At 47.3% G+C, this 286,407-nt stretch overlaps 2 protein-coding genes, 1 long non-coding RNA gene and 1 other non-coding gene across 10 annotated transcripts in view; 1 reads left to right on the top strand and 3 right to left on the bottom strand.

Annotated features, from left to right (window-relative positions):
- Nucleotides 1-21,571: 21,571 nt before the first annotated feature.
- Nucleotides 21,572-21,644, bottom strand: TRNAT-AGU (transfer RNA threonine (anticodon AGU)). Its single transcript has one exon. It is a non-coding gene; the product is annotated as a tRNA-Thr (tRNA).
- A 63,002-nt stretch (nt 21,645-84,646) lies between these two features.
- LOC133283168 (uncharacterized) lies at nt 84,647-90,982 on the bottom strand. Its single transcript, XR_009747760.1, has 3 exons — nt 90,836-90,982; nt 88,354-88,541; nt 84,647-85,837 (listed from the first exon to the last, which is right to left on the bottom strand). It is a non-coding gene; the product is annotated as an uncharacterized LOC133283168 (long non-coding RNA).
- A 35,870-nt stretch (nt 90,983-126,852) lies between these two features.
- Nucleotides 126,853-275,138, top strand: ZNF618 (zinc finger protein 618). 6 transcript variants are annotated; one of them, XM_061479593.1, is made up of 17 exons: nt 127,015-127,283; nt 192,350-192,393; nt 207,392-207,648; nt 211,792-211,887; nt 215,063-215,140; nt 222,021-222,059; nt 235,047-235,130; nt 240,222-240,311; nt 241,675-241,710; nt 242,436-242,513; nt 243,124-243,213; nt 250,499-250,687; nt 253,582-253,665; nt 254,780-254,836; nt 267,247-267,324; nt 272,382-272,483; nt 273,594-275,138. In XM_061479593.1, exons 1-17 carry the CDS (start codon nt 127,230-127,232, stop codon nt 275,105-275,107), a joined length of 2,970 nt encoding a protein of 989 aa, XP_061335577.1. In that variant the 5' UTR covers nt 127,015-127,229; the 3' UTR covers nt 275,108-275,138. The 6 variants fall into 6 exon arrangements, with proteins under 6 accessions (XP_061335579.1, XP_061335578.1, XP_061335580.1 ...); XM_061479595.1 differs by lacking the exon at nt 235,047-235,130 and having other exon boundaries at nt 126,853-127,283; XM_061479594.1 differs by lacking the exon at nt 267,247-267,324 and having other exon boundaries at nt 126,853-127,283.
- A 10,946-nt stretch (nt 275,139-286,084) lies between these two features.
- LOC133283161 (cholesterol 7-desaturase nvd-like) overlaps nt 286,085-286,407 on the bottom strand; it is a 13,602-nt gene continuing 13,279 nt past the window's right edge. For both annotated transcript variants that reach the window (XM_061479670.1, XM_061479671.1), the window contains exon 7: nt 286,085-286,407. This exon is cut by the window's right edge and continues 203 nt beyond it. The gene's annotated coding sequence lies outside the window, so the exon portion shown is untranslated.

Here is a 286,407-nt window from a genome sequence, read left to right as displayed (position 1 = left end):
TGGTAGGGAGGTGAGACCTTTGGTTTATGTGCTTTGACTTGCCTTCCTGGGCCAGGTGCCCATATGAGAAATGAGCTGTGGCAGGCAGCACTGATTTTGAGACATTGCAAGGTTATTGCAGCAAAGGGACACTATTTGCCTGGTTTTTTTTTCATCCATGAGTCCTCACAACTGACCAGTGCATTTCCTAACCTGGCAGAGTGACCCAGAGACCAGTGCTGGACATCTCACCATCAAATGCCAGCCCTTGTCTTCTACCCTAGAACACCACATTAACTTCCCACCCAGGTCACCTCTGTTTCAGAAATGTTCTGCTTCCCCTTCAGAGAAGCTTTAGGAAAAGTCTTCTCTAAAAATTTTCAGGAGCCTTCTGGGACTGACCCACAAGAAAGTCTGTCAGAGGAGAGGGGGGCAGAATGGAGGACACAGTTTGGGAACACCTCTCCTGGGATAAGAGCCCTGGACAGTTGAAACAGAGCCAAAGAACTCATTCCCTTATCTCCAGGCTATTATTTTCCTTCTGCAATTAACTTTATAGATGTCCTTGGTGGACCATAAGGGCAAAGAAGCAGTTTCTGTCCAATCTCCAAGTCAGAAAAGAATGCTACAGTGCAAAGAGAAACCTCTTCGGGGGGTGTCTCCATCCAGACCAGAGCAGAACTTGGCTTTCTGCCTTGTGATTTGGCCAGTGCAGCCCAACTGGTTATTCTCACACAGCATCCAGCCAAGCCTTACGGGTACTCCAGACTAGCTGTAGCAGATGCACCTTGCCTTTTGGCTGGGGACAGTTCACAGGAGCTGCGGAGAAGAGACCTGGATGAATCCCCAGCACACAGCTTCATATCCTCAACCTCAGTGCTCACAAAGACCATGCAAGTTAATGATAGATACCTATTGGCCTGGCCAAGGTGGCCCTGGACATGCTGTCCTGGAGTGCATGAGGTTCTCCCAGCCCACACCATCCTAACACACCCCATATTTCTCACCCTGCTTTTGTTGGTGTAGGCTTTGGTGACTTAGAGATCCCTCCGTGTCCTGTACTGCAACAATTGACAAGTTGGTGGTCAACAAATCCAAGGCCACGTTGGATGGGGCTTGAAGCAACCTGGTCTATGGAAGGTGTCCCTGCATGTGGCAGAGGGTTGGGGCCAAATGAGCTTTAGAGTCCCTTCCAACACAAACCAGTCTGAGATTCCATGATTCTATAGGAAATTCTCAAAGCCATATAAAAATCTTCAACTGATTGTATAAAAAGCAGGTTTCCTCCCCAAAGAGCTGCTGGCTACTGATGCACAAACAAGTTCTCAAAGAGCAGAGGGGCTTAAGGAAAGAAAATGATCATGGAGATACTTCAGCATTGAGTGTGGGCCTGGGGGGATGCTTCATCTGCCATAGAAATAGGATGGCTGTTCACTCTGATCTGAGCTCTCTGGCAGGAAACAATATCAGTATCAGTGACTGCAGGGTATAAGTCACTGCTCTGTTCCTCTCACTGTGCCTCAGACACAATGTCCTGCACATCTCTTAACAGTGAAAGCACTGGAACAAATGTTAAAGACTACCAAGAAAAAGCTAGAGAAATGATCCCATCCTGTTCCACTGTGCAGGTTTTGCAATGTAAAAGGAGGTTGCTTTTTGCATAAAATAAACATGTTCCTGCCTTTTCCCCCTCAGGAATGGATTCCACTTCAAGTTAAGAGTATAAATAGAGCCAGAAAAAACTTCATGTAGCAATAAACCAGTCCGATATTAAGTGTGCTCCCTCTGGGGCCGCTGTAAAAATTCCCCCCACACCCTCCCCCCCCGCCGCCTTCATTACTGGTTTGAGAAAAAGTTGCACCAACTCCGAAGTTTTCTTTTGGAAAACTATTTCTGGAATGTGCCTTGTTCCAACTGATTACGTAAAGAGTCTCTGGCAGCTTTGTGGAGCCTCAAAGGCTCAGCTGGAAAAGACCCATTAGATCATTCAGGCCATCAACTGCCAGAGTGAGTCCCTCACCCACCGCTGCAGCTACCACAGGTCTTCAGGACAGGCTCTGGTCTATCCACCTTTACTTTTCACTTCTACTTGCCTCTACGACCCAACCCGTTTCCTTCCTTTTGCACTCTTTCTGAGATTTATCTTCTTTTCATCCCCTTACCTATTTTATTACTCCTTTCTGGCCTATCCCATCCCATCCCATCCCATCCCATCCCATCCCATCCCTTCCCATCCCTTCCCATCCCATCCTATCCCATCCCATCCCTTCCCATCCCGTCCCATCCCACTCCTTGGACATCTGTGCTATGTCTGTAGGCAGCACTGCCTTGCCTGCCTGGCCCTGCCAGCTCTCGGGCTGTGGTTCTATGCTGTATGGGGCTGATCTCACTGCTCAGATACTGCTTTATCTTTTTTGTTTGTTTCTATTGATTTTTACAGTTCAGTATCTGGATAACATGGAACTGAGAATGAAATAACGTGCAGAGCAGCTGTGATGACAGTGACAATTGCTTGAAGAACTATAAAGGCTGCTTTGTCATGAATTGCATCTGTGTGTTTGGATACCTCTGCAGCAGTGCAGAGATTTGGGACAGCTCCTCAGTGCCATGGTCAAAACTGATAAGGAAAAATGCAGGCATTTGAGGATTTTACTGATATTGGACATTTTCTGATGTCAAAAAGGCTTCAAGCAGGTTTTGATCTAAGTGGTTTGAGATAATGCCCTGCTGATCCAGCAAGGGAAAGAATAAATTCAGCAGGTGATTTCTAAGCATCTCCTCACCGTCCTGTCTCCTCTACCCATTTTGGTGAACCATTAGGATGGGGCAAGGCCCAGAAAGAAATTATTTTCCTAATGGATTTTTCAGACTGAGGCTGAGGGGATGCATCTGCACAGGCTCCTGAAACCCCAGTATGAGGACCGAAACCCTCCACTCATGCACCTAAAATAAGGGAAATTCAGATGCTTTTGGACTGAACAGCTGGTCCTGAAATAAGAATTGCAGTATTTGAATGAAGTGCAAGTATTCTGTGCAAGATCAAAACCCACAAACGAGAAGCAGCCAGGACAGCAGCTCCAGCTGAGGAAAGTTGTTCTGACTTAGAAAGAAACATGTACCCATTGCCTTGGTCCAATGATTTGCCAAAATCCCCTGAAGATAAGACCATGTAAATACATCTTTAGATCACAAGGACCTTTAAAAAGCCCTTTTCAAAACAGCTACAGCCTTTACTGCAGTCCAAATGGAAGGTCTGTGATATTAATGCCAAACCACTTCTTTCTGAAAAATGGATCCATCAGATGCAGTGATTGTGAAACTCTTTTGGCATATCTCAGAAGAAGATGACTTGAGGATCTTGAAAACATTAATGAGGAAATGTTCCTTTTATATGCTAAGTATAGGAAACACTTGTAGAACTGGAAAGGCTACAGATATCCCCAACATTCAATTATCATACAAGACCTGGAGGCAGAGGTGTCTTCAGCACTCAGCACAGCTTTGGAAATTGGCAATAAAAATCACAGTAAAATGTTACATGTGACATGTTATGACAATGTCATATTCAGAGGGACTTTTTACAAGGGCCTGTAGGGCCAGGCCAAGGGGAATGGCTTTAACCTGCCAGAGGGGAGACTGAGATGAGCTCTTAGGCAGAAGCTCTTCCCTGTGAGGGTGCTGAGGCGCTGGCACAGGGTGCCCAGAGAAGCTGTGGCTGCCCCATCCCTGGCAGTGTTCAAGGCCAGGTTGGACACAGGGGCTTGGAGCAAGCTGCTCTAGTGGAAGGTGTCCCTGCCCGTGGCAGGGGTTGGAGCTGGAGGAGCTTTAAGGTCCTTTCCAACACAAACCAGGCTGGAATCCTGTGGTTTTATGATATTTAGCTAACGACAAAAACACCTTAATAAGAAACACTGAAATCTTGGTTCTAGGAATAGGAGTTGCAAAGCTGTTCATGACGCACCTCATGACTCAAGATGCTTCATGAGCTGTCCTACTGAAGAGTTAGTATCTGGTGTATGTGGGAAGTGCATTATGTGTCCAGTACAGGAGAGCAGGATTCAACTTGACTGACTGTAGGTGTGGCAAGATGGAGGTATCCATCAGATCCATGATCCCAGGCATCTTCTGTGGTGATGGAGACCTTTGCCATGTGGAGTCTGAGAGCCCTGGGTGAGGTGATCCCCCCAGCCTGCACTGTTTGTGTCTCTTCTGATGGTCATGGGGTTGTGACACACAACATGCTGTAGGCACGCATATTTTAGACGCTAAGGTTAGGAAACCAAACCTCATTATCTTTGCTAATTGTTTATTCTGAGCAGGACTTTCCTTAGCCTTGGAGTTCAATAAAACATATTTTTGGTCTCAGAACAGTCAAATTGCTGTTAAAACATTGGAATTTGTGGGTTTGTTTTCAAATAAAATAATAAACCCCATCACTTCAAATTTCCTTTTCCACAGTTTTTTTTTCCACAAACCCCCACACTTTCCAATCTGGTGCTTCGTGGAAGCAGGAGCTCAGATGTCTGGGATGGAATCCATTTTGCCTAATGCTATTCTCTGCATACCTCATAATACCTTACTTTCACCTGTCCACTTAGAAACCTCTCTGCAGCCCTCCCAAGCTCTGCACGTGCCCCAGGTCTCCTGGCAGTATCTGCAGGTCTCCTTCCAAACACTGCTCACCCAGCAGAGCATTGGCAGTTTCTCCCCTCGATGCCTCCTACCCTTACCGTGATCTATCAGGAGCCATTGGTGGGAATTTGGGATGCGCAATGCTGAGCATCCCTGCTCAGGAGCTTGCTTTGCAGTGGGAATCAGTCTGGGTTTACATCCTCTCTCAGTCTGTAGTTCTCATAAGACTGAACCACCCCAGAAACTCTGAATTGATTTTCTCCCATCAGATTCTTTCAGCACTGCCCAGTGGATCCAATGTAAGTTCTTAGGGACTTCTGACAACAGGCGAGCACAAAACACAGCCTGTGTGTTCATTTAGCACTCATTTCTGGTGGAAGCCAATGTAACTTGGGTGGCTTTCCTTCGGACAGATGGGGCAAACAGTTTGGGTAGTGAGATGTGGGGGGAGATGGCAACCTCCCACCTCGTATTTCCCTCAGGCTATAAGAATCACAGTCTGTGCAATGAGTATGACAAGTATTATATGTGATACACTGGCTTAAACATTACCTACTGAAGTGTAACTCTTCCCTCTTGTGCATATGAATTGTCACATACTTTAATCGCATGATCACGTACTATGATTTCTACTGGCTAATTGCTTCTTAACTTTGTTATTCACAGAGAGTTTCTCTCCTTTGTTCTCATTTCAATGCAACTGCGACAATAAAATGTCAAGAAATAGCAAAACAAAAGCAAACCTTCTGTAAATGAAGCATTTAGGTGGCATAGTTGACAGAAAAAAGATGGGGAAGATGCCATTATGGATTTAGTGTTGCTGTGAAATCACCTTCGTTTCAAGTTGTAGTTTCTGTACTGTTTTCTGTTTGTTTGATTAATATTTTACAAATTCTGACAGAAAATTCATCCTGTAAAGTACAAAAAAACCAACATCCACAGTAATAAAGAGCCGACTGAGTCTTCTCTTCCATGCTTTAACTGCAACTGAATAAAATAGCACTGATAAACATCAAGAGGGTTTTCTGCGCAGAGAAGTTGTAGTTATATATGGAATAGAGTTATTTCTAAATAACTATGTAGGTTTTATTCATAAAGGTTTAAGCATAGAATGGAAAACAGATTTAAATGATCAGGTATTTCTGCTGACTTGCTTTGAATAGCTGGAAACCTGGGGGAGCATCAACATGTTAGAAATAAAACCACTTCATTTATTTTTTGTGTGCTCATAAAACAAAAATATGGATTGCAACCAAAGCAGCATCTGTATTTGTAATCTGACATCCAGCAGAACTCTAAACTGCTTCTGGCCTGGTGGCATCAGGGAGTCATAATTCTGAGAATTTCTACAGTAACAACCAGCAGCTCCTGGATTTAAGCCATGAATTTTAGGTGTGCATAAACTCTCTTATTTGGCTTTGGGGTTCTTTTTTGGTTTCCACAAGGAGGGACACAGTGTGTGCTAGGAGCATGTCATCTGGCTGGGGACCCTCTGAGGAGCATTGCCTGAGTGCTGGGGTGGGGAGGAGGCTTCCTTACAGGACCCTGTATCCTCAGCAGGGTGTTGGGCTGGAGACCGAGGAGATCATCTGGTCCTTCTCATAGAATCACAGAATGGTTTGGGTTGGAAGGGGCCTTTAAAGCTCATCCAGTCCAATCCCCCTGAAATAAGCATCTTCAACTAGATCAGGATGCTCATCATGTCTGGTTGTCTCCCACCACTGGGCAAGGAGCATTCCAGATGGGGATACTGCTGCCAGTGGGGTAGGGGAGCAACATCCCCCTTCATGAGCACACGGATTTGGAAGATCTTGTGCCGCAGACTGGATAGAAATTGCTGGCAGAGGGGCTTCGGCTCCCCCACCACGATAAGCACATAAACAGCAGCATCAGCTGGAAATGCAGCTCAGAGAGCATGAGACACTGATGCACATCCTTCTGTCTCCCCTGATCAGGAATCAGCGTTTATGCCAAATAACAGTCCTAATTATAATTAAATTCAAACTGAACTCCTAAATCAGCCCCAGTTTATGTTTAACTGTAATCTACTATAATGCTATGGTTGATCATATCTAACCTTTGAGCCTTGGGTCTAGTGTAAGGCATCCCTGCCCATGGCAGGGGACTGGAGCTAGATGATCTGAAGGTCCTTTCCAACCCAAACCATTCTGTGATGTATTTCAAGTTTGAACCTTAATACCAGACTAATCCTTCATATTATTTCAAATTTAATTCCAACCCAATGGAAATTATCTCCTGAAATAGAAAACCTGTCTTTGAGTTTAATCATCACCATAGATATAACCCTAAAATGAATCTAAACTGACAAAGAAAAACCTAATTGTATATTTTAACCTTAAAAGTCAAAAAGCCCTAAACTGACATCTTTATCCTAACCCAGATTAACTCCAACAGTGATCCCTAATCCTGATCTACAATTTTAGTCATAATGTCAGCTGTAATCTTACCCTAAACTGACTAAATAAAAGGAAAACAGCAAAGGAGAAAGTTTGTGGATATTGCACACAGACAGAGAAAGTCATGGAGAGCTTCATCTTGGCTTTGAGGTCTAAACTGGATGTCCTAGCATCCATCTGGTGCCAGGGAAGGGACTTGGAGGTGAGCTCTCCCTGTATGGATGTGATAAAGAGACCAGTGCTGGAGCTGCAAGGAGGACTATCTTTCATACACAAAACAAACCTGTCTTCAGAGCTCATTACAGCTACTGCAGCTGAGGCTGTTTGTGGTTTCACATCAGTTCCTGTGATGGTTCAGCCTCTGCACAGGGACATGCCCAAATCTACAGTCAAAACTTGTGCCTTTGCCAGGGAGGGTCCCTCGCTCCTCCCTTCCCTGGCTCACCCAAGCATCAGCTCAAGGGAGGCTCTCAGTGTGATGGGAACCAATCCCTGTGCCGAGATCACAGCATGGGGGTACCAGTGCAGGCAGGAGCACGTGTGAGATGCGAAATGCCATTTCTGGTGTTGATTTTCACCAGTTTTGCAAGGATGTAAATTATGACCCCTCTTCAAAGCCCCCCTGGATCCCTTTACTGAACTACAATCTAACACCAGAACAAATACCACAGAGGTCGCTGGCCTCAGGTCATGTCTGTGGCCTTTCCACTGCATCAACAGGCCCTGTGCCATGGTTTGACAGATAAAACTCTCTTTTCACTCACTCCTGCCAGCCCCCAACAGCTTTGGTATGTGTATGTTTGCAGCGAAGCCCCAGCTCTCTGGGGGTTAGTGGCTGCTTGTGGGTGCTGCTGCTCTTCCCCCACATTGGAGCCACTTGGTTTCTGCCTGGGTGGGATATGATAGACAGCAAAGAGGAAAAAGCAGAGCTGTCATTTGCTGGTGACCTGATTTTTTTTGAGGGGAGAAAGAAAGATGTAATCCTGCAATTATTTGAAATATTTTTTAGCTGCATATAATTTATGTATTAAATCAGGTATAACTTATTTGGCTTGGTCTCATTTCTCCTAAGAAGAGAGCATGTAGAATACCACCCACAGACACCATTCGGTTGTATTTAATGCAGCTCTGTTGATGTTCACAGTCATAGTGGGGGACAGATTTCTACCACGTGGTTTCTGAAGTCAGCTCTTCAGCTCTTCATTCTCATTTTGCTGTGCTTGGGTGGGAGCGAATAGATCTGTTTCTGTGCAGGGATGCACATGTGTCTGACAGGTCTCTCAAGCAGGGATGGAGCCTGTGGCAGCCTGGGCAGGAAGGGACAAGGGGATACGGGAGTCTCCACATCACCCTTGCATAGGCTCCGCAGCTCCCTGCTGCTCTGTCTCCTCCCCAAAGGTCTCTGCAGAGCAGGGCTGGGAGGGCATCACTGTTGCACCACTGAAGGTGAAGAGAGGCTTGTCTGCCAGCTGTTCACGGGACAAAGCAGATGTGACAGGAGGGATGAAAAGGTGGTTCCTTGCTGTGGAATTTCACTTCTCTCCCTGCTCACTTCATCTGAGCACAGGAATCTCAATGAAGAGATACCACTCCTGATATCCCCTCAGTTCCTCCTAAGCCTCATTTTTTTTCAGCACAGGATGCCTTGTCCTGCCTGCAGCTGCCCTCTATTTGCTCTTCAGCAGGTTTTTGTGAAGTGCCTGCAGGGAACTACTTGAAGTCCTGCAGCAGCACCATGGGGATGTGCAGGGCTCTCAGCGCTGCTGCCTCACAAGGTCAGTGCCCAAGGGAAATGTAATCCAACAGTTTAGGGCACAAGGTGATGCAGGGCTGTGAATTGAGCAGCACAAGCTCCGTGAGCCACATTCTGGGGTATCACAGCCCCCAGACTCAGTGAACTATAAATGCCAGATGCTGTTTGTGACAGTGGGTCCCTGACATGATCATGGCCCACCATGGGTCACCTCCGGCTTGGTGTTGTCATATGCTGGAAGAGAGAACTCCAAAGTGAGCCCTGAAGGAGGGCTGGGATTAGAAGTGCAATGCACAGGCTTCTCCGTAGCTCAGTGTATAGGTTCATAGGGATGACATTGTCTACCTGGGGGCATGAGGGTGTTCTGCCCTACAAGACAAGAGGAGGGAGAATCAGGATATCTAAAGACCCCCAACACCTACATAACTGTATGATGGAGGGACACAGTCCTCAAAGTGGTGTTTTTAAAGACACAGAATACCTGCTATGAAGGAAATGAAAAGAAACCAAGCAAAAACCTTTTTGCTCTGAAGACTGAACTTCAAGCTTGCAGTGTGGAGCTGCAAGAGGTGTCAGTGCCCACTGTGCCAACCAGGGCGTGTTTGAAAATCATGACACATTCCCCCACATCATAATTTGGCTTTAATACGGTGTCATCTCTTCAGAGAACAGTTCCTGGGTTTTTCTTTACCTTCCAGTTTCTGTGTTTTCAGGTTCCTACTTACATCATAGTTTCTATGCAAGGTTCTTTCTCCATTATGAGGATATTTTTAGTTAGCAAAAAATGAGGACCCTGACATAATTCTGAGACTTCTGGAGCAAAAGTTCAAACATTTTAGGCAAGGATAAGCCTTGGCAATAACCTCCTCTTTTTAAAGCTTTTCGGCTTCCAGCATTTCTGATACTTCTGTAACAAATGAGTCTAAATAGGAAAAACTGGTCCAAGTCCATTTGCTCTTTTTGTCCTTCTTTCCCTCTTGTGGAACTGCTCAGACAAAGCCCTTCCCATCCTAAAACTGCACTTGTGGCAGCACTGGACAAACCCACTCGGTTTTATCAGACAGTATTATCTGAAAAGACATCAAAATCCCATCTGATACTTTGCTGCAGCCCTGTAAAAGGAGCTGTACATGTGCCCGTGTCGCTCTCCCTCTCACTCCTCTTTACTAGTGGACTGTTTCAGAGAAGAAAGATTACCCAGAGCAACTGCTTCCTTCCTTCTCCCCATGGACAGCACAACCTCCCCCATCCTCCCCCACCCTAGATTCTGGGGAAGAGAAGGTGCACTGCCAGGAAGGGATGGAAGAAAGAAGGGCATCTCCAGTGTCCACTTCTTCCTGCCTGGACAGAGGCTATTCCATGTGCTGGGATTGATGGGGCAGGGAGCTCCACACCGCAGTGAAGGGCAGGACTGGGTCCCAAGTGCAGGGAGCAAAACAACTTCTATGGGTACCCAAAACAGCAGCTGAAATGTCAACTGACACTAATGGTGTCTGGCACTGATACGCGTAGTTGGGATCTCATAGAGCCTCGAAGCGTCCTCTCCATGACCCGTCTGCAGCTGCTGGGCACATTCCATCGTGCCTCGATGGGATGGTTGGAGCCATCCCAGCACCTGCCATGCAGTGAGCCGATGCTGCTGACAGCGCTGGCGAGGAGGGATCTGCTGGTGCAGTTGGACTAGGGTCAGCCCATGGGTCGGTGTGTTGTTGATGGAAAGCTGCTGGCTGCCTGCAGCTCTTCACGTCAGCTGCTCTCTCCGCTGCAGGGAGGGAGGGGAGAAGACAGGATCATAAATGCAGAGGACAGGAGTGGTTATGGCCGAACTCCAAGAAGAGGAGGCAGGAGCTGCTGAAGATGCTGTTGGACCCCATGGGCATGTGTAAGAGGAGAAGAAACAGGCTTTTGGGTTCAGAGGAGGATCAGCTGGAGTGACCTGTTCATACGCCCATCACTCTAGGTCAGAGGAAATGTGCACTTAGGAACAGGTTTCAGAATCAAAAAGAAAATGAAATAGAATATTTTGGTAGTTTGTAGGCTGATTTGGTAAATAGCTCAGTGATTTTTGATCATACATTGAAATCCTGGGGTAAATCCATGAGATTTGGATGATGCTGCACTGTCACAACAACACAGTTCCTGATTTGCAAAAATAGCACTAGGCAGATCCTCGCTGCTGGTGAATCTGCTCCAGTGAATCACACCACCTCTGAATGACCAAGGTTGGGAAGGACCTCTGGAGGGCTCTGGTCCTACTTCAAGGATCACAACATGTCAGTCTCCTGCAGAACAAGCCTCAAGAGCAGCCATCTCTCTTCTGACACCCGAGTCCTGATCCTGCTGAGCTTCCTTCACAGGGGTGCTTCAGCCCTGCATGTGCAGGTCTTACACCCGTGCCTGGCTCTGGCACATCTGCTGGCTTGCAGGATGCACCTGGCAAAATCTCTTCCACCCATTATTCTGCCTTTGTAACTGCAAGGAGCTTGTTACAGATCTGAAAGCCTGGTGGAGTTTTATTGCGGGTTAAGGAATTCTTGGCCAGTGACATCCTCCATCCGCTGCCCAGCACAATGCGGGAAGGGCAGCAGGTGGCTGCATGAACCTGAATAGCCAAGGAGCAGGAAACACCCCCAAGGGGGTTTTGGGGCTGTAATGCCAGGAAACAGGGCTTCCAGGTACCTTACTCATGACTTCCACCAGCCGTGCTGCCCAGAGCTCATGCTGGGTCTCTCACTGACCCTGGGCTTCTGCTGCAGCCCTTCTTCGCTCACCTCTCGCTTCTCTCGTGAGGTTGCTGCAAGTTGCCAAGTGTGGCTGGAAACTTCTGGGAATTCTCAGTTTCCATTCCCCTGTGCGAGGGGAAAGGGGCCAGCAATGCCCATGCTTGTTTCGTAAAGATATGGGGCTGTTTTCCTCTGCTCCTGCTGTCCCCTGCACAGCCTTAGGAAGGATTTTCACATGGGTGCCTCTTCCATAACCACCTACAGATTAGGCAGCTGGATCTTTCTCTGAAGACAGATGAGGTTCTTGGGGAATCCATTTACTGCTGTAACAGGATTTAAGCAGTTTAAACACTATTCTGGAAGGCTGAATTGATTATTCTTTGAGTGTTGAATTCAGTGTGGTTGTTTGTGCTACACATTTTGTGTTTTCATGGCTGCAGATACCTGAAGATACCTGCTGCAGCTCCCACAGACCTCCTGCTACATGTAGAATTTTACAACCAGGATAACTTTGGATTTGCTCAGTGAAACACTTCTGCTTTTGATTTTCTTTCTTCCTGCAATTGAGTTATGATCAGCTTATTGTGAAACACACCATCCCGCTGTATTTTGCTTCCTTCTGTGATGCTTCACTCCCAATATCCTAGCGTTGCATGGGAAGCTTGTGGGGAACAAGCAGGTGCAGAGCCCACTCCTTCCATCCTGGAATCCCTGAACACTTTTAGCTCAGCATTAGCTGTGAGCTGGGAATGGGGTGCAAGAGGAGAACTGAAGGTGAATGGATGAAATCCCAAATACCTGAACTCTCTGTGGTCTGCAGGGAAACGTGAGACATTTCCAGCAGAACCGGTTCTGTGAAGACGCTGCTCAGGAGTCACAAACCACAAAAATGAAGAGAAACCCCTACACGCACTGTAGTTACTGGACAGCTGTCTTCCCATGTATTGCTCCCTTCTCCATTTGATGCTCAAGCTGAATCAGCCTCTTGGACTTGCTGTTTACTGCAGGTTCACCTCTAAGACCACTACATGCTGTGGGGGTCTAGAAGACAGCCTGTTTACAGTCCCAACCTTTACATGATTTTGCACCCTCACACATTTGATACAAGCCTCTGAATCGGCATCTCAATTCCTAAATGAACCCACGAACCCAGATCTTGGTGTTGCCTCAGTTCACAGTTGAGCACAGCTATCAGCATCTTGCTTGCAGGGGGTCAGAAGTGCAGGCATGATGCTCCTGTCTGGCAATACTCTGCAGCTTGACTGCTTACAAATCACACCATGGTAGTATCTGTAGTGATTAAGAAAAGGGACTATGGGTTCAAACTTAAACAGGGAACATTTAGGTTGGATCTAAGGCAGAAGCTCTTCCCTGTGAGGGTGCTGAGGCGCTGGCACAGGGTGCCCAGAGAAGCTGTGGCTGCCCCATCCCTGGCAGTGTTCAAGGCCAGGTTGGACACAGGGGCTTGGAGCAAGCTGCTCTAGTGGAAGGTGTCCCTGCCCGTGGCAGGGGTTGGAGCTGGAGAAGCTTTAAGGTCCTTTCCAACACAAGCCAGGTGGAATTCTATGATTCCATTGGTCCTCAGCTCCTCACCTCTGTCACTCACTGCCTTGCATTCCCTGAGTCTCAGGCAGCTTTACTGCCAAACAGTCTGTCTGCAAATGTGGCCACCAGCATCTGCCCAGGTGAGAAATAACCAGGGTTTTCTTGACCTAAACCTCCAGCATTTGCAAACAGTGGTAGGTGCCAGCTGAGTGCCATTTGCCCCTGCTTTGCCTGGTACACCCGAAACTTCATCCCTGCCTTTGGTTTCCAGACAATTAAATAAATATTTCTGCTTGCAGCTTAATAAACAGCTCGTGATCTTTGCATCTGGAACCAACATCTTCCCCTGTGAGACCCCAAGGAGATTTGTTTGTATTCTAGGTGGGGAGTATGTAAAAGCAGCAATTTCTAGTACAAGTCACTAGCTCAGTCTTAGATTAGTTCCCTACTTCTGAAACTCTGATGTCCCAAAGGAGAGCTATGGTACAGGAGAAAATAGAAGCTGTAGAACAGGCTGTAGCTTAAATTAGTGGGGCCAGAAGGAAAGGACATAAACCACCAGTTGCCATCAGAATATATAATTTCAACACTCACACCTCACTTTGCAGAAAGGACATGACCTTGCCCCAGTGCCTGGGGAAAGGTAGAGAGTGTCCAGCAAGACAGGAGGAATTCTGCCTGAGTCCTCCCACTGATGCTTCCATGGGAACACCTTCCCACTCGCCATCAAATCTAATGGTGTAAGGAACAGATGGGTTTATGGGGCACAGCAATATCCAGCATGGAAAAAAGTAACTTAATAGGGGATAGTTCTGCAGAAGTGATTCTGGACAATGCCCAGCATTTGGACTAGGTCCAGGACTGGACTCAGGACCGCAATGAGGATAAAATTTATCTTGGGGTACAGGCTCAGCATATACAATATTGCACCCAGAAAAGCAGATCTCCAGCTGAGGGAAATGGTTGTAGTGTCTTGAGCTGTGACGCCAGCTGAGGTTCTGCCCTCAGGCTATAAAAGGGGTTGAAATGGAGCCAAGGCTGCATTTTGGCCATCTGCTTGGCTGGGGCCAGGGGGCTGAATTTGCCATTAATGTTCCATGAAATACAGAACAAGAGTCGAGGTCGTCTCTGGACTTCATTAACACTTTGAAATGCCAGGGGGAATATCACATTTGACTGCGGGGCCAGCACAAGTCAGCAGAGAATCCCACACAGGAAAACCCAACAGCTTTTGTTTCAGTTCTGATGGCTTATTCCAAAATTAACCGAAACAACCAGTTACGGTGAAAAAAGTTCATTGCCAATGAAACCACCTGAAGAGGTTCATTCTGTTCTCTTTGGGGATAGTCATCCTCTTTCATTTATGATCAGACCATAAATTCCATGGCAGAAAATGAACTCCTTGAAACCAATACTTAAAGTTCTCAACCCCTCGCATTATCATGGGTTTGGGTATAGGATGAACTTTTCCAGGTTATGGGATGGATCTGACATGCCCAACAGAGCACCAGTGGCAATATAATTATGCTGCTTTCCACCAGCACCATCACAGTCAATTGTATTTGAATCAGGAAGTTCTTGTATGGTTCCCAGGAAAATTACCTTTACAAACAACACCAGAGTTCACTCCTAGAACATGCTTCACTTCAAAAGTGAATGTGCCACCCCCTGGAAGGATTCAGATGGACATCCATGTGATGTATAGTGCCTATTGAAATTGCCCTTTTGCTTTCCAGCCAGAAGCATCCAAATACAGAGAGCAGCTTGTTTGTGTTCAGCTCTATGAAAGCCCTCTGCACTACAGCGTATGCTGAGCTGTTCAGTCCTGTGCTGCTTCCCTGCAAATTGGATCCTGCTGCTCTCACTCCTGCAGAGGGGAAGGAGAGAAACAAGGTGAAATCAAAGCACCATCCACCTCAAGCTGCTCTGCCTTCCTGAGAAAGGAAGCACAAGGCTCTCTCCAGAAAGGAAGCAAGTACCAGGCTCACTAATGTCCTGTGGACCTCATCGTTCAGGTTTGTTACTGGTGACGAGCTGGAGAATTACAGCTGTGGGTGTTTTGGAATCCCAAAGTCCCGACTGGAGACTCAGACTCATAATCCCCCTCTGGTCCCCACAAATTCTTGCACACTTTGGTTCCAACAGCTGAGAAAACAAAACAAAATGCAATTCACTCCCGTCCCGAGCGGAAGCAGGAGAATTTCTTGGCAATTTGAGATCCTTTTGTGAAACTGCTCATACAAAGAAGCAAACAGCCCAACTGCGAAGGGAAGCTGTGGGCAGGGTTTAGTCGGGAGCTGTCATCTGCGTGACTGCATCTGAAACTTGAAGAAAAAGAAGTCTCTGTAGGTTTGCTCAATGTTTTCCAGGGAGCCTGATGGATCTCTGCTGGAATCTCAATACCCAGGACCTCTTCCAGAAAGCCCACGTGCTGCCCTCTCATGGTAACTGATTGAGCCCCAGAACTTGCATTTGCAAGAAAGGCCAGATCAAGCTTTGCTAGACTTCCAAAACACCAGGTTTGATAGTGGTGTAATGCTCTTTCTCTCTTCTCTAACTGTGGTTAACTTGAAGGGCACTGCTGGGCACTACAGCCAAGCGGGAACCAGACCTCGGAGATGAGGAAGGCATCCCCACCACCTTGATGGAGGACTAATGCCTCCTGGTGGTCCCAGACACAGCTCACTTGAGTGTAGAAGTGCACTCAAATGTTCTTCACTACATCCACTAGTAGCAAGGTCTCCTGGCTGCTGGGATGCTGGGAACATCCCAGCTGGCACTTAGAAGTGCCCATGGAGATGCATAGGTCACCAGCTGGGAATACGAGGAAAGGGGGAATCAAAGCAAGAAGGAAAAAAGCAAAGACTGGGAAATGAGGAAAGAGGAAAGGCAGGGAAGTGGTGTTGGGCTATGGACTGACCAGGGAGGAGCAGCAAAGCTGGAGCCCACCAGAGAACTGCTGAAACCTTTAACTGTAAATAAACTGCAGACACAGCTGTGACCAGGGAAGAGGAGGACAACCACAGAAGTATGAACCTGAAACTTGAGTAATGAAATACCACAGCCCACTGCTTAATGAGGGCCCACTCAGTTTGGCAGAGAGCAATGGCATGGCTGTAGCTTCAGGAATCAACTCTCCCAGCCCAGTTTTCCCTGCGGGGTAGTTTTCAGATGGGGGTAGTTGTGGTAAGTCTGAGCCTTGGCACAGAGACAACAGATAGAAAGACTTCTCCCTTTGCTTCGGCACTGCCCCATCAGCTCTGTAGAACAGGGAACCAGCAGAGAAAACTCTGCTTCAGATTAAAAATACTGCAGGGAATTGAGAAAACCTGGAGACCCTCTCCTGGAGTAAAACTGATGTAACTGTGCAGCTCACAGTGGCAACAGAAATGTAGTGGCAGCTATGATAGTGCAGAGATCTGAGGGAGGAGAGCGTTGGAGAGTATTTCATCAGGCCAGTTGTTTCAATTCCACCAAAATTTAATAGGTGGCCTAACAGAAAGAATTAGATTGTCATATCTGGTAACACTTACGGAATGAGCAAATGAAGAAGAGACAGTGCCACCTCCAGGTTTTGCCCTTCTGCTCTTTGCAACATGCCACCATCAGAGACTCTGGGCAGAAGACTGAGCTGCTTTGCTAGCAATGGGCAAGGCTGTACAGCATCGAGATCATTTTACTCCATCCCTGCTCTGCTCTTACAAGTTTCAGGATAAGCCAGGCTCATCTGACCCAGAAGATTGAAAAGAATTGAAAGAAAACAAAGATGAATTCTAAGCTTTCATCCAAACCCTATTAAAGCCCCTATCATTTACTCTGAACACATGAAATAGCTTTTATTACAGTAATTTTTATGAGCACAAAAGCTACTCTCAATAACACAGGAAGGGAAAAATCATTACAAACTTGCAAGAATCAAGGAGCATCTTGCAGAAACGCTTTGTCATGAAACAAATTATAAAAGGCTATAAATAGATGAGCGTTATTAGAGCAGCCAAGCTCTCAAACTAGGCTCACTGCACAGGGAATGAACTGTTTCCCAAACAGGCAGGGGAAGTACAACAGGTACATCACAAGCTCTCCATGGCGGAGAAAGGAGGCCTAAAGTCATTACCTCCCGCTTCTGGAAATGGAAGAAACATTTGGAGAAAGAAGTTGCTTAAAAGACTGATAAAAGTACACATGGGTACACACCAGCATTCACACAACAAAGGACACTGCTAACTTAGACAAGGTCGTATCACTGAGGAACACAGGGCAGGGTGAGAGCTCTTGGCTCCTGGAGTCCAGCTCTGCTATCCACCCCCTCCACAACCTGCTGGTGCGCTTTCTCCTTCGACTTGTTTACTCTGTGGTATTCATATGAGCTGGTTGTGTCTACTTTCAGCCTTCCTGTTGCAAGACCAAACACAACAAACTCCTTATGTCTCCTAAACTAGGGCAGCTCCTCTGTTCCTCTCTTGCATCCTCAAAGCAGACTGAGGCTATCCCCATCCTGCATCTGCTTTTAAGTTCTTATTTGCATGGCAAGGCACCTATGTGAAAGCAGATGTGGTTGGCTTTATTTAGCTTGGTTAAATTTCAGTTACAAACCAAATCTTATTTCTTCCCCCCCCCCCCCGGTTTCTTCATGGAGGTATGGCCTACAGGAAGGAGCATGTTTGCTGGGAAGGAAACCTCATATTCAAGCTGCTCTGATCAGATCAATGGTATCTCACTGATTGAGCCCAGGAGAACTATAATGCCAGTATTAAATCCTGAGGGACCTGCCATTTAGGGGACAGGGTTTCCTAGTCTGCTCTGTAGGGATGGAAGTTGTAAGAGTGAGCACCACAGTAAGTCAGAGCCTGGGATGCTGCAGCAGTTCTGGAATCGGAATCTTGCACAGATCACACTGGATCCTAAGGAAGAGTCCTGAATATCTGCCCCATCAGTCTATGGCTTTGAGACAAGTTGCCAGTGCTGTTCCTGGCTGTGGGTGATCTTACTCCCCTGTGGACTGCTGTTTGGGGGCTTTGCCCTTCAGTCTGGGTGTAAACCTTTCCACTTATTCACACAGAGATATTTGCAACATGGTGATACTGGCCAGAAGCTTTGATTATGAGCTGCTGTGCCTGTCTTCAGCATGGAGATGACCTTTGTCAGCTGCCAGGACTGCTGTAAGAGGCTCATGTATATTTGAAAGCAATGGGCAGTCAGTATTAAGTCATCAAGATTATCAATGCTTCTGCAAAAACACCACCTTGAGTATGTGGCAGACATGGGGAGCACCAAGGCCACATTCAGACCCATTTTCGTGCATGGTGTCTTTGCAGTCAGCCTTTCTGGGAAGCCAGAAAGGTGTCATTAAAGCTGCTTGCATGACTGGGGTTTATGGTAATGCTCTTTTCAAGCCACATAGTTCAGGAGAAGAAGGTAGGGATTGCACTGGCTCCAGGAGATGACAATCTCCCTGGGAAAAATTCTGCATCAAGGCGGTGGAGAAATCTCCACTGGCTGGATATGGACAAGGCTGTGCATAGATCTCCCTGGGGATGCTATGGAGCTCCCTGAGCCTGGCAGACAGGTACATGTTGCTATTACTGAAGAATGTCTGTCCTCTAGTCAGGAAGGAAACTTGACTTCTCTGCATTCGAAAGAGAAACCTTGGTTTCTCATCCACACTGCAAAGTGTGGATGAACATACCAGCATTTCTCGTTCTCTCTCTTTTTTGTTTTTCACCACCTACCTGTTGTGAATATTTTTCCCTAGGGTTTGCATTTGATTTCTTTCAAAGATGCCAGCTTGGCTTTCACAGAGATGTCAGCAGAAGCACTGCGAGACCGGCATGCGGGTTTCCTCCCGCCAACATCCACAGTAGCTGCCTCCAACTGAGCAAGGTGCCAAGGCCCCTTTGCACAGCTGATGAATTTCAGTGTGTGAATTAACTGGCTGCCATGTCACCATTTTGTGTGTTAGACTTTAACTTTGGCCTGAATTGTGTTTCTAAGCCTAAAAGCTCCTCAAACAGGAAAACGTTTTCACTGGCTCTTGCGGCAAGTTTTTTCCCTGGATTCAATTATTTATTGGCTGTTTCCCATGTGATTTAACACATGGATTAGTTGAAGCCTATGTGGCCTTCACTAGAACTGGACCAGAGGCAGAAATACAGCTCTGCTAACATGGTCCTTGGATTCGGGGAATGACCATGGGCACTTCAATGATCCAGGCTGCCACAAAGTTCAATGTTGTTTATACTACAATAAACAGTTTCTTGGTCCAGCTTGATGCATGCAACCCTTGGAGGGAGACCCAGGAATGAAAAGCATGCGACAGCATCTACAATGTTTGTAAAAATAGAAATGGCATTCTGGAGTTTCAGGAAAATACAACAAGCAAGTTTTCTAGGATATACAGGAAGATACTTTCAAATCTCCCTAAGCAAAGCATTAAGGGACTGTCCACATCTGGATTAGGGCAGGTCATGACTTTCAACAGCGAGAGCTCTTCCTGAGTAAACCCGTAAGTGCACCAGCCCTGTGCCACTGTTTGTGGCAGAGCAATACAACCTTTCCTGCCCCTCTGACCTGTGTATAGCATTTCCATTTCACAGGTTCCAACATTTACATGGGCTTCAGGATACGGATACAAATGACTTTGCCCTCTTCGCCACTCCTGTCAAGCTCTATTCTTTGACAAGCCCTGTTTTCAGCAGTGAAAAAGAAGATGGGTGATTGATAGAAAAGGATTTAGCTAGGGCAGGGTCCAACGTCCACTGTTAAAAGTGATCTTTGCATCAGTCCCATTTTTAAGAAGTAGCATCAGTATGTTTGGTGTTCTTCATTGCAGGGGGGGTTACAAAAGAAAGGGGTTTTTACATTGATATTAGGTACCATCTAGATTAAGAATTCAGCAATACATGTCCTGAACATTTGTTAGTTTTGCACAGAAATGAAAGACATTCATTTCTCAGAGGACCATTTCCATCACTGCCAGGCTCTGCTAAGCTGAAACCCTGAGTACGATTACTGAAGTGAACTTGAACCATAAAGATTTTTTAGATATTGCTCATCAGTGTCATATGAAAGCAAAATTCGGTGCTGGAGAGGGACTCTTCATCAGGGACTGTAGCGACAGGACAAGGGGTGATGGGTTCAAACTGAAACAGGGGAAGTTCAGGTTAGATCTAAGGAAAAAGTTCTTCCCTGTGAGGGTGCTGAGGCACTGGCAGAGGGTGCCCAGAGAAGTGATAAATGTCCCATTCCTGGCAGTGTTCAAGGCCAGGTTGGACAAAGCCTTGGGTGACATGGTCTAGTGTGAGGTGCCTCTGCCCATGGCAGGGACTGGAACTCGATCACCTTAAGGTCCCTTCCAACCCAAACCATCCTGTGATTCTGTGAGCCTAAAATAAAGAGATAACTAAAACAAGGGACAGGATAAATACATATACAGCCACAACAGTCTAGAAACAAATTCACTTTTAGTAAGACATCTTTCCATTTTCTAGTATCTTGGGTTACAATAACAATAACTTGTGCTAGCTTATTAGGTTGCAGATTAATGGGAACCCTGCTGACTTCTGTTTCTTTAGCCTTACTGTTATATACATAGAAAGGAAAGCTAGGAAACCCCTGCAGGTCACCTCTCATGCAGACGAAACACATCAACCCACGAAAGCTGTAACGTGCTCCCTGTTTTGGCAAACCAAAGCTGAAGAGAAGTGATGAATGTGCCATGTCCTTCCTGGCACCCCAAGTCCTCCTCCACAAGACAGAAATGTTTCAGGCTTTTGAGCTTTCTTTCCCTCAAATGGAAAAGGCCCTTTTCAGTTTCAGAAATCTTTTACATCACTGGTTTGGATCATTTTGATGGAACGAAACAGGAAGTGTACTTGAAAATAAGAAAAAAAAAAAAAAAACCAAACAAAAAATAGGACATGTGCAATGGCAGAGTGTGCAGCCTCGTGAACCTGGGCTGCAATTCACTGAACACAAGGTGCAAAATAGGTTATTTCCTATATTTTAACATTTTTCTTAAAAATCACAACTTCCCCCCTGCCCCCAGCAGGACTCTGATGATCAATGTTACTATCCCTCCACATTCCTCCACAAACCCTATTTACAACTTTTTCAGCCAGCACTGTAACTGCTGAGCTCTGCAGATGTGATTTGATTGTCGCGCTGAAGTATGAAGACGTGAAGCAGGTCTGACTGTAAGTATCAAGCAGTCATTTCAGATTGGTTCATCAACGAGCTTCACAATGTCTGTGGGATTCTGAAGACTTTAAATCCCATTATTAGGTATTTCCTGTCTCTGAGAGCTATACATTAAAAATATTTTGAGGTATTTTTTTTCAAGCATTTAACTCTGACCACTGCTGCTTTTCTCTGCTTCTTGTTGCCTGTTATTTTGTATAGGCATGAAAGGATGTTTCTATTTCACCCAGACTTGAGTGGGTGCTCTCAAAAATGGCACCAGCAGGAGTTTGGGAAAATAAAAAACCCAGAAAGATGAAGGTGTTTGTAGGAAGTACAGAGGCCCCAGGCTCCAGTGAGATTTGAACTCACGACCCCTGGTTTACTAGACCAGTGCTCTAACCCCTGAGCTATGGAGCCTTCCAATATTAGCTTTTCATTTCCAAATATTCCATATAATAATTGCCTCTGGAGTGAAACAAAACCTGTGCTGCCAAATTGTGCTGCTCCAGGATTTGCACTAACGCAAACATCCGAGTCACAAAACTAGCAGCACACCACATCAATCCAAACCAAGCTGTACCCTCCTTCAGCTCACCCCTGTAAGGACACCAAGATATGTGGCTGTCTTTTCCCTAGCTAAGTAGCTTGGGAAGCTTACAAACTTTCCAAATGATATTTGGGTTCTTTATAGTTGCACTAATTTACAAAGGAAGAAAGCGAAGCTTCTGAAAAAAGAACTCTTTATAACCTGCTGTTTTCTTTGGATATCAGCTGCGTATTTGCTTTTTTCCTCTTGGCTCTTCAAACGTGTTGATTCTTAGGAGTCCATGATGTGCTTTGGTTACTATGGCTGATGGGTGCACTTTCACATCTCTTAAGCGATTCATAGTGCCTGAGTTTTCAGGATAGTATCTATCTCCTGCAGTTTCATTCTTCACTGCAGGTAGTTAGACAGGGGTGTCATGAGAAACACTCCTAGCATTTGTTCTGTTTCCTCCCTTATTGAAACACCCGTTAAACTTTAACAGCCTTGGTGTATCAGATGTTGTTAGCTAATTATGACAGTCAACAATGTTTGTCTGTCTTATATTTGCATAGCACAGCTCTGTGCTTGTTTCCAACCCCGGGATTTTGTCTGACTGCTTCACACCAAGTGGCCAGGTTATGTTTCATTGGGATGCGTTGTTTCCACCAGGAGGATTTCCCAAAGCACGTATCCGCCCGTGACAATGGGTAACTCATGCATCTGTCTTTATTCTCTCACTTCACTTCTTCTAACTTTCCTTCTCAGGAGGCTGACATGAACCTGAAAGGATCAACAAGAGCAAGTGTACCTGGGAATGAACCAGAAAGTGCTGGGGAAGAGCTGTTTGGAAAACAGCTTTACAGAAACAGGACCTGAGGACCCTGGTGAACAAAAAGTTGAATGGAAGCCGGCAATGTGCCCTAGCTGCCAAGCGGTTAAATGTTATGCTGGGCTGAATATAGCAAAGTACTGCATTAGGTCAAGGCAGTTGGTCCTCCAGGTGATTCAGCAGTGCTAAATCCAGACCTAGACGCCTGTGTTCTTGCTCTTGAGCCAGGACCTCTAGGAATCCTCTTGCTCTGCCTGTGCGCAGAAGTGGCCCACATCAGGTCAGCGCGTCCGGACAGGGCTACAGGACGCCCTGGCAAGGCCTTGCCGCTGGCTTGAAGCACCGGCTGTGAGCGCCTGACTGAAGCCGTGGGGATGGAGCTGGCAGCGGGACTGCGGAGTCCCAAAGCCTGTGATAACGCTGCCAGGCTCCTGGGCGAGCTCTGCAGGAGAGAGAGGCCCGCAGTGACATGCCCCGGCCGGGACCAGTGCCATCAGCCCACCGTGCACTGTGACAGCCCCATCCCCTCGCAAGACGAAGGCCGGCAGCTACAAAGACCCCCCCACACCGGTGGTGATGCCTGAGGCACCGGCAAACGGAGCCGGGCCAGCAGCGGGGTCACGCACCGACCCTGCCCGCATCTCGACCGCTGCCCTGCGGGGGGGGGATCCCAGCTGCCCCGGCTGCGTCCCCGCTCCCATCCCACGGCAGCAGGAAGATCCGCAGCGGAAGCAGGGAGAGGCTGTGGCCGGGGCCTCTGCTCTCTGCCGGGGCAGAGGCTGCTCGTGGCTCCCTGCAAGAGGAAGGCCAGGAGCTCCCAGGAGGTACAGGAGCTGAGCCCCGAGACCACCTCCAGCCCCGCTGCTTGCAGAGGGGGGCAGGAGCGGACCCCGAGGCCAGCACCAGCCCCGCTGCCTGCTCAGGGGGACGGGAGCTGTGCGCCGAGGCCAGCACCAGCGCAGATACCTGCCTGGGGGCACAGGTGCTGAGCCCCGACTTCAGCACCAGTCCCGCTGCCTGCACAGGAGGGGACAGGATCTTAGCCCCGAGGCCATCACGACCCCACTGCCTGCACAGGGGGGACAGGAGATCATCCCAGAGGCCAGCACCAGCCCCGCTGCCTACATAAGTGGGGCAGGATCCGAGCTCCGAGGCCATCACCAGCCCCCCTGCCTGCACGGGGGGAGAACAGAATGTGAGCCCTGAGGCTCAACTCCTGTCCCTCCTGGGCAGGCAGTGGGGCTGGCGCTGGTGTCAGGGCTCAGCCCCTGTCCCTGCCCGGACCGGCAGAGTGGTTGGTGCTGGTTTGAGGTCTTAGCACCTGTCCCACTTCGGGCAGGCAGTGGGGCTGGTGGTTCCCGCGGGGCTGATCTCCCAGTGCCCCTGGCATGCAGGTGTGTTGGTGATGCTGTCGGGGCTTAGGTCCTTTCTGTTCATATTCAAGGAGCTTACCCAAGGGGCCGGCACCAGTCCCGCTGCCTGGTGTAATCACAGGCTGTCTACGTTTGCCACTTGGTCCCTGACTCATGGCCAGCCAGTGCATCTTGGTAAGCTTGGGAAAGAAATGACTTGATTGGGAAGAGGGAAATAAACTGTGCAAAAATTGCATCTGGTGGGTATTTCTTGGTCCTACCATGTGCTCCTGTTTTCAGGTAGATGCAGAACTTTGAGTGACTTGGTCTAGTGGAAGGTATCCCTGCCTGTGGCACGGAGTTGTAATTGGATGAGATTTAAGGCCCCTTCCAATCCAACTATTCCTTAGTTGGTTCCATCTCCTTCTGTTTTTTTCTCTTTTTCTATGGGTGAAAACCATGGCACAGGCAGGTGAGAAGCAGTTAGAAAATCAGGATGTACTTGGAGCAGTGGATGCTAACGGAAGAGGCCACTTTCCCTCATGTGCATGTTCCCTCACTAACACCTTAGTTTCCACTAAACCCTAAACCCTCCAGTAATTTTTATTGTTATAAAGCACCTTAAACACACTTAAAAGAACCTGCCCTGGAAATATTCCTGATCCTGGGAAGACACAGAGCAAAGCATCTCAGTTTGGTTTTCTTGGCTAAAAGAACCACCAGCATGTGGTTCTTCTCTAATAGGCTTCTTAGAATGGCACAAGCCAAGAAGAAGAGGAAACGTGCTGGTGGTTCTTTTAGCCAAAGGAGCATTCGTTTTGTCTCCATTTGTTTAGCTGGTTGCTCAGAGTTCAGTGGTTTCCAACAGAATCCATTGTTAATCCCATCAATTAGAAGACAACAAACTCCAAGTATCACCCCGGACTTCCCATAGCTTAGTCTGTGCTGCTCACACCATCAAATCTGTGCTTGTATTTATTTGAACAAGCAACATCTGGGAACAATCAAGTAATCTGAAAATCTGCCCCCGAGTTTGAGGAAATGTCCTCCTGAGAGACACATTAGCTGCTTTGTCCAGAGCTCATGCAACATGCTGGCAGCACCCAAACCCCAGTGCTTTTCCATTGCCACTATCACGCTGTGGTTCGGGTGACTGTCAGCAAGGAACTGCTGCAGCTGGTTTTCTTTTCTGCCATCCATTGTAAATAAATAAATCTATGTAGGTAATAAAGTAGAGAAGAATTGCTCAAAGTCGTGAGGCTGAAATTAAGGGGAATAGATAGTGTACTCTTCATATGAAAAGGCAAGGCCCAGACATTGCTCTCTGGGATGTACCTTTGAAGTCCTTACTTGAGTAGGGTTATCCACTCAAGCTAAGAGCAAGGGTTTTCCTCTAAAGCAGGTCCAGCCTAGGGATCTCTGATTTCTCTTTATGTGGGTCCAGCTATCAGTGAACAGATGGTGTAACCTTAGAATGACTGACCAAGCTCACAAGAAGCCATCTACAAAATAAACACTCCAGGGACTAACCTGAAATCAGTAACTCTTCACATGAGCAAAGAAACAGATGGTGTCTAAATCAATTACAATGTACTTAGAGGTGTTTGCCTACCATTTGACAGGCAAAGCGATAGGATTGCAGGGATCTTAGTATCTCTGTTTAGACAGACATCTGAAACATTGGCCTTGATAGCAGCAAGATTCAATATGTTGGCTCATGGAAGATGAACTTAGGTCAGCCACAACCTATACATGGGGATATACCCTTCCAGAAGGTCCTCCAGATGACTGCATGAAGTAAAGGTCTCTCTGCAAGGACATAGGAGGGTGGAGAGAGTACCACAAGTCTTACAGTCAGCACTTGGACTTGGAATGTCAGGTTTTCCATTTTGCTCCTCATGCTTTGCAAAGGCTGGTGGGGTGCACTTAGCTGTGCAGCTGGTAAGAACAGGAACTTCTTCCTTATGTCTAATCTCAGTGTCACCTCTGGCAGGTTAAAGCCATTCCCCTTGGCCTGTCCTTACAGGCCCTTGTCCCAAGCCCCTCTCCAGCTTTCCTGCAGCCCCTTCAGGCACTGGAGCTGCTCTCAGGTCTCCCCTTCAGGAGCCTTCTCTTCTCCAGGCTGCCCCAGCCCAGCTCTCTCAGCCTGGCTCCAGAGCAGAGCTGCTCCAGCCCTCGCAGCATCTCTGTGGCCTCCTCTGTCATTGCTCCAGCAGCACCACAACCTTTTTATTGGGCTGCCTGGCAGAGTGACTCTACTTGTTAGCTGTATTTTGGGATATATGTGCTTCTTTCTGCAGCATGCAATCATGGTGTGACTAAGTGTCGTGGTTTAAGCCCAGCCAATAACTCAGAACCCCGCAGCCCCTCGCTCACTCTCCACCTTCCCCTCCCACCCCGGTCTCGAGGGATGGGGAAGGGAATGGAAAGAATGTAGATCCCATGGGTTGAGATAAGAACAGTCCAGTAACTAAGGTATAACACAAACCACTACTGCTACCACCAATAACAATAATGATAGGGGAAATAACAAGGGGAAAGGATATAAAACTAAAAGGGGAAAAAGAAAACAAACACAAGTGATGCACAATGCAATTGCTCACCACCCACAGGCCGCTACCCAACCTGACCCAAGCAGCAATCTGGGCCTTCTGGGTGACTCCCCCCAGTTTCTATCCTGGGCATGATGTGCCATGGTATGGAATACCCCTTTGTCCTGGCTCTGCTTCCTCCCGGCTTCCCGTGCCCCTCCTCACTGGCAAAGCATGAGACTGAAAAGTCTTTGATAGGAGTAAGCATTACTTAGCAACATCTAAAAGCATTGGTGTTATCAGCATTGTTCTCAGGCTAAAGTCAAAAATACAGCACTGCACCAGCTACTAAGAAGCAGAAAAATGACTGTTACAGCCAAACCTAGGACAGTAAGGAAGAGTGGTGACATGATGTGGGTTCTCTTTTATTCAGCTGAGGCAAACTGAGACAGGCTGTCCATGGGCAGTGAGCACGGCAGGGATACTTCAGCCCATTCTCCTTCCCATCGCAGAGTCAGCAGCAGGGTGGGAAGCCAGCAAACAGATCAGCTTTTGTTTTCTTCCTTCCCTTCTGCCTCATTAACAAAACACCATCCTTTGGTTAGCCCTCAGGATGCCACGCCAAGGAAGCAGACTGAATCCAATGGTCTAATTGAGTGACCGCCCCTTAAAGTCCAAGATTCCAGGTGGGGATGAAAGAGTGGCAAATACAGGGTTAATTTTGAGAGAGCAAGAAACAGGGGAGTGGAGCAGAACTTTGTATTTAGCATTTGAACAAAGTTTGGGCTATGAGAAACCCTGTCATCTGCATGCATATTTGCATATACATGGTAAATATGGAGTGAGCCGGTCTGATGTGAGACCTCATATAGAGCTATGTCATCCACTGGGGTGTCACTTCCAGCGTCTCTAGCGCACAGAAGAAAGCTAGCTCTTTCCCTGCTGTCCCTTGTACCATGCCTTGACTTCTTCACATCAAGTAGGCAAGTCCTGCAGTGATGGGGTAAAAAAGCCCAGTCTGGTTGCACTACCTTAAATTTGAGTGAAACATTTATGAAGACTCTGTTAGCCTGCAGAAACTCCAGGAATGGAGGATGGTTGTGCATTATAGCCTTAGGCACTGAAATATCTCATGGCAGGGGAAAATGTACAGCAGCAGCTAACAGAGGACTCTGACTTTCAGGTTCTTAGTCAGAGATGTACAAAGAGAAAATATCAGTATAAATGGTTAAAGGGTGACTCAGAGTAAGTCACATTGTATCTATTATTCCTGCTCTTTTTTTGTGGAAGAAAATTGCTTTCTTTGAGAGAAATTGGAAATTAAGACTATCCATCCTTCCAAGCGTCAAAATACACAAACCCTCATTAGGTGGGCTGAAAAGCAATTCTCAGGCCTTTATCTGACAAGCCAAGAACACGGTTCTGCCTGCAGCTTTTAAGGAGAAATGATGGTTTCCCTGGCATGGGTTCAATGTCTGAGCCTGGCATTGGGTAAACTCACAAAGAAGCTTGAAGCCAATCAAGCCACTTTGTACAAATCCTGCTGACAAGGAGCCCTTTGGGGGCACACAGTAAGGACATACACCAATAAAATCCTGAAAATAATCATGAATGTCTTATCCAAGAACATGTGCTTGGAGGGTGGTTTACAAGAGCAGCTGGGCTCAGGGCCTGCGAACACATGGCCAAGCCATGAGAGACACTGGCTGGCAAAAGGAAAGAGGGAAACAATTTGGTACAGGCTGTTTTCAGCCGCTGATGTGAAAAATAACATGGTTTAAATGTGATGCTGGAAGCATTTTTATGAGAAATAAATGTGTCTGGTAATGGAAAGTGATGGAGTGGTGTGAATGTGAAAGGCTTGCTGGTGCTGGAAAGGCTGTCTCGTTGCTTTCTTGAGTGACTCTGCTGCAACTCTATTTCTCAAAGTCCATGTTTCCTGAGATACTTTGATATTGTCACCTCAGTGGTAGACCCTTGCAATGCTGAGAGCTGTCCTGGAAAGGTGTTGTTACTCCTGACCCTTACAAGCATGTCACGAGCTGCCACAGCCACCGCTGCGCTTTTGCTTCTGACACCAACAAGCACTAGGGGAGTGAGTGCTGTTCCCTGACAGCAGTGTCCCTACAGCCTGGGGCTGTCCCCCAGTTTCAGTTGTTGTCCCATCTCTGCCACCACCCCTGCCGATCCCAGGAGCCTCTCCCAGCACAGCTCCTCTTTTGGACTGGCTCCCCATGGGTAACAAATGGCTGCTCAAGTCTGACCCAGGCCAGGCAGAAGGTTTGCATCGTGCCTGGTGACCAATGCTCCAAGCAGGGCTGTACCCGCACCCTCAGATGAAGTGCCTGGAGGGTGCAAAGCTGGAAGTGGTTCCTTTTTTATCACTCCTGCAGGTCATTGACGTGTCCTCAGGCGCTGCAGGGATGTCCTGGGAATGCTGGCCCTGGGCGATGGAGAGGTGGCAAGGAGGAGGGAGTGTGGCAGGGGGCTCACAGCCGGCTCCGTTCCCCACCAGGTTGCTGATGTCAATCAGCGAGAAGACACTGATCCTGCCACCAGTGCCCTCTCATGCGGAGGTGTCCTGGCCATCAGCTGCTGCCTGCCCAGGAGGTGACAGGTCATCACAGCACAGCCACCACTGGCATCTCAGCTCTGCTGGAATAAACTGCTGCAACACAGATCCTCTCCTGCTTGGTGTTGGCTGGGGGTGCAAGGGGCTGTGCCGTGGGTCAGGGTTGGGTGGTCTGTGACTGGAATGTGTTTGTTTCCCTCTGCTACTGAGATGCATCATACATCTATGAAGTGCCAAGACCTTTACAACCCATACTGCATTGCTCCTGTCCTGAGAACTGGCTTCATGGAGCTGCAGAAACCCTTAGCTCCTCTGCTGAAGTGCTAAAACCCCTCTCTTCCACGCATCCTCCTCTGTACATGGTGGGAAACACAGAGATCACAAACACGGGCTGAAGCCAGCACAGGTGAGCAGTCTGCAAGAAGGCTGCAGAGGAAAGGAAGTCCCGATGGCGGTGGTGGTGGTGTCTCTGATTCCCACCTCATCTCCAGTCTTTCCCATCCCAACTTCTGCCTCCTTGAAACAGTCCCAGGAAATGGCAGGAGGTTGGATTTTGCTTTACATGTCCAGCTCCAGCTCATGCATGTGCATTACAGAGAAGAAAACCAGGCATGTGGTTGGCGGGAGGAAAGTCCTTAAGAGCTCTTCTCCAGTGGCCTGAAAGGAGAGCAAAGCCCATGAAAGCAGCTGCTAGCATAGTAGGGACCAGGCTGGGAGGATGGGCAGAACACACTGACCTCTCAGTAAGGAAGCTAAGCTTTCAGCAAGGAAAAATGATGATCAGAAGAGCAGAACTGGCCTATCAAAGCGAAACAGCGCCTGTGCACAGCTCCTGTTCTTCGGACTATCAGTGGAGACAATCTTATTTCTCTCTCTCTGAGCAGTCTTTCATATTAAGTCTCTTATCAGTGGGTTTGTGCCAGCACAGCACAATGCTTGTCTGCGCATCCTGAGCTGGTGGGGCTCTCAGGAGACAAGTGTTTCCAGACATCCAAGGGTAGAAATGAGCTATGGGAAATGAGCTCTGCGGGTGCATCCCGTGAAGGGGCTTCTGCAGAAACCAGGGAAGTGGGTTTGCAGCCCCACTGCAGGGTGCTGATCCCTGAACTCTGTCAGACTCAGTCCTGGGGGAATAATGGATAAATCACAGCCCTAAAAATCTCTCTCGTGAGAAACACTTGGGCCCATGAACTCCTTATTTACCTGCTACTTCACATACCACCCAGGGCCAGTTTTGGCTTTAGGCATAGAAATCTGCATGTATCTATCTACCAAAATGACCCTTCTGCCTGTTGTACACAGAACCCCCAATCACTTATTCAAGAGGGAACCAAATCTCTCCCTCGCCCCAGTGCGAGCACAGCCTGTTTTGAGAAGATTCAGTTTTCTCAGTTAATGCAAGAAGTGCCAGTAATGAAGCCACTCAGTCAACGTAGCTTCCAGCTTCTTGGGAAACTAAAACGTGATCCTTTTTTCTTCTTTACCGTGGCAGCACCAGAATTCATTATTCTATCCCGAAGGAAAGGACAGGGCAGAGGTGACTAAAGCAGAATTTTCAGCTAGCAGCAGCACCAGACTCCAGGCATCAGCCCAGATGTATCAGTCACCTCAATAAATAAAGTGGCTGCAGACAGGAAAGTTGTTGTCTAATACTCAGCAGAGCCCTACAGTAGATGTGATAGGGAGTGTATTTGCCATCCGTATTTCACATCATCAGAACTAAACCCTGACAGCAAGTAAGACTAACACTGAGGAATCTGATCCCCGTGGGACTGGATTGTGGCAGCAAATGCAAGATCAGGCACCATGTGTGTTGCAGGAGCCGCACGTTGTGGGGGTGACACAGTGGTTCCTGCCACAAAGGGTAGACGTGGGTGCACTTCTGCTTCCATGAAATTGCCTTACTCCCAAACAGTGGTGGGTGAGCCTGGACTGCCTTGGGTTTGTCACCAGCTGTGCCACTTTACACCTATCTACGCTAGATTTCCTCTCCCGTTTCACTGTGTATTCAGTCTGGTAATGTCCTCCTAAAGCTAGTTACAGTTTGTTCTTCTCCTTACTACTTGGATTATCACCCACAAACGTAGACATTTTGCTGCTCGCTGCCTTCTCCAGGCCATGAATGCGCTGGACAGCCCAGGTCCCAGCACAGAGCCCACGGGGTCAGCTAGAGACCTCCCCACCATGAGAGCTGACTGTTCACCTCTGCTTCCTCTTCACCTGCACCTGTCAATGCCAGGACCTTCCTTTGTCCTCTGCTCTCTGAATTTCCTTAAAACTTTAGGTAAGGATTTTGTAAAATGCTGCAGAAACCCAGGTAAACGTCATCAACTGGATCACCCTTGCTCCATATGCTTTTTGGTGCTTCCCAGGGTCTCCAGAAAGCTGACGAAGCAGCATTTCCAGTTTGGGCAGCCACGCTGATTCTTCTTGAGCAGATCATGTTTCCCAGGTGCCCCCTCATTTCTAGATGAACAGTTCTAACACGGCAGTTTGACCCCACTGTGCACTCCTCTAACAGATTTGGGAGCTTGAAACAGCCCAGGAGATGGGCTAGCCACCTTCGAGGGGAAGATGCCCTTGCCCGTGGCACGGGGTTGGAACTGGATGAGCTTAACGTCCCTTCGTACCCAAAGCAGGCTGTGGTTCTATGAAACAGCAAGCTTTGAAACCCCTCCTGCAGACAGGGCTGCCCCTTCAAGGACGATGAGACCGACGCTTCATACACCTCCCTGCAGACTCCCGAAGGAGACAGTGGCAGGGAGCGGAGGGAAGGAAGGTGCATGGGGTTTCTTCACTGCAGCCCCTCTCCCTCCTCATGGAACAGCCGTGTACCTCCTCTGGAAACAGCCTCTGTCTTTCCGGGAAGCATCAGCGCAGTTTCGCATGGCACGAGTGCCCTCTAGTGCAGACCCAGAGCTCTCCTTCACCCCAACCTTGATGCGCCTCTCAAAAAGGGACCCCACGCCTGAGCCCCAGGCCTTGAAGGAACAGCACTCCCCGTGGGCCATCCACACTGATGCCTTTAGCCATGGGAATGGCAGGAAAGAGGAGCGACAGGGAATGCTTTCCTTAAGGAAAATCACCTTATTTCAGTACTTTCCAAATGGGTCTGAGTTTTCAGCATCGTCATGGAAATTTCCTTTCTGATTATTTGTTCCAAATTCTTGCACACTTGGTGTCTGGGAAGAAAAGTAGGTGAGAAATGTCTCCCATTGGGTGTCACTGAACAGCTAGACAGCACCAGTCACACAGAAAACCTGTCACAGCAGAAACCCACATCATCTCCTGAAGGAAGAAGTCCTGCTGAGAAGAGCTCAGATCATGTGGGAAGGCTTCTCTAAAGGGTCCCCCCATGGCATGGCAATCACTGCAGAGCAGAGCTGGGTGCCAGGCCAGCTCTGACCCACTGCCTTCCCTGCAGTGGGCTGTAGTGGTATCAGTGGTATCTGTAGTGGTGTGTAGTGGTGTCTGTGGTGGTACCAGCGGCATTGTGCTGCAGTGACAGCAACGTGGTGCACAGGACTGAGATCCTGAGATGTACCCTCAGATGAAGCATTCAGGCACAGTGGCTGTGAGCAGACATCACCCTTGGAAGAGATGAACACTCAGCCAGGGCACGACTCACCAGGATGGGGTCAGAGCTCTATGGAGATAGGCACATTGCCGGCTCTGGAACTCCTGACTCAGGGCAGAAGTCCTCAGAAGCTGTAATTTCAGTCATTCATGACATTTTATGTCTTCTGCTGATACTTGCAGAATGTTATAAATGCTCCATATGGGCTGTTAATATCAGACAGGGCAGTGTCCTCCAGTGTGTGGAGGGCTTCATCATACATTTTGAGAGGGTGTTTGTTGCCTTTCATGGGCCAGTTCCAAGGTGTGGTGCTGTGAGTGGACATTTCTTGGTTTCTGGAAAGGGAAGGCTCTGAGAAGTATGGCCAAGGTGAGCAGGAAGGAGGTGCTTTTCCCCAGGAGGTCCTGTCTACAGCTATTTTCCTTGGAGCCCTTGAGGCTGACCTCGGAGCAGTGCCAGCGGATGAGTTCAGGCAGAATGAGGAAAAAGCAGCCTTTTCCCACAGAATATGGATGATTTGTCTACACTGATTGTTGGCAATTCCTTCCAGCTGAGTTGGCTTTCAGGTCAAATGCTAATTTCCTTTTTATTTATTTTTTTTTTTCCTCTTTAATCAGAGCAAATTCTGGTCTTCTTTCCATTTTGTGATCTACTGCTCTGAGACTATTTCTAACACCCCTCCTTATCCAGCTGAGACAGGACAGGCATGCAACACCTCACCTTGTTCTCTCACCCTGGCAGCCTTTGCGTTGGGTCCCAGGGGTGAGGGAGGCTGGAGTATCCCTAGGGTAGCCTGGGCAAGCCAATTCCTCTCTGCCTCATTTGCAAAGTGGGATAATGGCCCAGTCGCACAGCCCAAAAGTGATTCTCTGCAGCAGGGATCCAAAGGCTTTAGCTAAATTTCCTTCAAAAATCCCTAAATGAAGCTGCCCTAAATTATACCATTTAGACTAATATGACAGCGCCCGTGAAAATTGCATTTTCCCAAATTGTTGGCTCCTCCTGAATTTGGGAGCATGTTAATTTTCTAGAGCAGCTAAATAGTTTCCTCTGATGATTAAAAAATGAGCAATAATAGCAGTGTCCGCCTTCCCGAGGCTCATGTGAGGTTTACCAGCAAGAAATTAAACACAGTAGGAAATTCCTTGAAAGAGTTAGAAAACAAATGATTGATACAATCTCTCCCTCCCTCCCTCCCGGCTCTGTGATCTGCTTTTAGAATGATTATTAAACACAGCAAAATTCATTTGGTGCTGTAACATGAACAAGACAAATTACAGTCTCTGGAGCTCAGTTAATTGCTAAAGAACATACTGACCCTCTGCGGGTTCATCAGTTATGGTAACTAATGAAGAGAAATGTAAGCCTTGCGATGTGGGTCTGCAGCAAGGCTGCCCTCCTGCTGCATGCAGGCAGGTCCACCTCAGCTCTGTGTCCTCTGGAGTAAATTATAGAATCCTGATTTGTGTTGGAAGGGACCTTAAAGCTCATCCAGTTCCAACCCCTGCCACGGGCAGGGACACCTTCCACTAGAGCAGCTTGCTCCAAGCCCCTGTGTCCAACCTGGCCTTGAACACTGCCAGGGATGGGGCAGCCACAGCTTCTCTGGGCACCCTGTGCCAGCGCCTCAGCACCCTCACAGGGAAGAGCTTCTGCCTTAGATCTAACCTGAACTTCCCTTGTTTCAGTTTGAACCCTTCGCCCCCTGTCCTATTGATGCAGTCCCTGATGAAGACTCCCTCCCCAGCATCCTTGTGGGCCCCCTTTAGATACTGTAAAGCTGCTCTGAGGTTTCCATGCAGCTTCTCTTCTGCAGGCTGAACAGCCCCATTTTTATTTCTTTTGGTGTGAAATGAAGCATCTGCACTACCTTACTGGGCAAAACAGGATATGGATGCCCAGGAGCCACTGCAGGAATGAGCAGTTCAGTGATCAGACTCCCACACTTGATTCTCTGCAGCTAACCTGAAGGATCTTGCTAAGACATTGAGTCTTCTTGAGGTGCGGCTCATCTTACCTCACTTTAGGTCTTTGGAAATAATCCAAATTGCCCATGGGCTTCACCAATCCCCAGCAAGCCCTGTGGGCACTTTCCATATCCCTGACACCCAAGGGCCTGCCTGCCCTGGCGGTTTCACACCTTCCTCAGGGTTTGCAAGTATGATCCTGAATCTCATGGCTAGTTGACTTCGAAATGTCACAAGATTGCTCTAAAAAGCACTAGGCAATACTTAGGGATGGGGTGTGTGTGTGTGTGTGAGGCCACATTCAGGTTTTTTGGTGTCATCATAGAGGTGGAAGTTTGAGATTTGCATGTGGACTTTCAGTGCTCAGCGCAGGCTCTGTGCATCACAGGAGTCATGGTAAATTCATGAGTGCTGACAATGCTGCATGCAGTTTCATAACAGACCCACTGCTCTGTTTTCATCAAAACACACCCAAATTATTTTTTCTTTTTTTTTCTTCTTCATCGTTCTATTGTATTAGACCAAGACGTAAAATTATTAATAGAATAGTCCATTAATTTTACGATATTTCATTATTCAATTATTTCCTCCATTATTCTTCCACATTAAATCTGAATAATTTATTCAGTGAATTTTGCAAGCAAAATGTTCAATGCATAATTTTCTCCTTTGTTAATATTCTCCTAGTTCTAATTGTCCATGAGAATTTGATCTAATGTTTTACAGAAGAGCAACCTGAAGACAAAAGGCCCAACACAGTGCTGAGCTGAGCGGGACTGTTGGTGGTTGTTCCCCACTGAGGCTCTCGATGCACCAAGTGTATGCTGTGAAGCCAGCAGAAAGAGGCAACAGGCTGTACCTGCACTGGAGCCAGCAGAATAATGCTTTCAGGCAAAATTTTGGGGAACTTCTGGAATTCACCATAATTTCCATGAGAGCCTCAGCCATTGCTGGGATGTTTTTCGTTAATACGGCGAACTCTCGCAATTTCCCAAATGAAAACCACAAGCAAACTGAACCCTTTTGTTTTCATTGAAAACCATTGCCCAGCCAGTCACCTTCACTGTTTACTCAGCTCAGCTGCCCGTGCTGATTTATAGGCAATATCCAGTTAAAGTGGGACACCCTAAGTCCATATTAAGAGATTGCTGGAGCCACGATGAACTCAATGTTGGCATCATAACAGTTACAACTCAGGGAACAGCATTTTTCCTAGCCTAGTCAATAAATTAGTGGTAGAAATAGTGGTAATGTGAAGTGATAAAAATAGAGTCCCACAAATGCAAGTTTTCCATGGTAAAAGCTAATAACTGCTATTTTCTAAAATAACATATTAGTGCTTACCAGCTCAGCAGAAGCATATGGACTGTATCAACCCATTGCAGGGTTCCCACCAACCCACACAAAAGGAGATTTTCTGGTCCACTTGGACAAAAGTCTCCAGAAATAGACATGCCTTGAATTGCCCTGAGGTGCGCACACAGAATAACGGGGCTCCAGATAAACCCAGGTGCTCCAGCAACTTGAGGAGTCAAGTCACCAGTTGGGAATATCCATGCCAACTCCTGCAGAGTGTGAAGGCAGCAACAGCTTCAGACCCTGCTCTCCAGGGAGGGGAATGGCACCCAGAGACTTCGTTGAACTGCAGTTGTGTTGTGCCTTGGTGGTTTGTGGTTTGTAATGGCCATGTAGAGGGGCCAACAAAAACCAGCCTGGAGTCTGCATCTCTCCAGGGAACTCTAGTTTCTGCCTAGGGTGTCTGGCTGAGCTGTAGCTGGTGCCTCTGGATTAGACCCGATGTTTCTCTCAGCAGATCCAGGGTTGCCCTAAGCTCTGCAGGGGCAAGCTGGAGAATGTCATTTGCTCAGGGGGTGGGTAGTCTTTACTACTGGCAGCCAATGTTTAAGGCACTAGAGAATCCGGGCTGGATAGACAAGAGGGGCAGGGAGACCAATGGGAAATGTTTCACTGCCCCAAGGGAGGGCAACATCTTGGTTTTTCACTTGCGTGGAAGACTTGTTGGGCAGCGTTAAAGGTGTTGTGAGGTGGTTGGGCTTCCCCTTCCTCCTGCCCTGTCCGAAACAGATGTAAAAATTGGACCAAGGGAAGAATGCTCATTTAAAGGCTTCACACATTGTTCCTGCCAAAAAAAAGAAGTGTTAGGAGGGCAACCAAATACAGCCCATACACAACAGGCACCCAGAAATAATGAGCCAAGTTCCCTCAGCTGGAATCCTTGTATTTTTAGGAATCATGAAGAAAACAGAATGTGTAGATTAAAAATAATATTTTCCATGCAACATGGAAACCACCTTAATTCTGACCTTGCTGCAGGAACTGAGCTGAGGCTGCAATGGACTGAGCAAGGAGCACAGCACAGGGGAGCAAGGCGTCTTCAGTGGCCTTCAGAAGGGGATGTCAGCTGTGGTTGCAATAGAGCTGAGTTTTCTTACGCAAGTCTAGGCATGTTGCTCATAACAGGGGAAAAAGCCGGGAAAAGAAATGAAGGTAAGCTTTTCTTTTTAAGTATTATTTCATGTGAGGAACAAGTGAGTCACTGCTGTAATAGCAGTGTCTGATAAGGACTATGACTGTAGACACAAGGATGCTGAAAGGGAATATTAGCTCTTTTAATTGATACCGAAAAGCAGAAAACAGTCTTGATACTGTGTCATGCAGAGAACTTGGGAATCCACCTAGTACTTTGGAGCCATTAATTATTCCTTAATTAGAGCAAGGAGAATTTGCAGGATATGTGACAGCAGTTAATGGCTGCTTGTCCTGAGAGACATGGATCTGGGTACAGAAATAGCAAGTTCCTTACACAAAGGGCAGCTGACTTTCTGGACTGATCATGTGTGTTTATGGACAGGGTATATGTTCACATGGTGGAGCCACATGAACGTCCTTGTGCCAACACCAGTCCCTGTGAATGTTTTACAGAGATTAAGGAGAAAAGGAAGTGACCTATAGGAGAAGCCTTGGTGCTGGCACTCAACATATATCCCCGCAGAGGACTGGGTTCAAACTCAGTCCTGCTCAGCTCTCAGCAATGGCACAAGAGAAATTCCTTTCCATATTGTCATTGTGTTTATACTGGTGCCTCCCAGGCCTGGGCTGAGAACAGTGGGTGATGCTGGGCTGCATGAACATTAAAGAGGCGCAGGGAGCTGTTGCAAATTGCTGGGCTCCAGGGGCCAGGCATCACATGGAGGAATGGCCACATTGGTTGTTTTACATCTTTTATCATTTGGCAGTAATGTTACTGTGACAATTGAAACAGAAGATCAGATAAAACCTGCAAGAGCCAACAAACCAATCTTTCATTTGGAGTCAGCTACAGCTGTCCTCTAAGTCCCAGTGTATAAAGACCATTTGGATTGTGGCCTCCTCAACAAGGTGAGACAAATATTTCTTGATATTCATCAAAACCCATTAATACAAAGCAGGTTATCTCTTGTGCAAAAGTCTGACATTGGAATTGTGACAAAACTTTGATTTGTTTTTTTTGAGTACTGTGTATACTTTTCAGTGCTCTTTAGAATACGAAGGTACAGGTGACTTTATCACGCCTGCTCTGTCTCTAGCCATCATTTTTATTGCCTTAACAGATGTGTTTGAAAACTATGGTGTGTCCTAACACCATGTCTCCTGTTGACAAGCTTACACAACTTGGATCCTGACATTTAGGACCTTCTGAGTCCTATCCAAATCTGTTCACAATTGCCTACACAGTTCTTGCTCTGTAGAGATCCATTCCTTCCCTGCAGTTCACTCTGCTGTTTCATTCATAAAGTTCAAGCACTCCTCTCCCAGCCTGGCATCACAAGCCAAGCTTTTCATCTCCTCCTGGAGAACAGGTTCTTCATGCCCCTTTGTTGCTCTTGCTCCAATTTCTACTCACCTTTTCAGACTGTACACAGTGTTTCAGGTGAGGTTTCATCAACAGCTTGTTCCGCAACACTAACTGCAAAACCTCTGTGGAAACACTTTATCTGTTACTGCCTCATACCTGTCAGAGTTTTCAGTTACGTCACGATAGTGGCAATACAATGACTGTGTTTAAGTATTTTTCTACCCCTCTTGCTTCCAGTTGGAAGCTCTATAATATAGCAAAATTCTGGTACTGAGCCCACAGATGCATGACCTAAAGACTTACTTGGGAACTTCATAACATTTCTGTTGATCGAGTCCTAAAATTCACAAAACACTTTGGATACTCCACTGAACCACCCTCACCTTCCAGTGATTTCATGACCTCATACCTGCTTCTCTGCCAAGGTCGCTGAGTAGAAGATCAGTTTGGTCTGCTCCAGGGTTGAGACCTGAAACTTCACCACTCCTGTTTCCAAGCTCAGCGGCTCCCCTTTCAGCACAATGTGTATGATTTTTCCAGGTAATTCCTTAGCTCCTTGAAATTTTTGAGCTAATCCCCATGTTTTCCAGATTAAATAACAATTTCCCAGGGGGCACAGTATCAAATACTGAAGTCTGTGCAGATGAGATGTGTGTTTCCTTTGCCTATAGCATCTGGAATCTAACTGAAGGAGGGCGCTGTGTTAGTCTGCCTGGAGCTATCTTGGATAAATAGGTGTCCCTTTTCCTCCTAGTTTCTACCTTCACTTCTCTCATCTTTCATTTGAAATTTGTTTTAAACTAACCGCCATGTACCGTAGGGGTCAAGTGAGTTTGTTCCTTCAGCTTCGGTAATACCTTCTTTCAGTTCAGCACAGAAATTCAGCACAGTATTGAGTGCTCTGATTCAGGCTTTCTAAAGATCTCCTTAAAAATCTTGAGAAGATTGTAGATCTTCTTGTGAAGATCTACAATTGCTATCCAGTGCTCATGATAGAAAACTACTAAAGCTCATGTTCAAATTCACTCAGATACCCTCTCCCCTGTGGCAGCTTGGCAATGAGATAGATGGTTACAGATGAGCTTATCTGTGAGGAAAATTCATTCACTGATAGCTTTGAAAAATTATGAGCCATCATCTAAAGACTCTGAAATGTGCAGCAATTTTCCTGTACAGTGCTTAAACTAAACATACCTCTACTTAAATGTCATCCACATTGTCTTGTGTTGGACACAGTCTCCAGGAGAATACGAAGCGTGTTGGCCCAGGGAGGGCAGCACACACAGCTGGACAGGAATCAGCTTCTGGCCATTGCTGGTATTGTGTTCTAAATATGATATTTATTAGCAGTACCAGGGGAAGATTAAGTTCAGGTACAGTGACAATGACTGTGTAATTTTAATAAACTCTGAATTTCAGTTTTCCCTGCTTAAAGTATTTTAAATCACACTTTAACTTTACAGTCAAGTGATTTCTAGAGCCACAGAGTGCAAAACAGGATTAGATTATTATTTCATGTTTACTGAGCCTTGCAGTCTCAGAACCACAAAACAGGGACCAAATCCAGTTTTGTCACGGGACATCATCTTCTTATTTCCGTATTTTCCAAGGAAAGAAACAATATTGGAGGCAGACGGTGTGACAGTCTCCCTGCAAGGAGCTCAGCAGCTGGATGTTTGGGGTTCCATCCTAAAGGATGGAGCTGTGGGCATTTTCATCCCGCGCATTGGAGCCTGTGAAAGTTGGATGGACCCATTCAAAACCGCTTCACTTTCGGAAGAGCGCTCCTTGCCTTTGGACCACTAGAGGGAGGTGCCTGTGCTGACGGGAGCTCCGCAGCCCTGCAAGCGCTGAGACTTTAAAGCGTTTGTAGATAACATGCAAACATCAAAAGGGAACGTGAATCTGTGTTACAGGGCTGACAAATGGCAAATGCAATATAAAATAAAAGCTGTCAAGTAACAAATGTGCTGCTGAGGGTACGGAGAGCTATCGAAGGAATCACATGGGAAGGGAAGGCAGTGGGTGCAGCTCTGCTGCTGGGTGACGGTGGGGAGGGAGTTGGGGGTGAGTGTGCCACACAAGCAGATGGGAAGGAAGATTTTAAGCAGAAAAGATGCCAAATCCACAGAAATTGCTCTGCAAATCCCACTCTCTGTCAGGTGTCTGGTCTTGAGCATCGAAAGCCCTCCAAACACCTGTCTTTTTCCTGCCTGTATCCCCCAAAACATCAAAGCAAAGCTGCAGGCTGGCTGATGGGGCGGAGGGGGAGCTATGCGATGGCTGCGGGGCTGTGTTGACTTGAGTGAGCAAATGGGCTATTGGGCCAGGTCTGGTTTAATCTCATTTTGGGACAGAGGAAGAACCTCACCCAGCAGCAGGGGCAGCAAAATTATTGCGTTTCTCCAGCATCAAGCACAGCAAAGCTGAGGAAGAGGAAGAGAAAAGAGGGCTGCAGTGAGATGGGCCAAGGAGAACTTGTTCATACGGAGAGCAAGTCTCGCATTTCAAAACTGCTGTGGGGAATGTGCTGTGGTGTCTGCCCCCAGTTTTACCAAACTGTACGTATTCATGTGAATCTACCTGTTCTTGTACTTGACCCCCCCAGCACGGGACTGTCTTTGTCACCATGCACACCCTGTGTGCGGAGGGAGAGAAACACACTGCTGCTGTCACATGCTGCCTGCTGCATCCATCCAAGCATCCCAGCCTTTTCTTGTCTGTCTCTTTGTTATGGGGCATGTACAGCAATTAGCAGCTCAGACTTCTGACTGTTTCCTGCTTTTTGCTTTTTCTTTCATATGTTATTCATTTTTTCCTACTTGTATTAGATGTTTGCAAGTCTTCCTCCTTTGAGCTGTGAAGAGAGCATTGGGCTTGAAATGCTTGATGGTGGTGACACCTTGGATTTTTTATGCTAGTGTTTGCTTGAGCAATTTTGTGTATGAAAGTGGAATTGATGAGGCAGGAAGAGAGGGGTGAGATACGTGAACCAAGCTGCATCCCTGCCATGGGCGCTCCTGGATCCCACTAAGAAACAGTCCTAGCGGAAGCTCATAACCTGCTCCATGCCAGGCTCTTTCCCATCCCATCCCCTCCCAGGGTCTACCTCAGAGATGCTGAGGAAGAATGAGGCTTGGATGTTTTTAGATGATGAATAATCTTTTGTATACTTTCTGCAAGGTATCTCACCTATAAATATGTAATGCAAAATACCCAGCCTCTGTTCACCCAAAATACAAGAGACTGATCTCTGTGTCCCGTGGCACTGAATTAATTTGTTTATTGCTTCTAAGAAGGTGCATCTAGCTTCTGCAAAATTCTTGTATCTATTCCCCAAAAAATTGTTAACAAAAAATGATAAATAATATATATATATTTTAAACCATTTTAGCAAGTTAACTCATGCTACCTCACCCCATCGCATTTCCCAAAACCTCGGGTGAATATGCACTTTTATCAGCACCCAAAATGAGGGCTGGGGTGAAGTATTTCCTGGAGAAGGTTGATAGATAGGCAGCATTTCAAGACAGAATGGCTGAGAAGCACGTTTTCAGACTCCAAAGCCAAAGCTAAGGTGATATGGGAAGGAATATTAACAGCGTAGACTCCAATATAACTTCTATTTGGAAACTGCCAGGAAGTGATTTAAAAATGCACCATCTAAAAAGATGTTTGCCTTTCAGCATTTAAACAATGAATTTAAATTCAGTTCACACAGCAATAATGTTGTTTGAACACAGGACCTGGCATTTATTTCACCTGGAGTAGCAAGTGCTGAGCTCTGGTGAAAACAGGGACTCAAGAGCAGAGCTGTCCACAATTGTATTAAAACCCCTTGCTCCCAAATCTCTGAAACATGCTACGTGAGTTTTGAAGGGTCTGCCTTCAGCACTAGACATATTCAATATTCCTTTAAAATCTGATTATGGCCCAAGCATCAGCGTCCTGCTGTTTCAAACAGAGGGTGACAGAGAACAGAAGATTTTGTCAAAAAAGTTTGAGGAAGGATGGGGCAATTCTTGCTTTTGTCAGGTGAAGAAAAGCCCTGATTTTTGCAGATTTTAGACAAAGAATGGGAAGGCAGAGCTGGAAATCTTGTCTGTTTTTCAAGAAGAACCAACGCAAATTGCTGCCAATGACTCCTCCATGTAATGCTTAATTTGATCAAAACAGAAAAAGAACAACCTTCACTCAAGTATTTTTCTTCAGTAGTAGTACTGATGATACTTTTTGCTCTTACAACTGTCTTTGAATGGTATTGGAAGTGACAATATACTTATACATGATTTTAGTGGTATCAGTGTTTTATCATATCAGAGGAGTGGGTTTATCCATCCTTACTAAGATCTTTGCTAATTCATTCAGGTCTGGTGGACTCAGTTTTGTGTCCCCAAAACCTACCCCAGGAAGAACTGATCTTTAGAGACAGATATGGAGAAATGCAACAAGTCAGGCGCATCACACTGATGATAGAAACATCCAGAAGGAGTTTGCTTTGGTCAGATCTGTCCTGAAGGAATAATTATTTCAAAGTGGAGCAAATCATGCCGTGCGGGATGGACTCACATGCAAGACCAGGAATTTTTTGCGATCCCGCTGAGATTCAGACCTGTGAGGAAGCATTTTTACAGTGATGGGACTGGCTGGGGCTATCAGGTAGGTTTGGGAGCAGCAAATCTCAGGGGGTTTTGAGTGAGATCGTTTTTTTATCTACCACTTGTCCAGATGCATTTTATTACAGTTGCTTTGCAGCTGTGTAGGAATTTTAAGCAGGATGGAGACTGGAAGAACCTGGCAGTGATAATTAATGTGGGAGCTGGGACTCATCTGTGTGAGAAAACAATAACAAAGTTAAAGCATTTCAGCTCTGTCTGCAGCAATCTGCAGGCTTGGGATAATTCTGTTAAAAAGCCTAAAATGTCTTTAGCAATAGATGGTCTTTGTCATTGTATCCACCATATAAGAACCTAGGAGGAGAAAAAGCTGTCTTAAACCAAATTAAAATCTATGTTTGCTTTTCTGATGGAAAATAGAAATGAGACCAAGAAGAAATGTTGGGTGTTTAAAAGGATGCTGTGATAGAGGGCAGAGGAGGTGGGGCAACTGATGAGGAGTGAACCTGGGCATCACAGGTTTGGTCTTTGCTCTGCTTGATGGGTCCTGCATTGACCAAAGACGTTCCTGACCTGTTGGGGTTGTACCTATGTAAAGAGACATTATCTGATCTTCAGCCTTGTGCAGGAGGTTTTGCACCTACTTCCCACCATTTGCATAACGATAGCCAATGGGAAGGCCAGCAACAATTCAGCCCTTAAAGTCTTCAAAACAGAGCAGTAGCTCAGCACCAGTGGGATTCCAAAGCCACTTTCCCATCATTAGGAGAAACCTGGGGGTGGGGGAAATCTGCCTTTAATAAAATGGGTTTGAGGCTTGGTTTGAGGCATGGCACAGGTCCATTGGGCTCCATTGAGCCAGTAAGATGGCACGAATGGAAGAGCCCATATCTTTAAATATTAACTATCACCAGGGTTTTGTACTTGGTAGAGATGTGCCTGGAGCTACAGAAACAGCTCCAGGGAGTTGCAAGGTGTACAAAAAAAAAAAAAATTACATTAAAATCTGTCCAAATAGGAATAATTTAAAGAGAGTTAAAAAAGGGTATTCAAGAATAGACTTGTTCTAAATGTCTCCATGCTGATTTCACTGCCTCCAAATGTGAGGTACAGGTATTTGTGGAGTTATAAGTAGGTCAGTTATTTTTGTCACTCATTATTACTTGTGAAAAATGAGTGTAGCAAACGTACTAACACACTGTAGCAGCTGAATTTGGGACGCAGCATTTCTTTTACACATTTTTAGGATATGTCTAAACGACACGATTTCCTGATTGCAATGTAGCAGTCAAGTATTTCCAAAGACCAGCATACCGGGACATGCCATGTGAAACCCCAGTCTGGTATCACAAAACTGCCATTGAAAATACCTGTGTCAGTCAGCTGCACTGTGGTTCTCATAGCAGCTGGATGCACCTTGCTGAAGCTTGGTAAGCCCGAGTCTCGTCTGAGCCGCAGGATTATTTCTTTTGCTGTTATTCACAGGTACATGTTCAGCCATACAAAGCACACAACACAGTTCTCCTGGCAGGGCATGCATAGTGTCACGGTAAGGTACATCTCCTCTTGCTTTAGAAGTCAACACTGGCTGCCTCTATGGTCAGCAGAGAGACTTGGGTGCTCTTAAAAGAGAATACACCTTGTCTGGAGGTGGGGGTTGAACCTTCTCCAGGAAGGTTTTCTCTTTCTTTGGACTTAAGATGGAGATGGGCATCTTAAACGATGATGTTAGATGAGATGACTCTAGAGTCTATTAACATCAACAGGGATATTCCCACCAGCTGACAGAGACCCTTGGTGTCACTCTTTACAAACCCCCTGTTATAGCCAAGCTCAAGCAGCAACGTCCAGGAGCAATTCCTGAATGTCCATCAACTGCAGAGCCTCAGTTACCGCTAGAAAATGCATGCACACCTTTAAAGTAGGGCTAGGTTGTGGTACAGAGGCTGGGGACAGGTCTTGGAAGAACCCTAAGCAGGCACAGATGAGCATTTTGTTTAGATGAGGTGCAACCAAAGGCTCTTGCACTGGAGCACTGTAGAGAAATGAGGGCTGAACTTCTGAAGAGCAGATGGGGACACAAGAGCTTGCAGGACTGTCCCTAAGGTGTGAGGATGGTCACAGGGGAAAAATGAACTTCCAGGCCAAGTGGCATGTTGAGCTGGGTGCCTGGGCAGGGTCAAATTAAAATGACAGCCTGCCAGATTTCAGGATAAATCAGCTCTTTCTGGAAAGTTGCTGAATATGCTGAATCATGCTCTTTGTTCCTGCTTCTTTCCATATGGGAGGTCTTCTTCCAATATCCCTGCCTTTAAAGGGAAACTGCATCTGCATGTTCACAGTCAGAACATCTCTTTGCTCCTTTCTCTTTTTGGTTTTTGTTTTCTTTTCTTTTAAAATACAATGGATGACAAATACGTGTCTCTTGGGTAAGGAGTACCCTGTTAGAGAACTGCCTCTTGCTCTCTGACTGCATTTGCTTCCAGCATTGCCGACTGTGGCTGATGGGAAGGTCAGGTTGACCCCGCTGGGCTTCAGTGGGGTTTCCCTCCTGCTTTTTGAGGTGGAGGGAGGATGTGTTCCTGCCCTGATGCCTCAGTTTGCACTCACAAATGTCAGTAGCAATGTGGGTGTTGTGTCAGTGTTTCTGCTGACACAGTGGCCAGTGTTCACTGTAGTTCAAAAGAAAACATTAGATATTCTCCAGGTTAAAAAAAGAAAAATATTTTCCTACTTTTTGCACTGTAGATTCTGCTAAAATTCTGGCCTCAAGGCTAAAATGTGACATTGAGTCCCCCAGTGAACATTTATTGCATTTTCTTTCACTATTTTTAAACTTAATGTAATTCAACCTCATAGAATATTCTTTGGTGTTCCAAATATGAAAACAGTGAACTGGAAAACCATTTCTTTCCCCTACACCGTTTGCCATCACCTTACCTACTCCCCACCTTTTTTTTTTGTCTCCTTCAAAACATAACGCTCCCATCTTTGAAGTCTGTCTTCACAAGAGCACCCTTCTCTTTCTGCAATACCTGTTTTAAGATGGAGTTCAGCTATTCAGAGATGCCTAAGGGTGATCGTCAAAGATATTTAAACATTTAAATTCCACAGAAATTGAAGGGAATGAGCTTTCTAAATGCTTTTGAAAAGCTGGGGCTTGTGCTTCTACATTTGAAAGCCCAGCTCTAAGAGGACTGAATGCAGCCCCGGGGATGACATGCAGACAATCTGGGCAACAGTTTTAGGATATCCTTTGGGTTTACTTTTTCCATTTGTTCAGAAAAAAAATCAGTCAAAAGGCATTTATAGAAAATTGTTGAGTCCATTTGGACGTGCTCCTAAAGTGAATCCATCATTTCCTTCCAACTGTGCCCAAATAATACTTTGAAATATTCCCTTACCTAAAAATCAGAAAATTTCATCAAACCCAGAGAAATCACACTCAGAATGATAGTTGATACTCACCAGGTAAACAGTGTGTTTGGTGTTGAAGGAAACGCTTGTGAGCAGTTGTGAGCACTGTTACTGATTGCCTGATTACACCACTGACCTAGGGACACAGTTGTCCACGCTGAAAATTTCCCATTCTCCTTGAATAAGTTTCCCATCTTTCAAATCTCCCCCTTCTTGTTTAGACCATGCCACTCATCTGATTTGATTTTTAATATGTCTGAGAAAGAGAAGTTTAACTCACTTTTAAAACTTGAACTCTATTAAGGTCAAGCAAGAACTGGATTTGGCTGGGTGTATATAGATGTATATATATTTATAATTCCCAGCTCAAGGAGAACCCCTGGTTACTGTGTGTCCCAGCCACTGGCAGCCAACCCCCAATTAAACAACTCAGAAAGTCAAAAAGATAGCAGAATAAAAGCACACACACAGTGCTGCAGTAAGAATAAGTTTAAACAAAGCCAGAGGTGCAGGACTGAGAAGTGAACGTCACCAGTCTAAGAAAGGACACCTGGAGTTCCTTTATGTGAGCAGGAAAGCACCAATTCTCTTAATTATGTAGGAATCCTGGTTCCCTTGTGAGTTGGTCCTAGGAAACCTATGCAAAAGGTACAGCCTTCCGAGGGCTATGGGGAATCCCTGCACTCAGAGACATTAACTTAAAGCTGGAAGTTACGTTTGAAAGATATGGAGTGGGAGATGCAGTCAAATAAAGGAATGTTATCTTGAATAAATCTCTCTCCACTAAGGACACCTTTCTGGTCAGGAGCATTGTGCATGTGTGATGAGTTGGGGGGCTGAGAACACCTCCAGGAAAAGGAACAAGGAGCCTGCCCTAGGTATAGAATGAGCAAATAGCTCACCTAAGCCGTTCATCAACCCCTCCCTGTCCAAAGCAGGGCTGACAAACAGCCCCTTCCCTGAAGGAGAGGAGAAGTGCTTGTGGACCTTCTGCTTATTATACTCATGTCCCTAGATAAGGGGATGTGGAGGAATGGAATAATGCAGATAAAGATTAGGTTGTGAAATGCCCACTACTGGTACCAAGAGATAAAACTAAGCAGCCATGTTCAGACAGGAGCCAGAAACATGCTGAATTTTGGATGTGTTACTACCCTGATTTAGTGTCTTCAAGCCACTGAGTATGTTGAAACATGTCATGTCCTCCGGTTGGGCTTGTAGCGTTTAACGGAAGGCAAACCTGACTTGAATCTGTATTGTGCTATGGTGGTTAAAAATAAAACCAGGACAGGCTAATTCCAGACATCATTCCCTGTTTTTGAACCAGGCTTCCCTTTGCTGCAGCTTTACAAACCATTTTTAATAACTGAGATGCAACATCAGACTGTGACCTATCACATCACATTGCATCAGTCAAATTGTGTTACATCCAGTAATAAACTACTGCAACTGATGTTACCCAACATGACAAGCCAAATATAAACCTAGAGCTAGAGAATTCAAGCAAAAATGCAGTTTTGATAAGCCAGGATCTTAAAAATATCTGAGCTGCTTTTGATGATGATGCTTAGATTTATTCTGAAGTCTAAAACCCTTGGAGAAATTGGACTAGCTGTGAGCAGGCGTATTTTGCTAGACAGTTTTGAGGATATGTGTCCTATAATTACTTTAAAAATAAACTTCAGCTACTGTTTCTACAGAAACCCCACTTCCCTGCTTGAAGCAGGTAGTAGAGGAGCAACAAGAAAACTAGGACCTAGAACTCTCACTTGACATTTAGGGTAACAATTGTATCTGGGCTTTATTAAGCCAAATACCCACTTTCAGGATGCTCTGGGCTAGTGGTGAATTCCTTTCAAAAGAAGAAAATTAGAACATTTCTGACTTCTCGTTGTCATAAAGTTCAGCTGGAAGTTTAGTTATGTGGGAATTTTCACTAAAGGAAAGAAAATCGCATCAATCAAGCCAAAACAATGTGCTTTGGGTGAAACATTTTAGTGATTTTTCATTTGAAGAGCTTTGTTGTTTTAAGGCACAAAAAGAACACGGAAAATACATTTTGGATAGTTTTAGAGTGCAATAAAATATAAAATGCTTCAATTTGCAACTGAAATTAAAACTCAGTTACTTTCAAAGTCCTAATCGTTTCCTGAGGAGTAACATCATCTTGTTTTCCTACATCCACTGTATTTTATGTGTGCGCAAAGGAGGATGAATGACAGAGTTAGATCTATGTGTAGTTCAGCAGAGTCATTATCAAAACACGCATGTTTTAGCATAGTTTAGCCCAGTTTGTTCTTAGCTACTTTTGGTCTGGTTTAGTTCCATTTTTTTCTCATGTCTTCTGTGTAGCAGTAATATACTACAAGTATGCTATAAGTACGACTTGGATTAATTCCATATCTAGTAGGTATCAAGAATAGCATTTCAAAAGTACTTTCATTTATAAATACTTTGCATCTACATTTGAGGGATTCTTAAACATCCAAGTTTAGAGATTTACTCATAAATACCTATTAAAAGCTACTATCTAAGAGTCTAAATATCATCAGCCAGACTGTCTGGTCTTTCTGAGCAGTAGGACAATCAGGATCACCAGCTATCCTGGTGTGAAGAAGTCCTGAGATCAGTCAATTATGGTTATTTTGGGCCAAAAACTCGTGGTGGCAGCTGCTTCCCTGAAAATTCAACCAGAGCTGTATTCCTGTTATTCTGGGGTCCATATTCCACATCAGTGTATTAGAGAATAGATACTTTCATACAGTGTATTGAAAGACTGGGTGATAAGGTCATAAGGATTTTACGTAACAAGTCATGAGTCATTCAAAGGAAAAAACACATTAAATCTCTAAGTGAGTATTTTACTGCTAAAATGAAACAAAAATTGGACACCCCCCCCAATTTTAAATACCGCAGTCTGTTTAATGTATAGCTTGATATTAAACAAAGCTTTATCAAGTTGCATCTGCCCTTTGTATTTCTGTGTTCATGGGGGCAAAAAATCACACATTGTGTATCCACTGTTTCTTACTCCTTTTTCTTTATTTCACACAAAATGAGAGATTGATAGAGCTGAAATTTGAAGCCAATCTCAGGGGATTAGTTTCATATTCACTTAGTTTCCTGTAAAGCTTCTGCTTTTATTGTTATTTTTAAAGAAAAACTAAACTGAAGCTTGAAAGCCATTAGCAATAACTCACTTGGATTTTAACTCATTCTGATGTTTATTTATTTTGATTTTAATCTGCTCTGATATTCGTATGCCGTTTGTTGGCACATTCCCGTGTATTCAAGGAGCTGAATTGTTCTTATTTGCAATACTGCAAAGCAGATTGAATATAGAGTACCAGACCCACTAAATAAGTTCCTTAAGATTTAGCCTATCCACCTCATTGCTATTGATAAACAGTTAATTTAACCCCTTCAGAAATTTTGTCTTCATCCAGTCTGACACAAATGCCTCCAGATTCATTGAATTTTCTTGAAGGCCATAAAATCTCAGAGCCACAGTGGCCAGAAATATTTGTTGCTTGATATAACCATGAAGATGAAGAGCAGGTACCAGCCTGACAGGTCCTGATGCTCAGGCTGATGGGGCTGTGTGTGGCTGTGGACTTTCTGGTTCTCCTGTGTCCAGGCAGCACTTTTTGGATGGCAACATCAATTTGGAGAGTAAAGTGAGAGTTGTGAGATGCTGTCTTCCATGGGGCTGGTAGGAATTGGTGCTCAGCACCAACTATTTTGTTTGGGTAATAAATGTGCAGATAACTCATGCTATGGGTGCCCACCAGCTTCAGCAAGAGCAGAGGGTGGATGGGTTGTGTCTACCATTGTGAGTGCAGACCAGTTACTCTGCAGATGTTAATTCCTGGCATTGGTGATGAAAACACTGAGCATTAGAAAGCCATGGGTCTTGTCACACACTGTGAACAGTGGTGGTCTTTTCCCTCCCTTACACAAAATGTACCAGATAGTTCATAGAGGATCCTCAACTGCAGGGCTGACAGAACAAACTCAGCATTGCCCTGCTGAGATGCAAGGCAAGCTATTTTTGGCCAGCTTAAATGTTGACAATGTTAAGCCAAAACGTTCCCAGACAAATCCCCACTGGTGTCCCTGTTAGATTAACTGGGTAAGGGCTGTCCCTGTGCTTTAGATGCTGTGATCACACAACAGTTCTGTATGTCCAGGGAGCCTGAGACTTTCTCCACTGGCCGGAGCTCCAGAGAAGGGGCAGAAGGGGCTTTTTCTTAGTGCCAGAAGGATTTGAGCAGGACTGTTAGAAGCAACACATCTCCTCTGCTGCATCACCCTGAGTGGTTCCTCCTGCATAGACCCTGCTCAGATCTCCCACAGATCTTCTCCAGGTCTGCCTGCGCTCAGCTTAAGGACATGCTCCGAAGTCTTCCAAGCTGAGCTTCACTACCAACTCTTCATGTGCTTAACTTGAATTAGCTTAGCTTTGACCGCACTGGCTCCATTGCTCCCTTGGGTTGCAGTGTAGACACTCTGGCACACTCCACTCCATGCATTATGCAGGCTGCAACCACATCTGCAATGTGAGAAAAAGAGGAAATCAGGTTGATTTGAACTGGTCAATTTTTCCATAAAATCCAGGTGACTGATATTCGCCGTATTGCTAGCTCTGCTTCAAGAGCAGCTGGAGCTCATTTTGACTTTTCCAGTATCTTCCCTGGACTAATGCTGGTTTGCAGTTTCCTCAGGTATCCTCCCTGCCCTCTTGGCAAAATGACCACTCCCATTTCCTAGATTTTTTTCCCTGAACTCCTGGAGGAATCAAAAGCGAACATCCGTAAGGCAGAGATGTCAGGCAGCTCTCCTAGGGCTGTTGGTACAAGCTACCCAAGACTGCTGATTTGAAAATGTTCTTTCACAGCAGATGTAGCATAATGTTTTATCATTGGTTACCGATGATCTTGTAAATACTTCATTGACTTTATGTGATAAAAATACATCAACCTCCTTCTTTCCAAGCGTATAACAAATATTTATTGCATATAGCCATTCCCGTTTTTAAATATCCTCTTGACAGTAAATAACTACCAGTGTAATAAGTACCTTTAAAGTACCGTTGCTGGGCAATCTGCTGGAAAATAAGCATGTGTATGGTTGTCTCCAGGCAGTGTGGATGCAATTAGCCCCTCTTCTTTTTGAGATGTCCAGATTGCTGAGGCATCCTTTGCAGAGCATACAAAGCTGTCTCCTAAGTTCACAGCCTCATGCAATGGTAGAAATACTCTACAGTGTGGTATCATCACAATACCACCCTGCCTGAGGTTATTGTCTGCAGCACTGATTGCTGGAGACAAAGGATGATACCAGAATGCAGCCTCAAACATCAATGAGGAATAAACAGCAGGGATGCTAAAAAAACAAGTCATGCCTGGCAAACCTGATGGCTTTTATTTTGCTGTATGGCTGAATTGTTCCAGTTTGTGGCTTTTTTTTTTTTTTTTCCTGGGAAAATGAATCTTTTTCAAGCTTTTTATAGCGAAGGTCAAAACATAAAATGTTGAGGACAAAGCTTCTCCATCCTGGAATGACCTGATAAACTCAGGGAAGAGAAACAAAAATATTGTGAGGCAAACAAAACCTTGGAGGGTTTGGTTTGCTCTTGGAGAAAGAGTGAAAGCACTAACTGCAATAACATACACAAGTACACCGGTATCACAGCGTCGATCTGTGACTCCAAACGCAAGTAATGAAATAAGTTACAGAATCAAAGTTTTGCAGATCTGCCTCCCACAGATATGAAAGCATGGGATTGAGAACTGCTCTCCTAAAATATAGTCTAAATGATCTGCAGCAAAATTCTCGCATCAGATGTTGGCAGCAGACCAGAATTTGGATTTGACACCAGTGACAGACGGATGCAATGGGTTTTCCCAGCTTGAAAATCCAGTTGGATGAGCCAGGCTTTTGTCTATCTGGCGCAAGAGCAAGGATGCGCAGGAGATACCAGACGATATTGATATGAGATGCTTTAGATGTTTTATTTCTGACTCCTTTCTTCCCATTGCATAGTCAGGATGCTACACCTATGCTTTTGCTGCAACACCTCTATCGAAAGTACCTTCAAGTGCCACATGGAGCTGCGCTGCCTGAAGATGTCCACTCTGCAGATGAACAAACCCACAGACTTTCAGCTAGCTTGCAGATTTTCCAGCCCAGGTCTATTGAATTGAGCCTGGTCCTGCCTAAAAAAGGGGTTTGAAACTGTCCCCCTTTAGGCAGCAGCGCCTCAAGACAAGCAGGAACCCTCTGCTTGTCTTGTGTGTATCTCCCAGTGTCTTGGTTGAAAATCATAGTGTGAGTGCAGTTAGAAGCTCCACCAGGTGAAAGTAAAGACGTTTACGCATTTGTGTGGATAAAACTGATCATCATCAGATTTAACCTTGCTCTGTCACTTTGGCATGAGTAACAAATGCTCAGATTATCGTGAGGAAGGCTGAAACCCACTTGAGAGTCTGTAAAAATTGCTTCAATTTGACCAAAACCTCGTAGAACTGTGCCTTTCATTGTCAGGGCCATCTCTGAATGCAACAAAGCCCACTGATAAAAGAGGCTAAACCAAGCTGTAGCATGGATAAGATGTTTTAGCCCAGAGATGGTATCTGGGAGCCTGACTCACCTTGGTCAAGTAATAAGTGTCTTCTGGTACAGCTGTCTTGATGTGACAGTGGTGAGGACAAAACCACTTTGGTTTTGTCTCAGAGTCATTCTGCTAGTGCTATATACAAAAATGATGGGATATAACCAGTGCGGAGAAGAAATGTGAGCATTTGCCCTCATTCCAAAGAGGAACATGAACAAAATGGTGAAAGATGAAAGGAACTGGAAATTCTGGCCAGCTGTGAGGGGCAGCTCCCGCGGGTTCAGCCCAGCCGGCAGGACCACAGACGTGGTGCCAAGAAAAAGATGCAATTAGTGAGGGGTATTTTATCTTTTGGTGAGATTGAGGATGTTCTCCTGCTGCACACGGAACGAGCAGGATGTCTGCCATGAAATAACACAGCTGTAACGACAGTGTCTGTCTCCAAGGCTTCTTAGCAAGTTGGAAAGGGAAATTCCAGCCCTGACCAATGAGCAGCTTTGTACCTCACTTTTTAATTCAAGCTAGTTTTGTACTTCAGACTCTATCCTGCAGTGGGGAAACACTAAAACTGCCAGTCCCAAAGTTATCACATCCAAAGAGATGAATCCAGCCTAGTTTCAATCTTCCCCTTCCCAACTGCCCTCTAATCAAGTACAGTGGGAAGGAGCAACAAGGAAATTATTGTTCTTGGGAGCATATTCATCTGGTGTGCCTTTAAAATACACAGGAAATGTACAGTGATTAATGTAAATCATCAGCACCAGAGGAACTTGCTCAAATAAAGTGTTGTTACCACTGATGTGCCAATAAGTTAAAGAAGTGTACCTACACATTGCACTTGATGAGCTGTGGTTTTCAAGTGGATGGACCTTGATCTAATCCGTTTGTGTTGTGAATTATCAAACCTTCCCTTTTTCTTGCTGCCATCCTGCTGGTCTGTTTGTGATCAGCCCTCAGTCCATGGTTCATAAGATTCCTCTTAGGGCTGCTGCTATGAGGAATCATCAGCACACATTTTCCTATTTTCATCTAAAAATTCCTCTGTCTGAATGATCACCTTAATCCTAACTGCAGGAGTGCCTAATGCCAAGCAAAATAGATGGGAGTTACAAATACCCCAGGTGCAAGGAGGTCAGAGTGGCTTTGAAATTGAGCAATGGCACCAGAAGGGCCTTTTGGAGCATCTTCTGTCCATATGAGCTCTTCCTGTACTTTGAGTCCAGCAGATCTTGGGAATCTGTCCTAGCCTACCCTCCTTTAGGCTGGGGAGTTAGAGTAGCTGGTCTGCAGAGATCCTTCCAACCTCAGCAGTCCTGTGATCCTCTATACTTGCCCTCTTCTCTCCTCATTCCAGGCCTTTCCCTCCTTATCCTTCCTCCTGGCACAAACGAGCTGAGATCAAGCCATCAGGTTGTTCTAAAACCCATCCCTAGTTCAAGCCCAGTAACAGTGTGCTATGGCGGCAGCAGATTAGTTCATTCCAACAGTATCCAAGCGATAGTAAATCATCTGCCTTAGTATCAAAATATTTACTAACAGTTCACATGAAGCACTGAGCTGGCACAAACACTTTGCTAGTTCAGATTTACTGGAGACTGTTCACAAGGGAACCTCATTTTAGCAGACTTTCTGCCTGATCTGGTATTGCCTGTCCCAGCGCCAGCAGAAAGAGAGCGTTAATGCAATGTCACACAGTCTGATTAATCCAGCAGGAATGCAATCAATGCTCATGCTCGATCTAGACCAAGCTTGCAGTGAATGCTGAGCTGAGACTGCACAGACTGCGCTAGTAGACACAGCCTAGGAAGTGTAACCTCAAAATACAGTTAGAGTAAACCTATTGTTTTACTAAAACAGTAAAATTAGGAAAAGTCCCAAACTTTGCATTAACCCTCAACGGCAATGACAGAACAAGCAATCAACATCCTGCAGTCACATCCTGTTACCTTCAAACCTCCATCAGCTTAGGACAACGACATATGCAAACTCTGTCAGCAGGATGTTTGATCACTTCATGCAGTTCCCATGGTTCATCCCCATTAGCTGTAACGAAAACCTTCCTGTCACTGAATCTCACGTGGGCAGATCCATCCCCGTTGTCTCTGCAAACAAGATGAAACTCACCTCTCACGGTGCCCCTGTAGCACACAGGCAGATTTCTAACATCCTGAAGAGAGCTGAAGTGCACAAAATAAAGAGGAAGTTTCAAACACAGCAGCAGCAGTCGTGGCTGGGAGGATGGTTCAATGCTTTGCTTCTCCCGTGAAGTGCTGTCAGTACAAACCGAGGCTGGAATCTCAAATAAAATGAACTAGTTTTTCCTGTCTGGAAACATCCCAGAACTTCCAAGTAATCTGGTGTCACATTGCCAGCAGAATTGGGCAAATGATCTATTGCACAGTTTTGGTCTCTTATTTTTTTTTCTCTTTCAACATCTGTGAGTAGCTCAGGATGTCTTCAAATGTACTGCTTGATCAGATTTCTTCAATGGAATAAAGGCAGGGCTTTTTTCCACTCCGTGATCATTATGCTTGGAAAATCAGACTTCTGCCTTATAGTGAGCTGCATTGTGGTTTCTATTCCTGTACAGTTTCCTGACACCTTCACAGGCTGAATTAAGAGCCTTTACAAGTTACCCAGACTGTGCCTGTGCCTGTGCAATGCATACAATGGGATTTAGGTGGACTACTGTATGCAACTCCCCGTTGCTCAAAGCAAAAGGAGCAGTTGTCTTGGCTGAGCTAAATACTATCCCATTTCCCCTTGTGGGACCACTTGGGATGCATTGATGCTGTGTATCTAACCCAAAGAAGAGGGCTGGTAGACATGGCCCTACCACCCGTTCAAGAGACCTAAGAAGTTATGTCAGTGTCTACTGCACAACTCCAGGAAAACTTATGAGAAATCAGAAGCCCACTAAGGATGTTCTAGTGCACATGGACAGATGAATATCAAAGTTATATTGAGATGGGGGGAAACAGTGGAGGCAGTTGCACATTGTTAGCCCCAGCTCAGAAGAATTCAGGCTTTAGAGCAAACTAGAAAGAAATATTAAAGGTGTGGTGGGAAATGGGGTTCCATGCAACAAGGAAATTGCCTTAAAAATAATTCAATACACACTTGAAATGCTTGGTGTATCAGACTGCAAGTTGCAACAGAGTGGTTTAGAGATACAGTTCACTGGGGGAAAGAAACCATGTACTGCAGGTAAGTGTTTCCCTCTTGTCAAGCAGCTACAGAAAATTCACTGAACAAAGAAAGGACAGTGGCCTAGAAATAAATGTAACCCAGGTGAACAGGTTGAAGGTAGAAACCAACAATAACTGGAGGCAGCAATGCCTAAATGTGCTGACACTTTCCATTATGAGACTCAGTTTTCGCTTTCTGATAACTCTGCTCCTTTAATTCACCTGGGCTACAGCTCTCCCAGCCAGGGTCTGCTGCAGAGTGGGTTTGGAAAATTGCTCCTATGGATCAATGCTGGGGTAGGGTCTTTATGGATTTATTAGCCCTGACAGGGACAGCAGCACATGCAGGAATGACTGCACGGTCTTTCCCTCCAGAATGCTTTAAAAATCAGGAAATTCATCCAAACATTGCATTAAAAGGAAAGCGAGGATCTAAAGGGAAGCACCAAGGAATTTAAAGATGGCAGTGAGGCGGTTGCCCTGATCTGTTGTCCATATGGCCAAAGAGCCCCAGTTTGCCTGCCAGGCAGAGGAGTTGTGTAGCATCACTGCAATATCACAGGTTATAATGCCATACAATACCAGATTTTCCATTTTAGCCTGGAAGAAAAAAGATCTATAAAAATATGATTTTCACATTACAATTTCATTTGAAATATTTATTACTGTTTGTGCATAGCTTCAGCAGCAGAGAGAATCTCCAGTTTCAGGTTTGTTGTGGCTATTTCAGTGAGGGGCATCAGTTACATCCACAGATGGGTTTTGATGCCTGTTTAAATCCAACACACATGCTGACATTCACTAATGCTCTATCGAGCAGTCATCTTCTCTTGGACAGACTCAGCCCTTCTGTGCTTTATGGGCTAACCCGCCCCACGTCCTGGCACTACCTTTCCGCTTATAACGCTGACTGGAGACTTCTTCTGGCCAAAGCCTGGGTTAAACTCCCTGCGTCTGATCCTGATGCATGTACAAAGCTTTCTCAATTCTGCCAAGAGATGACCAGAGTTGACCCTGGACCCAGCAGAGAGAGATAAACAACTGCCCTATGTATATAGAACGGTGCCCTGGTGTGGACAGGCCAATGTGGACGGGCTTTTTTGGTCTCTCACACTGGACAAGATACTCAGTGGTCAGGAAGGAAAAAGCCTGTGATGCTTTTGCTACAGCTCAATGGCTTTGGCCTTTGCCAGGCATCGAGGATAGCCACGTTGGCACCCTCCTTCTTTGCTGGTCCAACACTGGAGCAGGTTGCCCAAGCAGGGTGTGGAGTCTCCATGATTGGAGACACTCAAAAGCCAACAGGACTCGGTGCTGAGTGAGCTGCTATAGCAGGACTAGATGAACCCCAGAGCTCCTCAGTGACTGTGACACTTCACAGTTATCTCAGACTCTTGTCTTCTGAAGACCTACATCCCGTTGAGAAGTGAAATGATAGATCCTTTATTATACACAGCCTAGATGAGTTCTCAACATTTGATTTTTTATGAAAAGCACATGCTAGTTGTTAGATGACAGGAGTGTGGGATTAGATGAGCCAAACTTGATTTCAGGTTAGTCCTGGGAACATTACTTTGTGATGCTCAGAAAGCTATTAAATCATAGGCTGACCTTGCCAAGATTGTCAGCTTCTTGCTTCTTTTTACACACAGTCCCATAGAGTAGATGTGGGTGCAGATACTTGACACATTTTTATTTCCATGAGTTCATTCTGTGTTTGGGCATTATTTGGGTCAATAGTGGCAGGGTTTGGACCTTTGTAATCATGTTAAGCTGCCTGCCGGTGCTCTCATCTGCAGAAGAGCTCCAGCCCTGCTGCCTATGTCGATTTTCCTTTATCTGGCATGTATCCTTACGTAAAGTTTCAGTGCAGGTCCCACTTTTCCTCAAACATGCCTTAATCTGTTCTTTGGAAGGCTGCTGACTTCCAGATGGAGCAGAGGCACTTTGCGAGTAGTCATGCTCATTATAAAAGCACAAATTGGTACTTGGTGCTTGAAGTTAGCTCTAAAACAGCCTCCCTACAATCAGTAGTGGATAAGTAGGGTGCTCAGTCCTGTTCTTATCACCATGAAGCCAGAAGAAATCTCAGCACCTCTGGTGCAAATTTCAATGAAATTCAAGGATTTATATGGGTATAGGCACATGGATTTAGTCTGCTTGCAAAGGAAAATTCGTCAACTTAACTCTACCAGGATAATTATACTCCCACAGGTACAACTCCTCACATGAGCACTTGCATGCAGCTCAGTTTTCTGCTTTATCTTGCACTGTGTTGAAGCAAAGCAAAGCAAAGACACTGAACTGTAAAAAGCATCTGTAGGAAGGGACGTGAGTGGGAGTTGAACTGGTAAAATGATAATGGTGGTATAATTATCCTGATCAATTTTCCATATAGAACAGACTTCAGAAGAACTCATTTGTTAAACTGTGTAAGCCTCAGCCTTTACTCCAGTGGCATCTCTGTTCACCGATCAACATAATGAACATAGGCAATTAAGGTGCACCAGAAACCTGGTTACATTTCCTAAAGGCATTTCCAAATGTCCAAATGCTTGATTTGCAAAATTAATGAGCTGCTAGGCTCCCTTGGTATAAATCAGCACATCTCGACTGACTTCAGCCGAGATCTCTTAAACGTATTAGCTGAAGGCTGGGTCCTTTGTAAGCCCTGGACTGTTCTGGGAAGCAGAATTATGGTTATTTTCAATATTTACAATTTGATCCTGGAAGTTAATTTGGACAGTGTAACCAGTAATTGAAGTAAATAGCCGCCTCGTCCCAACCGCAGGCGCTTACGCTAAGAAAAAGTGGCAGTTTCCTATGGTGTGAGTTCTGCCTGTGAGGTGCCATTCAATGCGCTACCATAATGGCCAGGCTTACAGCCCCCAGATTTATCCAAGCAAATTTCTTCCCAGAAAACTGCATAAAACCTGCAGGACTCAGCCCCCCAGAAATCAGGAACCAGCACTGCCTCCTTATTAGCAGTAGGATATAATAGTAGCTGTGGTACACTTGCCATTTGTTCGGTGAATACCATTTAAATATATAAAAGATTCTGGTACTTGATTGTTCAGCAGCAGAAAGCGAATGGATGTCAAGCCCTTTGCTCACAACTGCGTTGGCTAATGCTGCCCTCAGGGGGTGAGACTCTTTCTAAAACCTGAAGTGTTTATGGCTGATTTGAGTCAAAGTGATTTGCTCAAAACCCACCCTGTATTTAGTGGGTTTAGTGTTAAAGGACCGGCCCTACTCCTACAACTGATCTGATTTCAATTCTGTTACCAGAATTTTGTTCCAGAAGAGTTTTGAGAGGAGAGAGTGTAAGGAGCAGTGTCAGAGTGGCAGCGAGTCCTGCCTCAGCAGCAGTGTGACCCCACAGCTTCAGCCCACAGGGATCTGCTCTGACACCCTTGCTCACACTCAGGAGCAGCACTGATTTGAAGGGAAAGGTGCCACTCGAGAAAAGGGACGAGGTTGGGATGTGGAATTGGTCCCTGGCGGCACCCCTCCCCAGGGCTGCTGGCATGCCTCAGCCTCAGGCTTAGGAGGTATCATTAGGACAAGATTGATTATCGGGCCACCTTCACTGCTCTTTTCTGCCATGCTTATTCTAATTGACAAGGCTCCAGGCTACACTAATCAAACACCATGCAAAGCAGGGCTTGAGTATCCTGAGGCAAACTCCCTAATTTCTGAGGCAAGAGTTTTGGCCAGCTAAAGCAGATGTATGGAAATCCTAAAGGAGACATGTCATTTTAAAGGGATGATGAATTATAGTTTTCCCATGAACCCGACTGTGTCACTGCTGGTGTGTTGGACTTGTGCCATATCAGAAAGGTGATTGCAGCTCTGCAGCTGAGCTACTGACGTAGGATAAGATAGGACAGGATGGGATGGCATGGGATGGGATGCATGGGGTGGGATGGGATAGAATAGAATAAGATAGACTAGACTAGAATAGTTCAGTTGAAAGGTGCCTACAACAATAATATAGTCCAACTTCCTGATCAATTCAGGGTTGACCAAAAGTTAAAGCATGCTGTTAAGGGCATTGTCCAAATGCCTTGTCAACACTGGTAGACTGGGTGCATCAACCACCTCTCTAGGAAGCCTGTTGTGGTGTTTGCCATGTAGTACAGTGAGGCAGCTGGGGGACTTCCAAACCGTGTTTAGGGATGAACATCCCAAGCAAAGCCAGCAGAGCACTGTGTGCCAGCTGTCCAAATAATCTGAAAATTAGGCTGTGCATGGTGACAGTGAAGAAAAAATTTGTGCAGACCATTGGTCCAAAGTATCACTGAGGCCGTGGGAGCCAAAGATTGAAAAAGAATTGGAAGCTACCCCAAACACTGTATCGTAGAATCATAGAATGGTTTGGGTGGAAAGGACCTTAAAGCTCATCCAGTTCTAACCCCCTGCCACGGGCAGGGACACCTTCCATCCATTAGAGCAGCTTGCTCCAAGCCCCTGTGTCCAACCTGGCCTTGAGCACTGCCAGGGATGGGGCAGCCACAAATACATAAATTCTGAAAACCATCAGTGACTCTTAGGGGAGTAAATACAATTGCAATAGGCATTTATGTTTCTGGGCACATTAAATAGCATTTAGAGGCTGGTAGAGCTTCCCTAATGTCTTTAAAGGTATAGAATCTTCTTCACCTGCCTCATGTCCTCTTACAAATGTGCCTCATTTGAACTAGTACTAGACCTGGCAGACCAAGGTCTGAAATACTGGTAAAAGGTGACTTACACTGTTGATGCTGGGGTTCATTTCCTATTGGAGACACCATTTATCAATGGTTTTGACAGAAAGGGAGGGGTTGGACTCTAAACCTTAAGCTAATTCAGGAATTTTGAAAGCTTTCCTGAGATACCAACCACTCCACAGAGAGAAGTCAGAGCATATTGGGAAAAAAGACAAGAAATAATAGCTAAATTTTGGGTTGCTTTTGACAGCAGATCCCTGCTCTGAAAGCTGGGCTGTTAGCAGTGATTCCATTAGCGAAGATGGGTAGGTTGGGCATTTTCTTTGTACATTAGTCATGAGAAAGATGAAGGAAAGATTTGATCTGCTATTTGAGTAGAGTAAGAGATAACAATAGGTGACACAAAGGTGACCAAAACATTTAATGCCTCTTTGACATTCCCTAAAAAAGTCAAACACAGTCAGACAGAGATCACAATTAAACCTGGCGTTAAACAAGAAGTCCTTAGCCTTGAATATTTGCAAGGACTTGTAAAAGAAGAAGATACACATTTGTATTCAACAAGAGCAAATTGTCTGCCATATATTTAATTCCCCTCTAAAACTGGAAAAGCAGTTGGGTGGACAAAAAGGGAATTGCATGTTTGTACTTTAAGGACATGGCTTTCAAGTGCCATCATTCTAGTAAGGAAGTGAGAATGATTGATTCTACAAGAGGTGGGCACGCAGCTGAGCTCAGAAGTTGTCACCAACGGCTACACAGAGGGATGCGTGGAGAGGCACTCCACATATGTCTGCCCTGGGAACAGGGAGATGAAGAATGTGCATTTTAAGGCCATGGAATACACCAAGATCGGTTAACATGTCCAAAGACAGGGTTAGATTTCAAAACGTCTTGGTAAACTTGAGAAACAGGCTAGGGAAAACAAACAACAACCACAAAAAAGGAGGGTAATACTCCATAGTGCTTTGGCATCATTAGTCCTGCTTGGAACAACTGGCTGGAGAGCAGGATTTAGGAAGAGATGGAGGAATACATAAGCAGTGATATTCTGCTGCTACCAAAAGACCAAACTACATATAGGGGTCTGTAATTGGGTGTTTCAGCTGCTAGATATACACCACAACCTTGATGTTCTTCTTAGCACTGGGGAAGCTGTGAGAGACTGATCTGAAATCAGACTCCACTGTCCATTGTCTCAAAGATAGGTATAAGAAGCTGAGAGGAATTTCACTGTCCATCAGTCCACCTAGCTAAGGTGGAATTCCACCAATCCATTGTCTCAGAGGGTGTGGGAAGAGTTGAGATAAGACTCTTCTTGTCCATTATCTCCAGGACTGGTGTGAGGAACTGCTGCCCATTATCCCAAGAACTGCAGCTGAAGAGCTGGCTGCAAGACCTGGGAAACTGATCTACCAGGAACATGTAATACGTGACACGAAGAACAGAGGTACTCCCCCAACTCATTATAGAAGGGGGAAAAGGTAATCATGAAAAGGAGCCATTGCCATGAGGATGATTCCAGAAGGACACCTCCGGAGGACACTCGCCACTGATGACTACTATGGACCCTGAGGAGCACCCTGCATGAGACACTGCCATGAGGGCAAATCTATCAGGACACCTCCAAGGGTACCTTCAAGGGGATGACTCCAGAAGGATGCCTTCAAGAGGACACCCACTTCTGATGGCTACTATGGACCCTTGGGGGTCGTTCTGCTCCAATACCGACTATGAACCCTGAAGAGCTCCCACCACTGACAATGACGATGGATCTCTGGGGCACCGCTGGATCCACGGTGGTGACTCCCCCTCTCTCTCTCTCTCTGCACCTCGAATTCTTGCTTCATTTCCATCCTTTTTCCAATCTGTCCTATCGCTATCCCCTTCATTGCAATAATTTCCCTTTTTAATAATAATTGTCTTTTTGTAATAATCCAACTGACCTATTATGGTACTTGACCTCGTTTGTGTCTTAATTTCACTCTTGGGATCATGAACTGAAACAGGGTCCAGCACTGGGGTTTTCTCCAATCAGACCCCGACAGAGGCCTCAGCCAGAGCTGGGATCCAGGCTTGGGTTTACACTTTGGGAAGAACAGGGGGCAGTTAGCATAGAAGAGAGTGGTGAAGGTGACAAGAGCTCTAGAAAGCTGTGAGTTGTTTAAGCTACAGGAGAGATAGGGGCAGAACCAGCAGTGCTGAGACCATCTTCTAAAAGGTCTTGTTCAGTCTCGGGGTCAGGCAGGATGAGAAATGGGGCTGCATTTGGTCCAGGGATGATTCAAATTAGCTGCTGGGAAAGCCTTCCACAAGCTGCTTGTGTTGAAGACTCTTAAGTGTCTGTCTTTGTTAGTCTTACAGAACGACAGACTTCTCTTGAGTTTCACATAGACTGAGTTCATCTCACCCAAAGGCAGAGGATGGACCAGGCAGGTCCACGAGGAAACCAGTGACCTTCTGACTGTAATTGTGAAGCACTCAGCTGCTTGCCACAGCACTCTAACATGAGATTTGTGTTCCTGTCTGTGCATAGTCAGAATCATAGATAGACCACTGGCACGGGTGGTTTAAGTGCTTGTACAGTCTCCACCAGCAGCAAAGCTGGGAGATCAGATCAAAGGTCAGCTCAACAGGACTATGGAGAAGGGTGGGGTTGATGCAGGGAGCAAGAGCAGAGCCATTGCCCCACTGTGAAGATGCATCTTGTGGTACTGGGAGATACTGAGCCACAATAAAGCAGAAGCACAGAGGTTTTTTGAAGAACCCTACATATTTCCAGAGAAGTTGCATTTCCTGCAGCACGCAAATAGGCCAAAGCTGAATGTCCTTCACAGAGCAAGGACACAGAAGTATTTCAGATGCAGAATTTAAATCATTTTTGATGACCCATTCCTTACTCGCATTCATTATTTAGGTCTGATTCTTACAGGAACCTAACTATTTCTCCTTATTCTTAAAGACAGATACTGATGCTGAGCTGGAAGTTTTTCATCCTGTATTTACATTGAGTTGACCTTTGTCTTTCCTCCTAACACAAACGCTGAAATATGGGGAGACAAATCCAGTGTCTGCATTCTGTTCTTAAGGGGACAGAGGATAAAGCCTGATCGACCATTGATAAATTGGTGCATCTCATTGGGCATCTGTATCAAACTTATCTCTGTATCATGAGCACCTCATAGCTCCTCAGTCCACCCCACTTTTACTCTGTGGACCTCATCTAACACTCAGCTATTTTTGATACAGCAACACCAGCTCTAAATAATGACGCTGCTCCTCAGTGAGCACCGAAACAGTAACGCATGGCCCTACCCTTGGGAGAAGGTCATGCCAGACCCTACAAAGAGCCCCTGCAAACTCTGAACGAGCTAAACCAGGAGCGGGCAGAGGAACACAGTGGGAACATAGCATGCTGTCTTTTGAACTAACCAGCTCCATTCGTTAGTCCAGCACACTGCCTAGCTTGGTTTTCCTACCTCAGTTTGCTCTTTGCGGGGCTTGCGAGAGCAAAAGCTGGGTATGTTCACTGAGCACAGCACCATCAGAGGGTCTGGTTGACACCAGAGACTTTGAGATGGTTCATACTGCAGTGACAGATATATTACATAGTGCCTGCTCAGGAGGGGCTGAGCTCAGCTGGAGACATTACTGAGTCATGGTTGCTGTAATCATCACACACGCTGAAAGCAAATATTCACCCATCAGCCTCCAAATTTTCTGCAGCAAAAGCTCAAAGTGCAGGGATGAATCCTGCACCAGCAGTGCCTCTGGGTTTCAGAGGGTTATAATGGTTTAAACAGGGCAGAAAATGATCTCTCCCATGCCATCTGAAGAGGGGAGGATAGAGGTTTGTTTGCACGCAGAGCCATTTGTGTTACCCATGTTCCTTATTTTACAGGTTTTAATGTGTTCATTCTAATTCCTTGCTCTGGTAAAGCCTCTAAAGGTTGCACATCAGAAACGCACGAAAGAGAATGTCAATCTTGCACAGATTCTACAGATGGAGATAGTGTTTTCTGACCTGAGTGTGGGAAGGAAAGACAGGGAGACAAGTCTCATCCTGCATCTGCAGGTACATAAGAAAAAGCCTTTTACCTTTATAACAAGTCTGAGCTGCAGCTTGAATTCTGGAAAAAAATGACTGATGGTGACCTAGCAACCTTTGGTATTTTAGTTCTCATTTTACAGTATCCATAGGCAATTAACATTCGGCAACCTCCTTTAGAAGCTCTTGCGCTCCTTTAGAAATGCTCATGTTCTTCTAGGGAAGCTGACAGGCTCTGCCAAGTCACCACGTCACTTCAATTCCAAGTGTTCAGAATTGCTGCTATCCAGTCAGGAGAGAATAAAAAATCCTCCTGTTTCTGAGGCACAACCGAGCTCCTGGGGTATTTTTATCGTCGTCCTCCTAAAAGCCACAATGGAAACTGGGGATGTCTACTGTAAGGTAGCATTCACATAACAGCCCCTTGGCTCTTCAAAGCAGACCTGCAAAGGGGAATGAATCTGTTTGTGGAATTTTCATGGCAGTGCTTTGGGTTTGCTTCTTTTGATGCCTCTATTCCAATTTTATATTCAAAAGTCAAGTCCAGTATAAACCACAATAACCTCTGGGGCATTTGGAAGTAGCTGATAGGTGTCACAGCCTGGGGAATGGAAGCTGGGGGGTCATGAAAAGAAAGCAATGCTGGAAATGTTTTTCTATGTGCACAAGTAAACTGAGCTGTGCACTAAGCCTTGAGATCAAACAAGAGGAAACATCACAGTTTGGGAAAAGCAAAAACCAAAGGCACTTCCCCACCACCACCTTTTCTCTCTGTGGCTAAACATTGCTTCTCTGTCTGGGTCAACGTGGCCAATACAATTTCTGGCTTTGCAAACATCTACAGTTTCACTGGATATCAGACGTGACAATATTCTGCAAAATCATTGTGAAGGTGGTGTAGGAAACATTTGTGAATTCCAGAGTCAGTAAGTGGAGGAAGAAAGCCTACAAGAAAACAGAAACTCCAAGTGAATGCTAAGAATTTGATGTTGGTTTTGTTTGGCTGGAGATGAAGATCATGTGGAGGCACTTCAGAAAATATTCTGTGGATATCCTATTTTCTTTTTTCTCAGACTAAGTGGTCTTTCAAGATTAAAAGGCAAAGAAACAATCAGCCATGCATGCAAAACACAGACAGCTCCTCAGACAGTTTGGGCTGGAGAGGCCTGCGTGATGGTCTAGGAGATCAGGCTGCAGCGGTACCTAGGCATGATGGCATTGAACAGCATGAGCAGGTTGCTCCCTTGTGCGTTCCCCAGATTACAAAACCAAGGACTGCAGCACCTCCCCAGCAATAGAACTTCTGAGAAACCGCTGTCTTTAAAAGAGGCTGAAGGCTTCAGAAGCACAGCTCAGGGTGAGACACAGCCTGATGTCGTCACTTTGTAGTTTTGCTTTATATTCCCAACAAACCTATAGACCTGCGATGCTGTGACTACACACCTGGGGTGAAGGATGTGAAGGCTGTACTTCCCATCTGAATCAGATGTGGCTGAAGCTGTTTCAGTGAGATCCGTGTCAGGACCTCCAACCTGAAATGTTGAGGGAGCAGGGGGGAAATGCATAATGATTTCTCCTGAAGAAATATTCCAACAAGGAAATGAAAAATAGACGACAGGTTTCCCATATGGTGCAAGGAGCTGAATGTTAAAATACCATCAAACGAGTGCAGTGCTGCACTCAGCTCTTTCTCAGTTACATATGCTTGAGCTGTCTGGCTGTAAACCTGGGTGTGCTGTGGTGGGGCACGCTGACCCACTGAGCTGTGTTTGTGTTGGTGGTGTGTTGAGAAACACGCGGCTGGCTACAGGATGCTGTCAGTGTGTAACTACACTGGCACGTCTCCTCCCCTTGGATCAGTTGCTTTGTGCTGTGGGTCCTGAGAGTGCCCGGTGCCCTGCAAGCACCAGCCCATTGCTTCCACAACGGCAATGGTGGTCCCTGGACAGCTTTTGAAAATTAAAGGTGAGGAGACTGCTATAAGGGAAACCTTAGAGCAGCTTCCAATATATAAAGGGGCTATAAAAAACCTGGAGAAGACATTGCAGGGTGAGTCACTGCTTCTGTGCTCCCCCTCTGAAACAAATCATCTTTTGAGCACATGGCTTTTACTGGTTAAGAAGAAATCGCAGTGTAGCTCAGCAGTGCAGACTGCCTCCACATGCAGAGGGGACGTGGGGAAACACGAGGGGGGCACATGTTTGTAAAGACACAAGAATCACTAACAGCCAAATTCCAGTCGGGTTAGTATTTAAATAATTGGTTTCCTTTTTCTCCAAAGGCAGCCACCACGACACTATCAGCCTGATCCTGACACGACAGAAGCATCAAACCTCAGTGCTGAAGGAAAAGCCATCACCTGTAGCTGTACCTTGGTACAGCTACAAGCTGGAAAGTGCTAGAATTACCAATCTTCTCAGGCACTGAATAACCTGACAAATAGAACAATAGGACAGAAACTTCTGCTAGGAGCAGGACACGTCCCACCATGGGGGTTTCCAGCTATTACAGTCCATGTTTGCACATCCTCCACGGTGCAGCCCAGAACCAGCAATGCTGAGCCTTCCCCCAGCACCTCTGAGGTCCCTTCCTCTGCTTCCCACCTCTCTCTTTCCAGAGTCAACACTGTGTCCCCCCAAACTACATCATCAGATGTCCAGAGTATGAAATACCATTCTGCCTGACGTCACACATACTTCACATTCCTGGCTTCTCATTTCTTGAATTTCCCTTTGTATCTGAGGTCTCAGAAAGCTTTGGTATCCATGTAAAACAGAAACATGACTTCACTAGAATTGACTGTGTTCTAATCTGCTCTGACCCATCTGATCCATCTGTGCCCCTAGATCCTACCTCCACTGCTTGCCCTACACTGCCAAAATGCCCTTCTGTAGTTCAGAGGCAGAAGGGAAAAGATGCTGTCAGAGCTGCAGAGGGGCACTGTGTTTTGGAGCTGCTGGGGCCACTTCCCAGCAGGTTCTAGGAAGCCAAAGAAAAACCCCAAAGGAGCAGAGCAGCCACCAAAGACAAAAGCCTTTGATACAATCAGAAACACCAGTGCCAATGAAGAGAGGAGTGGGGTAGAAACTTCAAGGTGAGAGTCAGGATAAACAACATCTAAATTTGCCTTGAGACCTTTCAATTTGCCATGTAAAAGCTCCTCTCTCTTGATTTCTGCCTCCCTGGGCTCCCCAGCACATTTAGCCTGGCTGCCAAGTGATGAGCAAACTTGGACCTTCTGGAGAGATGGATGGCAAAATCTGCTTAACACACTCCTCTTCCTCTTCTCTGTGCCCTGCAATTCTGCTTCAAAAGTGATTTCCCTCCCTAGCCTTTTTCACTGCTTCCTTAAAAGTTAAAAAAACCATTAGCTGTGAGTCAGGGGAAGAATCTGATGTGCATGGTGCTAACAGGCTCTCTTCACTGTAATGAGGACCTAATTAAGTGAAAACTGCCCAAGGAAATCAGGGTGGACAAGGATTTTCTGCTGGCTGTCAAGCTCCAGAGCCTCTCTAAGTGAGCAGGGCCGATGGGCAGAGATTGAAGAAAAGATGGCACTCCAGAAACAAAAACTAGTGATCCCAGCAAACAGAAATTCTGAGAACCTGCAGAGCAGAGGGGCATTGGAGAGGGCTCTTGTCCTGATGCGAGGCAAACACCTTGCCACAACCAGGAGGTCCTAAACCTGAAGCCATACAACCCACACCAAACCTGGCCCAGGGCCCTACAGCTTTTCCCAGGTTTCATTGTTTCTTTGTATGACTCTGTGTGTTTGGGCACCACATCTTCTTCCCTTGGGAACAGCAACCACTCTGATCCTTGGAAATCAGGAGATCAGCACAATAAAATGAGGTCGTAGCCTGTAGCCTCTGGTGCCAGAGAAGACCCCCCTGGCCCAGCACAAGTTTCTATGGTACTGATCCATTTGTGAAGGTGGTTCCACTGAAGGTGATGTCCTTTCCATTTAACAAAGTCTCAGACTGGTTTGCGTTGAAGGGACCTTAAGGCTCATCCAGTTCCAACCCCTGCCACGGGCAGGGACACCTTCCACTAGAGCAGCTTGCTCCAAGCCCCTGTGTCCAACCTGGCCTTGAACACTGCCAGGGATGGGGCAGCCACAGCTTCTCTGGGCACCCTGTGCCAGCGCCTCAGCACCCTCACAGGGAAGAGCTTCTGCCTAAGAGCTCATCTCAGTCTCCCCTCGGGCAGGTTAAAGCCATTCCCCTTGGCCTGTCCCTACATCCCTTGTCCCAAGCCCCTCTCCAGCTTTCCTGCAGCCCCTTCAGGCACTGGAGCTGCTCTCAGGTCTCCCCTTCAGGAGCCTTCTCTTCTCCAGGCTGCCCCAGCCCAGCTCTCTCAGCCTGGCTCCAGAGCAGAGCTGCTCCATCTCCTAGAGACTGCTTGTCCCCACACCCGACACTGGTTGGAAAAGCTGTTTGTGGTGTGGTTTCTGTCCTGCGAAGGACAGGCAGCGCCTCCCAAAGCAGGAGCTGTCATGGGCATTTTCACCTTCACTCTGCTGCTGACATGCCTGAAGCTGTCCAAACCAGCACAGATTTTGTGGTTGCCACTAATTGTTTTGCTGTGGTAACCGATCGGGTGTGTTTTGCCTTTCCTACGAACCCACTAACTCTATTTGCCTGCCTGTTTGCCTTTTCCATATTAAACTGTTTAGCAGTTGTGCTTTCTAATTCTTACCGCTTTTAGAAATTGGATTAATGTATAAAATAACGTCATGAGCAGCAGGATCTGATAAACTCAGTTGGCTAAATGATTGATGGGAGTGTTTGTTCCTAAATCAGAAATCTTTGGTCAGGTACAGGATTAAATGAATAGTGAGGTTCAGTGTGTCACTGTGTGTGTGCAAATGTGTGTATAAGCACTTGAGGGTGTTTCTTTAAAGCAGCTTAGCATGCAAATATGTATTTCTGCTAAAATCAAACAGTCAAAGGAGGAACAGATGTATTGAAAATATAAATACAGGGCTTATTAAATATTTTATCATCAAATATTTCAGAAATGTCATCCTTAAAAACATGAAAATTCAACCTCCGGAGGACCAAAATATTTAATCACTCTCAAGAAATTCTTGAAAGGGAATCTCTTTCTATCACATTCCTTCTAAATAGAAGAATGAATTTCCAGGTGCTGTGAGCTATATTTATTTTAATCAAAATCAGCCGCTCAGTTAAAGGAGATAGAATAATCAGTGAGGTCATTATTAAGTGAGATAACAACTTCTGAATGAATGCTCTCATTAATCTAATTATAAAATGGAATAGTATCTTACTAATCAGGCTGTTAACTGAATCACTGGAAGTGTGAGGCTGTAATCACAGTTATTTGAACCACGCCAGGCTCCCAACACTGATGCTGTGGGAACTGAAGCAGGAATCACGTTCCCCACAGCCATGCAGGGACAACCATCCTCACGGCACTGGTGGTTCAGGTACCTGCAGGTGGAATATTACCTGCAGCTCATCTTCACAGGGCTGCTGGGCACGTAAAAGTTGTCTGGAAACCAATCTGCGTGCAGCAGCGCTCGGTGCCTGGGCCGAGGGCTGCGTTTGGGGGATGCAAACCTCCTGAACCTCTGCCTCCTCCGCTGTTACCCCGTGCCTTGGACATGAAGCAAGACTCCAAGCACTAGGGCTAGTGGGACCTCCAGCAAGGCCCATGTCTGCTGTGCAGGGGAGGGTTTATAGCTGAGGGGGTTGATGGAGGAAGCGCATTCAGCTGGGCACAGGCTGGTGAGGAGGGCTCTGGACCGCCGTCTGTGCCACCTGTCTGCAGAGCCTGGTGTGGGATTCACAGGCAGGGATCCTGCCACCCCAGCTTCGCCTGGACACACCTTTATAGACAGAAAGACCTGTGTTTAACATTAGCACTTGAAAGACCTTTTCAACACACTGGGCATGTTCACATCCTCCAGCACTCAGCTCCACCTGCCCCAGAACCCTTTTTGCACCTTCCCAGTTTCGGTGGATGTTGTAGAATCACAGACGGGCTTGGGTTGGAAGGGACCTTAACGCTCACCTAGCTCCAATCCCCTGCCACGGGCAGGGACACCTTCTGCTAGACATGAGGTATGAGATACTGAGTTATTGAGTGGAAGATACGAGTGACTGAATGGAAAAACCATGGTGCTCTTCAGAACAAGCAGAGCCTGTTGGTTTTTTTTCCCCTATTAATTTGTATCTCATTTCACCACAATGACTCAAGGTTCTACTATGCATTTAATTAACTTTCAAGGGGTTTTCCATTATCCAGGCAAGATGTCCCCTGGGTCTGCCCTCGCCATCCAAACCCACCCTCCCCTGTCTTAGCAAGATCCACCCTCTCTGTCCTTGTGAGGAACCAGCACCAGGGTCCTGCAGGCTGGGGTGGGCAGAGCCTGGCAGGACAGGCAGGCAGTGGGATTCTCAGGGGCTCTGACCTCACATATCCTGCCGATCACAGGCAGCTTCCTTCTCCAGTTTTCCTCTGTAAGCTGGTGATTGCTGGTGTTTTACCAGCATCAGTGTTCCTGGTCCACGTAACACCAGGGTGAGAAGGGATCAGCAAGAGTAAGTGCACACAAACGCACGTGCTGCACACACTGACCTACCATTGGGGCTTACTGCTAAAGGCATACTGAATCTTCTTCAGCCTGAATAGCTAAAGGAACTTGTGACTGGCCACTCATCCTGCAAAGCACTGATACTTCTGGCTTTTGAGGGTGCAACAGACAACTCTTTTGTCCAAGTCTCTGTTTCAGCTCTAAACCATTCATCAGCCTTCGCACAGCTGTTACTGCTCTCCTCAGCTCCCCTCTTTGCTGCTTGCTGGGCAGGACTATTTGGAGTAGAAAATGCTGCCAGCCCATCTCCCCCTGACCCAAGTCATCCAGTAACTCCACAGTGGTGCCAGACAGAAAGATCCTGCATCTCTAAGTGAGGAGTGCTTGCTCATCAAAAAACATATACTAACAAATATATGGACTTGAGCTTGATGAAAAGCTGGGGTGACATACCCCTGAGTGAGCTTTCCAAACAGCATGACAGGGCTTTGGATAGTTGAGAAGAAAGATAACATTGTACAAACTGTACAAAAGGCATGCAGCTGTACCACTGCACCAGCAAGGAATGCATTTCAAGGGGAGCAAAGGTTTATTTCTTGCCTAGGTGTTTTCATAAATCCCAGCCAGTATCTTCCTGTATTTTCAGCTCCCAATTTCCTTTACATTCTGACACAATCATTTATTTCCTTGGTGGGAAGAAAAAAGAGAGAAAAGATTTTTCTCCTACTTATTAACGCCTGCTAAGAATTTTCACAGCTATTAGCAAAAACACAGGATTTGATTTCACTTCTGCCGACACAGAAGCAGTGATGTCCTACCAGGCATGTTTTGAAATTTCCAGAAAAAATGCTTAGCCGCAAATAATATGGGAAGTGCAGTTCATTACAATGCACACTCTATTTTCACATAAATAGAAAATATGCATGTTCTACAGCCAGGTGCATTCAGATTTTGACAGATGATTCGAAATTCATTTTTTGAAATATGAGATAAATTTAAATTCAAATGAAGTAAGAAGGGTTGGAACCTGTTGCAGAAAAAGCCTTCCTGCCTAAAAATTTCTGGTCAGCTCCTGTGGATTATGGGAAGAACATCTGCAGAGAAGTGGAGTATGTGAGGAAAGAAGAGCAGGGTTAGGCTGAGGATCAGGCTGGAAGTGGGAGAGAGGTAGGGCCTGCTTCCTAGTGCAGTAATAGACATCATTATTTTGTATTTTCTTAGATGAATAGTAAGAATTACTGAGGTGGTTCGAAACAAGTACCTGGTTTTGAGACTGGCCAGAGGAAGGTAAAAGATGCCTGTGCTGGAAGTTGAATGTTAGCACATGGAAGATGCCACATGGGGCATCATACTTTGTCCTGCACATAGAGCTCCTCCTGACTCAGGCCTTTGTGTTGCTCCTTATTTGAACTTTCCATTAACAGGAAATCTTCAACCCTTCATAGTAGCTCTGCTTTCCATAACTTCATCCATCATGACATACTGTACAACATCTTGGTCATGAGTTTAATGGAGGGTGAATTTGTTGAGTGACTTAGGGAATTTTCATGAACATTTGGAATGTCACATGCCTGAGTTAAGACAAAAAGCAATCGGTGTCCTCTTCCCACGATACTGCATCGAGGCACATCACACTCTGATATTGAAACCACTGTCATCCAGGTATTTCCAAAGGACATCAAAGCTACATTGAAATTCAAGGTATGAAACTGTGAAAAGGGAGCATTAGCCAAGATGTAAGCCTGAGGGCCCAAATCTGTGCTAATATAGAGAGAGAATTGTAAGTGTGGGTTTCTCTTGCAAGGCTATGCCCTGGACCCTGCTGAAAGCTTGAATGTTTCCCTGGAAAGCATCCAGAGGCAATAGTCCAAGATCCAGACTGATTTCATTTGGCTTCTTGAGGGAATGGACTTCCAGGCTGTGGTAGTTTCTTACAATAGCCAGAAGATGGTTTTAGTCCTGTTACAGACATGTACCAGAATTGGCTCTGCTCTTTGGGAACTGGCACCATTTGTGGCTTAACGCATAACACAATATCTGAGGGTGGAACTGTCATCACCTTTAATCAGGTGGAAGATTTCACCCAAAGCAACCTGACTTGAATTGTCACCAAGGTGCCATACAAACAGTCCTGCCACAGGATGGTGAGGCTTAACAGACCATGCACGAATCAAAGATGCCTCAGAAAGTATTGCTGAGGCTTGGTGGGTTCTCCAATTGCTCACTGGGCTAGTTCTTATCTGACTGAATTTGGAGTGAACCGATTTCATGTGCCCCTAGGTTGATATCTGCAGTGTCACAACCCTCATCTAAGCCCTTAAGCAAACCCAATGCTTTTTACTGTGTTTGTCATCAAGTCCCTTCAGTTCCTCTGCACTGCAGCACTCATATTTGAAGGAAACTATGGATCTGGAATACAGACCTTCACCAGCTGGAAGGCCTCCACAGCTGTATCACCTTAGGAAGGTAAAACCCAAAGCTGTTACACTGAGCAGTGGAAAGCATCCTCAGGCAGCACTGCTCTGGAGGAGCACCCAGCTATGCTGTTTGAGGACATAGTCTCAGTACCCAACACAAAACCTTACTACATCATTTTAGTGACTGCTTTGTAAGCAGAGGAATAGTACCAATGAAGAACCTTGGCACCAATGAAGAAGCTTGCTCATGTGTGACACTGCACAAAACTACCATTCCCCTTGTGCAAGGTGGAGACAACATCCCAGTGTCCATGTCCCAGTCCCTGACCTGGCTCTCTCCAGTGGCAAGTTATATCCCCCAGAAACATCCTCCCCCTCTGACACAGCTTACTGTACCCTCAGCCTCAGCGACTGATGGCTGTGGCCCCACTGCAAAATCCCATCCTATTCCTTAGCTTATCCCCTTCACTACACTTCTCTCCTGCCCCAAACCAGCTCTACCTGTGCATCCCAAGCCCCTCAGTGTTCCTGGCCTTCCCTTTTTCCTTCATCTCCAGTGCAGTCCCCTTGCTCCTGGTCCCTGTGTAGATGTCCCCTGCCCATCCAGATAGCCCTCACCGCATCACCCTCATCCTGCACCACATCCCCTGCCCCTGCAACTGCAACACTCTGGCTTCTGCTCTATGAAGAGGGCACCAGGGACTGTGATGGAGTTGGGAGCCTGCAGCACCAGGCAGGGATGCTCCATCTGCATCCAGGCATTGGGGTACTGCTACCATGGAAAAACGTCCGCAGAAGGCACTGCAAATGCACTCAGGACCGAATCCTGGTGTATTAGCTGCCTCTTTGGAGTGGATGCATGGCTGCTAGATGAAGGGTGAAGCACTTAAGACAAAGAAGAAAATCCACCGTTATTAAGCATTCCCTTGCACCATTTACCAAACCACATAATGCTGATACCCTCATTATTTTGCCTCAGGAGAAGCACGGTGGGTTAAAATTAACAGTGATTCCATATTCTTCGCAAGCTCCTAACTAACCAGGCTGGGCCGTACTGCTCCAGCCACAGAATTCCCCAATATTTAGCCATTAGTTCTATCCAATTTGGCCTGCTGCTGCTTCTGGCAAGTTTTGTCTCATAAGCAATTATGCTGAATGCCAGATGTCCCAATAGACTGCTCGACTTTCACTAGGGGCTGTCTCATCAGGCATCCGTGTGTGTGTGTAAAGCTGAGGGTCAGCCAGAGTCCCAGAAAGGACTTTTACTTACAGCAGCCTCATGGGCTGAACAGACACATCCGTACCACAGCTATTTTCTGACACGCCAGCACCCACGTTCCATGTTCCAAGGGGACTCACTGAGCACTGACCCATCCTGCCATCCTCTGAGCTGGATTTGCACAGGAGGATTTGGACCCTGACCTGGACAGGGGGACAGGGCAGAGCCTGTATCAGTGCAAAGCTGATATTTTATTCTGCAGAGAAAAATAAAGTAGAAGTGCAAAAAACAAGGCCCAGGCAGGGTTTTCATCTACACTTGTGTGTGCAAGAGCCCTCGAGGAGCTGCAGGTCTTTGACTTGCAGACCCCCAGCAGAACCATGCACAGGGTCAGCCTGTGGGCACGATTTACACCTCCAGGGCAGGATGCCCCCAGGCTGGCTCCATGCGCAGTGGGATTAAAACCAGAGCCCTGCAGTCCCCTGTGTGGGGCACGAGAGTGGTGGATGATACCTTTCAAACGTCACATCACCACCCCAGCCAAGTGGGTTCTGCTGGGAGCCTGGGACTTGTCCCATGGCCAGCTCACACCACAGTGGGCATGCAGAGAGGCACTGGGTTGGTGAGATCCTCCCCTGTGCCGTCCTCCAGCAATGCCCTCCCTCCATGGGGCTGCTCCTTGGATCAGGGATCGCCAGCAGCTCAGGATCGGGGTGCTGTGCTCGACCAGACCTTGGCAGACCAGGGTGTGTAATTGCAATTTTACCAAAGGAACCCAGGAGATGGTGGGCTAAAGAATTGCTTTTTTGTTTATTTTAAGGCAAACTTCACTAAAGAGCTGTGTATTACATGAAGAACTTTCATAGTTGGAAAGGCTCGATTCACGTTAAAGTGGAGGGAAGCAGTTGGCAGCTAAAATTCCCTGGAAGAGAGTCTCATGAGATTCAGAAGAGAAGCAAAGAAATGTGCATTCTAATACAATATTCTTTCAGATTCCCACATAAAACACTGCATGTTTTCATGCTCAGTGTGGCAGCTTACTTTTATTTTAAAATAAACAATTGCAGGTTTAATGGAAGGGCACTTGTTGACAGACACGGTAATTTCTCGCTGGAGAAAGAGAGAAAAAGCACAGGGAAATTCCTGAGACAAGTGTATTTGAAGATAAAAGGCTAATGATACTTTGTATTCCTGAGCTGCTGGTGTAAGTAGCTGAGATTAATTGATCAAGGTGGAATAGTTCCAGCTGGCTCCAGGGCAAATGGTGCAGTGGCATTAGCGGGTACCACTGTGGAGGCACGGGGGTGGCACACAGGATAAACAAGCTCTTACCAAATAGGGTTTGGCAGTGACATTTTACTGTGATTTTTAAGCAAGTTGAGTAATAACGGAGCTTTTCTACTCTGTTGTCATTGCTAAGACACTCAACTGGTGCCCACTCTCCTGCTAGATCATTCTCTCAGCAAACAGAAGGCAGCAACATTTGCTCCTAATCATGAGCATCTTGTGTTTTACATCCTGTTCCCACACTTTAGTTGCTCATATTTTATATGAGCCCTTTGAAATGGCATGAATTGCACTTCTGAGAATGCACAGGTCACTTCTGTGGTCCTTCCAAGGGACTGTCCGTTCGCTGCCTCTTAAATCAGGTTCTTAATGGAAAGGAAATGACATGTCTTGCTTTTGACACTGGGGCTGTTTCAGTACAAGCAGAGAGGTTGGGCACCTTCCATCGGAGTCAGCATCGTGCTTTGGCAGGCAAGACATGGTTTAGGACATGATCCTTCAGACTGGACCACCCCAGATGTTCCTGCCTGTGACAGGCAGCACAACTTTGCCACAACTCTTTTATCAACAGCATCACATTTGGATTTGACCAGCAGAGCCAGTCAGTCACAATCACTTTATCTTGAGTTTAGTTCAGACAAATGGAGGGCTCACTTTATTACCTGCAAATAAGGCTCTTGATTTCAAAGGGTAGAGGATAATAAGCCAAATGAACTAAGATGACTGTCCTGAGCAGCTTAGGGACATCAGTGAGGAATCAGTGGGAATGTGTTAAAATCAAATATGCAAAAGTATTTGGCATGGGCTTCCAAAGCAAGTGGAAAAATCCTGGATGGTTGGGCTCCAGGTTTAACACAATGAATAACTTCATCCAAAAGTCTTTAAATACCAAACAGAGAGGCTGCAAGGACAGGAAGTAAGAACTGAGCAGCAAATAAACCTACATGTTGAATCTCAGAGAGTGCAAGAAAAAAGTGAGAATTGGTTAAAGTCAAGCTGAGTTAAAACTGAATTGAAGCAAATTGTAAAGGACTTATTTGTGTTATGACTAAAAAGAGAAGACAGACGGGGGTTTCTGATCAGTAACAGTGAAGATTAAAGATCTGGATGTAACCCCCAAACTACGTATTTCGTGTCACTCTCCACTAATGAAGAAAATGTTGAAGGCAGAGGCAACAGCAGGATGCCGCTGTGAATGAGGGTATGAAAACAGAGCTGATCACATCCATAGAGGAGCAACTTCTGAACAACTCAATGCACTGGATCCCAGGGGGGCCGATAATCTCAACCTCAGATATCTAAAAATAACCAGAACACCAAACTGGAGGTCCAGTAATGATTATTTCTAATCAATCTACTAAGTTGAGGGTGGTGATGGAGGAACAAAGAGGAGGCAAGTGAGTTCCCAGGGTAAAGGAAAAGAGTGAACTGGCACCTATCATCTGGCTGGCTTGATCCCTGCAGTATCTGAGCTGTTAGAGCCAATTTGGACAGAGAAGAATTAAAGACGTGGGATAAATGAAGAGCGGCTAGAGCTCAACATGGGTCTATTGAGGTAGATGGTGCAAGACTTACCTGATAACTTGGAAAGGAAAAGTGGCTTTCTTGGTAAAGAAATGTAGTACCTCTAACCATTCACACTGGAGGAAAGCTTTTGATTCTGTATTATATAGGAAAAGATTATCTAAACTACAGTAAGGGACAACCAGAACCAGTCTGAAAAGGTACTTACGAGACAAGATTTGGCAAAGCTGCAAGGTCTGGCTGGAAGGAAACCTCTAGGGAAATTTTTCTGAATTCAAATGTGTTTAGTATCTTTGATAACAAGTACCACAAGATATGTATGCGATGTGACCATGGGAAAGGCAAACGTGAGGCTGGGATGGTTTCAAGAGAAGCCAGGAATTATAAGTGTGATGTGACCAGACACCTGCAGAGCTGGCTTTGGGATCTCCCAGAGCCATAGAAGCCACCAGCTGCGTGAGAAGAGGTCACAAACTCGTGTGGCCATGGAGAAAGATGATAAGGGATGGGGTGATTTTCCCTGAAGACAATAGGGAAAAATAACCAAGTAGGAGAAGAGTGAGTCTGGGAACAGAGGAATGGCAGCACAGGAGCAGATGGGTGCCAATCAGGGCAATACATGTTAATTGTGCATTGGAATAAGGTTTGTCCTGCAAGAAGTGAGCCTCAAGCCCAGTACTAGAGCAATGGGGGACACAGCAGGGTCTGAAGGAAGATGTGCCATGGCTGGTTCTTCATGGTCCCTGCCCGGTGCTTCCAGAACCCTCATAAACCCCAAACCGTTCACATCACATCCTACCATGACTGAGCTGGAAACTGCTCAGCCCTCCATCTAAATTTGAGCAGATGTTGGTTAATTCAGCAAACACCACCCTTCTGGGGGTTCTGCCAGAAATTCCCTCTGGCTTCTCCAGCCTTCCTCACCCTAAACCATGACTGGTGTTTTTCCCATGACCTATTTCATGTATGTGTTCCACTCCAACCTTGCTGTAGGCTCACCCATACACACACCTTTGTCCCAGTCCTCAACTCGGTTCATCTCATTTGCTCAATGAAGAATGATTTTTCTGCCTCCACTAACACTGCTTTTTTGCTCTTTCTCTTAAAAAATAAAAAAGCTTTGTAAAGGCTTACCGACCAATTCAGCATGTTCTCAGCCCAAACCCTGCCCTCTGTGTTATCTTCAGCTCTTCCTTGAAGGATCACAGTAGGATCTCTCCAAAAAAGCTCCAAAGCCTTTCCTTACATATTTTCCTGGGCAGCCTTCAACACGCTTCTTTTGAGACAACCTTGGTGCGTTCATCACCGCAGCTGAGTTTTGTGAATCGGCTTATGTGATGCTGATGCATTTGTTTAGCAAACCAAATGCAATGTTTATTAATAGCACTGCAAGAAGAGGTTGATCCCATTTCTTTGTACTGTATGTCTCCATGGGAAAAATCACACTGCTGTTGTGCTGCCTCCACACTGAAAAGTCACCTGGATGGGAAAATATTAGCCAGTTCTATTTCCAAATCCATCATGCTCAATGCTGGATATCAGTGTTGCAACTATTTTGACTTCTAAATACCTCCCTAGATAGCTCAGCTGGCTGCAATGCCAATAAAACCTCCTCCCTTGATATACCTACTGAGAGTGTTGAGGGTTTTAAGCCAAACAGAATCTATCCAGCTTTCATTGATCATTGCTCAGTTTCATGGCCCTGTGGTTACCTCAGTGTCCTGCTGGTGGAAATTCTTATGAGCATCAGCTCAGCCAAAATGTTGTTGCTGGAGCATTGATTTCTGCAAAGGGGTGAGTTCATCAAATCCCTGGGCATCCTTGTGCCCAGTACAGGGCAGATGTCAGAACTGCCTTTGGTAGCTGTCATCACAGCATCTGGAGGAGGCTGTCACCCAGGATACTGCTGGTAGGTCTCCCCATGGGCAACACTGATTTAACATTTCCAACGGGAGTCCTGACTGCCTGCAGGATTTTGAGAGATGGGAAAATATATTGCTCTTTTTTCCCCCTAGGAATGTTTTCTTCCAAACTTTCTATTACTGCTGCCTCTGGAACCCTTTGTCCACTTCAGGAGGAACTCTCATTTTCCAGATAACAGCTCCCAGAGAAGCTGTGGCTGCCCCATCCCTGGCAGTGTTCAAGGCCAGGTTGGACACAGGGGCTTGGAGCAAGCTGCTCTAGTGGAAGGTGTCTCTGTCCGTGGCAGGGGCTGGAGCTGGATGAGCTTTAAGGTCCCTTTTAAACCAAACCATTCCATGATTCTATGATTTCAAGGCACATGACTGCAGGGTTCCCCACAGTGCTGAACTGGCTGCGTTTTCCATCTTTGCCTCCGTTTTCTCTTTGTGAACTTTATCTTCTTATTAGAAGAGGGAGAAATAATTAATTAACCAATTAATTAAACTTTCTTTGCTTTTTATTCCAGTTCAACTTGCAATTTAAAACTGGCAGAGTAGCTAAAATGCTGGTAATTGGGAAGGCAGGCAGGTTTGTGCTGGGATTTCAGGATGAACTTTGTGACTTAGAGGGAGAAAAAAATTAAAACGGAGACCCTGGTCTACTTTATCTGAGTCATCTCATTCTCAGGGCTCAAGCAGCATTAAAGCACCTGTATCGCTGCAGGAGGCTAAATAGAGAGGGGACCAGATCTATTTTCTGCAGAGAGACTCAGCCTGGCATGCAGGAGCAGGAAAACTCCGTATCACAGTTGATGGATGTCAGGTGTGCTCCTCTGCATAAGGCTGGGAGTGCAACCCAGCAGGAGATCTGTGCAGCCACCCGTCCTTTCAGCCAGAACCAAGTGTTCCATCAGCCTGATCTGGGCTACGTGAGGGTGAGTTTTACCCTGACAACTTTTCTTCAACATCTTGCAATTGGTTCCATAAACAAATTTCAACCACTGTTGGGGTTTAAACATTTTCAGCCTCTCTGTAGCTGGAAAAATCAAAGGATTCTTTCCCCAACCACGACTCCAACAGTCCCATGGTAGTTGAAAGTTCCTGTCATGGCTCGTGATAATGATCCTATGCCTGTCACAACTCCGACATGCTCAGATTAATGCCAAAATAACAATTTCTGTGCTTTTGGCACATTGGAAAACTTTCCAGAACTGTGCTATCATCAGTGATTATATTTTACCCTTATATTTATGCAACATATTATAATGACTTTAAACTTTAAATGAAGGTGGAGTTCAGGACATCGGACATTGTACGATATATCCACTCTTCCGCATATTAGACTTCAGAAAGCAACAAATGATCATTTATTTTTGTTACAAGAGGAGTTGGCAGAACTGCTTTAATGCTTCAGGTTGCCTGACAGCTCTGTTTTAAAACGTTGTTCTGAATTAGTTAAAACATTGCCAGATCTTGAACGTTTTGTCTGAAAGTCTCCAAGTTGAGTTCCTGTCTCAGATCAATGCTTTTATATATTCACTGTTTTTTTGGAAACTGAATCTCAAATAAGTCAATCATCTCTTTGGATGCAATTAAGGAAAATATATTGCTAGGCTAATGTTTAAAAGCTCTTAAAGTTGTTTTGTGGAATAGCTCTAATACCTTCCTGGTTTGGAGCAATAGTTGAAGGTTAGGAGGGACGTCAGCCTGGCTAGATACGTGTTTGATTGTTCCTGTGGAGAACAGCCAGCTGTATATGTGTTATAGAGCACAGGAAAGAAAAGATCTTATTTTTTGTAAGCTCCCAAAGGTGCAGCTAAACTGTTGGAAGGTCCTTCTCAGTGTATGTGCTGTCTGCAGGGCTGGGTTGGAAGTCTGTGACTGCAAATCTTGTCTCCAAACTCAGGGAATAGCATGAGGTGAGGATGAGCATTCTTACCCCTGCACCCCTGCAGTCCCCATCAGCAGGTGGAAGCATAGCAGGGGTGTGAGCCCACAGGGAGGACAGACGTGTAGCTGCTCCATGCAGGCTCACTGTGCTCCCATGGCACGCAGGACAGGATCAGCACAGTAAATACCAGTGATAACGGAGGTCTTCTGCAAACAGGTGTGGAAAAAGGGCCAGTTTCCACTCCTGTTCCCCCAGTATACCTTTTGCTAGGGATTTTTGAATAGGGGCACTATTCACCAGTCCCCAGTATCTGCAGGGCTCTGATCCAGGAAGAAAGAAGAGTATTTTTGCTGGAAGCTGCTGGTTTTGCTGCTAAAACTCCATCCTATTCTTTTCTTGTCATGCAGCTGGGTGTTCCCTGCTGAGGCCAGAGCGGGGCTGGGAAATCACAGCTATCGCTCCAGCTCGGAGAACAACAGGGGAGAAGCAAATCCAAGCTGAAGGGTGCAGCCAGTGGCTTGGATGCAGGGTGGGCACAGAAACCCCCAGAGCCCTGCTGGATTATCACTGCTGCAACCCCTCTCTGAAAGGGAAAAGCTTCATTAGCAAGGCAAAGCTGTTTGAAGCAGTGAGGGCTTTCTTAGCATGAGGAGGGGGGACGGTGCTGAGGCTGTGGCTGGGGGATTAAATGCAGCTCATGGGTGTTTCTTGCAATAAGGTACCCTTTTATTTAAAAATGACAAAACCAGTGATTAGAATTCTCTTTCTGCATTTGGCTTTAGAAAAAAAAAAGGAAAAAGAATTAAAAATGTATAAGCCCCTCTGTACTGCATATGTATATTTTATCGCTGTATAATTGGGATCTTCATTAGTTCTCTGGGTGAAGTGACATGCGTTTCATGTCATACAGACACCAATGCATAGAGATACAGCTCTTTTTTTCCGAGATGCTCCTTCTTAACCACATGCAACACTCTCTAATAGGGACTTACGTATCTTTTGGAGGAATGCTATCAGTGAAAGACAAGACCCTGATTGCAGCAGAAGCGAGGGCGGGGGGCGACATTTGGAGATGGAGAAAGTATTAATTATGTAAATCCCAAACCCAAGGGTATAATTGCTGCTGCTCTCAAACAAAATGTTACTTTTATCTAAATTACTAAAGTGGGAAAAGTGCAATCCAGATTAATTTGGCAGCGGTGCTGCCGAGCAGACCTGCAGAACCATGCGGAGGGGAAGGTGCTCCTGTCAATTCAAGGAACAGAGATTTTTCCCCACTCCAGAGGCAGCTCCATCACAGACAGGAGGGAAGAAATGAGGGTGGAGTAAACTTGGAGGAAGGTCACCAGCCCTGTGAGGGAAAGCTGATTCCCAGCACTCTTCCCCTTTTTCTGCCAGAAGGCAGGGCCCTCATTTCCTATATAATGAAGAATCAAAAGCTTTCCTCCAGTGTGAGTACTAAATACATTTGAATTCAGAACAATTTCCCTAGAGGCGTCCCTCCAGCCAGACCTTGCAGCTTTGCCAAATCTTGTCTCCTAAGTACCTTTTCAGACTGGTTCTGGTTGCCCCTTACTGTAGTTTAGATAATCTTTTCCTGTATGGTACAGAATCAGTGTGAGTGGTTAGAGGTACTACATTTCTTTAACAAGAAACTCACTTTTCCTTTAGTCTTGCACCATCTACCTCAATAAACCCATGTTGAGCTCTAACTAATCTTCATTTATCCCACATCTTCAATTCTTCTCTGTCCAAATTGGCTCTAACAAACAGCTCAGATACTGCAGGGATCAAACCAGAGGGCTTATAAGTGCCAGTTTGCTTTTTTCCCTTAGGAACCCAAGAAGGCTTTCCCCTGCCAGCTGCTGAGAGCACCTCTCCACCAAGCAGGTCACATATTCCTCCTGGTGGCTCATGCCTTTTAGAGGCTGGTCATTGACCAGTGATTTCCTGTTCTGAGGCAAGGAATAATTAGGCATATGTAGCCCAGAAGCACCTATTTTTTGGCAGAGGGTGGTGAAAAGTTCACATCACACCCATAGGCATGTTGAAAGCCAGATCCATAAAGCAGCCCAGCCTGGACTTTGGACATCATGTGCTTGGAAGCAGCAGCACCTCCCTGCTCAGATCCCTGTACAGAGAGTACTGCTCAACTCACACAACCTCTCCCATTCTTCTTTCACCCCAGCTCATTGGGCTGCTGTCTCTCCAGTCTGCTGGCTCAGGCCTGGTCATAAGTGAGCTCAGATCTCCACAAACCAAATAGATGTTCAGTGGAAGGAAAGTGAATTGTGAGATGGTCTTGTCACAGGTAGAGGTGGTGAAGGGCTCTACACTTGCACAAGTAGGGTCACCTATACAACTAATGAGCTTCATCCATCTAAATCTAATAGACTCCCGGGAACCTCAGAGACAAGTCACTGGGTGAGATTTAAATGCCTCCAATAGCCACAGATGGGTTTGAGGTTGATGGGGTTCTTGCGTTTTAACACATCAAACTCGATCAACTCCTTGTGACAAGCTCTTAACATAAAAGATAGAGTATGGCTATACAAGAGATGCTGCTATCCTGACCAGGCCTGACTACGTGCTCACCGGGATCAAACCGCCTGGTAGAAGGAGCTTCCAATGCAACAGCATGAGGAACGAAGGGGAAAGCCAAGTGACTGTGCAGACACAGTCAAGGGCTGGTCCTGTCCTCAAAGCATGCGTCAATGATGCGTGTTCAGTGATTCATGATAAACTCATTAGAGCATGGAGTTACTCTACACCAAGAAATAGGCTCGTGTCATTGTTGAATCAGATGTGACACCAGCATACATTTTAAAAGGTATTTTTTAATTCTAAACCAGTGTTGACAAATACGTGTCCCAGTTTTTTAAAGGACTGATCCTATTTTTAGTTCTCTAAACAGAATAAAATCAGCCTTTTCCTTTGTTGTCAGAAATTCTCATTCACTGCTGTCCACTACTGTAATTAGTGCTCCTGTCAAAACACCCAACTGAGAATCCCTACACTAGAAGTCACCAAACTCACATCAGGATGTAATAGAGATGGAAGAAGGGACATCCTGGGTAATATCCATCCTCCTCATTATCTGCCTCTGCTAATGCTCACTACGAGATGGCTCAGAAGGAACAGGACAAGCATGGAGTGGCATTTCCCTGGTGAGTCTCCTGCTTCCAGCACTGTGTGGCTCAAGGATTTTTTGTTGAACATTGTTCTGCTTCACCATGTTTCGGACAAATTCCTTCTCATTCATTAATCAGTTTCCCTTCTCTCTGAACATCTTTGTACCTTTGGACTCCATGACAGGCTCAGACATTGTGTTACAAAGTGTAAGTACGCATTCATTCTCAGGGGATCTTCCCCTTCCTGGTTTTCAACTTCTCGCTTGATAATTTGAGGTGTTGATTGCAGCGATTTGTGTTTGGCAAAATAGTGAACTGTTTTCTATGCACTGTTTGTGTGTCACTCATGATTTTGTAGGTCTTGGTCCACCAGTCTCTCTCCTCTCTGTGCAACCGTCCAAACTGAGGTGTGGTAGCCTTCTAAAAATCTCCTGTCATGGAAGTTATTCTAAATCTCTGGTTATTCTTCTTTCCCATCAATAAAGCTCTTCTAAGGGCCAAAAGATTTCCAAGCAGTTTCAATGAGAATATGCATCATATTCAAAATGTGGTCATTCCATGGATTTATACATGCAATAAGTGGGTTTCTGCTTGCTCCTGGTGGTTTTTTTTTATTTCCTAATATTTTCTTTATGAGCACTACCAAGGTTTGCACTGATGTTCTCAAGAACTCTCTACAAAGATTAAATCTTTATACACCTTCATATTACATTCTGTGCATCTTTAGATCACACTGGGCATGGCATGACACATGTCCATACCTTGTATTAATACTTCCGCACCCTCCAGAAAAGGCTGGTCAGACCCACACTGTCCATTGGAAACTGCCCTGGGCTGCACCAGGGGCCTGTGAATTGTTCCATACGGTGTGAGTTGGCTGGGAAAAACCAAACCAGCCTAAACCCAACAGTATAATGTTGTAATGAGCAGAACTCCATTGACCAGGAAGGTTCCCTGGCACTGTTTAATTCCCTGTTGTAGGCAGATTCCCCTGACTCCTGCATGACTCTGAACACATAAAGGTTTTTACTGCTGCATTTTTTCATGTCATTTACATGGCCATTATGCCATATAAGGACCTTCCTTTTTATCCCATGACTGGGGAAACTTTACTGAAAGCTTTCTGCAAATCCAAGTACTCAAGGCTACTGTGTTCTCACCTGCAGGATCTAGAAGTTCTCTGTTGCTCAGTTTTGGGTGAGACAACACTTTGTTCTGTCTTATGTGCCTGCTTATTTTGCTCTTTATTGTAGTGTCTTCCAGCTTCCCTTATAAAAATCAAGCTTCCTCATTTCACAGCTTTCCATATTTCCCCTTCAACTCCTTTTAATAAAGGGCAAGAAATTCTAGTTTCTGTTGCCTAGGTAGATTGAAGTGACAGATTTCCCAGCACAGCTAATAGACTGGAATTTAATTTTTTCATTCCTTCACAGCTCTTTGGAAAATACCATCTGGTCTTGATGAATTTTTATTATTCAATTTTTAATTTCAAGCCTAAAATATAAACCAGTTCCTTATACTCATCCCTTGTAATGAAAATTTCCCATGTGGGAACATTACTAAATTCCTCTGTTTATTTAACTTTCCTGCTGTGCCCTTTCTTTCACAGTTCTCCCACTGAATTCTGATCTTCCATGAGCTGTACTAGTCCTATGGCATATACTTACTTTTTAATGCTTGAAAAAAAAGTGTTATCATTAGCTTTTATGTCTTTAGCAAGTTCTTCCTCAAACACATTTTGGGCTATGTTAATTTGGTTTTACATTTACTTGCCAGGGTTTATTTTCCTCATTTGAAAGAATATCCTTTCAGTTGCTTCTTTTATGCTACTGTATAACCATGGCCAGAATTATTTTTGTCCATTTCAAGTTTTCTAATAATGTCCTAGAGCTTCTAATACAGTGTCTGTCAAAAGTATCCCCACCAGTTTCAATCATTTTGCCCTTCTGGCCATTCTCTTTAAATTCCTTTTTAACTAGTCTCCTCATTTATTTGGGTAGTTTCTCTTTAAACTGTGTAAGAGCAATTTCTACTTCCCCCCATCTCCTACAGAGTATTGAACTGCAGTCTATTATGGTCACTCTTATGGAGCTGCTTTTTGATGGTTAGACCTTGAACCAGGTCTCCTGGACTGCTCCATGCTAAATCAAAGGCTGCTTCTCCTCTTTCCTATTCTCCAAAGAAACAGTCACTTATGCTGCCTGAAAATCTACTCTCAGCACCTCACCCCTTTGTCACAGGCACTAATCACCATGGGGGGAATTGAAGACTACTTTTATTTTTGTGTTTCCTGCCCTGAGAGACCAACCAACATCACTCAGTGCTTGATGACCCCACGCACCATCATTATGCCTACCCACAGAGTACAGAGTACAGCCACCGTGCTATTGCTTTCCACATAGGCATGAGATTTCAGCCCAGCAGAATCGTGTGCTACTACTGATAGGGTGAACTTCTTTCCCTTAATGATCTTTCAGACCAAACCACAGTGTCTCTTCTCTACTGCTGCCGGTTACTCTGGTGTTACTCCGAGTTACACCATAGTAAGAATGTCCTGCTGATAACTGTCCTTCTGCCAGGTACCTAGGCAGCCCGTTAAGTCAGTATCTTCCTTTAGAATCAATTCTCCAGTTCATCCAATTTTTACATTTCTAGCATTCAAACAGATGCATGCAAATATTTGGTATTGGTTCAGCTGTTGGGTATTTAACACCAAATCACAGAATCAACCAGGTTGGAAAAGCCCTTTAAGCCCATCCAGTCCAACCCTTACCCCAGCACTGCCAAGGCCACCACTGCCCCATGGCACTGAGGCCTCGTCTCCACGCTGCGTGAACACTTGCAGGGACGGTGACTGCAGCCCTGCCCTGGGCAGCCTGTTCCAATGCCTGAGCACCCTCTGGGGCAGGAATTGTTCCTCAGCTCCATCTAAACCTGCCCTGGGGCAGCTTGAGGCCGTTTCCTCTTGTCCCATCCCTTGTTCCTTGGGAGCAGAGCCCAGCCACCTCCTCTGAACAGCTGAAGATGGTGTATTAAGAACATACTCTTACAACACCATCTTGAGCCAAGGTCTGTTTTGGCCGTGTGGGAACCTGTCTCTCATGGGCACATTCCACCAACTCCGAACATTTGTTTGATTTCTAGCAGGTGCAGATCCTGATCCCATACCCATTTTTCTCATATATGCCTTGAGACTTCTGTTTCCTCTGTGGTGTACTTGGTTCTGAGAGCATTTAGGAATTACACTGTTGACAACTTGCTACACAACCTCCTCAATGGCAAATTCTAAAACTCCTCTCCCCTTCCTCCTTGGGCCAGTGGTGCTCACACAGACTCCCACTACTGACTTTACATGGCACCAGGAGCCTAGCTAGACGCTTTATGAGGTCTCACCTTTGTATCTCAGCCCTGAGCAGCTACCCAAACACCCAACAATGGGATCCTCCCCACTGCATCCTCCATCTGGCACATCACATCCCGCAGTGACATTCTGTGGTGTCCATTGGGCAGGTGTCCCTCACCTCTTGGATTTCCACATAAGTCTCCCAGGCAGTAAGGATGGAACAGTAATCCAAATCTTACTGGAAGAACCAAAATGATGCATGTTCTGCTTGTGTTGAATTCATTAGAAGTTGTTAGGAATGAGTGTTACAAATCAGAGTTAATCCCCAAAAATGACTAGCTGCAGCTTTCTCAAAAGCACTTGATAAGATTGCTGCAGATGTCCTGCCAACGCTTTTTTCCAGCAAAAAATACTTAGAAATTGAGCCAAACCACTACAGAAAACTGCTATTTGTAACAGTTTTGTGAAGATCAGAACCTTAACTAGCTTCTATTCTGATATCTTTAATATTAGGAAATGCACAATTGGCTTACCTGTACCAAATCACCAAGGAGCAGAAGAAATTAAGTCTGGAGACAAAGTACCAGAAGCTCATCTATGTACAGGTCCTACTGCTGATAGCAAGACCACAGGAGAGTCAAATGCTATGGAGGTAGTGGAGGAATTAGAAGCAGAGAAGTAGGAAATTATACCCCTAAGTGATAAAACACTGAGATATAAATTGAAATGTTTTACAAGTGAAGATCTGTACACACAAAATGCAGGTCTGAGCACACTATGAGGAAATGGAAATGGCCAAAGAACTGAGCGGGTGGGAGATTGCCTTTCAAAAGACACTGAGGGTTAAAACAGCCTCTTAAAATAGGTCTGATACCCTGACCTTTCCACTGCCACCAGCAGCCCCCTGTGACAGCTCAGTCTGGTGGTTGAACACTTTGATGCATTACTGGTGTTCTGTGGAAATGGGCAAGGTTTGTGGTGGTTCCCTAAAGCAGGTGGAGTGACACATGATGAACCACCTACTCCACTGATGCCGGATTTCTCTTTCTCCCAGAAATTACCTCTAAAGGGTTTGTTTTGCTCTGTTATTACACATGTACTTATCATGGGAACATTTCTATCCACTGATGGCTTTTTAACTATTCAGAGAGGTATTTTCCTTCCACTACTCACTGTTTATGGTGAATAAGCCACCACATAAGTCACCTGGCATTGCTTTGGCTCCGTGACTCAGTAACTGACATGCTTATAGGTAGGTGGAGGGACAGCAGAGCATGTACAAGCTGGCCAAGCAACCACAGGCAGAATAAATGCACTTTGCTGCTTGTTGCTAAAGAGATTGGGAATACACCAAAAACCTCACAGCACATCAGCAAACAGAACATCCTGCAAGCAACTTGGTCACTAAAAGCTTCCAACAGCAGACAATTTTAACATTAGCTATGGTGGAATTAAAAGGGGTCACCAAAGGAAAACATGAACAGGACTGAATTGGGGCCCCCAGTTTGTGTGAATGAGCATGGTCCAGAACACAGACATATTGCTAGACTAAGGCTGGTTTATGCATCTGGGACTTGGCCTTTGGAGGGGATGTGTTCATCTTCCTGCAGATGTCTGAGACAGATTCAGATTCAGAGGACCACCAGCTGCTTCTGGGTGGAAGAGGATGAACCCCTCTGTAAGCAACATTTGTCAGTGCAGAGGGAAGGTCTGAGATGGAGGAGGAATGGAAAATGAGGTGCCAACAGCATGGGAGAGGAATCGTGCTGAACTGCACCACTCCAACTGACACCCTGGTCTGGCAGCTCTTCAGCCACCTCCATAAGCCCTGTGGACCTGAATTTGATATTAAAATATCTCTAATTAGAATTGGTTCCTTTACCCTTGGCATATCCAGGTGGGAAAGAATTTTCCATAGCAATTTTCAGCTAGGAGGTAGCATCAACTTGTTGAGACCCATCCCTCACTGTAAGAAAGGGCTTTACCCCTGCAAAAAGGCAAATCCTTGATGTATGGGTAAAGCAAATGTTTCAATAAAGAACAGACCTAAACAGACACTATCTGGAGACAGAGGACACTCACTTTCCCTCAGGACTTTCTGCCAGTGTTTAATCACCTCCATTGTTAAAACCTTGTGCCTTAGTCTGAGTTTCTCCAGCTTCAGCTCCCAGTCAGTTTTTATATTAAAGAGCCTTTTCTTACAAGGTATTTTCTCCCACGAAGGTACTTACACATTACTCAAGTTACCTCTCACTCTTCTTCCCTACAATCCAAATAGATTCTGCCTTTAAAAATGGATCACTAAAGGGCATTTTGTCCCACCCTCAAATTGGGTTTGGGGCTCTTGTCTGAACCTCCTCCAGTTCCTTTACCTATTTACAAGAGCAAACTTCAGACTGACATCTTGTATTCCAGGTGAGCACTTGCATGTGGAGGGAAGAAATCTATCCTTACTCTTACTCCTCTCTGTGTTAACATACACCAGACTGCATTAACTCTTCATGCACTAGCAGCTTACATTTGCTCACTTACCCACAGCAATCTTCAACCCATTTTTGGAGCCGCTGTTTTCCAGAAGGTCCTTTTTGCCTTTCAATGGATGTTTGCAGTTCACTTCACATTAATACCTGTGAATGGGCCCATGTGATCCCAATCACTCAATTAGCTGCCTTGTCAGGTGCACTGCAAACATCTGCTGCATCCAGGCTGTGTGCTTCGAAACCAACTTCCAGTTTAGCAAAGCCAGGAAATCTGACTTGTTTGGTAGGGTCTAATTGCGATAAAACCACGTGGAGCAACTTGTGTTGATTTTCTAGGTGTTTGACCTGTGATGGCACCATTATTTTGCCTAGGACCTGTGCCAGCTAATTTGTTTAGAAATAACTCATGTGAGCCTGCTACATGAGCTTGAACATCAGGACATCAATATTGCAACATGTATTAAAATCAGCATCGGAGTATAAGAAATCTACTCAACCTGCTATTTTAGGATGCTGAAGTATAAAGGGAGACATATGCTGATGTTAAAATGTTTGGACCTAATGCGTGTTGCTTAATAACCTGACATATTGAGGGACAGAAGAAATACTCCTCATACCTTGACATACATTTGCACTGTGGTATTCATTGTCCACTAATATCATCTATGTGCAATTTGTCACTCAAATGCTATTTAGTTTGGGTGCCCAGAAAGGAAAACATCCAACTGGAGTCTTTCTGAATGTCATTTATTAATTCTTCACTTATAAATCAAGGCTGACATGACTGAGTGCATGATAGAGTGGATGTCAGACAGGCTTATGTGAAGGTGGTGGGGCTGAAACTATGACTTGCTGGTTCTCAGCTGAGCAGCTCCTGAGGAACAGGGTTTTCATACAGTGCCACAGCTCAGAGTCTCTTCAAACCAGAAAAGTGTACGTATGAAAAGCATTTGTAATTATCATACAGTGCAGCACATTAGCACGGCTGTAGCTGCAGTGCTGTCACTTTGTAGTGATAATAGTATATTGTTGGTGGTGTGTTTCTCCTACAGTGACAGCTCTGAAGGAACACGGATGCCTGGCAGCCCAGATGCAAAGATACAGCATTATTTTACTACAAATACGGGCATAAATACAACAGATTTATGGCATGTACAATGTATACAGTTGGATTAGAGCACAACACAGAACTTCCTCCTTATGCTGTAAGGATGCGGGAAGAAATAGTGGGTGTTCCACGTATCATAGATCCTGATTACTTCAGAGCAACACAGCAAAGCAAGGTCTGTATTGGTCATGCACTCATATTACAAATAAATGTGTCCTAAGCAGCAAGGCTGACACCAAAGACCCACAGAGGCGCCTGAGCAGGAGAGAGGTCTGTCACTATGGAGGAGAGGAGGAGCATAAACCCAGGCTGATAAAATGTCAGCCCCAGGTGCTCCTCTTGGATCAGGAGGGGGTGGAGGCACCCTACTTCCCCCTTAACATTTCCTCTGCCCTGCACTGCACCCTCTCTCCACCTCTTCTCCATCTTTGACTCCGTCTGCAGTTGCTGTTGTCAGGTCAGAAAGCGGAGAGGATCCCTCTGCTGACCTGGGCACTTCCCTCAGGCCTGGCTCAGGAAGGAACTTCCAGGGATCTTCCCCTGCAGCCAGCTCGGGATGTTGAGTTCCCATCCCAGGGCCAGACATCTTACTTTTAACCAGGCTGAGATCTTTACAGGATGGTGACAGCACCATCTGTGCAAAGGGTCTCCCATAACTCCTGCTTTTACTGAAGGAAAAGCAGCTCCACATGAGCACCATGTATAAAACCACAATAATAAAACTCTAGCTAGTTACCCACTGTGCCAGCAGACAATGATTTATCCTGCAACCAGTTTACCATCTTAGCACAGGCATGCTCAGGACTGCCAACCATTACAGTCTGAAGGAGACAATGAAGACTGACCCTTTGCAAAGCGGGAACGTGGCTGCTGGCAAACAGGAGCTGCCGGAAAGAGCAAGTCCCAGCGTGGCTCAGCATTGTCCATGGGTCCCCAATCCCAGACTGAGAAAGTGCCTGCAAAAGGATTTCTAATGAGTGACCCCCTGGGCAGCTCAGGAGGCAGAAACCCAACGTGAACAATCTTAGTTTCTATTTGTCCAAACTTTCCTCACTTTCCTTTACCTTCCAAGGTAAAATCTTGTCAGTCCTGAGGGAAATCCTCCTGCCTATCTCCATCCAGACAGTAGCAAGGCTGCAGCTGCTGTACCCCATTCACCCATTCTACCAAACGACTGAGAAACATCAACTACATGTTTTCATAACAGTCTGTAGAGACTTGTTGTATCTGACAAAACTTTCTATGGCATAGAGATCCTGGATCTTCAGCCCAGCATCCAACTCGCTTCCTCCTTCAGCCTGTTTCTCCATTTGCAGCTTCAGGCAAAGTCATCAGGATTTATCTAATGAACAAGGAATCACTATTTTCACCTCACACTTCATGCCAGCTGTATTACTTTTATAGTATTCTCAGAGGAAACTCACCAGGGAGTAGAGGCAGAGCCCAGAAAATATCAACTCTGTTGACTGTACATTTCCCTTCAGCCTTGCCTAGTACACTCCATCTGCCTGACAACTCCATGGGCCATTGGCTATGGCGAAAGAAAGGAGCATCAGACACATCAAAATCATTTGGCTCTTTGATGTTAGGTGAGTTCTGCCTCCTCGTGCCCTCTGAGCCAGGGTCATCTCTTCGCAAGGTAGAGCATAGGCTCCTCTGAATTGCTTCTTTACATGAGTTTTCCTTCCTTGAGGAACATGTGAGGATGTCTCCTCAAGATAACAGGCAGGTAAAACTAGGTGTCTTGGCATCCTTATCACCCCTTTGTAAAGACTGCGTTTTTCAACAGCAAATTAAGAAGATTGATCAACTTATTCTGGCATTTCCCAGCTGCTTGGTCACACAGGGTCACTTCTTTGGCACCCGCCTGCTGAGCCTTCCTAAGACACCGCTGCCAGGAGGTTCATAACTTAGCAAGGGAGTTTCAAAGCAAGGTCTGATGCCATGGCCTCTGGCAAGTTTTCCAGCCAGCTGGTGACATTTTCCTCCTGCAGCTCAGGAGATCTGCAAAGGGAAGCACCAGGCAGCTTTCCTGGCACGGGCTGTCTGACCTGCCACAGCCTGCTCTGTGTTTCCAGGTTCAGGGAGGACTGAAGACATGGAGGTGCTCCACGCTGGCCTTCCAAACATCCATTCTTCACACTGACACAGGTGAGCACCGCAGTTCCTTTGCTAATTCTCTCAGCTGGAGCCTGGTGACCTCCACGTATACTGAAGATAAATGTTAAGCAAAGGCAGCTCAAATGCAAATACTCAGTGGTGTAGAGCTGCTTGACTTTGCTCTAGGTACCAGGGCAGGAGGAGGGGATGTGACACAACAAACACTAGCCACTAGCATCACAGTTCTGGGAGACCCCATCTCAGATTAACATCTGGATCAAAGTGACGGCTGTTTGATGCTTCCTACCATGTTTCCCTGTAACTTTTCCCTCCAGAAAGATGAAGCAATGGCAGTTGAGCTGTTCCAAGCAGTTTTCCTAAGCCATGGACCACTGGTCTGGATGTAATTGGCTCATGTTATGTCTAACTGCTTGTTGTTTTTGTGGAGGGAGCAGTCAATAGAGGTGCAGTGCCTTTTGAGGCCAGGCCCTTACCCCCAAGTATCCCCTGTGGAATTTTGGGAACCAGAACACTCACATCTGGGGAGTGCATTTCCTCCCACCACAGACCTGGGCTTCAGCACAGGAGATGCTCTTGGCTGTTCTAATATCCTTTCCATGGGACATCAGGTGAATTCCCACTTTGGGACTGTCCGTGCTTGGACATTCAGCACTGGGTGTTATGTCAACAATACTCGATTCAACCTGGGTGAAGGTGCATCATGCACTCTCTTTTCCGCATCAGCCAGGCCTCTTTCAGCTTGCCTGAGGTAATGAGGAAGAAGCTCATTTGAAATAGGTCACAGCAACCACACTAAAAATACCTTTGCATTGGTTGAACTGATTTAACTGGACCGGTTTAACTCTGCGTGGTAGCAGCAACCTAAATCCTCCTAAATGAGAAATTTTGTTTCTCTAAATGTTCCAGAGTAGAGAAAAACAAGGAAAGCAACACATCTCAGTGACCTTCAGGCCTGTATAGCCTGTAAGTAGTCTGTAATCTAGAAGAGACAATACTGAGCCATAGAATTCTGGTGTCACATTTTGTGCTCCTATAATTAAAGTGCTTCCATTGTAAACTCAATTTTTAGGGGCTTATAACTTTTCTTAAGAGAGTGAATAGCAATGACCTGTTTCTGCATTCTAAGCAGGTTTTAAGGTCATTATGTGAGTGTTAACTTTCCATCACAGTATATTGTAATGAAATGGGTCTTTCGGAGTAAAAGCATTTTACAGTATTGGTAAAAATGAGCATATTCATCTTAATTTTTGCATCTACTTAATTTCAGGAGCTTTTATAATTAAATGTTTGGTTGCACTGGCAAATAGAGGAAGCAAATACTTGTCATCATGAAAACAATCCTATTCCATCTGTGTGCTCTGCTGGGGAGGAATGAAAATAGCTTTACATGGAATTTCTCCTTAGAAAGCCAAATGATGACTTTTCCATACTGGAGCAGCAGATGGGTGTTGTTTTCTGAACGAATTCAGCCACTGGATCCTGCTCCCCAGCTGGTATCCAGCCACCACCTGCCTGAGAACGTGCACTTTCCAAGGTAACTCTGCTGGATGGAGTTCTACTGCAGCACCAAGAGTGGCCAAACACTCCCAAGGAACTGCCAAAGATAAAATAGAGCTGTGGAGATGGTGAGTGAGAAGCAGAGTGATGGTCATGGGGCTCAGGCAATGCCCTGCTCTTCACAGCTGCACAGGGGGGACCAGGACGCACAAAGTCTTTGGCTTCCCATGGTGAAGGGTATGAGGCACCACACGTACCACCCTTCCTACAGGCAGGTAACTGCCTTCTCTGGGCAACAGAGCTCCCCAGGTGCCCACAAAATACATTGAGAAGGGTCTGGCTCACTACTTTTTCCTAGGAGACCATCTTCTTTTCTAGGATTCCTTTTGGGATATTGCTCAGGTGCATGACTGCAGATCAGTTGAGGACAGTTGTCCTGGGTTCAGCTGTAGCAGTCACTTTTCTCCTTCTTAGTAGCTGGTGCAGTGTTGTTCTCAGGCTAAAGTTTCTCAGTGCTTGAGAAGTTTAGCTTCTCTCGTGATTCTACTTTCAGTCATAGTCAGAATTTCTTTTTCTTTAGGAAGCCACCACTCAAGAGTGAGAAAAGTAGAGTGTTCCAGAGATAGGGATCTTGCAACACAGTCACCCACCTACAGTGGGTGAGCCCAAAATGGGAAATCGTATCCATCTGGGGAGTTCCTCTTTCATAGTTGTTGTCACATTGGACAGATGGAAGAGAATGAGAATGATTCACAGGCTGGAAAGGAGTATTATAATTAAAACTAAACACAACCTCTTTCATCAGTCCAAAGATGTAGCTCATAGATTTCAAGTTCTTCTATGGGGAGATGATTCTTGGACAGTGTAGGGAAAGACAGACTGACAGCTAACAGTTAGAAACTGAAGGTAAACACGCTCAGGTCAGAAATACAGTACAATTTTTAATAGTGAGGTAACTGATGGCAGAAATAGCATGCCTGGGGACATGGTGGATTATTTTATCACTTGGAGCCCTTAAATCAAGTCTTGCCATCTTTTCAGAGGCATTAAATAGAAGTTATGGTTTTGGTCTATAAATTATTAATGAGGTTTTGGCCTCTGTTAAGCAAGGTCCAACCCGCAGTTGCAATGGTCCTTTATGGCCTGAAGTCCATGAATCCCTGCCTTTCAGCAGCTTTTTCAGTCCAATGATGAGAGAATATTAACATCTTTCAAATTATACATCTGAGAGAAACTCAACTTCTTAAGCACTATCCTGAATTGCTCTGCTAATAATCGGCGTTGGAAGTAGCTGAACTGAAGGATTTGCAGACCAGATCCTGTTCATGAGAGCACTGCAGCATGATTTCTTCAGAAAAATGTTCCTGAATGCACTACAGCGAGCTCTGGTCTCCACCTGCAAAAGGGAATACACACATCCTGGGTGCTGCCTGGGGTGAGGTGGGATGGGACAGGAATATCTACGTGGGGGACATCAGGAGGGAGAGGAGCATTCTGAACTATGGGTCTATGGTAGCACAATAGCAGATGCATCGGGCATAGGTCAAAGAAGGATCCAAGCCCCCAGAGAACTGGGATTTTGACGGGACTGGCAAGAAACCAGACTGATTTCCAGATGGGAAGGAAAATATTTATGAGCAGGACTGTCATGAATGTGGCACAGCCCTTGCACTGAGGGCTTAAGATCCTTCCCTTTTATGTTCTCCATTCCTAAATTACCCAATCCCTATCAACAGAGATAAATCTCCCATGAAGCAAAGGTTTTCCTACTTTAACATAGCGCAATACCAGAACAGGTCCATCAGCAAAGGGGAATCAAAAGAGACACAGCTCAGACTTCAAAACCCCAGGGAGTCAGAGGTGGGGAAAGAAAAAAAGAAGAAACTTGTCCTGGGCCAGATATTTCAACATTTCTGCCAAGAAAACCCAACTAATGTGCACCATCAGAGTCAGGACAAGGAGGTACCTGCGGCTTGCAGGGCTGTCACCAGCCACCCTTCCGGGTGGTCACCCTGCAGCAGTACTCCCCTTGCTCCCTGAATTAGGGACCTGGTGCTGATGCTATTGCATTGTTTAATGTCACCATCCCAGGTCTCTATTTCCCATGCACACCTGTACAGTACCTGAGGAACATTGTAAAGGGAAGCATGACAGGATATGCATTCCAACACCTTTAGCGTGGCCAGGTTTACTGGCTTTACCAAGAAAAGCTTAAGAGTATTTTCATGTATCTTCAAGACAGAGCATTTCCTGGAAAAGGAAGCAGTTTATTGACAGATCAGCTGGAAGCAGGCAGAGAAATGCTGGTTTTCCAGCGAGTGAGAAAAAAAACGTGGTAGGCTGGGATGAAATTGCTGAACAATCTTTTCATCTCCAATTCCGCAGCCCCTGTGTTTGTGTGCACAGTGCCACCAAGGTCATAGCAAGGATTTGCAGGACAAGGGTTAGCAAGCGGTTTATGAGAATTAGGATTTTATTCCAAGGAAAGTGAGAGGAAAGCTGTTTCTGAGCCCTCCCATTCACTGCTTCCCACAGTCCCACACTTCATCCTCGAGCATCTTCGCTCTCAGGGTATAGTCCTGCCTGTGTTTGTAAAGTGCATACCAATGCCCTGGGCTCGGACAGGGCAGAGCACAGGCCCTTTTCAGACATTGATCAGAGTTCACATGGTTAACTGAAATATTTCTGCTCCTGCAGCTTTAATTCATTCAGTGTAGTTCAGAAGCTCCTGATAATAAGACCTAATTTATAATTAGGCTTTATCAGTAATCAGTTAATTTATAGAACCCTAATTCTCATGAAGGTATTTAACAGGCTTTGCTTATTACATCGTGGAGCTAATGCCCACAGACAACCAAATCACAATGAGAGGATGGAAACAAATTTCAGGGTAATCCTGCTCCATAACAACGTTAGTTATTTACTTCAAATTTCATGCAGGGGCTGTAATACCGTGTATCATTTATGCAAGCACCAGGGACAAGGATGCTTCATCCAGACGTGTCAGGAATAGTCTACCAATACCAGGTAACTTTCCCTGGGCACTTAGGCAGCTTTATCTCCTGGGGATTTCCAGAGGTCTGGTATATGCTGAGAAGTGAGTCACACACAAGGGAAGGGAAGATGCTGGTGTGTAGTGATGCAGCCAGGGCTGGGTGGTGAGGGACATCACCTCCAAGTGATCAATCACCAATCAGCAGCTCATGGAGAAACATAGAAAGCTTCCTGTAGCTTTCAGGTCTGATGGATCCACTGCTGCCAGTTGGGATCAATAGAAGTTCCCAAAAATTACCAGCTGGTGGGATATTTCAGGTGGAGCTGATTCCCTATATGGTGCTCACTGCTCTCTTCTGACTCTTTGGGATGCATTCTCGAATTGTTTCCGCCTTCCCCGCAACCATATCACCCTTCAAACACATCTTCACCTTCCCATCAGCTCTCTCCATGCTTTCAGACCTTTACACAGCTCTCAGTCCTGGGTTCTCACCCAGGTGTCACTTTGCTCTCAGATTGTTCCCTCCAAAGCACTGAAAACAACCAAGACAAACCCTCTCTCCCTCTCTAAGGCTTTTCAAACCACACCTCTGTCTATTCATGCTTGTTTCTCTCCCAGATGAAGTGCAGTCCACAAATACAGTTGCTGCGCTTGCTTTCAGAGTACTGATAACTGTTTTAAGACCAAGCCCAGACCCCACTGTTGCCTTGCAGTGCAACTCTCCTTGGTTCACTGTCATTTCTCCAGCCCTTAAGCCCTCTGAGAGCTCCCAGCCAACTGGTTTCAATTAAATTTCAATTACCGTATCTGAGCAAAGCGTTACATGCTCTGAAGTCACCAGGAGGGCTGGATTAAAGCACCAACATGAGCAGCTCACCCCTGAGGCACCCGCTTCTGGGACTGTGCAGCCACGTGAAAGCCTCCCTTTGCTCCCAGGAACGTGGCTGCTCGCAGTGGTGGCAGGATGTGTGTGTGAGGATGTGTGGTGCTCCCAGGAACGTGGCTGCTCGCGGTGGTGTGAGGATGGAACTGATGGGAACTGAAAGGAGTCACCATCCCAGCAGCAACCTCCTGGCCTGCTGAGCTCCTGGGCCAGCTCATCGGGTGATGCTGCCCACATGGCACAGTCCGGCTGTTGCCCCAGGATGTAGAGCCCAGGGCAGGCAGTGAGCCTTGGTCCACGACTTCTGATACACGCTTTTAGCTCCTGAATTCCCGTTGGGTTTGTCTTGTGAGTGCCTTGCTCATCATTTGTATTCGTATCAGAGAAGATTCAGGTTAGATCTAAGGCAAAAGCTCTTCCCTGTGAGGGTGCTGAGGTGCTGGCACAGGGTGCCCAGAGAAGCTGTGGCTGCCCCATCCCTGGCAGTGTTCAAGGCCAGGTTGGACACAGGGGCTTGGAGCAAGCTGCTCTAGTGGAAGGTGTCGCTGCCCGTGGCAGGATGAGCTTTAAAGGTCCCTTCCAACCTAAACCAGACTGTGGTTCTATGATTTGTCTTACTGAAGTTCCCTTTGTGAATAGGGATTTTATTGCATCATTCAGGCTCTCAGCTCCAGCAGCTGTGTGCCACCATCCATTTCATATTCCATGGGCACTGCTTTCCCCAATGCTCTTCTCCCACTCCATCAGTCCATGGGCCATTTCTATTCTCCACATATACAATGGCAGCACAACTCATGCTGTTGCTTCTTCCTTTGAGCTCCACCATTCCTTGACCAGATCCCTCCCACTCACCAGTCCACTTCTAGAACAGGTTTCCTTTTATCCTCAAATCTATGAGCTGCCTTTTCCTTATGCCACATCAGCCAATTCTCCTTCCTTGTAATTGCAGAGGAGCTGCAGTCTGTTGTGCTTTAATTAAAGTGTATTAGTAGTGGCATGTTATTGATTTACTATACATTTGCATTAGCTGAGTACTTTACACTCTTATCTGATGGGCAAAGGGGTGATCCAGTGCACTGAGCCTCCCTTGATGAAACACAAACAGGAGATGCAGAAGGCCCACCTGGGTAGATCTGTGGAGCGCTGGCTGGTTGGCAGTACCTTCTGTTACTGCCAGCCACAAATGCAGATGATAAAGCATGAAGCTTGAAAACCAGTTTTATTTGGACTGGCAGAAGTTTCTAATCAAAATCTTTCACTTTTCCTGCTTCTGTCTTTATTTCCCTGCTTATAGCACAGAAAATGTTTTGGCTTGTGCCCCTTCACGCAGGGTGGGCACTACCCAGAACAAAGCACACAAGACTGCAGCAGCTTCATCCCTACAGAGCCTGCTTGTGGTGTATGGAAGCTGCATTATCAAGGTTCATGCTTTATGGTTTTGTGGCTGTGAGAATACCCTCTAGGTCTGTGGGGAAACCTGGTTTTGTTCACACCAAGATCAAAAGGCAGTTCCGTGCTCCAGTGTTTTCACTTTGGCACAGCTGAGCCAGAGCCATGCTGGTACCATGCCATGAAATGGAGCTTACGTCTTCCTCTTTCCACCCCAGAGCTTTTGCAGAGGTGGGGACATTTCAGGCAGTATTGCTTCTCACATGGTGAATGTCTCCTCTCTTCTTCATCACAGGCCATGCTCAGCAGCAAAGAGAGGAAGGGGACATGGCACATCTCAATGAGCTCAGTGAACTACACTCCGCACTGAGACAAGTTGGGCAAGGTGGAGTGTAGAAACTGGTCATTCTGCTGTGATTTCACCTCACCCATGGGTTAGAGCATGCTGAGCTGTGGATGGGGATCAGGGTACCAGAAGGGCTCTGTAAAGGATCCCAGCTGATCCGATCTGTGTACCTGGAGGTGGGCAAGCTGCTCTTCACAACTTTTGCTTGGTGTCCTGGTCATGTGGCAGGGGGTTGGAACCGGATGAGCTTTAAGGTATCTTCCAACCCAGACCGGTCTGATTCTATGACCCACTCTGGAAAGGCACTTCTGCCCCATGGCAGCATCCCCCTGACCTCACAGTCTCTGCACAGGGCAGCTCCTGTGTACCAGGCTCTCTGACCGGCACTTGTGCATCACCTGCTTTAGGTGGAACTTTTCACTGCAGTCTCCTGTGTCAGCATCTCAGTGACAGCTCTCACGTGGATCAAGCAGGGATCTGAGCCAAACAGCAGCAGCTGGTCGTGGTCAGCACAGTGGTCTTACAGCAGAGCAGCTTTCCTGGTCTCTTTGACTGCTCTGCCATAGGGATTGCGTGTTTCCAATAGCAGCTTCAGTCCCAAGAGGTGCGCTGGCTTTTCTGCTGACAAACCAGATCACAGAGGGCTCAAGTGTCTTCAGGAGGAACGTTCCTCCCCTCCTGGCTCTTCTGAGCATCGGTTCACCACTTTGCAAGTACCAACAGCCAAACCACATCTCCCTGCATGTGCAGAGCCTGGAATTCCCCATGCTCAGGCTGGCAAAGGCACCTCCCTGAAAAGTACCTGTACCCAGCTGTTAGAACTGAGTGAAATTTGTGTCCTAAAGAGCACATTTACCAAGATCCAAAAGTGTCACGATACTCAATAGATATTTGGGGTTTAATTTCTTGAAATACTTGAAGAAAATCATAACTAAATTTTCTGTATAAATTTACCAATAGGAGTTACCACACAACATTTTCCATCCATCAGCAAGTTCTTTTTTGATTTTCTTTTTAGAATTACTACTCTTCTACAGGTTTATCTTGTACAAGTTGCAATGTATTCCTTCATAAAATTCATGCTATAACATAGAGCACAGGCTAAATAATAACAGTACTCAAAAACGTGCTACATTTCTTTTTGCCAGATATTTTTGCACTTTTAAAGTATCGAAATGCATGTTGCAGGTTTACCCTCCTGTCCTGTTCTAGCTGCTCTGCACCGCTGTCCACTGAAGCACATTTCATCTTGGATTGTCCACTTCCATTTTTAACAAATCAAGTTTGTTAATTCTCCAGCAAAAGGGAGAAAACTCCGGGAGTTGTTGCTCAGAGCCCTCACACGGTGCCTGTGAGCCAGAGCTCCATGTCCCTCCCAGGGCCACCATGAGCGATGGGGTGGGATGCAGAACAGCCTGCATCAGCTCTGGTAAACACTGGGTTGATGTGGGACCATGGGGGCACATTTCTGCTCTAAGTGTCAAAATCTCAGCATCACTTCTTGCAGCAACAAGAAGAGGCTCTTGCTGCTCTGGCATGAATGGCATTGCCAGGAGCTTCAGGCTTTGAGCTCTCCATCAAATCCCATTCACCCCCTGGTTTGGGGCACCTTGAGGAGCAGTGTGACACCCTCAGATGGTCCAGGGTGGTTAGACCAGTCATGGGGGTTGTGTGCCACATCACCCCAGCCCTGTGCCAGCATACCACCCAATATTTCAATGCCATTTCACTATTGCAGAGCTGAAGAGAATCAGAGCTGGTGATACTGGCTGTACTTTTACTAAGGATTTTTTCATTGCTCATTTGATGGTCAGTGAGACCATTAGCACAAAATGCAAACAGAAATAGCAAACGGGACATAGAACCATAAAATCATAGAATCATAGAATGGTTTGGGTTGGAAAGAACCTTAAGATCTTACAGTTCTAACGCCTGCCACGGGCAGGGACGCCTTCCACTGGAGCAGCTTGCTCCAACCCCTGTGTCCAACCTGGCCTTGAACACTGCCGGGGATGGGGCAGCCACAGCTTCTCTGGGCACCCTGTGCCAGTGCCTCACCACTCTCACAGTAAAAAATTTCTTCCTTATATTCATATTAAGTCTCCTCTGTTTCAGTTTAAACCCGTCACCCCTTGTCCTATTGCTACAGCTCCTGATGAATTCCTCTCCAGCATCCTTGTAGGCCCCTTCAGATACTGAAAGGCTGCTATGAGGTCTCCCCAAAGCTTGTCTTCTCCAGGCTGAACCCCCACATCCCCAATCCACGTCTGCAGCAATGCCAAATAAGACTTTTTAAGACTTTTTGCCTTGCGGGAGGTTTTGCACCTGCCAGCCCAGTGCAAAGTGCACACTCCCAGGGAAGGGCCATGCTCAAGGGCTACATCTCCTGAGATTAGCCTTGAAAAGGAGCCAAACAGCCCATGTCTACATGATCCTAGCCCAAGATGAGGGCTAAACCCCACGTCAGCTAAATGTTGTCTTGGGCTCTGGTCCCAGCTGACCTTGCAAGCATAAGAATGACCCTCCATTAAACTCCTTCCCCATGGACAGCACAGCCACGATCAACATGCCCCTCAGCACAGGAAAACTGACCTCAGACTCAAGGAGGGCTCCCAAATACAGCGCAGGAACAACCTCAGCTTGTCTAGATTCAAGGCACAGAGGGTATGTGGCTGCTCTGGAGGCAGACACCAGCCCTCCAGGTAGCACTCGGAGCACTGGCACAGCACTCCTGCTTTGGCCAGGCTGCTCTGAGCATGCCATTCCCTCCAAGAGAGCGGCTGAACATTTGACGGCTTTAAACCAGCAGGGTTTCACATGCACCTTCTGCCTCGGGGGAACAATTTCACTGCAGAAGCCAACTCCACCCCACTGGAAAATCCCAACACACATTGGGAAGCCCCATGTAAGAGGTTATCTGCAAAACCCCCGTGGACCTGCCTGTGCAACGGTAGCGTGAAGAGTCCACTCTGCTCCCTCACCTGGGGGGCCCTTCCCACCCCAGGGCAGCCTCTGCCCGCACACATCCCTGGCATTTCCACACTCACTGCCAGTGCCCATCAGAGCAGGCAGGGAGGCCTCAAGCAGTGCCCTGAGCTGCTGCCTGCCGTCAGGGTCCGATTGGAGACAACTCAGGTGCTGGACCCTGTTTCAGTTCATGATCTCAAGAGTAAAATTAAGACACAAATGAGGTCAAGTATCGTAATCGATCACTTGGTTTATTACAAAAAGACAATTATTATAGAAAAGGAAAATTATTGTAATAAAAAGGAGAGCGATAGGACAGATTGGGAAAAAGGTAGAAAATGGAGCAAGAATTCGGCGTGCAGAGAGAGAGTCACCACCATGGACCTAGTGGTGTCCTGAAGGAGGTTCGTAGTCAGTATCGGAGCAGAGTGTCCCCCAGGAGTCTATAGTAGTCATTGGAGGAGGGTGTCCTCAAAGAAGTGTCCTCCTGGAGTCATCCTCATGGCCATGGCTCCTTTTGTCCATCTTATGATGAGTTAGGGAGAGTACCTCTGTTCTTCATGTCACGTATTACATGTTTCTGATGGATCAGTTTCCTTGCTCTTGCAGCCAGCTCTTCAACTGCACATGCCTGCACACACAGGTGTCTGCAGGAATTCTTGGGATATTGGGCAGCAATTCCTCACACCAGCCCTCGAGGTAATGGAGGGAAGAGTCTTATTTCACCTCTTTCCCAGTCATCCCTCAGACAATAGATGATGGAGTCCCAGTTTAGCTCCTCACACCCTTCTCCCAGGCAATGGATTTTGGAGTCTTATCTCAACTCCTCCCACCCATCTCTGAGACAATGGATTGGTGGAAATCCATCTCAGCTTCTCATACCAATCTTTGAGACAGTGGAGGCCGATTTCAGATCAATCTTTCACACCTGCACCTCGTAACATGACTGAAGTCCTGTTTTCTTATAGATGGGAGACAGTGCCCAGCCAATACCAATGACTGATCATTGACTCCATGATCAGCCCCACAGCCTCTCCTTCCATGTGAACTCTGGGGCCAAATCAGGCACTTTTCTGCCACCCCTTAAGATGTAGATGAAGATGTCCCTGGTCATTGCAGGGGGCTGGACTAGATGAGCTTTGAATGTTCCTTCCAACACAAACTTTTCTATGATTCTATGTTCTGCTGCACTTAGGCAGACCTTTGGGAACTGTAGTACTGGCTGCTTGCCCAGGTAGGGCTTCTACACAGCTTGGGCATCTCTTCCCCGTGGTCCTTCTTGGTGTCCCATCCTACTGCACTTCTCCCTCCTGTCAATGCAGAGTCCAACTCCATTTAGTCTGCAGTGATATCAGTTCAGTGACTATACTCAAATGCTCAGACAGTTGTAAATAAGCAAATCTTCAGGGTAATTCGAAAGAAAAGTGAAATGTGAGTTGGCCTATATTGAACTCAACTAGTTCTCAGCAAAAATGCATGCAAAAAGCACATTTCCATATGGAGGCTGTTTCATTAGCCTACAAAGATGAGCTAAATAACTCAGTCTCTGTTCTTTGCTATGGATGTGGCAGCTATTTTAAGTGTTTGGGAGTCCTGAGTTATCTGCTGCTGCATCTTTATTTCAATAGACTTGCAATGGTGTTTTATTGGCCTTGTTGCATAAAGCAGCCCAGAGAAAATAAAAGTGTTAAACCCTCATTAAAGGATCCAGAGCAAGCATCAGCCAGACCGTGTGCATTACCCACCTACTACCTGGAGAAACTTCAGTCTGTGTTTGAATCTAACTTAAACTCTCATTTCACCTGTGCTCCTTATTGCAGTCCTGTCTAACAGGTGAGTGCAGGGAGATCACATACCACTCTTCCCAGTGGAGCCCAGGCTGGGCAGAGTCATCCACAGCAAATGCACCAGTGGCACTTGCAATGGACACAAAAACAGGCTTGGAAAAGCCCCAGCTAGAAACGCTGCTGGGAGACTCTCTTGCTGTTACCCTTCAGCCCACAGTCATCTTTCTGCTTGTCACTGGCTGCCGAGATCTCACCTCCTGCTGCATTAGAACGTGTTGGTCTGCCCAGTAAATCCTTTAACTTGATTACCACCCTCTTCATTCTGTGATCCCAACCAGAGATATTCCCTGCCCTAATTTTAATCCCTGCCTTTCACAGGCCATGTGCCACAAATGTTCTAGCTAAAGGAACTATTTCAGCCTCCATGAGAACACTCTGTTTTCACAAACTTGTACCTTTTCCCAAAATTCTCCTCTCGGAATGAATCTATTTTATGGAAAGTTGGACAGAAATCAATTTGGCCACACTTGCATTAGGACAGAAGGGGAAAAGCATGATATTTTCCTATCTTGGAAAAAAAGAAATTAAAACTCATTTTTCACACAATGCAAGGAGCTCTAAAATCCTGAAAGTCTGAATTCTGCCACCACAGCAGAGGGTGCCAACAGGAGCAGGACAGCAAAGAGGAGAGATGAAGAGGAGGAAGAAGAGTATTAGGGCTGAGCATCCTGACACTGGTTTTTGGCCACCAATGTGATACATCAGGAGAAGAAAAGAAGAAACTGTTGAAGAGATAAACCAAACTTTACAAGCCCAATGGAGCACTTTCCTTCCAGTTCCATAGTTTCTCCAGTTAATTTCATCGGTAGTCATGCTTACTTATCTTTGTATATTCCATATGTTTTAAAGGACTGGTTGTTTGACTTGGATGCAAATAAGCCTTCTGCCAGCAGGGAGAGATTCAGAGAAGCCTCCAATGGTGCACAATCATTTGAAGGCATGCCAGTGAAGCTCTTGTACATCATCTGGCTTGACCACCGGACTAGGACAAGGAGGAGCTGGGAGTTCTTCCTCACTTCCTTGCTCTTTGTATGTTTCCCCCATGTGTCCTTGCTGCAACAGCAATCTCATATTCCACAAGCCCCAGGTCTTCTTGTGGATTATTGCAGTAGAGACTGTCAAGCCAATGTTAAACTTTCTTCAAGAGTTTGCTTTCCTGAAGAGAAGTTTTGTTCCACATTAATAATCTCCATCAGAGTCACAGAGCACAGCATTTTTTCTTGGTGGTTTAAAATAAAGATTCCATCCCTCCATGTTTTCTATTCTGGTCTTCAGTGGTTATCAAATAGTGATTCTCCTCTCACTGCCTCCAGAATGCTGTTGGTGCTTTGCTGACACAGTCACATCTGAGTGGGAAACGAAAGAAGACTTCAAACATTTTCCCACTCTAATGAGACGAATCAAATGAGAAGCTCTGCTACCCCCCACCTCTCTTATGCCCAATAAGAACTTCATTGAAACCAAGCAGAACAACTGCAACCTGCTGAGGGATGCAAAGGGGCACAATTGTGTCTCTGGTCATAAGGTTTGTCTGATAGCCCAAACTACAGCTGGACTCTCACCACACTGTTATGCCCTAGCTCATAGTAGCAATGGAAGCACCCTCTCAGGTGGATCCATCTGATTGATGATCCCTTGGCCTGTATGACATCTTCCTCTAGGAAAGAAGACTGTGCTCAGGACTGGAATCAAAAGCAGAAAGGACACATCCCAGTATCATCCCATTTCTGTTGGGCTGGGACCAGAAATAAGCCCCACTATAACACACTCAGTATGGATGCTGACTGTTCTGTGCCAGCTGTTTCACCCTACACAGCTCTTATTGACCTGCACAACTTCCTGGTGTAACAGCTCACCACTCTCTAGAGAGAAAACAGCTCGTGTTTGGGCAGGGCTTCTTACAGAACAGTTTAGAAGGTTGGCAAACATACAGTGTGCCACAGGGAGAGAGGAGATAGAAAGCCTCTAGAGACAATGCTCTGGCTAGGGGGCAAACGGCTGAACACAGCAGTGTCATCAAGAGGCTTTTTAAAGGCTTACCTTCTGGAGTGAGTGAAGGTCCTGGCTGTGTGGCTATGATAAGATTGTAAGATTCTTGGAAAGACAGTCCTCCTCTCGTCTCTTCCCTTTTCAAATGGTTTGCTCCTACGGACATCATCTTCTTTATCGGGGGTTTACTGGCAAACCCCACCAATGGCCACAGAGAAGCTGTTACAGAAGGAACTGTACAGAAGGCACTGTCCTGGTCTACAGGTGAGCAATGATGGGGTTTCCTGGCAAGCAAGCGGAGGCAGATGGTGATGGAAAGGCTGCTGGGAGCTGTGTGTGGAGGTGAAGCGGGAGCTGTGTGTGGAGGTGAAGCGGGAGCTGTGTGTGGAGGTGAAGCGGGATGCAAGAGAAACCACCAAGGGGACAAAGCTTCAGCTGACCCCAGTCACAACGTGGGTGACTTGGGATATAAAACTAACATTGAGGTACCTACAGAGTGGTGTCCATCTAGGTTGTCTTTCTGTCTGTCACAAAAAAGTATGCTCTGGTCCCATATTTAATGCAAAGTTCTATAGGCAGACTTTCATCATTAAAGATGTCATTTTTAAGCCACACAATGGTCTATCAGCTTGACACAGTTCAAAATCTTTTGTTATGTGCTCAGTCTGGAAAAAAACTGTTCACAAAATGTGATGCTCCAGCTGAGGTATAATTAAACACAGACATGCCAAATTATTGCAGCTTTAAGAGCTACCACTCATCAGCTGAGATACTGGAACTGGCCTTCTGTGCACCCTCCCTGAAGTTCAGTGCACTCACATAAGCCACCCTAAGAGCCTTTAGGTAGAGATCCTTGTATGGGCAAAGCTTCACAAGGGCTGGTACTGGGACTGTCAAGAATTAGGTGGTTGCTTTGCTCATATTTTCCTCCTGTCCTTGCCTCCAGTTGAGTTTCTACTTCATAGAATAGCTCTAAACAACATCCCTGAGCTTTCATCTGCAGGTGACAACCAGAGGCATACAAACTGGATTGGCAGGAACACAAAGAAGGCTTTCATCTCATCACTGCACGAGGCACTTACAGTAACTTCTCAAGGAAAAAAGAGATTATGCATCAACATTGTGAGCATAAAGACAATTTAAAAGGGATGTTAAGAAACTTCATGTCAGGAAAATATAGAACATCTGCAAACAGATGAGTATTCAGCAATAAGCTACGTCAACAATCTTGGAGGAAAGAGACTATTTTCTTGCAGTGACAAGCCCATAGAACATCCCGAAGGGGATTTTAACAGGCTGAAGAGCTCTTTGCGGTCAGAAAAATTAGCTGGCTGTGTGCCACAGTTGGGGCTCTTGGCTGGGTTTGTTTCACCTGCTTGAAGCTCTTTGCTGGCTCTCTCTGCCACACCTCACAGCCAGGTTCACTCTTGGTGCAAGGTGGTGTGAAGGTCTGCCCCAAGACCTTGGCCGAGAACTGTCCTAGACGTCTGGATTTGACATATACCCCTTGGTTTCCTGGCAGTTTATGGCATTTTGTCACCCTTCCTCAGGACTGGGGTTTCAGTGCAGGGTGAAGGAAGTGGCAGGGTAGCTGCAGGCTGTACCATGCTCCCTTCTGGATGACAATGTGACTGGTGGTGCTATGCAGGAATTGTTCGTACTAATTCAGGATGAGAAAGGAGACTCAACCACTAAATAACAAGCTGGCTTAACTGGTTACTAGTCTAGTGATTAATGGATAACGAATGGTAATACATGTTTATTCCCAGTTGTCAGCAAACACTACTTAACTACTACTACTTACACACGCAGCTGATGGCTCAGAGGTGCTTACATCCACCAGGAAAGCACTGAGCTGAATTTGTGCGCTGGCACAAACACTGCCAGGGTGAGTGATGTCTGGGTTTCCCTGACTCTTCACCTCTTCAGGGCTCTGTGCTTTTGCCCCTGCCAATTGCATAGAGCCCATGTGCCAGCTGGTGGGATTTCTAACTTCTCTGAGATGTGCCTTCTTGTTGCTTGCTGTCTTCTGCTACATTAACAGTCAATGGAGAGCTGGATTGAAGGTTTCCTGTGGTCCAGAGCGTCATCACCTGAGACATTCTGAGGTGCATAAGGCATTTTGCTGACATCTGAACTGATGACCACATGCAAGTCAAAAGGGGCCTCTTTGGGTGCAGTTAGCCAAATGGCTGCTGCTTCTGCAATACCACCTATTTGTGATGCACTTTTTCAACTCCCTCCCTACTACTGCCCTGTGCCAGGATGCCTGTGGGACCAGGATGCCTGTCTTGCACCTTTTCCAACTGGTCTTTTAACTTGGGGCAGCATAAATGTCCTGACAACTGAGAACCTGGGGAAGCACATGACCTCTTGAGCACTACGTTCCCCGTTTCTGTACAAGAAACTGAGCGAAGGTCCTGTCACCTCCAGCCACTTGCTTACTCCCTGTTTGTCCTTTCCAGCGCTACTCCAATGGCAAAAAGGAATGGGTTGACTCACTTTGCCCATGGTGGATTTGGGAGTGCTCCCCCTGCCCCTGCACTGAGCAGGGCTGGTCAATGGGCAGGAGCAAGTAGCTGGGGAAGAGGTCACATTTTTCCCCACTTCAGCTCAGAGCTTGCGAGGAGGACAGGGAAAGCTGGAGGAGCAGGGGGGGACACAGCTACAAAACCATCTGAGCACAAGCTGCTTCCTGCATGAATTGGCTCAGCAAAAAGCAATATTTCGACTGAAATGTTTCAAGCTGCAGTGGGCATGAAGGGTGTGAATTATCTGACTCACAGCAGATGCCTGGTGCTGTTTAAAGCACCTAGATGTTTGGCAGTGATTCCTCTCGACTACCCCAGACACCAGCTTCTGTGAGTGACTGCATTTAGCACACTCTGTGCACAAAGATGTCTGTGCCGTCTGCCATGGGCTGCCTCACTGTGTGCAGCCCAGGGTGAGACTTGCTGAGATTCACCTCCTCAAGATGACTTCCAGCCCCTCCTGGTTTTCCAGCTGCCTCCTGCTATTTGTCAATATAGCCCTCTCTCCACAGATCTGATTTTTAAATTAAGGGGTGTCTTTCTATGAGCTCAGGCTGCAGAATTAGTCATCTACACCCTGGACCATGCAGGCTTGTGCCTTCCCAAGGACACGTGCCTCACCAAGAAGGCAGGAGCTGGGCTGCAGGAGGGAAGGATGCTGAGCACATTGCAATGGCAAAGCTGCTCCTCTGCTTTCGAAATGGTCTGATCCTGAGGCCTCTCTCTGGCCGTAGTACATGGTGCTGATGGCCTCTGGGGCTTCTCATAGGTGTGAGCCCTGGGAGACTCACACAGGTCTTCTGGTAGAAGAAGATCTCAAAGGTCTTCTGGTCGAAGGTGACTTACAGCAGGCGTGATGGAGGAGGACTGTGTGCAGAAGAGCGTATGCAGGAGACTGCATGCGCTTGTGTCTAGGAAGGGGTTTTCTCACTTTGACCACCTTGTGAGCATCTTTTACATTCAAATGGCTGCTGATGTCCCCACAAAGCAGCCTATTTGGTTTGCATGGGAACCTAGTCAGCTGAAAAGCCTTTTGTGGACCAGCTGGTGGATACATCTTGACCACAAACAGGCATCTAGTTTGGAAAAGTCACCTCTCCTTACTTGGAGAAATTCCATCCCAGATAGTTACACACACTGACACTGAAAGACGGATGTATAAACCTCTTCCCCTATGTTAATTGTTTGGACTCTACCTTTCTAGACTGAAATGACGCAGATGAATCATAGAATTGTTTAGGTTGGAAAAGACCTTTGAGATCATCGAGTCCAGCTGTTCCCCAGTACTGCCAAGTCCACCACTAAACTATGTCACTAAGGGCCTCATCTACATGTCTTTCAAATACCTCCAGGGATGGTCACTCAATCACTGCCCTGGACAGCCTGTTCCAACACTTGATAACCCTTTCAGTGAAAATATGTCTCCTAATCTCCAGTCTAAACCTCCTCTGGTGCAGCTTGAGGCCATTTGTCCTATCACTTGTTCTTTGGGAGATCAGCCACCTCCTGGCTCCATCCTCCTATCAATCAGGTAGTTTTAGAGAGTGATAAGGTCCCTCCGAGCTTTCTTTTCTCCAGGCTGAACAACCCCATCTCCCTCAGCTGTTCCTCATAAGACTTAAGTACATGGTGCTTCCTGCCATCAACTGCCTTTCCCAAGTTTTGACTGAATTTCTACTTAATGAATCCAGCTTTGCCATTTAGGGGATGTTCCGGCAATAAGATATGACAAGGTGTGAATTATAATACAATAATTCATGCCTGGAGCACTGTCAGGCACAAGGCTGAAAGCCGGGTGCCGTCCACGCAACTCCTCGTGAATTATTGCACCATAATTCAAGCCCTGAGGAAACAATAAGGAACTAGCCAGAGACTATCAGTATGAAAGAAAAAATGGTTATATCTATTAATTTTATTTAGCTTGCTGTATTAAAAGGGAAAATTATGCTCTTTGCAACATCCCTTTCTGTCCATCCCCATGTTTTCTTTGCAGAGAAGTCAAATTTTAAACAAAAAAGCAGTCCAGATTAATGTGAAATGGGAGAGGATGGTCTGGGCTCCTCAAGGGGAGAATGATAAGCTGCAGGCACAGCAGCTGGCAGCTACCTTCTCATTTTTCCCCTTTCCCTGCTTTAAATATTCAATACCTGTCACTGGATACTAAAGCCCTTTACAAACTCAACACAAAGTAGGAACACGGAGTGCTTCGCCTGCCAGGGCAACAAGGCAGAACTCGAAGGAGGGTTCAGAAGGTGCAGACGGGAGCATGTCCTATGAAGTGGAACCTGAAGCAGCGGGTTGGTGGCACACGAGGTAGATGTGTTGTGAGTCGTGTCTGTTGCTGAACATGAAGATCACCTTCCCCTTCACCCAGGCAGAAAAAACATGAGCAACTGGAAAGTGGAAAGTGAGTGAAGAACTTGCAGCAGCAAAAAGGATGTCACAACACAGCCTCTGCCTTAGGTTAGGCATTGGGATTCTTCCATTTTTTTACCCCTTTTGATGGCCAGTGGAAGATGGAGCAGAGGCCCTACAAAAGGCTTTGCTGAACATTTTAAAGGCTTCCTCAGTTTTATTCAGGCCTTCCTAGAAACATGCTACAGTTCAAAAATAAACCAGCCAGTTTTCTGGGGCTCTGTGAGAGGTGATCTGGCTCCAGGCACTCCTAAATACAACTCTATTGTGCAGTAGACATGATCCATTTTGCCCTGGTTTGGGGCCACAAATCCAAATGCTCTGAAATTTCCTTCCAGAATTATTTCTGTTGAAGGAGGCAAGTCTTCACCCTGCAAGATGTGCTTCTCTCCATGTGTCTCTTGATTTCTTCATAGGGGAGCCTCCAATCTCTCCTCCACAATGACAGAGCTGGGACAGCCCTGAACAAAAGGAAGCTCTCTTCTTCCCAGAGCTGGAACCAGGGCAGTTGGTGGTTCAGGGTAGGCTGCTGGTTGCAGTGGGCAGAAGGTGAAAGACAATTAAGGTTCTCCAGGGCAAATTGTCAGTCATTATTTAGACGTCAGTTGCCCCTCAGTATAGATCTTACTCTGAAATGTCTCCAGGTTGATTGATTGCTGTTTCAGACAGATATTGATTTCCAAATAATTATTCTAATTCTTTTTCATCTCACTGTCTTCCTGTCCCTCTGCTCAGGCAGCCTGACGCAATCTTGAGAATATTTCCTTGCAGAGTCCCACATAAGAGGCTGCTTTTTATTATTTCCATTTGACAGTGGGACACTGAGACACAGCGAGGCTTAAGGAGCTCCAAAACCCAAGGATGGCCTTTTCCCAGTCTAAAACCAAACAAGAGAAAATAATAATGGACAAAAATACAATGCCAATGTTGATGTAAAAGTCAGTTGTATTCAGTAAGCTTGATAGTGTTCATTACACTCCTCAGAATCTTGAATTATCCTAATTGATCAAAACACCTTTACAATGTAACACATTACAGGTGGCCTGAATGGGCTTCCCTCCATTAATCTGGTTGGGACACAATTTTGAAGCTCTTCTATTCATGCCCATGGATAGATTCATAGAATCCTAGAACGGTTTGGGTTGGAAGGAACCTTAGAGCTCATCCAGTTCCAACTCCCTGCCATGGGCAGGGACACCTTCCACTAGGCCAGGTTGCTCATGTGTGCTTGCCTGGCATTGCACAATGAGGAGGATGGAGAAGTTGAAGGGTCTTATGAAGAGTTGGAGGGTCTTCTTCATAAGAAATTCAGGAGGTTGTGACCATATTGAAGCAACATAGGAAGGAATCAAAAGAGAAAAAATAGTTGTTGTATCTGGCCACAAATGAGAAGTGGCAATTCTTGCTAATTTGATAAGCAGTGACATGTGCATGGTGCAGTGTGTTAACTAATATGGTGAGAAAGGGTTGGCTGGGGGGTGGTACGTGCCATCATGCCCGATACTGGGTGCACCCATCTGGAGGGTATCAAAAGGAAACCTGCCCTTTTCCACAGGACATCGCCGTGGGAGGTGAATGCTGGAGACCTCCTGCAGGCAGTAATAAAACATCAGTGGCGTGTCTGAAAATTATATATGATAATTTTCTAACACAAAAGGGATGGCACCTAATGTGAGGTAATTCTATTTTAGATCTTATTATGATGGATAAAGATGAATTGATCACTGAACTAGAAATCGGTGGTTGCCTAGAGACCGGTGATCATGACCTGATTACATTAATTATGGGATAATAAAAGACAGTCCCAACCAGTAATATCTACCTGGTGCTTCTCCCTGGACCTGAGAAGCTGAATAAAGAGATGAGGGAAACTTGCTGGGAAGAAAAACAAACACGCAAATAAATGAGTGAAAACTGAGAAGTTCCCACTAAGTCCCACCCGGCTAAGAGTTACATTTCCACTATAATTTTAAAAGAATGCTGGTTGATTTTGAGGTCTGTTTAAGCGAGAATGAAAGCATCAATTAGAAAAAGAAAGAGCATACAAAGAATGGGGAAAAAGGGGGAAAACTAATAATCAAGGTAATTTAACATTTCTGAGTGGCAGAAAATTGATAAGGGAAGCCAAATACATTAAAGAATGCTGATGACTTATAGACACAAGGAGCTGTTATCAACAACAACAACAAAAAGTCCTAATTGTGGTATAGATCAACTACTTGAAAAAGATGATAGAAATGACAAAATTAGATCATAAAATTAATAACAGCGACAGAGAGAAGATCCAAAAATGTCAGAGTATCATTATCTTAGTCAAGCAGCTCATAAGCTCCTCATGGCACTGGGGGAAGCTCCACTTTAGAGAGTCCACAAAAGACTTTTTCTTTGAGGGCTGTAGGGCAGTGTTGCAAATGGTACAATACATATTGCCTGGACTCTGAGATATGGCACTTCTCACCCTTTGCTCTTGGTTGTGAACTGTGTCACAGATTTCCATTTCTCCTGAGCTTGTCCTCTGTCATTCTTCTTACAGTATTCAAAAAGCATGCCTTTAAAATCATGGCAAATAGCCCTTTCTTTCTCTGTATAGATTTCATCCAGGGACAGCAGCTGGCTTCTGGCCTGCTGCTGCAGAACATTTTGTAAAAAGCAGACAAAATCATGATTCTTTTTGATCTAAACCCAAGGTTTTTTGCATATCCACCATTATTAAAACAGCTGAAGCCTCTGATGTATTTATCCTTGCAAGAAGCAATGAAGTAGAGAGCAGGGTTAGTGCAGATCTCCATTGCAGCTCATGGAGGGTTTGTCTGCAAGGAGGATGGGCCCCATTCCCAGCAAAGCCACAGCCATGTCACCACCACCACCATGTGCCCATGTCCAAGGGTCTGCCTGAGCTTGTGGGCAGGTTTTCCACCTTGCACTGTCCCTCGTGCTACTACAGCCATGGACATCGGCCTCATCCCAAGCTACACCCGCTCCAGCACCTCAACTATGGGTTGAGGGTGGGATGGTGATGGGGTACAGGGCCCTTAAAGGTGTTTGTAACAGTGTTCCTGCACAGACCCAGCATGAGACAACAGTCCTCAGGCACACGAGGAGCTTGCAAAATGGCTGGAAGTGGATTTAGATTCAGTTCCATCCCACTACAGTAGCTGCACTACTGCCCTGCTGCAAAACAAACGCAGTGAAGGATCCCGCATCCACAGCCAGCCACAAGACTCCTTTTGAGTTCAAATTTTACTACTGCCTTATTGTTTGCATGTCTGCAGTACCCCTGTCCCCCTTGGGAACAGAGCTTCCTTGGCAGCCTTTGCACAAACATCAAGAAGATTGCTCCCTGTCCCAAAGAGCCTCCAGCCTCTGCAGCAAGTGGAAAAGGAGGAAAGACAGTGCTTCAGAAATCAGTTGTAGTTAGTAAAATCTGAAGTTGCTGATTTTTGCCAAGCTGTTCAGCTCTCTGGATAATCCAAATGAACCCAAAGCATTTCAGAGCAGTCAGAGTTCCTCTGGCCAGGGGTGCGGGTGGTTGCAATGCTGCACACCTCAGAGCTCTGGGGAAGGTCTTCAGTGCCTGATGGACCTCCCTGCTTGGAGCAGGGTTTTCAACCCTAATGGCTTTGGGACCCTTGAGCTTTTGCTGCCTCCCAAAGACATCAGTTACGGGGCTGAGTTTTAGCAAATACCAAGACACGCTGGTCCCCACCTGAGCAAGCTGATCTGATGTTTGTGTTCTGGAGATGCGCCTTTTCCCTTGAACCATTTAGGTCAGAAACGATCTCTATCATCGAGTCCAACTGTAAACCAAACACCACCAAGTTCACCATTAAGCCATGTCCCTATGTGCCATGCCTACACGCCTTTAAACACCCCCAGGGATGGTCACTCAACCACTGGACAGCCTGTTCCTGTTCCCCTCCGGCAGGAGTACCCCGGGCAAGCATGAGGGCAGAGGTGCTGAGTCTGAAGCTTTCTGGCCACAGGACAGTGTGCTCCCTGCAAACGTTTTGTGTTCCACATCATCCTTGCAGGCTAACCAAGGCAGGGAGGTTTATAAATGCTCATTCTGATTTTTGAACTAACGGAATCACAGAATCAGCCAGGTTGGAAAAGCCCTTTAAGATGATCCAATGTGACTGCTCCCCAGCACTGCCCAGGCCACCACTAACCCATGGCACTGAGGCCTCATCTCCACGGGGTGTGAACACTTGCAGGGACGGTGACTGCAGCCCTGCCCTGGGCAGCCTGTTCCAATGCCTGAGCACCCTCTGGGGCAGGAATTGTTCCTCAGCTCCATCTAAACCTGCCCTGGGGCAGCTTGAGGCCGTTTCCTCTTGTCCCATCCCTTGTTCCTTGGGAGCAGAGCCCAGCCCCTCCTGGCTCCATCCTCCTGTCAGGCACTTGTAGGCAGCGATCAGGTCCCCCCTGAGCCTTCTCTTCCCCAGACTGAACCCCCCAGGTCCCTCAGCCGTTCCCCATCACACTTGGGCTCCAGGCCCTGCACCAGCTCCAGTGCCCTTCTCTGGACCTGCTCCAGCACCTCAATGTCTCTCTTGTAGTGAGGGGTACAGAGCTGAACCCAGGATTCAAGGTGCAGCCTCACCAGTGCCCAGTGCAGGGGCACAACCACTGCCCTGCTCCTGCTGCTGCACTGGTGCTGATCCAGGCCAGGATGCTGGTGGCTGCTCATGTTCGGCTCCATCACTCAGCACCCCCAGCTCCTTCCCCATGAGGAGTTTCCAGCCACTCTTACCCAAGCCTGGAGCATTGCAGGGGGTTGTTGTGGCCCAAGTGCAGGACCCAGCACTTTGCCTTCTTGAACCTCATCTCACTGGCCACAGCCCATGGATCCAGCCTGTCCAGATCCCTCTGTGGACCCTTCCTACCCTCCAGCAGATCAACGCTCCCACCAGACTTGGTGTCATCTGCAAATTTACACATCCCAGTATGGAGCAGTATAGACCAGTTTGCACCAGTGCAGACCAATATAGGCCAGTATGGCCCCAGATACTGCTGGGGTTTCAATATCCCAGTGCTCCCAGTCCCTGCTGCAGGTACTCCTGCTCGTCCCCCACCAGACCTCCTTGCTGGTGGTCTTTTAGGGGGTACACCCCAAATTAGGCACCCCTACACTCTGGGGATGCCCCCCAGCTCCCTGATACCGGGTAGGGGGTTGGGGGCAACAAGAAGCAATTTGGGGCTGGTGGCTTGGGGGGGGGCACAGCTTTTTTGGGGCATCCCCAGTTGGGGCAGGGGTGTTTGGTGGGGCCCCTCCAGGATTTTTGGTCCCCTGGGTTCATTTGGGGTTGGGGGCCCTGGGGTGATGGTGGGGTTCACTTTTGGGTTGCCCCAGACCCCCCATTTGGGGGTTCTACCTGCTCTTGTGGAGCTTCAGGGAGATTTGGGGTTACCCCAGGAGTGCTGGGGGACACCACGATTGCTTTGGGTGCCTTCAGGGCCCTTTGAAGGGGCAGAGTGGTTTGGGATGCCACTTTATTGGGGTACCACTTTTGGGGAATCAATCATTCACATTGCTGCAGAGGCAGAAGAGCTCATGTCCCCTGGGTATGAAAGACTCCCAGACTGGTTTGGGTTGGAAGGGACCTTAAAGCTCCTCCAGCTCCAACCCCTGCCATGGGCAGGGACACCTTCCACTAGAGCAGCTTGCTCCAAGCCCCTGTGTCCCAGACCCAGAGCCCAGAGGTGCAAATCTCAGCATCTGAAGGCAAAGGAGCAGCTTTGGATGAGAGGCTGCAGCTGAATTTCAGAGCTCAGCTGGTACCACAGCCCCCAGGAGGGCCAAGGAGCTGCTCCATGCTGTGGGGGGTGAAGCTGTGCCTGGCCAGGCTTGGGGTGCTGCCTTGGCAGGGAGCAGAGCAGAGCGGGGGGCTCGGTCCCGGCTTGGGGTCATGTTTCCCTTGCTCTGGGATGTAAAATACAGCCTTCCAGAATGCCTAAAAGGTAATTTAAATGTTAAAACATTTGTGATTGCATAAATTGCATGTATTATTCCAACTGAATTGTAGTGGGATTAATCTGACCTTAATAGAATACTACTAATAATTTATATTATTATCTTTAATAATATTAATTCTACTTAATTTTTTTCCATTTACTTTGTTCATTTAAGGGCAGCTCCATTGAGCTCTGGAGCATTTAGAGCTTGGTGTGCGGCATTCACTTATCATTTGCACAAGTAGGGATTCCACTAGGCAATTTTCAGAGAAATAAAGATCATCTTTCAGTGAAAGGAACTTAAAAAAAAAATTATAGTATTAAATGAGTAGATATTAATGTGTCATATTTAGAATATAAAACAACCCATAATCTGTTCTGAAGTCTCTTCCACCTAAACATGTACTTTTTTCCTTCAAGAGGGATCTTTTATTCTGCTGTTTAACTTATTAGGCAGCACCATTCTAACTGCTAAAATAAAATTGTTAAGATCATAATGTCAGGGAAATAAAACCCTTGGCAGTGTGGTGGTGCCTTCTGAGCAGAGCATCGCTCTGTGTTGGTGATGAATTGGAATTGCGCATTTCATTAGAATTTATCTCACAAGCCAAGGGATGAAGCATTATTTCATTAAGTATCTGGAAATTTCACCAACCTAATGAAGCTGTCAAAATTCTATTAATAAAGCACTGGGAATATTTATTTGTTTGTTTGTTAGTACACATTTGCCATTATTTAATGTTGTATTTGCAATTTGTTAATTTATGAGCACGGGCTCAGCAGCGCAGCAGGAGGATGAGCGCTGAGGGCCTCCTGGCTCAGTGGAGGAACTGCGGGCTCCTGTGGGGAACTAGAGAAGGTGCTCGGGAAAGGAACGGGACTGTCTTCATGGAATCCCAGGCTGGTTTAGGTTGGCTGGAACCTTAAAACATCCAGTTCCAACCCCTGCCACAGGCAGGGACCCCTTCCATAGAGCAGCTTGCTCCAAGCCCCTGTGTCCAACCTGCCCTTGAACACTGCCAGGGATGGGGCAGCCACAGCTTCTCTGGGCACCCTGTGCCAGCGCCTCAGCACCCTCACAGGGAAGAGCTTTTGCCTAAGAGCTCATCTCAGTCTCCCCTCTGGCAGGTTAAAGCCATTCCCCTTGGCCTGGCCCTACAGGCCCTTGTCCCAAGCCCCTCTCCAGCTTTCTTGCAGCCCCTTTAGGCACTGGAGCTGCTCTAAGGTCTCCCCTTCAGGAGCCTTCTCTTCTCCAGGCTGACCCAGCCCAGCTCTCTCAGCCTGGCTCCAGAGCAGAGCTGCTCCAGCCCTCGCAGCATCTCCATGGCCTCCTCTAGACTCACTCCAACAGCTCCACGTCCTTCTTGTGTTTGAGGTCCCAGAAATGGATGCAGGTCTGCAGGGGGGGGCTCTCCTGAGAGCAAACCCGGTGTTGTTGGGAAACCCAGCACGGTTTGGTCCAGGGGGGCCTTGCTTTTAAAATGCATTTTCAAATTGTGCCGTTTTTTCACTTACCCCACTTCACCATTTTTTCTTCCCAGTTCATCTCTGAGGGGTAGTAAACTCCAGTGAGAGCTGAGTAACGCCAGGGATTGCTACCATGAGAGAAATCCCAAGCTTTACCGAGTGCCATTTGGTGAGGATCTGTGATTTTCTGCTAGTTGCACAACTGGACTGGGCACAGCCCAGGCTTACACGAGGTGGGTCAGCAGCTCTGGCAGGATTATAAATGACAGTATGTTAGGTTTTGGTCAGGCTCTTTGTCTTGAATAAGCTCAAGGAAGTTTATGGGCTGTTTTCAGAGGTAATGCTCTCTGTGGTGGTGTGGCTCTAAGGGTTTTAACTGGCGTTCATCTGGGATGGACTCATTACTCAGGCATGGTGAAGCTGTGAGTGGGCAGCTTGGAGCACCCCAGATGAGTGCTAGTAAAGTTAATTACACCAGTTCTGTCCTGTATTTAGTATATTTTATTTGTGATGGTAAAAACAGTCAGGAAATCTTTCACTTCTTCAACCTCCCACCCTGTGGCCCACATGCAAAGTGCTAAAGGTGTTACACTGACTTTAAAAGACAGCTTATGTTCATTATTCAAACTAACGCTTGTGTTCTGACTCTCCACCATCTCTGGCTGCTCCAGGGCAGGCACCAACCTCCAGAGCTTGCTGCTATGTGAAGCTTCATCTGGCTTCACTGAGCACCCCAGTGAACACGGGATGGGGTTGGGCTTGTGACCCTGCTATGTGGGACCAAAGGAGCTGGAAGGGAGGCAAATCCTGATAGGAAACTGAAGGAAAACCTTGCCTCAGTTGATAAACCTTCACTTACCAAGTACAGTCTCATACAAGACCATTCACTGTAGAATAAATTCTACAAGTGAAATTTATATATAAGGTTTCAGTGAGTATTAATTAGGCAGGGAGGTTGCAGGGTCTGCGTTATTCTGTTAATAGGATCTTCAGGAAGAAAGAAGACAGGTCTGACACAATGCATTAGATTTGTTAAAGGACCGATTTTTAATTAGTTTTAACTGATAAGTTAATTAATGAATTTGCAAAAACATACCCAGGACATGTATTCAATATTCACAAAGTAGAAGCTGGGATTTTGCAGGGAATACTCCTTAACAAAGTGATTGTGTGCCTGCCTGAAGTGCAAAATTCAACACAGCCTTAACTACAGATCCCTAAACAGTGATTTCCATAATTACACAATTAAAGCAGAAAGACTCAATTTAAGGCATGCAAATATTCTTAATTCTGCTCTGCCATGACACTGTAAAGAAGAGACAGATGAATCTGATTATGGGCCCAGAAAGCTACAATTCCTCTCTAATACTCAGATGATGGTTGCGTGTTATGGCAGAGCAGAGTTAGGATTTCCTCAGTGAACTGCGTGCACTTCTTTTAAGTACAAATTTAACTTCCAATTTCTTCCATTTATACTACTTAGCATGGGGATAACTGCAAATCACTTTAATCTAATTTACCCCCAAATAGTGATGATACATCTCTCAGTATAAACTCCTTAACATAACATCTCTCTAGGAATATCAATACCGCATGGGATTTTTCAATTAAAGGAGAAACTCAATCTTTTCTGTCTTACGAACATTTTGTTATCTCTTTCTAAGCTTACAGCACCTGATGTGTGGATAAAAACCCCCGTTTTCTGGGGATTTTCAGCTAAATCTATTATTTAAATCCCATTTATCAAGGTTCTTTGGTTCAGCGTCTGAATTTTCTTGGACAACTTTTTTCCTGCCAAATACGATCCTCGGTAGAATGTGCAACATGAGCTGTATCCAAAGCGCATCTCCTGGGTTGCCACCAGGCTGACAGCACCCAGGGGCTCAGACCTGAAATGCTCCCCTTCCTTCCAGCCTGTATTTCAAGCCTCTTCCTCCCATAAAGGCCAGTGGCAAAGCACTTTCAGCTGCCACATTGACCAATGAGCAGGGATCTGCTGCCTTGCACCTCATGGTAAAGGCAGAGGTGATTCCCATACTGGGAGGTGGCCGTTGCATTATTTATTGGAGGCAGAAGGAAGCTCTTTGTTGTACCAATAAACCTCTCACTGTCAGCAGAAATGTGTTGTGTGGTCATTAAAGAGTAGGCAAGAGGTGCCCCACGGCTTGGGATTTTATTGCTTTGCAGTTTGCTCTGGAGCGTGTTGTGTTCATACATCTTAATGCTTTTAAAACCCAAGGTTTCTTTTTGTATATAGGTAAAATACTTGCCCACATGCTTATTAAATGCTCCCACACCCATGAGTTTGCTCCTGAAATTCATCCACATCCTGAGATGTGCACAGCTCTGGCCTCTTCACAAAACCACCCAGAACAGGAAGCAAAGCACCGTGTGCATCCAAAATCATAATGTTGGCTCTAAGGTCAAGGGCTATGGCTTCCACCAGAATTTCCCCAGGACAGGGGTTCATCCTCATCACCCAGAGCTGATCCTAACGACTCAGCCACTGTGATTTCTGAAGTTGCTCTGATGCAAATGAAAAGCTTGTCAATCATCCTGCAGGGAAAAGGACCTAAAACTGCATTTTTGGGGGCTCCTGTTCAACACAGCTGGTTATTAAATGCATTATTGGCATCAACCCCCTGAAGAGAGCACCAGTCTGTGTTGGGGGTGAGATCACTGGAAATGCCTCAGAGGGACTTGCAGGCACTGACAACAAGTGCTTGAAGCACACATGGTCCCAGCAAATGAGGGGATGAAAGGGACACCTACAAGGATGCTGAAGAGGGATGATACAGTCATCAGTGACTGTAGCAACTGGACAAGGAGTGATGGGTTTAAAGTTAAAGAGGGAAAGTTCAGGTTAGATATAAAGAAGAAATTCTTCCCTGTGAGGGTGCTGAGGCGCTGGCACAGGGTGCCCAGAGGAGCTGTGGCTGCCCCATCCCTGGCAGTGTTCAAGGCCAGGTTGGACACAGGGGCTTGGAGCAAGCTGCTCTAGTGGAAGGTGTCCCTGCCCGTGGCAGGGGTTGGAACTGGGTGAGCTTTAAGGTCCCTTCCAATCCAAACCATTCTGTGATTCTATGATCCCAGCTAGAAGGGAAAGGACCCTTTCAGTGCTGGCAACGACAAATACAATCCAACACTTCCTTTTATATAACCTTTGGCAAACATTTCTGATTAGCTGTAATGCCTCAGAGTAAAGCACTGGGGTCAAGAAGACTGAAGGGGGGAGTTTTTATTCTAGGTTTTTGCTGGTCTCACAAGTACCTTTGCAGATAGTGGTGATTATAAATAGTCCTTTTGCCATTTCCTGACTGTGGTTTGGTGACTCTACCTTATTTATGGAAGCACATGGGAGGTGTTCAGCATTTTACTTTGTCACCGGGCTCGACCTCAGCTTTCAGAAACAGAGTTCAAACTGTACAGAAACAGAGGATCCCCCGTGTCCCGTTGGGAGAACCTTTGGTGCAGAGGAGCAAGCACTATGACAGGATTAAGATGATCATGAGCTCTAGATTTACTTGAGCACACTGCTATCAATAACTTCCTCCTCCAGACTATTGTGCACATACCCTGTGAAGAGGCTCCTCGCTGGAAACAGCACAAGTGCCTCATGCAGAGTCCTCATCACTTTGATGGGCTTCGCCTCCAGCGCGTCCTAACTTCACCCTCAGCTGCACTTCTGTGAACCAGAGTTCACTGCAACACTCTTTCCATGGGCTAAGGTGGCATCTCCCCTGACTCAATCACCCAACAGCCTGCTCCCAGCGTCCTTCCCACAGTAGCTCAAGCAGAAGTCTACACGTGGACACCTCGTGATAGATGCTGTGCTGGCTGTGACATTCGTACTGAATAGAAACCGCATGTGCTGCTGCCTTTGAAACACACTGGGGTCACTCACACACATCAAGATTATGAAGCTCATAGCACCAGCCCTTGTATGTATATGTGTCATGACAATTATCATATCAGTTTACTGCAGCTGAGACCCTACCTCCTCCAGCATATGGGAAGTGGGCTTCTGCCCAAAACCTACTCCCAGCTCCTACCAGGATGGCATTCTCAGTCTGCAGTCACTACAGAGCTTCCCTGGGCATGGGGAAACATTGCTGCTGCCCTGTTTTACAGGGAGGAAAGCAAAGAGAAGTCACTGAGTTATCTGTGGCAAGTCTGGTGCTGCACAGATCTTGAGGTCTCAGGAGGAATTCGAGGCTTCCAGGCTGGGAACCCTGTGGGGTGTGAGCACTGCTGTGCAGACACTGGGAATAAAAGAGATTGATCCTTATTGGAAAGTCAGTTTTGAAGCGTGGTGGGGAGAGCTCCCCGCTGGATTTGGCCTGTCAGTTGTTGTCACCCACTGAAGGATGTGGGTTATCACCATGGGGAATTTTGGAGAGACAAAGCAAGAACTTGGTAACAGCCAGGATAGAAGAGACCACCAAATACCACCAGAGTCACAGGCTAGCCAAAACATCGGTCCCTCATGCACAGAAGAAAAGGTCAGCTCATCATGAGGGACCTCAGCGTGAGTGACATGATGCCTATCTCATCCTGCCAGGATTGAACACCCTTGGAATTCCTCAGACCTAAGCAACAGAAATTTCCTAACTCAGAATGTCTCAACTTGCAGAAATTCTGCATCAGATCTCACCTCAACAGAGGAGAACAGAGGCTCTTCAGTCAGAAGGGATCACCGTCGTTTCACAAAGCCGAAACCCGCAGGAGAAAGACTTCAGATTCTGGGATCTGACCAAGAACTGGCAACTCTCCCCCATGAGGCCCCAACCCCACCACCCAGGGCGACGGTTAAGCCAGCTGGACAGCCAAAGCAGACTGCAAGGACATCTTAAAAATACATGTGGAAAAGAAGAGCTGGCTGGTGTTTCTGGCAGCTTCCTTGCTGCTGTTCGATTCCTGCATCTGCTCTGTGCCCACAGTCAGAAGAAATGGGAGAAGGTTTGGGCTGAGGAAGCTCGAGGAGCTCAAATACCACCGTTGTAGAGAGAAGAAAGACCCCAAAAGATGGCAAAGGGATGATTTACCCACGTGGGTCATGGACAGGGAGTGGCAGGAGGCTCTTCCACATTACAAACATACTGAACAGGACCAAAACGGGGTTAGACTAGAAATCAGCCATGGTTTTGCCTTTCAGCAGTGGAGGTGGCCAAGTCACCATGAGTTGCGGTGGATTCTCCATGGCTGAAGATGCTAAAAGCACACAGTAGCTGCTCGAAACGGGCCCTGGATGTCACGGTGCACAGAGCAGTGGAGATCTTTTCTCTCCAAGCTTTGACTTCAGGAAAGCTTCCCAAAGGCTGTTGAGGACATACATCTTCATGCACCATCTCATTCTACAAATTCCATGTCAGAACGGCATTTTCTCCCCCCAAACAATACTCAAACTATATTATTTGATAAACACCCTATTTTGCTTTCATCTGATCCATAGGGAACTCCTTCCAGCTCTGCTTCACGCTAGGGGTGAAAGAGCCTCATGAGTGGCTTTTGCCTCTTGACTTCCCACATCCTTTCTAAGTTCACTGGGAAAACATCTTTCCATGCCCAGAGTGTCCAGCAGTTCCCCTGCCCCTTTGTTTTTATTTAGCTCTGTAATTACATTATCCCACTGTACAGCTAGCGGGAACGAAATCTGCATGAAAGATATTAAGAAAAACAACTTTTTTTTGTGTTGCAATATCCTTGAAGCTCTCCTTAGTCTACTAATACCACCTCATTTTGGCAAGCGCTTCACAAGGGAGAGTAACACCATGCGTGAGGTGGGATTATGTTTGTCGTTAACGCTGTGTGTTTTCCAGGGGAGGAACAGCACTGCCTTTTTGATGCTTTTGGGAGGAAAATCACAAAGTTTGCTGGGCGGCACGGAGCGTTGTGACACATGCTCAGGAAAAGCTCTTTGGGGTGGGAGATGGTGTTGGGATGAGTTTTATGTGAGGGTGGGAGAAGGCTTTAACTCATGGTGAAGCAACTCTCAGACATGGGGGGCCAACATCTGGGTGCTTTGGGGCTACAGGGGCAGACAGGATGGCTGGGCTGCAAGGGGAGCGCAGGCTGCGGCGATGCTCCCCAGGCCCTTCTCTGGTCGCCTCGCTCCCTTGTCCCCTCGGTCCCGCTTTGCCCCAGGTCCCTTTGCTTCAGACACGCCGAGGTGCAGCCGGCAGTCCCCGCGAGAGGCTCAGGGGTGTGGGGCGCACCCCGGGTCACCCCCACTGCCCCGGCCGGACCCCCCCGTCGTTGCCCTCGGGGCCAGACCGGGGCCGCACAGGCGAGGCTGGGGCCCGGTCTCGGTGCTGTGCCAGGGCTCTCGAGGGCAGGCTGCGGGCCGGGGTCCGCACGCCCCCTCCCCTCCGCATCGCCACCCCACGGGGGGCGCCGCGTCGGCGGCCCCACAGCGTGGAGCGGTTCCGCGCCCGCCGGGCGGCGGCAAGCGGCGGCCGAGCTGTGCGGCCGCGGCGGTGGCCGGCGCGGGGCCGGGCCGGGCCGGGCCGGGGCCGCGCAGGGGCGGAGGGCAGCGCGGGGCCGGCCGGCGGCGCGGCTCCCGCGCTGGGCCAGACTCAGCCCCTTTCTCCCGCCGCCGCTGGCTGCGAGCGCGCTGCGGCTGGAGCTGCCCCCAGAGCGGCTCGTGATGGCGGCGGCGCGGGCTCGGCAGCGGGAGGCGCCCGCCCAGCCCTGCGCGCCGCGCCGCTAGCGGCAGCGCCCGTGCCCGCGGCGGCCGCCCCGGCCCATGCCCCCGGGGGGAAGGGGGGCTGCAGCAGCCCGGCGAGCCGCCCACCCGCGCAGCGGGGGCATCGCCCCCACTCGCCGCTCCTGGGAGGGCGGAAAGGAGGCAGCGGCGGCGGCGGCGGCGCCGGCATTGTGCGCGGCGGATCGCAGGCCCCGGCGGCGCGGGGCTCGCCTGCCTCCAGCCCCAGCCTCATGAGCCAGCCGGACGGCTCCGCTCCGGCGGCGGCGGCGGCGACGGGAGCGCAGGTAACGCGGCGGCCGGGCGGCGTGTCCCCCGGGGGGAGGCGGAGGGAGGAAGGGAGAGGGAGGGCGGCAGCCGCAGCCGCCCCGTCGCGGAGCCCCGCCGGCGGCGCTTTGGCGCAGTGCGCGGGGGGCGCAGCCGGGGCAGCGGCTCTACGGCCCGCACCGGCCCCGCCGCACGCCTCGGACCGCGACGGAAAACAAAGCGGCGCCAGCAGCCATGTCGGCGGGGACGAGCCGCCGGCCGCGGCCCGGCCCGGAGCCCGCACCCCGGCCCTGCCCTGCCCCGACCCGGCTGCCCCGCGCTCCGGCCCGCTGGGCGCCGCCGCTGCCCCGCTCCTTTTCCCGGGGCTTTTTCTTCTTCTTCCCTTTTTTTCCCCCTTCTCTAATTTTGCTCCCGAACGGTGGGTGGATTTTTTTTTTCATTTTTTTTTTTCCATTAGAACGACGCCCCCTGGAGGAGACTATTCCGTAAATAAAAAAAAAAAAAAGAAATTAAAATTGAAAAAAAAAAAAAAGGAAATATTTTGCTATTTCTTATTTTGTACAAAGTTGGGGCTGGGGGTGTGGGGCCCGTCCCCGCAGCCTCGGGGCGCTCCCCGCTGCTCCCCATCGCCTCAAATCCCGATTTTGTCCCTTCGGATTCACAGCCCGGCTCTTATGGAAATGAAAATTAAGCTGGAATTTGAATGAATTCAGGTTTCTGTGTGTCCCCCAGCACCCCGGGTCTTTCGGGAGGAGAAGGCAGCAGGGTGCTTGGGAGGGAAGTGGATCAAGTTGGAGATGGACACCGGGGGCTGGGAGCTGCAGTCGGGGATTAGTTTGGGAAAGTGGGAGAATCGCTGTTCCGGAGCAATTAGGAATTGTACTTCATTGTAATTTTGAACTTGTGCAGCACGAAACTGATTTTCTTCAATTTTGGGTGTTTTTTTGTTGTTCTTTGCTGCAGTGCTGAAAGTTATTTGTGTTAAATGAGGAGTTTTTCAGGAAAATGAGAGCCCAGAAAATTTGCTGTGGACACACCCAAATTTTCCTTTTTTTTTTTTTTTTTAAATTTTTTTTTTTCTTTGGGGGGTGATTTTGGATTTCATGCAAAACTGCTCAGAAACAATGAGCTTCTTAAACACAGGCCAGGAAAACACGAGGACAAGCAAAATGAAGAGTCGGATGTCAGTTTTATGTTTGAATTTCTTGGCTTTTCGGCTGGTTTCTCCTGGCATAATTAAACCAGACTTTCCAGCATTTCATTTCCTACTTCTTTTGTAGAGAAAAAAATTTCCATAGGAGGGATTTTAGTTGAGTTTTTTTTCTTCCTTCTTTTATAAAACACACTGTACCAAGTGCAGATCCTGTGAATCACACAAATCTAATGTTTACCCAGGTTTATGATAAGGTCCGCCATGATTTTATGAATATGCATAATTAACAATATTGTAAAAAAGAGAATTGCAGATTTAGTGATTTTGATTTTTTTTTCCCCTTTAAACCAGCAAAACTAAAGTGCTTTTAAAGGGCTCAGCCATGATATTTCTTTCACAATTTCTAAATCCTCTTTTCTCCTTGGCTCTTCCTATAAACCCCCTTCCTGGAGTTTGAATTGAAAATCTTTTATTTTTCCATAATTTTTTTTTGTTTGTTTTTAATTTTTGTCTTTTTTTTCTTTTTTTTTTTTTTTTTTTTTTTTGAGGCTGTTCCATTCCTATTATTTTGCTGTTACGGGGGGCCTGTGAGTTCTGGACTGAGCACACACTGGTTTATTATTGTAGGGTTGCCCTTGAATACTGGGGTCTTGGTATTGATCTTTTTAAAAATAAATAACAAAAGAGCACTGAAACACGCATTGTTTCAAGAAAAAAGCAATATAGGAGAGAGACGTGGCCTTTCCCCCCCAAAGTGGGGGAGGGAGAGGAAGGGAAAGATTAGGTCAACATTGAGTTTTACCAACCTTGACACAGTCTCCTCTCTAAAATGGGGACAAAATAGCAAGATGGCTGGCTCACAGCTGCAGCAGTTTGGTTTTTTTTGGTGTTTTTTTTTTTCTTTTTTATTTATTCTTTTTCTTTTCTTTCTTTTTTTTTTTTTTTTTTTTTTGCAAAAAGGCGTTTTTAAATTTTGAACTCAGAAGTGAGTTCCTGGAGCTGCCGGGCAGCAGATGCTGAAATCCGGGCGCTTAAAAAGGAAAGATTAAATTTCAATCCAGAATTTATTTTTAAATCTGGATCTCAAAGCCCTGAAGTGTTTTTATTTATTTATTTATTTTTTTTTCCAGTTTTTATTTTTTATTTCACTGTAACTTGATAATTGCTGGAAACGACACAGGAGTGCCTGGTGGATTCAGAGGCTTGGGGGGCTGTTTTCTCTCCTCCCCTTTATTTGTTTCACATTTGGGGTTGTTCGGGGAGGGGGGGGGATGGAAAAAAATTGTCAAAGCAGGAGAACTGTTGGGTGGAGGAGAGAATGCTCTGAAATGTCAACTTCATGGCTTTATTTTTGCATTAATCCCCCCCCCCCCAACCTCCCTGAAAAGGACCCACCCTCTTCCTGGATCTCTCTTTGAAGCGAGTACCTCGGTGGCAGAGCAGCGCTGGGGCAGTTAGAGTGGGGTGCACGCATGGGTAAAAATGGCACACAATGCTCCAAACTGGATTAAAGGATCCCAGAGAATATTTTATTCATGGTTTTATCCAGGAAGCGTTAATGTGGTGGCTTTTCCATCTTCCTGTACTTCCAAGAATTCCCTTCCTTGAGCTGCATCCCATAACTTTCACGTACTCTGTGGTTGTATCCAAAGAAACCGTTTAGCTGTAATTGAATTTTTTTTAATTTTAAGGTTTAATACGTTTTCTTTCTCCGAACTGAGATTTTCTGATGCTGCTTTTTCTCTGCCCGGCCCCACACCGTCACCCCGAAATCTGGGAGGTGACACCATGGATGTACTTTGGGATTGAGGAACACACACTGATGGGTGCTGCATATTAATTACAGATTATGACATACATTCAAATCTGGGTCTCAGTGACAAGATTTAACAGTTCCATCTTTTAAAGTTTCTCATGCTACCCTAAAATAGAGGATTTGAAGCTTGGAGGGGCATGTTTTATGGCTGTTTTCACCTGGTTTCAGCCATTGTGGGAATTCACTGAATTTTGGAGTGGGTTTGAGTGTTGCACGTCTCATCTGCAGAGAGGAAAATGCAATGCCATCGCACTGGGCTGCAACTTGTGAGGATGCTGTCATACCATAGGTGTGCACGCCACAACCTTTCCAATCTTTAACTCTGTGTAGATCAGTTTCTTTTAAACAACAGCTTCCATTATATGTTCCATCAGTGATGAAAAGCCGCTCTTGAGGTTATAATGGGTTTCTGAATCTCACCTTTCTGTGTGCTGGTGTCCTTCCAGCAGAAACCTCCTCCTGCTGGAAAAGAGATTTCATAATTTGTCATTGCAGTCTTGCTTTCAGGGGGATTTTTTATTTCTTGTTCTGGAAAGTTGATCAATATTTATCATTTTAGAAATTGCTCTTTGCCAGCCTGGAAGGGGGAGGGGGAGGAAGGCAGAGCCACACCAGTAGATTTCTTCTGACATCAGTGAAATGTATTTTGCAAGAAAAAGAAAAATTTCAAGTACCTCATCCTCATTGAGGACAAAAATAGGCATATTTGTATCCCGGGATGAAAACAGACATAATATTATTAAAGTAGTAGATAATATTTACACAAGCACCATATAAAACCTTACGAGGCTCTTTGCATAACTCCAGACTAATTTAAATCTATATCACTGCCATAATGCAACGCTGTGAACGCAGCTCGCGGTGCAGTCACGTGGCCCTGGTGGTGCACAGTCAAGTTTGCAGTTCTGCAAGTGCCGGAGTGAAAATCAGATTAATTTAATTTTTCTGGGGGCTGCTGAGACCTGATGCAAGGCTCGTGCTGATGCACGGTCATGGTTTACGCCTGCTTCTTTGGATGCTGTGTCTGTGGAAGGATTTAGACCTTGCTGTGGTGTGGTGGATCTCGGTCCCTCGTGCTACATGGTCCCTGTGGCACAGCTCTGGGTGAGTGGGTGGTGTTGGGAACTGCACTTTCAGGGTCCTGGTATTGCAAGTGGAGCCTCTGCCTGAGCATCGTGGCCATTGCATGGATTGTGGAGTTGTGGTGGCCCCATCCCTGGCAGTGTTCAAGGCCAGGCTGGACACGGGGGCTTGGAACAAGCTGCTCTAGTGGAACGTGTCCCTGGCTGTGGCAGGGGTTGGAACTGGATGAGCTTTAAGGTCCCTTCAACCCAAACCACTCTGTGATTCCATGGTTTTGGAAACGGCATGGTGCAGGTGTTATCCACGTGGAGGAGCGTGTGGTTGCCCAGCCCAGGTAGCTTCTGTGGGATTGCGTGCATGCCTGAAGCATGTTGCATATGCAGAAGTGTTTGTTGGATCCCCCTGTTCCTCCCGGCGTTCTGTGGTGCGCTGCGGGTTGCTCCAGTGCATGCTTGGATCCACATCAGCAATAATGTGTGTGCTCATCATGCTGGGGGCTGTAATTGGCTGGTGTCAGACCCGCAGTCATGGGAAGCTGCCCATGAACGTGAATTCTGTCAGAGGGGTCGTCTGCAGCACTGGACCCTATTTGTGCATGGATGTGCCGAGCGGGACTGAGACGGGAGGGCGATGGGAAGAGGTGCCTGGGAAGAGGCTATGAGCGTGGCTGGAGGCTGTGGTTGCCTTCTGCTGAGGGACATGAGAAAATGGCACCAGGAAATAAGTATTTCTTGTAATTTCTGAACTTCTGAGCATTTAGCATTACGTATATTTAGAATTTCCCATTTACAGATTCAGTTTGGCCATACTGTGTTTTCTGGGGAAGAAGTTTCTCATTTTTAAAGGTCTTTTATGGATTAATTGCTAGTCATCTGCCTCCTTGTTGCTTTTGTTTGGTTCCTTGAATGTCTCTTGATTATTTTGTGCTATGTGATGCCAATTTAGTGGTTAACTAGTATGCAAACTACATCTGGACGTGTTGACTTTGCATTAACAATCATTGATTTGTCTGGAGCAAGGGAATAGAAATGAATGATGCTGTTTACGACGGATAGGATATGAAAAATAACCATTTGTGATGTGTCTCTCATCAGTGGCACGTGGCTCTGGTGTAACTTGTCCCAGCCTCGTAAGCAGTCAGAGCTAAGCCATGGCACCAGGAGTGGGAAGAGGCGCTGGGGAAGGCAGTGACACATGGTGTACAGTGAAGGGATTGGGTACGTGTTGGTATATAATACCTATGTAATATATAACTTAGGGGTGTAATGGAGAGGGTGCAAACTTTAATGATCACAAATAATAAGCAGCAGATGGGGTTAATGGGTGGCTTTTGCGACAGTTGATTCTCTGCAAAGCCCGTGACTGCAGCGGTGTGATTGGCTCTGGATGGAGCAGTTCGGTGCCTCCTGAACCCTGACTGGTGTTGGGAAGCTGAGATGCATCTGCAGCTGCTGCACTCTCAGGTGAGTCGTGGGATGTAGGTGGCATTGCTGTATGCTTGTGTCTTCTTTGGAAGAAGAGAAAGGCTGGAGGAGTTGCCCGTTCTGTGCAGCGGGTACCTTCCTAACACGCGTCCTGGAGGTGTCAGCTGCCAGTGCCCCACTCCTTGGACAGTGTGTTTGTAAAGGCAGGGTTGCTTTCCCTTGGTTGGTGTTGGAGAGTTAGACCTTGAATCTGACCTCCCATAGTCCTGGGCCTTATTTGCTGTCTCACTGCCATTAGTGGGACTTGTGGCGGTGCGTAAAATTTAGTGATCTTCCTTTTGGGCTGGGGTCAGCAGTCTGGGCTCTTCCCACACAGAATGTGCTTTGCTGGCCTCTGAAACATGTGTGTGCTGGTCAGATACCAAAATGATTGCTGTAGGTGATCTGTAACACATATTTCATGCATCAGTGCTATTAACTGTGTAAGTGCATGTGGAGGTGCCAGGCAAGCTGCATGATTGCTTTTCCGAGTTCTTGGATTTTACTTGTTTTACTTGTTGTGGCTGCCCCATCCCTGGCAGTGTTCAAGGCCAGGTTGGACACAGGGGCTTGGAGCAAGCTGCTCTAGTGGAAGGTGTCCCTGCCCGTGGCAGGGATTGGAGCTGGAGGAGTTTTAAGGTCCCTTCCAACTCAGACCAGTCTGGGATTCTATACTTATTTGAGTCTCTGTTGCTCTCAAAGTGAGCAGTGTAAGATCTGGCAGAAAAAAGAGGTTAAGTAGAAAAATCCTCCTCCGTACTCTTTGAAAGTGCAGCTGCAAAGTTTCTTACTAGAGAGGTGTATCTGGGGAAGGATGCAGCATTGGGAAAGGGTATGAATTGTGTAGAAGTGATACTAGCAGATATCTGTCGCTGTCCGCATGTGAAGGGCCTGGGGTGGCCATACATGATGGTTTTCGGTTGTGGGACCCCAGTCTATTGTACCGATTCCTCTGCAAGGGTTGTTCTTCTTGGGAGTCCTTCTCCTCCGTTTCTCTCACCTGTATTACCAAGGTGCTCTGGTGTGCTGTACCTGCAAAGACTTACACAGGCAAGGCCTTCCTTGCATGCACCTTGGAGTACTCCTGTTTGTTTGGCATCTGTATTAAAATAAGGCTGGAAGTGGAAAAGCAGCAACTGGAGGGTTTTGCCTGTGCTCATAAGAGGCTGACAGAGGGAAATGTGAATGTCAGTGCGTGGAGCAGAGGCTGGGAGCTGCCTACGCCATTGAGGAGTCACTGAGTATGTGTACATGTACGTGTTTATGCATGGGGACGTGTCTGAGAGCCTCATCAATGGAGAGTGCAGGTCTCCGGTGAGCCTGGGTGCTGCGTTGGTCTGGTGGGTCCATATCAGCAAGGGGCTCAGCAGCTCTTGGCCAGATAACACAGGAGCTCAGGGAGCCGTTGGTGTCCTCTGTAGTGTGTGAGAAATTAGGGATGTTATCACGCAAGGTCCAGTATCTCAGCGATGGGTAGAAATGAGAACAGCTGCTTTGGTCAGATGTGGCCATCAGTAGAGGTGAGCAGAGCTCTTGCTGCAGTGGGTCAAACATGATCATGCTTGTGCCCTGATGGCAGCACCGTGTCTCCAGAGTCTTCAGGTTTTAGTACTTGTTGTGATTTCATTTTACTAGATACACTCAGGCAGCAAGTAATTTTTTGGAAGTTCATTTTTACTCTGTGTGGGTGTAGGTATCCTTTCCTGCCCCAAAATAGCAGCAGCAGTGATTTTTCAGAAGCAGTTGGGTGTGCTTGTGTTGAAGGCCTGTCATTTAGGTTCTGCTTCCAGTATGGTGAGAACAATTTTAGTGCAAGTATTTAATTGCTTTAGAACTATTTTTAGAAGTATTAAACCTCAGTTTTCAAAACTCTGCAACCAAAGCCAGAAGCTCCTACGGTGTGGGGGAGCTGAGGGAGGAACCTGGAGGAGAGCTCATGTGGGTTGACCCCACTGGGAGCAGAGTGTGGTTGTGGTCCTTGAGGGCTTGGGGTGCTGTGGAGCTTTTGGGGTGCATGCTTGGAATGGAGTTGTGCTTATTTTGGTGAAGGTTTTTTAATTGCTATTCTGATTACTTGGCTACACGAGGGGAGGATGAATGAAGCCCCATTTCAGCAAATTTATACTATTTCTCCTAGTAAGTGTGCAGACTATTGGGTGTAGTTTGGAAACTGAGCTGAGAGCATCCCGGTGAGCAGCGAGCAGGCGGCCCCGATAGGTCCTTAGCTTGAAAGCCAAGAACAGCTACTGCTTCCTAAGTGTAAATCTGTCACTGAGGTCCGATGAGCTTTAGTCTGTGGGCTGCAAATCCTGAGCTGTGACCGGCATTTGTGACATTTGTAATTTTGAGGGTGGAAAGGGAGCTTTGTAAGGGCACAGGATAGTTATTTGCTGGAAACAAAATACCTTTTTGAATTTCGGTGTGCACTTTTGAAACCTGTGTAGGGAGGCACAGCTGGATTTGGATCAGGTAAGAGAGATCTGAAAATCCCCTTAGGAATCAGCAGGATTTCTCTTTGCCATCCAGTGATGCTGTCAACAGGAGCCCATCTCGGGCTCTCGGGATGCTCAAGTGCATCCTTAGAGAGACGGTGGGAGTGGCACCAGAGGATGGGTCAGGACCTGGTATTGTGGCCTTGGGGTTACCTTGTGGGTGCTTGGTGGTGAGCATGAGCTGGTGGGACCACTGCAGGCTGTCAGGGCTGGAGATGAACTTAGTGAAGGAATTAATAGCAGAACACCAGGAAGACTGTTCCTGAGTGTGTTTTGACTCTTGTCATGTTTAGACTGCTTCGGGGCATGTGGCTTCAGCTATCTGCTTACGGTTAATGCTGCTGAGGCATACTACATATTAACTCTGAGGGAGGGATATTTTTACCATCTTATCTGTCTTTATTTTAGAAGCGTATAAATTCGGCTCCTTGGTGATAACAGCAGTTAGAATTAGTGTTTCTCCTCAATTGGATTTGTTAGGACACTGACAGAGAGACATCCTTGGAGGGGGACCTTCTCTGCTGTGCGCCGAGAGGATGCTGGGTGAGGAATAAAACATGCAAATGGATCCAAATAAACGGCATTAGATGGAGGCAAAATAAATCCAGAGCAAGTTTGCAAGGCCCAGGCTATATCTCATATGCTCTGAGAACACTGATACAATTTGCACTTTTGGAAGTGGATGGCAGATGTTGGAGGGATGTAGGTGTGTGTCGACTGGAGCATCCTTGGCGGAAATAGTGGTGCCATTCATAAATGAGAAAAAATACCCCAGAACTGAGAAAAGCAAGAGGCCCTTTTCCTGAAAGCTTGCACATGTATTTAATCCTTTATGCTATAGTCATAATTGGTTTAGTTGCTGAAAAGTATATTTCACTGAAAATGCTCCTTTTGCTTTTGGTTTCTGATAATGTGGAGGAGACGCAGTCACACGGTGGGGATGGTTGTTTGTGTTACTGGTAAATGTGCTTCTCTGTCCTTATGGACAGCTCTTGGGCCTTCCTACCTCAGCATAAACAGTGCTTGTGATCGTAGTTCATTGTGTGATATTGAAAACGTATGAAATGAGATGTTCCTGTCTACTTCAAGCAGACGTATGTCTACCTTTTGCAAATTAACCTAATTAAATATATATGGAGAAATTTATGATATTCAGCTCCTAGCATAAGTTATGCAATTAGCATCCACGCAGCCAGGAAGGAATTTTCCATTTGTGTCTTGACTTTTCCTCATAGGATGTGTGGTTTGCCTTTTTTTCATTTTTCTTTTTAAATCTTCAATGCTTTAATTTTTGTTCTGCTGAGGAATTCTCTCAGGGACCAGCCCTGCGGGAATTTAGGCTTGTGGCTAAATTTCCCCACAAGTAGCTTTGACTGAAGTCGGTAAAATGGTACCTGATTCCCGTGCTTCAGCCTATCCCTTTGACTCTGCAGGACAGAAGGATTTCATTTTGTTGAGAGAATATCATCAGAAGCAAAATAGCATTTGGGAGGAAAAATGGCATTTGAATATTTACATTTTTGAAGCCTCTTCCTTCCTCCCACCCAAAAATAGCAAAAAAAAGAATTATCTGTCTCCTCTGGATTTATGTAATTTTCAAGTGTTCGGCCAGTGTTGTTTCCAAAACATACCGTCCCTCCACCTTAACTCCCAATGGCAGGAGAGCCCTTGCACAATAAGTACAAGGAATATATTCCATTAATGCACGCTTTCATTTGGAAATATTCTGGCACCGGAAAGAATACATTTTAGTTTCTTTTCTGCCAAAGTGTTGGGGTTTCTTCTTAATATTTCAAGTTTGATCACGTTATAATAGTGTGTTATATAAATAATCATTTGGTCTATTTTGCATATCAATAGTTGAATCCATTTTACTCACAAAAAGCCTTTTTTCCCCCATAAACATCCCCACTGTTCCATCCCAGAAGGTACTCTTTATTAGCAAAACCAACCAAGTAAATGACGTTCCCAGCTCAGCTATTTTAATGATCCCACAAACCCAAAAAAGCAGTAGGAAATTTTTCAAAAGCAAACTGCAGAACGTTTTTTTTTTTGGGACATCATAACTTTTAAACTTTTTGTCCAATTATTTTTGTCATGTTTTTCCAAGGAGTCATTGCAGCGAGCTGTAAACTCGAAGAATTTGAGACTGTTCTTTCCCCATGGATTTAAAGGTGACCCAAAGCTGACTCAGTGAGCCAGGAGCCAGCAAACACACTGTCTCTCTTACTAATTTCTGTGCAAGAACTATTAACAGTTCTGCATGGGGAAGGTGAGGTGTTGGATTGTAACCATTTTCTCCCTCTTGGACACCCCTACAAATCCATCCTCCACTATTTTCCGTCGACTTTTTTGCATGGCTGTATTTCCCTGTATCTGTACTTCCAGACAGAAGAGGTTCTGCTCTAAGCCCAGTCTCCCAGTCTGTCCTTTAGTAAGAGCTCTCTGCTGTCTCAGGTTGAAGTCATTGGTTTCTCCCACCTTCCCTAGGTGTTTTTCTGTTCTTTCCTTTATGGGGAGTGCATTTTCATATAGAGTCATTGGATGGTTTGGGTTGGAAGGGACCTTAAAGCTCATCCAGTTCCAGCACCTTCCCCTAGACTAGAGCAGCTTGCTCCAGTCCCCTTCCAACCTGGCCTTGAACACTGCCAGGGATGGGCCAGCCACAGCTTCTCTGGGTATCCTTTGCCAACACTTCAGCACTCTCTCAGGGAAGATGAGGTGCTCAAGCCATCAGCACCTTTGACTCCCAGTTCTCCATCACCAGGTGTTGGCTGGTGAACAACTACATGCATTAGAAGAAGAAAACAGTGTTGAAAATCCTTTTCTGTGGACTTCCTTGAGAGCCTGCAGCCTTGCCAGCAAGCTCTGCAGGGCAGGAACTGTCTTACACCCATGTTCTGTGTAACTCCAGGTATGGGGCAGATGATTTACTACCAATAGCTTTGTATCCCACTCTAGCAGATACAGTGTCCAGCTGTTTCTCACCTCTGCTCCTCATTGTTGTGCCCACCCTTTGGAGGCTCCTGGTATCTTGTCCGCAGGAGCTGCTGCAGCTCCTTGTTGTGTGGATTCTCAGCAGCCTGGCAGCAGAGGCAGTGTTTTGGATAATTGCAGCATCTGCAGTTTATTTAGGCAAACAGGAGCATGAAAGATATTTGCTTTCCCTTGCTTGTGGGGTTTATTTCGGGGGTTTAGCTGTGGGAAGCAGTTTTTTTAGGGGAGGCAATGACCAGCCATCCTCTGTGCCCCTTCTCCCTGCCCATCCTTGAGGTACTGCTCCTGGACACCCTTTATCACCCATGTCCTCCTTTTCTCCCTTTCTTCCCTTCCTCCTTCTGCCAAGGCTTTCAGGGTTGGCTCACAAGAGCTGTGCACAGTGCTATGGATTCAGGTTTGGGCTTTAGCAAATTTTCTGTTTCTTTGCAAATAATCAGTTGTTGCTTTGCTGGCTACCATCGAGCACGCACCTGTACTGCTCGAGAAGTGCCCTCAGTGTCTCCTCCATGCTTTTGTGAATGCTGATGTCTGATTTAGGTGCCTTGATTTCCTGTGTCACATCGTTTTTCCTCCGGTGTGTTATTTTCTACAAGACCTGGTGCATGGAGCAGATGTCTGTGGGACCCCACTGTGATAACAAACTATTTCTGCCCCTTATTTTCCGTCTTTTAATCAGCTGTTAATCAATGAGATGACTTCTTACTTCACCCTGTGCATATGAAAGTACTGTGAGTGTGCTCCATAAAGGCCTTCAGAGAGGAGGCTTGTGGAAATGCAAGGGTGCTACACCCTCACTCACCCGTTTCTACCCACACATTGACTCATAAACTAGTGAGTTATAACATCATAGAATCACAGAATGGTTTGGATTGAAAGGGACCTTAAAGATCATCTCGTTCCAATTAGATCCAGCTAGAACTGTGACCACCTACAGAAGCCGTATTGATTCCTGGTGTTTCTTTATCTGTGTGAACACTGATTTTTCGTTTTATTGTGTAATTACTATTTATACTAATTTTTCTGCTCTGAAAGTGAAGTTCTGCAGTTGTAGTTCCTTGGGTCTATTCTGTAGCTCTTTTAGAATGGTGGCATCACATTCATTATCTTCTGGTTCCTGGGTGCTGAGTTTGACACCACTGATTTTGTGGTAGCCAGGTAATTTTAATAGCTTAATGCCTTTCACATTTTGGATGCTTGCTCTCTGAGGTTTTTGGGGTTCTCTTTGCTATTAACTTTGCTACTCAGGTCTGCATCTTTTCCTCGTGACCTTGCAGCTTGAGGCAGATACTCAGCTCATTCCTGCTGAAGGAAGAGTCCAGGAGCGGAATTGCTGAGTCCTGTCACAAAAGAGCACTGGTGCAAAGAAGCTGAATTTTTATCCTGTGGCTTTATCTTTCTTCCCTGCTTGTTCTCTGTCAGTATCTGGCAGACTGCTGGTGCTTCGGTGTTTGATTTTTATTTTTTATTTTTTATTTTTTTTTAAGTTAGGTTTTATTCTGGATTGTGTTTTTATGGCTTTAAGTATAGCTTTTGAACGTTTAACTTGTGGTAATTCTGATTTTGTTCTGAGGGTGGCTTTATGTTTCTAATGGTCTTTTCACTCTGCTGTTAAACTATACTTATTTGTTTAACAAGCCCCCTTTGGTAGGTGATAACCGCCTTCTCCAGGTTCTCCACCTCACCTGCAAGCCCTTTTAGCTGCTCCATTAACACTCCCCTAACACTTTTTCCCATTGAAGTACCCTTTAGTTAAGTGTTAGTGTAATAGACTTTCTTTTGTGTGGCTTTTGTCTTCTGAAGGCACTTTCGGCTGCATCCTCTGTGAGCTCTACAGCAAGGATGGGCTTTGGTGGTGCTCTCTTGTGTCAACTTGAGCCACCAGCCCAAAGGTGCAGTAGGAGCAGGAGGTGCAGGACGTCTGTAGGTACAGGGGGAGGAAGGCTGTAGGTACAGGAGGAGGGCTGTGGGTACAGGATAACTGAATTGTCCTGGTACTGAAATTGTATTTCCTGCCTTGCAGGACTTGCAGCCTCTCTGTTATTCAGTGACATTTTGAGCATCCTTCTGTGCTTGCTGATGGTGTAGCTGTGCTCTGCCTTCTTTGGGTGGCTTTCCACTCCATAAAGGTTCTGGGGAGACCTTGGAGCAGCTTGGGAGCCTAAAAGGGCTACAAGAAACCTGGAGAGGGAATTTGGACAGGGGCCAGGGGCAGGCCAAGGGGAATGGCTTGAACCTGCCCGAGGGGAGACTGAGATGAGCTCTTAGGCAGAAGCTCTTCCCTGTGAGGGTGCTGAGGCGCTGGCACAGGGTGCCCAGAGAAGCTGTGGCTGCCCCATCCCTGGCAGTGTTCAAGGCCAGGTTGAACACAGGGGCTTGGAGCAAGCTGCTCCAGTGGAAGGTGTCCCTGCCCGTGGCAGGGGTTGGAGCTGGAGGAGCTTTAAGGTCCCTTCCAACCCAAACCAATCTGGGATTCTGTGAATTTATTGGGCTGCACTTTGCTTCTCTGTCAGCACAACTTCAGCATTCCATCGGGCTTCAGATTTCTACCTGAATTTGAAGTTTTTCAGGGTACATTTGAAGTTTTTCAGATATTTATGACCTCATCAGTAGAAAATGCTTCACTTTAACTGGATGTTCTCCTACTCTTGTTTGATTTTCTCAGGCTTTATTTTAAATAGGCCTTTATATGCAGACATCTGGTTTCATTTTGCTTTTGATGGCGTCTGGCGTTCTTGTAGGGGCTCCATCGCCTTTGGTGGAAGCCATCCTTCAGATCCCACTTCACAGCCCTCCTGACCTGCCTGGCCATACAAGTGGATCCTTGTGGGATTTCAAGAGGATTTCTGTCATTCGCAGGTGCTTTTTAGCAAAGGATGGTCTCTCCTGTGAAATAAGGACCAGTCTGGGTTTAAAATTGGTCTAAAACTCAGATGCAGTTTGTTTTGTGTAGGACCCTGAGCTGCCCTCTCCTGCCTTGTATCCTGCTGGCCACCCTCCCACACGAAGAGGCTGAGCCAGGAAGCGCTGTGCTGGGGAGGATTAAAGGAGGAAAATGGGGGGGGGAATAAAAGGGTGAATAATAAAAGGAAGAGATGACAGTTATCCCTGAGTTAGGAGTTATTATCAAGTGCAGAGAATTGATAAAGGAAGTTAAAAACACATGGGAAAAAAAAAATCTGTGACTGTCAGCACAAGGAACAGTAAGAAAGTGTTTGTATTACGAACAAAAGAAATTCTAATAATGGTTTGTATAGACTTCTCCTGACTGAGGAGAGGTAAAATGCATAATAAAGCAGAAAAACTAGACATGTTTAATAAATATTGCTGTTCCCTATTTGTAAGGAAGAGGTATGATATGCTGCCAGCCCATGTGCTGAGGAGCTTCCAGGTCCAGCGTTAACCAGGGCTGGTGAGCAGAGGCTGATGGTCACTGGGGGCTCCTGTGGGGTCTGGTCATTGGGTTTCTGTCTGTTTTTAATCCTTTAGGGTATGGATATAGTGAGAATATTCCAGAAAAGTTGGCTAATGCTGCTGTTGTGCTGTCTGAGTCAGTGGGGAAGAGGACTCGCAAGGCAGAGGAGTGCATGAAACGCAGGGAAGGAGGTGATGGGAGTGTGAAATTGAATTTGCTCTTTGGCAGAAGTGGTGGAGGAGGTGTCGTTACCCTCTGGTAGCATCAAGCTGGTGTGAAACAGGTTGTGAACAGGGTCTTGGATGGCCACATGCATCGCCAGTATGCCCATGGGGTCCGGCTCCACAGCCCCAGGGGCTAATGCATGCTTGCAGAGAGCCAAAGGGTTGGTGGAAATGAAGTTACAAGGGAGTGTAGCTGCTCAAAGGGATTTAGATCATTGGTTAGTCTTCACTGGGTGAACTTTGATATGATGGATCACAGGATTCGTGCATCTTGAGGTGGGAGCTGGGGGAACTGCTTTGGGATGGGGAGGCCAGAGAAGGAGCAGAGTTGCCAAACCAGGCTGTGATGTGGGAAAGGGACAGCTGCTGTAGCATAAGCAATGACACTGAGTCTGTGGAGATAGGCTAATGCAGACTGTGGATATCCACAACAGGGGAACCCAGTCAGAACAGCTCTGCTGTCTTCTGTTGCTTCTGCTTTAATACAGTATCTCAATTTCCAGTCCTCTCATTTTTTTTTGAGAGATGTTGAGAAGTTGAAGAACACAGAGAGCGTGTGAGTGGAGTGAAAGGAAATACTCACTGGTATTTCTTCCTAAGTATTTGGGGATGATCAGGGGACTTGAGCACCTCCTGTATGAAGATAGGATGAGAAAGTTGGGGCTGTTCAGCCTGCAGAAGAGAAGCTGTGTGGAGACCTCATAGCAGTCTTCCAGTATCTGAAGGGGTCTATAGGGATGCTGGGGAGGGACTCTTCATTAGGGACTGTAGTGACAGGACAAGGGATAACGGGTTAAAACTGAAACAGGGGAAGTTTAGGTTGGATATAAGGAAGAAGTTCTTTACTGTAAGGGTGGTGAGGCACTGGAATGGGTTGCCCAGGGAAGCTGTGAATGCTCCATCCCTGGCAGTGTTCAAGGCCAGGTTGGACGAAGCCTTGGGTGCCATGGTTTAGTGTGAGGTGTCCCTGCCTATGGCAGGGGGGTTGGAACTGGGTGATCTTAAGGTCCTTTCCAACCCTAACTTTTCTGTGATTGTATGTGCACCACATTTTGGAAAACCCTCCCTGACAATAGGTGTCTTAAAGCAAAAACCAAATCTCATTTGATGTTTTTTATCTTCATGGAGTCGGTTCTCCATGTTTTTTTTTTAAAAGGAAAATAAGCAGGTACCAGAACCCTTCGTTTTAGGAAATTGGAGCACAAAACAATACCTGAAAGCTGGATCCAAACGGTCATATGGCAAAATGAAGATGCAAAATACTTGGAAGAGTAGGAGTTGGAAATGTTGAGCAGCAGGGGAGATTGGCTGCTAGAGCAGGCTACCAAGGGAAACTGTGGACGCTGCATATCTCCATGCTGTTGCTTATTCTCTGCATCTATGGAATATGTGTTTCAGAGTTTTCTGGCAGAGCGTAGCAGTTAGACAGGGGAGAATTGCTGTTGTGTTGTAAAGAATGGCTATTCTGTGATTGAAACAAAAGATCTCCCTTTCTGTCCCTCTCTTTAGTATCCTGTTTCCCAGTGTCCAGTAGCAGATGGTTGAGGAAGGATTGTAAGGAACAGAGAAAATATTGAGTGAGCCTCATTTAATGTACTCCCTTGCTCCTGCAGAATGGACCCCGCATTACTCTCACTTCCAAACCCTCAGGGATGCTCCCAGCCCTCCTCTGCCAGCATCGGGCCGTTGCACGTGCGCACGCACACCCCGGCATAAGCCCTTGATGAAAACAATGTACTTGCTTTTTCCCCCCTAGTAGAGATATAACTAATGAAATTCATAGGTAATCTGCTGTAACATTGAGCACAAAAGGCTATTTGTTTACTTTTTCAGGCAGGAAATGATAATGAATAAGGTAGTTAGGGAACACATGGGACACAGTCATTAAATAATCTGCTTAATATTCTTAATGCAAAAGCGATAGACAAAGCAGTGGACAGAAGTGTGCTTAAAGCAATATAGGAGAATACGGCTTTTTCTCCGAGTGCTTCATGGTCTAGAGGAGGCTTCAGTCCTCCCAGGTACAAGGGGAATGTATTGTAGAAAAAACAGGAGGTATTTACAAACTGCTGTAGAGATCAGAGAGGAAATTTCCCCTGGTTAACTCCAAAATCAGGCAAAAAGCAGCAACTGAGCTGAGGTGGCTACAGGAAGATGTAAACAGTATTAGAAGCAGTAAGCAGTAGGCTTTTAAAAAGTATAAACAGTCTGGTAAGGAGGAGGATAGGAAGATCTATTAAAATAATCAGAAGGCAGCTAAAAGGATAATTAGGAAGGCAAAAAGAAATAGAGAAGATCTAATTGCTAAGAATATTTTGACTTCAAAGGGTTCTTTAGATATATTCAGAGCAGACAGAAGCTAGCTGCGGAAACTTGTCCACTGAAGACGGTGATGGCAATTGGAGGCAGGAGATATGGGAATAGCATATTTGTAAATGAGCTGTTTAATGCCCCTGGTAGGAGTTGTGTGCCCCTGGTAGGAGCTGTGTGTCCCTGATGGGCGCATACAGAGGCATACCTGTGTCCAGGACCCTGTTGGTGTCACGTGCTGGGAGCTCCACGGTCAGCAAGGGGAGTTGCAGAACACTTGGGCACGTTCATTTTGTGTTTAGGTTTTAAACTAAGAGGTATGTGCAGCTGGCCAAGGAGCTTCAAGTCTTCTTGTTGCACAACAAAAATGCCTTGTTGCTGCATTCACCTGCTAAGTGTGGAGGTGACCTCATGTGACAGACAGTCCTGAAGGATTAGCTTTTCCTTATGACCTTCCTGACTGTCAAGTACACATACTGAGGTACACAAATGTGTGTCTGTGTGTGTATATATATATATATGCATATATTTGTATATATATTGTGAGCGTGCGTATAGAAATATTTTGCACAGAAACACAAAGCATGTATCATCGAGAGGTGGATGCAGCCTTCCAGTGTCTGACAGGGACCTAGAAAGGTGCCAAAGAGGGCCTGTAGGGCCAGGCCAAGGGGAATGGCTTTAACCTGCCAGAGGGGAGACTGAGATGAGCTCTTAGGCAGAAGCTCTTCCCTGGGAGGGTGCTGAGGTCCTGGCACAGGGTGCCCAGAGAAGCTGTGGCTGCCCCATCCCTGGCAGTGTTCAGGGGCTTGGAGCAAGCTGCTCTAGTGGAAGGTGTCCCTGCCCGTGGCAGGGGTTGGGACTAGTTTATCTTAAGTTCCTTTCCAACCCAAACCAGTCTGTGATTCTGATTCTATGAAATACGATGATTTTTGTGTGTTTGTTGTATGCTTCACCTCCAGAATCCTCCCTCTCTAAGTTCAACGGGCATGTAAATCAGCGCAAAAGGTAATGCCACAAAGGAAATGCATTCTGGCTAGAAGTTCTTGAGTTTTGCCTGGGGACGATTTATGCAGTTACTCGGTAAGCTCACTAGATTTAGATTTTCTGGCTTTGATCAGAGTTGCTTTTCTCAGCAAGCTGCCCTTGCAGTAGAGCTGGAGTGTTACGAACTCCTTTGTATATGTAATTAAAAGCCGTCTTCTATCTTGATATCACGCTGTGGTTAATGTTTCATTTAGAGAAATGGGTTGACTTTAACAGGCTGGGAAGGTTGGTGACTCTCCTGGAGGCTGGTGCAGGGGTGGATGGGTTTGTGGGCTCCTTTGCCTGCTTACCCCGACCTGGAGAGCAGGATTAGCAATGCCAGGTCTTGTTTTGTTCTGTTCTGTTTTTTATGCTTGTGAGGATTTATTCCATGTGTTACTACGCTAGATGAGTTATCACAGCACGCAGCAGGGTGGTGGACACCTCCTCGTGGGTCCACCAGCATGCCTCATCACTGGCTGGTCTAAGGCGTTTCTGGATTCCAGGGTTTGAGTTCCTGCTTTTCACCCGGCCAGCACCATCATCGGAGTTTCAACAAATCTGGGAGGAAATCAGCAATGTTTGAAGCGGCTGCAGTGCGCAGCTCCTCGGCTGCGTTCCTGGGGTGCTGTGGTTGCATGGCCGGTGCCTCGCCAATAGACTGAGTTTCCATGTCAGCAAGCGCCGGATGCCTGGTGTCGCATCTTGACTGGAGGGTGGAATTCGCCTTGTCAGGAATGTGACCAGATCTATTGTTTGTAGATTATGGCTTGTCCCTTGAAACATTACAACATTTATGCAGAGCGTTTCAGAGGCGCAGCATTGCCTGCGTGTGTTTGGTTTAGGGTTGCCAGCTCCATCTGCTTGAATGGGGTGTCCAGCTGTGCGTGGCATTGATGCTGTTCTGCACAGCCTGTGCTCCATGTCCTCATCCCAGAGAAGCCCTTAGGCCTTCTGGTTGCTGCTCCCTTGCACAACCCTTCCTTTCTTTGCAATGAAACAGCAAGATCCTTCCTCAACATAAATTAGTGGGGTGGAAGAGGGGCAGCAGCACCCTGAATTCACACCTTGGGGCTCAGGTGTAGCGAGCGGATAAGTAGTTATTCCATTTCGTGATGGCAGCAGGATGGTATTCTTTAAGCTGTTACATTTCTAATGGAGTGGAGAAATATCCTAAATATTGAATACTTAAGCTTTCAGATGGGATTTGAGAGGTTTCACATTGAACATTATTAGTGCAGGTAAGGAGTTACAGTCTCCAGAGTGAAACTGTTCCTGGTGTAGAGAAAAAGCTTAGCGCTGGAACTGGGCAAGTTCCAGCAGGTCCGGAGCGGATGTTTCCATGTGCCCACGAGTTTTAATATTAAACCCCTTTATTTTCACCTGCATTAAATGCTAATGAGAACAGGGTGTCTTTGGGGCTTGAATGGGAAATAAGAGAGGAGCACACTGCATCTGTCATTGTGCTCTGCTTTCCTCTTTTCCTCAAATCTGATAGCCTTCAACTTTATATTTCATTGTACCAAATTCTGATCAGAGCAAAATGGTAATTTGATTCAAGGGGAGAAAAATTAAAGTAAAAAAAAACAATATGGGAGAGATATTTTTGCAAAGGTAATGTAGATCTTGAGAAAAGGCTTTTGTAAATCAGCAGATGTAATCGGTGGCAAAGGAAGTTGTGTGTTGTACTGGAAAAGGAAAGGAGGGCTATGGAGTCCTGGAGCCATCAGCCCAGACAAAGAGATGAAAGCAACAGCTCCTGATGGAGGGGATGGTTGCTAATGAGTTGTGGTTACTGCACCAGGCCCTGCTTGTGCTGGAGCTGGCACCACTGCTGTTTTCAAATCACAGCCTGCTTTGGAGAGGAAAGTGAACATATTGCTGTGAGCCTGCCTGCAGCAGCAGACCTGCTTTCCCTCCAGCTTCTCTGTGCCTGTATGATGCATCCATCCAATAACGTGCTTGGATGGAGGAAGAGAAGACCTTGCACTTAGTATTTAGATGCAGGAGGATATGGAAGTACCTAGCCTCAAGTATTGGTGCCTGTTGTAGCTTGGCAGACTTAGGCTGCACTGTAGGAAAGTCAGAAATACGTGTTGTGAGTAGTGAAAACTTGACATTTTTGATTTTCAGGTCTTGGCCTGGAACTGCTTGTTTGCCCTGCAGTGATCCCAGGGTTAGGTAGCCAGCTTGTCGTCTGACCAGGAGGTGGTGGTTTTCACTTGAGCAAGGGGCTTAGGTTGGAGCAACAGCAAACCAGAGGAGGTGACTTGGTTATAGAGCTCGGAAGTTAAGCTGTGGTGAAGAAGTGGCAGGGCTTGTGGTGTAGCTTGGCTTGGATGTGCAGCAGTGCTGGACTCTTTTATATCAACCTTTCTGGTTCATTACATGGAATAGGAGAAATGTGAACAAGTCATAGAGAAAGTTTCAGATGTTGTGACCTGCCTTTGTTCCTCTTCCTGGAAGATAATTGAGGTAGAAAGCTTCAAAATGAGAGTGAGTCTGATATCTAAACTGTGAGAGAGCTTCTTTCTCTGTTTCTGTAGCCTCTTGGGAAGTGCATTATTCGCTCTGAGATTATGAAGCCAGAAATGTTCTGGCAATCAGCTGGACGTGGAAGGATCTCGTCCACTATACCAAGGTGATTTTCTGGTGTAGGACCAGGAGAGAACTTTGAGGCTGTTTTTACCATTGTGCACCAAGGCTGGGAAGTTTATTCCTATTGGGAAGTTTATTCCTGTTCATAGATGGAATGTTAAGTAGTATCCAAGGAAATCTGCATGGTTCAGTGAGCCGTGAAGAGCCTGTGTCTCAGAGTAGCCTAGACCTGTCCACCTAGTACTGTGGCCGTGTGCTGTGTCAGCTGGGCTGCTGGCCTGAGGTTCAGGATGGGCAGGGCATGTTTGCAGGGTCAGAGGAGGGCCAGTATCTGTTTCCATAAGCATCTTTCTCAAACCATGCAAAGACTCAGCTCTGGGGTCATTTCATTAAGGCCCAGATCACCCCTAAAACTACAGCTCCTCACTCTTTGAGTTAGAGCCCACCAGCGTGTTCATATGGAGGATGGATATCTGTGAACTTGCAGGACCTTTGCTGTTGAAAAGTCTGTAGTTGCTGGATGAGAGGGGAGACTGAGATGAGCTCTTAGGCAGAAGCTCTTCCCTGTGAGGGTGCTGAGGCGCTGGCACAGGGTGCCCAGAGAAGCTGTGGCTGCCCCATCCCTGGCAGTGTTCAAGGCCAGGTTGGACACAGGGGCTTGAAGGGCAGGCACGCTCGAGGACTCTGTTAGGAAGAGCACTGTGCTGCTGTGGTGGAAGGGATGAAGAGAAGGGAGATCATTCATGGAGGCTGTGGGAGGAAACGAAGGGTGAGATTATGTTGTGGTGCTGAAAATGTCATGGTGTAACAGTATTTTGGGGGGCAGCCTCATGGATGGAGCTCACTGATTTGCTTGTTGTTCAAAAAGAATATAAAATAAAATCTGTGCTGTGCTGATACCTCTGTTCTCTTCCCACACACTGCAGTTGGGTACCAACTCCCGTCAGCCCAAATGGAAATTAATGGGAAGGAAGGGGATGACTGAAAGGAGACTCTTGATGTGCCTTTGGGATCATGGCACATGTGTGAGTGGCTGCAGCAACATCACCTTGGGATGCGGGACATTGTGCTGGGACTCATTGCTTTCAGGAGACTTTGCACTGGGAAAGCACATCTCTGGAGCTCAGGTCCTGGCAGAGGAGTGGTAGCTGCACAGACCTTCTGCCTGTAGGAGTAGTTGTGGTGGATGGGACCAAGGCGTTGCCTAAGGTGCCCTTTAAAATTGTTCTGCCTCTTCTCCTTCGCTGGTGGGAGATTTTCCAAGAGTCCTGTCCTTCAGAGACATTTAGTTTGAGGTTTTTGTGGTTTTGATCTGTCCCAGTTACTGGATTTGCAGTGAAATGTTATTCCTAAAAATTAGAAACTCTGTTCTTTCCATTTCTAGACATTAAACCTTTTTCTTTGCCGTTTCTTCCATGAAAGGATTGTTAGGAGCCTTTACGAGCTCGATAATGTAGTTTCCAGTGAAATTCTCACTCCAGTGAGCTTTCACTAACTGACCTGTTTGCATCAGCTCTCGCAAAGGAAGCAGAAGAGTGACTACCCCCAGACCTGAGCATTGCTCGGTGTGATGTGCGCTGTGTTCTAACAGCCACCAGCACTGCTCTGTGTTGCATTAGTGATTTCTGACCTCCAGCAAACGGTTGATGTGTCCTCTGGAGATCCTCCTGCCATGCTCCTGGCTGCACGCTTGTGTCTTTTGGCATCCACCAGCAGGACCGTGGCTTTGGCCGGCACTTCAGCCTCATTCCCTGCTTGGCTGCTGCTGCTGGAGCGGTGTAACGACATGGTGTCCGACGCCCAGAGCCAACCCATTGACTTGTTGGCTTGACGTACCTTTGTGGCTGCTGCTGCATTCAAGACCAGAAGCTTCCAGGATTTCCTTTAAAAATAGCTATGTACTTTTTACAAGGAGTGTTTTCCAAGTGCAGGCTGAAGGCAGAGCAGCACGTTGGAGTCTCCTTCAGCTTGCCAGCAATGTTGCTAAATAACTGGAGGTGTGAACTCCCCAAGCCCTTGTTTCTGGATGCTAATGGCATTGCTAGTCATCCCTGGAAGGGAGCAGCGGGTGTCAAGCAGAGCCTGCAAGATGGGGAAGGAAGGCTGGCCAAGAGCATTGCTGTTGCCAAAAGTTGGAGGTGCTGGTCCTCTGCCTTCTGCCCATGCTCTTCTGCTGGCCCTTCTGCCCATGCTCTTCTGCTGCCTGTCTCATGGGCTAGTGTTTGCTGGAGCCTTCCATGAGTTAATTTATCTCCTTAACCTAGGAACAGCACATGAGAAAAAAGTTGTGGAGGGGAGAGAAAAGCAGGGCTTTGAGCCAGGCTGGTGGGTAAGTTGGCTTATGGAGTGGAACAGTGAGTGGGATACAAGCAGAGGGAGAGGAGGATGGGGGTGAGGAGGAAGGCACCACACTGTACCATTAGGCCACGTCAGCCACTCAAGGGCTCACCCGTGGTGTGGTGTAAGGGGCTGGTGATTGTGGCATTAAAAGTAAAGAGGAGATGCAAGTCTGGCAATGGTGAGGGTATGAAGGGAGATATTTCCTTCAGCAGGTTTCTCTGCAGGATGGTCAGCAGCTCACGTGGACATTCCCACCACTTGCTTTAAGGCATGGATGGCATGGTTCGGGCTTGGCACTGAATCTGGAGTTATCATCCCTCTGTGGTCACAACATCAGGGGTCCAACACCATTTTCTGGCACCACTCTGTAGCGGTGGCGCTTTGGTTTGTGTTCCATCAGCTCCTCAGCATTGCTGGCTGAGGTCAGGTCTCATGGAGATGAGCAGTGTAGTCACACGGTCTGTAGTCTGGTTACAAATGGTTGAAGAATAAACTGGTTCCAGCTTTACCAGAGTCATGGACAGGAGCTGGACCAGAGTTCCTGAGGCCTGGAGCAGTGCCATGTCCCCTGGGTCATGGTGCCACTCAGTTCTACACCACCTTCACCAGGCTTAGACTGGACCCAGTGCGAGTTCCTGTCACACCAGAGTCCTGGGACACAAACATCTCCAAGCAACACAGTCACACGTCATTTGCAGCCTGAGGGCAGTCCTGTAAGACTCCAAGAACTGTAGAATTGCTGCCTGGTTTGTGTTGGAAGGGACCTTAAAGCTCATCCAGCTCCAACCCTTGCCATGGGCAGGGACACCTTCCACTAGAGCAGCTTGCTCCAAGCCCCTGTGTCCAACCTGCCCTTGAACACTGCCAGGGGCATGAGACAGAAGGGCACCTGCAAACCCTCAGCCTTGCTCCTGTTGCCCTTTCAAGCCCTCTACCCTCTCCAGAAGTCTTGCAGCCCTGCTGTGCCCTATGGACCCTGGCTTAGAGCAATTGCACTCGCTGACAGATGTGGTTCTTGAGCAGGTTCCATGCGGTGCACCAGCCAGTCTGGGTCCTGCAGAGCAGAGCTGTTGGGTGTGCAGGCAGGAGCCCAGCACCCTTCTTTCAGCAGTGGGTGCTTCTCCTGCAGTGTGAGCGCTCCTTGGCTGTGTCCCTCTAATTCAGGACCTGTGGATGGGGAACCTTCCTGTCCTGTGGCATGACCTGTCCTCTTCCATGGGACTGGGGAACGAGATGTGCTCTGGGCAGCACCAGCTCTGATGCTTTTATTTCTTCTGAAGTTTGCAAAGATTTCCCAAGCTGTAGCTTGCCAGGGGGTGTGAAAGGTTGGTAGCAAGAAGTGAGATGAAAGCAGCCCTCTTTTCCTGCCTGTGGAGGAGGCTGGAGTGCTGGAGCACGCTTTTGGCCAGCACCATCCCTCAGGAAACAGGGTAAAATCCCAGAAATGGGGCAGTCGAGCATCTTCCCTGAGATGCTGCTTTTCATGCAAAACTTCTTCATCAGGAGAGTGTCGATAGAGTCAACCTAATTTCACCAGGGACCACACTCATTTCTGAGCAAAATCTGCTGTTTGCTGGTAATGCCACAGGGATGGATGTGAATGAACCAGCTGGGTTCTTCTGCCATGGTGAGAACATGGTGTTTTGCTCACATCAGTGTCATCTCCACTCTTTCTTTGTGATTCAGGCTGTGCCGTGAGGACAGGCAGTGCTGGTCCCCGTGTGCTGGAGATGGAGGTAAAGGGCCTTTTGCCTCCTGAATTTCAAAATAAGGCACACACCACGTTTATATTTTAGGGGGTTTTCCCCATAAAATGCTGATGGACAGAGCTACACGTGGCTGCCCTCAGAGTAAGTACCTTCGGTGTTGTTTATCAAGTACCTTCAGTGGTGGTTTATCAAGACGCATTGCACTGCTTAAGTATACATCAAGATTTCACCTTGTTACTGGGATTCTTTTGACCTCAGCTGAAAAATGTGAAAATAGTTATTATTGGTTCAAAGTAAAAAGTTGTCTTTTTAAAAAGCTAAATAATCTGCTTGTGTATTTAAGAGCACACATTTTGTACTTCTGTACCTGAAATGCCATCGCCGTGTTCTCCCTGCCTCTGCACAGGTCCCGGCAGGAATCTTGGCACTGCAGCCGGCAGCACCACAATGATGAAGTAGTGAAACTCAATGGGTTTCCGTTCCCTAGGTCAAACAACACATAATTCATCCCTGCTTCCTTTCCCTCTAACTTGAAGGACGTTCCCCAGTGAGCTGTAGTGGGACCAGGCAGCACGAAATGCTGCACCTCTCTCCAAGTGCATTGGCATCACAGTGCTGGTGCTTCCATGGGCTCTGCTCTTCCCCACCTTGGCAGGATGCTGCTGTGGGCGTTGCTGTGCATACCAAGTCCAAGCTTTGCTGGTGTCCCGGTAGGAGCATGAGAGCAGTAAAAACCCCTCCCATGCCATCCCATGCTCACGTCTGCAGCACTGGAGGATGCATTTAAACATCTTTTACCCATTTGAGGGGTCCCGTCTCCTTTCCCCAGCACTGGAGGATGCATTTAAACATCTTCCATCCTTTTGAGGGGTCCTGACTCCTTTTCTCCATTGGTGCTTCTTAGCTGAAAGGTTTTTGTTCAGTTTAGTTCTGCCTGATGGTGTTGCTCTGCTTTCCCCAGAGGTACTCTTGGGACATGATGGCCAAACCTGCAGGCTGTGCTCAAAATGCAGGTGTGGGAGGGATGTGTATATGGCATAATTGGGTTTTCTGTTTATTTTGCCTTTTTTAACAATTTCTTCTTTCCTCTTTGACTGCTACCGAGCACTGATCTGATGTTTTCCCTGCACATCTTAAGACATAAAGGCCAAATGAGATCAGGTTCAACCCTTTCCTACCATAAAGCGTGGATCTGTTGCCTTTTTTTATTTCCTTTCATAATCTTACTCTGATTTGAGTGGATTGCTTGATTTTAGTGGTTTCTGCCCATTCTCCCAGTGGTGGTCTTCAGTCCCCCACGTCGCCTACAGAGCTGTGAAAGGTCCTGTGGGGTGTGCATCTCCTGTCCCTTTCAGACCATGGTCAGCACAGGGCATGCTTCAGCTGTTGTGTCTTTGCTTTCCCTGTGAGGGTGCTGAGGCGCTGGCACAGGGTGCCCAGAGAAGCTGTGGCTGCCCCATCCCTGGCAGTGTTCAAGGCCAGGTTGGACACAGGGGCTTGGAGCAAGCTGCTCTAGTGGAAGGTGTCCCTGCCCGTGGCAGGGCTTGGAGCTGGAGGAGCTTTAAGGTCCCTTCCAACCCAAACCATTCCATGATTCCATGATTCTCTGATGGTCCCACAGTGTCCAGGGGACGGGCAGAGGTGCTCACAGACGTGGTGTTGTGTGAAACTACCTGCCCATTAAGCATTAACTGAAAGGCAGCCTTGCCCCCAGCTGCGTGGGTGAGGCAGTGCCAGCCTTTTCCTGTTTTCTTGGGAGAGTGGATGCTTGTGCCCGCTCCCTGCGCTGCCCATGGTCATGTTGCTGGTTGTGGTCTCGTGTGTGTCAGGGTGGGATACAGCTTGTGCTGGTTGTAGTTAATCCAGCTCTGGTTGCCCTCTCCCATAGTGGAGGAAGAGGCTTTTCTGATCTTAAACATCCCCAGCAAAGGGGAGCGATGTTGTGCCCAGTTGACTAAGACTGGACACCTTGCTCCAGCTGTGCCAGCACAAGCTTATTGTGTGGGACCACACGCAGCCCTTGTTGGAGACACTCAGCTCTGGTCCTGCTGGTGCTGGTGCATGTGAGGCTGCAGCTGCAGGGCTGGTGGCATCTTTCCTGATGGGAATCAGGCCCCATCCTCCATTTGCGTGTGCACTTTGCTATGCACCCTTTAGCTATGAGCTCACGGAGGAATATCTCTTACCTCCTCCTTGCATAGAGGGGTGATTCATTAGAAATGTGGGGGCTGTCTATAGAAACTGGCTGGGATGGCAGGAGTGGCAGGCAGGGGATGCAGGCAGTGAGAGAAGGCATCTGGCTCCAAGCGGCTGCTGTTTATTTAGGAAGGGAAATGTTCCAGCTCAGGTCATGCCCTTTGGGAGCGTATCTTTGTATGGGTGAAGGAAACTGGTTGAAAGGTTGGATTTTTCTGGACTGCTCTGTAAGTGGTTTGAAACTGTTCTTGAAGTTTTATTTGACTGGAAAGCATTTAGGAAGTGATTTTGAATCCATTTGGTTGATTCGCTGCTATTCCTGCAGTAGGATGCAGAGCAGTGATTCTGTAATTAATTTAATTACATGCTTATTCAATCTTGCCTAAACTAGTAAAATTTCAGAATGCTTCTGGAGTCAATGCAATGTGATCTTCAGGGACAGGAGGAAGGGAAGGCAGGGAAAACTCCAGTTATTTTTCCCCTTGGTTGGGGAGCCAGCGCTCCCTCCCCACAGACCCGCAGTACCCATTGAGGTCACCTCTGCGCTCATGGCCATGGGCACTCCCAGCCATGTTTTGGTTGTTCACCAAATTCCTGCCTGTGCTCAACACTTCCCTGCTGAAGGGAAACCTTCTAAAGAAGATTCATGGATAAAATAATAGAAAGCTTTTTCTTTTTTAGCTCTCCCCTACCTCTCCCGTCTTTGCTGTTACCCAGTGTCTGCTTCTCTTACTGCTTTTATTCCCTTCAGATTTGCCCAAAACTTTGTAGCAACCTTCCAGTGGCTAAAGGGGCTGACAAGAAAGCTGGAGAGGGAATTTCTGCAAGGACATGTAGTGATAGGACAAGGGGAATGGCTTTAACCTGCCCGAGGGGAGACTGAGATGAGCTCTTAGGCAGAAGCTCTTCCCTGTGAGGGTGCTGAGGCGCTGGCACAGGGTGCCCAGAGAAGCTGTGGCTGCCCCATCCCTGGCAGTGTTCAAGGCCAGGTTGGACACAGGGGCTTGGAGCAAGCTGCTCTAGTGGAAGGTGTCCCTGCCCGTGGCAGGGGTTGGAGCTGGAGGAGCTTTAAGGTCCCTTCCAGCCCAAACCAGTCTGGGATCCTATGATTCTATGATTATGTAGCTGGTCTAATGAGTTCCAGCCCACTCTCCATCTCCCCATCATGGCTCAGCAAGCAGCTGATCTCTTCCCAGTTTATCTTCTTCCCCTTTTTGGTTGTTAATTTGAATTTACCATTTCTAAATCTGCTGCTTCTCCTCACTACATCTCTATTTTATTTTTAAACTCTGCAGAAGGCCTTGAATGAGTAACCAAATATCTCCTGGGCTCTGGAGTTTAGCATCTTTGCCCTTTGTTCAGCTGGGGCAATGCATGAATTCACAAGTTACTAAATGAAAAAGGAGGAAAAAAAGGCAAATGTTTGATTGTGGATTGGATTTGTAGGTTTTTTCCCCCCAAAGACATGAAATACAAAGAGGAACTGGTGTTTTCAAATAGTTTTAAAAGTAGCAGCTTGTTTTAAAATCTAGTTGTACCAAGGCAAATTTTGAAGACGGAACTAACAACCATTGAACTGTTTTGCTGAAGGGAAAGTTGTAAAATCCAGTGTTCAATATTTAAGAACTTAGCAAATGTGAATCTGCTTGCAGCAGAAACAGGGGTAAACTGGATGAAGGTTTGATGGGCAGAGTTACAGCTGGAGCATAAATTACCATGAAGTCAAGATGATTTCCTTGATTCTTCCTGCATGAAGAAGGCAGTGCTGCCAGGCATGCTGGGAAGCAAGTCCATGTGAAGCAGCAGAGCATCGAGTGTGCACAGGTCCTGTTTGCAAGGACAGACTGCAGCAGCCCTGTGAGCCTGAGCAGCCCCTCCACTGAAAGTGTTAGGAATGTGTCCTTCTAAAGCATTAAAAAAAATAGTGTTTTTCCATTAAAATAGAACTGAGCAGCACTTGGTGGTGGGAATGGGTTTGGTTTAGACCAGCTGAGGGTTCAACCTTTGCTGTAGCTTTATTCCTAAGTTGGGAGCCATTCCCTAGTGAGGAAATGGTCTGGGCTGGTGACCATGGCTGGAAGATGGGTACTGGGATTGCTCTGTCTTTGTTGCTGCTCTTTACAAGCATGAGGATGCTTTTCCATACCTGCTGAGCAGAGCTTCCTTGGCAGGGACTGGAGGAGCTTGTAGAGATTCTACAGTTGCATGAGGTGGACTTTATAGTGCTCTAAATCTCCACCAATGACTGATTTAGGGATAACAGGAGTCCGAATCTCATCAAGCTGGTCACTGGGTTTGGTGTTTTGGGGAGGGGTGGTTTGAACTGTGTTTATCTTGCTCCCACATGGCAGCGTGTGGAGGCTGAATTCCGTGTTTGGGCCATCACAGCGGCTCTTTGAGCCCCAGCAGTGCCTTTGGGGGCCACTTCGTGCTTTGCAGCTTCACATATTTTCCACGTTTGTGGGAAATGCCTCCCACCCTCCTCCTGGTGGCCTTTGAGTCAGTTCTGAAACACGCCTTCCTCTGCTCCAGCTGCTCAAGATGACTTCCATGCTGCCACCTCCTCCTCCTCCTCCTCTTCTGTCCTCATCACCTTTCTGGTTTTGAGGCTTTCCAGGAGCTGAGCTGGCTGGTGGCAAGCAGAGCTGGTGGTGTTAGTGCCCGGTGCTGGTGTGAGCCCAGTCAGGTGGCAGGATGGCTTGAGGACTGTTGGGTCTGCCATGGGAGATGCTTCAGCCCTAGATTTTGCTGTGTCCGTGTTTCATGGAGCAGCGGCAGTTGATGTCTGGCAGCGTGCGACAAGCAGAGCCTTGGAGCTTAGGTTTTCTTTTACAGAAATGCATTTTAATGTATTAAATTGGCAGCCCCAGTTTAGGTGACTTCGGCTCTTGGCTCCCTCAGCGTTGCCTTTGCCTTTGAGAATGTTTTGCATTCAAAATGATAAATGCTCCTAGAGACCTTAAGTGACCTTAATTTCTCCAAATTGGATGCCTCATGCACAATGTGACAGCCTCCGAGTTAAAATTCATATAAATTTTGTAAATCAGTAGCCTGACCTTTTGGTGAACTGGAAAGAAATGTCAGATTTCTGTTTCCCTCCCCCAGCCCTGTAATCGGGAGTCCCTCATCAATGAATTATTCCTAATTTCAAGATTGTAGCTCAAAAGGGCACTCCTGTGGCTGAAATCCCATCAGAAAGGCTGACCTTTTGATTGTCACTGATGAAAATTCAAGATTTTCCCTGAACTTAGCAGACTGTCATGGACTGCACGAGATGCTACTGTAGCTCCCTCCTTCTTTCCTTAATGTATTTATGGTAACTCTGTATGATCCTCCATAGTGCCTTCACAGTCTTACAGGAACATTCAAGGTGTAGTAAAAGATTTGGTGCAAAGAGTTCTCTTTAGGTGCAGCACAACTGTGAAGTGAATGAGGCCCCTCCTACTCCATGGAAAATTGGTTGGAGAAGAGAAGGCTCTGGGGACACACCTTAGGGCAGCTCCAGTGCCTGAAGGGGCTGCAGGAAACCTGGAGAGGGGCTTGGGACAAGGGATGTAGGGACAGGCCAAGGGGAATGGCTTTAACCTGCCAGAGGGGAGACTGAGCTGAGCTCTTAGGCAGAAGCTCTTCCCTGTGAGGGTGCTGAGGCGCTGGCACAGGGTGCCCAGAGAAGCTGTGGCTGCCCCATCCCTGGCAGTGTTCAAGGCCAGGTTGGACACAGGGGCTTGGAGCAAGCTGCTCTAGTGGAAGGTGTCCCTGCCCGTGGCAGGGGTTGGAGCTGGATGAGCTTTAAGGTCCCTTCCAACCCAAACCAATCTATGGATTCATAGCTTTTTCACTGTCTGTGTGGCAGGGGCTTCCCTTTAGGTACAGAAATATGTTTTATAATAGGAAACAACTGAGTTTAATTTATGGAGAGAAGGAGTTTCATACAATTCACCCTTGTTGGGAAACACTGAAGCTCATGGGGCTGGAGGAGCTGGCATTGTGCCTGTGGCAGCCATCCTGCTGCTGCGTTTCAACACCCTTCAGCTATGAAACCCACCTAAACCTCACCAAAACCCAAGCGAAACCCCACTGAAACCCCGCTGGGGCCAAGCCCTCCCCACAGAGCACCTGGGCAGTGCACTGGTTCTCCAGCTCCCAAAGGTGTTTGGAGCGTCTCTTCTGGGCTACGGACAGGGCTGTTGTGGTTGGGCATCACTGAACCTTTAACAAATGGGATTCAGATTTACTGGGGGAAAAGTCAGCACTAAAGAAGACTGGATAACTCCTTCCATAAGTTGCTGGCAGAGACATAAGTTCCTAAAACCAAATGAAGCGACATGTCCATCCTGTAAAACACTTACTTGCATCTGCTTCAGAGAGGAAATCAGCCTGAGATCACTTTTGCTTTTCATTTTCTGGTTCTCCTCCACAACTACAGCACAGTAAACTTTTGGAGGCAATGATGTGAAACCAGTATTTAAACTTGTGCCCAGTTTTCATTTTAATTGTAATAAATCGTGAAACAATTTCTAGTAGAGATTTTGAAGTAGATTTTGCAAATTGTGCCAACCAGCAGCTTTAGAATAATAAATGTCAAGTGTTAAATTATTTGGCACTGTTTCTGAAATGTCCAAATCATAGAACCCCAGACTGGTTTGGGTTGGAAGGGACCTTAAAGCTCCTCCAGCTCCAACCCCTGTCACAGGCAGGAACACCTTCCACTAGAGCAGCTTGCTCCAAGCCCCTGTGTCCAACCTGGCCTTGAACACTGCCAGGGATGGGGCAGCCACAGCTTCTCTGGGCACCCTGTGCCAGCGCCTCAGCACCCTCCCAGGGAAGAGCTTCTGCCTAAGAGCTCATCTCAGTCTCCCCTCTGGCAGGTTAAAGCCATTCCCCTTGGCCTGTCCCTACATCCCTTGTCCCAAGCCCCTCTCCAGGTTTCCTGCAGCCCCTTCAGGCACTGGAGCTGCTCTCAGGTCTCCCCTTCAGGAGCCTTCTCTTGTCCAGGCTGCCCCAGCCCAGCTCTCTCAGCCTGGCTCCAGAGCAGAGCTGCTCCAGCCCTCGCAGCATCTCCATGGCCTCCTCTGGCCTCGCTCCAACAGCTCCACGTCCCTCTTGTGCTACTGCCCCAGAGATGGATCAGGACCCAGGGGGGTCTCCCCAGAGCACAGCAGAGGGGCAGGATCCCCTCCCTGAGCTGCTGCTCATGCTCTGCGGGTTCAGCCCAGCACATGGGTGGCTAATTACAGTCTGAGCCAGGGGTGAAAGGCTCGTATGTTGAGTGGGATCTGTCGAGTCATGCACTGTGAAGTGGGTTTTGATGGCTCTGCTCTCTCCAAGTGGCCTTTCAGTAACTCCATCTCTGTTTCTTTTATGTGTGTGATGTGTTGACACTTCAATAAAAAAGGCGCTTTAAATGGTTTTTATGGGAAAGCTTCAAGCTCCTTCTGTCCTGTCTGGTTTTGAGAGTCTGGTATTTTATATTTATAAAATAATAAAAAAGCAGCAACTGGATAAATTCATGGGAGAAATTTCTGCCAACAGCAACCAAGCATAAAGGCAACACCTCTTGCTCTTCAAGCTCCCGAGGTGCAGCACTCTAGAGGATGGGTGATTTTTCTGGGATATCCTATGTAGAATTTTCCTGATTTCATAGATTTTCTTAACAGCTCCTGCTGGGGACAGAACAGTGGCTTATATGGATGCTGATATGGCTTATATATGGTCTGCGCCTGTTCAGTCTGCCTCACATTGACACCCTTACACAAGAGTGGTCCAGCTACTTTTCAGATGCATTTTCAAGTGCTTCATCAAAGCCAAGTGAGAAACAGGATACAGGAGCCAGAGAAAGTTTTGCACTCAGTGTGTGTGGACTAGGAGGTCTGGGTCTGGAGCAGGGCCAGGACTGCTGGCATCTTGCGAGGTCACATCCTGAGCAAGGGTGTCCACCTGCGCTGTGTAACTGTGCTAATGATGCATCAAGGTCTGAAAAGGGCTCTTTCCTTCTAAGAAATGCTGGAACAGCCAGAGAAGCGTTTTTCATTCAAGTGTGCTTTCACTTGCTCTGCTCAGAGCACTTGGAGAGGATTGCTGGAATGAGGTGAAGAGCCCAAGCCTTCATCTGTATCCAGGAGAGCATAACGATGTAGCTAACGATGTTCCACAACCTCAGCTGGGCCCAGCAGCTTTCATACTGGTACAGGATGTCTCCATTCATCATGGTCATGAGAGTAAGGTTGGTTATGGATTCAGTCCATATGCAGAACCCTTTGGTGTTGGCTAGCTGGAAGATTGTGTCTTCTTGGAAAGGTAGATGTGGTACAGGGGGTGAGATGTGCTTGGAACGCTGAGGAAGGGGTGCTGTGCAAGTGGTTGGTGCTCTGAGCAGAGGTGATGGCCTGTGTGCTCATTTGGGATGCAGTGTGACACCCCTCCTCTTCCCTTCCCGGAGATCCTGCTTGCTACAGAAGTAGGAGTTTTCAGAGTGGTCTGTAGTTGCCTTTATCTTTTGGTTCAGGATTGGACGTCACATTTATTCATAGATTCAGACTTTGTGTTTCCTTTTTCCTGTGCCTTGCCGGGCACTGGGAAGCACGTGTCAGGAAGCTGTTGTTACTGGCAGCCTGCAGAGCAAGAGCATAACTGTGCAAAGGAAAAGTACACTGTAACCACCCCTAGTCCTCAAACCTTGGGCATGGGCTTGCATGGAAATGTAACTCCAAGCCATGGCCTGCTCTATGATGTTGTTCTTGGGTTTCATCAGGCACTGAAAGCTTCTGAGCCCAATGCAGTGAGTGTGTAAATGCAGGAGGAACGCAGGGCTCTGGTTCCTGTCCTCCCAGGCTGAATTAGGGCAAGAAGTCCTAACAGTGTTATTGGTCTTAATGGGTAACTGGTGTGTGTGAGCCAGCAGTGGTATGGATGGACCTTTGGCTGTTTCTCAGTTTGAAGCCCAGTGGCCTGGATCATCCCTGCTATAACCAGTGATGGTTGTGCTCTGAGTCCACCAGTGTCTGATGGGGATGGGATGTGGTCACAGCACGGGTTGTCACTGGCGTGGGTGAAGGCACCCTGCGGGCTGTGCATGGCTGGAAAATCAAACCTGTGGGAGTATGCACACCTCTGAAATGTTTGAGATGACCCAAAACCCCCAAAGATTAAAACCTGCTCACCCAGAGCAAAACTTTGTGCTCTGAGCAGAGCAGCCCATGGAGGAGCTCTTAGGGAAGGAGCACTTTTAATTTAGCAAGTCCTCCCTTGCCTGCCCAGCAGCTTTCTGTTCCTTTTGGCACTTCAGTTGGTGTAGCTCTTTCCCATGCATCAGATGCTTTCAGTTGGTTTCTGGTGGGAGTCCATGTGAACCCCTTTGTTACATTACAGTCTCTGTATCTGCAGAATTTGAGATGCTAAAAGGTCCCATCCCACCTTTCTGTTACTTCCCCTCTGCCTCATCTCTGGTGTAAGAGGCAACTGAAATAACATGAGTGAGTCCCTTGAACTTCTTGGGGGTGGCTGAGAGTGATAAGGAGCAGCCTCCAGGGGTACCCGGAGGCCTGGCACTGAACCTCTCACCATGGCATCACTCGGTGCAGCGCTGAGCTTTGCTCTGAGGCTTTCCTTCTGTGTAAATGAGAAAGTGTGTTCTGGAAAGTGTGTGTCCATGTGGACATCATAGGCTTTTCCTCCAAGGACTGTGAAAGGTGGAGGTGCTCCCTCATCACACTTACATTGTCTGTTACATAAATGAAAGAAAAAAATGATAAAATTTCATTATTTGATGCTTCCAGATGTATCTCCTCATATGATAAAAAGCTTTTGCTATCCAGCTCTTGTGCATAACTGCTTAACTATGCATAACATGACTATGCATAACATAGTCAGCCTCCAGTTTTCAAGGAAGGAAAGAACTTTGGTTTTGTCCATTGGCTTTGCAGCTCATCTGTCTGCCCTTGCAAGGGATGTCTGAGCAGTAACAGGCAGGAGGGCAAGGACCACCATTGTCCAACAGTGCAGATTCGTGGTGATGCTGCAGGGTCATAGGTTTGAAAGTCAGAGAACCAATATAAAGAAAAAAACCTTTGAACCAAGGTGTGTAATTCTGAAAATACCTTTTGATTACAGAGTCTAGATTGGTTTTTATAGGCAGCTTCATTGTAGAGTTCCCAGCGGTCTTCATCTGCCTGTTTTAAAGCTGCTAGGATGGCTAGTTTCTCAGCTATGTGGCTAATGTGCCGTTTGAAGTAGGATTTTCTCATCTGGTATTCAGAAGCTTTAAAGATAGGAGCTGTGTAGTGCAGGAAGTTAAATACATGAAAATAAATCATGGAGAAAGTATTTGGCTCTGGAAATAAGATGGTTAAAGGTGCAGGTCTGTGTGGCATGTGCAGTTGCCCTTTCCATCAGCTTAATTTGTTTGATACAGTGTACGGTTCATTAAAAATGAGTCGGTGCTCATTCAGACTGACATTAACAAGTCACAATACCAGGGTTGTAGGCGCTCAGGGTTGTGGGTGGTCACAGATAGTGGGAACTGTTGATGGTCTTCAGCAGAGTTTGACAGCTCAAAGCTGTGGAAGATGGTCAAACTTGTATCCCCCAAACACCCTAACCCTAACCCTATGCTTTGCATTCAGGTTTTATGTTTTCCTACCCATGGCTGGAGGAAGACATTGGTTGCATTGGCTTTGCAAGGACATAGATCAGAGCTTTAAGACCAGAAGCCAACTGCCAGTTGATTGGGCAGTTTGTATGCCAAGCCATGTGTGTTGGCCAACACTATTTGATGCATGGCCAATGCTTGAATGCCCAGCCACCTCTGCAAGTGCCATTGCCTGCGATTCCTCTACTGTCACTGCTGGCTGTAAAAGCTCTGTGGTTGCATTGTATGCTGGATGGGAACTGGGGATACCTGAAGACCAAAACCACTTGACTGATGACCAGAATGGGGTGGGAAATGTCACTTCTGTCCCAAGAAGTTACTGTGTCAGAGGTGGCTTGAAGTCTGGACTTTGGCTATGTGAAGACAGAGGTGGCTTGAAGTCTGGACTTTGGCTATGTGAAGACTGGACCTAGGTGGAGAGCCAGGGTGTGCTCAGTGGATGGGTTGGGAGATTTAGTTATGTCTGGACTGTTGTTTGACGGTTAACAAGGAGAGGCCAGAACGTGCTTTGAGATCTCAGATGTTCATGTATTTTTGCCAAGTCCAAATGTTACATTTGGTAGAAGCAGGAACCTGTGGCAACTTCTTGTTTCTGCTTGTTGAGTCTGTGTTCCTGCTCAGCAGCTGATCGCAGTGTCTGATTTTGTTCTCTGCCGCATGGGAGTACTTCAGGAAACCCTTTTTTTGTCTGAGAGGAAGCTATCAACAGACCCCAAAGAGCAGTACCTGTTCTATATCATAGCTGCTTATGTGTCAGTCTGTATAAACGCTCTTTTGATGGTGTTCTCTGTCCCGGAGTTCACCACCTGAATCCTTCCATCCAGGAACACCCGTCTTTGCTTTGGAAAGCAATCAAATGACCCCGTTTTCATTAAATAATAATTGTAGCAGCAATAAGCAGTTTGGAGCTCTCACTCTTAGTATTTTTCCTTTTACTGGCCAGGTTATGTCTCTTGGCTTTTGGATGTTTTGGCTACCCAGGAGAGGCTGGGGATAACCCTGGGCACTAAGGTAACTTCTCCAAAAGGAAGGAATGATTTTGAGAATGAAATGCAAGGCTGAAATTCAGGAGATACGTGTGTCTGTTTTTCACAGAACCTTTTCCTGTGGCTCTGGGCAAGTTGTATAATATGTTTTAGATTTCCCAGCACAGGAACTGAAGAGAAATTACTTCATCAGCTCACATCAAAATTGTTAATATTAACTGGCATTTGGGAGACATGAGGATATTTTTGACATTTTGGTTGATGTTTCTCATAGCTTTGAATGGTTAGAGTGATTCAGTGAGGTTTACTTGAACCTCTGGAGCTCTTTTTCCATAGAAGCTATCTTCATTTGCCTTGTTCTTGTCCTCTTCAGAGGTAGAAAGAATTACCATCTTATAGCTTCAAGGTCCTTTTGTCCTGGTAGACCTGACCAAGTTGCCTGTGGGCTGTAGATAAGCAACCAGATGAGCATCAGCCAGTAGGCGCAGCAGAAGTGCTGGGGGTTTTGGTATACAAAGAGATAACTGCTATGTCATTGCAAACGTGGTTATTTCCAGGTCAGAACTGAGGTACGCCGCCAATAAACTCTCAACACCTTGGGCTGAGATGTGACTCTGCTCAGTCTGTGGATAAACCCCTCCTTCACTGCCGCCAGGCTGCCATCCTTCACTGGCGTTGCGTTTTCTAACAAAGCAGCAATAAATAATAACAATAATAAAATAAAGTTGCTTCTATTTTGGTTCTTTTAAGCGCTGACAATAGCCTTTGGAAAAGTCTGGGTTTCCTTTCCGAGGAGGTCGCCATGGCTACTCCCTGTGTGCGTCCAACAGCCGTGCTGGCTAATGCAGCAGAAACAGATTTGGCTTTGCCTTTTGGATGTAATGAATAGCAGACTGCTGTGTATTCATTAAGAGGAGCAACTTGCAGAGGTTAAGTGTTTAATTTCTGGAGCTGCTGTCTAGAGCAGTAATAAACAATAAATTGGGCAGCCAAGAAGGAAAAGGGGTTTATAAGACATAAAGTGGGAAGAAAATAACTACTGCGTCATTCCTTGTTTCTTTCCTTGGGTTCTGCAGCTGTAAGCAAGGATCTGAGTCTAGATTTTTGTTAGATATGATCAAATTTGCTGGAGAATTAACTTTGTTTATGACAGGAACCCCTCTGACTAATTCAGCACAAATAAACAGGCTCTTGGACTGCAGTCATCCAGCCCAGGGAGGATTGAGGGGATGGGGCTGGCTTTAGTGTCTGAACACCACTAGTGTGAGTCCAGATGATGCTCTGTCCATCTCTTATGAACTTGCAGCTTTCAGGGCTGGAAGGGGTCATGGTCATCCAGCCACAACCCAGGGCAGCAGCTTCAGAGTCAGACCATAGTTTTTGTTTGGCCTTAAGTTTATCTTTAAAGGAGGATGGAGCCAGGAGGGAGCTGGTTTCTTCTCCCAAGGAACAAGGGATGGGACAAGAGGAAACGGCCTCAAGCTGCACCAGGGCAGGTTTAGATGGAGCTGAGGAACAATTCCTGCCCCAGAGGGTGCTCAGGCATTGGAACAGGCTGCCCAGGGCAGGGCTGCAGTCACCGTCCCTGCAAGTGTTCACACACTGCATAGATGAGGACCTCAGTGTCATGGGTTAGTGATGGGCTTTGACAAGTGCTGGGGAACAGTTGAATTTGATGATCTTAAAGGTCTTTTTCCAACCTCATTGTTTCCATGATTCTATGACTCTATGATTCTATTATTCTGTGATTTAGAAAAAAGGTCTGTAACCTTGATTTCAACACTCTGGAAATGGTATTAATCTCTCTTAGTTTTAGATGTCCATGTCCATAGTCAACAAGGAGAGATGGCCATGTTTCAGATACCTGCTGTAGGATATGAGAAGTTGGGAGCTGGGTGTGCCTTTTTGCCATCTTATTTGTGATTGCTGCAGGAGAGATGAAAACAGCACAAAATAATGTCATCACTGGTGGCCTTTGTACAACGCACAGCCTCATCATCCTCTTCTGAACACCCCTGACCTCCTTCTCCGTGGCCTTACATGAGTAGCAGGGCTCCTTTGGTCTCCATCAAGACAGCGATGTGGTTTGCTGCTGTTCTTCCAGGACAATTTCCATCTGCCGCATGTTTGCATGTTGGTTAGTGGGGTTTTTTTAGTTCCTAGTTGTACAGTCTTGTGTTTGGCTGCTTAAAAAAGCATCTTGTTTAAGCAAGTGCAGCAGAGCCATCGATCCAGCTGGCATTGTATTAGTGACCTGTCCTCTTTAATTATGGACAACTAAGTTTTAATTTTATGCTCTCTGCAAACAGGAATGAGAATGATTTTCAAGCAGCTTGTAAATCATTGATAGGTATTGAATCCTTTCATGGGTTGCTTTCTCTTGGAAGAAATGAGGATTCCCTCATTAGAGTTAGCTTTCAGAATTTATCAAATAGCTGGTTTTTAATCCACTTAGTACATGTTCACATTGATTTCTGTCCTAGGGCTGGTTTTTTGTCTTTTAATCAGCATCTTGTGCAATAGTAAGCCCAGCAAAAACCTAAGTCTCTTATGCTAAAATAGTTATCTTTCTCAACCAAAGCCATAAATCTTACTGGGAGGCAATGCCAAGGCTGTGTGACAAGGCTGGTTTTCTTTCTTGTTTCCCATATGAAGACATAGAGACTGAAGGTCTTTTCAGCCAGGTTGGCACAGGCTGTTCACACCTGCAGGAAGACTCTTTTGAATCCTTTCTCCATGTTTTCTGTCTGAGGTGTGTTCGTTGTACCTGCCGTGGGTACGAGAGTCTCTTTGCTCTGGCAGCATCACACAGTAACCACCACTTCTTCATAACTGTAGTTTTTCCACCTTTTTTAACTTTTCCCTGTGAGGGTGCTGAGGCGCTGGCACAGGGTGCCCAGAGAAGCTGTGGCTGCCCCATCCCTGGCAGTGTTCAAGGGCAGGTTGGACACAGGGGCTTGGAGCAAGCTGCTCTAGTGGAAGGTGTCCCTGCCTGTGGCAGGGGTTGGAGCTGGAGGAGCTTTAAGGTCCCTTCCATCTCAGACCATTCTAGGATTCTGTGGTTTTTCGTTAGGCATAACAGTATCATGTGATGCTTACAGAAACAGTCTGAAGTGTCAGTTGTTTAGAAGCTCCATCTGTGTTAAAAGTCTGTATCATTTCCTTGTGACCTGACCTGTTGACATTTGGTGTGGTAGGACATGGTAAGGATGTCCATCAAAACCTGAGTCCTTGTTTAGGAGTCTCAGAGGAGTCTGAGGAGGATGAGGACCTGGACCTAAGAGTAGTCCAAGGGGAATGAAGGGATGGGTGTCCCTCCGCCAAGGTCATGGCTGTTTTCACAGGTGTATCAGCCCTGGCTTTTTGATGTCCATGACGTGCCTGTGCATGAGGGTAGCATGGGTTTCCCCAGGGCTCATGGCAGCAGGGACCATCAGAGCAGTCACCTGCAGCTCCTAATGTGGATTGGGTTGAAAATGGTGTGGAAAGTTTTAGGTGTCTTCATAGCTCTTGCATAGAGCCATGTTTTGAAGATCTCTGTTTGTGACTCACCTGGAACACTGCTGCCAGAGTTGAGGAGGGGATGGTGTGTGTGGGGTCAGCTCTGTCCTCCCTGGGTGCCACCGGGGTGTTTGGGGACAAGGTTTTGGTGGCAGAGAATAAGTTTCCGACCTCCAGCCATGCTGGCAGCACCGGTTGGTTGCTCACAACATCTCTGTGGCCTCCTCTGGACTCAAGTAGGTCCAAATCCCTCTTGTGTTGAGGGCACCCTGAGCTCTGGAGGAGGAGGTTGTGAAAACAAAGGAGGAAAGGGTGGGCAGTGGGGATCCCTTGGATGAGGTTGGGAGGAAGATGAGAAGCTGGAGACTGGAGGAACCATATCTATCCTATTTGCCTCTTCTGGCATCAGGCTCCTTATTTAAACCTGCTTCCAGTGTTTCTTCAATGGTGTTTTGGGCAGGCCCTCTCTGTGTGACTGCCCTTGGCAAATACACAGCCATAGGAGGGATGGGGAGCTTGGCTCTGCTGGGTGTTGGCAAAGGGACATGTGAGAGTTCATGTGCTGGAGCGGGGGTCCAGGTCCCACAGGGTATGTGTGTGTCCTTGCAGGTCCATGGTGAGCAGACGACCCTAAGCCATGCTGCAAACATGCACTACAGTGCCAAGAATCAGCCCTGGGTCTGGTTTCGGGATTTAAGCAGGACTCTAAGGCAGCAATGAGCTTGGCAGCAGGGTGCCAAGCCTCAGCACCAGTCAGTTTGTGTGAAGGTCTGTGGATAAGCATTTGTTTTTCATGCATTGAACTGGAAAGCTTTGTTGCCTTTATGTGCATAATGAGGCTGGTGGTGAATCAGTCCCTTTAAACTGACACATAGCACTTTAGATATGGAGCCTACTGCTAGAAATCAGTGATGGGAAGAGCATCAGAATTTTGAAACATCTTTATTTGGATGCTGAAAGCCTCTGTTATTAATACAGCTTGGGAATAAAGGGTTTTATTAGAGAGAGAAACCCCTGTAGTTGAGGGTAAAAGCCAGCCAGCAGCTGATCAAGTGAACTGAAGCATCCTCATGCACGGGATGCTCTGTAATTGCTCACTCACTTCAGTATTTCTTTGCCTCTTTCTGCCTTTCAGCTGATGATAGCTCTGCCTCAGCCAGGGCATCACTTCTGCTGCCTCCATTCATCCCCACGCTGGTTTGTGCTCAGGGGACAAAGTCTCAGGAGGTGAATTCTGGTGATGCTTTAAAGGAGAAGATAATTGACTCGTGGGCTGGAGAGACATAACAAAAGGGGAGTTTGGGTGTGTGGAGGGAAAAGCAGTGCTTGGTGTAAGAAGAGGTTCTGAGTGAACTAATACAGAATTCTAATTGGGCAAAACCTCTGTGGGATTCTCAAGAAGGATCAGCAGATCAGAGAGCGGATCCATGTAGAGCAGCGCTGTCTGTTGGGGTTATTGTTGCACTCCTTGGGACATTGCCAGAGAGGTGGGATAGATGATGAGAAACTGGGAGGAAGGCTGGAGGAGGCTTTAAAACCAGCCTTTCAGTGGTTTTTCAATGACTCAGAGGGAGAAATGCAAAAGAATTCAGGAAAAGGAGAGTTGCAAAATGAGCGTGGCGTGGTGTGATGCAGGGGAGGGACAGTGGCCTCTTGTGGGGGGTGATCAGGAAGATGCTGATGCTCAGTGATTTCCAGACTCGCAGCTGACATCAGATGACAGAGCTTGGGACTCATCTGAACTTGCCCATCTCCTCCCTGGTTGTGACTGGGATGTGTGCAGATGCCAGTAGTGGTGCTGTTATCCAAGTCGTGAACAATACTTTGCCCTACTCAATTTTTACTTTACTAAAATGGATATCATGGGCTTCTTAATAGTCATAGGAGCATAAAACCCCTCAGTGTATCACAATTCATCATCCTTTAAAAATTGAATTTCTGTTGAATTATGCCTTGCCTGCTGTAATGCTGTGGAAAAGCTCTTATTATTCATAACTATAAATACAGTGCTGTCGAGATTTAACTGGTGCCTGAAGGCTTTATGCTCTACTTTCGTATTGACAAAGCAAACAGTCTTATGGATCGGTTTAAGTTTATGGGACCAGAGGTAGTTGAGCCCTTCCCCACCACTGGAAGCATCGGTCCTCCTCTCCAGTCCTGAGCCGTCTCAGTAGGCAGGAGGGGTTTGGATCATTTTGACCCTTCAGGACTGAGATAAATGAGCACCAATAGAAAAAAACAAAGACATAGAATAAAAAAAAAAGAAGAAATTCAGTCCCTCTTGGGTGGGTGGTTTTCCTTTTGGGTACCAGCTTGGTCTGGCTGCTTGGAGGGAGTGCTTGGGTTTGTGATAGCAGAAAGCAGGTTCCATGTGCTGAAGGACAAGCAGGAGAAGCTCCTCCTTGAGGATGAGATGGATCCCCTGAAAGCCACCTGCATCACCTGAGTCTTCATCTTCAGTGCAGAGGACTGATTGGACCTTAACTAAAGAGACCTTTCTGTAGGAAGGTTCTCCCATGCTCTCCTTGGTGGGCACCAGGACTACTTTATGTTGCTCCTCATCCCAACTACATGCTTAAACCGACGTTGGCCCACTCATGCAGTGCTGGTGAGGACAGACCTGGCTGGGTACCTGTTTGCTGGGGTGTAAGCTTTGCTTTACAAGCATCTATTTGGGGCCTGAAATGTGGAATTTGGTGCTCGGCTGAGGCTGAATTGAAGGCCTTCTCATGGATTTTACTGTGACACAAAGGAGACGCGAGTTAATCTTTTGCAGGAAATAATTAACATATGGAAATAATTGTTTAAACTGTGATTGGGTAAATTTGGTCTCTGGGGAGAAGGTGGGAAAGATTTTCATTGGATTTGGAGGGAATTTTTTTCAGTGTGGTTATAATTAGAAATTTGCACATAGCAAAAGCAGCGTTGCTGTGGGATGGCGGTGAGCGTGGCCTGTAGGTTGTTTGGACTTGTGTTTGCTTTACGATCTCTTTTCTTAATATAGCAGTTGGGCCTTGCAGAGCTTTGGCAGTGGAATGTTTCACTTTTGACTCAGTTTGGACATTGAATATTTTTGTTACAAAATAACCCGGCTGCATTTTCTTTTTTGAAACAAAAATTACTAACCTCTGGGGAACTGAAATTCTGTATTTGAGAAATTGCAAAGCCTCCATTTTGGGCTTTCTTCCGCTGCAAGCAAGGCAACAAAATCAGTGATTTCATGGCACTTGTGTTCTCTAACGCATTTCAAAGCCAGTTTCTATGTAGGCACATGGAGCAGTACAGAGAAGTGCTAAAAATCAGATCATAGAATCCCAGAATCCCAGCCTGGTTTGGGCTGAAGGGACCTTAAAGCTCCTCCAGCTCCAACCCCTGCCACAGGCAGGGACACCTTCCACTAGAGCAGCTTGCTCCAAGCCATATCATACACAAGGAGAAACGAGCCCTGTGCCCCTTCACTTGTAGGGGTTCAACATGTCAGTCACCACTTACTGACCAGCTATAGGGCAAAACATGGAGGCATCATGGAGAGGGGCTTTGGCCAAGGGCCTGTAGGGACAGGCCAAGGGGAATGGCTTTAACCTGCCAGAGGGGAGATGAGATGAGCTCTTAGGCAGAAGCTCTTCCCTGTGAGGGTGCTGAGGCGCTGGCACAGGGTGCCCAGAGAAGCTGTGGCTGCCCCATCCCTGGCAGTGTTCAAGGCCAGGTTGGACACAGGGGCTTGGAGCAAGCTGCTCTAGTGGAAGGTGTCCCTGCCCGTGGCAGGGCTTGGAGCTGGAGGAGCTTTAAGGTCCCTTCCAGCACAAACCAGGCTGGGATTCCATGGCTCTATGAAATACCAGTGCAGTGGAACATGTGATGATTAAATGGATCCCTAAGAAAAGGGGAGATACGGCTTGGTGCCTTGGTGCAGGGGAAACCATGGAGGGGGAATGCTTTGGTTCCCACAGGGCCAGCTGCTGAGACAGGAACACCTCGATTACGACAGAGCTCACTTCTTGCTTCCAGCATGTCTTTAAAGTCAGTAGGAGGCTGCGGGTTTGAGTTTTGTGTGCGATCAGTAGGGTTTTTCCATGAGAGTGGGCACTTTTATCACTACATCAGAACACGTCTGGGATGGTGAGTGGTGCTGGCTCCGTAAGGGTGTTACTTCACATGACTTCCCCTGCCATGCAGGTGCATGGACTCGGTGCCCGTTGGCCTCCCTGGTTAATGATTGCCCCGTGACTGCTCATAACTTGAGTCGGTAAATGCCTGGAGCGAGCACGGAGACAAACCTGAGCAAGGGGACCATGTCCTGGCACGCATCCTGCATCCCGGCACAGTGAGCAGTGCCTGGGGAGGACCAGCATGTTTGGGCTTTATCCAGCTTCCTTCCAAAACTGGAATAGTTGGGCCTCAGTGCTCAGATTCAGAGAGTCTGAATGGGAAAGGAAGTGGAGAAACATCACCCGCTTTCCAGAGCTGAGCCTTGGGTGGTAGCACCCGTGATACCACCCTGGACCGTGGGGATCAGGAAAAGCTCATTAATGCCTTAACTTGCAGGGTTGATTCCAGAGACAGATGCTCCTCAGTGCAGGTCTGCTTCTTGCAAGGGAGAGAAATTCTAGCTTGGAGAGCTAGGCCTCCAAACGGATTTATTAATTCATTAAATAAATAGTTATTGCTAAAGTGACACTTCTGATTGTGTCTTTCTTATCACAGAATCCCAGCCTGCTTTGTGTTGAAGGGACCTTAAAGCTCCTCCAGTTCCAACCCCTGCCACGGGCAGGGACACCTTCCCCTAGAGCAGCTTGCTCCAAGCCCCTGTGTCCAACCTGGCCTTGAACACTGCCAGGGATGGGGCAGCCACAGCTCCTCTGGGCACCCTGTGCCAGCGCCTCAGCACCCTCACAGGGAAGAGCTTCTGCCTAAGAGCTCATCTCAGTCTCCCCTCTGGCAGGTTAAACCCATTCCCCCCTGTCCTGTCCCCATAGGCCCATGCCCTTGAGGGGTCTCAAGGGTGCAGAGCTGCCCCCCCATGCAGTGACCCGGCACATTGCAGGGCTGAATCCAAACCTGCTGAGCCCCAGCACTCCCTTCAAATTACATTCCCCCAAGGTGATTTTATTTTTATGGATTTACCAACAAACCAGTTATTTCAGAAATGAGTGGCTGCTGCTGTTGGTCATTTCTGGATGGCCAGTTGGCTCCGTGTCGCATGGTTTAATGATTGCATACTTTGTGCTGGTTAAATAGTGCTCAACAAGGAAACAGGAGAAAAACCACACTGGGATAATCTAAGAAAAACAAGGATTATAAAAATGGCTCCGAGGCGCTGAGTGCTGGAAACAAAACCTATTTTGTGGGTTTGGTGCTGCACCTCTGCTTGGAAAAAAGAATTGGAGCAGTTGTTGCACTGGTTCTCGCAGCAGATGGGCTACTCCATCGCCGGCACGTTCACCCGTCTGGAAAGTAATCCTGTCGCTTGGCCCGGTCTGGGTTTGCACTTCTCTTAGTGTGCGTTTAACTGTTGCTACCTTAGGAAGAAGACTCCAGAGATTAGTTCCTCTTTAAAACCCAAAACTGAGGCCATGATGCACCACAGGAACGTTTCTTAAAACTAAAAGAAGCCATTTTGATTTAGAATGTTTCCAAAACTGTTGTAAAATGACCTTGAAATTCAGGGCTTTGGTGCCAATTAGGAGGAAATTTGAAATGATGTTACTGATTACTGTGGGCTGTCTCCGCTGCCTTTACTACAGCATCATCAGCTGTGGGAGGTTCTCCTTGTGTAGCTCAGGAAATTCACTGACCATGTTTTGTGTTTAATTTCCCTCTTGTTTTAAGGAAGGATGCAAGTCCTGATGTTGGCATTCCCGTACTCTTGTACAAAGCTCCTCCCTCAGTGTATGCAGGGGTCTCCAAACTGGTCTGGAGCAGACAGGGACCTCTTGCTCCCTCCCAGTCAGGCAGTCTCCTTGTGTCCCCCAACCAGCCTTGCACATTCATCTCTGGTGTCAGCCCATAAATCAGGATCGGGGTGGCTCAGCAGATGGGTGCACCATGGGGTGAAGCACCGGTCCCATATTTCAGCCCATTTGCTAAAGTTTTAATAGGAGCTACAGAATAAAAAGCAAAGCCCATCGAAAGCCCTGCGTGGTTTTGAAATGTTTTGGTTTTCGGAGTGCAAGCCTTGATGAGCGTGAGGTGTTCCCGGCTTCCCTCTTGTTCAGATGTGCTGCCGTGTGGGATGGGATTAGCAAAGCACCTGCGTGGTGGCTGCCTGCCGGGAGCCAGTGCCCCGGGCACGGTGGGCCGGCGCCTGCTGGAGCGTGGGTTTGCACCAGGGCTCTTTGTTTAAACTCTTCCCCGTTTCCTTATTGCCAAAACACTTTTTCTTCTTGTTCTGCTGAAGAGGGATGTGGGGTAGTGATGCTTTTAGATTTAGTTCTTAGTTCTGTTTGAAAAGTGAATGAGCAGAGTTGGTGGTGACTCGGCAAGGTCATGATGTACGGTTCATTAATGGGATTTCTTCTTCACTATCATAAAAAGGCAAAAAAATGTCACAGGCCTGAAAAGAACCAGTTGGACTTGGTTCATGTGATCCATGCTGTTGTGTGCCGCCAGCACCGGCTGCTTCATCCATGCATCCTCGTGTCGCCCCCACTACTAATAGTGTTACTGCTACAAATAGTTGGAGCAGTTTGAATTAACCGCTCATGTGTGCAGCCCCATTGTGGCTTTAGGTTTATTTCCTGGCTGAAGCTGAGCCGGGGCAGAGGTGAGGGCTGCGCTGGGCTTGGCTTGCTCCCGGCGCTGGGTCCCTGCCTGTGGCTGGTGCTGGTGCTGCGAGGACCCGTCTGGTTTTTGTGGGCAATAGAAATACCACTTTGTTCATCACGCGGGGAGTGTCAGCCATGACTGACGGGCATTTTGCTCGTCACTAATAGCGCTGCTTAATCTCAAAACAAGACTTTTCCTGTGATGTATCTGTAAAACAAAGCAAAACAAAACAAGCTTTCTTCCTTCACGAGCCACCCCTCTCCCAAACAATCAAACAAACAAAATCCCGATCCCTCCTTTCCTCTGGCAAACAATGGCTCATTCAGCTGGTTTGGGGGTTTTAAACTGGTTTCATTCTTTCATCTTTCATTTTGGCCTCTGGTTCCTCTGGCTGCCGCTTTGCAGGTGGAGCTGCAGCGGTGCCGCCGGTGGAGATTGCCCAACTCCAAGCAGCGCCTGCGCTCGATGCTTTATGACTCTGCCAAAGCTTTCTCAGTGTTTGGGCTGAAATTTTCCAAGCCAGGTGTCTGCCCCAGGGGGAAATGTGTTTGGAGAAGCTGCAGCAGAAGCTGCCACTGCCCTGCCTGATGGATGTTGAGAGGATGGTTAGCACGTGGTGAGCCCAGAGAATTGCTGTGGCTGTAGAGAAAACGTGATGTGCTGGACCTCAATTTCCTCCATCCTTGTCTCAGGGGTTCTTTCGTCTTTTCCTGATCTTTAGAAATTTCTGTGGGTTTTGAGGCCTTCCCTCCTAAATGTGGTTAAATGGCCCAACAGGCTCAGGCAGATGGTTCAGAGCTGGTGCATTCAGCAAGTGCTTTGCCCTGGTCCTGAACATAGGTTGGGGCAATCCCAATCCCAAGCACAGGCTGGGGGAGACAGGATGGAGCAGCCCTGAGGAGAAGGACTTTTGGGGGTGTTGGGTGAGGAGAAGCTCCCCGTGACCCAGCTTCAGTGAGCACTTGAGCGCAGAACCCCCCCTGTGCTGGGCTGCACCCCCAGAGCATGAGCAGCAGCTCAGGGAGGGGATCCTGCCCCTCTGCTGTGCTCTGGGGGGAACCCCCCTGCAGCCCTGATCCAGCTCTGGGGCAGCAGCACAAGAGGGACGTGGAGCTGTTGGAGCGAGTCCAGAGGAGGCCATGGAGATGCTGCGAGGGCTGGAGCAGCTCTGCTCTGGAGCCAGGCTGAGAGAGCTGGGCTGGGGCAGCCTGGAGAAGAGAAGGCTCCTGAAGGGGAGACCTGAGAGCAGCTCCAGTGCCTAAAGGGGCTGCAGGAAACCTGGAGAGGGGCTTGGGACAAGGGATGTAGGGCCAGGCCAAGGGGAATGGCTTTAACCTGCCAGAGGGGAGACTGAGATGAGGTCTGTGATTCTGTGTTTCTGTTCTTGTTGCCAGTACTCAGCTGAGCCTCAAGAGGAGGGGTGAGCAAAGCATCCCTTCTGCATCCTTGATGTCCCCACATTGCCCAAAGCCAGATATGAAGGAAAGCACAAATGTGGGAGGGAAAAACAGTTAAAAAAAACCCTGTTTCTAGAAGATACTCTATTCATTTGTATTATTAAAAAAATAAATTAATTATGATGCAGAAACGTTGCAGAATCAATGAGCTGATCACCAGCAGCAGACCAGGTCAATCTGGTTTTCTTCTTTACTTTTCTCTTAGTAAATTCCACTGTGGGCTGAGGAGTTGAGGGTCCCATGGAAGAGCTGGTTTGTGTTCCAGCATCTCAGGGCTGTGTCAGAGCATGGGGCAGGCTGGTGGCACATCCCAGAGGCTGGATTCCCCCCAGATTCTGTCATTTTCTGAGTTTTGATTCTGCAGTGGTGTTATTTTTCAGTGTGGTTTTCATGTAAACCCTGCATGGGGTTAGGTTCCCAGTATGGGCTTTAAACCTGGGTGGTTTTGATGGTGCCGTGTGTTGCTGCTTGGTGGCCCTGGTTGGACTCGCCACGGGGCTCCTCGGGATTTATGAGCCTGTCAGTTGGTGCATCCCCTTGTTTACTTTATCTGCCAGTTTCCAGATTCTTTCCCATTTTTCCTTTCAACCTCATGTCCTAATTCTGATGCTTTATTAAGCTCTCTAATTACGTTGAGTTCAAGTTGTTTGAAACCCACTTATGTTGGTATAGGAAGTACTTACTGTACTAATCAAACGATCCAAGGTGGCTTCTTCTCTCAAGTCCTTAATTTGTGCTATACATATTCCTCCTCATACACTGCGCTCTGTAACAATGCACTTTTCCTCTATGTTCCTAAAGAAACACTGAAACGCATTAATTCTCTTGGTTTTGTGTATATACCTGTAATTCATCCTGGACTGTGGTGTTCTCTTGCACAGCTGCATGGGGCACCATCCAGCTCCAAAATCCTGGCAGTGGTCTCTCTGTGGGGTCTGTGAGAGGCTGTAGGGAAGCAGTTGCTTAGAACACAAAATAGGTTTCTTAAAGATTTCAAACATAGGAATATTTGAGAAAACATATTGAATATTTGAATTATACAATTAAAAACATAACAAAGCTTCCTTAAAGATTTCAATATTTTATTTTAATGAGCTTAAAAGTTGATTTAAAGTTTCCTAAAGGAAAGCCAAGGTGTGGGAGCAGACCCTGGGAGGGCTCTGGGTTTGGGTGGAAAGCATCTGAGATCAACATTTTGTTTCTTTCTGGGAAAAGACAAACATGGTGCTGCTGGGTCTTGCTATGTGTGTATTTCTGAGCTAACACTGAGGGTGAAGGTTTGCTCCATCTCTGTGGGATCAGAACAGTGTTTCATAGAATCATAGAATCACAGAGTGATTCGTGTCAGAAGGGGCCTTAAAGTTCCAACCCCTGCCACGGGCAGGGACACCTTCCACTAAAGCAGCTTGCTCCAAGCCCCTGTGTCCAACCTGGCCTTGAACACTGCCAGGGATGGGGCAGCCACAGCTTCTCTGGGCACCCTGTGCCAGCGCCTCAGCACCCTCACAGGGAAGAGCTTGTACCTTGTATTCAACCTAAATCTCCCCTGTTTAAGTTTAAACCCCTTCCCCCTTGTCACTTCCTGCCCTTATAAAAAGTCCTTCTCCATATTTCTTGTTTCCCATGTGTATTTATTGGATTTTCATGAGCATTTCCTTTGCTGGGTCATATGGGCAGCAAAAACTCATTAAGGTGGTGATGGGGTTTTCCCTCAGGTTTTGTGTCCCCTGCGTGCCCCAGGTCCATGGTGAACGCTGGGCAGGAGGAAGATCAAAAACCTGCAGGAACTGAGTTTCTGAGCCAAACTGGAGGTTCAGATTTGGCTCTGGTTAGAGCTGTACTTTAAGTAATGCAGTTGATCTGGTGAAAGGAAGGTGGCACAGGGAAGTGCTGAGCTTAATTCTAGGTCAGACAAACCCTGGTGGTGGAGAATCAGGATCTATACAGTTTAGTCAGAGGAGCCCAAAAGTGCTCAAGAAGCAGCATCTCAGTGCTGAGACGGGGGGACAGTACCAGTCACAGTGACCCTCTATGGGAAGAGGAATGTAGAAATTAGAGGCATTTAGGACCACTAATGAAAAGAACCCAACAGTTTTTGCTGATGCCTTTGAAGTCTCTTCACATCCAGAGCCATGCGATGCTGTTAGTGACCCCAGGGAAGTGGTGGGACCATTGGCTCCCCAGCCTCTGAAAGCGCCCTGCTCTGCTCACTTCGGAGGGGAGGGCTTGGCTCATGGGGATGATGAGCATCCTTCTGCCTTTGCATATTGACACTAGTGACTTTATTTAGACAACAACTATCAGAATAAAGGCCAGGTACCAATTTTTGTTCTCCCCTTGTCCTGTTTATGCTCCTCCATCTGTGGAAAATGGTGTTTTGTCCGTTGGATGATTTGGGAGTGAGAGTTTTCCCAGCTAGACTGGTCCTTGCAGCATTGGGCATGTACCAGATAACAGCCCCTATCCTGAGCTTAAGTGTGTCACGCCAATAATAGCATTAATGTTTCAAACTGAATGAGGGATCCTTTTTTTTTGTGTGTGTGTGGTGGTTAATGATTAATTAGGTCAAATTCTCCAAAATTAGACTGCTGGAGAAGGAATGGGCCAACAGTTCACGTTTTGACAAAACCATGGGACAGAAACCGATGGGGCTGGTTCCACCTCGTCCCTCTGCACGCTCTGTCCCACGCCCCAAACTCAAACTCACTTTTCCCCAGAAGAGGTTCACTTTTAAAACTATATCCATTAATATCCCAATTTCCTTCCCCCCCTTTCAAATCTTGCATTAAACCCCTGTAGATTCTGCTTTAAGTAGGCAATTAAGCTAACAACATAATTATATCCCTTAATGCTCATTTTAACCGGTTTAGAGAAGAAACAAAAGGGGAAAGCAGCTTCAAATAGATGGGAATAAAAGCTCCGTTGTAAAGATATTTTTGATGCTCGTGATAATTTGTGTTGTGAAGTGCAGAGTTTGGCCATTAGTGGCTGCAGGGGAGCCAGGAGGTCACGGTTAAGACCCTTACAGGCACCGTGGGGTTTTGCCTCCTGAATGTCCTTTATCTGAACTCTCTCCCGGCTGCAAATGTTGGGAAATCCTTGGAGACTGGAGAGAATGTCCACTTCATACTGCAGTGGAGTGGCTGCATAGCTGTGGCATGGTAGGTTTGGGCTTTTTTATTACCTAGGCAATTATTCACCAGAGAGCAGTACACTGAGCCTGCGAGCTGCTGCCTTGCCATGTGCATGAGCAGAAAATAGAGCGCTGCAAAGGACCAGTGGTGGAGAATTACTGCAGTAAATCTGTGCTGATGTGGTGAAGCTCCGTCGCTGCCATGCGGAGGCAGAGCCAAAGGGGAGCTGTGCCCTCGTGGTAGGGAGCAGGATAACTGCTGTGGTTTCCTGCAGAGCACACAGCGCCCACAAAAATCTGTTTGCGAGGCACCAAATTTTGTGAAGACCCTGCAAGCTCTGTGCCATGAAGCTGCTCTGGCATCTTGCTGGGGAACCCAAGGGCTTGGCTGGAGCCTGCCTTCCTGGGGTCTGCTGGTGATGCTGGAAGACCGATGTTGCAGTACAGGCACAAGTCACTGCAGATGCGGCTCTCCTTTGCAGAAGTGTGTGTTCATCTTCCCTTTCCTTTGCCCATTCCCAATGGAGGTGTCATTCAAACAGTTAGATCCATGTTTGTGGATTTTGGGACACATCTTGGACCTGTGAGGTTCCTGTCTCAGTGTGATCATTTAGATTTAGTGAGGAGCTCCAGCTTGATTGTCTTTTCTGGATCATTCAGGTGGACATAAGACTATATTTGTCTTTCTTAAGAAGAAGAGCTTGGGATAACCTGAGCTAAAGCAGTCGGGATCCTTCAGCAGCAGCATGTGTTAGCTTAGAACTGGATGAGCTTTAAGGTTCCTTCCAACCCAAACCATTCTATGGTTCAGGAACATCCTGTGTCCTCCTTTGTATTTAGGACAATGTGGAGGCAAAGTGCACCAAAGTAGAGGTCCCTCACCCTGGATGGATTTTGGAGATTCAAGGACTGTCCCCAGCATTTACTGGGCTTTTCACAGATGCCCTGAATTGTCACAGCTTCCCTTATTTCTAACCCCACACTTGGAGTGTTTTGTGCAGAAAACAATTCTTGGGCTGAGGAAATTTTCCAGGTGATCAGTAGAATAATTTATTGGAGTTGAAATGCTTCAAACCAGTCCCAAAATTTGTGGTATGCCATGTTCCTTGGGTGCAAACCAGTTCATATAGAAAATACCCATGGCTGCTGCTGCAGTTATGTGTGATCTGAGTGGAAAACAATGCACTCAGGGTGGAAAACTGTCGATGGGGCTACCACAGCAGGAAGGGTAGGTGAACATCAGTTTGCTTTCTTTCGTGGAAGAGCTTGTGGAACCTGGCGCTCTGGAACTATTCCCAGCCCAGCATCTTCTGCAGCTGGTACTCCAGGGGCACTGGAGCAGGCTGGTGGCTGGAGGGTTTCTGGTGATGCATCTGGAGGAGGAAACAGCCTGGGCCTCATGGTTTTTGTCATGCAGATGCATTTCAGTGGGTTCATTGCTCCTTTCTCAGCTCAGAGGCAGACCCAGCACAACAGACCAGTGCTATCGCAGGTACATCCAAACTTCATTTGGGAATTAGGCTTTAACCCTTGGGCTCGAAGATTTCTCTCTAGTTCGTAGACATGACCCAGGGCTACATCTCAGTTTTGGACGTGATCACACATGAGGGCTTCACTTGCACAAGACTTTGCAGCAGCTGCTGGTAAAGGACTAACGATGCCACCTGCAAAATTCAGCCCCAAAATGGATCTTGTAAGAACATTTGGACCTTTTTCCCATCCCAGTGGAGGTTCTCCCGCTCTGCTCCAACCAATGCGTCTGGTGGCAGAGCTGAGCAAATAAGGGATTTCTTTCTTAAAGCTCACGACAGATTGAAAAATACTTTTTCATGTTGAGCCAAAAGCAAACTATATTGATCTTAATTTTCCTTGTTGGCCAGAAAATCTTTCTGGGTTGTGTAGTTCCGAGTTGAGCAGAATCTGGGGCTTCCAAGAGCTTCTTTTAGATTTTGAGCACATTTTGCAGCTCTTACTTTAAAAAAATAAATAGGATCTATTTTGCCTGTATGAATAAGAAAATTTTGAATGTCAGACTGGGTCACTTCCACTTTTTGAATATGAGTGTCATATTCTATTGTGCAGACACAAATCCTGCAGTGGTTGGTCTCACTATAGCTATGCTTTTGGCTGAAAATCATTTCCCTGCAGCTCCATGCCCTCATTTGTTTCAGTTCCATGAACCATAGAGTTGAAGGTCACACAGGTCGGGTCTTGGTGGTGTTTGTCCCATGCAAACTGCTGGAAAAACAGTTTCTTCCCAGCTGATTGTTTGGAGATGTTGACTGGGGAGTGACAGTAATGGAGGTTGATGACCTGGCTGCGTGCACTTGCAGCCTAGAAACCAGCCGTGTGCTGGGCTGCATCAAAAGGAGCGTGACCAGCAGGTCGAAGGAGGTGATCCTGCCCCTCTGCTCTCGTGAGACCTCACCTGGAGCATTGTGTGCAGTTCTGGTGTCCTCAACATAAGAAGGACATGGAACTGTTGGAACAAGTCCAGAGGAGGCCACGAGGATGATCAGGGACTGGAGCACCTCCTGTATGAAGACAGGCTGAGAAAGTTGGTGCTCTTCAGCCGGTAGAAGAGAAGCTGCGTGGAGACATCAGAGCAGCTTCCAGTATCTGAAGGGGGCCTATAGGGATGCTGGGGAGGGACTCTTCATCAGGGACTGTAGTGACAGGACAAGGGGTGATGGGTTCAGACTGAAAAAGGGGAGATAAATGAAATATAAGGAAGAAGTTCTTTGAGAGTGCTGAGGCGCTGGCACAGGGTGCCCAGAGAAGCTGTGGCTGCCCCATCCCTGGCAGTGTTCAAGGCCAGGTTGGACACAGGGGCTTGGAGCAAGCTGCTCTAGTGGAAGGTGTCCCTGCCCGTGGCAGGGGTTGGAGCTGGAGGGGCTTTAAGGTCCCTTCCCACCCAAACCACTCTGTGATTCTATGGTACCTGGTGACATCCTGCTCTTCCCAAGGCTGTGCCCAGTTTGAGGTGGAGGGCTGTGGGATCCCCTTTGCCCTTGAGCAGTATTTGGGCAGTATGATCCCAAGGAGGGCAGTGGTGGTTCAGCAGGACCAGGGGCACTGCAGGAGCCTTAACAGGTTGAAATGTACCCAGGAAAAGTTGTTTTTTCTCTCCCCTTATTTCCCAGGCAGCCATTGGGAAGGCGCAAAGCCCCCCGCCCTCGCTGGGAGCAGCCAGGCCTTTGGGGATCCTTTGGTCTTTAATTTGCTCTTGATTTGGGTTTCTTTTTAATTTTCCTTTTCTCTGTTTTTATTTATTTGAATCGTGGGGGTTGTTTGTTTGTTTATTGATTTCTCTCTGCCCGGGGAGTGGACCTGGGGATATTTATAGGATTTGTGGTCGGCTGATTGGAGTTATTTTGCGAGCAGAACTTCCAAGATTTCTACTTTAAGCCTGTTTTTTCTCCAACTTCCTTCATTTCCCCCCTTCCTTCTCGTTTTTTCTCTTTTTACTATTTTTGCTTGCTTTTTTCCTTTTTTTTTTTCATTTTTAAGGCAGACTGAGCCATTTCTGAATTTTCTCCCTGTAATTACTGCTCTTTTTTTAAGTTTGAAAAAATCACCCGCCTTTGGGAGCTTCCCCCAACCTTCCTTTTAGATCAGTGTGGTTTGACTTGTAAATTTTTTCCCTTTCCTAACTAAAATTACCACCATTTTGTGCTAGTAAAAAAAGCCAAACTGGGAGAGAAGGGAGGTGGCATCCCGGAGTTAACGTCCCAGTGGTAAATAGTTTCATTTCAACCTCATTTTAGATGCCTCAAGGGATTTTTTTTATAAGGATAAAATCTATAGTTTGCAAATGGGCACCCTTCCCCGCTGGTGTCAGCCTTGACGGGACCGTTGGCCAGTGCTGGACCTTCTTATAGTCCCGTTCCTAACACCACCTCACTGCAATATTTATCAAATTGGGTGTTTCTTATTTCTAGATACTAAGTTTTGGCGTTGGATTGTCTTGTGTTTGACAAGGATGCTGCAAGGGCTGGAACAGCTCTGCTCTGGAGCCAGGCTGAGAGAGCTGGGCTGGGGCAGCCTGGAGAAGAGAAGGCTCCTGAAGGGGAGACCTGAGAGCAGCTCCAGTGCCTGAAGGGGCTGCAGGAAAGCTGGAGAGGGGCTTGGGACAAGGGCCTGTAGGGACAGGCCAAGGGGAATGGCTTTAACCTGCCAGAGGGGAGACTGAGATGAGCTCTTAGGCAGAAGCTCTTCCCTGTGAGGGTGCTGAGGCGCTGGCCCAGGGTGCCCAGAGAAGCTGTGGCTGCCCCATCCCTGGCAGTGTTCAAGGCCAGGTTGGACACAGGGGCTTGGAGCAAGCTGCTCTAGTGGAAGGTGTCCCTGCCCATGGCAGGGAGTTGGAACCAGAGGAGCTTTAAGGTCCCTTCCAACACAAACCAGGCTGGGATCCTGTGATTCTGTTCTGAGCACTTTTCACCACCACCTCTGCACTGGGACTGCACATCTCCTACCACTGCGAACCCCTGCTCTCACTGTCATTGCACAGAGACTTATTTTGGGGTATATTAAACTGTTCCCATTGAACTTCTGCCGAGTTCTTCCACGTGGGGTGGAGATAACACGGCGAGGGCCCATCCTCTGTTGTTCATCTTCAGCTCAACTTTCTCGTCTCCCTCTGTGCTGTATCAGCCTCCAGCAGGGAAGGGCTGGATCTCTGCAGGTGGATGTTCCTGGTGGTGCCTGCCAGGGGGTTGCCCGTGGGAAGCCCTGGCAGGTCCATCAGACGTGGTGTTTGGAAGCAGAGCCCACGCGATGTGCCTGCTCCCACACTCCCAACAGAATGTGCGGAGCGGCACTTCTGTAGGAAACGTGTGGGATTCCGTGCATAAATAAGCCCTATTTTCATTCTTTTTCCATGTGCACTCGTAGCTTGTTACATATGTTGTTTTATCAACTTGGAAAAGTGCCTGCAGTGGGATTTTTTGTGTTAAATTTGATTTCCTGAGAGTTTCCTGTGAAATTGGAAACCTGGGAAAACGGGTGGATTTCTGCAGCGCTCCCGCACGGCTCCTTCTCCTCCCTTTGGATCCCCCCACGTCAAAAATAATAACCCCCTCCTCCCCCCACGCTTTCATTCCCTATACATTTATTCTTTACAAATATTTCCAGCTGTTTCTTTTGCTTGGAAGCTCATAACCATCTGTATACAACTGCTTGGTGCAGAGAATGCTGTTGTTTTGCCCGGTCACTCTTATTTTCCAGCTTTTATAATAGGAGGGTTAGAAGGAATCAGTAATGCCTTTCCTCCTCTTCACCCTCCATTTGATTATTTTTCTCATAAAGGACAGAGTGAGGAGCGAGCTGAGCAACAGGAGATGGAAAAAACATTTTGATTGCTTTTCAGTTGCTTATAATCAAGGGGTAACTCTTTAAATCCAGGCCAATTTGCTGCATTGATTTAATTCACAATTTTAATTTCATGATTGTTTTGGGGAGGAAAAAAAAGGGTTTGTGAGGTTGAGGCCTTGTTATGCTTGTTCGAACGTTGGTAGTTCTAGGTTAGAACTTGTTTCATGTTCCTTTCCTGGGTGTGCTTCTGCTGTGGGTGCTGCTTGAATTTCTCTGTGCTGCCACAAGAGGAAAATTGAAATTCAGCGCACAGATTCTGCCAGTTCTTTCAGCGAGTTCATAAAATTACTCATATGAATATTCCCTTGACTCAGAGGCTGCTGCTTACAGCCCTTAAACACGTCTGCGACTACCCAAAGTATCGGGAGCCAAGCAAATGGCTGGAGACGGGAAGACCTGGAGTCCTTCAAAGGCAATTTTTTCCTATTCCAGAAGGAGGAAGCGCTGCCGTGGCTTAGCACCCATCCAGGCTCGGGCACTTTGTGGTGGGATTGTCCCTGCCCAGCGGATTTTGGTGTTTGCACTCTCTCCTGGTGAGCAAACCCCGCGTGAGCCTTGTCCACCAGGAATTCCACCTTTTCAGTTTGAGAGGTTTTAGAAGAACTTGGAAGTCTGAGTTCCTGAGATGACGCAGATGTAGGAAACACCCCCATGTTATTAATATGACAAAATGGAAAGATCATAGAATCATAGAATCAAGAGTTTGGGTTGAAGGGACCTTAAAGCTCCTTCAGCTCCAAACCCTGCCACGGGCAGGGACCCCTTCCACTAGAGCAGCTTGCTCCAAGCCCCTGTGTCCAACCTGGCCTTGAACACTGCCAGGGATGGGGCAGCCACAGCTTCTCTGGGCACCCTGTGCCAGCGCCTCAGCACCTTCACAGGGAAGAGCTTCTGCCTAAGAGCTCATCTCAGTCTCCCCTCTGGCAGGTTAAAGCCATTCCCCTTGGCCTGTCCCTACAGGCCCTTGTCAAAAGTCCTTCTCCAAGGGATAAGATAGTTAACAGTAGGCAAGAAGTAAATACAATACAACTGAATGATTTCTGGACTTATATGATGATGTTACTATTACTATTATTTGCCTGCTTACCTGTGTGCTGCAACTTTGTCTGCCTCAGGTAAGAGTTTGGGGAAAAGTTTGAGGAAACCCAGTCCCACCGTTTGCAAAACCAAGCATCAAAAAAAAAAAGAAGTTAAAGGAAAATAATTCTTCTGCCAATACAAAGAGAATTGAAATCGGGATAAAGAGGGGCCCTGGGTGAAGTCAGGAGTGGAACGACAAGAGCAAAGGAATCATTCCTGCCTTGGTTTTCCAGTGAAATCCCGTGCTCACACCTGATCTTTGTGTGGGACTGATGAACCTGCAGCATGTTTCATCGTTAGTGTTTGATCCTGATTAGCCTTTGGGAAGCAGCACTGGCATCCCAGTGGCTGGGAGCCTGTGGGAAGGTGCGTGGTGAAAGATAGCATCAGTGGTTAATCATCCCCCATCCCACAGGGATGGGCACTGGGAGTGGAGACACTCTGCACCTCCATGGTGGGACTGGAGGACACCCCCAGGATGGCTGGACAAGCACGAGCATCTCCTCTGCTGATGGAAAGCTCCTTTGTGGTGGAAGGTGTCCCTGCCCCTGCCCCTGCCAGGGGGCTGGAACTGGATGAGCTTTAAGGTCTGTTCAAGCAGTCTGTGATCCTAGGATTCTGGGATCCTGCAGTACCATTGCCTGTGGGAATGGTGTTCACCACCTTAAGGTCTTCCTTGGCACACTTCCTGTCTGGGAGGCTGCCCACCAGCAAGAAGGGGATGTGGCCAAGGGCCTGGCCAACTTTGGGTGATGCTTTATTCCCATCTAGAAAAGGCTCTGATTTCTTTTTAGGCTGAGTAACTGTCTACAGCAGGCATTTATTTGTGTGCTTAGATATGGTGGAGATGCTCCCATGGGTGAGGTGCCTAACTGTGGTCAGCTTAAACACAGGCCAGACATGGGGCTTCAGAGGAGCTGGTGGGGAATGATGGGCTCCCTGTGTCCTCAAGCATTGAGAGTTGGGATGCTCCATCTAACACAGGGATGCTGGGGACAGGTTGTGTCCCTACAGGTCACAGTCACCTCAGTACCCTGGACCTCTCAACGTTAAAACTGCCAGGCTGGACGGGGCTTGGAGCAAGCTGCTCTAGTGGAAGGTGTCCCTGCCTGTGGCAGGGGTTGGAGCTGGAGGAGCTTTCAGGTCCCTTTAACCCAAACCATTCTGGGATTCTATGAAAGCTTGGTTTTTTTGAAAGCTTGGTATAAGTAATGCACATAAGCAGGAGTAAGGAGCACCCTCCCCTCATGCTGGAGACTTTCCTGTAGTGTGTGAAAGCCCAGATGAGCTCACTGGTCTTCATAGGTCTTTCAGTTCCACTATGTCCCTGTGCTCTTGCAGTGGAGGTGTTGAGCATCACCTGCAGGTATTCCTGGCAGGTCTGGTTTATTTCCATCCTCAGTGCCGCCGCCACCCTTCTCACCTGCTTCAAAGCTTGTCTCTGGCTTGGCCAAAGCCTCCTGCGCCTCTGTGCCGCAGTGGGGGTTGCTGCCCTTTTGTTCTGATGACCTCAAGTCAAAACCTTCCCGCTGCTCTCATCTCAGAGGGTTTAGAAAGCTCAGATGTTTGGGTTTTACTGTTGTCTTTTCCCCATGCCTCAAAGCCCTGACCTCAGCCCATCCGTGCTCTGCTTCTCTGCGCAGCAAGGCTGCAGCTGAGTAAAAGGATGAAATTCCTGTGGATGCTCACGGATAAGTTTGACACTAAAGTGTTTTCAAGCTGCTGCCATCATCCGGGAACTGAGTCTTGGTGGTGTTGTCCCACAGTCATCACGGGGGCAGTTTGCAGACCCCATAGTGGGCACGGGGGGATGCTGGACCCTTGCTGCTGGGGCTGGGCTCTGCTGCAGGACTGGAGGAGATGCCTTGGGTCAAGCTCAGATTTCGCAGGTATCTTTTTTTAATGATTATTATAATTCTGGTTGTTTCTTGAGGGGAAGCTGCAGCTGAGGAAACAGGCAGCACGTTCCTCCGGCCCAAGGAGCTAACATGTGCCCTGTTGGAAAATTCATTCCTTTGGAGGCTGCAGTTAAGGATCTGCAAAGGATGAGGACAGGACAAGCCGTAGCAGTGTAAAGCATTGTCACATTTTCCATTGTGTGGAGAATGCCCTGGCCCTGGGAAGCACCTGGGCACAGGCCCTGCTGTGCTCACCCATTGGCTCAGCATTGCTCTTGCTCCTGATAAACCTGGGGAGACATCACTGAGCTTGGTGGGAGATGAGTACACCATAAGGGTGACGTAGGGCTCTACAGTGCCAAGCTGGGCCCTTGCGTTTGCTTAGCATCCACTGGATTGGCAGGAGGAAGCTAAAGTGCTCCCCCACAAGAAAGAGTCATGAGCATATTTACGGGTCCTTTAGCCCTGCAGATGTTTCAGGGTGATGGGGGGCTTCTTTTCCTTCTGTCTGCTATTTAATGAGAATTAAATAGGAAACTGCCAACATCTTTGCTTTGTTTAGTAAAAAAAATGGGGGAAAAAAGAAAACCACTTCCTGCGTTTTCCATGGCTCTAAAGTTAATCCCAACAGACAGCTCAGGTAGGCCCGCAGTTATTTCTATGGCACGTTCCTTTGGGAGACCTCTTCCCAGTTGCTTCTCCTGCTGCCAAATGCTAATTATTTGGGTGAATTTTGCACACTGGGTGCTGCCGGCTCCTTCCTGACCTGCGCCTGAGGTTTGGGCTTCGCTGACAATTCCTCAGCTGTCTTTGGGAGGGTGTCTGGGGGAAGGAGGTTGTGAGGTCTGGTTTGGTTTTCTTTGGTTCCCCTCAGGTAAAACAAACAACTTGGCCCTTTTACAAAGCATCCACAAAGGAAAGATGTCTTTGCTGCTCTGGAGAGGAGCTGGAGCTGCAGCTGCTCCTGCACACCCCAGGTGGAATTAGAATCATAGGATCACAGAATCAACCAGGCTGGAAAAGCCCTTTAAGCTCATCCAGTCCAACCATTCCCAGCACTGCCCAGGCCACCACTAACCCATGGCACTGAGGCCTCGTCTCCACGCTGTGTGAACACTTGCAGGGACGGTGACTGCAGCCCTGCCCTGGGCAGCCTGTTCCAATGCCTGAGCACCCTCTGGGGCAGGAATTGTTCCTCAGCTCCATCTAAACCTGCCCTGGTGCAGCTTGAGGCCGTTTCCTCTTGTCCCATCCCTTGTTCCTTGGGAGCAGAGCCCAGCCCCTCCTGGCTCCATCCTCCTGTCAGGCACTTGTAGGGAGCCATCAGGTCGCCCCTGAGCCTTCTCTTCTCCAGACTGAACCCCCTAGAATTAGGGTTGTTTAGAACCCAGTTTGGGATGTCTCCCCTTGGCAGAGCATGGGTGAAGTTCAGACCCCAGTCACAGGGGGGTGGCTGTGTACAAATAAGTAAATGCATTTAAATTTAAAGCCTTTTTCCCCCTGGGGAGGGCTTTGGTGGTGGATGGGGGGTTCCTGGCACCCCTGTCCCGCACTGAGCCTCATGCCCACAGGAGCAGGTCTGAGTGTGATGTATATAGATGCAAATCCAAGCAGTTTGAATGATTGTTTTTAATCATCATTTAAGTGATCAGGCAGAAAGCCCACGCTGAAATCTTCCCAAATCTCATTTAACATTTTTATGGGTTTCAGTTATTTTTGTGTTTTGCAGTAGCTGTTGAAATGTTGGGGGTTTCTCCCAGTATAGTGTAGCCCTTTCTATAAACATAGGTTTCTCGGGTCAGTTGTACATCTGCTTCCCTCCTCATTTTTGTCACTTTATGCTGTTAGGAGATGTTGACTGAGACATTCCTTATTTATCACATGATTTACTTTTCGCTTACAACTTGAGGAGCATATGGCCAGAAACCACATTCTGCTTCGTGCTTTTTAAAGATATTTATTAGCATTAGTTAAACAAAACTATCTAAAACATACCCAACCCGTACAAAAGCAGCTTTAGGGAATCATATTTTGAATTGTAAATTATTTTATGTGAGAGATTGTATGGAGGATTATGCAGCCTGTGTTGCAGAGCCCCGGCTCTGGCAGGCAGATGCAGACCCTGCCCCTCTGCTTTTAATTATAAATGAAGAAGTCACTGAATTAAATTACCTGGGTAAACCAGCACACAGGAGAGTTCTCTTTGCCCTTGCTAAAGAGGCTGCTTCATCGAAAGCTGCTCCGACCCATCTGGGCACGTTCTGGTTGCTGGTGGCTAAATGGAGATTTCCAGCAATTCACTGCTTTGACTTGCTTATAGTATTTGTAGTCCTTAAATACCACTGCTTAGAATTTCATAGAATCACAGGATCCAAGACTGGTTTGTGTTGGAAAGGACCTTAAAGCTCCTCCAGCTCCAACCCCTGCCACGGGCAGGGACACCTTCCACTAGAGCAGCTTGCTCCAAGCCCCTGTGTCCAACCTGGCCTTGAACACTGCCAGGGATGGGGCAGCCACAGCTTCTCTGGGCACCCTGTGCCAGCGCCTCAGCACCCTCCCAGGGAAGAGCTTCTGCCTAAGAGCTCAGCTCAGTCTCCCCTCTGGCAGGTTAAAGCCATTCCCCTTGGCCTGTCCCTACATCCCTTGTCCCAAGCCCCTCTCCAGGTTTCCTGCAGCCCCTTTAGGCACTGGTGCTGCTCTAAGGTCTCCCCTTCAGGAGCCTTCTCTTCTCCAGGCTGGACCAGCCCAGCTCTCTCAGCCTGTCACAATGCCATTATAAAAACTAAGAAATAAGACAGGAAGGAGAGATCAGGCCAGGCAGAAACACACAGAGTGGGGAAGGTAAGCAAAAAAAAAGAAGTAAATAATAAATTTGCTTCTTGGCCCCGTTAGGTGCTGTGCAGTTGGTCGGTGCTGGTCAGGAACCGCAGAGGCATCAGTCACCACATCATTTATTTCCAGCAATTCATTCATTCAACTCCAAATACAAATATGAAAAGGAACACGAAATGAATTACATGCATGATCCTTCACGGAGTGATTCTTGCGTTGGGTTGGGCGGTAAATCACACCAGAGGCCCCAGCTAACACGTGTGTCTAGCCAGGAGTAAAATATGGCATCAGGACATCGAGATGCTTCATATTTGGGGAATATGATCCCTGCAGGACGTGTTCCCAAAATTAATTTATCTGTATGGAAATTCTTTTAGATGGAGGATGAATAACTTTGCAATCGCAGACACCTTTGAAAAGTTGAGGTTGGCTCCGTGTTTCCCAAACTGATATATTGGGTATTTTTGGTAATAATTTTGGTTTAATATCAATTTAGGTTTAATAGTAATTTAGGTCTAATAATAAATTAGGTCTAATAATAATTTAGGTTGAATACTTCAGGTGCTAATTTTTGGTAATATTTAGGTACCGCTCGGTGGTGTGGCTGGAGTGGTCCTAGAGGTGATGTGAAGGCAGCGTTGAGGTTGTGCCTGTAGCTTTGCACTTGTGGCTTTCAGGAGCTCTCATCCAGGTGACCTGCGTATTCCATGGGTGATTTTCATGTGGAATTACAAGTTCAGGAGCCTGAGCACTTTTCCTGCCATTGGGGAACAGGGTTTGCGGGGTGGGTTGTGCAGGAAGCTCTTTGAAGGGACGGGAATTGCTGCATTCCCCATCTCTAGGGGTCTGGGATAACACCGATGCCCCGCGAGGTTTCTGCCCTGGCTCTGTATTAAATCTCCATTTTCCTACTTTATTTTTTTTTCCCTTTTTTTTGGTACACCCAGATCTAATCTTCTAGAAAATGCCCCGAAGGTTTGAGCAATCTCCCAGTTGCAGGAACCCATAAAGCTCCTTTTTGAGGGTTTTTTTTCCATTGTGTAACCATGACAAATCATTAATTTTTGATTGATTGCTTTGAATTATGGGTGCTCTGACATCCTTTCTGTAGCTGAACAGCTGTATAACAAATGAACATATCAGTGCTCACAAAAGATTGGAGATCTAACAGAAGCAATTACATTGTCAGCTCCTCCCTTCTGGCTTTTACCAGGCAATGGAGGGAGGAAATTTTTGAGCAGAAATTCCTCAAGTGGCTAACAATAATAATAATCATCATCAAAAAATTCCTTTCTGTAATTGAATTAGATTTTTATCTCTTCATTTCCAGTGGATTTCTCCAGCCTTCAGCAGCCAGGATGAGTCTCAGCTTTGGGCAACTTGGGAGAATCCCTTTGAACAAAATTTCATGTGAAGAACTCAAAAAAGAGAAAAATGAAATTGCAATTTTTGGTTGCTATTCCTTTAAGATTCCCAAATTGCAGCAGTGCACTAACTGTGACCTCCATAACTTTTAAATTAAGAATTTATGCTGGCTTGAAATTTATGAAATATTTCAACATGAAAGAAAGCCTTTTTCCCTCAGGAAAATTGAGCAATAAATCACAGCGCTCTCGATTTACTGCCCTAGAGCCAGGCAAAGAGAGGAGGTTTTCATTCCTCCCCCCTTCATTCTGAAAAAAAAATAGCAAAAAAAAAAATGTAATCATCGAAGACAGCTTCGCTGCTGTCCTCCCACTCTCCAGAATTTTTAATTTCAGCTGTTTCTGCTTGGATTTATTTCCAATATTCCTGCTCGGCTTTTCAATTTCCTCAGTTATTAAATTTTAATTCAGTGCATTAGCATTTAAATTAAAAAAGGGTTTATTTTATCGAAATCGCTGGCTGGCCCCCATCCTGCTGCACATGAATTGCCTGGTTCTGCCATTTGCACAAAATGTGAAACGCAGCTCATATCTTTTAACTTGTATTTGCACAATTTCAGAAATAAAAATTCTGGGTTTTGGAATAATATTGGCTTTCCAAGGAAGCCTCCCAGTGCAGAGCCGGGGGAAGGAGGAGACAAGGAGGAGCCCCTGGTTGCTCCCTGCTCAGCCCCCTGGAATGGCTCAGAGGGGCTCGATTAGCAAACGCCTTGCTAATGAAGGGAGGTGGCCCCTCTGATCCAGCAGTGGGGCTTCGCCATCCACCTCGGATGGGATCGGCTCTTGGATGTCCATCTTGGCTTGGACACAGCACTGGGCTTGGCTATTTCTGCCTTATTTCCCTGCCGCAAACTGCATGTTTTTGCATAGGAGGGGTCATTAGACATTGGTAAAGTGCCCTAAAATAACTGCAGGAGAGTAACGAGGGGGAATCCGCTCCGGAAGTCACCTCTGTGATGGGGCTGCATCCAAAACCCTGCGCCAGGCCCCTGCACTGGGGTTAAGCTCACAGTGTATCCCACTGCACCGAGCATGGGGCACGCGTGTAACTTGGAATGGGGAAAAAACAGGTATTTGGGTGCATTGTGCTCGCAGGAAGGATTCAGAGGGTGGTGGTGCCTTTCTGAACCGAAACAGCCTCATTTTTTGATGTCTTTTGCCCCCTTAGGCCGACGAGAGCAACAGCAGCGGGCGGAGGAGCTCTTCCAGCAGGTAGGTGGATGTTTGCTCTGCTGGGATGGGATGTGGTGGCAGATGGGGCTCTGCTGGGATGTGGGTCTCCATCCTGGGAATGGGTGGCAAAGGGTGACCACACGGGAGGGATGAGCTGGAGCTGGTAGAGCTCAGTGTCCATACACCTGGTTTTGGATTTTGCTAACAAGGCAGATGTGAGAAAGGTTAAAGATTGCTCTGGCCTTGGGGCTGCAGGAAGGTGTGGTTGGCATGCAGGATGGAGTGGAACAGGTGAATCCCCCAGCCCATGCCCACACTGGGTACAGACACCAACAGAGGATGGGGTTCTTGGATGGAGACCTTGGGCTGTGCTGTGGTGTGTGGATGAGGACCCCCCTGCTTCCATGCAGGAGGAGAGGAGAGAGGTGTCCCACCCCCCAGTCCCCTCTGATCCTCCTAAGGGATGTCTTTGCTGCGTCTCACTCTGGTGGGTGCAGGACATGTCAGGCTCCACGTGGGATGTGCTGAGGTTGGGTCTTGCCCTGTGCTGTAGCCTCACCCGCTATGGCATCATCATCTCCTGCTGATGCTGTAGGACACCTTAGGTTGCAGGGGTGCACTAAAGATGGTTCTTCTTGGTCCTTCTCCATCTTTGTCTGGTGGAGTCAGTCCAGAGCTGTGACAGTATGGAAGAAGGAGCAGCTTTAACTCCTTGGCCAGGCACAAACTCATGGTAGCTGGTTTCCTCTACAGAGCAGTGATGTGTCGAGTGGTGCTGGGGAGGTGATGGGAGCCAAGAGCAAAGCACTGCTTTGGGGATATTCGCATTTACCTGGTCCCACATGTGCTCAAAGCTGATTCCTGTTTGTCTGCCATCCAGAAGTGAAGTGGCAAATTCACCTCCTAGGTTCAGAAGGTTTTGTGTTAAACAGGTGAAGATGTAGGAGGTCAGAGGTGCCAGGCTGGAAACAGCAATGCTGAAGATGTACCAGAGAGGGGAGTGTGTAGCCTGGGAAGGGGATCAGGCTGCAGCATGGAAACATCCATGCGGGTTGGAGAAGAGGGTAGAAAAGTCAGGGAAGTGCCATCACGTGGTGAGATGATGCACAACTTGTTGGGAGAACCACCGAGCACCTCAGGCACATTTGTGGGTTACATCAGCATGGATGGGACACAGTGGACAAGAGAACACCAGAGCCAGTTCAGCTGCCATGGAAAAGAGCCATCATGGTATGTGGGGCTGGCAACACCTCCATCAGCATCACCTGCCCATTCCTCAGCAGAGGACACAGCAGCATGGGCAGCCCCTTAACACTGCAGTGGCACAAGCAGAGGAGCTGTGATGGTGTGGCAGAAGCCACTTATCCCCACACTGGTGTGATCGGCGCAGAGCAAGACCACCACTGGTGCACCCAGACAGGGTGTGCTGGCTGCTGCTGCAGGGCTGGGCACTGCTCTCCTGCTTTGGCAGGTCACCAGCACTGCATGGAGCAGACCCTGGTGAGACACGAGACTTTTCAGCTCTGGGGCCCCAAGCACAAGAGGGACTTGGAGCTGTTGGAGCGAGGCCAGAGGAGGCCATGGAGATGCTGCGAGGGCTGGAGCAGCTCTGCTCTGGAGCCAGGCTGAGAGAGCTGGGCTGGGGCAGCCTGGAGAAGAGAAGGCTCCTGAAGGGGAGACCTTAGAGCAGCTCCAGTGCCTGAAGCGGCTGCAGGAAAGCTGGAGAGGGGCTTGGGACAAGGGCCTGTAGGGACAGGCCAAGGGGAATGGCTTTAACCTGCCCGAGGGGAGCACCATCACTCCCCTCTGGCTTTGCCTGCCTTCTCCACATCTGGAGCTGCATTTCACTTCCTCCCTTTTGTACTGCCAGTGATAGCATCTCTCTGCTAAACCTTTGCCAGAGCACCTTCCTGATCGCTCTGGAGACTTGGAAGTGCTACTGAAGTGTTATCCCTCAGGTGAAACACATCCTCCCATGTTAAATGCTCTCTCTTTCTTCCAATCTCCGAAATGCTGCTGTGAGTCATCCCCTCATCTCCTGCTGCTGGATGTGCACTGGGTGCTCCCCCCCACAACACCCCTGGTCCTTACCCGTCATTCCGGCCCCACTGCTCAGTGTGACAGGGTGAAATTACCCTCATCACATGCCACTTGTGGTACAGCAGCACTGCCCCGTGTTGAATGGTGCCTGCTGGGTTGGGCTCAGCAGCAGGGAGCAGTGCCAGCGTAGGATGTCTTATGGAGAGGAAAACTCTTGTCCCAGTATTGGGGTGGCTCAGCAGTTCTCACTCTTGGGATTCTGGGAACTAGCCTGAACTAAGTGCTGGGAGGATGCCTGGTCAAGGAGAAGCGAGCCAGGCATCTCATCCTGCCCCTAAATTCCTCATACTGACTTCTAACTCAGGTCTGCAGCACTCTCCAGAGGGTCTTACAGAGCAGGTGGGTCAGTGCATTCTACATGTGGGAGCTGACCCTCCAGGGTGTCCCTTGTGGATGTTCTCTCTCCCTGGGCTCAGCTCAGCACCCGAGCATCCTCCTGGAGCTGTGGCCTTCCTGACGGCAGGTGCCCCAATTCCACTGAGCTCCCAGTGGGGCAACAGAACTGCATCCCATGGTGGCTGCCGCTTTGTACATCCATAGAGGTGCTGGGCTGGCCATCACCTTTTTCTCTTAGAAAAGTAGAAACAAAATCCACTCACATCTGCCTGCCTGCAGAGAAGATGGTCAAAACCAGGACAATGACCAAGGCTGTTGAGGAAAAATTAAATAGAATAAAAGTGCAGTACTTGGAGAAAGCTGTGTCAGTGGCTGGAGGCTGAAACGTGGCTTTGACAAAAGATCTTTGGTAGCTGGAGATGCCAGCTAGATGTTTTTCAGAGTTGCTCTTGCGTGGAACTTGCAGTAGTTGCAAACCATTGAGGAAGCTTTTAAAGATTAATTTGCATCAGTATCAAAACAAAAGCAAAGTAAGTTTGCCAGGACACCTTTCTGTGTGGCATACTCCAGCATTCTTGATCAGAAAGCGGTGACCGCAGCATTGGGTCAATCCTGGTTTTACTTATTTATTGTATTGAAGTGGTTTTATTCTGTTTCAAGTGGATGTTTCAAGCTCTGAAGATGCAGGATTTGTATGATCTTCTCACCCCCACAGTTGTTTGCTGCCTTTGAAATAACACGGCTCAGCACATGCAGCTAAGAGTTAGTGGTGACAGATTGTGCTCACCATTCTCCTGCCTTATTAAGTGCTGTGTGGTTCCTGTACTGCACTAATGCTTATTAATGGGAACTGTTAAAAAGTGAAGAGAATTATTAGGAGCATAGAAAAAGCCCTTCCTTCAAGGGGGCTGGAAGAGAGATGGCTGTTTGCCTTGGAGGAGGTGACAACTAAGAGACAACCTGACAAAGCTGTGTGTGTTTTTGAACACTCCAGAAAAGGTAGATCAGAGGCTTCCTTCTTCCATTTGCAAGGGAAAAAGAGACAGTCGACAAAATTAAAAGGCAGCAAATTAAAGGCAGCAAAAAGGCAGGATTTTGCCTTGTGTGATGGGCAGTTAGTGTTGGAGCGTGTTGCCAAGAGTTGGGTGCTCGAGTGGGGCTTGGAGGTCTCAACTGGACAATGGCATCAGGAGGTGATATGGGCTCCTGTGGATGAAGCACATTGCCTGGGGACCAGTGACCTTGCTCCTACCTACTGGGAAGTTTCTTGAAGCTTTTTCTGAAGCCCCTTCTGCACATGGTGAACCAGGTTTGGTTTCTGTGAGTGTCTGGGACAGTCCTGGAGGGCTCGGCAGGACTAGAGCATGTGTGGGAGCAGCATCAGGAGCTGCAGAGCTCGGGGTAGTCATTGGGAGTTGTAAAACTAACTACTTACCAGTAATTAATGTCAGCATTCAGATGGTGGGCTCTGGATCCTGACAAGAAATAATTGAAAACCCAAATGTGCAATTATGTCTGACAAGCAGCGTGTGCTTTTCTTGGTCACCAGAGTCTTGTGTAGTCATGTGTTAGACACGGTTTTATATAATTATTATTGTTTATATGGTGGGTGTCAGAGGAAGGAAGAATTTGAGTTTCAAGTCCTCTGTTGGCTATTTATTTTAAAGTCATTAGATTTGTTTTCAGACTTAACTACACTTAATGTGCGAGACTCCTGCTGAATAAATCAGACCCTGATATAGGAACTGCATCTGTTTGCAGAGGGAACGGAGCCAGCTGGAAGCTCAGCTCCGTCTGCAACAGGGCTGTCACCAGCCGGGAACCCGCTCGCAGCACAGATGTAGCTGTGCAGAAAAGCAGGCTCTGCTCCCAAGAGGAGCTGAAATCCCAGACCTTCTGGGATTATGAGCTGGCTCTGAGGGCATGGATGGGTCTTAACTTCATTACAGCATTAACAGCTCTGTGGGAGAACCAAAGAACCATAGATTGGTTTGTGTTGGAAGGGAGTTTAAAGCTCATCCAGCTCCGACCCCTGCCACGGCCAGGGACCCCTTCCCCTAGAGCAGCTTGCTCCAAGCCCCTGTGTCCAACCTGGCCTTGAACACTGCCAGGGATGGGGCAGCCACAGCTTCTCTGGGCACCCTGTGCCAGCGCCTCAGCACCCTCCCAGGAAAGAGCTTCTGCCTAAGAGCTCATCTCAGTCTCCCCTCTGGCAGGTTAAAGCCATTTCCCTTGTCCCAAGCCCCTCTCCAGCTTTCCTGCAGCCCCTTCAGGCACTGGAGCTGCTCTAAGGTCTCCCCTTCAGGAGCCTTCTCTTCTCCAGGCTGACCCAGCCCAGCTCCCTCAGCCTGGCTCCAGAGCAGCGTCTCTATGGCCTCCTCTGGACCCCACCAATCTGCCAAATGCCAGAGCCTCGGTGGGCTTTGAATGGTATGAGGTGGGAAACGTCCCTTTCTGGAGCCATGAAGTACTGAGAAGTCATAGCTATAATGTCTTCAGTTACCAGGAAATTGTTTTCCATGGGTCACTCTCCTGGGCACCTTGGGCTTGTTCCGAGAATGGTGTGGAGCCTTGTAGCTTGTTTATGTTAAGCCCCTGTGTATCTCCACAGCAGGACATCTGCCACCTCATTTGTATCACTCCCCAGCTGCGGAGTTTTCCCAGTCCCAAGGTCCTTTCTCCTTTTCTGTCCATCTTTTCCTGTTGCTTGTTTTATCCCATTCATCTCGTGCTGTGCTGTGCCGCACTGCTGCTGGCAGGTCGCTGCCATGGTCCAGCGCAGGCTCATGGACCTGTGGCCATTTGCAGCCAGTTGTCACTCCCTCAGTCATTTCTTAGTCAAGCAAGGCAAACCTCTTCCACCGATATAAATAAACCCTTAATCTATTCTCTTTGTTTTTCCCTGAATTTCTTTGTCTCTGTTGACATTTCCACGCTAGGAAATGTGAACACGCCGGCAGCTATTCCATTATCATCTTATATTTCGTTTTTAACCTGCATCATTTGTATGTCACAGTTTTTATCTGACTGAAGTCTTTTAGCTTTTGGCAAGCAGAGCGCATTTGGTTTTTGTTGGATAAGCCAAATTTGGTTTGTATTTGGTTAGACTTTCCTCTTCAAACCGTCCCCAAGATATTCCTAATAAGGACTGGAGGGAATTTGTTTTGCTAATACCTTAGGAATTCTTTGTGGCTCTTGACTATTGTTCTGGTTTGTATTTTAATGTTTCAGGTCTAGAGGAGAGGCAGCCTGGCTTGGTTCTTAGTTCTCCTTTTCAGAAGGATTTGATGCTGTTGAGCATCACTATGCAGTGAATGCACCATGAAATTCCAGTTGCTGCCAAGAAAGGTTGTGTGGTTTAGACCAAGATAGTTGGAAAAATTAACTATGCTGCTTTTGTTTCTTTGCACAATTAGTGTGATGTCCGCCCAAATCTTGATTTGGAGCAAGAGCCTCTCAGCCTTTGAGAATTGCACATCCCTCCTGGTTAGCTTCAGCTTACTTGGTCACTTTAAAAGTGATCAGTGTGGCTAAGAAATCTGCGGCCAAGAGGAGATCCACCAGCGTTGTGAAGAGCACCAGCCAAGGACACAGCCTATAGGACCATGGACAAAACAAGTATAGATTTTTGAAGTAACACTTGCAACGCAGCAGTGACCTTAAAGTCCTTAAATCATGAGGTTCACAAGAGCATATTGCAGAGGAAGATGCCCTGAAGCTCCAACCAGTTTCTTCTTTCTGTTCTTCAGCAAGTCTTCACTCCTCTACCCACTGATGGAGGAAGGAGTTCCCATTCCCTAAAATAACTTCAGCGAATGAGTGAACAGGTTTTTCCTATAACATTTGCTTTCAGAGGTTAAACCCACACTCTGAGAATACACAACCTCATCTTGGAAAGTGGGAGTTGTGAAGAGAACTGAAATCTCTTGGGGGAACAGGAGTGACCGTGAACTCCTTGTGACCAAGTGACAGTTTGGGTTTCAGACACATGCAGCAGGATCTGCTGCCACAGAGTGTTATCAAACTTCATCCTGCTCCAGTAGCCGTGCTTTGAAATGCGGACACGTTCCCAAATGTCCTGGAAAGAGTCAAGAATTAAAAGCCATATTTTAGTGTGTATAAAACATACATTAAGGAAGTATGGTTGGTTTGCTTCATTCAAGAGGCAACAGAAGAGGTATTTTCTATTCTATGAAGATAAGATTCCCATTAACAGGATCTTTTTTCCAGCAAACCAATGGAGGGAGGCAGCAATCCACACTGGAAACACAGTGCCTGCTTTGGAAAACAGTTACTCAGATGAGGGACCCACGAATGTGATGGTCACTCCAGCACTTTATGCACCAAAATCAAGACAACCCTATAAGAAGCACCGGCTCAAGCTGCAGGTGCACTTTTGACAGAGGAGCAGCTCTGTGTGCGGTGACACAGGAGGTTGAGTGGGATGAGTAGGTTGGTCCCTTTGGCTTTCAGGCTATGAGGGAGTATCTGAAAGCCGAAGCAGAAGGCATGGAGACCACAATCATAGAATCATAAATCCCAGCCTGGTTTGTGTTGGAAGGGACCTTAAAGCTCCTCCAGCTCCAACCCCTGCCACGGGCAGGGACCCCTTCCACTAGAGCAGCTTGCTCCAAGCCCCTGTGTCCAACCTGGCCTTGAACACTGCCAGGGATGGGGCAGCCACAGCTTCTCTGGGCACCCTGTGCCAGCGCCTCAGCACCCTCACAGGGAAGAGCTTCTGCCTAAGAGCTCATCTCAGTCTCCCCTCTGGCAGGTTAAAGCCATTCCCCTTGGCCTGTCCCTGCAGGCCCTTGGCCAAAGTCCCTCTCCAGGTTTCTTGTAGGTTCCCTTTAGGTGTTGGAAGAAGGAAGGTACTCAGCTGTAACACTGGAAAAAATCAGTTCCTTCTTTCTTCTAACCCTGAACTTGAAAATCTTTTTGCCTGGTAGTGTCCCTTGAGATCTCCCTGAGGAAGGTCACTGGGCTGCTCCTCTGGTTCCTGACCTGCTCCTCCTCCCTCCTCCTGGTGTACAATACCTATGCAGCTGGGCTGCTCCAGGGAGCAAATGACAGCTGTGGGGAGGTGGTTCAAGGCCACCACAACTGATTTATCAGACAAGCAGATTTTCAGTGCACATCTTCCTTTTTCTGTCCCTGCTTGTATCATCTCCATGTAAAACAAGAATTGATGTGTATCTATGCTGTCTGTTCTACTTCCTGTAGCTGCAGTCATGGCAGGAACCCTCTTTAAAACCATGGCAGCATCTAGAAATTGAGCCCAGTTTCAGGCTTCCCCCTTTTTTTGCTTCCCTTCCTTTCTGACAGCAGAGGCCTTCTGATTTAGCCTGGGACCAGCCAGCTGGGTTCTGCAGAGCATGTTCCTTCAGGTGCCCACTGCATGGTCCTCATTACTGTGCTCTTCTGAACGTCTTTCATCCTGCAGACCAGAAGAGTGAACCAAGGACTGTATGAAAGTGTGTTTCAAGGTGTAGGTGGACACACATCTCTTGTGCTGGGTATCACCATCATTGGTGTTACCAAGTCTGTCTCTGGTTCGTCCAGCTTGAGTGGTGTCCAGGAAGACCCTGAAGATGCTCCACGTTTGCTGCTGGAGCGGAAGAGCTGTGTTTGTAGGTGTTGGTTCACAGCAGGGTGTCCTCCTCCACCTTTGTTTGCTTTTCCTCTCCTTTTGAGGAGAAAACACACAGGAGCTGACACTGGAGACTGGTCTCACTGATCTCACTTTGCCTCTCCCCAAAAGCTCAGCAGGATGTGTGCTGTAAAAATAGCCCCATTAGAAGCCATCTGAGTCCGTATGCAACCACAGATCACTCAAAAGGGAGCTTGGAGCACGCGTGTTTCTGTTGCCGTCTTCAGAGAATTACATGACAAATTATTCCTAGCTGGAAGAAATGTCCTTTTCTAATTGGGGTTTTTTCTCATTCTTTCAGAAGGGAGGAGTGTGTGTGTTTTTTAAGTAGCTTTTAGTCACTTTCATTATTTATGAGGATGCTACTCCAGATCAGAAAAAGCAAACTGCAAATGTGACTTTCTTCTGGCTGCAGCAGCTGACGGGGCCCATTTGCTTTCAGTTGCTGCCAGTTCCGCTTTTCCCAGCCAGAACAAAGTGCTCTCCAAGGATGAAAACGGCACCATATTGCAGCTCCTCGGCTTACATCCCTTTCTCCTTGCCTCCTTCCACAGGGGACTGGCTGGAAGGTGGCCACTGGCTTCATGGTGGAGTGTCACTGTGCAGAGGGTCGTTTCCTTTCTGTCCTTCCATCTGGAAGAGCTTCCTGCCTTGCTCCTTGCATTGATGCTTGTGAGGCATCATCCAGTCTACTCAGCTTTATGGCCAAAATTGCACTTACGGCGTGGTCATTTGCTCATACTATCTTGCCGCATCAGTGCTAAAGCCTCGGCCCTTCATGGGTGTAGGACCAAGGGAAGCTGGGCCAAAATGGGTCCAGGAACTCACTTTACCCCCACTTTTCCAGTTCCCCATGACGAGTCTTCATCGAGGCCTCCTTAATCTCTTCTGCCTTCACATATTTGTATTTGACATGAAAGTGGCCGTAACATCATCGAAAGATGAAAGTGTGATGATCAAAGGAGGCAGCTGTGTTGAAATGAGATTGTGAGATGGCAGAGCTGGTAATACAGTAATTGGCTACGTGGCCTACTTAGTCACAGGCGTGAGACATGCAAGTGCAATGTTTGTTTGCATCTTTAATGTTTAAAATCCATAGAGTCTGTCCTGGCAGATGAGACGGCACCTCACCTGCAGCCCAGCCAGGCACACCACTGAGGGACAGTGTGAGCAGCGCGTGATCCCAAGGCTCCTGCCTCCCCTCCTCACAAGGAAGAGGCTCTTGGATTGCCAAGCTCCACATCTCAATAAGAACATGATATTAAAAGTAAGAGAGGTTGGTATTCTGCAGGAAAGCTCAAAGACAAGGAGAAGGTGGTAGATGCACCCTGTGGAAGGAGACAGGGTTTAAGCAGATGTACCCATGCACATGTTTCTCTGAGAAGCTTTCGTCTTGTGCAAACAGTGCTTTGCTTGAAGAATGTCCTCTTTCCAGGGAACATCATGCCATGGATGGGAAATGCAGGTTGGACCTGCAGAGGGAACTGCAGCTGATCACAAGGCCACACTTGAACACTTAAAATTGCATTGTTTCATGCAGGAAGGTGATGGTGTGAGGCTGGGACCTGTGTTCAGAGCCACCATGAGAGGGATGGCTGCAGGTACCCAGGGTGGGACCTGACTCATAGAAGGTTCTCACTTAGTTCCTGTGTGTACGTTCTGGATCTGCTGCTGCTTTATCTTCATCTCTAGTTGTCAGCTCTTTGCAGTGCTGCAGCGTAATACAACACTGAGCAAGTGCAGTGTCATGGGCTCACAAGGGATACAACATCCAAAGACCAAAGGGCTGCTAAAGAAACGATGGTCACCTCTCTTGGGTCAGTGCATCTTCTGGCTCAATGGACACTATGGTGAATGCTGTCTTCTGTTAGCTCTTTTATAAGAGCAAGTAGTGACAGGACAAGGGAGAATGGCTTTAAACTGACAGAGGATTTAGAGATATCAGGAAGAAGTTCTTCCCAGTGAGAGTGATGATGAGCTTTAAGGTCCTTTCCAACCCAATGCATTCTGTGATTCTGAGTGGAACCTGCCTCTTCTGTAGCTGTGCATGTACCCCTCTCCATCCCATCTGAACTTCTCCAGTGTCAGTAATTTCCTTTTCTTTCCTATTTTGCTCCATGGTTTTAGTATTGTTTCTCCAGCCAAACCAGGAGCTTCAAACTCTGCTGTCCCATGAGGATTGTTCCTTCAATCCCCTACACCCTGGGGACAATCACACCATCACCTCGGCAGCTGAACTTCAGGGGCAGGAAGCCTGGACTGATCCTAGTTTTGCTCTAGCCACAGGAGTGCTTTGGAGGCTGTAAGGATGGAGGTGAGGAAGATGTTCTCCAGGTGCAGGGAAGGTAGGAAGGGTCCATTGCCTTCACCTGCTCAGCAGGAGCTAATGATGCTCGTCTTGTGTATCATATAAAGCAATCAGAGCCTCCTGGCTCCTCTGTCCCCTGCAGAGCACATCCAGAGGAGAAAGAAGGAGGGATGGAGCTGTGCTGCTGTTTGATTGTGTTGATTTTAAGGTATTCTGCAAAGCCATAGTGTTCCTCTGGCCATTGAGCTGGAGAGAGTCTGCAGTTGAAGTTTGGCTAAAGCCTGGCATCAGCCAGTGGCTGGAAAATCTCTGCAGGGTATGGAATAATGAAAATGATGTGAGAACAGCTCTTCCTTCTTCAGTGAAACAGCAAGGGACATGAAAAAGGTCATCAGAACTGCTCTCAGGTGGTGTGGGACTGATTCTGGCCTGGTGCAGGTCAATGGCAAAGCAAAGCTTGCATTCTGGGATGACATTCCTGCATTTTGGCTGGCAGAGGATGGGTGCCAGGCCTGTGAGACGGGATGTGGCTCATGCAATAAAACACTGGCCCCTTGGGGTGTCAGCAGAGGATGTACTGTGGTAGAAAGGGGCAGGAGCTGGGTGCAAGGAGAGGATATGCTGAGACACGGTTGTGAGCCCCTGAAGATACATGTGTGTGCAGACAAGTACAGCTTTATATATAGTTGTATTTCTGTATATATAGAGAGAATAAATACGTACATACAATCTGGACAGCAAATCACGTGGTGCTGGGCTGAGTGGTGCTCACTGGTGCTCAGTGGCAGTGCTGTACCCATCTGTACCCATTCTGTATCCTGGATACATCTGCTGCCTTCATCTCTCCTAGAAGGTATCTGAAGACAGAGAAGGGCTCTATTTAGTGTAAAATTGTTGTAAAACTCCAGTGGTGCTATATTATTTTAATGGGTTTGCTTACTTTTTTTGGGGGGAGGCTCAGCAAGCTCCTTTCAGGGCTTCTGTGCTATGCAATGGTGCAGGAGGTTGTGAAAGTATTTGGGACTGGTGTCCAAAACGTACAGCAGGTACCTGCTCAGGCTTATGACCCATGGGGCAATGGCAGAGGAATAGTGTTGCTTTCAGTTGGTGTTTGCAGGGTTAGGTCCCACCCAGGAGCAGGCAACTCAGCCAGGAAGGTACTTTCCTGGCAGAGATGGATCCAGAGTCAATGTGTGTGAAGAGCAATGTTCTTGAGGGTCCATTGGTCTGGTCTAACGTTTATATACTCCTACAGCCTCAGGCCATCAAGTCTGACCGGTGCACATCTGCACGGAGCCCAGTAACCCAGGGCCAGGCAGGTACTCTGGGTGTGACGACTTGGAGAGCTTTGTTCTCCCTGAGCACATCCTTTGGAAAATGGTTGTTCCAGTGGATCGCCCTCCGTGCTGATGTTCTGTGCCTCATTTCAGTTGGTTCCAGCAATGAGCTCGTACTGTGTTCTTGCCTGCCAAATGAAGGAAAGATGGTATTTTCTCCCCACGAAGATGATGGTATGCTGCCATCAAATAATCTCTCAGTCTTCCTTTTGGCATGAGAAACAGGTTGAAGTTGTTTGGTCGCGCAGAGTCAGTATCATTTCTCAGTCTCAGACCATTTCAGTGCCTCTTTTTTGAGCCAACTCCAGTTTCTCTAGTCACCTTTTAAGAACGAGCCAGTCTCACTGGGACTGGCTTCACCATGGCTGCATACAGAGAGGAAATCACCTCCTTGTTCCATCTTGGGCACATGTACCTGAAAACTGCCTTAGTCCTGTAGGTCAGAGCGGGGCTCGTGGCTGGCTGCAGCACAACCTTCCTGCTGGCATCATGGCTGAGCACTGTGGGTGCTGTTCGTGGGGGCACCCACATGCCTGGACACATTCAACTATGCTACAGCTGTTCATTGTGGGCAGAGCCAGCTTATGGAGTGATGGATCCACTGGTGCTGTTGTCCCTTTCACAGTCATTGCTCTCCACCCCTCCAGCGGTCATCCATCATTTTTAGCACCAGTGATGTTAAATTTCATTCCAGAGCATTAATAAATCATCCCACATCAATCATTTATCTGAAGGGGGCCTATAAGGATGCTGGGGAGGGACCATTCATTAGGGACTGTAGTGACAGGACAAGGGGTAATGGGTTAAAACTGAAACAGGGGAAGTTTAGATTGGATATAAGGAAGTTCCTTACTGTAAGGGTGGTGAGGCACTGGAATGGGTTGCCCAGGGAGGTTGTGAATGCTCCATCCCTGGCAGTGTTCAAGGCCCGGTTGGACAGAGCCTTGGGTGACGTGTGAGGTGTCCCTGCCCATGGCAGGGGGGTTGGAACTTGATGATCTTAAGGTCCTTTCCAACCCTAACTATTCTATGATTCTATTTCAGGAGCCTTGTGGAAATGCCCCCATTCAGGAGTGATGTGCCTTGAGGCCAGCACTTTGCCTTGCAGCACATGGCCTGTTGCTCACTTCATGCCATGTTCTGCTGATTTATGTCTGAATGTGACGTGATGCAAAGCTGGGTGCCCTCGGAAGATCTTTTCTGTCCTCACCCAATTTATAATCTCCTCAGAAAGCTGTATCCTTAGCATCACTGCTAGTTGTATGAGCTTGGCTCCTGCACTGACTTCTATGTTGTTCTGTCCAGGATTGACAAGTACAGGTTGCTGAACAATCCATTTTGCCTTCACTTGAAGTACAGAGCTGGTTCTCACCTTTCTGCCTACCAGTAGGAATTGTATTGGTTTGATTGCCCTCAGGGGAGGAAGACTGTTTCCCCACCACCACCCTATTGGTTTTACTGCCTTTATCAGTGTTTTGCATTTCACACCTTGTTGCTTCAATTGATTTCCAATTAATCCCACCCTTTTCTGATTGCTGAGTGGTTTGTACTTGAGCTCCTGGCTGTTGCCTCCCTTTGGCTTTAGAATGAGTGCTGCTGACCTACGCTGCTGTTGGGTGAGATTGATGGACCTTTTGGGTATCCAATAATATTACCATAAAGACTGTCTGGTTTCAACCACATTTTCTCTATCTTAATTCATCTTTCTCGCTTGAAAAAGCCCTGTATGATTTTGGGAGCACAGCCAGGGTTGGAGTAAGTATGAGGAGGGTGGGAAGGAGTGGGGAGGCAGGTGAAGGCTAATTCTCTCTGTTTAGGGGCTATTAATTGTACATTTCATTCCATAATGAGAATGAAGGGATGAATAATAAAATACCTGGTGATGTGATGTGACTGACCCATTTTGAAATAGCAACTACATGTCTGTGTAGGAGGTTGTGCAGTAATTACTGCAGAAGATTGTTCTCTTCCTTTATCTCTCCTCTTGTCTCCATTCTCCCAGAATTACCCACTGGGCACTGCCAGCTGCAGCATTTTGATTCCTCTGCCAGCCCCATAAGCAGTGTCAGAAGCCATTGCAGGTGTTAGTTTTCTAACATTTTACTTCATACCTTGTTCTGACTTTCTACGCTCTTCCAAGCAATGGGATTTCCTTCTCTTTCACTATTGCATGGTCTAATGACTCTCATCTATAAGTTCAGCCTATTTTCCACTTTATTTTGCCTGTTACTTCTGCTTAAAACATTTTCAAACACCTTTGGCTATTCCCAGCATTTCCATGGCTCTAAATATGTCACAGTCTTTAAAATCTCTGTTTCTGGGTAGTCTCAGCTATTATAGATTTAATTCTTCAGATTTCTGCACAGACTGAACCAGCAATTATTTTAGCTTTTCACTGCATGTTGGCATTTATTAATAACCAGTATTAAGAGCAGGGAGCCCGTGATGAGTGGTGTGATGGTGCATTTGGAAAAGGAGCTACACTGAGTTATTATCTGGTCCTCATCTGTTGTGCTCAACCTCCCTCTTCCTTTTGCCACCATAGCACTTGTTCATGTCATTCTACAGCTTTGAGGTGTCCTTCCTTTACTTAAGGGGTTTTGAGTATTTATTTATTGAGATTGATTTCTCCCATGAATTTCCAGCTTTTTCCTTCCAAGATGAAAATCTTAATCTGTTTCTAAATACACTGCCCTCTGCCTTCCTCCATCCATCATAATTTCTCTTGTCATCTTTGATACTTGTATCTGTCCATAACATGATAGTCTCCCTAAATATCATTATACTGCAGACAATCCCCTTTGATCATCATTGTGTATGTTAAGTAAGGCCATACCAATACCATGGGATGCAGGGTTACTTTGAAGGGTTAAAAGAGGGAACACAAGCGTAGATCCACTCATGGAGGAGCGCATGCAAGTGGAGATAGCTCCATTTTACACGTCAGGAGAATATGGCTTTTCTTTTGCATGTATGAACTAGTCTTGATGTAATCCTTGGTCTCAGGACTAGTGGGATTGTGCTCCTGGCCTGCAAGGAACCCGATGGAATTCTGTGCTATTGGTTTATGGTCCAGTCCATGTCCGCTGCTGTTGTTTGTGAGGATTAAGGTTATTTTCATTACTAGCAAGTAGTTTTCTTACTTCTGTCTGGTTAATGACTGCCCACATATGGCAGACACACCTACCTGTACTTATTTTAAATAAACTGCATTAAATAAAAGTGCCTTTAATTAGATCCTAGTGATGAGAAAGTGAGCACTTGACGCTGAGGGTTCATGTTTTCTCCTCTTTTCCCCCCATTCAGGGAGTGCTTGAAGAGGAGCCCGCGGAGCCCGAAAGCGGAGGGCTCCGAGTCGGTGACATCTCAGTCCTCACCCAGTGAAGAGGCTGGAATGATGACTGAGGTGAAAGTGAAAACAGAGGTACCAGATGACTATATCGAAGAGGTGATCTGGCAGGATGACACCAAAGATTCCAAGAAGAACATAAAAGATGGGCCAGGAGATGTGCCTGCGGAGATCTGCGTGGTCATAGGTGGGGTCCGCAACCAGCAGACGCTCGGTAAGCAATGGGGTGGTGCACCCCATCTGTTGGTCCTCTTGAGTCCGTGGTGTGGGAAGAGGAACAAGGTTCTGGAGAGCTGAAGCTCAGCTCTGTTGGAGGGACCAGAGCCAAGATGCACATCAGTCACAGGGTCCTGCCTCTGGAGTATTGACCTTCTGCTCTGTGTTTGTATCTGGTCACCTCTAAAGAATCAACCAAGATCAGGGTAACTGTAAGAAAAAGCTTAGTATCTTCTTCTGGTGTGTGAAGTGACTTGCCCAGCAGTCACGTGCCAAACTGGTGGTGAACCCAGGGTTGGTGATAGGTGTGTTGGGCAGGATGAGGTGGTAGATGAGCAGGAACAAGAGGGAAGCCTGAGAAACAGTTGAAATGTTTGGAGGATGGTTGCTTTGTGGATGCTTTCTGTAAATAATTAGATTTAGCTCAAACCAGGTTTTATGGGTTGGTTGTTTTTCTGTTCACCAGTAACTTTGAGGGCATAATTTTGTCTTCTGGGTGTCTGCAGGGTGCCAGGTCCAAAACAGTAGTTCCTGTCCTCACCCCACCTCAAACTGTGATGAAAAGAAGCTCTTTGTGTTTTTTTTTTTTCCCTGTGGGCATCACTGTCCTGTCCTCCTGCTCCAGAGATCCTGCAGAGGCACCACTTGCTAAAGGGACTCCTCTGTTGGTTCTGTCATGGAGCAGGTCCCAGCAGTGACTCTAAGAGTGAAGGGCAGAAGTAAGAAGAAACAGCACTTGGACCATGTTCCCTTCAAAGGACTCAGGAGAAAGCTGGCTTGAGCTGCCCAGTGTTGGGGTTGGGGTTGTTTTATCTTGCAGGGGGAGAGAAAAGAGGAACCAGTGTTAGGTTTTCTCCTGGTTTCTGCTTGATCACTGCCTATGCTGTTGGAAAGAAACCCTGGAGGTATTGGTAGCTGGTCAATGTCTCGGGAGCATCATTGTCCTTCTGTTCCCCAGTAGGACAGCCACTAAGAATGGTAAGGTGGGAGGTCACTGCTGTTCATGCAGGGTGAGAACATTTGGGGAAAGCCTGGAAGTCTGAAACTGCTTCTGAATTAAAGATCATAAGATTTGGAGGAATTATTCTGTGTGTATTCAGAGTTGCTGATCCTCCACAGCTCTTGAGAGGGTGATCACTGCATGGGCAACCCTGAAATGCACAGGTGTCCCTGGTGCCCTGGGAGGGAAGGGTGGGGATGTGACCATTGATGGGAGCTTCTCCTTCAGCCATCGTCACAGCCCTTGATGAAAGCATCTGCAGCTTGGCTGTCTGCTCTGTTGGACCTCTTCTCCCCATGGCTTGTGGCTGGGCAGCATTAGCTGGGCTGCAGATGATGAGGTTGACTGTATTGTTGTGCAAAGTGGGGAGTGGGCTTTTGCTGTTGGTTGACTTGGACATTCACCAGCATGTACTTATGGAGAGCGCTGGGGACAGGCTGGCATGAAGGGGGATGTGGTTTGATGTGTAAGCACCATGGGGAGAGGGATGGCGAGCTGTGTGCTGGTTAACAAGTGGTGGTTGAAAGCTGTAGAAAGTAAACTGGAGAACTACTATTGGGAAGGGCCTTTTCACATGAAAAGTGCATCATACTTGTTGTTTTAGAGACTCTCCCTGGGTTTCTTTAAAGGTGACTTGGTCCTGAGGCAATTGGCAGTTGATGGGTTCTTTTGTGAAAAGAGCCCTGTAAGTGCCCCCATTCATCCACCGTTCACATAACTATTGGGGAGGTGGCTCTGAATAACTTGTCTTTGGCCACCAAATACTGGGCTCTGTGTGGACCAACTGGTGCCCAGATACCTATCTGTTCCTTGTGGTTTCTTGAACTGGCTCCCAGTCAATTCTTTTGGTCCCCTCCATCACCCTGCAGAAACCATGGCCAGGCACTGTTCCATGGTTGCAGACATCTGTGTAACTTGCATAAGAAATGTCCCATCCTTGCAGCTCTGCTGGTGATTCCGGCTGCTGCTCTGGAACAGCCCCAGTTGCCAGCTGAAGACACCGGTGCCTCCTGCCTCCAGAGCAAAGGCTTTGAGCTCTCTGCTGCTGCTCACTGGTACTTCCAGGAGTTTTCCTCCCTGAAGCCTTTCCTGTGATGTGTTCTGGTAGCCCTGTATCTAAATCACTTCAGCTGTGCAGAAAGGCATTGCTTTGCTGGGATTTTATTCGCCTTCATCAGGGAAGCTGAGATGGGAGGTGTCGAAAGCGGTTATTTCTTACAGTAATTCATGATGCAGCGTGAAGTGGTGAATCGGGAGGGAATGAATCCCTCTCCTTCCCATGGAAGCGCTGACCCCTGGACTGTCTCCTTCCATAGTGTTCTGGGCACGGTCGGTTAAGTGGGGGATGTGTTGTCTGAGCTGGGGCCACGGTGCTGAGGCTTCGGGGCACATGTGGCTCCAAGTGAGAGCCAGCCGGCTTCCTGCGGGGCTCGGCTTCGGGAGCTGGCTGAAACGTGCTGTAGAAGATTTATGTCTCTGCTCTGAGTCACACATCTCCTGCAGGAGCGGGCTGTATTTACATTGTCAGTTGTTTCTTGGAGCACTTTGTAACAGGGATTCCCAGCTCAGCTGCTGCTATTTGCTTGTAGTGTTTTCATCAGATGAGGCCTTGTGTGCGCTGCCTCCTGTTCAGTTACACGTTCACATGTCTCTCCCTGCACTTTGCACTACTTCAGACTCTGTTTCCAGCCCTTTGGAGCAACCGGGGCTCCATGATGCCTGGAAGTGGATGGAGCCAAGCCGGATGGGTGGGGACAGTGGCTACCATCCCTCCCCGAAGAGCGGGTACTGATGTTTGTGGCTTTGGACCATTTTCCTTTCAGCTACTTTTCTACAGAAGCTTTGCAAGCCCCTTGGGGACCCCCTTGGGCATGCCAAGCAAAGAAAGCCAATGGAGAGGTTGGCTTCAAGCCTGGGTCAGCCAGCAGCAGCAGACTGGTACCACCAGTGTGGATCCATGCTGGTCCCCATCCTCCAGCTGGCACCCCTTGCAGAGCCACCAGACCTCCCTGCCTCATAGGCGGTGTGTTTCCTGTCCTGCACAGCTCAGAGGTACAGCGTGCCCTGTTCTTCTTTTTCCTTGCTGGGTTTCACGTGCTGGCCTTGGGCCAAGGTCATTTGAAGAGCTCCAACACATCCAGGCTCCTTCGGCCTGGAGAAGAGAAGGCTTCTTAAGGAGAGATGTTGTAACAGTCTTCTGGTAGTGGGAGAGGGGCTTTGGCCAAGGGCCTGTAGGGACAGGCCAAGGGGAATGGCTTTAACCTGCCAGAGGGGAGACTGAGATGAGCTCTTAGGCAGAAGCTCTTCCCTGTGAGGGTGCTGAGGCACTGACACAGGGTGCCCAGAGAAGCTGTGGCTGCCCCATCCCTGGCAGTGTTCAAGGCCAGGTTGGACACAGGGGCTTGGAGCAAGCTGCTCTAGTGGAAGGTGTCCCTGCCTGTGTCAGGGGTTGGAGCTGGGTGAGCTTTAAGGACCCTTCCCACACAGACCAGGCTGGGATTCTATGAGCAGCATTTCTCAGGGTGGGGTGTCAGGGCAGAAAGGCACTGGAGTGCACCATGAAGCTGTCTAGAAATGAGAGGAGAAGCAAATGGCACTTGTGTTGTAAGTGAAGAGAAAGGAGAGAGGCTGTTTGGCTGGTGTGGATCATTTTCTGATGTTGGGAATGCCATCAGGTCAGTATGTGTTTCGAAAGACAGGCTTATCTGCGAGTTGATCAGGGGAACTTTTAAATGAGACTGTTTAAGCTCTCAGTCTGGTCTGTGCTTTATGAGAAACATTTTGGAGAGGAGTTTTCAAGCAATGCATTAAATCAGAAATGTTTCTGAGACGAGTGAATCCTTCTGCTTTGAGACTCTCAATCTGACACGCACATGCTTGATTTGTGCCATGATGCTGATGTCTCGGTTGCTGTGCTGCTCGGCATAGGTAATTCAAGAGCACTTTGGAGAATCCCTAGTTATACCAAGTAAAATAGGGCTGCGGAAGCCTTAAGAACTTCTGTGTGACCTCTGACATCTTGTTAGCAAGGCACAGGGACAGATGGGTCTTGGCAATTTTTAATGGGCTTCAGGCATCATTATTCTTTGGAAATGCATCCGCTTTAAGGGCTTTTTTCTGATTTCTTTTTGCATAATTTAGATGGAAAAGCAGTGGAACGTGGCTCTCCCGTTGGATATACACGAAATCGATATTCAGGGACCTGGATTTTTGACCATGCATTGAGATACACGTCCGGTATGTGATGGAAGGGTGTGAAAGTCTAACCAGGGAGCAAGGGAAAACTCCGGATGCAATGGGTGTGTTGCCCAAATTCCAGCTGTGAGGCTTGGGAAAAGCCTGGCAAAACTGAATACACCAACTAACCAAAACCCTTCCCCATCTCCCCTCCTGCTAGAAACAGCTTTAACCTGCATGACACATCTTGGTGTGGACAAATCCAAGATAAGCCATGACCACTGTGGCACTGTCAAGGCAACACAGGCATGTTCTTTGTAAGGCCTTACAACATAGCAGTGTCTTTTCTTCTTCCCATTTCATCTTTCCTCCACTCTAATAACACATTTCTTGTGACAAATTATTATTCTTTCTTTAATAAGAGGATGTGTGCATTTGCCTCCCAAATTGTGGTGGGCTGAGTACAGTTGTGGCTGTTGAGTTACTTCTTGGTGCTTGTAGGACTTGAGATCTGTAATGCTCCTCCCTTGCAACCTCCACAAACTTGCTGTGCTGAGGCAGGACTGCTGTCTCCCCGCAGGAGATGGGTAGAGGTACCCTCATCAAAGAAGATGACTCCAGCCTTCCTAGGTTGTGCTTGAGGACATCTATGCAAAATCACTACCTATGGGACTGACTGGTCCTTCTCCTGCCTTTGGCTCCTGCCCTTGCTTTCCAGGCAAAGCCCCTTGCACAAGGGCTGCAGCACTGGTTTGGTTTCGTATTGGAGAGGAAAGGCACTACACAGTGAATTGCACACATTGTGCTCTTCTTGAAGACCTTCTGCACAGCCAGATGCGTTCATGTGCTATAGGTTATTTCCAGAGGAAGGGAGAAATAGAAGAAAAATAGAGGGAAAGCTCAGCCTAGAGCCTCTCACTGTGTTCTGTGTCTTTTCCCAGTGCTCTGGGTGTGTGCAGCGCTGTGTCAGGGTATGGGTGGGTGTCAGTTATGTTTCGCTGTTGGTACAGTTGAACCTCTGCTGTTGCACAGGTTGGTAGGGCCCAAGTGATGGTCAGTGTGTCTTCTGGTCATGCTGCTTTGGGGCTCCAGCTGGAATAGTTTTCAGGAAAGAATTTTGGAGGTTGGCAATGAATATAATTGATCCTTGAGCATGGAAGATTGAGGGCTGGCAAATGCTGTTGGCTTGGAGATATGCTGGATTTCATTTAGAAAAGCCTGTCTGGAGCGACCATGGGTGAGGGCTGTATATGCATATATATACCTGTATGTATATCTGTGTATAGATGTGCCATGCCTGGAGATACTCAGGGCCAGGCTGGATGTGGTTCTGGACAACCTGATCTAGTTGAAGATGCCCTTGCTCATTGCAGGGGGGTTAGAACCGGATGAGCTTTGAAGGTCCCTTCCAACCCAAAGCATTCTATGGTTCTGTGACCTCTATATAATATACAACTAGCTTTGATAATCAAAAGGCTGTGGAGCAGGTCAGATGTGGTCATCTGACTGTCAGATCAGTATTTTGGGGTATTTTTTCAGATGTGTAGTCTTGTCTGTCAGACTGTAGCAAATTGCCTTGTTCAGCATCAGTGACATAGTAGCCTCCCAAGCTCAAAAGGCACTCCTAAGTGGTGCTAACAGGGATGGACAGGGAATTCATCACTGCTACAAAGTGGGAGGAGAGTTGTTTTCTTCCCAAGCTGTAAGCAATAGGGCATGGAAAGGGAAAAACAGAACATGGGTCCAGTGTGTTCAAAGGGCATGGTTGGTTTTGTTCCTGGTAAGAGCTCACTTTGAGTAGTGCTGGGTAAGTATTGCTGTTAAGATGATGTTTGGGAATATTTATTTAGGTGTGTGTGTGAATGTTTTGTTCCTGTTTCTGCCTCATCCTGAGTTTTACTGTTTTGCATGGTCAGGAAAAGATTGTTTCAAGGTTGCATGAGGAAACATCCATGGAAAGTTACCAACACCTAAAGGGGCTACAAGAAACCTGGAGAGGGGCTTGAGACAAGGGCTAGGCCAAGGGGAATGGCTTTAACCTGCCTGAGGGGAGACTGAGCTGAGCTCTTAGGCAGAAGCTCTTTCCTGGGAGGGTGCTGAGGTGCTGGCACAGGGTGCCCAGAGAAGCTGTGGCTGCCCCATCCCTGGCAGTGTTCAAGGCCAGGTTGGACACAGGGGCTTGGAGCAAGCTGCTCTAGTGGAAGGTGTCCCTGCCCATGGCAGGCATTGGGGCTGGACGAGCTTTAAGGTCCCTTCCAACCCAAACCAGGCTGGGATTCTATGAAATACTACATTCACACAAAATAAGATTCAGCTCTTCTTCATCCCACCTCCTGTTCCCTAAGTGCTTCTGTCATCCTACTGAGGAGCACAGGTAGGATCACTGTTGTTTACCTGCTGGTGAACAGCTAAGAAACACAATACATGTTGTAAGAGAGAGCTTCAAAGGTGAATTTCTAGCCTGTTCACCACATTGGAGTGGGGGAAGAGGCTGAATCAACTTTAATAACAAATCTGAGGAAATTTCTGCCTGTCCAATAAACAGAAGAGGGTAAATTCATTGCATAATTTCATCATTACAGATGATTCTCCCAGCAATGTTTCTCTGGTTTCATTTGAAATGACTGTTTGCAGATGTGTGTTTTCTGGAATTAGAGGCACAAATTGAGAAGAGAGACTACTGTGGTCATGTGCTTTTCCTTAAAAAGGTCAAAAGTTCTATTTGTATCTCTTTGGTTTCCTCTGGGTGGATATTTACCAAATCTCTGTGGGTTTCTTGAGAAATTTGTACATTGTGCATTTCTTGAGGAATTTTGAAAACTCTTTGCCTCCAGATAACATATTGCCTTCTTTTTTTCAGTGGAAGAGCTTTTTTTCCCATATACTAGGAACTTACTGAAAAGTAATTCAAGGTTATTTCTGTCCATAGGAAATATTAGTCATTATTATAAAATTATAAATCGGGCTATTTTGAGAGTGGCCCTTTTCATGTCAGCAAAGTTAAAAAAATAGAGTGAAAATGTGAGTTCAGGGTAATATGCCAAGGAATCTTAAATAAAGCTGAAAAAAGAATTGAGTCTGGGATAGTGATTTCCTGCATTTATCTTCATGAACCTTCCAAAAATTGCTTGCTGCAAACTGCATTCTTTTGTCCCCAGTTTATGGATAAGTATGTGGAGAGGCTGTTTTTCCTGATCTAATATGGTGATGTATACTTTTCTGTCTTGTTTTTCAGGGTCTTATGAGTGTGGAATATGTGGGAAGAAATACAAGTATTACAACTGTTTCCAGACCCATGTGCGAGCACACAGAGGTATCTCACTCCTGCTCAAATCTTTGGGAATCCTGGGGGAACATTTAGATTAGGTATGAGCAAGTTCTTCCCTGTGAGGGTGCTGAGGCGCTGGCACAGGGTGCCCAGAGAAGCTGTGGCTGCCCCATCCCTGGCAGTGCTCAAGGCCAGGTTGGACACAGGGGCTTGGAGCAAGCTGCTCTAGTGGAAGGTGTCCCTGCCCGTGGCAGGCATTGGGGCTGGAGGAGCTTTAAGGTCCCTCCCAACCCAAACCAGGCTGGGATTCTATGACTGTTTTCAGGAAGGTCTTGCATATTCCTCTCAGTTCATCAGTAATGCTTCTTTTGGGTGGCCCATTCATAGGCTAAACTTTGGGGCTGTCTAAGCTCTGTGGCTTTCCAGCAGTGTTTCTCCTGAGGTCAGGGGCAGCTCTTGCATTTGGTGCAGTATTTACCTGCACAGGGCTCTCTCGAGGCATCACTCTGTGTTGGGAGAGCTGCAAATCAACAAGTTCTCCTGGCATCTAGCACTTGCCAGCAGTGTAGCTACCGCCCACCGCAGGGTTGGGCATCTCCCTGATGTGCTCCATGCTTCCACCCGGCTGGGTAGTTTAGTCCATCCCTGTTAAGTTAAGATGTGAGGTTACAAAGTCAGATACTGGCATTGCTCAGCTGCTGTATTTTGATGTTAAAATCAAAGTTGAACTCAGCCCCGTACCCCTACTGTCAGCTGAGGTCACTTCCCCCATGTATTGTTTGTGTGAAGCATCTCCTGCTTAGTCAGGAGTGACTTTGTTTGAATTTTCTGTAAGACTGGTCAGTTCCATATTGCTTAATTGCAGAAATGTGGAAGTTTTGCTCAGAGCTTTGTACAATCAGTGGAGTTCGTGTAATTTGGAGAAACATGGATCTCAAAGAACACCAGGGGCTTGAAACTAGCTCAGGAGCTTTTCAGTGGTTTTATTTCCTTTTACTTGGACTGAGCGCTGAAGTCTGTGTGTCCAGCTTGTAGGAGCATCTGCCTTAGGTCCTCCATTGTAACTACCAGTATCAGCACATGTGGTCCTCAATAAAACAGTTGACTGGAATGTCTAAATGAGCATAAAGTCCCAGTGGAAAGTTTGAAACTGCAGGACTAGTGAAGGCTAATGGGATGTTAAGTTTCAAATGTGTAAGCTCTCAGCAGTTGGGAAATGCCCACCTGCAAGGTGAACATGCATCCTTAACTTCTTAGAGGTTTCCAGTCCTTTAATTACATAGTTGCATGTTCCTTCTGTGCTGTTTAACATCACAAAGCTTCCTCTGTATCCTTAGGTACATGCAGAATTGTTTTTCAATGCTGGAATTCCTTTTAAAATAACAAGAAAATTCCTAAAAGTCCTTTAAATGTAACTGCAAAGTAACTTCACCCTGCAGTTTAAGAAAAAGAATGCCTATAATAATGGTGAGCAGCAGTTATTTGCTGACATGCAGAATGCTGTACTCTTGCATCACAGCATTGCAATAGTTTTGCAATAATAATTGCAGTATTTAGATTTGAGACAAGGATTGCTTTTATTTTACTTCTCTAGTGCTATGGGATCCTTAACTCAGATGGAATTTTGGGAACTCTGTTAGTACAAGGTCACTTCCTAATGTGTGATCCAACTGATTTGTATTTCTATTTTCATCTTGAAATCAAGCTATGAATTAAACAGTCTGGATGCATCAACACACACGTGTACAATTGACATCCATAGTGTTGTCATGAACTCAGTGAAGACATGACTTACCTTTTGCTTCCAAAGCCTTTTTAATGTGTAGCTAGAGAAGATGGCAATCTTCAAAATTTGGAATGTGGAAACGTGCGAGTGATTTTCACAGCAGTGGGGGAGAAGCACAGTTTATAGGTGGGAAACTTAGCAAATGTTGGTTTATGTTACTGTAAATTGATGCATGCAGTAACAACTAAAATGCATTTGAATTGCCTTAAGACAATAAAAATCAAAATGAAGTATTTATTCAGGTACACTCTACAACAAGAAATCAAATGGGAATGGGATTCTCCCAGGAGCAGAACCTGAGTTGGCAGTTGAAGCATTTGGGAACACGTACCTACCTGTCTGCAGAGAGGTAACAGGCCACTGACTGCGCAGGTGATGTGTAGTGAGGAAAAAAAGAGGATTATATGGAGGAAATATCTATGTGATGTTATCCAGTGGGGATTGTACATGGAACTGTACCAGCAACAGTGCTGGAAATAGCATAAGGCTGCAGGACTGAAAAGAATTTTTGTGGAAGATGCTTGTATAGCCACATGTATGTAAGGTTTCATATCAAAGAAGTGGCTGGTGCTGCACCATCGTAACAAACTTGGTGGCTGTATGTCCACTGAGGATGTGATCCTGATCCTACACTTTGCATGTTTTTCCCGTGTCCTTTAGTCCATGTCTTGGGTAAACCCCAAGCACTGGCAAGCCAGCTACGTCTGCTTCTCCAGGAAGTGCTGAATACTGAGCTCCCTCGGCCTATTACACACAATTATCAGCTGCCAGAACCTCAGATCCTGACTCTTTCAGTCATTTTTTGTTGGCTGGGCAAGGAAGGAGCTGTATTGCAGGGCAGGACCTGGCATTCCCTCTTTGCCTGATGCATTTTCTGAGCATTAGCTGTGGTTTCTCTGAATTCTGCGCCACCCATCAGTCATGTAACATCTGCCCTTCCCTGAAGGGCTGACTGATCCTGGGTAAGCTCAGCAGCTCAGCATCACAGTAGCTAGAGCAAGCTCAGGCCCCTTTTTCTTCTCTTCAGAAGCTTTCTCCCAGGAAAGCATCTGAACAACTTTTGGGCATTCGGGCAGAAGCATCTGCTGCTTGTGATTTGCTGAAGGATGTACCCCTTCCCCTTGATAGCCCTCTGCTTTCCGATTCCTTGTGTGGTTCCTGTTGGACCTTACTAATGGTCCTTGGCCAAGCTGTGGATTGCTCCTGCAGATGGACAGAGCTGGTGATGGAAAAGGCTCAGCCCAAGGGAGAGCAGACAGTAACTGTTGATCTGGATTGGACCTTAGGGGCAAAAACAAGTGAAAACCCATCTGTCCAGCCAGCCCCACTGTCACCATTCAGTGACACAACCTCTGTTTCTCAGGCTGCAAGGTTTGGAAGTCTCACGTTGTTCTTGCTTTGAACTTATTTTGCTTATTGTTTCTAAGCTGTTTTTTGTAGATCCCAGTGTGCAGTTGTGAGCTGCAGCAGAGGAGCCCAGGCCTTGCAGCTCATGGCCAGCAAGCAGGAAGGTGGTCACCCTCTGCTCTTGCAGCCCATCCTCACTGCTTTGCCTTGTGCCACACTTCAGTTTCCTCTCATCCTTTGAGCTGTTCAGCTCCACGTTAAGAGTCTCACACTGGCGACATCATGTTTGCTTTGTAATGATCATTTGGAGCAGAAATTTCCTAGATTTTTATTTACCAACTGCACTTGCCTCCTCATTAGATCTCCATGGCAGAGAAGTTGTGTTGGAGGTGACCTGTGTTCTTTAGATTGATCTTTTTTTCTTGTCTGCCTTCAGGAACACGTGGTTTCTATTGGAAAATGGGGCATATTCTGAGTTTCTTGAGCCTCCCCTGTGACGCTCAGCATTGGCTGGAGAATTTCAGGGACCCACTGATCTCCTGGTAGTTCACAAGTGCAAAAGGTTGAGGCAGCTCTTGTTCAAGACATGCTGCCTCGAAGGGGCTAGCTCCCTTGAGCTGTGCTCTGAAAGCCAAGATGCAGACTTGGAAAACCCCATGTAAAGCGTTCTGCAAAGAACCAGAAACGTAGGTGAGAAATTTCCTCACTGCATTTTATCAGGGAAGAAGTGAAAAGGTTCGTTCCTTCCCCTCCACCTCCCCACAACGCATCGAGAAAGTAATAAAGAAACCCAACAATAAAAAAAGTTGTTGTGGAGCTGAAAGGCTTCTTTGTGAGCTGCTGTGCGGCCCGGCAGGACCACGGCTCCTTCCTCCCGCAGAGCTGCTGGAGTTCAGCGGGAGCAGAGGGGCTGTGCATTCCCAGTGCTGGTGGAAGGCTCCATCCCCACAAACGTTACCACTTCGCCTACATGCAACCCTGGCCTGAAAAATGTTTTGCTTACAGTGCTTTCTGTTTAGCTGCGTGGGGTTTTTCAAGCCGTTGAAAGGTTTGGATTGCCTTCAGGAGTCAGTCAGCTAGAAAGTTGTTTTGTATGGTTGAGTCGTATTTAAGCAATATGAGCAGCAAAACATCTGCATGTTTTGAGTCAGGAAAGTTATTTCACTTCTAGATAACTCACCAAAAAAAAAGGCTGAAATTACTTCATTAGACTTGCAAACAGTAAATTTAAAAACCTCTGGGCTGAGGCCAAGCAGGGGAGATTTTTTTTTTTACCAGGAGGAGAATTCTTCAGAAAGCCAATGAAAGAAAATAGCAAGGCTCAAGTTTAACCCTCGCAGGATATATCGCCTCTGTCCTAATAATTGGTGGAAGTTCTCTGTTCCCAGATAAGCTTCTCTGGGCTGAATGATGATTTTGCTCCAGTTATTTCCCTCTGTTATTTATTTACATTGCTATTTGCTGCATTGCCTCTGAACTGATTGGCTCTGTGTTACCTTCCCGCATGTGGGTGCAGGCTGAGGGTTGATGTGCCATCATCACTCATGACAGTTGCTGAGTGCACTACTGTAGGATTGTGTTCTCCAGGTGAAGTTTCTGCTTGAACCACTTGTTAAAAACTTCTCAAAGTTTAACTTTTAAAGTTTTGGATTAATATTTAACAAGAACGAGATTCTGCCCGATCCCAACAATATGAAAAGGAAGATGACTCGTTCAAATTGTGAATGTGGAAAAATGCATTTTTCCAAAGTGGACGTTTTGGGAGTCTCAGTTGGAGCAGTTCTGTGACTGAAATCATTTTGAGGTGAGAAGTTGAAAATTAACCATGAGATAACCATTCCTGAGGAGAGCTGGGGTTTCTGAGCTCAAGAAAGTTGGGTTTCATTTGGGTGCCAATGTAGAATTTGGGGAGTTCTGAGCCCTTCCTGCTGCATCCCAAGCATCTGTTTTTTCATTGTGTACATTTCCCAGCCTGCAGCAGGTTTTTATAGGAGATGCAGAAAGTGGCTTGAGCCACAGGAGTTAACTCGCCTGGTTTCCAGCTTCCCTGCCAGCCTCCCTACTCTCTCTCACTTTTGCAACTTTCTCAGAAATTGGTCTTTTGTTTTAAAGCTGTAATTACTTGGTCTCAGCCCAAAGGTGATTTAGAGTGGGCTGTTAGGGGATTTTCAAGGGTTTCTTTTTTATTCATGAAGACTTTAGTCTGTCTTATGACTAAGAGAAACACCATTTCTTAACACAGTTCAGGAGTGGCTGCTCCTTAAGCCTTTGTGCATTGCTTGAATCTTGTTAAGTTTGACCAAAGTACTTTTTAGGCTATTTAAATGACAGAAATGGCCTGGTGCATGTATAGTACATCTTTCTTATGGTTTATTTATGTCGTTGTCTGTGAATGCCAGGACAGCATTTTGCAGAATTCCATTGTGCCAGAGCGAGCTTTTTCCTTGAGTGATAGGTGGTAATTCAAACAAGTAGCAGCTGTGGAAAAATACAGGGCTTTGACTGTCGAGGTTTTACATATGATGCTGAGGGTTTCTGATCTGGCCCCGCAGTTGGTGAATTTGTGCCAAATTAATATCGTTGCCTGGAAAAGTGATCTAATCAGGCAGGTTAATCTAGTAGAAATGTACAAATTCACAAACCCACAATCATTTCTTTGTGTTATTTTTAAGAAATAAGGAAATTAAATGCAAACTGTTCATTACTTAAGGTTGCAGACTTCAAATTCAGAAGTGCTGTGACATTCTGCAGCTGTGGTTTCCAGAGCAATGCAAGCATGATTCCAAGAGACAGATGGAATATTTTGAAACGTAGTTCTGTTATTAGATAATGTGACATACAGTATATGCAATTTAGGATGAAAATGAAACACTTCAAAACGGCATGGAAATCCTAATCACTTATGATCCTTGACTTGTAACACTGGGTTTTGTTTTCCAGCTTGCAGCTTTTCCTGTTGCACTCATTTAGGGTTTGAATGTGATCTTTACTGAGTGCTTCTTGCCGTCCCACGTGTTACAGAGGAGGGAGCTTTTTCTCCCATCTTTTCCTATGTCCCCTTAAGAAGACCAGGGTAGAATATCCCAGGGGGGAGGATCTTGTGGCCCATCTCTAGCAGAGGCTTTGCCATCGCTGCAGTGAAGGGGAGGCACGGCAGTGGAGCAGGATGCTTGCTTTCCTGGGTTGACAGCACCTGTCCAGGCATTGAGCACATGAGCGATTTCGAGTCGTCAGCAGGAGCTGATACAAGTCATGGTCCTGAGCTCCGCCGCTGAGTGGGACCGTTGGGGTGCATTAGGCCGGGCTGTGCCCACCGTGGTCAGGGTCCCTCTGCTCGGACGCGCACCACCAGCGGCCTGGGGCCGGAGGAGGATGGCGGCAGAGCTGCAGGGAACAGCAGGGAGGCGATGCTGCAGTCCCTCGCGTCCCGCGCCCCTCAGACCCTCTTTAGGGCATCCTCGGAGCAGGGGTTGGGCCGTCCCTTTGAGCCCTCCCGTTTGGAGTCCAGGCCCCTGTGACAGCGTGGGAAAGGAGAGCCCGGTCCTGGAGGCTCTTCAAGGGCCGCAGGCAGCCGCGTTTCAACAGGCGGGCCTTGAGCCGTCCGGTTCGGAGCCCACCACGGCCTTTGGCAGCCCGCGCTGTGAGCAGCTGCCGGCCCCTGAGGGAGCCGGTGCCTCTTGGCCGAGGCAGCGGCTCCGCTCGGCCGCGCGTCGGGGGCTGCGATAGCAGAGAAGAGCCGCGGCCGGGGCAGAGTCGTCCTTCAGATCTAAGTGCAGCTCTTTCTCTTTGCAGACACTGAAGCTGCCTCAGGTGAAGGAGCCTCACAAGGCAGTAAGTACTCATGGCGCTGGGGGGGCGTAGCGGGGGAGCGGCGGGCGCGGGCACCGTCCCCTCAGGGGATGTGGCGGGGCGCGGGGCTGCGGCGCGGCCGGCAGAGGGCGGCCCTCTCCGCGGAGATGGCGGCGGGCGGGGAGAGGGCCCGCGGCGGGGCTGCCGCCACCCGCAGGGGAGGCGCTGGGTGCTGCCGGCCTCTGCGGTGATGGAGTCTGGTGGCGGTTTAAACCCTAAAGCTGCGGTCCCCGCCCTGGTAACCCGGAGCGGGTTCAGCACAGCCCCTCCTCGGGGCTCCAGGGCCAGGCAGTGGCAGCCCCTGGGAGGGGGTGATGGGGAGTGCGTGGCCGGGCAGTTCCCAGTGGTGGGAGAGTGGGAGAACAAGGGCATAAAGTGGAAAGAGGAGAGGCTGAGGGCGTGTGGAAGGGAAGGCTTTCCCCCGAGCTGTGGAGCAGGTTGGTCAGAGCGGTTGTGTCTAATGCATCCTTGGTGGTTTGCAAGAGCAGCCTGGGTAAAGTCCCGAGTAACCAGGTCTGAGCTCGGAGCAGACCCTGCTTGCAGCGGGAGGCCAGAGCAGAGCTCAGGCTGGCCTGGGTTTTGCTATGATCGTGTTAGGTGAGAGCCATGGTTCCCATTGGAAAGGTAAGTTACCAACCTTGGTGGTTACAGGAGGCAGCTTGGAAGCACTGAACTTACCCTGGGTGGGTGTAAAATGTCAGATCAATAGTAAATAATCATTAGAAAGTACAGCCTCATTAGAACTGCTGCTGCTTCAGGCCTCTTGTGTGATAGGTGAACATTGGGGTCAGCAGGGGAGCGTTGGCTTCCTGTCTGCAGAAGGAAGCAGGACTGACTTCACTGCAGGTGAAGAGCCGCAGCCCTGAGCCAGAACACCTCAGCAGCATCCAGCATCACGCAGTGTGCGCCCTGTCCTGGTGCTCACTGGGGGGTGATGGGCTCTGCAGTTGGGCCCTGTCTGTTGACCCAGTGCCATGGGGTGCTCAGCCCCGTGCAGGGAATGGAAACACCTTTCCAGGCTTCTGTCCCCTCTGTTGTTGTCTCTTTTTCTACAGGTGCTCTGCTGCTCCATCAGTGTTTTGCTTATCCTGAACCTTTCCAGGCCCATCTCCTGGCCCCCTTGCTTTCAGCCCTGCTGGGTTCTGGGCTAGGCTGTGTGCATCCTGGGCTTCTTATTTAGGCATTGGACACAGTATCATATGTGCCAGAAATGTTTTTTTTTTTTCTATAAGTCAGCTTTTTGGCTTCTTATCTGTTGTGGGAATTAGTTTGGCTGAGAAAGACAGGACAGGGGGAGGTATGAGGAGTTAGAGGGAGAAAAACCAGGAGGATTCATGCCTGCTGTGTGGGCAGACCCCAAAGACATTCCAGTCAATCCATAGGAGGATTTCTGTGGATGAAACTGCCTCTTTTGTGGTGCTGGATCTTGGGGAATGGAGCAGAATGGAAAGGCACAGACAGAACAAGACTCTAGGAGGGACCAGTGATAAGCAGCTGCTTTGCACCAGGCTTCAGGCAAGCCCCCATGGTAGTGGTGGAGATGAAGCAGGGAGCACTAAGAGAGGCAGGGGCTGCTTCCATCTTCATGCAGGGTTGTACCAGTCTGGCCCTTTTCCCTGTGCAGGAATCACTTTTTACCTGCCACTCTCATTGCTATCCCAAAATATTCTCATCTAGCTGAAAGAGCTGGAGGCAAGACCAAGCCACCAGAGCATGGAAGCGGTGAGTGGTGGGGATGGGGAAGGAAGATCCAGCGCAGCATCCATTCTGGTGGAGAAGCAGGCTGGCTCTGTCACCTCTTTCACAGAGTGAAGGTGAAACTGCTCCACCAGTGCTGCTGTTCTGAGTGCAGATGGTTGTATTTTCCTGGCCGAGTCATCTTCCTCTTCCCCTCCTTGCTGCTGCAGTGAAATAGCTCAGCTGCCTTCTTTCCTCCCTTCCCCTGTGGGGCTGGGTTGAATCCTTGGCCTACCCTGGCTGCCTCTGCACAGCTCTTCTCCTTTTCCCACTCAATGGCTCTCTTGTTTCCTTGTCAGTCTGTTTACTCCTCATATATTTTAGGAATTTTGTATTTATCTTTCCTTTCCTGCTATTTTTATTTTGCCTGCTGCTCCCCTGCTATTCCTCTGCGACCCGATTTGGCTGTTTACACCCTTTCTATTACAGACGTCTGTATTGTTCAGATCCTCCTCTGCTATTTCTATCTCATTGGGAACCTCTAGGTTCATGGTCTCTGCAGACATGGTTTGCTGCCTTCTTCCAAAATGTCTCTGTATTTAAGGGACACAGCAAGATCTTGTTTTCTCTCATGGGCTTCTCTCCAGGGCATAGCCTGCATCCATCCTAAACTGGTGTGGATGAAGAGCTGCCTTGACCAGCAGTGGGTCCTTGACATGCATTTTACTAACTAGAACTGCGGGGTTTTAAAAGCTCTTCAAGTTTTCTCCATGGTGACTTTTTGGAGTCAGCTCCACCCCGGTCACACGAAAAGTTGTGGGGAAGGCAACCTTGTGTGTCAAGTGAGGGCATATCTCTGCTGGTGCCTCTGCAGAGCACAGCACGGGCACCTTGGCATGGTCATGGCAGTATCTGAGGTTTGGTGGCAGTTGCTGTGTGGTGCTCCCTGGCCTTCCCTGGGTCTTGTTTGCTCTTGGAAGGCAAAGTCTGCATCCTGCCCTGCTGGGTCTGTGAGTGAGGAATGGGCCTGGTGGGAGGATGAGTTACTGACATGGTGGGTGAAGCTGTGTTGTGCCATGCTCCAGGTCTGCAGGGTTTAGCTAAGAAGGGGCTGCTGTGGAAAGGGCTGGCCTGGCCTTTTTGCTTGGAAAGAAGGGAGCCATGGGGGAGGCTGGGACACAGCTGAGGCCAGTTGTTTGTTTGCTGCCTGCTTAAAGAGGAGACAGTGGTGTTTGGACTTTCCAGCTGAGAAGGCACTTTGAAGACTCCCTTGAGGAAAAACTTGCACTTGGTTATTTTCAGCCATATAGTCTATAGACCGTGTCTCTGGCCCTCACCCTTTTTATTCCTTTTTATCCATTCCTGAAGGGACACAGATCTTCGGTGTTGAGGAGGGGATGTGCTCATGGGGACATAGTTAACTGGCTTTGGGAGGTACTTTTCTAGCCTTGGCTCAGGGTCTAAGACCAGAATAACCACATGTAGAGAGAAGAGAACAATGCAACCCACAGTGCTAATGTGCTAATAAAAAGGCTTGTCTAAGTGCTACCAACTTTGACTGGCAGGGAGGAGGAAGGGAGGAGAGTCATTTTGAAAGAAGCTTTCTGTGTGATACTTTTCCTAGGCAGGGATGGCCAGTTTGACATCGGGGTCACCGGCTCTTCCTGTAGAAGAGGCTGGCCATCTTTTCTGAGTTGCTCATAGAATCATAGAATAGTTAGGGTTGGAAAGGACCTTAAGATCATCAAGTTCCAGCCCCCCTATCATGGGCAGGGACACCTCACACTAAACCATGGCACCCAAGGCTCTGTCCAACCTGGCCTTGCGCACTGCCAGGCATGGAGCATTCACAACTTCCCTGGGCAACCCATTCCAGTGCCTCACCACCCTAACAGGAAAGAGTTTCCTCCTTATATCCAGTCTAAACTTGCCCTGTTTAAGTTTTAACCCATTACCCCTTGTCCGATCACTGCAGTCCCTAATGAAGTCTGGAAGTCCTCAGGAAGAAGGTGTTTGGGCTAGATCTGCGCCATTGTTCTTCATGAAAATTCCAGTCATGTGCAGGGGAGGTACAGACTTTGGAAACCCAGCCTCCCTCCTGCTGCTCACATACCACAGGGCATTCCTGGCAACGTGACAGAGGCCTAAGGAAACCCCTGCAAACAGGGTCCAGAGCAGGGACCGTGGGCCAGGGACACTGCTAGGGGAGCAACACCTCTGAGGTGAGCAGCTACTTGCACAGTGCTGGGTCATGAAGCAGGGTGCCTTCAGTGGGTGCTGTTCAGTGCACGTGTCACAGTTTGGGGACAACATTTTGCAGAGCAGGGCTGGTGCCAGTGTTGTACCCATGCTCAGCACTTGTACCCATGGCAGTGCCTGTAGCTGGGAGCTGTGGTTGGGTTAGGAAGAGAACCAGGATGGTCTCTGTGCTGGTAGCTTGGCTCTGTTCTCATCCCCAGGAGGCAGAGGGGAGTAGGGACTTCCACAGAGTTACAGATCTGGAAACAGGCTACCATGGCTCTGGAGACAAGGGCTGTGCTGGTGGATTATGGATTGTAATATTGACACTATTGGAATTTGGTGGTATTCTTGTTCTCCTCTCTAGGAAGGAGGAACTTAAGTACAAGAACATCTCCCATATAGCCATGACTGGCTTGCAGAGCACAGAGTTAGACTGTGAATTTTGTGGTTGCCCATGAAATCTTATTTCACCTGTCAGTGTGTAAGCACTTTGTCTCTTTGCTCATTACTGCTTTTTGTGATGGTTTCTCTGCTTCTTTGGATCAGCCTAGGGCAGAATTACAGTTACTCTGGCAACTTAATATGGCGCTTGCTTAGTTTCAGCTACCAGTGGCCTTTTAGTACCTGTTTTCAAAATACCAAATAATGCTACAAGTCCATAGTACTTCTAAGCCTTTTCCTAGATGAGCCTCGGATCACTTCCAGAGCAGTTGGTATTCTGCAGGCAGGCCAGGAAGCAGCAGGATGGGAAGAAGGAGACTTGCCAGAGGCAACCAGCAGGCGAGTGGCCGAGGAAGAAAGCACAAGTGTCCAGGATCAGGCTTTTGCAGCCCAGTCCCTCTCTGCTGGGTGCAGTCTTGCGCTGTTGGAGTCATGTCTGTGCCCTGTGGAAGGAAACAGAAAACAAATGCACAGGAAAATGGGAAGGGAAAAGTTGCTAAAAGCTGAAGGTGTCTAAGTACAGCTGGTGTATTAACTTCATGAGTGTCTGGTTTGCTATTAGAGACTTAGTAAGTGTTCCTCTTCTCAGGGAGAAGTCCTGACCCTCATGGTGATTAGTATTGTGAGGAAGAGTCTTGCCATTCCTGGAAATTTGACTTAAAATGTTGCTGAAAGTGGGAAGGCTCAGAAAGAGATGATTTCAGGAGCCTTGAATTCATCTCCAGCATGCCAGTGGAGTTGGCTGAGTTCAGGGGAGGTTGCTGACAGTGTGGTTTGCTCTGTTCTTTTGCCCTGGTAACAGTTTTGAGTACCATGACAAGCAAGTTGTAGTCACAGCTAGTACTCACAGACAGTCCTAGCTATGAGTGTGAAGCCTGCTCTGTTAGGCTGGGCAATGCCACCAGCCAGTTACTCTGTGACGTGCAGGAAGACAAAACAGCCTCACTGAAACAAGCCACTTCCAGTGCTCCGCTTGCTTTCATTCCCAGTGGTGGCACAGTTTGTTACTATGGCAATTCAGTGGCAGTTCCTGGAAGACCACTAATGGTTGTTTTCTGCTAGATCCTATTCCTTCTGTCTCCATCTCCTGCTTTTGTGTACATGCGGTTCTGTTCAGGGCAAAGCTGGATTTTGTGCTGTTCCTGAAAAGCAGACCTGTGCGGTGCTGCCAGCAGGTTACTGCTGCCCAGCTCTTCAGTGGACTCCATCATCTGGGAGATCCCTGGGAGCCCAGAGTACAAATCCTGTATGCAAGCTCAGACCAGCCTTGGCTTGGCAGCTCCTGCCAGCCTCCTTCACTTGTGCCTTAGATTCTGACATCAGTGGGAGCAACTTCCATAGCACGTTTAAGCTCGCTGTGGCCAGCTGCATGGATTGAAAACTCCTGGACCAGATCCCATGGAATCCCCAGACTGATCCCACATAGCATGGCCTGGTTTTCCTTTGTCTCTGTTGTCCTTTCTGTTGTGTTGGAGCCTCTTCTCCCAGTTAGCAAATGACTGAAAGTGAAATGGAATTGAGAATCAGTAGTACCGTTTCACAGGTGATGACATGCACCAGATATTTCAGACCATCCTCTTGTATCAGGTTGCAGCAGGGGCACAAAGTGGTCTTGGGGTCCTGTGTGATAATGTAATGTCACCTCCACATGCCCCCATGAACAGCTCTTCTCAGACCATTGTGGTGTGAAGTTTTTCTGGAGGGGGTGGGAAGTTCTGGCACTAAAGAGTGTCCTGGCTGAATGTCTCCTGGGAGGAGGCAGGACTTGCTCCATGTCGCCCTTTGAAGGGAACAGGAAACTGTGTTCATCAGGAAAATAATGATTTACAGATCCCTTGGTGATCTCATGACTGGGCACTGGGAGAAGGGGCTGTGGGAAGTAGCAGAGCCATGGATGCGCACCAGTCACAGTGTCTGAGGCAAGGCTGTGGACAGCAGCAGTACTGATGGAAGAGGGGCTATGTCCAAGCCATGGTCAGCAGTGTCATACCCCACACTGGAGCCCCCCATTGTGCCCCCGGGCAGGACCCACCTGTGGAGCAGGGGTGGGTGGTAGCTGGCAGAGCACAGCCACAGAGCTGAGCCCTGGGGCAGTAGCTCCCATGCCCTGCAGCTCCCTCTGGTCTCCCACTGACAAAGGCAAATTTCAGCCGTGCTTCACTGAGGGAAGAAGGAAGGCAGGGATGCACAGTATCTGCTGCAGTGCCACAGAGTGAAAAATAACTGCTCTTAAGGGTAGCTCCTTATAAAAGAGGCACTAAAATGATCCTCAGAAGAGGTACTCCAGTCCCTGCTATGTACGTGATGAAGCAGGCAGGACGACCCAGTCTCTCTTGGGTTTTGACTAGGTTGGTGCTGTCACCATCCCTGGCTCAGAGCTTGACTCTGAGCTCAGGCTTTGCCGTGGCCTAGAGGGAAGTACATGGCCATGGTGCAACAGAGCTGGCTGCTGGGGACATTGCCAGCCCATCCAGCGTTCTGAAGCTAACACACTGTGGCGCAGTTTTCTGGTGGGTGTCTTAAGATGTCTGAGTCATTTCTCTTTGCCAGAATTTCAGTCCCTCTGATAGAGTTACCTAGGTGTGGTGAAGCAGCAAAGAGCTGGGTCCACCGTACTTGGGGCACAGCAACTCCAGCCTTGGGAAGAGTGGCTGGAAAGCTGCTCATGGAAAAGGACCTGGGGTTGCTGATTGACGGAGCTGAACATGAGCAGCTTGTGCCCAGGCAGCCAAGAAGGCCACCAGCATCCTAGCCTGTATCAGCACCAGTGTGGCAGCAGGGCCAGGGCAGTGTTCACAAACCATGTACAAGAGGCCCTCAGTGCCGTGGGTTAGTGCTGGCCTTGGCAGTGCACACGCATCTTTTGAAAATGAAATACAGCTGTGCTGTCATAGGATCTGAGAGCTTTGTTTTCTCCTTCCTCATTCATAGCAGTGTCATACTTGCTTAGTGTGTGCTAGGTGGTAGCTGGGTGCTGGCCTAAGATGGGATATTCAGTGGTGGGGGGACAGTTTCATGTGGGTCTGAGGAGGTTGTAGGCTGCGAACAGAATGTTTTTCTCAGCCAAATGCATTCAAACCATCACCTGAATACAGGCCAGTGACCTCAAGGAGCCTGTGTCTCTACTGGGTGACATTATTTCTTTACAAGGCAAAGAAGAAAATGGCAATATATTTTTTTTTCCAAACTGGAGCACACAATAAATATTTCACAACCCTATAAATAAGAAATGATGGGTTTATCTTTTAAAAACATCTTTCCCTTTGGGCTCTGATGAGCATGAGGAAGTTCAGCTGAAGAGGGAATTTCTTTGCAAAACCAGTGTAAGGTTAGGAGCTGGATGTGGGCCAGGCTGTGCTGTGCCAGCATTAGCTGAGGAGGGGCAGTGATAATGCTTTGCATGTGCAAAACCAGTTTGGGGGTTGTGAATTTAAACCATGAGATTAATATATTCAAAGTTAAGGTTTTCTTGCCTTTTTCTTGGACCTTCTACATACAGGGTATTGTGATGTCAGGGTTAGGCTCTGACTAATGAGGGACAGGTCTGGAAGTGGTTCAATGGTGGGTATTTAGGGTTCAGGGAGAACCTTTGGCATCACCATTTCTCCATTAATTTTAAATCTTCAAATTTGCAGCTTTACTGTTTCCTCAAAGTAAGTTTCTTAGCTTTTACTTTTTTGGGAGTTCCAGAGCAGCAAATGGCAAGTTCCACTGTTGTGCTTGATAAAACTTCCAATGCCTTACACAGTTAAAACCCAGCTGTGAATGCTCTGTGTGTGAGCACACCCACATGCACATACCACAGTGAACCATTAGTCATTTACCAGTTGTGATTAGTTTTTCCAATGTTCTTACTTAATAATTCTCTTGTTCCTTGGGGAGAGCAATAAAAATGGATTTTATTTTTCTAACGCACTTGCATTTTAAGTAGGTAAAGTCTCTTTAGATTCCCATTTGCCTAGCAAGTAGATGAATATGTTTGTCTTCAAATTTAAATGACCAGTGGGCTGAGACCAAGTGCGATAAATTTTGGTGCAGGAAGAGAACATTAAGAAAATAATAAGAAATGTAGTTATGGGATTTACAGTGTGAAGAAGTTTTGACCTTAAACGTTTCTTCAGTGCTGGAGTTGTTGTCTTTCACAAAAGCACGTTTCTTTGCAGCTCTGGGGTCATTCATTCTCCCCCGGACCAAGACCTTTTTGGTAAGGTGCAGTGCTGTCCACTGCACCCAAACACACGGGTTACTCCTGGCTTGCTCCTCCATTCTACTTCTCTGAGACCCTCACAAGGCTGGAATAGGTGAGAGTTTGTCTCTGTGGATTCTCAGGTTTCCTGTGACAGAGGAGATCCATTCCCTTCACCTTTCTCAGCTGGGGTTTGTTAGTTCTGATCCAGCACCTTCACATCAACATCTATTCTTTTGAGGCCGGGTGAAGTAAGTAATGGTTCCGGGACCTCTGTTTTAATAGGGTCAGTTTGAAGTTGCTCTTCTGACATAACTGTTACACTAAGGGCTTTTTCTGGATGTTCTCACTTTGGGAGTCTTGCCTCATAACCACATCAGATGTGCTCAGAGGCATAATGTACACATGATCATGCTGGAGGTGTTGGTGTTCATGCAAGTCCTGCAGTTCTGTAGCTCTGGAGAGGAGCAGTTTCTCTGTATGCAGTTTTAATCCAAGGTTTTAGAGAGGGAGACTTGCAAGTTATCTATAAATCTATGATTTTCACATGATCTTACACAGTAAATTGCTGATACACCCATAAAAATGAAATTTCCATCCCTTTCCCATATACTGACCAAATAAACCACGTTTACAGACATCTGGATGTTAATACTTGGCAACAGATCTCTTACGGAGTTCCTAAGCAGGAAAATTGATGGAGAAATATATTTATCCAAATAAAAAAGGATATTAATTTTAGTAATCCCAGACTGGCCTGATCGTTAGTCAGTTTGTCTTGACAACGCCAGGATAGCTTTATTGAAGACAGAAATACACCATGTGTTAGGGATACTGTTTCCTGCTTCCAACACGGGCTGAAATTTAACAACAGAAAATGTGTCCAAAGAGCAGCACCAGGAGTATTCCTATATATACTATTATAATAGTATGTTCTTTCAACTGACGCTTTGTCTGTTGAGCTGCTAGTTGGCATTTCAACAACTTTGAACCTGAATAGCACACAAACAAGGAATACTTTCAGCATTTTAAGCATTGAAGTTCTCAGGATTTGCAGAAGGATTTGCATCCTTCTTAAGGATGTTAATAACCAGGAAAGTCAGGGCAGTGTGAGGTTCACCTTCTGAAGGCAGCTTCTTTTCAAGCTGAGCAAAAATGTTTGAGTTCTTGTTTATCTTGGGGAATTGTAGAGGGGAGTGTTCTGCATCCTTCCTACCTTACTTTAATTTGATCTTGTTCTTTACGAAAGTGCTGAGACACTGGCACAGGGTGCCCAGAGAAGCTGTGGCTGCCCCATCCCTGGCAGTGTTCAAGGCCAGGTTGGACACAGGGGCTGGGAGCAAGCTGCTCTAGTGAAAGGTGTCCCTGCCCGTGGCAGGGGTTGGAACTGGGTGAGCTTTTAGGTCCCTTCAATCCAGATCATTCCATGGTTCTATGATATGTGGAGCCAGGATCTCTTCGTCATTGCTGCTCAGTCATTTCACTGTCACTTTCCCTTTCCACTTTGGAAACTAGGCAGTGATATTCCATGTGAGTGAGAGAGACGGATGAGTAGGAAAAAGTCAAGATGATGTTTGCTTTTCCTTCATGAAACTCTCAGGGCTACATCCTTTAATCTAAAGAGTTGGGAAGCAGGGAAGTAGTGTGTTCCCAGCCAAAACCAAAAGGAGGTTAAAATAAAATGCCTTTTATTGTGTGTTGTGTATAACTGAGTGTGGCTCAACTGAGTTTTTCACTGAAGACTGAGATTCAGCATCCTGATTGGCATAAAAGATATGTCTTCCAACATCAACAAGTTAGGTGTGTATGATATACCCCTTTGTTTAATTATGCAAGCTTGAGGCTGTTCATTGTCAAATTGCAGTAGTAGCACCTTACCATCCTCTTTTCTTTAACTTACATTTAGTTGCAATCTGAAGAGAAAAGAATCAACCACCGCCTTGAAGTGACAGCAGAATGAAGAAGTGTGAAACTAGGTCTGCTGGCATTAATTATATTGTCTGGAGTCTGAATATCCTGGTTCACAATGCTGGTTTCTGGGATGATCACAAACCACCATAATATTTTTGCTTTAAAGAGCTGATGTTTGCTGTCTGTTTGGATTTAACTTTAATATATGATTAACTGGGAGAAGGAAATTCATTGGTGCTAAGAACACTTAGAAAGTCTTTTTTCTCTCAGCTTCCAGTGAGTAGTTTCCAAAGCACCTTTTCCCCATAATTACAGTTTGTGATCATCAAATTATTATGAACAAGGGGCTGTCCTTCAGAAATTAATTCAGGGTAGTCTCCTCTGTGTGTAAGTTCCTACTAGTCTGGCATCAAAGTTCCAAACCTGGAGGGCTTGCATCCAGCCCTGAATGGTCTGAATTTACGTCTCCACTGTTCTGTGGACCTGCCTGAAGGAGTCCAGAGGAGGCCATGGAGATGCTGCGAGGGCTGGAGCAGCTCTGCTCTGGAGCCAGGCTGAGAGAGCTGGGCTGGGTCAGCCTGGAGAAGAGAAGGCTCCTGAAGGGGAGACCTTAGAGCAGCTCCAGTGCCTGAAGGGGCTGCAGGAAAGCTGGAGAGGGGCTTGGGACAAGGGCCTGTAGGGACAGGCCAAGTGGAATGGCTTTAACCTGCCAGAGGGGAGACTGAGGTGAGCTCTTAGGCAGAAGCTCTTCCCTGTGAGGGTGCTGAGGCGCTGGCACAGGGTGCCCAGAGAAGCTGTGGCTGCCTGTCCCGGGTTCAGCAGTAGCAGTCATTTTTCTCCTCCTTAGTAGCTGGTGCAGTGCTGTGTTTTTGACTTTCAGCCTGGGAACAGTGCTGATAACACCGATGTTTTTAGTTGCTGCTCAGTAATATTTAGTCTGACCAGGGACTTTGTGAGTCTCATGCTCTGCCAGGGAGGAGGGAAGCCAGGAGGAAGCAGAAAGAGGACACCTGACGCAGACTAGCCAAAGGGGTATTCCATACCACAGCAGGTCATGCCCAGTATACAAACTGGGGGCAGTTACCCATAAGGGCTGGGTCACTGCTCGGGTCCGGCTGGGTATCGGTCGGCGGGTGGTGAGTGGTTGTATTCTCTTCCCTTGTTATTTCCCTTATTATTATTGGTGGTAGCAGTAGTGGTTTGTGTTAAACCTTAGTTACTGGGCTGCTCTTATCTCAGGCCATGGGATTTACATTCTTTCGATTCCCCTCCCCATCCCTCCGGGAGTGGGGGGAGGAAAGGTGGGGGGAGTGAGAGAGCGGCTGCATGGTTCTGGGTTATCAGCTGTGCTTAAACCACGACACTGCCCCATCCCTGGCAGTGTTCAAGGCCAGGTTGGACACAGGGGCTTGGAGCAAGCTGCTCTAGTGGAAGGTGTCCCTGCCCGTGGCAGGGGTTGGAACTGGATGAGCTCTAAGGTCCCTTCAACCCAAACCAGGCTGGGATTATGTGATTCAGCCTCAATGTGGTTTGGATGATGTATCACAGAATTCATATTCACTGGCTACCTACTTGAAAGCAGCTTCAAAGTGCTGCAAGGTAAAGTCTATCCTGTAGCTACCAAATACATCTGTAACAGCTCTTCTGAGGAGCTGGGACTCAGCTCTGAAGTGCTTCAGCAGGAAACCAAGCACAACCTGTGGCTCCGTGCCCTCTCACCTCCCATTTTCCCCTTTGCCAGCCTGCAGGTGAGCTGACATCTTGCACTATGGAAAAAAAGGCTAATTTCAAGGGCTTTGGCTCCTCTGTGAGGGTTTGGGATGACATTGTTCTTGGTTTGGTAGTTTGCAGCCCGAGGAACCTCCTTCATGAAGCCTGGGAGAAGCACCATGCTAGGTTAAGGGTTAAGCCAGTGTCTTCCTAGATGTCTCCTGTGTTCCTGAAAAATGCCAAGTGTTTGTGGGAAGGAAGTAAATGATCGTGAAATGAGTGATCGTGGAATGGTTTGCCCACAGTGAAAGTTTTTTCCTAACCCCCACTTAGGAGCTGGCTTGTGCCTTTGTGTGTGAGGGTTTCTGTCCTTTCCAGGTTTCTGGATTTTATTATTATTTGATCCTTACTAATGTAACTCAGGAGAATTTAATCCTCTTACAGGCTTGCTGCTGACTTTGGGCTCAGTCCTGCTCCCTTTTCAAGGAATTTGGCCATTAGACACCTTTAAGTTGAGCTCTGACGTCGATTGCAGCTGATTTTACTGGCAGCTCTCTCCTTGGCTGTAAATGTAGTTGTAGCTTCCGTGCAAGAACAGTTTGAATGAGGAGTAGATGGAGGTCTGCAGGCAGCAAGTTCTCTGTCTGCAAACTTGCATTCTGCCTCTCCCCAGCTGCCAGCCTGGCATTTAAAAGGAAGCCCCTAAAGATGCCAAAAGCTTGGGTCAAGGGAATCGTCCATGAACCTGCGCGGGGAATATCCTGCTAGCTTAGGAAGCCATAAATATGTTCCTTTCCATCTAGGTGCCCCTCTGGCTGCGGAAAGGGAGAAGAAGCGTCTCTCCAGAGCTGTCTTTGTGCTGCCCTGGGTGGAATCCACAGAAACAAGTGAGGGTCCCAGATGTTCTTTTCCCCCTGCTGTGTTGTAAGGAAGCAGTGGCTGCACTCTGGGTCTTTGGGGGCACTGCTCAGGTAGGCTGTGCTTGGGACACAGCTCCCAAAGGTGTTTCCCTGTGGCAAGTGTGCAGCACATCTCTCAGGACGTGCCAGCCTCTCCTGTTCCTTTAGTTGTGGTGGCTTTGGCTGTTACTGAAGAGTGCTGGAGCTGCTCCTGGTTCCTTCCAGTGAGACATCACAGGAAAGATGATGCCTTTTTCACGCTCTGCTACTGACCAGCTCCAGCCCTCTGGGTTTATCACCAGCAGGACTCCAGCAGGTTTTCAGGAATTGGTGGAAGGAATGTGAAACTGAGCATCAGAGCATCTCATGGACTGTCCTGTGACCCACTGGCCATGGCTGGAGGGATGATGCTGATACTTCTTGGTCACATAAGCCTTACTCAGAAAGCCTATCTGGGGGGAGAAACATCACAACCTCATCCAGAGAGATGACAGGTAAATGTATTGCAGTGGGCTTAACTGCAAAACATCCACCACCTCCCCTTTCAGAGATGCTGCTGCTGGACTTTATGAACTGTTTGGGAAGCCTTGTTTCCCAAGGTGAGCCAGGAACATGGAATTCCTGAAGTTTTGTTACTTCCTCTGGTGTAAGGTGTCACCAGGACCATGGAACAGGACCAGCAGTGCTGTTCAGGCTGCCTTCTCTTTTTAATTTTGCTGCTTTTTCGTTGCCTGGGTCCTGGAACTCTGCTGGATTTTAGGAGTAATTCAGCATGTTGCAATCTGTTTGCATTCAGCAGCTTTGCCCTCCCACATCTGGAGGCTGTCCCTCCCAGACAGCTATTTCTGCAGTGCTCAGTGAGAGTCAGATCACTCAGGATGCAGGAGTATCTGCAAAGTGCCTAGCTGCCATGAGAGCTCCTCTGTCAGGTAGCTTTTGTGACTTCTTGCCTTTGAAAGGTCAGTATGAATTGTGGATGAGGTGAATATTGTTCTTCACCTTGGAGAATTCCGGAAGGAGCTCCCACATCCTGCTGTGTGGAGACCCCATCCCACTGGACCTTGAACGGGATGTGATGCTATCATTGCAGGGAGATCATCTGGATGATGTATGTAACTGTTTCCAGTATGGGTTTCTGGGATGCTGGGCAGAGCTGTTGGAGCCCAGTGGAAACTGGTTTGTACCCAGATTTTGTGGTCTCAGATTCCTGCACTTGTTGAGGGTGGGATCGGGGATCTGTATTTTTAGCTTTGATACAGAAGTCCCAACCTTTCATTAGATTTCTGATTGCTGGCATTGCCTTCCTGGACTTCTAGAGCAAAATCTGCTGAGGCCCTGGGCCAGATGCCCTAAGGAAAGAAGCCTTTTCTGCCTGCCACTGTTGGGCATGTGTTCTCTGCCCTATTTCCTGCCAAACTGAAGTGCATGCAGGGTGCTTCAGCAGCTGCCAGTCACTGCGGGAGACAGGCAGCACCACAGAGCCCCTGGAGACAGGCAGAAGAGAGCAGCACATTCCCTGTCTTTCACTGGAGGTGCACTGCAAGCAGAGTGGTCAGAAACGCATTCAGGTCCCAGGGAGGTGTTTCTTGGGGTACTTGAAAAACCTACCTCATCTCAGCATGTCAGTCCTTTATATCTGAGGATTGCCTTGTAACAAGGCTGCTGGTGGCCTTTCTTCCTAGTAAGAGGTGATGCTGATGTGTGTACGTGGGTTTCACGAGATTAAGTGTGACCTGACTACATATATAACAGCATTACTCCTTAGACCTCTTCTGCAGTCATTGTTCCCCTTGGAAGGATTCATGAGCATGAAGGAGGAATGATATTTACTGGAGGCTGGCTTTTAACTAAACATCTTTTAAGCACATCAGGAAGAATTCTTCCCTGTGAGGGTGCTGAGGCACTGACACAGGGTGCCCAGAGGAGCTGTGGCTGCCTCATCCCTGGCAGTGTTCAAGGGCAGGTTGGACACAGGGGCTTGGAGCAAACTGCTCTAGTGGAAGGTGTCCCTGCTCGTGGCAGGGGTTGGAGCTGGAGGAGCTTTAAGGTCCCTTTCAACCCAAACCAGGCTGGGATTCTGTGATTTTGAAACTCTGGGTTTGCAGCAGGATAATCCAATGATTGCTCAGCTTGCAGCAGGAATATGTTCTGCAGGACAACAGAATGTTCTGCAGGCAGCAGCCTGAATACGAGTAAGGGACAGCACTAAACCTCTGTGCTAGTGGGCTCAGTTGTATCTTTCCCTATACTTTTCCTGAAATCCTAATAGTACCTGTTGGTATCTTCCTGGTTTGGTGGAGCTGCACAGTGTTAATGTCTACCTGGTGATAGGAGAGATCTTGATTCTGAGTAGATCTGCTTAAGCAGCGTTAGTTTGGCTCTGTCTGGTGCCACCTCTTCAGATGTTCAGGGGTGGGGAGTTTGCAATGGCCTTGCAGGCATCCCTGACTGCTTGGTGTCCCTTGTAGCTCTTCCCATTGACAGCTCTGTTGTTGCATACACTGGGGATTGTGTCCCAGCTGGAGCCTACCTTGGTAGTTACAACCAGAGCAGGAGAAGCAGTAGTACACAGGCTAATGCTGCTCAGTGAGTTTCTTGCTAAGAACAGCACTGGAAGCATTGGATGCTGTCAGCAAAGACAGCTTTATTGGGTAAGAAGTCTGGCACTGGGCTGCAGCCCTGGAAGAAGCTGGTGTTCAGAGAGGGTGAAGCTCCACATGGGCAGTCCTCTGGGACTTCTGAATTCTCTGTAAACCTGAGACTTGGCAGCCTTTGCTGAGGTTTATCTCCTTGAAATCGCTGAGGAAGAGATTAGTGCCAATACCAGCTGGAACAAATCCTTACTTCTCCTAAGGACTTGTTTCACTAGAACCTCTGGAGGTCATTCTTCCTCTGGGAAAACTCTTCCCTAACAAACCAAGCAAAGCCCTGTTGGGGTACGCTGTTGCACTTGTCATGTTTTCATTTCCCCATGCTGCCCAGGGAGGGATGTGATCCTACCTAGCACGTGGACTCTGCTCCTGACAGTGGGTTTCCCACAGTCATTCCTGGGTTACAGACACTACACCCAGCCATGCCTGTTTGTGATGTGCCTCTAGCTTTCAGTTTTCTTCTGTTCTAACAAATATCCTTATTTATTGAGCACTTTTACTCCAAATTAAGGCCATAATAGTTTCCTTCCTCCAGTTCATCTACTACATGGCTCATTACACTTCAGACAGGAGGCTGGCTTGTGTCTTGGGGACATCCAGTGATGTGGGGCTGATTACTGATGACATGATAAGAATTTTCCCTGCTAATAATTGTTTTTTTTTTTTGCAACAGATACACAGCTCTTCACTCATGATCATTACAGACTCTTTGTTGTTAGAAAGGGTCCAGGGCAAATTGAGAACCTCAGGCTGTTGTATGACCACAGAAGGACACTGCATAAGATAATATAATGAAACATAGTTAAATGTGACCCACCAGTGCTTTCATCACTTGAATGTTCTCACAGTCATGTTTTGCTGCTTCTGCTCTGCCTTAAGCGCTGGCTGAAGCAGCAGTTCCTTTTCATGTCTGTATACATGCCTGAGCTCTGTCTTGCTTGCTCAGCCCAGGCTTTTAAAACTCCCTTAGGTTTAGCTCAGCACTGCTGTGCTCTGATTAAGATACAAATAGTTTCTGGTAGCGGGGGTAAACTTCCAGTGCCCAGCTATTTAATAGTTGCCATTTTTCTCTTATAGGTATCTATAGCTTCTACTTTCCTTCTGCCCAGCAGAATAAAGAGCAGGAGGTGATTCTCTGGTTTAGTGTTGAAACCCCATGTGCTGAGGGACTGCAGTGTGAGCCCAAGTGTGTACAGACTTACAAGGCATAGCAGCTTAAAAGAGTTATTTTTTTCAAAACTAAAAAGATTAAGAAGTAAAATGAAAGCTTAATGTGCGAACTGTGGTGTGTTTGAACACAGTATGGAGGAGGTAGAAACAAGGCTTTAACTTTGCTAATGGCATTAAGACATGAATACAGACAGCTGAGCTACTGCAGGGAGCTCGATGGCACCCAGCTCAGCTGCTGGGTACCTCCTAGCCTGCTCCTGTGGAGAAGTAAACCACATTCATTTCCAGATCCTTTGTGGCTACACAAGCTGATGTGTTTCACTTGAATTGCGGTGGACTGGTAGCACACAACCCATCAGCTACTGCAGCTGGCTGACAGGACAGTGCTGCAGGTTGTGATGGGGTGACTGCTTAGGTCTGTCAGGTTGTACCCCAACATGTGTGTCAGACATCAGAAGATGGAGAAACCCCACTGTGCTGACAAGTGAAACTTTCCTCTTACTCTGATCCAGTAGCTGAGCCAAAGACATTCACTGTCCCCAGAATTCATGAGCATCTTGAGCTTTTCTGCATCTCTTTCCCTCCCACCTGTGGTGAAGGGGGCTGTTGTTGGTGGGGTGAAGGGAGGGGTCTAGGGCACAAACACAGATGAAACCAGTCTCTGCCAGTCCTCCTGTTCACTGAGCATCTTACCTGTCTTGTGTGGTTTGGATTGCTGGTTTGGTCTCTGGGTTTAGTTTGTTATGTGTCCATACAGGATCTTGGATGCAGTTAGTAACCAGTAAGCAGCAGCAGTGAGAACCAAGTGTAGAGTTGAGCATGTGGGCGCATCCAGTCCATGCTGTAGTTGGCCTATTAAGACTTTCACTTCTAACAGCTTGTATCATGACTCTGTCTTTAGTTCTCTCAGTTTGTCCCCATCCTGACAAGCACTTGCTTACTATAGCCTTGGAACTTCCAAAGGAGGTTTCAGCAGGGCCTGCTGCTCTGTGTCTTCACTGCTGTGAGGTCTTCTGGAAGCTGTGCTGGAGAGTAGAGCTGCCTCAGTAGGACATAACAAATCAGAATATGCCCTGAGCCATAGAATGTGGGACATTCAGGGGACGTTCTGAAGCAGTGGTGGTCTCTGTGCCATAGAGATTTGACAGAAGCATGTGGGGATGAGTGTAAGTGCATGGCGGAGTCTGGCTGAGCAGCGTTGACTGGAGTGCTGCCTTTCACCTCAGTTTCTAAAGTCACTGTTTTCTTCTTCCTACAGACAATTTTAGGTACACGTGTGACATTTGTGGGAAAAAATATAAATACTATAGCTGCTTCCAAGAGCACAGAGACCTGCACGCCGTGGATGGTGAGTACTGTTTTGACACCCAAACTAGAAGGAGAAGTCAGTGGGGAAGCAAAAGATGGTTCTGCAGGACTGTGTGGCCTGTGATGTACAGGACACTGCACTGCATGGCTCCTGCCTTGGTCAGTGGAGGCACAGTCCACAGGCACTGCAGGAGGGCTTCGCTGGGCTTGATTCAGTTTGTGTGCATCAAAATAACACCCTCTGCTGGGACCTGTGGTCCTTGCAGTCTGCGTGGAGGTTCATGGTTAGGATGGCTGTGCAGGGACTGAGTACCTCAAGGTAAATTGTCAGTCTGGCTACTTACTGGGCAAGAGTTGGTCGCCTTTTGGTTTCCACAGGATTGTTCCCAACATCCTGCCCTTTGAGAAATCACATTCCAGAGTTGAGAAATGTTTCATTCCTGTTAATCACTGTGGTAGTGAACTGATGCGGTTGGCAGTGGACCTCACGGGCCAGTTTTTCCTCAGCGGATGTAGATGTGGCCAAGGGCTGGTGACACTTGGACAGAAGCAGACACCCTCCTCCAGAAGCAGTGTTTCTTTGGGCAAAATAGAAGCAACAACATACTTTGGCCTGTCCCCTGCTTCGTGAGCATCTAAAGGTCCTCGACTGAGAACCCGCGGATACTCCAGGCTCTCACTGTGTATGCTGCATGCCTGTTAGTTCTGCTTCTCACTTGGCTAAAGGGGGGCCCTGGCAGAGTTATAGAGAGAGGCTGCCTGGAAAGCAGTAGGTTTTGGATGGCTGGATATCTCAGACAAGCAAGTGGCTTTGCACAGTACATGGCATCCAGAAAAATGGCTGGGTTTAACTGGAACGTGTGGCCATCTGAACGTGCTGTAAGAACAGCCAGTGTTCTCTTGCAGTGCACCACTGCCCTTCCCTTCCTCCCATGGGGAGCCAAAATTCAATTGCTGGCCCTGCAAGTCACTGTGAGATGTGTCTGCTTCTGTCAGAAGCATGTCTTCATAGCTATGGTTCAGGGAGCTCTGCTTAGGGTTACAGGAGGGCTTTGAAGAGCTTCACTTGTGTCCTGCAAGGACACTTAGCTTCAGTTCCTCAAGGGGCTGTTGTAGCAAACACAAGTGGGAGGCAGCTGTGCCTCTGAACTTCACATGGGGTCCTGTCAGTGTAAGAACAAAGGCCTTGTGCATCTGTGTATATTAGGGCTGGGCATGCTCAAATAGTTCCTGTGTGGATGCTGCTGGGAAGAGGAGGGACTGGGGCACAAAGCCTGGTTTATTCTGATGGGGCTGAAACATGCTGAAGTGGTGCGTGAAATGCAGGAAGAAAACAAGGCCATTTCAGAGGATTTAATTTCTGTTTTGTTTCTTCCCCTTCTCCTTCTTCTATTCTGTGTTAGTTTTTAGTGTGGAAGGGGCCCCAGAAAACCGGGCAGGTAAGCAGAGCTCCTTCATGTGCTTTATTTCACAAACCTTTCCAAGCATTCAGTAGTTCAGGCACAGCAGGTCCATTTCTACACTTGCAAGAGTCAAGGAAGTTGTGTCACTGCTTGCAGCAGGAGAGGGAGCATCCTCTCTCCCTCCCCCAGTGTACAGCCAGTAGGTTGCTGCCCAGCCCTAGTAGATACCAGGCATTTTTTGTATGTACAATTGATCAGGCTTCTAAAATGCAAAGAAAAAGGTGGCTTATGTCTTTGGTGATTTAGTGAATTGTTCAAGGCATAAATGAAATTATTTGATAAAATGGGATGGGTTCTGATTTGTTGTTTGCTGTTCTCTTAGATGTTAGGAAGTCACTGACTAGTATTTGTTAGCTGACTTGCTTGCAGACTGCACTACCACTTCAGACAATATAACATCATTAGACAGGAGGTGCACTGGAAGAAGATCAGAAAGTATGGATCAGGCTTTGCGATGTGTTTGTTCAGTCTTCGTCTGTATTAAACATATATCTACAAGGCATGTTAGTGGGCTGGGAGCAGGGTAATCCTGGGGCACCTGAGGGGGGACAAGTCAGTGAGAGGGGTCATTTGGTTTGTCTTGAACTCTTGTTACAGATGGAAATGTCATTACAGATGCAGGAGCATTCAGTGCCCATGTAGCTGTAGAAGGAAAACCTGAGGGTATTGTCAGCTCTCTTCCTGGTTCTGTTCTCTTGCAGACCCTTATGACCAGGCTGTCATAGCAGCAGATGAAGTGAAGGAGGAGGAGCCGGAACCGTTCCAGAAGATTGGTCCAAGTATGAGTTATCCTACAGCTTCAAACGTGAAAGAGAAAGCACAAGCGTTTCAAATCAGGCATTAGCTGGAGAACCTCTAGGAGAGCCAGGCAGCACTGCATTCACAGAGGTGGTGGCACCTCAGGGGTGCTGCTTTCAGCAGGGGTTAGGGCTTGTGTAGGATCAAATGAATCCGAAACACCAGCAGCCTTGGCGCTATGAAACACAGCTTGACAGAGCAGCTGTGGCTGCCCCATCCCTGGCAGTGTTCAAGGCCAGGTTGGACACAGGGGCTTGGAGCAAGCTGCTCTAGTGGAAGGTGTCCCTGCCTGTGGCCAGGGGTTGGAACTGGATGAGCTTTAAGGTCCCTTCCAACACAAACCAGGCTGGGATTCTATGATAATCTCCTGTAGCTTGTTCAGTTGTACTGGACCTTTTACACATGGTCCATCGCCCTGGATGCTTCCTTTGCTGGGGAAAAGGATGTGTGAATTACCGGGCAGATAAGCTCCAAGTGCATGAGGAATATGCTCCAGTTTTTATCACCTGGCCAGTTCCTATGTGATAACCCAGGCAGTGGTTGTGTGAGAGGTTGCTGCGCTCCTTTCTGATCTTTGTTTCATCTTCACAGAAACTGGCAATTACACCTGTGAATTCTGTGGCAAGCAGTACAAATACTACACTCCCTACCAAGAGCACGTGGCGCTGCACGCACCTATTAGTGAGTATCCTGCTGGAGATCTATTCATGACAGCCTGTGATTTACAGGGGCTGGTGATGAGCACCAGGATTACAGGAGAGAGTAGTGTCAGTCCTGTGGGTCCTTCCCCTGGAGCTGTGGGGTTGCAGCTGCTAGGACATAGAGCATGTGCTGACCAGGGCACTGGGAAGCTGAGCTGGAATCTCCTCAGAGGGATGCTGTTACTCTTAGGTGTGCAACATCACTGAATTTACCTAAGTCTATGCAATCTTGCACATGTTATTTGGGGGTTTGAGATTTTAGTTTGTTCTTTAACTGGAGTGCTGCACATTTTTAGAGTCCCTTAAACAATCCTGGAACGTGCTGGGGAAGGAACATCTTTACTATGAGCTGCTGAGAAATTATTGCAGTGATTTAAAAATTGGTTTTCAGCATCATGTAGATTGCCTTGACAGCTTGTTATCCCAGGCAATTATGTATTTCAGGGAGCTGGGCAAAAGGCAGTTCTGAGCACACTGCACAGCACTGTGAACTGCAGTCTGGAGGGACACTGCAGTCTGCACTCCCCACACACAGGGGAGTTTTAATGAGCTAATAAGTCCAATTCAAAGTGCAGAATTTTAGTAAAATAGTTGAAATTCTTGCTCCTTGCTGGGTTTGGATGCTTTGAAAGTGTGCAGAGAAGTTCTTTACCCCTGAACTTCATGCTTCTTTCACAGCACTGGCCAGCGTAGCTGCTCTTGGCAGCCCTTTGGCTGGTGCTGAGAATGGATGAGCTGAGCTCATGAGCTTAATGGTAGCTGCTCATCCACAGCCAGCAGAGGGAACATGTGCTCCTCCCTCACCAAATTCAGCTTTAGTTAGGTTTTTAAGTTATTATAATAAGGTATCTTTGGGTTTAGACATACACAGAAATCAGTTTGGAACATAGTCCACCAGAATATCACTTTTAAGGTGGGTTAAGGCTTGGTGGCTCTCAACAGCTCCCATTCAGGTTCTCTGAAGCATAGAGATGGACCAGGATCAGGGTAGAAGGTGTAGGGCATAAAATACCTCTATCACCATCACCACAAAGTTCGTCTTATTATCTCCTGTCTGCCTGAAGGAACTAACCCAGTGCTTAGGGTAGCATACACAACAGTTATTCCTAAACGTCCCTACAACCCCAACCTCCATCTCTTAATTCTGATGTTTTCAGGTCCTTAGAAAAGCTGTTGGTGTTCAGTGATCACCAGTAGGTAGACTTCCTAGTCTAGATGGGCCCTCAGACACTAAGGCTGTGGTGTCTCTAGTCCACAGTACAGCTAGCTAAGAAGCTCTTTGCTGTAAGGGCCGTGCATTGAATCTCCCCTCAGCAATAGCGGATCCTTTTCTTCCCAGTGCTTCCCATTTCAAGGGGATTTATCGCTATGGATATCTCTCCACCCTCCCAACTATCTGTAGTAAGTAGTTGCAGCTTGTGGTTCCAGTCCAGGCTCTCCACAACTGTTTTTCTCTGGGAGGTGTTTACCTGAAGTGGGCCCTGCAGGTCTGCCTGCAGATACAAATGGTCCACGTAGATGCTGCCCTTCTCCCTGTGAAGAGTGCAGGATCCTGATGTTCACTTTTTGAATCCTGGGAGCCAGTTTTGGAGGAGGAGGCATGTTCTTTTGAATGCTGGGGTTGAAGCCATTCTTTCACCGTGGTTTCTGCAGTAGCATTTTCTGAAAGCAAAAGAAGCTACCCCTGCTGCAGACTAGACCAGCAGTCACTGAGATATGCAGATGGGTTTCCAGTCCTTCCAGCAAATACCTTTAACTATAAGGAAACTTCAGATCAGGATAATAATAATATTTTCATAAAGTTTAACCCCCTCCCCATAAACTTATCTTTTTCCTTCTGGTTTTTTTTTAGCCCTTTTTTTCCTTCTCCAGTTCCCATGACCAGTAAGATTTATGATTTACAGTGACAGGCCACTAACCCTCATGAGTATAGAGCAGAGGGCATGAGGAGCTCCAGGGCAGGCTGGCAACTCCATCCTCCCACCTTTCTACTGCTCAGACTCTGCTCTTCCTATAGACCAAGGTCCTGTGAGGCTTCTGTGAACACCTTGAGGTTTGAAGAGCACAACTGGCCCTAGTAGTCAGAAGAAGTAAAGCTGAGGCTGTATCTTTACCCTGGTCTTGTCCTACTGGTTTTAAGGTGAATGCTGAAAAATTAGCTGTAGTGGGAATGGGTAAGAAAACATTTCAGCATTCCCAATTCAAAGTTCTGGGTCTCTCTACTTGAGTGCAAGCTTCCCTTCCGGAGCCTGTCTTTCTGGTTTTCTGTGATAATGGATAAAAAATTCCTTGAAAATGGGCTAAACCAAGGACTCACATCCTGCAGGGTCAACAGGGCCTTGCAGGATAAGTTTCGGTCAGTGCTGCTGGATACCTGCTGTCTGGAAAAGAGTTCTGCTGTGGGGTTCCCTGGAATTGTTAATGCCAAATGTCTCCTTCAAAAGTTCCCTTTTGTTAGAGAGGAGTTTTCCTATGGTTAGAACTGGGTTATTACTCAAACAGTGCATATTCTTGTGCTGTTTCTGTCAGCCTATTCAGTCTTTCTAAGAAGGGTGTCAGAGGCTGTTTCCAAAAAAAGGGAGTTGTAGGCACATTCATTGTCCTAGTTTTTGAAATGCCTCTGAATGGAGGTGCACAGGGGGAAGGGTTCAGAGATCGATCTGTCCTGCTCCAAGCTCCATCTGCTCTGTGATGGGACTGATTTGCAGGTGGCTGGGCTATTGTGATTGCTCTTAGAGGATGTGTCAACAGTGCAGAGAAAATCTGGTGTGTTTGGGATGTGGACTGGCTAGAAAAGCCACCAGCAGTAGGTTTTAGCTTGGTTAAAGTCCAGGCTCAAGAGTATGCACTCACCTCATCCTCTTCTGGTAATTGCAGATCAGGCAACAGACTTCTTGACCATGGCAGTATGTGGTGAGAGCACTAAAATCTGCACAGTTATCCATGTCTGTTGCTTCCAGGATGAAAATCTAAAGGGATGGCTGGGTCCTGAGTTCACTAACAGGTCTTTATGGCCCTCACCAGCTTCACACGAGGCTTCTGCCCATATTCAAACCCTCTGTTTCAGTTCAGCTCTGGACCATCAGTCCCTGCCTGAGCTACTCTGTAGGATGTTGGTTGAGCTCAGTCATAGACATGATTATTCCTGGCCGTGGATCCCACTGGTGTGTACCCCAAAAACCAGTAGACTGACTTCTCAGCTTGACGTCAACCCTGTCTCATCAGTGTGGACCTCCCTGAGGGTTGCCACTATATGTCTGGATACCAGGGCTGATCCTGCCAGTGGCCTGTGGATTGACTTCCCAGCTTGACTACAGACCTGTCTCATCACCCTGAACTGATCCTGACGACCTGGACTCTTGGTTAAACCTGGCTGCCATCTCTGGTCCTGCCTTGGTTACCTCCAAGGGGTTATGGGATGGGCCCGGCTGTCGAAGACTCTGGCCAGCCTTGGGATGGACTTGGCTCCACAGGGGACAGACAGACCTACATCCACCCTGGCACCTGAGATACACAAAGAAGTTCATCAAGCCTCTCTGCTCTACTACTTTTCTTATCATGAAGGACTCTGGATACAATCTGTTGATCAAAGGTACTTTAACACAGAGTTCCCTAAAGGCAGCTGCTGTCAAGGCCTTTTCTTTTAGGGAAGGGGATCCTTTTGGGTGGCATGTCTAGTTTCCACACAGGTCCTGCCTAACCAAGAAAAAGCCAGGTGCAGATTCCAGCTGGATGGTGTGTCTTTGCTTCCTCCATCTTAGTGAGTGAAATGTGGGAGTTCAGGTGTTTTTCCCACTCTCACAGGCTCCCCTGGCAGTATTTGTTGGTATGTACAAAGAAGCACATTAAGAATAGGTTGGAGCATGGGGGGGGGGGGGGGGGGGGGGGGTGGTGTTCCTGTGGAAACATCCATTTCCAGTAGCAGAGGTTTCTGCTCAGCATGTTGAATTTCAGGCCACTGTTAAGGAATCACTTTCCATCATACTCATGAAAGAGGTGTTTCTCTAGAGGTGATGGTATAATTCCGTCTGAACCATCGAATGGTTCCTCACCCATCCTGACAAGATCTTTTCTGAAAAAAACGGGATACAGGAATTATTAGCCAGAAATTTTACCTGGAAAAAGCAAAGTTACTGAGCTAACCTGATACCTGTTCTGTTGTGATGGCACATCATGGTGCTGTGTGGATTTAGGTATCCTTCTACGAGACATGTTGAAATGTCTGCCAGTGCTGCTCAGTGCCACAGCTTGCCACTCACTTGAAGGTCTTACCAAAGGCAGGAAGGGCAGGAGGGACCACTGTGGTCTCTGGGCTGACTGGAGCACACGTGCTGTAGGGTTGCCTTGATCTAATTGCTCACATATTTTAGAGAGACGTCTAATCTTGCTGTTAAGAATGACAGAACGTAGAGCAACCTCTTACGGTAATTGTTTTGATGAATTACTGCTCGTAGCTCTCAGACACTGGATCCTGTCTGTAACTTTGCTGGGTGAAGGAGGGCTAGGTCACCATATTCCTGTCCTTTCTAGCACTTTGTGTCACTACTGTCCAGTCACTTCATAGGCACTAACCTCTCAGTTAAGCCACAGGAGTAACTTGATGTTTCCCTTGGAAGGGATGCTGCTCTTGTCCTTCAGTTGTCCTCTTGTTTTCTCAAGGGAATATTCTCAAGTTAGTTAACAACCTTCATGAAGGGCATGCACCAGCACTAGTGGAGGAATGGAGAGCTAAGACTGCCTTTCTGATCCCCTTTGAAAGTGCCCTGATTCCATACCCAAGGAGTACATTAGTCCTTTTAGCTGTATCATTGCCCTGGTACCTCCTCTACAGCCATCATGACCGAGTACAACAATAAACAAGCTCTTTTTCCTGCTGCCAAGGTGGAGTCCCCTATCTTTGAAGTATCACCTGTGTCACCTCTGTTCTTTAGCACACCATGTGCCATCCTGTGTGGCTGTAGCACTCAGTTTGCCGAGTGATGTGAGATCATTCAGTGAGACTTACCCTCTAGTTTTCTCCTCTCCTGCCCTCCTGTCCCCAGTATCTCAGCTTCAACTGGGGCATCTCTCAGATCCTTTCTGAGAAAGTTTGAAGAATTTTGTCCTGGGATGATGGTTGGACTTGATAATCTTAAAGGACTTTGCCAATCTGGTTGATTCTATTAATTCATAGCAGCACTTACAGGACTGTCTGACCACAGTCCTGTCTCCAGTCTTGCTGTTTAGCTGCCGATTTTGGGGTAGGAAGTTTTTGTAACCATTCAGCTACTCAGTATTTTCATGTTTGGAAGTATCTAGAACTTGGCCATTTGATCAGCCTGCGGCAGTGCTTTCCACAGTGAAGATGGCTTTGCAAGAGCAGAACAGAGGAGCTCCATGAGCGTCTGTACCTGTGTTGCTTTGTCTTCAGAGGGAATTTATCATCTGATTAACTACAGACTAAAACCTTTTTTCAATGAATTATTGGCATCCTTCAGACTGGTAGAACTAATATTCTGCTGTCTGTCGTTGCATTGCTCAAACTCTTTCTCTTCCTTGTGTCAGATGGAGCAGCCTTCTCTCAGCGGGCTGAATTGAAAGACATACTATTTGTTTAAGTTGGGAGGAAAAAGAGGTCATTTTGGAGGTCTTCACAGCATTGAGACTTCTTTGGACCTCAGAGAGCAGTATCTGGACTGCAGAGGACTCACAGTGATGCTCTTTGTTTCTGACACTGGGTGGTTGGCTGATGACTACTTCTCTTGGTATGGGCAGGGAATAAAGCAGCGATTGGTGGGAATGGGCTTTGTGGGAAACTAGATGACACATAAGCAGGAAATTGTGATATCTGAGTACCGTTTTGTTTGGCAGCAATTGGAGGAGGACTATCCGTGGAGATTGAAAGGAAGTACAGAGCAAAAGCAAGCCTCCTGCCTAGTCAGCTGGCCAGAGACCAAGCGGAGGTGTCGTGACTTAAGCTATGAGAAAACCTAGTGCAGAATCTCCCACAGAATTACACTAACATTTACACTGAATCTCATCTTGGATCCATCTATTGCATGTATTGAGTATCTGTTCGCAAGCTGCTTTGGATGTACCATCCTCGGTCTCCAGTGCTGACAGGGAAGGTGAGAGCAGTTCACATTCAAGGTCTGTCGTGTCTCATGGGATTTTGGAAGTGAGCATCCAGTCCCAGCCTGGGTGACCTTCCTCCTCTCCTGTTTCAGAGTCAGGCTCTTGTGCTGCTGCGGCAGTCCAGGTTGGAGAGCTGCTCCATGGGGATAAGGATTTCTGAATTACACTGTATAGGATGAACAGGAGCTCGTGTTATCCATCCAACTTCAGGAATCCTAAAATACCACTCTATAGAAATCACTGGTAGCAAGCTTGAGCCGGGGGTTATGTGGACCTTGTTTCTTAGTGATTCTTTGTGGCAGGTGGTTGGAGTGGGACTTGGGCTTCAGGAGCCATGTCCAAATTTCCATGGGGGAGGGCCCTGAGGAATGAAGAGGGTTGTTAGGCTGTTTCTCCATTTTTGTAATAGTGTTTTTTTAATCTATGTGTTCCAGACAAGGGGCTTTCCTCCTGAAGGGTTTTCATATGACTTTTGGCATTGAAAATTCCTTGTGATCCTCAGTGTGCATTGCAGATACCAAAATGTAGATGCATTCAAAGAGCATATCCCAGTATTACTCAGGATTTCTCCACATGTGACTTGTCTGGAGATGGGGGCCAAAAGGCCTTTTCTTGACTTGCAGGATGAGAACTCTGCCTCCTGATTCCCTTCCATTACAAACAGCCCACTTTCCTTTGTATTGGTTGACAAGACAAGGAATGTAGCTGGAGATGTCTAGGATTTATACAAGGCTTAAGTAACAAAGATGTGATCTTCTCCCTGTTCAGAGCTCTATCACATTAGAAACCTGCTCTCAAAATTCACTCTTCCATACATTGGAATGGGGGACAGAGGAGCAGATACACCCAGCCAGGCTATGACAGTCAAATAGTACTCCTGGATGGATGGGGTGATGCTGCTGGAGGAGGAATGGGTTGGTCACGTGGCAGTTAAAGGTGTGGAAGGGAACTAACAGGCTTCAAGACTCTGTCCCCTCAGGTGAGTGGGGAAAAACAGTTTTGTTCCATGGGATCGGTGGATCCACAGTCGCTGCAGGTCCCGGTGCGAGGGATTCGTGAGCGTGGCTGTTAGAAAGCAAACCCTCCCAGAAGGCCCTCGAGCTGGGAGCTGACTGACTGTCCAGGCACTAGTTCTGAGTGTTCATATCCAGAGTTCTCTCGATCTCCACTCTTCGTGGCAGTGAAGACACAGGCGAGCCAAGCCAGCAAAAAAACACCGGCTTCAATAAACCGATGTTCTACCCTCCTGCACCGCACCCCTTCCGGTGTCCCACCGGCATCCCAATCCCAGATGTTCCGCGCTCCAAATTCTGGATCCCCAGGAAGCAAGGCCATCACAGGTACCAATTGCCTTTCTACCATCAACTTTCTTAACTGCTTAGTGTCCAGTCCTGCCCTGGGTTGGCTTTTCACCCTTCCTGGACTCAGTCTGCTCCATCCATGACTGTCCCAGAAAAACTACTCTCAGAAGCAGTTGAGTGGATTGGATCCTTTGGCATGTTCTAAAGGAAATTTCCATCAGCAGTAGGTCTTTACAACCTCTTCCCAATGACAAGTTTGGGTTTTTTAAGCATCATGCTAACCACAAGGTACAAAAGACCCTGTTTCAAATCCTGGTGTCACAAACTGAGGAGAGCTTCCAGACAAGGACTGATGTAATGGCTTGTCAGGGATGGGGAGTTTTGTTTCATTTCCAGCTTTGTTTGTCAATTTACTGTTCGTTTCCCTCAAGGCTGGTATTTTAAGGGCTGGGCCTGTACCTGAGGAAGTAAAGTGGAGTGCAGGTGTCTTCACGGTGCTCCGTTCCCCATAGAAAACACCAAGAGATAAGCTGGGCTCCAGCAGCAAAATTAATGGTACAGAGCCATTACAGAGGGAGTAAAAAACTCAAGATTGATTCTTCTGTAGCCCCAGTTTCTTCCTTCCCAACAATATCAAACCTTAAAAAAGGATAAAAAATAAAGTGAGGAGCATTGAAAAATAACTGTTAGTAAGTAGGATGTGAGCCATGGTGTTCATTTGCCCAGGCAACTGTGAAGCACTTTTAAACATGTGGGATTGATGGATACCTATTCCATCTCAGTGCAGAAGAAGAACGGGTTAATCAGTTGGTGTTTATACACCCCTGAAATGTCTGGCATGGACAGGTAAGAGTAACAGAGGTGGCTGTGGTGGGAGAGGCCACAGAGTGCTGAGCAGTGATGCTTTTTGTGAGGTAACACACACATCCACAGCTGCTAAATGTGGCAGTGAGTGATCGTACAGGTTGTGACTTCTGAGATTCCATATTGCTATTGCACCTCGTAAGCATGTGTATGATTTTATTACTGATTTGAGGCCCATCCAGTTCAACCAAGTTAAAGCTGACAAACCTTTTTCAGAATTTACTTAAACTTGCACCAACTTTTTCCAGTTTCTGGACTCTCAGAGAAGTGGAAAAGCTGGGAAAGTTCCTTGGGGCAGAGGCCAGAAGAGCAGTAACTGAGAGAGGATTTTTGTAAAGGCACTTTTCCCCCCACAATTCTCTAATCAAAAAAACAATCATCGACACATTAGGTACAAACCTTGAACTGCTCTCTTCCTGTATGGAGGAGGGAATCGCATGATGCTTGAGCCTGGTAGATTGATCTTAAAACATCTAGTATTACCCTTACCCCATCTATCTGGTGGTGTCATTTCTGTGGTGTCTTTCAAGGCAGTGTCCTGTACAGATGCAATCTGAGCAGCTTCTTGGGTTTCTGGTACAAGTGCATTGACCATAACACCTATCAGGAAGACAGTCTCCAGAAGGGATGCCTCCCGAGTGCTGCGGTTAGAGATGCTCCACGTGGGCCTGGGTAATACCAGAGATGTGGAGCATCACTCCTTGCAGGCTTTGCACAGACGCTTGGTAGAGTGACACTTTGTCTGTACAGATAATTTTGCTTTTCATGCAAAAGGTTCAGGTATGAGGGGAGAGAGAGACAATTTGTGTTAGCTGCCTTCTCCTTGTGGGAAGGACACAGTAAGACAGGGAAATGCATCCAGCCAGCTCTTTGTTATTGCCAGACTTGACAACCAATAAAGGATAGGGGATGAGGGGGATGAGGACAAAACTACTGTGCAAACTTCACTTCCACTTGTGACAGAAGCCAGGATTTGAACCTAGGTCTCTTGGGGGGTGGGTTGGCCAAATCCATTTTATTGTGGTCTCTTTCCCACTGTGATTTTCTAGTTACTTAAAGCCTCTCAATCCTGTTCTTTATCTGTCAAGGGGGGTGGACTAGATAATGTCTCCAGTTCCTTTTCAGGCCTGTTTTATGTGTTTCTGTTTTAACTGATTTGATTACCAAGTTTTCTTGTTGTCCTGCATTATAGACAGAGTCAGGACATTGCTTGTAATGGTGAACCTATACTAAGGGACCCCAGCTTGAGGAGGATGTGAGGCACCTCAGCTGTGCTGTGCAGTGACCTTTCAGGACACTGCAGCCACTGCCAGGGTCAGGAACCACCTCTGCGCATTGGAAGGGTCCTCCCAGTACAGTTACTGGGAAATTGCCCTGTTATGTTGCTGCAGTGGGTGAAGCCAGTGAACTGCCAAGAGCTTGGGCTGGCAGCTCACTCCTGAGGAGCCCAGGCCTATCTGTGGGACCTGGGTAGGGATGCAGGAGCAGGGTCACTGTTGGAGAGCACAGGGGACAGGGTCTCTACTGCAGCTTTTCCAGGCATCGTGGGCAGCTCTGAGGCAGCCCCTCAGCCACCCTTTGAATGTTTCTGGGAGGGTGTTCAGGAAGGGAGTGCAGATTACTGGAAGCACAGGGAGAGCTGGGATAATGCTTCTGTAGGTCACACACTGCATGTTGTGATGAGAGCCCGAGTTCAACCGGCAGACCTGTACCAGAGGCTTTAAGGGCTGCTTATTGCCTTAAGAAAGAGTAAGATAAGGGTTGGGTTTTTTTGCAGGGGAGGAAGCCATGACCCTTCTGGTTCAGTCAGGACTGGTGTTCATGGGCTCCCTGGTGTTCATGGGCTCCCTAAGAGCCAATCCAGGCCACCTCAGCCAGAAGGCATTCAAGAAAAATACCTGTTACCCCATCAATGAATCTGGCCCATTTGCCTCCAAAACGAGGTATTTCACCTTTCTGCTGTATTCAGGGTATGTGATTGTTGGCACAGGAGGATGTTTTGCCTCCTGTCTACTTGGTTCTGTGCCCACTGTTGACCAGTCACCATCCCTGCTTTGTTCTCCACCCAGCAGAAAGTGCTTTCAGCAGGAGAGTGGAAGGCAAAGCACAGAACAACTTTGAAGAAACAAACAGCAATTCTCAGAACTCCAGCGGTAAGTGTGTTCTCTCCCTCCTGCTGTTGCTTACCACGGCCCTCTCCAGAGCAGGAATCGGCTGTGGTTGGTGATTGGTGATCTGTTTGGGTACCTTCTTTAAGCTTGCAGGCTGCTAGCCTTCCTGGGGTATTGCCCTCTTCTCGCTCCTCTCCAGCTTCCCGGCACTCCAAGCATGTAAAAAAGGTGATATTGGGGATCCTGCTCCCAAGGTCCAGGTACTTTAGCATAGATTTTTCTGTGGGGATCAAAGATGTAGAGAAAGGGGAATAAGGATGGAGATGAAGCAGTTCTTGTTCTTTGTTTATGTATCAGTGAAGTCTCTGTGAAACAAAGCCATTTGCAACCAGCAAGAGAAGTTCAAGGACTCTGAGTAGAACAGCAGTTTGTATGCTGCAGTGATCCTAAATGTGGCAGTTTATTTACACATCACGAAAACCAGAGTCCGGCTGTTTGTGAGTTCACTACTACACAGAGGTCACAGCACACCAGATGTGTAGATGTAGGACTGAAATGTATGTGCTAGAAGGAATTAAAATTTACTTCTGGAGTTTCCTTTAAATTTTAACTCCAGGTGGTAGTAACTAAACAGCCACTGGGCTGGACCAGTTTATTTAGATACACCATTTGTATAGCTGACAAGGTTTTTGTCCTGCCAGTGCATCTCCCTGTCTTCAGGTGGGACACTGCCAGTCTCTTATGTTCCCTAACAGGAGTATAACAGACAGATCAGATAAAATGTAATTTCAGCATCTCTATGCAGAGATAAATGATGTGCCAGCAGGAAAGGCTGGCCTCCCTCCGTTCCCCATTCGAGAGTACCAAAATATGTGGTGGTCCCAATGCCACTGGCTGGGATGAACAGGTAAGGGAAAGGATTTCTCCCTGAAGGAGGTTTCACAGCATTTCTTGATAGGGTTTATGTCTGCCTGTGAAGCAAATAAAGAGCTTCCTGAAATTATATTGCAAAGGAATGGTGTGGTATTGGAAGACCCACGTGCAGTAGCAGAGTGGGTGATAGTGGATGGGAAAAAAAGTTGTTTTTTACTAAACTACTGCAATTGTGTTTTGAGGAACAACCCTGTACTAATCCAAGCATTCACCACAATTACAGCTGTTCATTCGGGGACAGAAAAACCTAAAGAAAAGAGGTGTAAGCAGAACCCATCAGGTGAGCTTGTCTCTGTGTTTCAGGCCCTTGTACTCTTTAGTCCTGTTCCACTTCGGCAGCAGCAGTCAGGAGTCGTTAGGGGCTGGCCAAGTGTCTTCAGTCAGCCCAGCCAGGCTGTTAGACATGACACAGAACTGGCTGCCAAGAGTTACCATCCTGACTTGCTGCTCTGAAGGTGGCCCCTTGCCCCTCAGCAGGTCTGCTCCTCATGTCTTGTCTTCTGTGGGTAGTATGAGTGGTTTGTCTGAAGGGTTTCAAAGCCTTTAAGTGCACATCTTCAAATGCCAATGTACCATTGGGTTCCTGACTCTGCTGAGGCCCTTTGAAAGCAGCAGCCTTAGATTGTTCCTTTTTTATGCCTGTCAAGCCCTGTATAGCCTACAGAGGAAGGACAGAATTACCTTCCTTCATATCAAACAGCCCATCTCTAAAGCCAAGTGAGCTGCATGTGTTACGTTTTGCAGGAGGGAAAAGAACCTGTATCATGGAGGGGGTCCAGGGACTACTGACAGGAAGTCAGTAGTAGCTGTACAGAAGAATCCAAGACTTCAGTCCTGTCTGAACTATCAAATACTAACCCATTGTTGCTGTGACACATCTCACAGATCCTCCTTGCCATCTCCTCATACCAGCTCACACCGCACTCATCCTTCTGAATCTCTTTCTATCTGAACTGCAACATTGAAATCACATGAGTAAAAGCTCATAGTAAAACGCAAAGGCAGAAGTTCTTACAAATAGAGTAGTGAGTTTCATCTGGTTTGCTTATCTTATGTCATTTCTGTCTGCACCACATGTATTCTCAGTTTGGTTTAGTGGCTCGGTCTGAGGCATGGGAGGGGAGTTGCAGGGTGCTCACCTGAACTTCTGTTTGAGCCTGGAAGCCTGAGGAACTGGCGTGAGGTGCTCAGGATTGGTTTGAGGGGAGTTGGGATCTGGTTGGAAGTAGATCTTTCCTGCATTAAACAGCTGACACACTCAAAGCCAGACTGGTGCATTGGGATGTATAAACTTCTTCCCTTTTCTGTCTTCCCTCCCCTCTCCCACATTCTTTTTTCATTTCTCCAGCCCTGTTTTCCCCTTAACTCTGTCTTTGTGCCGTGCTGCTTCCTGTGTGTCCCATTCAGTGCTCTCTCCAGCTCTTGCACCAAGCCATTTCTTCTCTTTTATTTCTTCATGTTTTCAGAAGTCAGTGTAAATGTTCTCATTGATCACAGCCTGAGTGAGCATTGCCATGTCCCACTCTGAATGGCACTGGTGATTAGAGAGGCCATGGAAAGCTCTGCAGGCATCTGTGTGCTTGGGTGTCCAAGCAGAGCTCTCAGTAACTTCCTTTTTGAAAAGGTGACATGTCCTGATCTCCCAGTTTCCCTTCTTTCAATGGCTGTGTTTCAGTAGCTGGGACAAACTGTGTGACTTCATGTTCACATGTGTGATATGAACTCTTGGGAGTAACTCTGGCGTTGTTGGCTCATCCTTTCTTGTGCTCCAGGCAGCAGATTTCACACAGGTGGGGAGGCAGCTGGTGATACTGTGGTTGAGGATGACGGAAGGACGGACACTTCCATCCTCCCCACTCCCATCTGCTGCTTGTCACCAAACTCCTGCTGCTGTGAAGAACAGTGCCCAGGTTTGGGGAGTAAATGTAGGTCCTAGCTGAGCAGCCCGAGAGCTGTGTGGCTTGACCTCATTAAATGGTTGATTCCCTCTGCCACTTGCTCTTTGTCAGTGTGAGTTTTGTGTCACAATGATATAACACAGGATTTTTTCAGGCCACTCAGCTGGGGACATTTGCTCTTACCTTGTGTCACCCTCCTGACTGTCAGTGTCACAGACAGCTTCATGTCTGGAGTGAGGGGGAGGACAAGCAGAGCAGCAAGGTCAGCAAGTAAAGCCACCTAAAATAGCATTGAATGCAATGCTGCAGGGAGCCCTAGCTGGCAGTAAGACAATGAGAATGGAAAATGATGTCTCCTCCCTGTGCACAGCCCCAGTGCAGGTACCTGGTATCCTTATCTAAGTAACCTGGCATCTTACTGCTCATAAAACAACACTGTGGCTGTGTTTGAGTCCCAACTACTAGCAGAAGGACGGAATGATGGAGCCACAGAGCGGATGGAGAAGGACTGTTCAGCTGCTGTCCACCTCATGATAGGGAGAGTGTGCCTTCTTCCCATTAATACATGGGAAAGAGTCTCTGCAGCTCCTTAAACTTGCTTTTTGATGAAACCTGGAAGTCTCTCAGTAGTATCTGCTACAGTGTGCAGATTGCTTCCCTGTGCTTCTTCTGGAGCACAGGCAGCCAACACAAACATCCCACATCACGTGAAGCTTGTGATTATTCACTGCTGAACTAAGCAGGGTCCAGAAAACAATTATGTGACCTGATCCTGAAAGATGGAATTGGCTTCTTGCAATGTGTGAGCTCATCTAAGATGCTGTAAAGCTGCTTTCAAGGAAACTCTCCTTGGTGGTGGGTTTTCTGCTGAGTCTTGGCATGCAAAGGGGCTTTTGGTACTGAATTCTCAAGGGGCCAGGCAGTATTTGAAGGCCAGCTTGAGAAATACTCTTCTGGCAGAGGCTGGTGGTGATCAGCCTGAGCACTGAAAGGAAGAAGCCCCAGAAGGGGTCAGATATGGGTATTGTCTTCAGCAGTGAAGGCTGCAACCTTCCTTGTCCACTGTACGGAGCTGGAGTGGGCAGAGCAGCGTTTCCATGGGAGGCTGCAGACTTGGCCCTGTGCCTGTGTAACCACGCAGGTTCCTTCGCAAGGTTTTGGATCTCTCCATTGTCTCACTTTTTGTCTGACCTTGGAAAGCCACAGGGGCAACGACCATCTCTTAACTTTGTGGTTACAGCATGATCCAGCCTTGATGTCTGGGTCTCAATGCTGTGGATGACTCCTTAGTAAGATGAAGCTTCTTGTTGTTGCACCACCTGTAGGCCAAGAGGGAGGGAGGAAATTGTAAGACTTGAAGAAGAGAAAAACAAAGCAGAAAGGGAAAGAAATCGTTCTTTAGATTCACTGTCTTACAGCCTAGACATCCAAAGGAAAACCTGATTGAAATGACAGTAGTTGTCGGTGTCTAAACTTGGGAGACAGTATGAATGGAAAGAGATAATATTTAAAATTACATAGGGAATTGGGAAATATTTTTAACTTTCAGGCTTGATTTAAGCTGCATAAATGTGTCTGAATTTCATCTGCTGCATTAGCTAACTATTGCCATCATTAGTTCCAGTGGAACAAGGTTTAACATTTCCAGGTTTTAAATGTTGGTGCTTTTCATTCTATTTACCCAGAAAAGCTTTTCTTTCCAGCAGGGTTGATTCCAGACTGGGTAGAGGGGCAGGGAAATACCTTCTTCAATCAGTTCATGGCAAGCTGAGGTGAGACCGAGACCAAAACCAGTTAATTTCCTCCTTTAAGTTTAAAATCTATAGAAGTGCCAGTTCCCAAAAGTCAAAGGCCACAGGCCCAGATTTTAAACATGCACTTTGTGGGATTCTCAGGAATTCCAGTCTCTCATTTCCTTGTCTTAGGGACTGAAGTTCTTTCTAGTGAGTCAGTTGGAAGTGCAAATCATTTTTCAATACTTTCCTGTGTATGCAGCACGCTTGAGACAGTTCTGTTTAGCTACTCAAAATGTGCATAAGCAGCATCCCACACTATATTAGGATCCTACAATATATTATGATTCCTAATTCCATCATGCATTCCAGCTGCATCCAGTTGTAGCATGGAACTGTTTCAAGCAGCAGGTTAATCAGAAATTTCTCATTCACCCCTTGCCACATAACCCAGTATTTTTAGCATGTGTTAAAGAGGGCAGTCTCAAACAGAAATAGGTTCTGTGTCTTGCTTAGCAACTGGGCAGAACTACCCTTTAGTTTTATGGAAAGGAGCAAAAAGACAGAGTGAAAATCAGTGTTTTATTCATGATTTAAATCTCAGCAGCTTTGTTTGAGTCCCCTTTGTAACCTGTTGCAGTAGAAGTAGTTTGGCTCCTACTCCTGCCCTTGCAGTGCAGGTTCCCAGTGCACCCCAGTGGAAGCCCAGACTAAGACACTGAGTAGTGGCTCCTGCCAAACTTCTGTACCAAAAGAGCTCTTTTGCACTGGAAGTGCAGGTTCTCATGGTGCACACGCAGGAGGAGTCAGCTAGGTGTGTTAGACGCTGGGATCTTCCTTCTTCTCTGCTGATGGCCATACATCCTCTTCTGCTCTCTCTCTGTAGTCCAGTGATCATATAGCCCATTTGGTTGGGTTTCTTCTGGGAAGACTTGGCTTTTAGGCTGGAATTTTTGGTGGGTGACTGCAGCTTTAATGCCAGGGATATAATAATTCTTGGTCTGGTGGTAGCACAGCCAGCTCCCTGCGCTTCTGTCTCCAGAGACACGTATGAGTTACGTCAGCTGGACTGAAAATACAAGTCCCATTCAAGTGATTCATCTCTTGGTAAATCTCTTTCTCATCTGCTGGTTGCTCTGCAAACGGTACTGCTGTCTTTCCACTGAGCTGGGAGCTCCAGGCCTGCTAAAGACCAAGTCTGAGGAGTGAGGAAAAGGGGGAGGAGGGATTGTAGTCATGTGAACTTCCACATTGGTGTAACTCAGCTGTGCAGAGCATGGATAATGCAACACAAAAAATGGGGCAACACAATTGCACATGCATAGTAGTGCGTTTTTCAAAGCAGCCTAAAAAAGATGTGCCTGGATGCAGGGTGAGCACCTGAGTGCAGTTCTCACCACTAGAATAAGAGTAACAGAGAGAGAGGCATCAGTTAAGAAAGTGTCACTTTGCTCTGTTGCATAAATACGAGTTGCTGTGTCCACTGGGCATCTGCATGGAATTGAGGCTTCTGGGAATGTTTTTTTTCTGGTGCCACATTCATTTAAGTGGTTCCAGACTTGTCATGTTGAACAGGCAATTTATAGACAGGAAGAAAGATAATCTGGGATAAAATAACCACTACAGCAGCCAGTCTCTGTGGGTGACATCCTTCCAATTGCTCAAGAGCCTTGGGACACCAGGAAGGACATTGAGACAATACATCTGAAAGATGTTGTGGTGAAAGGGTGAGCAGTATTGGGAACAAAGTGGCGATGACAGGAGCTGTGGATTGCAGCCTTCAAGCACAGATAGTGTGCTGGGCTGGGGCTGGACAGGGCGTGGTGAAAAGAGTCACTGACAGACAAGTCTATGGGCAGAAAACCATTTCAGTTTTGCCTGGAGAATCTAGGGAGGGAGATGAGCAAATCCCAGAGCAAGCCAAAGCCAACTGTCATTACTTGTTCAAACTATGACACTTCTGTGCCTGTTCTCTGAGGGGTGGCTTTAGTGGAACTGACTGTGCTGAGGCAGGGACGTTACAGTGCATGAATAAAAAAATGGCCCATAATACAAAGATGAGAAAAATCCAACCACAGGCTTTCTTCACTTAACATACCATCGTAGCAATGCTTAGCAGGTGGCCTGAGTTCCTGTTGCAGACTGGCAATGGTTTTCATGTGTATAGGAAGTCAGGTGTAACAAGGAGACTACGTTGGCACTTCTGGCTGGAAAGCAGTCAGAGTGTGCTGAGAATTCCTTGCAGTGTTTAAGTGGGATTTGCCTCTGCTGTGCCTCGTCCAGATCAGGTTCACTTCTGGGGGCACAGTAAAATGTTGGGTTTGGGCCTTCAAAAGCTCACTTGTCCCTGCAGTGCTGAAGGAGCCCTTTAAACCCAGAGTCATAGAATCACAGACTGTAACCTTAAAGCTCATCCAGTTCCAACCAGGGACACCTTCCACTGGAGCAGCTTGCTCCAAGCCCCTTCCAACCTGGCTCTGAAGCAGTGGATATCCAGTGAGCATCCCTGTGCTTACTGAGTTACAGCACTTCCCAAAACAGAGGCAGAGAGCACAGGTAGTGTAAGAATGGCAGCTGGAGGAGCCTGCCCTGTACAGCTGCTCAGCAGGGACCAGATTAGGAACCTGTTTCAGTGAAGATACAGACCTCATGAGCTGCAAATAGCCCCCAGTGCGATGCTGGGTAGTGGAAATGTGTTAAGTGACCAGCAGGGTTCTGTATCCAGCCAGTGCCTTCCACACATACCCTTCCCATAGCAGTGTCTGTTCATGTCTTTGCCAGGCATCATCCATGCCTTCATCACTTGCTGGCTACTCCTGCCAGCTGAAGCCCTCTTCAGCAGCTCAGGTCCTCCTCATGTGGAAATACTTAGCAGGAAGGCTTCTAGTGCTTGATCCATGGGGTTAATGAGTAAAGTTTTCCTTCCAAGCAAACCAGTCCAAGTCTGTCAGCCCCAGGAGCCTCATTCGCTGCTGCATTGAGCCATAACTTTGGACCTGGGACCATTCTGTAGATGATCTGAACTGATGACTATTTAACACTAATGGTTTCTTGCCCTCCACAGGGGGAAACCTTTGACACTAAAGGGCCTCACCTGGAGACTGTAAGATGCTGCTCAGGGTCTGGGGTGCTGGGAATCACTGCTTCTGCTCCTGGGCACTGCAGTGTGGATGCAGATGGCCCCTGGTTGACCAAGGGCTGGTAGAGCATCCAGGGTTTCCAGTCCCTCCAGTCACACCTTCAAGAGGGACAATCTGCAACATGTGCTGGGCAGGGAATTTGTATTCTCAGCCTGCTTAGGAGCTCCCTCCGTGGACCTACCACCCAGTGAGGCTACAACATCCTGGTTTTCCTTCCCAGCTTCAGTGTGAGGAAGCTGCACAGTGAATCTAAGAATTTGCATCTTTTTGAGGTGCCCAAAAAAGCCTTTGTGAGGTTTTGTTGCCCCCTTAGTTTTCGTTCTGTGGACCCTCCCCACTTGACTGTTTCTGTTACTGTAGCATAGGGTGTCTCTTAAAATCCCTGGACATCTTAAAATGGGAAGGAAAGATGCAGCTTTCTGGCCACGAGAGACAAACCCCAGCTGGGCATGGCGTAATCTGCATCAACAGAGACCCCCCCCCCATCCTGCCAGAGTTACATCTGGAAGTGCAGAGGAAGGATGAGGAGCAGGAACAGGTCGGCAGAGCTGTGCAGGAGGCAGAGAGGGCTCTGCCAGCCTCAGCGTTCAAATCTCTTTCTCTTTTGCAGAATCCCCAAGTCCCCTGATTTCAAATCCTCTCCCCCTTTTACAGCGTCAGTGTGATGGTGTCGGTGGTGCACCTCCACCTGCAGCCCTGCTGGCTGCCCCCCTGGCATTTCTCATTAATAAATGGGGGGTTTATTACGAGTCTAGGTGTTAAAGAAGGAAATGTCTCATTTCTGTGGCTCTGGTTCCAGCTTTAAACACAGCAGAAGCCCTTCAGGCTGTTTCTGTGCAGTGTGTGTTTGCGAGACCATTTAGATTCATTTGCAGCCTTCTGGGAGTTCAGTTTGATGGAAGATGCCAGTAATATGTGTTCTGAGAGACTGAGGTTTGAAGCCTGAAAACGAACCCATGTCTGAGTTACATTTGTGCACAGGGAAACTCACCTGCATGGCTCAGCCCAGTAAACACCTTTGCAGAGATACCTTTGGCCTTAGAGCACAGGTGAGAAGTGTGAGCCCAGGGAACAGTGGTGAGCAAGGGGGAGGGGAAGGAGAGCAGGTCTGGGTCTCTGTTAGAGATTCTGCCCCATGTTCTTGATGCTTTCAAGAGGAGGAGCTGCTTCCTTCATGCTACAGTGTGTTTGGTTATTCCTTGGCTTGCGTCTGGATTCTAGGGGTGATGCTGTCTGTGCCAACCTGCAGGTCAGTGCTGAGGGCTGCACCCTGAACACCCTGAATGCTTGGTCATTCTTCACTCACAGATCTGAGAAAGAAGCAAGAGCTTTATTCAGAACAGGAGAGTTCACCTTGGAAGAGAAAACCAAATTAGTGCCAACAAGTCTGACAACCCTCAGGCATTTTGGGGTCTCCCCCTTTTTAAAGCATCCTCCACGGCACCTTTTTAGGTAGCACTTCTCGTTGGGTGGAAGTGACAGAAGTTTTGTTTTCAAGAAATTCGCCCTTACTGTGGTGTGTGATGGCATTTTTCTAGGAGACTGCTCCTGGTCCTCGTGTATTGCTTCATCGGCATGTGTCAAAGGTACTGAAAGATGCAGTTACACTGTTATTGAAGCTGAAGCCAATGGAAACAGTGAGTGGGCAAAAAGACTGAGAAGTTTCCTTTGCAGCTCTTCTGCATTTGTTCTTCATCAGAATGAGGACAGAAGTGTTGAAATGTGGGTCTCAGTGGAGGAGAGCCTGAGCTGCCTGGGGTTCTGGGCCCCACGCTGCCGCCAGGCCCCGAGCTGGTGCTGGGCTTCACTCAGAGCGTTTGCTGTTGAAACTTTCTGTTAAAACCTCTCAACTCATGTTCCCTCCTGGCCTCAGACCAGGCCTTGCTATTTTCTCTGGCTTGAATGTGGCAATGAGATTTAACATGGGAATTAGAATGATTTATTTAAGCCAAGCACAAGTGCTGGTTTTTCTCTGGCTTGGCTCACACAGCCTTGCTGCCTTACTCGGGAGCCTTGTTCACTGTGTTAAAGCACTAATAAAATGTCCAATAATAGCCCTGGGGAAAGATGTTTTAAATTGTGCCACCAGTTTAAAAGTGTTGGTTCTGTGTGGCTCCAGGGACTGGAGAGGCTTCGGCGGCTGCTAGTGCTTTAGGTTTCTGTAAAGGTGTTTTTAGAGAGCACGTAGGCAAGCAGGAGGGTGATGTGACAGTGTGTTGTGTTCAGAGCAGAGGGGACTTGGCTCACAAAGGCGGCTGGTTTTCCTGGGAAAAGATGCTTTTGGGAAGAGGGAAGGCTCTGTGCTCAGCCACCAACACCAGTGCACCACAGACAAATGCCTCTTCTTTGAGGGACAAAAGCTCTTTGGTGCTTGATTGGAGAACGAAATGCTTGGGGATGCTGCAGTGCTTGAGTTTCAGAGAGCTAGCAAGGGACTGTTAGAGGTGGGATGGGGGGTTGCAGTTCCAGCAGCACTGCCTGCTTGCAGTGGGTTTTCTTGTGCTCTCCACTACACAACCCCTCTGTGTTATGGGAAGATTCGGAGTGAGACTCAGACTCCACTGAGATCTGGCTGGAAAGCAGCCCTTGTCTGCTGGCAGACAGGACAGCAGCGGTCAGTGAGCTCCTCCTTCCAAATTTCAAATGCTCTGCACCAGCAGAGCTGTTTGGAGGCAGGATCCTGTTGCTGCACAGGCTCTTCAGCTTGTCCTGCTGCTGCAGAAAAGTGCATCATAGCTGTGGCTGAGTAGGAACCCATATGGGACAGCTGGAGATGGAAGTCTGCAGAAATGCCGCATCCTTGAGTGCTGCCCCAGTTTCATGGCTCTGGGCTTGGCTCCGTGGAAAGGTTGCTTTCTGGAGGTGGGTAATGGGACAAGAGCAGCCTTGCATTTTGTCTCCTGAGATGTTCAGTGTGAGGTGCTGGGCTGTAGGGTTAGAGCTGAGCACTGCAGGATTTTCATGGCTTAGTTGTTAACGTGAAATTTTTGTCAGTATTAGAATCATAGAATAGTTTGGGTTGAAGGGACCTTCAAAGCTCCTCTAGTCCAACCCCCAGCACTGAGCAGGGACATCTTCAACCAGATCACGTTGCTCAGAACCACATCCAGCCTGGCTTTGAATGTCCCCAGGGATGGGGCATCCATCACCTCTCTGGGCCACCTGTGCCAGTGTTTCACCACCCTCATTGTAAAGAATTTCTTCCTCACATCGTAGAGAGGCCACAGTCAGAACCTTGTGCCTTGGTCCCAGGCTGGCCAATACAGCAAGAGCAACCAAAGCTTGGGGTACTCTGAAGCAGTCTTGGTGAGCTCTCTGCTTGTCTCCTTCCACTTTTCGTGGCTGTGTAAGGTTCGGGCTGTGTTCACATCCTCCCTTCCTGTTTCCCAGCTGCTTCAAGTTGAGCAGTAGTTACTAGGGGTGAGCTGTGGAAACAATGAGAGGAAGGGAAAGCTGCTCATGCAGCCTGGTGAATTCATGCTCCACTGCCTTGAGATACAAGGTGAAGGAAGGTTGTGTTATCCCTAGTTTTAACTTAGCTTATCTTCACTTGTGGCAAACTGTAGACTTCTCCGACTCTTGGTCTCAAGACAATGTTGAATGTAAAACTAGTTTTTGAGAGTCAACAGTGCTTTTGTTTCCAGAGGTGGACGTTTCTGTGTGAAACAGGAGGGGGGATTTTGGAAATGGGATGGAAATCCACTACATTTTTTGGAGAAGAATCACATATGAGAGGTGTTTCAGAGTCCCTGAGTGCACAGTGTGTTGTAATGGCAGAGGGGGACCTTGAGGTGAAGAACTGCTGAGACCTTGATGGTCACTGCATGATGGATGTTGATGAGGAGAACCCAGAAAACAGGTCAGGAGTAAAATGGAGTCAGGTAAGGGGAGAGCTAGAAGAAAGGCAGCACAAGTTTCTGGTGATAAAATAGCTGAGAATATACCAGGAGGAAGGAAAGGCAGTTCAGTGAGACAGAGTCAGCAGAGAAGGAAATGTGAGGATGTAGTGAAACAGGAGAGAAAAATGGATGTGCGACATGTGCTGCTTGGAGAATGCTGGATCTATGTGAGTCAGATTCTGAAGTGTGCCAGAGTCTTCCCTGTTTTTCACAAGCACAGTTACTTAAGTACAGTATTTCCAAACTTCCTCATTACAGCAAAACCCATAACAAGAAAATGAGTTAAATAAAGTGTTGAGCACAGCTCCCCCAGATGGAGCTGCCTCCATCGGTTCAGAGGGCTGGTGGCTCTGTGGAGAGGCACAACAGGGTCTCCAGCCTTACAGCTTAAGAGTATAGCTTGTGTGAACCCCTCATGGTCTCTTCTGTGTTTCTCCTCACAGCTTCCTGTAGCCATCTGATGAATTCTGGGGTTTGCTACCTGCGACAGACTTCTTACAGATCATAGCCAAGTCAGGCTTGTGTTTTCCTGTACTTTGGTTATTCCATCCTGGATGGTGCTGCTTTTGCTTATTCATTGATGGAGAACATGCGTTTCCTGTCATACTGTATAGATACAGATTCCTGGTGTCTTGTAGCAGTAGACCTTGCTCTGTGCGTGTGCCAGGCATTTATATGTGAAGTTGTTTATATGCCAAATGGTTGCGTTTGTTCATTCTGCTGTTCTGAAACAAAATGCCACAGTGTAAGTAGTGCTGGTGTATCTCGAGGTGTAGAAGCAAACTGCAGTGTTAATGAGCTGCAGCCACTGTAGTTTGATATTACATCTGTCAACTAATGCACTCAACTCATACTGTTTAAAGAGCAACTGCAAACATTTGCTGCTAGGTTAATGCAGTGGAAGAAATGCACTTTCAACATACTTGATAGAACAGAACTAAACGTGTCTTTTGGCTCGTGAGGGAGCTCTGCACCCAGCTCTTTCCTGACTCTAGCTCATCCATGTCCTCTGGCAACACAGCTCTCCTGCTCTGCTCTCAGCCCTGGCACAGCTCCTGTGCTTCCTCCCCTCCACCTCTGCTCACCCAGCACTGTGCTGCTGCTGAGCCCAATGGCACTCGCTATTCCCCAGGCTCGCTGCAGTTGTGACAGCCACAAAACCCCCAAGCTGAGTTCTCCTGTGGCACTTCATTCCCCAGCTTCTGAGCAACAGGATTTTTCGTAACCTGCTTCTCCGTGTCTCAGGAAAGGCGGCAGAGACTGGAATTTGACCAGACTGGATATAAAATGAATTCACAATCTTTGCTTTCAGGCTTATAAAGAACACCGATACAGCCCGCAAGAGGCACGAGTTAGTAAACCCCAGTCAAGAGTGCAGCCTCTCCAGTCTTTGTGCAGATTCATAGAGTCACAGACTGGTTTGGCTTGGAAGGGTCCTGTAGTCCAACCCCCCACAATGAACAGGGACATCTTCAACTAGGTCACGTTGCTCAGAACCACATCCAGCCTGGCTTTGAATGTCCCCAGGAATGGGGCATCCGCCACCTCTCTGGGCAACCTGTGCCAGTGTTTCACCACCCTCATTGTAAAGAATTTCGTCTTCACATCCAGCCTGAATCTCCTCTTGTAGTTTAAAACCATCACCCCTCATTCTGTCACAACATGCCCTGCTAAAAGTCACTGAGATCCACACACGTACTGTCAGGACCTTTGCTTTGTTGCACGAGCTTTCCCGCTGCCATCCTGGCCTTCTTGTGGCAGTGAAGTGAAGCCCATGAAGTGTGCCCGAGTGAAGAGTGCCCAGCCCCAGCCCAGAAGCAGTGACCTGCCCTAGAGCCTTCCTAAATCACAGCCCGAGCCTTCAGGTTCAGTCCTGAGGAGCTGCTGTGACGTGCGCACGTGGGCTGAGGTGACAAGGACCACAGGGCGCTGCCCCGCTACTGTACAAACTGAAGTATGCACATATGCTGCTTCCCTGCATACTCTGTGTAATTCTTCTGAACTGATTTCTCCCAAACAGAGCCTTACACCTGTGGAGCTTGTGGAATCCAGTTCCAGTTTTATAACAATCTCCTGGAGCACATGCAGTCCCATGCAGGTAAGCTGGGCACTTCAGTTCTGTGCTGCTGCCTGATGCTCACCCCTTTGTGTGTCAGTCTCTGTGCTCACCATTTCCAAAGCCCCAGTAACCTCATCTGCAGCAGAAAAGATCCTCAAAGGCTGGAGCACGTAGCAGTGGCTGACAGTGCAAGGCTCAGGGCATGCCATAAACCTCACTTCCTAGGGAGAGAGGAAACGTGCCATGCTAGCATAGAGCACATTACACTATTCATTCCCTTTATCCAACAAAATCTAGGGCACACTCAGTGCGTAAGCATTTGCAGGTCACTCCTACAGCAGATTAAATCCTTTCTGCAAAAAGGGTAGTTCTTATGGGAGCAAACAAAGCAAAACTGCTCGCAGGGCAGCAGAGCCTTTGCCCACACAAGTCCCTCTCCATGCTTGTGTCTCCTGGAGTTCTGCGAAGGACTGAAATGTGTTCCCAGCAGAAGAATTTGCTGTCTCAGCAGTTGTGTTCATTTCCTTCTCAGCTATCTACAAAAGAAAATTCCAAGGAGCAATTCCTCTGTGTTGTTTCTGAGGCACCTTTTTTGTTTTTTGTCTCAGTACATAAGAGGTGACTTTAAAGTCTCAAAGCCAAAGCTGTTTCAAAGGCAGCATTCAGAATATTCAAAACCATAGGAACAAGGTATTTTTATAGTGGCAGAACTTTGTCGTTTTTTGACTCTTGAATGAAAATGCGTGAGTTAACACAGGTTTACAGATCAATTCACCTTTGACAGGCCTGTGTGCTCCAACAGACAGCTGCTCTGTTGAAATTCGTATTCAGTGCTTGCATCTGCCCTCATGTTACAGGTAAGCTGTGAGCAGAGTGGCACAGGAGGATGAGTGGCTTGAGGATAGGCACGTTTTCCATTCTGTAACAGTAATTCTAATCAAAGTTCTTAATCTTGTTCTGTGATTGATAGTGTCCCTTGAGTTCTTCATCCATACAGTTCCTCGGTTCCAGTTCAGTTCTCATTGGCAAACCTTAGTGCAGGTTTTGTGTGTTGCTCAGCAGCTTTTCTGTCATCTTTGTAATGTAATGAAGAGACATTCAGGGTAATATGAGATGATGCGAGCATAAGCTGGTTGATGTGGAGTAATTGGACTTCATGTTACAGCTAGGAGCAGTGCAGCTCCTCTCAGAGTAGTAGCTGCCATCACTCCATGGTGTTGGGTTCTGCTCTTGCTGTTCCTCTCTGGCAATTCCTGCTTGTGTCCAGGCTGTGTCCTGAGCATCCTGTTCCTTCTTCTGGTCTCTGGTACTGAAATGCAGCATTTTGAAATGCAGCTCCTGATGAGGCTGAGTAGAGGAGCTGCAAAAGAGGGATTGGGCTAGTGTCAAAAGAGGGGATGCACTGCACTAGCAAGATGTGAGCTGTTGAAAACTTTAAACTAGTGCACTCTGCAGTTTCTTCCTTCTCTTGGCCATTGGGCTTGTTCACCTGGGTCACTTTGGACACAGAAGGTGGCTGGAGGGGCAGGTATCTGTGATCTGACTCGTAACATTAGCAGGGATACATTAATGCTTAAATCCTCTCTCCCCAGCTCTGGATTCCTCTTGTTAAACTCCCTTTTCTCATCTCTCCCTGGTTTGTTTGTAATTCGTTATCTTCTGCTTGGCTGCTTCCTCCCAAATGTCTCACTGGGGCAAAGACAAGAAGACACTTATCCATGTCTTGTGTATTCAGCACATTCTCCAGGCGTCCCAGAGGCTGCGGCTGTGGAAGCAGCCATCCCAGTCATGGCATCTCTGTGTGTGATGCCTCCAGTCCTCTACTGCTGCCTCCTCCCTGGGGGGAGCAGCACCCTGTCCTCCAGATCTGTGCACTGGGGGCAAGGAGCATGGTGCTTACGGCTGTGGTTTGAGAACAGAACAAAATGAAGAGGTGTGAAAGCTGCAGCGAGCTCTGGTGGGTTCTGGATATTGTACTTTAGCAGAGCAACAGCAGAGATCACACAGGGTTTGCAGTTAACTCTGCTGGCAGTTTGTTGCCTTTCAGCCTGTCAGGGCATGGAGATTTCCATATCCAAGAAACAGTGTCGTCACACCTCTGAAATCTGGGAGTGCAGAGACCTTGCAGTAGTCAGCAGAACTGGTGGCCCAGGGTCATCCACATACTGGGCACACTGACACAGTAGCGGTTTATACCAGTCCATATGCCTGGCTCAAGGAATGTTTCTTTATGGATATGCCAGTTTGGATGGGGCTTGGAGCAAGCTGCTCTAGTGGAAGGCATCCCTGCCCGTGGCAGGGGTTAGAACTGGATGAGCGTAGGTCCCTTCCAACCAAACCAGTCTGTGATTCTGTGATTCCATGCAGAGATACAGAAAGCCTGTATGGGTCAAATACTCTTTCAGTTAATGTGTTCAGGCATCCAATTTGGCTTATCATGTCTGGTGCAAAGGGTTCATCTCTTCCAACTAAATGTGATGCATCTACTCAGCCTCTCGGAAGTGTCTGAAGCCAGGGAATGTGCTGTTGGCCTTGAGGAGCAAAAGCAGGGATGTTCTGGCTCTGGAGTCACTCAGAGGGTTGAGCCTGGGGCTAGAAGGTAATAAGGAGAGATTATAGCTCCATAAAGCAGCTACACAGTGAGGAGAAGCAATTAGAATGTAAATTGGATGCTGAAAGGCAGAAATAGAACAGCAGAACACCAGGCAGAGGAATTTGTTCTGTAATTACACTGTACAATATACAGCTTTGACTCCCTTTAGAGTACTTTGTTCAGGTCGAGTGCTACCGTATAATGCCCTTTCTACAATCTAGAGCTACAGAATAGAAGGACGACTAGGCTGAACCTGGATTAAAGGATTGGAGGCATGAAGAGAAATTAAAGAACCATGATCTGTGTAGTTCACAGACTACCTGATAAGGAAGATGAGGCTGAAATACACAAATCTCATTAATGCCATATTGAATGCCAGCAGATATTTGTACGTAATAAATCCCCTATTAATATGAAACAGATAAAGAGTTAGGGGAGGAAATAGAGAGGGTTTCTTCCCCCACCCCTTGCTAAGACAAGGGCAGCCTGAACCATGAACAAAGTTAGGAAGCAACATCTAGCATTTTCCTTTGCCTGCCCACGGATGTTTGGAGTTGAGGATACTGATGGTGGTAGCTCAAGAGCAATTAGTCTGGGGAGATGCTGGGGGGAAAGTGATGTGTCATATCTAATCACTGGCAGTCACTGGAGCATCTCCTGCTCTTCAGGTCTCTTCCTCATCTGCAAGGATGGACCTCTTGCTGCAGTCTGAGCGTGGCAATGTTCCCCAGGTACCAGCCATGACCAGTGGGTTCCCTGGGTTCATACAGTCCTCGAAGCAGTCCCAGAGTCACCCCTGGTTTGTCATGTCCTGAATCTCCTGGTGTTCCAGACTGTGGCCAATGCAGTGCCCAGATGGAATAACAGTGCACTCTGTGAGTGTTCATCACAAGGTTTGTGAATGCCCCAGCAGTGAACCTGCAGAGCTGCTCAAATTTGAGAGGACTTGCTTGTAAGGAAGAGAGCACTGGAGTTCATCACATCATTGCTTGTCTCTAGATCCTGGCTGGTCTCCCTTCTCTTCTGGGTCACTGCCACACATGGAGAGCAATTTTATCCTCTCCAGTTTGTTCTGAAGGGCAGCCTAGTGTTGTGCCCAGCACCAGATTGACTTGGGCTGCAGAGCAAAGAACCTGTGTGTGCCTTAACAAGGCATTCCTGTAATTCCTGCTGTGCTGTCAGGAGTGCTGGGAAAGGATTTATTTCATTGAATCCTGGTGTGCTGGTGTGCCTAGGATGTAGTTACTGCTGCCTGAGCTGGTCAGTGTGGACTTCCTGGAGAAGAAGTCATTGATTCCAGGTGAGTTTGGACCATGATGGATCTTGTACTACAAAAGGCATCTATTCTACCTGGGTGAATAATTGAATGAATCACATTGTTAAGCCTGTTTTGCACCACTGAGTAAAAAGAGCCCTAAGGGGCTACTTTGCAGCCTTTGTGTGTCTAACAGAGATGTCCAGAATTAGGCAAGATGACTCCATCTGTGATGAGTAAAGGGCCTGTTTTGTTTTCTTTGTGTTTAATTCCATCCTTCTGTTCAGCCTGGTCATCAGTCTCTCCATCTTTCTCTTTCCTCTTCCACCTCTCTTCATTGTGCACTCTATTGCTGCTTCAGAGTCTACAGAGCAGTTTCATAGTGAAGCATACTAAGAAACTAGAAAGTTTCCTGTAGAGGGTGGAGAGAAGTTCTTGGGGCACAGGGGAGGAAAGGACATGGATACAATACAGGATTTACTGATTCTGCATTTCCTTGAAAGATCCCAGGAGATTGGCAGCCAAAGTGTTTAGCCCTTAGCCCACTTACGTATATAGAATTGGGAACATCAACCCAGAGACCCTGGAGCAGTTGGTATCTTTGCAGTCATAGGGAGGGACAATCTTTGGTCACACTCCAGAAACCTGGGGGGGTTTCCTTCTTGTTTCCAGTCTAAGGCAGCAGAGAGCAGCCTGAGAGGAGGGTCTCTCTCTTACCATGGGAGGAAACCCTGTGTGCAGATTGTAGTAAGATCTGTAGGTACAGAGGAGTTGAGCAGAGCTTGAAAAACAAAGTACTCAGCAGTGAAGAACAGGGAAGCCACCTGCAATGCAGAAAGGGGCAGTGAGGCAGAAGGATAAATGTTTGTTACACCCCCTTTCATTTTGAAAGCAAGCAAATTGCACAGGTCAGGCTGCACAAGGACCATCGATTCCTGGTGTGCAGCTCCAGTTATGGGGAGGCATTTTTCTGTGAGTGCTGAGTGCATCAATGCCACTGATGCACAGAATAAGCCCTTGTCATGCAGCCCCATTTTGGGAGTCCAAAGGCTTTGAAAGGTTTCTGACAGTACCGTGCCAGCTCAGTGACAACTGCTTAAAAGCTACAGAGAATGTAGTAGATTGTTGTGACCTTAACTGAAGGGGACCAGAAATAAATGCTATGCAGATGGATACTGTTTCCCCTTCTTTGTGCTTTAAGCCTTATTACCTTGTGCTTCTAACACCTCCCTGTCTCTTGCCCCACAGCTGACAACGAGAACAATATTGCCTCTAGCCAGCCCAGATCACCTCTAGCTGTTGTAGAAGAGAAGTGGAAACCCCAGCTCCAAAGAAATAATGTCAACAACAGTAAGTAGCAGTGTTTGCTCTTCCATCCTGGGCTTTCCTGTCCACTTGGAACAAGTGACTGTCAGGGTGCAGCAGTGGTGGGCATTGCACAAGGCTCTCATCTTGCCTAAGTGCCCTTGATTTCATCCCTAATTCATGTACTCCCCTGCAGAGCAGAGCACCCATTCCCATTGCAGGAGGGCTCATGCGCAAAAAGTTCTGTGAGCCGTGGGGAGGTGGTTGGAAAGGTTTGTGGGGAAGATGCATTTGGTAACTCCTGGAAAAAGTTCACTTCTAAGCCAGGGTCAGAATTCCCAGGCCCAACCTGGAGATGAAAGACTAGTCCAGTTGTCATGGTGTGACATAGGCATAATCTGTCAGTCCCTGTGCTAGCAGGCAGCCAGGGTCTGATTTATCCCCAGTTCATCCTCTGAGCTTCCCCACAGAAAAAGGTAAAATACAGTCCTGTAGGAAATCAGTTCCAAAGCACCTGAGCTGAGCAGCCTGGGGGAAGGGTGATACAAAAACGTGGGGCTTTTGTGTTCTGCTATGGCCAAAAATGACATTCACATTGCCCGAAATCAACCACAAATGTGGGGTGTTGGAGTTCAGAGGAGAAAATGGAAAGTGGAGCTCCAGCACTGCTGGAGATGGTGCAGGAAGTTGTATGCTTCACTGAAAGGCTCAGATGACAAAATAGGGAAGATGTCCAGTTTTCCAGCTGGGCTAAGCTGTGACCACCAGCCCTTAGACATGGATAGCAAATGGCAGTCATGATTATAACTTAGGCGCTTCCTCAGTGAACACCACAGGGATGGCATTGGTTAAGGCACTGGATCGTGAATAGATAGTGTGTGCTCTGTCTCAGGCCCCACACCAGGGACAGCATGCAGACAAGCCCCTTGCTGCTCCAAGCAAAGAGCAAGGCCTGTCCCTTTGCTGAACAGAAGGGTTCCTCTGTCCAGAAATCCTTGGGGGAAGAAGTCCAGGTTGGAGATGTCTCTACCATCATCCGGGCATGTTCTGCCTCTTTGGGTCTCTGAGAACTGTTTTGTGACTCCCTCCTCTCTCCTGCTGTAGAGGAGCAATGCTCATCTGGTGCTTTCTCTCCCTCCTTGTATTTCACTGCAGCGTCCGCGAGCGGTTCAGTAGGGAACAGCGCGATCCCGGAGAAGGAGCGGCAGAACATTGCCGAGAGGCTCCTGAGGGTGATGTGCACTGACCTGGGGGCTCTGAGCGTGGTGAGCGGGAAGGAATTCATCAAGCTAGCACAGACCCTGGTGGATAGTGGCGCTCGCTATGGTGCCTTTTCCGTCACCGAAATCCTTGGCAATTTCAACACACTGGCTCTGAAGCATTTGCCTCGGATGTACAACCAGGTGAAGGTGAAGGTAACCTGCGCGCTGGGCAGCAACGCATGCCTGGGTATTGGCGTCACTTGTCACTCACAGAGCATCGGCCCCGATTCCTGCTACATCCTCACAGCTTATCAGGTGGAAGGCAACCACATCAAGAGTTACGTCCTGGGAATTAAGGGTGTAGACATTCGAGATAACGGTGATTTTATCCACCACTGGGTCCAGAACGTGCTCTCAGAGTTTGTGATGTCGGAGATCAGGACAGTGTATGTCACAGACTGCAAAGTCAATTCCTCTGCGTTCTCCAAGGCAGGCATGTGCTTGCGCTGTTCAGCCTGTGCCTTGAACTCAGTGGTGCAGAGTGTGCTCAACAAGCGAACACTACAGGCCCGCAATATGCACGAAGTGATCGAGCTCCTGAATGTCTGTGAAGATCTGGCGGGATCCACAGGCCTCTCAAAGGAGACTTTTGGCTCCCTGGAAGAGACCTCCCCCCCGCCCTGCTGGAACTCGGTCACCGACTCCCTGCTGCTCGTCCACGAGCGCTACGAGCAGATCTGTGAGTTCTACAGCAGGGCCAAGAAGATGAACCTCATCCAAAACCTGAACAAACACCTGCTCAGCAACCTGGCAGCTATTCTGGCTCCGGTGAAGCAGGCGGTGATAGAGCTGAGCAACGAGAGCCGGCCCACCTTGCAGCTGGTACTGCCCACCTACGTCAAACTGGAGAAACTGTTCACTTCCAAAGCTAACGATGCTGGCGTGGTCAGCAAACTCTGCCACCTCTTCTTGGAGGCGCTGAAGGAGAACTTCAAAGTTCATTCGGCACACAAGGTAGCCATGATCTTAGACCCTCAGCAGAAGCTGCGGCCCGTCCCACCGTACCAGCATGAAGAGATCATTGGCAAGGTCTGTGAGTTGATCAATGAGGTGAAAGAGTCCTGGGCAGAAGAAACAGAATTTGAACCTTCAACCAAGAAGCCTCGGTCAGCAGGGGAAGCCACAGCAGCTCAGGAAGAAGATTGGTTTGGGAAAAATGAAGTCTATGATTATTTGCAAGAACCTCTCTTCCAGGCCACCCCTGACCTGTTTCAGTACTGGTCATGTGTTACTCAAAAGCATACAAAACTAGCCAAGCTAGCCTTTTGGCTCTTAGCAGTGCCTGCTGTTGGTGCCAGAAGTGAATGTGTAAATATGTGTGAGCAGGCTCTCTTAATCAAAAGGAGACGGCTACTCAGTCCAGAAGACATGAACAAACTCATGTTTTTGAAGTCCAACATGCTTTAAGACTTTTAATTAAAACAAAACTTTAAAACACTGTTCCAAACAAAGAAAAAAAGAATTTTAAGTTCTAAACACTGTGGACCTCATTATGAATGCCCCTGGAAACCAAGTGCTTTTTTATATATATATAAAAATATAAATATATATAAAATTAAGTTTGAAAGGAAAGCTGAGCACGTGAGAGAGACAGCCCTCTGCCAGGAACGTGCTCCTTTCCCTAGATAGTGTGTGGACTTGACAGACTTTCTAATGTTTTCAAGTGGGCAGACGAATGGGAGGCTGATGTTCTAAAGTCTTCAGGCAGCTGAGATCTAAAGTGACTTGAAGTTTCTTTCGTTTCTCCTCCACCCCACCTTTCCTCTTGTCCCCTGGGCCATCTTGCCATGGATAATCAGACTACATTGAACAGACCAGTTCTGCACTGGACTTTGCTCCTTTGAATAACTGTACACCTTGAGGGCTTTTGTCTGCAGCCTTCTTGACACACAGTGCATGTTGTCAGGGCAGCTGTGTTTTCTGAACACCAGTGTCTTTAGAAGTCAGGAAGGGAGACTGCAAGGTTTATTTTACTTTAACTTTTTCATACACTTTTTTTCCAAAAAACAAAAGTTACTCTTCTGTCTCCACTCCCAGATTTAACACCTTAGCTAATGATTCTAAGTTTGATTTAAACCTAAGAGAAAGGGTTCATGGCAGAAAATGGCTGTAACTCTTATGTTTCTTGGATTTCTTTTTTTACAGCATGGTTTGTTCTCTGAATTCCCAGTAATGAGCTTCTCTGAATTTTGGACTTCAGGCACTCTCAGACTTGTTCTAGAGTAGCCCATTTGCGATTAAATAATATCCTTATGGGGAAGCACAGCAGTTGTTAAGATGGCAAAACTAGAAAACAGGAAAAGCAAGCAAGTAGTGACAGCACAGCGCCCTGCGGGCCACCAGCAAGCTTGTCAGGGTCTGCCAGGTGCCATTGAGAACCCTTGTACCTAAACCTGTAGTAGAAAAGCTTGTCAACACACACGACTCAAAACAACCTTCACAAGGCCAAGGACACACCAAGGTGTATGAGTTTTCAGGGGAGCAAAGATCATGTTTTGTCAAACTGGGGTTTGAAGGAGGCTTAGAGAAGTGCATGGGCTCAATGATCCTTCTGAATGTAAGTGCTCCTGATTGAGTGCGAAGAATATCTTCCCATTTAGTTTGGAATGGTTTCCTCTTGTAGCACGAATGTCTTTTTGATACCTACAGTGCATTACACTACTTGTTATGTTGCTGAATCGTTCTGGCTAGGAAGGCCACAGGCCCTTAAAAGTTCACACTTACTGGCTCACCCCAAATGCAATTAGAGATCATCATAACACAAAAACATCTCAGTCACTCTGCTGGTCATGAGGCCAGCACTCCGCTGTGTCCAGTGCCTGTAGGCACAGTCCGTGGGTGGCTGGATGGGGTCTCTGCTGTGAGGTTTGCTGCCTCTCAGACAATTCCTAAATTCTGGTGCCAAACAGTTAATTTTTCATCCCTGGGACTTGTATCCCGGAGGCAAATTGAAGCAAATTCTTACTTTTGAAGTAGTCTCTCCAATTCCAGTAGTGTCCCCTGGGGCTGTGGTCACAGTGGCCACAGAGCAGCATTGGGCTCGCTGCAGGCTGGAGCCCTTCAGCAGCACAGGGGGTTTCTGGTTGCTGACAACACAGTGTTGAGACTGGGGTCCCCATTGAAGTGCTGCTGTTGGATGGTTGTTAAACCAGATCCCACCTGCCAAAACCAGGACAGAATAGAAGGTGCAAGTCCCAAGACATGAGAAATGTCAAACGCAATCTCTCAGGCTTTGTGTGCAGATGCCTTGAACCTGACAGGCACTGACTGATTCACTGCTATGGGGCTCAGGCAGGGGAACAGGTTGCATGCTGGAGACCATCCCTAGGTCAGGGTCACTGAGGATGGCTCTTTGCACCCAGCTCTTACCCTTTTCAGCCTAGAAATGGGACCTACTGTTGACTTGAGTCTAGCCTTTGGGTTGACCTCTCAGCACTGTTACTGGCATCAGGGCAAAACTTGGTGTCTCCTAAGTGTAAGTCTTAGAAGAGAGTCTGAGCCCCGCTGGCAGCTGCAGTGCTGGAGGGCGAGCTGCCAAGGCCGAGGCACTTGGACATCTTATTTCTCTGGCAGTGGCTTTTGCCGATGGAGGTGTTCTCTTCTTGCTGGTTTTATTTCCTCCCATACAAATCCTGCCTGCCCAGTACCAGCTGGACCTGTGATAACACATCTGTTTGCATTGGCAGTGCAGGAGAAACCTATAGCAAACAATAAGTAAGTCTCAAACTGCAAACAAAAAACACTAAGTGAGATGCATGCCCATTACAAAGCATTTGTGCTGTGCTGCTGGTCCCACTGGAGAGCACAAGGTATCCTGCAGCAGGGAAGCTTGGCTGGAGGATGAATCCAAAGCAAGATGGGGCTACAAAGTGTGTGCCATGCGGCTCAGCTGTGGGCAGAAATGGGGACAGGATGTGTAGTTCTTTCTCCTAGTAGCACTTCCATCTTTGTGCTTGGTTCACCTGAGAACCACTCACAGGCTCTTTGATGCTCAGGTGAATGTGCAAACCCCTTGTGTTCCTTTGCAATGAAAGCTCCAAACCCCAACACTCCTTTGTTAAGGGACAGGCTGGTAACTTCTGTGGGATTTGTCAGCTCAGGCTTGTTGTGTTGTCTCTCTGCAAGGCATTAAGGGTGGGAGAGTGGACAAAGCAGAGTTAGCCCAGTTTTAGAACCCTGGAATTGAGGAGGTGGTAAAACTGCAGCCGTTTGTGTGAGCATTTGGTGCCAGGCTGAGCCCAGAGTGAGCCAGGGTGTGCACACAGGAACACCGCAGCCACCCTCAGCTCCCAGCCCATCTCCCTTCCCCTTCCTACAGTGTGGTTTGGGTGTCAAATCTGGAGTTCCCTTGCTGTGACAACCAAAGAGAGGGACTGAGTGGCCCTCTCCCCCATCCTAGTAACTGCTCCCTCTCAGGCAGCTTTGGTTATAGTTGCACTAATGATGGCTCTTGAGCAAACACACAGCAGTGCCTGGTAGATGAGGTTCTTCCAAAGACTTAAAACCTCATCTTAGCAGCTGAAAATACAAGATAAAACCTAAAGCCCTAAAGTGGAGCAATCTGGAAAGGTGGTGAGGAGCTTGCCCCTTCTCCAGGGACCTGGTGGAAGAAGCTGCAGATTTTAATGAGTCTTAAACACGGTTACAGGGTGTGGAGCTCAGAGGAGCTGTTCATGCTGTGTCTGCTCACAGGCTTTGTTCAACGTACTTCATTAAAAGGGGAGAAGCACATCTGGAGCACATCTCTTTATCCTAGATGCCAAGCTTTTGCTCCTATTTCTCTTTTCTGCTCTTTGGTTTTGCATTCTAGGGAGCATAGATACTTCACCCAGGTTTGAATTTTGGAAGCTCTTAAACTTTCCAGGTTACTGCAACCCAAACTGTTCTATTGTTTGATTCTGTGCTGGCTCGGTGGTACGGAGCAACACTTCTGCCTTAGGAGCATTGCCTTTCCTGGGGTGGGAGATGGAGAGGAGAGGGTCTCTTTGTTCAGCAGGGGTGTCATGAGCTCTCTTTGAGTTGGAAGGAGAAGTCCTCAGAATTGGGATCATCGTCTGGTGGGTCATGCTGGCAGTTTGCCTTCTCCTTGTTTCCTTTACTCACACTTGGGGAATGTGTTGGGGTACAAATGGTGCATGTGTTCTCCAGGCATTGATTTATTTCTGCTGCTTACTCTGTGCCTGACCTTACAGACTTCTCTTTCTGAACTTGACAGTTTGCTTTGGGAGGGGTTATGATCTACACATGGGGAGAAGATGAACTGTAAAGAATGAAGGGCTTTCCAGGCCTGTCTGAAGGTCCTTGTGGATCCTTAAGAAAGTGGGATACAACGGCAGAGCTCTTCAAAACAGAAGCTGTTTCTGTGTGAGTACAGCAGCCAGGGAGGCAGTGGAGAACATGGAGCCCAGATTAGTCTCCCGTGTCTGTCTCTTCTCCCCATGTCTCCAGCAGTTGTGTTCTGGCTGGCACGATGGGCTTGGTGTCTTGGCTTGGGTTGGTTTCAGATGGAAGCAAACTTCCCTTTTGTCAAAGCTCTGCTCTAAGGAAGCTGATGTGGTTGTATTTGAGCTAGTGCAATCTGGAAAACTTCCTGTGAAAGCCGACTGTGGGCTCAGGTTTTGTCTTAATTCAGTTGTTAGTTGCTGGTTAAAGCAGTTTAACTTGGTTTAAGCATCCTCAAGAGCCGCCTGCACTGGTTGAACTGCGCTTGCTGGGTGTTCTCCCCTGCTGAGCCGAGAATACGTCCAGAAGCAGCTCAGGGAGTCGGGACCCTTATGTGAATTTTGCAACTGAAGTTGTGTCGGATACTTGCACAGCTCGGGAGCAGCTGGGAATAGAGGGGAGGCACTTCTGGAAGTGGCTTGAGCTCTGAGCTGTGGTGTCTGAGTTAACACTGTTCACGGAGATGTCTCAGGGTGGTTGGTTTGTTTTTCTCCAGCTGCTTGCAATAACATGCATGGTTTAACAGGAGAGGAAATTACCACATATGCTTGTACTGGGGGATGAGTCCTCTGAGCTATACCCAGTCTGAGGAACCATCTCCACCTTCTGTACTCCCTATAGACAAGCCAGGACGTGGTTTTACACAGGAGCAGGGTGACTGAGACCCTGTGCTGCTGCCTGCATCCAGACAGCTCCGAGCTGCTGATAAGTCACAAGACAGTAAAAGAGTGGCCAAAAAGTTATTCAGAGGCTGGGAGGAAAGACTCTGATCAATAACTGCGTCTCTCTGGCTAAAGGAGGTGGAGAGGAGCTCCTGGGAGCATCCAGAGGGAGCACACACAGGAAGGGACAAGTTGTTCCCTATGGAATAACTGGGAGTAACGGGATGAAAATAAACAAAATGACACTAAAAGCAGGTTCTGGGAAACCTTTTCAGGCAGGAGAAATCTGCTTTATCTGGGAGGAGTCTGGCTCTTGAGCCCTGTCATTTAAAACAAGGCTGTACAGCTCCCTAGAGCACGCTCCGGAAGGCATAAGGCTGCCTTTGGCCTTGCCAAGAGAAAAGAGACTGGATGTAGAGGTGGGAAATGCTGGTTCTGCATGATAGTTCCAGGAGGGTTCACAGAGCATCTCCCTCCCCGTCCTCCCACCCTTCCCAGCACTCCCAGGTTTCCAGGTTAACCAGGTTTCATAAAGGAGGGAGGGAGCTGACCACAGGGACAGAGGGGAAAACACCAGTTGAGTTATCGTCAGCCCTTACAGTGGAGGAATCAGGGTGTGGGGAGAGCACTCACCATTTTGCTGCTGCTGCTGCTGTGCATTTTCTGTGCTACACCGTGATCTTAAATTTATGGGATCCATTGGGAATGCCCAGAAACATCGTCTGAGTCACAGTGTTGGGGGGGGTATTTCTGAAGATGTGGCTCTTTAGCAATAAGAATTCCCTTTTCACAGTGCATGGGAGCTGTCCCTGTGCCACTGGTTATCCTCTTCCTGGCGCTCTGGGAATGTCACTCCGGAAAACAATAAGATCCAGAGAGGTGAAGGCAAGGACAGCTCCACATTGGAAGAGCTGTGGGATCGTTTGCTTATGCTAGGCCAGAAATGGTGAACCAATGAGTGTATTGCCCTGAAATCTAATTTTATATGTTTAATGTTTGGGGGAGTTCTGTTTAATTTTGGTTCCTGTTTAGCTGGTTAGTTGGGGTTTATACTACTCCTGTTAGAGTCCTTGGGTTTGTAACTTGACGGGAGGGTTTTGCTCATGTTGGACAACGGTGCCTCCAGTGGAGCCTTCAGGGTTTCATGATCTGTAGGCAGCTGATGTTGAGTTCCGAATAGCTTCTGGAGTCATGGAAATGGCTCACTGATGCACAACATCAAGCACTGACTGAAAGGATTTTCTTCCTTCCCATTGTTGTTCCCCTTGCTGACCCCATCACTGGCAGTGGTCAGCACCTCTTGGTACCAGTGAGCAGTGCAGCCTTAGCGGTAGGAGTATTTCACAGTGGAGTCGATGGGTACAGAAATGTCAACCCTTTGCTTTCTGCAACCAAAGTTCCTTACAAAGACACTTCCAGCCTCATCAGCCTTGAACGTTCTCGGTGTTCTGGCGGTTCTTGCGTTGCTCTCTGCAGTGTCTGTGGGTAGGATGGGTTGGATTTTCCAGTGGGCTAGGGGGTGGGAGATGGGATCATTTCCTTGCTATCAATGGAGAAGGACCTTTCCACTCGAAGAAGGAAGGAGCAACAGTTTTAGGAGCTGTGTTCCTCCGTCCCTTTAAACTTATTGGGGCTTTAATGTTATTTTGTATAAATTAATTAAAAGGGAAACCAGTAGTGGACGAACTGAACCATTTGGGACAGGTGACGAGCAGGGATGCACATCATCCAGACCACGGCTCCGGGTCCACGCCGTAGCTAGGAAGTGTCCTGCCAACAACCCCACCCACCAGGAAACCCCTGAAGCTGCTCCTGGGGCGCGTGTTCCCTTCTCCCCCCTCCTGTCGGGAGCCGAGTTCTTGGTGTTCCACCGAGCAGCCGCGGAACGTTCCGTTGTCCCGTCCCTCCTCCCGCAGTGACTCGTGTGTCCCCTTCCCCTGTGTAGCTGCAGATGTTCAAGGCAATACCCCGGGCGCAGGCGCGCGCCTCCGCGTGCGAGCGTGAGCCCCTCCTGTCAGCATCGTGAAAAAAGACAAAAAAAAGAAATAGACAAAAAAATATACAAAAAAAAATATCTTTTTTAGGCCAGAGTTTTCTACAGGTATTAATGAATATTTTTCTTAATCCTTATAAGTTTTATGTGTTTAATATTTCTTAATACCGGTAGCATTAATTTATACTTTTGTAGCAACACAATATTTTTATAAACCGCCACCGCTGGCTTTGTCTTCATAAAGGGGAAACGCGGGGCCCTGCCCGCGCGGTACCATGTACTGTATTTAAAAGGTTATCTAATGTCACACTTGCTGTGTTAATAAACAAAACAAAACCTGTTTGAAGTCTCATGTATTGTTGGTGTGGATCAAATGACTCAATAGAGAGCAATATTGCACGGGGTTGAGTTGCTGATTTCATTGTGAGATACGAACGCTTGAGGCCAACTCAAGTTCTGGGGTGTTTTTTTTTTCTTTATAGGATTTTGTTTCGTTTCTGTTTCGTTTCGTTTTGGTTTGTGGTTTTTTTTTTTTTACAGCTCAATAAATTCAGTGCTGTTTGAAACTTAGACTGACGTCAAATGAAAAGGATTCTTAAAGGAAAAAACGAAATCAAGGTGTTTAAATGTTGCTGTTTTTACAAGTCTGTTGCTGTCTGAATGGAAATATTCCACAAGAGAGGAGGAATAGTTCCACTTAGGTTCCAACCGGGCCGAGCGTTCCAGGCCAGAGCTCGGTCCTTTGGAGATCTCTTAGAGACATGTTTCTGCAACATTCTTTTCAGAGTTGATGCCAAGGCAGAAGACAAACTGTAACTGTAAGAAAGCATCCGTTGCTTGAGGATTTTCATGTCAGTGTTGTATTTATGGTTTTACAATAAAACAACCTTTAGGAAAAAAAAGAAAGAAGTCTCTGGGGTTTTCTATTTATCAAGCCCATGAACGGGGCATCACCCAGTGCCGAGGGTCTTGTGAAGAGGGAGAACATCACTTGCAGTGACCTGAATCTCTGGTGGAGCTCATCAGCTGTAGAACTCTATGGTGGGCTTCTCCCCACTTCCCTCATGCTTCCTGAGCCCCTGGGAGCATTTACCAGAGCATCTCCTGTCTCACACTTGGGTGCCCATGCGGTGACCCTGCGCCTCTCACCAGTGACACATTGCTGTGTAGCAGACATGGACATGGGGCACTTGGCCGGCTGAAGAGGGGTTTGGTGTGTTGCACCCACACCAGCAGGACAGGTTCAGCTCCGCTGCTCTCACACTGCTATAGCTGTGCAAGCTGATGCTGGTCAGGCTGGACTCACACGTCCACCCTTCTGCCCAGCACGGTCAGGTCCACCCACGACCTTGCTTTCACCCAGGAGAGGCATTTGGGCACTGAGCAGGAGCCAGGGCTCAGTCCCCTTGGCACCTGTTCATGATGCCACAACACCAAGGGGCTGAGACAGCTTCACCCAGAGGCTGCGTCAGCCTTCACCTGCACCAGTGCCTGCCAGGGTCACAGAGTGCTGGTGAGTGGGACACGGGCAGTTCCACACACAGGAACACGGCTTTGCTGATGTTGTCTGGAGCTCCAAGACCCCCAGACCAGAAATGACCAGGGAATTGTCCCAACTGGAGCAAGAACATGGGGCGGACCAGGCCCACCGCTGGACAATCCAAGGTACGTTGTTGTCTGTCACCTTTCTTTGGTCTGTTGTGGTATCCTTTTGAGGTTTTCTAACCTTGCACCATAACCTGCCCCAAAGAGAGCAAGAAAAAACCCCAAACCTTTGCTTGAGAATCAGGTAATTTGCAGTAAAGCTCTTAGCTGGGGAAACAAAACCCAAAGACATAGAATGACGTTGCGTCTGGCAACTGGATAATTGCTCTGGGCTAGTGGTCAAGTGTGAAGATAAACCAGACTAATAAATACACCTTTCAGGATGTAACAGAACGGCTGTAGCTTTGCAGTAGATTTGATGGAAAAGTGATTTCAGCAAGCAGTAAGATCCGATGCTCTCACATCCCAGGTGGGAGTTAGGATTTGGTTGAAGGTCTGAATACTTGAAGTGGATAATACATGGCCAAAAGGCGTAGAGGATAAAGGACAGTGCTCCTGGGCATGCCACTGTCTCTAAATTGTCCTTTTTGCTAGATCCATTTTAAGGGATAAATGAGATTGCAAATGAAACAAGAGGCTTAAGTTAATCCTGTTTTTTCTCCTGGTTCACCAACTTCTGTCTTATGAGGACACAACCACTTGAACCTTAGTAAATAAAGGAAATAGTAGCTCAGGGCTCAGGCTCTGCTGGAGGTATCCCAGAGGTGCCTCTAAAATCAGGACTGATGAATTTAAAAGCAAATTTAACCATCTCTGATCTTCAGCAATTTGCCTGCCTTGGTGTTCCATTGATCCTAAGATCCTGTCTGTGGGAACACAGTGAGGAGCAGGGAGCATCAGCCTCCTATCTCTGTACTTGTGTGTGTGGTGTCCATGCGCCCTTTGAAGGTGCGGGTGAACAGAACATGCTGGCCCACACCATGGCACGCAACATCCCTGTCCTGCTAGCTGCAACTTGTGCCTCTTGCTCCTTCTCCATCACCCGCCTCCGCAAGGTGATGCTCGGCTGCTCCTTAAGGAGCGGGGCTCTGGGAGACAAGGGGAGTCCCACTGCCCCCAGGGGGGTGAACAGCGCAGGCCCAGAGCTCAACAAGAGTCCAGGTCCTGGGGATGAGGCAGGGCTGAGGCCAATGTGCAGCTCAGGGCTGGGATCTGGTGAGGGTGGCCCAGGTCAGACACAGCCCAGCAGTCGCTGGTCAGGTCCATGGTGATGGGACGGGATGGAAGTGGAGCTGGGCAGTCTGTGGTCAGAGCTCACATCTGCTCACGGGCACATCTGCAGCTGAGCTGGAGACTTCCTCCAGCTCTGGACAGGGACTGAAGGTCCAGAGCTGAGCAGAAAAGGGGCTCTGGGGGCACAGGCTGGGAGTAGATGAACCCCCGGTGAGGCTGGTCAGGGCCACTAAGATGTATTAATGCCCTTGAGCCCCTGAGAGGCTCAGGCTGAGCTGGACAATGCTCCTTGTCCAAGCTCCTGCCTTCTCCTCCAGTTCCTTGCTGGAGATGCCCTGTGGCCCCTCAGGCAGAATCACTTCTCCCAGGCAAGGACACCCCCAAAACAGTGCAGAACAACCCGAGAACGGGAAAGCAGCTCCTGAAAGAATTTAATGGTGAGCCAGCGACAGTGCGATAGCGAGGTGTGAACGGGGAGGGCCCCGCTTGCAGTAGGTGACCAGGGTGGGCGATGGGCTCTGCACTGGCACAGGGCTGGGGGGCACATTCCTGCTCCCGGTCCTGGTCAATGGCGAAGAAGGGAGCTCAAGGCTCAGCAGAGCGCAGAACTGGCGCTGGTGGGCACCCAGTGTGAGGGCAGCAGCTCCCGGCCACCTTGGAGACCTCCTGGGTTGGAGCATTTGCTCTTGGTGGCTCTTGGCAGAGTCACTGCAGGGTCCTGCACCCCGTAGAACACAGACCCTGCCTATGGGGATTGCAGGATTTAGCCCTTTAATACAGAGTGTGCAGGAGAATCTAGACCAGGTTTTGTCAGACTTGCAGCCAGTGTCCATGTGTTAGTTCCACTTCTGAGCAGTGACAGTGACAGTCTTACCATGAGAGTTCTACAGCCAACCATGTTCCCAGGGTATTGCTGGGATTCAGGGGCTACCAGAGCAGGATCTTAATCTCATCCTTGACCTGCAGAGTTGTTGTCAAAGCAGTTTGGGCACCAGGATAGATCCTCTTCTTCACAATTAGGTGCACTAGCTCCATGAGGAATTGACTCATGCAAGAGCTCAGTAGGCTTGAGGTAGCTGACAGGTATGGTAAGGGCATGGTGGGCAGCTAAAACCCACACTGCCCTTCCTGCTCCCAGAGAGAAGGAAGATGTTCTATGTCTGTGGGCTTTGCAGTCACACCTCTGATGCCATGCAGTCATCAGCCAAGGCTCCCCTGGAGACCTGAAGCCCATCCCAGCCAAGGTGATGGTGCAGAATCATAGAATCCCAGCCTGGTTTGGGTTGGAAGGGACCTCAAAACTCATCCAGTTCCAACCCCTGCCACGGGCAGGGACACCTTCCACTGGAGCAGCTTGCTCCAAGCCCCTGTGTCCAACCTGGCCTTGAGCACTGCCAGGGATGGGGCAGCCACAGCTTCTCTGGGCACCCTGTGCCAGCGCCTCAGCACCCTCACAGGGAAGAGCTTCTGCCTAAGAGCTCATCTCAGTCTCCCCTCGGGCAGGTTAAAGCGACACTGGGCCTGCCTGGGAAAGGACACTTCAGGCATAAAAGAACACAAGAAAAGCTTTTCACGTAACTGCTCAAAACGACAGCAGCAGCGAGAAACAAGGGCACTTTGAAGGCAGCTCTGGCAACTTTAAGCTCACACTCAGTTCACATATTGCAGCACAGGTACAAGAGCAAGCACATTACACCCTTTGAGCTTTGGTGCCCTGAACATGGAAGATAGACGAGGCTCAGCAAGGCTCAGGCTCTGCTCCCTGTGCCAGTGCCAATCCTGGTTACAGCGATCACTGCTGCCCAGCGCTGCTGCCACCAGGGAGGCTGGGA

The sequence above is a fragment of the Pezoporus flaviventris genome, unplaced genomic scaffold (genome assembly GCF_033815535.1).
Source record: "Pezoporus flaviventris isolate CSIRO_AGI_PZ_B2104156 unplaced genomic scaffold, CSIRO_AGI_Pfla_v1 ptg000154l, whole genome shotgun sequence".
NCBI classification, from domain to species: domain Eukaryota; kingdom Metazoa; phylum Chordata; class Aves; order Psittaciformes; family Psittacidae; genus Pezoporus; species Pezoporus flaviventris.
The sequence above is the reverse complement of the archived record's forward strand: the minus strand, read 5'-3'. Positions and strand labels throughout refer to the sequence as shown.

What these genes read in the sequence shown, in the direction of transcription:
- ZNF618 (XM_061479593.1), top strand. Translation starts at nt 127,230, where the DNA reads ATGAGCCAGCCGGACGGCTCCGCTCCGGCGGCGGCGGCGGCGACGGGA. An exon ending in CCATGTGCGAGCACACAGAG is followed by an intron (nt 215,141 to 222,020) that starts GTATCTCACTCC and finishes TTCTCTTTGCAG; the next exon opens with ACACTGAAGCTGCCTCAGGT. An exon ending in AAGAAATAATGTCAACAACA is followed by an intron (nt 272,484 to 273,593) that starts GTAAGTAGCAGT and finishes ATTTCACTGCAG; the next exon opens with CGTCCGCGAGCGGTTCAGTA.